At 39.7% G+C, this 259,003-nt stretch overlaps 2 long non-coding RNA genes and 1 other non-coding gene across 7 annotated transcripts; 1 reads left to right on the top strand and 2 right to left on the bottom strand.

The window, feature by feature from the left end:
- Positions 1-69,111: 69,111 nt before the first annotated feature.
- LOC147349220 (uncharacterized) lies at positions 69,112-237,928 on the bottom strand. Of its 3 annotated transcripts, none has more exons than XR_015149706.1 (5): positions 237,313-237,928; positions 229,367-229,553; positions 215,309-215,385; positions 178,046-178,152; positions 69,112-69,612 (listed from the first exon to the last, which is right to left on the bottom strand). It is a non-coding gene; the product is annotated as an uncharacterized LOC147349220 (long non-coding RNA). The 3 variants fall into 3 exon arrangements; XR_015149704.1 differs by lacking the exons at positions 69,112-69,612; positions 229,367-229,553 and adding exons at positions 125,439-146,750; positions 158,532-158,627 and having other exon boundaries at positions 237,313-237,918; XR_015149705.1 differs by lacking the exons at positions 229,367-229,553; positions 237,313-237,928 and adding an exon at positions 224,528-225,313.
- Positions 191,372-191,478, bottom strand: LOC147349221 (U6 spliceosomal RNA). Its single transcript, XR_015150726.1, has one exon. It is a non-coding gene; the product is annotated as a U6 spliceosomal RNA (small nuclear RNA).
- On the top strand, positions 236,159-243,578 carry LOC147349222 (uncharacterized). 3 transcript variants are annotated; one of them, XR_015149702.1, is made up of 4 exons: positions 236,278-236,463; positions 241,080-241,163; positions 241,459-241,595; positions 243,373-243,578. It is a non-coding gene; the product is annotated as an uncharacterized LOC147349222 (long non-coding RNA). The 3 variants fall into 3 exon arrangements; XR_015149703.1 differs by lacking the exons at positions 236,278-236,463; positions 243,373-243,578 and adding an exon at positions 236,159-236,258 and having other exon boundaries at positions 241,459-241,785; XR_015149701.1 differs by lacking the exon at positions 243,373-243,578 and having other exon boundaries at positions 241,459-241,785.
- The last annotated feature ends 15,425 nt before the right edge of the window (positions 243,579-259,003 follow it).

Below are 259,003 nucleotides of genomic sequence, written 5' to 3' on the forward strand. Positions count from 1 at the left end.
AAAACCAGACAAAGATGCCACAAAAAAAGAAAACTGCAGGCCAATATCACTGATGAACATAGATGCAAATATCCTCAACAAAATTCTAGCAAACAGAATCCAACAACATATTTAAAAGATCATACATCATAACCAAGTGGGCTTTATCCCAGGGATGTAAGCAGCTTCAATATTTGCCTGTCCCTTTAAATTGAATATCGCTATGGACATTAAATGGTTTTCCAGGTGGTGCTAGTGGTAAAGAACCCACATGCCAATGCAGGCAACATAAGACCCCCTAAAGAAGGAAATGGCAACTCACTCTGGTATCCTTGCCTGGAGAATCCCATGGACAGAGGAACCTGGAGCTCTACTGTTCATGGAGTCACAAAGGGTCAGACATGACTGAAGCAACTTAGCATGCATGCATGGACATTTAAACAACTTCTATTTAAGACCAATTCATGTATCAGTTAGAAGCTGCTGCTGCTGCTGCTAAGTCGCACCAGTCATGTCCGACTCTGTGCAACCCCATAGATGGCAGCCCACCAGGCTCCCTCGTCCCTGGGATTCTCCAGGCAAGAACACTGGAGTGGGTTGCCATTTCCTCCTCCAATGCATGAAAGTGAAAAGTGAAAGTGAAGTCACTCAGTCATGTCCGACTCATAGCGACCCCATGGACTACAGCCCACCAGGCTCCCTCGTCCCTGGGATTCTCCAGGCAAGAACACTGGAGTGGGTTGCCATTTCCTCCTCCAATGCATGAAAGTGAAAAGTGAAAGTGAAGTCACTCAGTCATGTCCGACTCATAGTGACCCCATGGACTACAGCCTACCAGGATCCTCTGTCCATGGGATTTTCCAGGCAAGAGTACTGGAGTGGGGTACCATTGCCTTCTCTGCGGTTAGAAGCTAGCCCTTTTAAATAAGGCATTTAAAAAGAAACTTGTGCTGGAAGTTAGCATCTTAATTTCAGAAATGGAGAATAAGGGTGAAAATAAAACTGACAATTATGGGAGCAAATTGAGTATGATGTGGGAATGATACAGTGTCTCTTGGGAATTAATGGCTGGGAAGGATTATTACTGGGAATCTGGGCTTATTTTTCTGTTCCAAGATTTGGATCACTGAATTTAAACTTTATGTCATGAACTGTAAGTGACAGAGTTACTTTCCCTTCAACATTCATCAAATATTAGAGTTTGACCTTGTTTGAGACTCAGGGAGATGTGGGTAAGAGAACTATTCCACTTTGCATTTGTAGTTTCAAGAACTTCAAGAAATAAGTGGTAAAGAAAATGCAAACATGCCATGTCATCATTTTGTTTGCTTACATAGTCCAAGTAATTTAGAATTAGAAAATATGTCATATTCAACTCTCCCCTAAGGGAAATACCCTAGTAAGATTGAGTGGTTTTATTGTTCATTATTATTGTTGTTTTATGAACATAAACTTCATTAAAAGAGTGGAAATAAAATAACATTGGGATTGTTCTTTATATAACCAAAGACACATGAGCTCTGAACTGGCTACAATTAACTTTGTGAGCTTGGGCAAGCTTACTTCACCTCTAGCTTGCAGCTTCCTCATCTGTAAAATGAGGGAGTTAGACTGGACAACTGTTAGCATGCTCTGTGGCTGGAACACGGTGAGAAGTGGCTCAACCTGACTCCTGGTGCAGGCAGGATGGTTGGCAGTGAGGATCGGTTGTTTATAGAATTTGTATGAGGATGTGTTTATACATTTTACACAAATGCACCGCATTATCAGGACAGATCACATTTTACGAAAGCTTTAGCAGGCATGTTAACTCTTCCTAGCACTTTGCTTACATTAATTCATTTAATACAACAAAACTATAAACTATGTACTATTAATAGTGTCATTTCCATTTTACAGACAAGGACTCTGAAGCACAAAGAGGTTAAACAATAAGCCCTGAGTTACCCAGATAGTAACTGGCAAAGCCAAGGTTTGGATCCAGACTGTGAGGCTCCAGGGAATTTGGATGCTTAACCACTGTGCGGTGTCACCTCTCTGCTGGGCTGTGCGAGGAACTTATTTAAATCTCATTGCTAAAACCGCATGTGGGTGTGCTGAGGGGGGTACTGGCTAAGACACTGATGTGGCATCAATAACTTTATTGAGAAGTTAAACCAGGGTTGCTGAAGCAGAAGTGCAACGTCTGTTACAGGAAACCAAAATGGTAGTTACACCAGGCACGCCACACTGATGCCTAACAGCTGTCAGGAGCCCTTTCAAGGCTGGGAGTAGTGAGGAGCTGATCCCAACATCCAATCTGAGGATGCCCCCAATTTCATGACCCTCCACAGGCCCTTCATGAACTGCTGCATTTGTAAACATACCAAGACCACCAAAACTGCTGTTTCACTAGCTTATAAGCCAAACACACAGTATGCCTATGATTACGTGTGCTTTCCCCCACCCAAAAGTTCAGGCTAACTTAAAAAGCAGCATTGACAGTGATCAGTCTAGTGTTGGTCTTACTATAATGGAATTCTTTTCATGTTTTACTGTTAATTGTGCATGAGTGCTAAGTCACAGTTGTGTGTGACTCTTTGAGACGCTATAGACTGTAGCCCACCAGGCTCCTCTGTCCACGGGATTCTCCAGGCAATAATACTGGAGTGGGTTGCCATGTCCTCCTCCAGGGGATGTTCCCAACCCAGGGATTGAAGCCATGTCTCCTGTGCCTCCTGCATTGCAGGCAGATTCTTTACTCCTGAGCCACTGGAAAAGCTCCACTATTAACTGTATTTGACATTAATTTCTGAATCATGAGCTTGTATGCTAAGGGTCTTTCTCTTCCTCCTTTCAATATTATTTCTTAGGAATGACTGTTGAGTTTTACTAAATACTTTTTTGGTACTTATCAATATTGTTGTATATTTTTTTCACTCTATTACTTTAATATTAATATTTAATGAACGTTTCTATTATTGAACTGTACATACCTTTCATAACAGAGCATGTTGGGCTACTTTAAAATAGGGGTATTATTACAACTTTGTAAATACAAAAACAATGTAACTTAATCTTACCAAACAAAACTGTGCTAACCTTTAATACAGCAGAAACCGCGGAAGCAATCTCAGAATCGTTTTTGAAATGATTTTCATTACATGCCCATTTCTTCTTTTGTTTGTCAAAGGTTCATTTCTTAGTAAATTATTTCCATAGTCGCTAAACATTTAGATCCACAAGACAAAGTGAAGTATACTAATTCTGTGAGACTTTTGCTCTTAGGAGATTCTTAACTAATGGAACCTCAGCTTAGAAGATTACCTCTCTGCACAGGAAAATTCAAGATGTGAGAAGGGACAGCTCATAAGCATACAAGCTCATCCATCATTTTTTAAGAGAGATTAGACTAAAGGGAAAAATCAAATTTCCCCTCAGTTCAGAGGTAGGTTTTCTGTGAGATTAATGCTTTGGTTAAAGATTTCCTTTGCTTCTAGAAAACAGCTGAAAAAAAACCACTAAAGCAATTGGTTCTGACAAGAACAGAATCCTTATCTTTTCTGGACACAGTAGGCAGAAGAAGGAGGGTACCTGCTTTCTTTGTGGAAGCTTAAGTGATTTTTAAAGGTTGAGAAATTGGAAAGCTCCCTCTGAGAACTCCAGACCTGAATATGAGACAGGATATGCCTCCTTCAAAAAAGAAAGCAGAGCACTCAGCTTGAAAATGTGGGTTTGGGACTCAGAAGACCAAGTCTTCCACTTATTATCCATGCAACTTTAAATAAGTCACCTAATCTCTCAAAGGCCTCAGTTTCTTTATCCTTAAAATGGTGAAAATAACACATTCTCCTAAGGGTGAACCAAACAATGTACTTAGTTCAGTGTCTGGTACAGTATAAGGTACTCAGTGAGTGCATGAACGGTAAATTGCTTCAGTTGTGTCTCACTCTTTGCGACCCTATAGACAGTAGCTCTTCAGGCTCCTCTGTCCATGGGATTCTCCAGGCAAGAATACTGGAGTGGGTTGCCATGCCCTCCTCCAGGGGATTTTCCCAACCCAGGGATTGAAATCACGTCTCCTGTGTTGGCAGGCAGGTTCTTTTTCACTAGCACCACCTGGAAAGCCCCCAAAGTACTCAATAAATGTTAAATAAATACACATACATATGCTCACAGGCATACATTATGAAATATTTTTAAAGCTTCAAGAAACAACCAGAATTGCCTTGCTGAGTCCTCTGGTTTCAAGGATACAGCTGAAGAAGTGCTCTGAGACACAATATGGATTGTTAGTCTAATCCAGTTAATCCAGCCTCTATGGGACAAGCAGAGCTGTACCTAAAAGCTTGAGAGCTGGGGGAATGACTCTTGTGAAAATTTACCAAAGGGCATGTTTTCCCCAGTGAACAGACAGTTTTTACAGCACAGAGGTCTTCCTCATAGGAGGATCTGACTTCTTTCTGGCTTAAAAGCTAATGACAAATCTTTGTTATAAGCAAGAGTACACAGAAAGGGAGAGGGTAACATTAAAATATTCTGCCCCCACCAAAATTCAAAAATTAATATATTTAAAATTAGGACTTAACTATTGATCAAATTAAGTATCTATGGATGGAATTAAATGTTATTACTAAATTATGACATATTGGTAAAATGAAACATTGATCAAAATGATTTCAAAATTAATTTCACCCAATGTGACACAGTAAGAAGGCAGCCTGGTCTGTAATGAACACCATACCTGGGACAAGTGGACTCTATTCTTGGCTTCCCCTTTCTGAGTCTGTGGAACACTTCAGAGAAAGTCATCACTTTATTAGCCTTACTTCATTCCCACCTGGGCGAGCTGGGCAGGTAAAGCTAAAAGTTCCCAGACTGCTCTAGAATTCTCCCATTCCAAATTGTGGCAGAGTGGGTCACCCTGTATGGCTCAAGAGGAAATTTCCTCTTGATGTTTTGCAAGCCGGCTGCCCAGATTCTAAGACAGCCAGAACAAGCCTTGAGGAATTCAACCAGCTCTGAAGCCCCACCAGCCATGGTCCCTGCACCTTGGTTTGCTCATTCATGAAAGCAAGAAATGACCAAGTTCTTTTCCAGGCCACCTGTGAGTCCTTGCATTTCCACCCTGAGAATCCACAGCTCTTGCCTTTGGGAGGAAAAAGAAAGTGCAATTAGGTTCCATTTGGAACTGCCAAATTAGAATCAAAATGAATATGAAGAACCAGCATCTGTGAATCTTTTCCTAATGCATGTATAACTGGGTTTAAAGTTTCTGACACATTTAGACTGAATGCTAAGTCACTCGACCATCTGGCTCTAGGACAGTTATGCAAAGGGCTGCTCCCCACCTGTGCATGGAAAGCATTTTTATTAACATCCTGCTGGGCAGGCGCATGCATAAACAGACACTGTGATTGGTCCAAGGTCAAAAGCCAAAAAGATTTGAAAAACAGTTGGACTGGGAGAACAACCAAATAAAACCTGTTTCTGGTGAAAATTATGTCTGTGAAGCAGCAAGGTAGAAGTACAGAAAAGCCAAAAGACTGAAGCAGGACAGTACAAAGATTAGCCTTTCGCTTAGATTTAAAAGCATAACTATACTGAAAGCTTAACTGTCCTTTCATAAATCCATTTATTTTTCACAATTGCTGGTAAGGGATGACTTTGAAAATGTTCCTAATCCTGGATATGGTCATGTTAGCACTTCTGGTCACCATCACCTGACTCTTGTTTTTGCCAGTTGTCCTTTGCAAAATGTCTGTTTGCCTGCAAAAATGTAGCCCTTGATATACATATCAGTTCAGTTCAGTCGCTCAGTCATGTCCAACTCTGTGACCCCGTGAACCGCAGCATGCCAGGCCTTCCTGTCCATCACCGACTCCCGGAGTCCACCCAAACCCATCCATGTCCATTGAGTCGGTGATGCCATCCAACCTTCTCATCTTCTGTTGTCCCCTTCTCTTCGTGCCCTCAATCTTTCCCAGCATCAGGGTCTTTTCAAATGAGTCAGCTCTTTGCTTGGCTACTGCTGCTGCTGCTAAGTCGCTCCAGTCATGTCCAGCTCTGTGCGACCCCACAGACTGCAGCCCACCAGGCTCCACTCCGCCATCCCTGGGATTTCTCAGGCAAGAACACTGGAGTGGGTTGCCATTTCCTTCTTCAATGCAAGAAAGTGAAACGTGAAAGTGAAGTCACTCAGTCGTGTCTGACTCTTTGTGACCCCATGGACTGTAGCCTTCCAGGCTCCTCTGTCCATGGCATTTTCCAGGCAAGAGTACTGAGTGGGGTGCCTTTGCCTTCTCCATATATATATATATACATATATATATATATATATATATACAATTTTCCTTAATTAAATATAGATTTCTATGACTCCCAGGTGCCTGGAACAAATCTGATTAAAAACAAGATTCCCACCCCCTGTGCTAGGCTGAGACTGTTCTGCTTTGCTCATCAGTAGGATGAGCACTTGGATGGCGGTCTACAATAGCACACACTCAGTCCATGAAGTACCTCCTTCTCCAATTTCTCCCACTGGTGTACCGATTCCTTTAACAGGGAACACAAGTAGAAGTATGGCTTAAATTTAGGTATTGCTGGGAGAGGTGATGTGATGTGTTCCCTTGGAATTCAAAGAGCCAGAGGACTAATCCCCTCTTCCATACTTCACAAAAAGAATTTTAACCTTCCTTGAATATTTCTATATCATCCCAGGAAAAAAACCATTATTCTCCAGAATACTAGAAATAAGTCAGATGTATGTTTGATTTCTCAATATGTCAGAGCCCATGAGGTAGGAACAGAGGCTCTCATCAACTTCTGGGCTGTGACTCAATAGAACAGCTACTATTTACACTATCACCTGCTAATGCCAGGCAATGTTTTCAGTGTTTCTCATCTACTGTCTCATTTAATCTTTACAACACCTCTTCAAAGAGGGCACAAAGGAATAACTCCTGTCTTATAAATGAGGAAAATGAGGCTGTGTTGGGCTGGAACCGTCAAGAAACAGATGCCTATTTAGGATTAAAACCACAAGAATCTTATCAGGGAAAATGTCTGAATGAGAGGAAAGAGGGAAGAGCTGGGAAGCTGAGAGAGCCAAGGAACCATGAGCCAATTCTGTCCTGGGTGAAGGAGAGAGGGAGAAAGCACCCCAGAGCGCTGTGGAGTCAAAGAAAGGTTCCCTGGGGTCTTCAGGATGATCAACCAGGGAGCTCCATGAGCCAAGGTCACCAAGGTGTCCCTTTTCTCCTGGGGTTGTGTCCACCTTGTGATGGCTTTTAGGTGCTGCGACCTTGTGTTAGTTATTCTCCCCAAGGTAGGGGGTCTGCAAGACTCCTTCTCATGGCTGCCCAAGAGCTCAGTCAGCTTAATCCACTCCAGATCTCACAGCTAGCTAGTGGCAAAGGAATAAGACCTGTCCATCCAAACCCCATCCCCACACATCCAGATATATATGATGAGAAGCCTTGAGGTGCCCTGCACTAGGCATAGGCTCCTTCCGTGGTCTGCATCTCACTGCAGACTCCCCACTCCGCAAAGGCAGGCAGGCAGGCATCCTGTAGATACAGTGTCCAGGGAGGGTGCGGGGTGTAATAGAGAGCCCCTGTCAGGGGCAGGGCCTTGCTACTGCGTGCACTGCTCTCCTACTGCTTTAATAATTTGTTATAAAACAAACAAAGTCACCAGGGGAATTGCTGCCAGTGGATAAGGCCTCCTGCTTGGCAATTAAGTGCTGACATTCAGTTTTGCCTCACCAGCCACAGTACTGCTGCTTCCTGTCCCTGTGTTCTCACCCACGAGCGTTTTCTGCTGATCAAATTTATTACCCTTAGCAGCAGATCTTGACATTCTCTTCCTTTTCAGCCTGGTGGCAGAGATGTGGAGAATATCATTTTTAAGCTACCTGTTCTTTCCAGGCTGGCATTCACAGGGCCCACAGAGAAACACAAGCAGATTTAAATAAAGCACAAAAGTTCCAAACGTTTAGGTTGGTACAAAATACCAGTTGTCAGAGGATTCACTAGTGAGACAACCTTTTCAAGAGGATAAGGAAGCAGAGACTTGTGAAAGTCCCTTTCGTGTTATGCTTCCCTAGTGATCACTTAACTCAGGTTCAAGTCCACAAGCCTGGACTCAGAGTTGATGTCCTGTGGCATCTCACAGGATCACTCAGCCCAGCCTAGCAGGATTAACCCTCTAGACCTGCAATCATATTTCAATTCTTTCATCAGTAAAGGGTGTTCCCCATACCACCTACATTTCCTTGGTAGGTTCAGAATCATTAAGATACTAACTACTCCCTAGAAGTGGCTACTTTCTTAGAAGCCCAGGGACTTAGAACTGTGTGTACATTAGCCCAGGCTCTGAAAACTGCACACCTGTTCTCCTGGAGAGAAGGAATAGTGAGTGGCAAGTATAGCCAGTGTTTGAAATGTCTGTGCAAGAGCTAGGATGATGAGCTCCCGAGGTCTCAGTTCCCTCATCTGTATGTAACTTGAGGGCAGTAAAATACATGTTCTCACATGGATCCTGTGATAACCAGGAGTCTCATAAATGGGCACAAGAAATCCATTATTCCTCTCATTTCTCCACACCAATCTTCTTGCCCCTAATAACAAGACAACCTCAGTGGTTGTTAAAGGTCCAGCCCTCAGCATCTGTGGTCTCCAGCCCACAGCCACCTTTTCCTCTTCCTCAACCTCTTCATTGCCTCCCTGGTTTTCTCTCTCATCGCTTTGCTACCCTGTAAGCTAAATCTAACCCCAGTCTGCCCCAGAGATTCATTGTATCATTAGAAGAAAATAAATCTGTTCTACAGTTAAACGCAAACCACCTTCAAGTAGTTAGACAGGTTGTTGTGTGTGTGTGCTAAGTCACATCAGTCGTGTCTGACTCTTTGTGACCCCATGGACCATAGCCCACTAGGCCTCTCTGTCCATGGGACTCTCTGGGAAAGTATACTGGAGTGGATTGCCATGCCCTGCTCCAGGGGATCTTCCCAACCCAGGGATCAAACCCACATCTCTTACGTCTCCTGCACTGGCAATGATTCTTTACCACTAGCGCCACCTGGGAAGATCAAACAGGTTATTATGAATTCACACTACATTTTAAAAGACATAGGCAATCCTTTCCTGGGCACAGAGGCAAAAAGCCTAAGTGTTGCAGAACCAGGGATGAGGAGGAGTTTGTGTGGGAGGAAAGGAAGTCATTCACTGAGCGTCGAGTAATGCCAGGAAGTATACTACGTGTTCTGCTCTTTAATGAATTATTATGTCATTCTTTCAGAGTTCAGAAGCACTTTGTACATTTTCACACAATGCAAACACAGCCAGCTGTATAAAATAAAGTCAACTGTATTCGTATCACCCCACCACCACCCTCTTCTTCTAAAATCAGCATCCACAATGGTTTTGTTGCATTGATTCAACAAATATGTGTCGATTATCCACTTTTTGTCAGATCCTATTATGACAAAAGTGTGCTTTTGGTGTGCCAAGTAAAGAGACAAAAATACCTGCCTTCCTGGAGCTTCCATTCTAGTGGAGGAAGACAAACAATTTAAAACTAAATAAGTAAACTAATATTATATCAGAGATGATAAGAGCAAAGGAAAAAACAGAACAGGAAAGGGGACAGAAGGAACTAAGACAGATGTGGGTATAAGGCAGGTGAACAGTTTTGAATAGTGCCAGTAGGAAATAAATAGCTTGCTGACAAGTCGGCACTCAAGTGAGTATATGATGTTGATGAAATGAGTGAATACATCTTTCTCTAATTTTCCCAGTTCTCATAAATATTCCAAACATAAATGCATGCATATGGCTGGTCTTAATGCTTTTTACACAATGGGATTGCATTATACTGTACACATTCCTTTGCAATCTGTGTTTTCACCTGAAAAGTAAGTCAATGGGTAAAAAGACCTCTAATTCATTCTTTTTAATAACTACATAATTTTTAATAGTTGTGTGTACTGTACTTTACACATATGTTCATCTGAAGATGTATTCAAGTTATTCGCAGTGTCCACACTCTGTGTGATCCTCTTCGAAAATGCAAGCAATGTTGTGCAGTTTTCTAGGTTTTATTTGTTCATGCCAAAGTTCTAGATACTTTCAATATTCTATCTATTTTATTCAGGACACCTTAACTGAGAGCTAGGTTTAGTCTCTCCTTTTCTGGAAGCAAAGAAGCAGACATGTGGAAGAGTTAAGCTGGTTTCACACGGCCGTTTAGCTCCTGAATAGGAAAACAAAGATTTAACCTCAGGACAGTATGGTGTCAAAAATTCTATGTTCTTTCCAAAATCATACCAGATCTCACAGCTGAGGACAGAGCAAGAGTACCATCCCCAAGAAAGTGAGGAGAGTAAGAGCAATGAAGTCCATTTTTCATAGCTCTGAATTTATTTAACTTAAATACTGCCATTTATTTTGAAACTATTCCCTTCCTATGTTTCTGGTGATAAATAGACTTGCCTTAATGAAATAAGGAGACAGCAGATGGTGGACAGTATTGTCTAATGAACATATCAAAAAAAGAAAAAAAAAAAAAACATTTCAGTTCTAGCTTGGTTCTGCAGCTATACCTACTTTAATGTTCCATGAACCCATGGAAGTACCAGAGTAGAGAGTACGGGAGGCAGTTCCCTGGTCTAGGTAGCCAGACTGAGCCCTCCCAAGTTGCGCCTCTGTCTGTCTAGTCTGTAAAACGCTTGTACTTCTCAACTCCATACTTGTAGCCTGTTTTTATTTTGCTTAAGGATAGATCAATGTTTATTTACTGATAGATAATATCTGAAGAAAAAGATTTAACAAAATCCTATGGATAACAATGTAGTTTTCAAGTTTCGGAAAAAATTGAAGCTGAGTAATATTTGGAGTCAAGGGACTAGGTAACTCAGCTTATAAATAATAATAATAATAATAATAGAAAACATTTATTAGAAATTTATTATATTGTCAAATATATATCCTGTTTAATATATTTAGAAAACTTTCTGCTTACTTATTTGATTGAGCTAAGGTTTTTATGAATTGTATATTTGAAGTGGACTTGACTTCCCTGGTGGCTCAGACGGTAAAGCGTCTGTCTACAATGCGGGAGACCTGGATTCGATCCCTGGGTTGGGAAGATCCCCTGGAGAAGGAAATGGCAATCCACTCCAGTACTATTGCCTAGAAAATCCCATGGACAGAGGAGCCTGGTAGGCTACAGTCCATGGGGTCGCAAAGAGTCAGACATGACTGAGCAACTTCACTTCTTCACTTCTAACACTAGATAATGTTGACTTGATGGCGTTCTTAATATGCAGGAAACATCCCTCCACTAATTCTAGAAATTAATATATTCCCAAAGCTAGAGTGTTTGAAATTGAAATGAAAGAGAAAGAAAGAGGAAAGAAGGGAGGAAGCAAGGAAAGTACAAGAAAAAATAATTTTAACAGCCTAACATGATATAAAATAGCCCAATAAAAAGATTACTTTTCGTGTACATGTGATAAAATAATGCACTGCTAAGAGAGAAATTTATAGTAATCTATATGGAACTGCTTGGGTTTCCCAGGTGGTGTTAGTGGTAAGAACCTGCCCACCAATATAGGAGATCCAAGAGACACTGATTCGATCCCTGGGTTGGCAAGATCCCCTGGAGGAGGAAAATGCAATGCACTCCAGTATCCTTGCCTGAAAAATTCCATGGACAAGAAGAGCCTGGTGGGCTACAGTCCATAGGGTTGCAAAGAGTCCAACATGACTGAGTGACTGAGCACATATAACTGCTTGATCTCTTAGTTAGCTGAACAGTTAGATCCCATATTAATACAGCATCAACTTTAACCAAGAAGCAAGTCATATTAGGAAACTACTCTGGATTTCCTGTTTGCTTTGTTGTTGTTGTTCAGTCGTTCAGTTGTGTCCGACTCTTTGCGACCCCCATGGACTGCAGCACACCAGGCTTCCCTGTCCTTCACCATCTCCTGGAGCTTGCTCAGACTCAGGTCCATCGAGTCAGTGACGCCATCCAACCATCTCATCCTCTGTCGTCCCCTTCTCCTCCTGCCTTCAATCTTTCCTGTTTGCTTGCTCTTTAGTAAATGGAACGTGTGGAGCCCAGGGATCACACTTTCCATTTGACTTTCTCAAACTAGTGATTTCTCTAGTAAAGAGCTGAATTGACTAAAATCTGGGGAAAAATAAAGCCTTGATAGGAGTGAATGTAAACCCAGAGTGACAGTGCCTCTCAAATACACATATTTCCCCTGAGCATAAAGGAACCTGGGGTGCAAGCTCACTTGTAATTACAACAGAGAAACATCTAAACAAAAGATGTCTAGATGTTCAAACAAAAAGTCTGAAAGCAGTATGTGCCCTGAGATTTACAGTCTTAACCTGCTCTGTTGGGTGGAGTCAGCAATGCCCTGACTCTGCCACTGTCAGACCTGGAGTCATTAAAGACAGAATCAAAACACAAACTGAAGCAAGAAAGAAGGAACTGATATTGAAGGCATTTCCAGAAGCTCCAGCTGTTGTTATCACTACTGTGAAATTAACACTCAAGCACAGAAGCCCCATGATGGCTGAATTTAGCCCATGCACCATGCAAAAAAACAAGATCCTATATTTGGCATTTTGAAAACATTTTGTAACTAGAAAAGCAAAAGCAAAGAAATGCGATAGGTCTGACTTTGTGCTTTTTAACATTTGAAAAGGTAAAATAATCCTGTTTCTGAAAAAAAAGTTCTAGGTTTTTTGTGTTTACACTAAGGCTCTGCCATAGGCCTTACTCAGAAAAGGGGAAATAAACATGCCTTGCTGTTTTTTTAGAAGTTGGGTTTTTTGTGTTAACATGTTACTTCTATATAAACATTAATCTGTATGTTTTATAGATTTACTATAAATCTGTAACTGTGGAGATACCATGCAACTTGTTAACTACTTAAATAGAAAGATTTAAGTGAATAGAGAAACTGCAATTAGAAGCAAAGTTAATTTCATATGTGCTTATGTGGAAATGCTATCAGTCTAAAGACAAATCTATGTCTTCATGATTGAGAATGTAAGATAAAGTTTAGATCCTATGCTTCCCAGTTACCTCAATAGTACTAATTAGTCTCAGGAAAATCAATAGTTTAGATGTTGCCGGAAATTTCCAACCTGCTTCTAGAAAATTTCCATAACCAAATTTCCCTCTTTACTTTGTTGTTGATCAGTTGCTAAGTCATGTTAGACTCTTTGCAACCCCATGGACCGCAGCACGCCAGGTTTCCCTGTTCTTCACTATCTCCTGGAGTTTGCTCAAACTCACGTCCATGGAGTCGGTGATGCCATACTTAGGTTCCCTTAGAATCTGCAGATGGGAGTCAAATATGGTAGGTTCTCCGTTTACCATATAAGGCAGTGGGTTTCTCTACTACCATTGCAAATAAATTGTATTGGCTTCTTTATTCTCATTTTTTTGGTTATAGATTGGTCCACAATCTTCCAATTAAAAGTATAAGATGCTTATATCATGTTTTTAAACAGTTCAAGAGCTCACTATTTGGTATTGTTACAAATTCATGAACTTTGGTCAATGCAGAGAACAACTAACTGATATCAATGTAAAAAGTGGGGACCAGAAAAACCCCACTCAGCTTTAGAGTGGAAAACTTGCACGACAATGTTAACTACCTTTGTCTTTCAGACAAAGAGACCCTGGAGAAGGGAATGGCTCTCCACTCCAGTATTCTTGCCTGGGAAATCCCACGGACTGAGGAGCTTGGTGGGCTACAGTCCATGGAGTTGCAAAGAACTGGACACAACTGAGCGACTAACACTCTTCCCACACACTTTCACTTTTATTCCAGACGCTAGGTATTGGTTTATGTTATGAATTTATTCCCAGAAAATAAAGAGTACTCTTAAAATGGCAGTATTTTCCCCTCAGGATTTGAGGGTTTTCAGTTCTCAGTATTGCTTTTGAAAACAAAACTCTTCTTTGGGAAAAATTTTAATAAAGAATCTATGTGACTTCAGGGTTTCTCCTTCCACCCCACAGGGCACAGGGTACTATATATATTGCAAAAGATTTTTTTATGTCTTTCTTACCCAATACAAAATTTAGTTTAAAAATAGCTAGGAATACGAGGGGGAAAATAAAAAGCAAAACAAACACACCCACATAAAGTATACCTGTAATTAAATTTTTAAAGGAAAAAAAATAAGTTTTCCTCTCCTACGGCTCATTTTCTCCAAAGGAGCTACAGCAGTATTGGAAGTGGGGAGGAAACAGTCTTGGGCTGAACTGTAGACTGCTGGTGTTTTGGTCCAGTGGACTGGAGTTCCCAGGCTTCTCCTCAGGAAGAGCCTGTGTTCGCCCTCATTTCAGGCAGAACTGTTTTTCGCCTTCCGAATTCAACACTGGGTTACTGAGAAAAGCTATCTGTGCTAATAGACTGACCTTTCTACAATTTGCTTTACATTTCTGCAGAGTAGGAACCATTGCAAATGTCTGTTAAGACCTAATTTTATGACATACATTATACAAAGCATTCTATTCTATTTAATTAAGTCACTTCTGTGTTCTCGGGTTAGCTAACTAGGACAGCAGGAACCTATCAAGGTATCAGTAGTTCAGATTATTGGCACCCAAAGATTTCCAACTGTGTTCTGGGTCACACACACAACTTAACCTTCAATTAAAACCAGGTTCCTTTCCCTGAAAGAAAAAAAAAAACCCTCTCCTAGTGGGATCTGTCATTTTTTACCTCTCAGCAACATCTTGATTGTTTTCTTAAAAGACCATGCAAGAGTATAGATGTAAATCTATAAATTCAAAAACTATTTCTCATGGGAATCTGTAAGAGCTCTGAAAATTGCATGCAACTAAAATAGGAGAGGAAAAAACTAAGCTCTTGTTGATTTCTTTTTTCTTCAGCAGCATGACGGTATGCACATTGGAATGGAGCCTCTTGTATTTAAATTGATGATCCTGATGTTTCAAGCCAAACCCATGAAATACTGTCTTTCAGTAATGATACCTCTTCCTTATTGATAAATGTTCGAATCTTAACGGTCTTGCTTTTCCCCCATTATTATTGTAAATTCTTTGCTTCTGAGAAATTCTATGAGATTTTAAATATTTATTTCATCCATTAGGCCACTGTTGGTTTGCTCATTTGTTTGCTTGTTTTGGTAAAATATGCATCATAGAAAATTTACCATTTTAAGTGTATGGTTCAGTGTTGTGTAAACATCACTGTCATCCATCCTCAGAACATTCTCCCCAAACTGAAACGGCACCCATTAAACAACTACCATTCAGCTTTCTGTTTCTGTGAATTTGACAGTTCTCGATACGTTATATAGGTGGAATCATGCTGTTTTTGTAGTTTAGTGTCTGGTCTCTTTCATTTGGCCTAATGTTTTCAATGTTTCTCCATGTTGTAGTGTGTGAAAGCTCCATCCCTTTTTAAGTTTGAATACCATTTCATCTTATGTACCACATTTTTTTAATCTATCCATCCATTAGTACTCATTTGAACTGTTTCTATATTTTGGCTGCTGTGAATCATGTTGTGGTGAACATTGGAGTACAAATATCTGTTTGAGTCTCTGCTTTAAACTGTGTGTTTGTACCCAATTGTGTCCAACTCTTTGCAACCATGGACTGTAGCCCGCCAGTCTCCTCTGTCCATGGGATTTCCCAGGCAAGAATACTGGAGTGGGTTGCCATTTCCTTCTCCAAACACACTTCCTTTTTTTTTTTATCACCTTTATCCCACCCACCCATACTTTATTAGACTCTACCTCTAATAAATCTTATTTTGGAAAGTAAGGAAGTGGTAGTTTTAAATTTTACTTTGAAAATCTAATAAAAAAGACTATATTTGGTTTTGTAATTCCTTTTTTCCCTGAGAGCTGATATTCTGGTAGCCTTGGGCTTTCTGTCTGCTATTTTGTTATTACTGTCATCAATTTCCAGGCTAGAAATGAAAATATATTGTGCAAAGGTACATAATATAATGATCCTGAACTTTACAATAATTGCTTTTATGTGTCCTTCATAGATCTTTCCCTCTAATATATATATAACCTAAGTTACTAAGATTTTAAAATGCAAAACTCCTTCTAGAAGCTCCTCATCACACTTCAAATAGCTTTCTGTTGATTAGCATGGAGACTGTTAGTTGAGCTGTCTTTGGTAGAAATGTTGCCAACTATGCATATTTGCTGCAGAATGGCCACAATTCATGAATAGTTTACCACTGCCCATAATTTGACACTTGGAATTGAGTAAAATCAATTACTTTTTTATAGTTCATGATATTTTAAAATTATTTTTGATGCCTAAGATTTTAAAAGCCATGTTAAACTAAAGCATATGTCCTTTTAAAATCCCAGCAATCTGTCATTTAATTGACTTGCTTGCGATTTTTTTATGCAAACAGCGAAAATGAATAAGAGGATGTGAGAGTTCTCTGCAGTATATCACATCATTTGCTAACATTTAATGGATGTGACTTTACAAATATTTTAGGACACAGTATAGCTTTTAACTTCACTTTATTTTGCTTGTACAATTAAAGTATAGAGCTGGGTGCACAATTTAATAATATTGTTTCTTCCCCTCCTGTAATCTCAAATTGGATGCCTGAATTCTTTCACAGAGTGGACATTTGGTCTATAAAACTGTGCCTGGAAGTCAAACTCTCATGAGACTATATACAAGTGATGTGGGTTTTAGATGCAATCTGGATATCATCACTGCCTTTATGACTAGGTGAGCTTTCCTAAGCTCAAAATCATGGGTCACACCTAAATGGATACAGTTCTCAAACTCTGAAAGCACCAGGAAAGGGAATCTCAGCATCAAGTGGCAGTAACACTCAAACTCTCTAAATCAGCTACTATAAGAAGCATGAGGATAGAGTCTGTGTCTAAACTGTGTTAGCTAATCATGAGATTTAGTAACGTGACTTGAGTGCAGTAAACACTAAAATCATAATATGATAGAGTTCTTCCCTTCTATCACTTAACAAAATGCAATCCATCAAATGTACGGTGACTGTCTGTGTGTTAGGCACGTGCCCAGCACCAAGATGAGATGGATGATATAGAGTCTGCCATCAAAGGGCTCACACTTTAGAGGAAGAGACAGGCATATAAATAAATTAACTACGAATATGTGCTATGTGCTCCAAGAGAAGCAGGTAGAAAGTGCTATAGGTACCCAAGTAAGATGCAACAGATTTTATCATCAGCAGCATCATCACTTACCACTATCACTATCCATGTTCTACATTTAGGAGTAAAAATTATCTCAGATATTGTAAGATTAGAATGTAAATTTATAGCTTTTCCAATACTTATAATAAGAAGGTCTGCATACACGCTCAAATACACTAGTGTGTGCTATTTTATATGGCACTAAATGTTCTCCTCATGCCCCTCTTGACTAGTGATACTTGTGGAAGATACAGTTGTGACAATCGTTAGTAAGATAGGTGACTGCTGCTGCTGCATCACTTTAGTCGTGTCCGACTCTGTGTGACCCCAGAGACGGCAGCCCACCAGGCTCCTCTGTCCCTGGGATTCTCCAGGCAAGAACACTGGAGTGGGTTGCCATTTCCTTCTCCAATGCACGAAAGTGAAAATTGAAAGTGAAGTCACTCAGTCATGTCCGACTCTTAGCGACCCCATGGACTGCAGCCTACCAGGCTCCTCCATCCATGGGATTTTCCAGGCAAGAGTAGTGGAGTGGGGTGCCACTGCCTTCTCCAAGATATGTGACTAGGCACCATTTAATACCCTAATCTCATGATGGGAGAGGTCATGTAGTCTAACCAATGCACCCTTTCACAGAATATTCTTCCTGACAAACAGAAAAACTGTGAGTATCCCTCATCTCAGCTTTTACCCATGAGAGTAGTACATGAAATATTCACAGATCATTTCCAGATATTACATTTTTAGCAGCTCAAGTTTAAACCATGCAAGTAATTGCCCTGGAGGAAGCTCGATTCCACTTTGACTCAATAATTTTTCAGAGTTCAATTTTGGTTTCCTCATTACTTCACTTTTCTTTCAATCCAACCCCCTACCTCCCGACAGCAACCTGCTGCTCTGACTCCAAGTGGTAGAATTTGATTGGGGATCTTTTCAGAGGCTGCCATTATCACTCAAGATTAGCTTGGAAGCTTTTACAATCAGGTGAAATAATATTTTAACTCTCTCCCTGTCATCCTCTATTACCATGATCCCAACTAGTGTAGAAAATGGCATTTCTCAATTTGATCAGGGAAGAGAGAAAATGAGGCTAGAGACAGATTAAGAGTTATATAAACAGATTTAGAATATCATAAGTGGGTGGTAAGGTAGTTAGCATTTAACAAGCACCAAATAAGTGCCAGACACTGTGAGGAGGTATGTATATAGCACACATCACATTAAAAAATCTTGTGAGGTTAGAATTTGTGTCTATAGTCTAACAGAAGATGAAAATTGAATCTCAGAAAGTCATTAAGCTATTAAATGCTCAGTACAGGATTCAAAACCAATGAGAATATTGAGTGAATGGCAAGTTAAAATGGAGTGATGTGGCATGTGACAGCTTGAAAAGTCTGAATCTGAACCTTGGGAAGCACAATATTAAAGTAAGAAACTGGTTTCAAGTAGATAGAAGTTGAGGAGAGAAATCACCAGTTGCTAGAGTCCTCTAGTTCTCTGACTCTTCTTTAAAATAGGATTTACGATGATCATAAATTAAAAAACCAGAGTAGAGGTAAGAAGCAAAGATGACAGTTCGGTGATCTACTAGATTGGGAATGGGGGAATTACTCCTACATAATCTAGGTATGAGTTTCAGAAAAAAAAAAAAAAACCTCATTCATAAAACTAAGATCATGGCGTCTGGTCCCATCACTTCATGGCAATAGATGGGGAAACAGTGGAAACAGTGACAGACTTTATTGGGGGGCTCCAAAATCACTGCAGATGGTGACTACAGCCATGAAATTAAAAGAGGCTTACTCCTTGGAAGAAAAGATATGACCAACTTAGACAGCATATTAAAAAGCAGAGACATTATTTTGGCAACAAAGGTCCATCTGGTCAAAGCTATGTTTTTTCCAGTAGTCATGTATGGATGTGAGAGCTGAACTATAAAGAAAGCTGAGCACCGAAGAATTGATGCTTTTGAACTGTGGTTTTGGAGAAGACTCTTGAGAGTCCCTTGGACTGAAAGGAGATCCAATCAGTCCTGCCTAAAGGAAACCAATCCTGAATATTCATTGGAAGGATTGATGCTGAAGTTGAAACTCCAATACATTGGCCACCTGATTAGAGTTGACTCATTGGAAAAGACCCTGATGCTGGGAGGGACTGGGGGCAGGAGGAGAAGGGGACGACAGAGGATGAGATGGCTGGATGGCATCTCCGACTCAATGGACATGAGTTTGAGTAAACTCCGGGAGTTGGTGATGGACAAAGAGCCCTGGCATGCTAAAGTCCATGGGGTCGCAGAGTCAGACACAACTCAGTGACTGAACTGAACTGAATCTGGCTATGAAGATATTTGTTAGCTTGGAGAAAAACGGCCACTAGTTGGTGACTATGGGGCTTCCCTGGTGGCTCAGACAGTAAAAAATCTGCCTGCAATGCAGGAGACCTAGGTTTAATCCCTGGGTTGGGAATATCCCCTGGAGAAGGGAATGGCAATCCAGTCCAGTATTCTTTGTGTGGAGAATTCCATGGACAGACCATGGGGTTGCAAGTAGTTGGACATGACTGAGCGACTTTCACCCACTCATAATGAAAGCACCTGTGGATGACTGGTGTTAATGACTCAGTGGGTAGCCAAAATGGACTTTCTAAATGTGTAAGGAACAGTCATGCACACAAAAATCTTACAGAAATGAAGTGACCTTGATATGCTGAATTGGAAACAAAATTGGATTCTTCATTAATAAGCAACATCACAGACTTGCTAATGACCTCAGGCAAATCATTCAAACCCCACAATACTGTGTCCTTATCTGTACAACAGAATGGTTGTATTGCCACTAATATATCACAGAGAAGTTGACTTTTAAAAAAATCAATTATTTTACAAGGGGGAAACTTTCAGTATAAGATTTTTGCATCAGGTCACTGACTAATCAAAAATATTTTGTGATGATTAATCTTATGTTTCAATTTGGCTAGATTATAGGGAACAGTTGCTTAGCCAAACACTAATCTAGACATTCTGTAAAACTATTTTTAATGCATGATTAACATTTACAATAAATTGCTTTAAGTAAAGCATAATGTGGGTGGGCCTCATGTAATCAGATGAAAGCCGGAAAAGCAAAGACTGTTTCCTGAAGAAGAAAGAATTCTGCTTTCAGACTGTGTTTCTACCCTTCAAAGTCAAGGCTACAACACCAGCTTTTACTTCCATTTCCAGCCTGCCAGCTTGCCCTATGGATTTGAGACTTGGCAGCAGTCGTAATCATATGATCTTCAAATCTCTCTAGATATAAATACATATATAGATATAACCTATTATCCTGTTGATGTTACTTCTGTATTTTGAGTTCTTTGCAAAGATTTTTTTAACTCACAGGACTCTGTTAATATCTTTTCCCCCTGATTTTATTAAGTGCTCTGCTTATGATGTTTACTTCAGTGATCAGCAATTATTAGGAATATACGTAGTTCAAAAGAAAGTAAATAAAAATGAAACATCAATTTTTATACATCTATGAATCAAATTTGAGATTCACAGAAACTCATGAAAATAGTGAGTGCTTTATCATTTAAACAGAGAAAATTTAATCATGTATTAGAAGATAATATCCAAATGAATAAATTTTATTTTTGGCATGTAAAATATTCCATAAAGTTTTGAAATAAAAAGTAATTTCCATTTTCTATTGAACAATGCCACATATCTAGCTAAAGATTTGTATTACTGATGTCCCAAATGCACTAGCGAGTCTTTTGTTCACTCAAATATTTGCATCAGCTTGATCAACTTTACTTTCAGCTCAATTCTTCTTTGATTTAGCATATGAAAGGAAAACATCTTTTTATTTGATTTAAATGAATTTAAATTTGAAAGAATTGATTTCCTTTTATTCTTTAGAATTGAAAAACTCTGAAATGAGTTTTATTTGAGTCAAAATTATTCATTCATTCATTCATTTAAAAGCTTAATATTAGGGATTTCTCTGGCTGTCCAGAGGCTAAGAGTCTGCACTCCCAATGCAGGGGTCCTGGATTCGATCCCTGGTCAGGGAACTAGATCTCACATGTCACAAGAATTCACATGCAACAACTTAAGAGCCTGCAGGCCACAGTTAAGTATAGCTAGGTCTTAAATAAAAATAAACATTAAATCAATAAAATTAAACAAATTAAAAAACTTAATAATAAGTATCTATTGCAAGTATTGGATCTAGAGGATTTTAAATACCAAGAGTGGGACCAAAAGTCCTAGGCTGTGGTTACTACCCTATAATGCTTATCCTCCCCTTGAGGAGACACTGCACACTTGCAGTCTAATAACTAAGGAAGCTGCGTCTAATTAAATCTCATGATAAGATGTAGTATCAGTAAGTGCTACAGTAATTTGGAGAAGCAATTAATGCATGTTTAGTGCGAGAAACAGAAAAGTATCCCCTGGCACCCAGGAGCTTGCCTGGTATTATCATGCTTTGGTTCTGTTATGAGTTATCTTTGCACTCACAGTAATGCGTTGATGACCTCTTGCCAAATATAAACAATTTCACAGAACATTAACAGCAGACAAGGCCACTCTACATGACTGTGATAGATCAAGACAAAACCAAGACCACTCTGCAAGCATGCCTAAACACAAGCAAAACATGAACATTGTCCAAACCACAAAAATGACAAAACATTCCCTATATGGCCAATATGAGTAACTATTATTTCCCCTCTCCTTCTTTTCTTTCATAATTTATTAAAGAAAGCAGGTGGTTTGTCCTGTAGAGCTTCCCATGATAGTTACCCTAAAAAGAGTGACTGTTGCTGCTTAACTGATTTCAGTGCTAGGCTTGAGCTAGCCTAATATCCTCCTAGAGAAGATTTATTAAGATAGTCAACCATAGCCCAGATCTTGTAAGTCTTTTCTAATGTCTTCGTTTCCCTTGCTGCCATGGTAATTAATCCAAATTGTTAGTTAATAATAATTAATGCAATAATGTATATAACACAGTACAAATGTGTTTATGGTGGTCTTTGGCTAGAGAGCATTGGAAGTTAAACTCAAGAAAATGAGGAAATGTGAGACTGAACTTAACAGATCTTCAACATGTGCCATGAAAGTGTAGACAGGAATGACAGGATATATTAGCAACAAAATTTGGAAAAAATAAATCATAACCATGGACTTCAACAGGGCATGTGGGCCTATTCTGAGTGGACAGTCAATTTCTGAAACTCACAGCACACATGAGTTTCGGAAAAGGTAAGATGTCTACTACATAGGCCAGAGGCTTCAAACAGCAAGTCTCCCAGGTAGCGAAAGTGCCACATATAGAAGCCCAGGATGGACAAGAGCCTCTGGGTCTGTTGAGGTTACTAAAAGTAAGACGTTGTGAGAAGCAAGTAATGTTGGTTATTAATAATTTACCAATGGTGAGGAAAACTGATAAGTAGGTTGCTTGGGAACTAGTCTATGAGTTGGTACTGAAGAAATCAATGAAAAGAGATGGGGAAGCGAGGGGAGGAGAACAGTGAGAACAGAAGCATGTAAGAAGCAGTTGCTCAAATAAATAGCAGCTATGATGGTTAATTTTATGTGTTAATTTAACTGGGACATGGGGTGCCCAGATTAAACATTATTTCTGGGTATGTTTTTGAGGGTGTTTCAGATGAGATTATACTTTGTGTTTGTTGTAGTTGTTTTGCTTTTCAAAAAAAAATTTATTTTCCCCATCAGCACTAGTGGTAAAGAATCCACTTGCCAATGCAGGAGATGCAAGAGGTGTGGGTTCGATCCCTGGGGTGGGAAGATTCCCTGGATGAGGGCATGGCAACCCACTCCAGTATTCTTGCCGGAAATAATCCCATAGACCAAGGAGCCTGGTGGGCTATAGTCCCTTGAGTCATAAAGAATCAGACACAACTGAGCAATTGATCACACACACACACACACACACACATCTATTTGGCTATGTCAGATTGTAGTTGTGGCACACAGGATCTCTTGTTGCACATGCGAGCTTCTCTCCATTGTGGAGCACTGGCTCAGTAGTTGGGTGCAGCATGTGGGATCCTAGCTCCCCAACTAGCAATCGAACATGCATCTCTTGCGTTGGAAGGTGGATTCTTATCCACTGGACCACCAGGGAAGTCCTGAGATTAGAATCTGAATTGGTGATTCAAGTAAACTAGTATGTCCTCCCTAGTGTGGATGGGCATCATCGACTCCACTGAGAGCTTGCAGAGAACAAAAGCAGAGGAAGGGAGGACATGACCCTTCCTGCCAGCCTGTTTGAGCTTCTCCTGCCCTTGGGCCGGGATTTACACCATTGGCTTTCCTGGGTCTCCAGCTTTCAAACTGCAGCTCATGGGATTTCTCAGCCTTTATAATCATGTAAGCCAATTTCTAATAGTAAATCTCTTCCTGTACATAGCCCCTTGGTTCTGTTTCTCTGGAGAGCCCTGACTAAAATAAAAGCCTTGCTTATTCCTCTTTAAATCCTCAGGCTTCTCATCTTTAAATACAGATAATCTTTACCTTGCTGTGATATGAAGATTAAATATATACAGTAGACTTTGAAAAATATGTTCATTTAATTATTCATCCACTCATGTTTGTGTTTAACAAATATTTATTAAACCCTGATTGTGGATCAGATGTTGTGCTCAGTAGGTAAAGGAACGACTGTGAAATAGCTTTGGGTTTGAACCACCTCTTTTTCCCACTGCCACTGTACTCCTTTACCTGAACTCCTAAATGACTACCATCCATCTTAACTGGTTTTCTTGCCGTTCATATCTTTACCTGCCCCTAGTCATTTCCAACGTTCTGATGCCAAAACAAAGTGCCAGCCACTGTTTCCCAGTTTGAACCCTTTAGAAGGTCCCCCCTGCCACACACACACAATACAAATTCCTTGGCACAACATTTAGAACTTTCCACAATTTCTCTCCAATCTATTTTTTCTAATCTTATTTCACTACTGTCCTTACATGGGACTCTCGTGAAATTAAACACGGCTTCCAAATATGTCACAAACTTTCTGGCCTCATATCTTATATGATTTTCTCTGCTTGGACTGTCCTCCCCTAGATTTGAATGTTCAGATTCTACCCGTCTGTTACATGAAATTGTTCTTCATCTCTAATTAAGTCCTTCCTCCCTAAACTGCTGCTGCTGCTAAGTCACTTCAGTTGTGTCCGACTCTGTGCAACCCCATAGACGGCAGCCCCCCCCGGCTCCTCTGTCCCTGGAATTCTCCAGGCAAGAATACTGGAGTGGGTTGCCATTTCCTTCTCCAATGTATACATGCATGCCAAGTGGCTTCAGTCACCTCCCTATACTATTATATATATATATATATCAGAATATATAAAAATTATATATAAATACATATATAGCAGAATATATATATATGTATTATCAGAAAGATCACTCTTGTTTCAGTGTTTCAGTGAGGAGACCACATTGCAGAGGTCAGACTTCTTCTTTGAGTTTCATTGGTATATCATGCTTTAGACAACACAGAATTTGCATGTGCTTTTTTGTCTGCCTAGAGTCCTCTTGCACTTGTTTTCACAGTAATTAACTCTGATTTGGGGCTTCCTTGGTAGCTCAGTTGGTAAAGAATCCACATGCAATGCAGGAGACCCCAGTTCAATTCCTGGGCCAGAAAGATCCACTGGAGAAGGGAAAGGCTACCCACTCCAGTATTCTGGCATGGAGAATTCCATGGACTGCTTAGTCCATGGGGTTCCAAAGAGTTGGACATGACTGAGTGACTTTCATTTTTCACTTTCACTTTCAAATCTGCTCTGCTCCAAATCTCAACTTATTCTTCAATTTCTTGAGGAAAACCTTTGTTCACCCTGCTAAATCAAATCCTTCTATTATCACTCTTACTGTGGTTATAACATTTGTCATAGTTTTTCGGGTGGTTATTTGTTTAAAATCCACTTTCCAAAAGAAAGTCTACCTTTCATCAAAAGAGACTATGCCTGGCTTTGTTAACAACTGTATGCTGAGTACCTAGCAATGCATCCTTATATGGTTCTTCATAAATAGTTGTTGAAAGAACTAAAAAAATAGTAATAAATGAATTCTATGGCAAAAAAAAAGGCACACCAAAAGCTTCTAGGGAATGCTCTGGGTCAACAGAATTTCTACATTTTAAATATAATGTTATTTGATGTTTACAATTATTAACCAGACCTACAGATAGATTCTGAATCAAAGAAAGATTTGATATATTTCCATTTATTTAAAAGCCCCTAGATTGGTCATATGTTCTAAGTATTTCTAAGTTGAATATAATACATGAAATATTACCATATTTTAAAAACATTTTCAATATTGAAATTGAAATAAAGATATTGTCTGTAATTTTAAACAAATATTGCCAACTGATCTTCACAATATATGTCAAGTTCAACCACTTCTTACTTTCTCTCGTGCATCTATTTTAATCCAAACCTCTATTTACTCTTGCCTGGATTTCAGTGGAATTAACTAATCATCTTGTTTTCATTCTGTTCTCCTGAAATTCTAGATCCCACTCAGTAGCATCTTTCAGAATATAGATCAGGTTTATCTTTTCCTCTTCTCAACTATTCTGTGCAAGTCATCTATTGCTGCAAAATAGATAATCTAACCACTAGAGGTATAAAATAGCTACCATTTTATTTTGCTCAAATATTGTACTGGGCACAATGAAGATTGTTCACCTTTGCTTCCCAGTGAGCCTCAGCTGTGGTCAGCTGAATGGCTGGAAGTGGCTGGAACAGTTCTGCTAGGGCCATATGTCTGGGGCCTTGATTCTTCTCCATCTAATGTCTGCTGAGGCTGGATTGACCCAGATGACTTCTTCACTCATGTCTGGCAGCTAGGCTGGAATGGATGGAACAGCTATGGCTGGCTGGACACCTTCCTATGTTCCTCTTCCCATAGAGCTCTCTGCATGATAGTTTGAACTTCCTAACAACCTGATGATTCCAGAGTTGTCAGCCTCCTTAGATAGCAGCTGGTAGGGAGGGAATTAGAGATCTCTCAATGGAGGGATTAGCAAATTAATTTGGGGCCATTTTTAGTTCACTACACTTCTCATTTTACTCAGAGTCCTTACTTTTCAAGGTTGTTTGATGCCCTGTACCACCTGTTTGCTGTTACTTTTCCAGTCTCATATTTTATTAATCTTCCCCTTGTTATCCTCCTATCTGTTTCTCAAATGTACCAGTTGTGTTCCTGTCGAGGGCCTTGTCATTTCAGTTTTTTATTCATGGCTATTTCCTCTGCCTGGAGTTCTTGTCCCCAGATAAATGTAGAGCTTACAGCATGCTTCATTCAAGTGTCTACATACATGCTGTCAACTCTACAGAGGTCATCCTTGACCACTTTGGCCACTCCATTCCCCAACTCTTGATTTTTCTGCATTGCACTTATCTATCGTAGTATATTTTGTATATCTCACTCTCTAGTGTGTAATTTTCAGGAGCATAAACACCCTTTTTATTGCTGTAGCCACAGAGCCTAGAGTAGTGCCTGATATTTACTAAGTGCTCAGTGAATACTTTTTTTCACAAAATAAATGAGTAACTCTTAAAACCAGCTGTCGATCTGATTAATAAAATCCTACCTTTATAGAGTATATACAAAGGGGCTTCCCTGATAGCTCAGTCAGTGAAGAAACTGCCTGCAATGCAGGAGACCAGATTCAATCCTTGGGTCATGAAGATGGCCTGGAGGGAGAACCCCATGGACAGAGGAACCTGGCGGGCTATAGTCCATGGGGTCCAAGAGTCAGACACAACTTAGTGACTAAACCACCCCTATAGAGTATATACTGATATATCTTTCAGTTATTATGTATCTGTCGTAACTGAGACTATTAAGATTTGGGAGTAAAAGTGCCATTCTCAAGAGGCCAGTTGGAGCTGACACCAAATCAGAACTGGTCCTGAACAGACATGTGTCTTGGTTCTTTTTTTTTAATTTAATTTTAATTTTATATTGGGGCATAATTGATTCATAATGTCGTATTAGGTTCAGGTGTACAGCAAATGATGCAGTTATACATATATCCATTTTTTAAAAATTCCTTTCCCATCTAAGTTATTACAGAATATTGAGTAGAGTTTCCTATGCTATACAGTAGGCCCTTGTTGATTATATATTTTATAAACAATAATGTGAAATTCTTAATCCCAAACTCCTAATTTATCTCTCCCCCTCTACTTTTCTCCCTTGGTAACCATAAGTTTGTTTTCAAAGTTCATGAACCTGTTTCTCTTTTGTAAATAAGTTCATGTGTATCATCCTTTTAGATTCCTCATATAAGTGATATCATATGATATTTGTCTTTCTCTGACTTACTTCACTTAGTATGGGAATCTCTGTAATTCATGTTGCTGCAAATGGCATTATTTCATTCTATTTTATAGCTGAGTAATATTCCATAGTATATATGCACCACATCTTCTGCATCCATTCCTTTAGGTCACTTCCATATCTTGACTATTGTAAATAACGGTGCTATGAACATTGGGGTACATGTATCTTTCTGAATAATGTTTTTCTCTAGATATATGCCCAGGAGTGGGATTGCTGGATCATATAGAGTTCTATTTTTAGTTGTTTTTTTTAAATAAATTTCCATACTGTTCTCTATAATGGCTATACCAATTTACATTCCCACCAAGAGTATAGGAGGGTTCCCTTTTCTTCACATCCCTTCCACTATTTATTGTTTGTAGAGTTTTTTGATGATGGCCATTCTGATCAGTGCGAGGTAATTACTCAATTGTAACTTTGATTTGCATTTCTCTACTGATGTTGCTTATCATCAGAATAGACATGTGTCCTGATTCTTTATCTGGTTCATTTAGAGAATATAAAATGCACTCTAATCAAGACAAATACAAAAGATAAAAAGTCATATATTTTAGGATAGATGTCCTAAGGCATAATTATTCATGATATTAACAAAGAAAAAGATTTAATATACAGGAAAATCACTAATGATATGAGCCATTCTTGAAAAACGTACAGCTATAAGGAGTAAGCTTGGTGATTGCTACATTAAAGAGTGTTCTTCAGAATATGATTCTAAAATACATTTAGAGTGCTGATTTTTAGAATGACATTCAATTGTGACTCATCCTATTGGCTATTATTATTGCCTTTTAAATAATCACTTATATAGGCTAGAGTAATTATTTTGTGCAAGACATGCAGTGAAGAAGTTTGATTCATTTTCATTTACTATTTACTTTTCTATGTTTTCCATGTTACAAAACTACCTCTGAAAGAGTTATTGGGCAATAATCATTTGAGTCTTTTATGTAACCCTGTATTATCATTGAGAAGGCAATATTCTGTTTCTACTCGGCTGGAAAAACCCTTTTACCATTACTCTACATGATATATTTAGCCCACATTGGACTGACCAGTCAGAAAATTGTTTATATAAATTCTATGGTCTCTTGCCTGAAGAAAGGGATCAAATTGATTATCTGTGCATTGTATTATACTGCACTGGGGAGAGATGTCTACCAAAAATATATAGGCTATTAAATTCTGGGGTTACTTGCAATTGATGACCTCTAATGTTGATAATATTAATACAATAGATATGTCCATGTCATTGTACTATGCTTGGGATAAAATCTAAAAGCTTTCCACCATAAACCAGTGCCTGGAAAAATATAATCTTTGGATCACCTGTCTCAGAATTAGCTGGAGTGCTTATTTCAAATGCCCTAATTCAGTTATACTGAATTAGAATCTCTGGGGGTAGGAGCCACAAGTTTGCATTTTGACCACCTCCGCCTCCGTCAGGCAATTAATCATACAGCATTAAAACTACTTTAATATATATTCTAAAAATCACTACTGTATGCCAATGTAGAGATGAGATGGGATAATTCCCCAATGAGATGGGAAATTATGTTCAAACAAGAAGAGAATAAATATGAATTTAAAAGTCATTAACATCTATCATTTCTTCTTTTCTCAAGAAAACTTTTAAGTATGTCCTTGCCCCAAGACTTAAAAAAGACAGAGTTGGGGGTCAGAGACAAGGAGAGGACAAGAAAGGGTATCATTTGTGGATCTCTGATATTTGGTAGGACAGTGCCCCCTGCCAGGTTGCAAATCTATTACAACATAGGGAACAGCATAATGTGGTGGGTCGAAGTCTTGACTTTGTAGTCACATCCTGAATTCAAATCCTGATTTTGTCATTTGCCTTTTAACTTCCCCTTTTGCACTTTCTAATTCATTTTTCATACAGGAGGCAGACTGATACTTTTAAAATATAAATAGGATAATAATCACTATACCTTCTTACACAATCTTGGTGTTTTCTTATCTCTCTTAAACTGTTAGAAAAGCCAAAATCTCTTCTGTATATGACAACACCTACTGAATGATCTGTTTATTTCTTCAGTGCTATCCAAATTATTTCTCCCATGGCTCACTATCTTCAACTCAAAATAAACTATTTTTATTCCTAGAAAATACCTAGCTCTTTCCTGCCTTAGAAACTTTACGCATCCTATTTCTTCTGCCTGATATGCTCTACGGTAACTCTTTGTTTAGATTTTGCCCTTTTATCCACCTTGTCGCAGCCCAAACATTATCTTCTTAGACAAGCCTTTGCTTATCATACTACAAAAGTAAATTCTTCCACCTGAGAAAACATATTTTCTGCAATTGTCGCCTAATGTTATATAAAGTGATCAGTTCTGGAACCAGAGCACCTGCACTTAGAACTAAGATCTAAAAAATATACTCTGATTGTGCGTGTGTGCTCAGACATGTCTGACTCTGCAATCCCATCAACTGCAACATGCCACAATCCTCTGTCCATGGAATTTTCCAGGCGAGAATACTGGACTGGGTTGCCATTTCTTCCTCCAGGCAATCTTCCCAACCCAGGAATCAAACAGAAATCTCCTGCACTGGCAGGCAGATTCTTTACCACTGATTCTCCTGGGAAGCCCATTACTATGATTACTATTGTTATTATCAATGTGTCACAATACGTCCTCAACTTGTATTTACATATTAGCTATATTTATTTGCTTATTACCTTTTAGTGTAAGCTTTCTTCACCACAATAAGCTCCATAGAAGCACATTTTGGCTTAGGTTTGTTCACTGCTCTAAATTCTATTCCTGGCTAAAGACTTGGTAGATGCTCTCAAAATAGTTCTTAAAGGAAGGAAGGAATGAAAGGAAAGGGGATTTAAGTGGTAGCTTTTGTTGGGGTTATTAGTCTAATTAGTACTAGTGCTATAAAATTCCGTGTCATGTTATATTTGACTGAGTTTGAAATTCTACCTACACCTAAATGGGCTCCTGGAACATAGTGCTTTAATCATCTGGTACTGATGATTAAGTACCAGAATATCGGGCACTTATCCAGGATACTGGGATATCCCAAGATACTGGGCAGATAGTTACTTAATCAGTGTTTATTATTTGCAACAACATACATGGACCTAAAGGGCATTATGCCTAGTGAAACAAGTCAGACAAAGATAAATCCTCTATTTTTCACTTACATGTGGAATCAAAAAAAATAAAATAAATGAATATAACAAAACAGAAATGGACTCACAGATATACACAACAAACTAGCAGTTACCAGTGGCGGGGAGGGAAGAGGGGGAGGCCAAGGTAGGGGCAGGGGATTAAGATATACAAACTACTATGGATAAAATAGATAAGCAACAAGAATATATTGTATAGCACAGGGAAATATAGCCATTATTTTGTAATAACTTTAAACAGAGTATAATCTATAAAAACATTGAATCACTATGTTTTACATCTGAAAGTAATATATTATAAATATTATAAATCATATATAAACAATATATAATATATTAATATATAATATTATAAATCATATATAAATATTATATATAAATATATATTATAAATCATATATAAATAATATTATATATAAATATATATTATAAATCATATATAAATAATATTATATATAAATATATATTATAAATCATATATAAATAATATTATATATAAATATATATTATAAATCATATATAAATAATATTATATATAAATATATATTATAAATCATATATAAATAATATTATATATAAATATATAATAATATAAATAATAAACAAAATATTTTTTAAAAATCAGTGTCCATTGGTTCAAATTGCTCAAAGAATAATGGAAGTGAGAGGGTTGCAGCCAGTAGAAAGAAGGTTTATCCTTTTATCCACATATAAAGCATAATCATGTTTTTCTAGAAATAAAACCAGACTACTAGAAAAATTAGGCAGTGAAAAGGAAGCATGCAAAGGAATAGATACCAATACATTTTGTGGGATTTTAAATTAGAAAAGATTCAACAGCTGATAAGTATGAACACAGTTACAGACAAATATATTATTAGATGATGTAAAAATGTGAATTTTATAATTATTCACCATCAAGTGATGTGGATATTGGGACGACCCAGAGGGATGGTATGGGGAGGGAGGAGGGAGGAGGGTTCTGGATGGGGAACACATGTATACCTGTGGTGGATTCATTTTGATATTTGGCAAAACTAATACAATTATGTAAAGTTTAAAAATAAAAAAAAAACTAAAAAATAAAAAAGAATATTACTATTACAGAAGGATTTAAAACAGCAAGAACAGGTTACTATTACTAAACTGTTCTCCCTAGCAGTTTTGCATTCAGTTAAATTATCAGTTAAGCCATGAGATCAAAACTTTCCAGCTTTCTGTTCTTCAATTCTCATATTAAATATTTGCCAAATCTTGTTCTTTTGACATTCTGAAAGCTTCCCTCAACTATCCTTCCTTTTTTCTTGGCTCAGTCAGGTCCTCCTTACCTTCTTCCAGGCCCTTTCAAAGTTCTCCTTTCCTCTGGTCTCCCACCCTCTTTAATCTGTAGAGCTCTCTTCTATGCCATCACATTACCACTAGACTCCACACATGTCACTGCAGCACCTCCCTGTTCATCATCCAGGTCACTGTTCATTACCTATCAAATAGGTGCCAACCATGAACCTCACTTTCCTCATCTATTCCCTATCACAACGTACTTGCAATCCACTCACCCTCTGCTCTGTCCCATTTTGCCTTTCTACTACAGTGTTTTATGCTTTTTGTGCTTTGTAGTTTTAGTTACTATTTTCCCTCTGCATGGAATTTTCATCTTTTCAAAGTACAGCTGTCAAAAGCACATCTATCCTTCGAGATCCAAATATTACTTTTCATTACTGCCTTGTCAAGATTCCTTCGGTCAGAATAACTCTTCTCCCTTCCATGTTTCTATACTGCTTAACAACCTCACTGTCTATCATATAACACAGGTAACTTTGTATAGCTCCTCTACTTGATTATAAGCTAGATAGAAACCATATATTATTTAGCTTGCAATAATCCATAGTACTCAGTAAAGTGCTCCACACATAGATATTGATCTGTTGATCAACAAGTTCTATTTAAGCTGTAGTAATTCAATCCAATGTAATCATCTGAATAACACTTTTAGAACCTACATTCCAAAACTTATAAAATACTGGGACATGTGTACTATTATTTCAAAGTCAAGACAGTACATTCTTTTCATGATTCAGAAGATCATATCATTAGAATAGAACAGTGGCTTGGGAATGGAGAAAATGAATATACTTTAATTTTATGTTTCCTTGTTTATTCAACAAATTCTTATTAAATGCCTATGATATGCTAGGGATAGGAAATACAATGGGAAATACATATGAAAATAGTCTCTGCCCTCAGAGGTCTGTAGTCTAATGAAGGAAAAAGAAAAGAAAAAGTGAAAGTTGCTCAGTTGTGTCCAACTCCTTGCGACCCATGGACTATGCAGTCCATGGAATTCACCATGCCAGAATACTGGAGTGGGTAGCCTATCCCTTCTCCAGGGGATCTTCCCAAGCCAGGGATCAAACCCAGGTTTCCACATTGCAGGCAGATCTTTACCAGCTGAGTCACAAGGGAAGCCCAAGAATGTTGGAGTGGGTAGCCTATCCCTTCTCCAGCGGATCTTCCTGACCCAGGAATCAAACCAGAGTCTCCTGCATTGCAGGCAGATTCTTTACCAACTGAGCTATTAGGGAAGCCCTGATAAGGGGAAAAGGTATCAATCAAATAATCACATAATTAAATCAAATAACCCATATTGTAAATATACAAATGTGGAAAGTTTTAAAACCTTAGGTACTTGGTATTATGAATAGATACAGTCAGAGTGGGGAGTAGGCTTCTGCATTGGAGGTGATAACTGGGGTGTTGAACTGATGTCCGACAGACAAAAAGGAGTAAACTAGTCAAGAGATAAGGCTAAGTCTGAGGGAAAAGCATATGCAAACTATAACAGAAGAGAGCTCTGAAGGAAGCAGAAGAAGGCAAGCTTGAGTGGAGTAAGAGATAGAGAAATCCAGGCATATGGGAAGGGGTCCAAGCTTGGAGGGCCATGTCCTGGATTTTGGTCTTTAAAGTATAAGAAAGCATCTAGAATGCTTTAGGAAGAAAAAATGTGGGGTAGGGTGAAGGAAATGAGAACAATTCAACTTGAATTTTAGAAAAGAATTTTGAATTTTAGAAAAAGATTTCTCAAAGATCCATTTTAGATATTTGATTTTCAAAATGGAGCTGGTTCTGGCTTGAGATCCACTATTCATGTCTAGGGAATCTTCCCAACCCAAGGATCAAACCCAGGTCTCTTGCATTGCAGGCAGATTCTTTACTGTCTGAGCCACCAGAGAAGCCCTGCTGCTGCTGCTGCTAAGTCGCTTCGTGTCCGACTCTGTGCAACCCCATAGATGGCAGCCCACCAGGCTCCCCCCGTCCCTGGGATTCTCCAGGCAAGAACACTGAAGTGGGTTGCCATTTCCTTCTCCAATGCATGAAAGTGAAAAGTCAAAGTGAAGACGCTCAGTCGTATCCAACTCTTAGCGACCCCATGGACTGCAGCCTACCAGGCTCCTCCGTCCATGGGATTTTCCAGGCAAGAGAAGCCCTAGCCTCCCCTTTCTATTTGAACCAAAAGCTCTTCAATCCAGCTTTCACAATCCTCTGTGATCCTGGTTCAACTCTATCTTGGCCCATTCTTTTTTCTCATCACCTTGAATTTTCTACCCCATTCAGCTGGGTCTCCTGACTGCTTCCCACAAAGACTGTGCAGACTCCGTGTATCCAGTCACCATTTAAAACTGACATAATTTTTAGGTCCAGCTTGCTCTTATTTGTGTCACGTTTCCCTGTCTCTATCAACTCCTGTAACTAACATCAAGAAAACAAAGCATGACCTCACATTATTTCACGTTACTATTTTATTCTTTCATATGCAAACTATTAACTTTCCACCATGCTTATTACCTCCTCAAGGGAGGGATTGGATCATGAGACTGATTTTTTAGCCCCTTGCAGTTATTAAGAAAAAGTCCTTGAAAATAGTAGATATTCAATACATACTTGAATCAGTCTTACTTGAATGTTCACAGTCCACTACTGGTTCAGTTGGGTTCAGTTCAGTTGCTCAGTTGTGTCCGACTCTTTGCGACCCCATGGACTGCAGCATGCCAGGCTTCCCTTTCCATCACCAACTCCCAGAACATGTTCAAACTCATGTCCATCAAGTCAGTGCTGCCATCTAACCATCTCATCCTCTGTCATCTCTTTCTCCTCCTGCCTTCAATCTTTCCCAGCATCAGGGTCTTTTCCAATGAGTCAGTTCTTCACATAAGGTGACTAAAGTATTGAAGTTCCAGCTTCAGCATTAGTCATTCCAATGAATAATCAGGACTGATTTCCTTTAGGATGGACTGGTCTGATCTCCTTGCAGTCCAAGGGACTCGCAAAAGTCTTCTCCAACACCACAGTTCAAAAGCATTAATTCTTCGGCACTCAGCTTTCTTTATAGTCCAACTCTCACATCCATACATGATCACTGGAAAAACCATAGCTTTGACTAGATGGACCTTTGTTGGCAAAGTAATGTCTCTGCTTTTGAATATGCTATCTAGGTTGGTCATAACTTTCCTTCCAAGGAGTAAGCGTCTTTTAATTTCATGGCTACAGTCACCATCTGCAGTGATTTTGGAGCCCCCCAAAATAAAGTCTGTCATGGTTTCTATTGTTTCCCCATCTACTTGCCATGAAATGATGGGACTGGATGCCATGATCTTAGTTTTCTTTTTTTTTTTTTTTAGATTTTTTTTTAACTTTAAAATATTGTACTGGTTTTGCCATATATCAACATGAATCTGCCACAGGTATACACTTGTTCCCCATCCTGAACCCTCCTCCCACCTCCCTCCCTGTACCATCCCTCTGGGTCATCCCAGTGCAGTTTTCTGAATGTTGAGCTTTAAGCCAACTTTTCCACTCTCCTCTTTCACTTTTATCAAGAGGCTTTTGAGTTCTTCTTTGCTTTCTGCCATAAGGGTGGTGTCATCTACATAGCTGTGGTTATTGATATTTCTCCCAGCAATCTTGATTCCAGCTTGTGCTTCATCCAGCCCAGCATTTTGCATGATGTACTCTGCATATAAGTTAAATAGGCAGGTGATAATGTACAGCCTTGACATATTCTGTTTCCCATTTAGAACCAGTCTGTTGTTCCATGTCCAGTTCTAACTGTTACTTCCTGACCTGCATATAGATTTCTCAGGAGGCAGGTCAGGTGGTCTGGTATTCCCATCTCTTTCAGAATTTTCCACAGTTTATTGTGATCCACACAGTCAAAGGCTTTGGCGTGATCAACAAAGCAGAAGTAGATGTTTTTCTGGAACTCTCTTGCTTTTTCAATGATCCAATGGATATTGGCAATTTGATCCCTGGTTCCTCTGCCTTTTCTAAATCCAGCTTGAACATCTGGAAGTTCACGCTTCACATATTGTTAAAGCCTGGTATGGAGAATTTTGAGCATTACTTTGCTTCCGTGTGAGATGAGTGCAATTGTGTGGTAGTTTGAACATTCTTTGGCACTGCTTTTCTTTGGGATTGGAATGAAAATTGACCTTTTCCAGTTCTGTGGCCACTGCTGAGCTTTCCTAGAAGGTAACTGGGGAGGACTTGAGAACAAGTATGGAAGTACTCTGGAAGATTTGTGTAAGGAAGGTGAATGTTGTTGGAGGTCAACATGGGATGCAGCATGAGTTTTAAAGAAGAATTAAGACACCAAAAATTTTTTTTCTTGAGTTATTGCTGTTGTTGTTGTTTAGGTGCTAAATTGTGCCTGACTCTTTGTGACCCCATAAACTGCAGCACTCCAGGCTTCCCTTTCCTTCTCTGTCTCTTTTGGGTAGGGAAATTTATAATACAAATTTCTTCTATATTAAAAAAAAAACTTTTTTTACTTTGAAATGGTTTCAGACTTACATAAAAGTTGGGGAGGGGGGAAACAGTTGAGAAAGTCCCCATTTACCAAGATAATGCTGTGAAAGTGCTGCACTCAATATGCCAGCAAATTTGGAAAACTCAGCAGTGGCCACAGGACTGGAAAAGATCAGTTTTCATTCCAATCCCAAAGAAAGGCAATGCCAAAGAATGCTCAAACTACCACACAATTGCACTCATCTCACATGCTAGGAAAGTAATCCACAAAATTCTCCAAGCCAGGCTTCAGCAATATGTGAACTGTGAACTTCCTGATGTTCAAGCTGGTTTTAGAAAAGGCAGAGGAACCAGAGATCAAATTGCCAACATCTGCTGGATCATCGAAAAAGCAGGAGAGTTCCAGAAAAACATCTATTTCTGCTTTATTGACTATGCCAAGGCCTTTGACTGTGTGCATCACAATAAACTGTGGAAAATTCTGAAAGAGATGGAAATACCAGACCACCTGATCTGCCTCTTGAGAAATTTGTATGCAGGTCAGGAAGCAACAGTTAGAACTGGACATGGAACAACAGACTGGTTCTAAATAGGAAACAGAATATGTCAACGCTGTATATTGTCACCTTGTTTATTTAACTTATATGCAGAGTATATCATGAGAAACGCTGGACTGGAAGAAACACAAGCTGGAATCAAGAGTGCCGGGAGAAATATCAATAACCTGAGATATGCAGATGACACCACCCTTATGGCAGAAAGTGAAGAGGAACTCAAAAGCCTCTTGATGAAAGTGAAAGTGGAGAGTGAAAAAGTTGGCTTAAGGCTCAACATTCAGAAAATGAAGATCATGGCATCTGGTCCCATCACTTCGTGGGAAATAGATGGGGAAACAGTGGAAACAGTGTCAGACTTTATTTTTCTGGGCTCCAAAATCACTGCAGATGGTGACTGCAGCCATGAAATTAAAAGACGCTTACTCCTTGGAAGGAAAGTTATGACCAACCTAGATAGCATATTGAAAAGCAGAGACATTACTTTGCCAACAAAGGTTCGTCTAGTCAAGGCTATGGTTTTTCCTGTGTTCATGTATGGATGTGAGAGTTGGACTGTGAAGAAGGCTGAGTGCCGAAGAATTGATGCTTTTGAACTGTGGTGTTGGAGAAGACTCTTGAGAGTCCCTTGGACTGCAAGGAGATCCAACCAGTCCATTCTGAAGGAGATCAGCCCTGGGATTTCTTTGGAAGGAATGATGCTAAAGCTGAAACTCCAGTACTTTGGCCACCTCATGCGAAGAGTTGACTCATTGGAAAAGACTCTGATGCTGGGAGGGATTGGGGGCAGGAGGAGAAGGGGATGATGGAGGATAAGATGGCTGGATGGCATCACTGACTCGATGAATGTGAGTCTGGGTGAACTCTGGGAGTTGGTGATGGACAGGGAGGCCTGGCGTGCTGGGATTCATGGGGTCGCAAAGAGTCGGACAGGACTGAGTGACTGATCTGATCTGATCTGAGTTTGCCCTTAGAGATCACGCAAATATACATTGTCCCTCAAGCTTCCATTTGTCATCCATCTATTGACCTTCCCTACAACAGTTACGTTTGCCTAATGATGACTTTCCCTTTTTTTATTCTTTCTGTATTTATTAACTTGGATGCTTCTGTAAGCAGTTTTTCCATTTCCTCTGCTTTCTTTATCACTGTCAAAGAAAAAAGCTACAATGGAAGAGAACCATTACTCCTAAAATTTGCTGTCTGCTTTTGGTGAGGCCTCATGGTATATTTAAGTTTAGACTCTTGGAGATCCTCTATTATTGAAATTGGCACTCGGTCACGGTCAGACTGAATGGTCTCAGGTGACAGGACAAGGTCTCATAACTTGCTTTGTGGGTGACAAGCATGTTATGGTACTCACAGAGGCTTAATCAGCATTTACAGATGATATCTGACAAGTAGACACTGAGTTTGAAATACAGATTAAATAGCAAAGAAGTACTTAGAATTAATACATAACATTTGAGTGACCTTTCTCAGATGTAATCATTTGGAGAGGCAAATAATTTCCCTCTTGCTACAATACTAATAGTGGGCTTACTTGTGAAAATATGCTTTTGCTCTTCTACTCAAATTTCATGTCTGTGCCCTATTTATGCTTGTTGAATTATGAAATCAGTGAACGGGTCAAATATTTTATCTATATATAAAATGATAGCTAGTGTTCTGCATTTAAAATTTCAATACGTTTTTACTTACACCATTGCCAAAGAAGTAGAAAGCTATTGCTGTCTTCATTTTACAGGTGAGAAATCAGGTAGAGTAATTAACTGACTTGTCTGAATTTAGGCTCCTTGTTCATTCCACTGGGCCACTATGTGAAATTATCGTCACATTTATTCTCTAGCTCACTGCATCAACAGTTTTAACAGACAGCCTACGTAACGGTTTAATTTGTCCTAAAGCACTGAACAATTGCACTCATCTCACATGCTATTAAAGTAATGCTCAAAATTCTCCAAGCCAGGTTTCAGCAATACATGAACCGTGAACTTCCTGATGTTCAAGCTGGTTTTAGAAAAGGCAGAGGAACCAGAGATCAAATTGCCAACATCCGCTGGATCATCGAAAAAGCAGGAGAGTTCCAGAAAAACATCTATTTCTGCTTTATTGACTATGCCAAAGCCTTTGACCGTGTGCATCACAATAAACTGTGGAAAATTCTGAAAGAGATGGGAATACCAGACCACCTGACCTGCCTCTTGAGAAACCTGGATGCAGGTCAGGAAGCAACAGTTAGAACTGGACATGAAACAACAGACTAGTTTCAAATAGGAAAAGGAGTACGTCAGGCTGTATATTGTCACCCTGCTTGTTTAACTTCTATGCAGAGTACATCATGAGAAACGCTGGACTGGAAGAAGCTCAAGCTGGAATCAAGATTGCCGGGAGAAATATCAATAACCTCAGATACGCAGATGACACCACCCTTATGGCAGAAAGTGAAGAAGAACTAAAGAGTCTCTTGATGAAAGTGAAAGAGGAGAGTGAAAAAGTTGGCTTAAAGCTCAACATTCAGAAAACAAAGATCATGGCATCTGGTCCCATCACTTCATGGGAAATAGATGGGGGAACAGTGGAAACAGTGTCAGACTTTATTTTTCTGGGCTCCAAAATCACTACAGATGGTGACTGCAGCCATGAAATTAAAAGACGCTTACTCCTTGGAAGGAAAGTTATGACCAACCTAGATAGCATATTCAAAAGCAGAGACATTACTTTGCCAGCAAAGGTCCATCTAGTCAAAGCTATGGTTTTTCCTGTGGTCATGCATGGATGTGAGAGTTGGACTGTGAAGAAAGCTGAGCACCGAAGAACTGATGCTTTTGAACTGTGGTGTTGTGAAGACTCTTGCGAGTCCCTTGGACTGCAAGGAGATCCAACCAGTCCATCCTAAAGGAGATCAGCCCTGGGTGTTCATTGGAAGGACCAATGCTGAAGTTGAAACTCCAGTACTTTGGCCACCTCACGTGAAGAGTTGACTCATTGGAAAAGACTCTGATGCTGGGAGGGATTGGGGGCAGGAGAAGAAGGGGACAAAAGAGGATGAGATGGATGGATGGCATCACCGTCTCAATGGACATGAGTTTGAGTGAACTCTGGGAGTTGGTGATGGACAGGGAGGCCTGGCATGCTGTGATTCATGGTGTCACAAAGAGTTGGATACAACTGAGCGACTGAACTGAACTGAAAGAACTGAACTGAAAGCATTTGCACTTATAGTAGGACCATGCTTTTGCACTGCCCCAATCATGAGGAAGATCAAGCTGGTTTTGTTCAACACTACCAAGTGCTACGAATCCAGATCCCCAAGCTCTTCTGAGGTCCACAATGTCCTGTGTCACTGGGGGTGGAGGAGATGTTTACAAAGTCACAGGCGTCTTACACGTGGGCTGCTCTGTGCATCATGTGCTGGCTTCTGTTGAGGAATGCTCTCACCAGGAACTAATAAAAGAATTGTTAGCTTAAGCCTAAGGTGTGGGGTCTGAAGTGCCCATGGGAGTGGACAATAGGCCACTGATCAACACTGATGCTGCTATGTCCTCACTCCCAGTCACCCCAGACTCCTCTGTTTCCTTATTTCCTCTCTGATTTTCAGTCTGGCAGAAGTGGAGTAGGGGACATTTGTTTCTTACTCTTGGGATTTTATGATTCACCTACCATAGTTCAGTTCAGTCGCTCAGTCGTGTCTGACTCTTTGCAACCCCATGAATCAAAGCATGACAGGCCTCCCTGTCCATCACCAACTCCCGGAGTTCACTCAGCCCTTTGCATTTCCTCAGGGTATAAGCTTTGAGATTCAAAGTCAGGAAAAGACTCCTCTCCCTCTTCTACCTTTTTACTGTCGTGTTTTTTTAGCTTCAAAATGAAAACAGAATGATCTGGCTGCCCAAACAGAGGAAAGGTCTGAAAGTTAAAGGAAAACACAAGAGGAAATCTGTTAATATTTCATGAGAATTCACTCTCCAAATACTACTATCTTACTGACTTTCTGCAAGACAAGCCAGGAGAGATGACATCACCAAAAGTAAAATGAATAGATCATCTGTTGTGTGACCATGTTGAAAGGAAGTTGACAACTCTGAAGGAAAGATTTGGGAATGAAATAATGGTACCTACACAGGAAACTAAACAGACAAAATATAAGGTAATTAGTACTAAATAAGAATACAAAGTAGGTAGCTCAACTATAAATAGTATTTACATAATAAAACTATTATAAACACTGAATACTAATTAAGCCACAGTTGTGATATACATAAAGTCACAGGCAGTGGAGTAATTTGGTGGAAGGTGAGTCAAGTAGGAAAAAAAAAGTTGCTCAGTCATGTCCAACTCTGGGACCCCACGGACTGTAGCCTACCAGGCTCCTCCATCCATGGGATTCTCCAGGTAAGAATACAGGAGTGGGTTGCCATTTTCTTCTCCAGGGGATCTTCCCGACCCAGGGATCAAACTGAGGTCTCTCGCATTGCAGGCAGATGCTTTACCCTCTGAACCACCAGGGAAGCCCAAGGCAAGTAGAAAAGACAGACTCTAAACCTTCTGTGGATAAAAGTCAGTAGATAATGCCCAAAATAAAATCATTGACAAGTATCAATATATGCATGTTATTTCATAATACACAGGTGTAATAACATCCAGTGTTATTGCTGACACAGCAGAATAATCTTTCCCTGGGAATAAGAAGAGGCAAAGCCAGGGACTTTGGTTTTTCATAATAAGCTTTGTAATTTTTTAAACTATAGGCATTTGTTCTTCACTAAAAATTAATTTTAAAAGTATTTCAAATATAAACTGAAGAACTGAGAGAATCTGAGTTTTGCAGTCTCTTAATCTTTTGTTTTCTTAAAACAAAAGTAATATATGTACTCAAAATGAAATTAAAAATTAGAGAAAAGTATAACTTGGAAAGTGACAGCCTCCTGGAATTCCATACCACTCAGAGAATGCCAGTGCAGCCAGTTTAATGGGTAATTCCTGCAAAGAAATTGTTTACCCGAAAAAACAATTGTACTGTGGAAACTGTGCAACTACCTTCTTTATTCTCTAAAAGATCCTCGACATCCTTTTATATCAGTGTTTATGGTTTTAATGGATATACAATATTTCATATTTGGGTATATATCACACACAAAATATGCCATTGTCTGATCTACTATAGTGTATTAAATTATTTGTCTGTTGACTTTTCCCATTCTTCAACAGTATTTAAATGACTATTCCATACATATTTCTTGTTTAGTTGCTAAATCACGTCTGACTCATTTGCAAACCCATGGACTGTAGCACAAAAGGCTCCTCTGTCCATGGGATTTCCCAGGCAAGAATACTGGAGTGGGTTGCCATTTCCTTCTCCAGGGGATCTTCCCCTATTCAGGGACTGAACCCATGTCTCCTGCAATGACAGGCAGATTCTTTACCACTAAGCCACCCAGGAAAGCTCATACGTATATTTTTGTGTAATTCTAAAAGTGCTTCAGGAGTAGAAATTTTTAAAGTGAAAACAATGGCTCAAAATATATGAGCACTTTACATTTTAATAGACATTACTAAACAGTCCTTCAAAAACAGTTTTGGGTAGTTGCACAAACACTGGATATGAATGCCCATTATATTTATGCTATGGGTCTTTATGTTCTTTATATAGGACACTAGTAGAAAATTAAGAATGTTTGTTTATGATGCTAGGGACTCAGCTGTGTCTGGAATTTGTATATTTAAAACCTAATCTTCAATGTGATTATATTTGAAGAAAGGGTGTATGAAGAAGTGGTAAGAGTTAAATGAGGTCATAAGAATGGGGCCTGATCTGAAAGGGCTGGTGTCACCAGGGCTGTTTCTCTGCCATGGATACATTGAGAATGTATAAATCTGGCAAGCCTTGTAAAGAATTCTCACCAGAAACCAACTCTGCTGGACCTTGGTCTTGGATTGTCTAGCCTCTAGAACCATAAGAAAATAAATTGCTGGTATTTAAAACATATGTATGTGTTGTTTTTTGTTGTTGTTGTTATGCCAATCCAAGCAGACGAATAGATACAGCATTTCACTTAAAGCTCGTATTAGTGTGGTACCACTATCTCCAATTTACAGATGAGAAAACTAAGAACTTGCCCAGGTCAGAGAGTTTTTAACTGGTGCTACAGGAGATCAGCCCTGGGTGTTCTTTGGAAGGACTGATGCTAAAGCTGAAACTCCAGTACTTTGGCCACTTCATGCGAAGAGTTGACTCATTGGAAAAGACTCTGATGCCGGGAGGGATTGGGGGCAGGAGGAGAAGGGGATGACAGAGGACGAGATGGCTGGATGGCACCACCGACTCGATGGACATGAGTTTGAGTGAACTCCGGGAGATGGTGATGGACAGGGAGGCCTGGCGTGCTGCGATTCATGGGGTTGCAGAGTCAGACACGACTGAGCAACTGAACTGAACTGAACTGAACAGGAAGTAGACTGTAGTTCCTTTGACTTATAGTCATGTAATCCTTTTCACTAGAAAAGAGTAGTCTTGTTTATTACAATTCCAGCTCACCCAGTAACTTCTACTATTGGAAACCTATTGAAATCATAAAATGATTGAGCTGGAAAGTTCTTTGGAGATTATCTAGTGCAGCAAAGGAAGTGAGGCCCTGAAAGATAGAGTAATTGACCCAAGATCACACAGCTAGCTAATGAAAAAACTGGGATTGAAATTCAATTTGACTTCAGTTTAGTGTTCTTTAATTCTGACACAGTCATATTTCAGTTACATTTTTTAATGTACAAATTATTCCTTGCTATGGAAAAATCTATAAATATAGTTCTTTTGCAGGTCACAGATTTTATCTTATAAAATAGAGGTTGCCCTTTAAAATCCCAACTGGATTTATTTTGATGCCCTTTGATAAAATTCTGTAGTACATAATGGCTAATACTTGTTTCAATTAAAACACACACACACACACACAGTCAGGACTATATTCTTTTATATATAGTTGTATTACAGGACTTAGGGGGCTTACCCAGTGGCTCAGTGGTAAAGAATCTGCCTGCAATGCAGGAGACCCTGGTTTGATCCCTGGGTCAGAAAGATCCCCTGGAAAAGGGAATGGCAGCCCACTCCAGTATTCTTGCCTGGAGAATTCCATGGACAGAGGAGCCTGGTGGGCTACAGTCCATGGGGTCACAAAGAGTCAGACATGACTGCGCTACTGACACTTTCACTATTACAGGACTTAGTTCATTCAGGGACTGAGGGCTTCCACATCTCATTTCCGTGCTAATTAAGACAGTGATTTCTTCAGTCTTTGGATATGTGCAACAGGAGAGGAGAGTTGCATCTGCTTCCTGTGTATCAGGGACAAAGCCCAATATTCAGAAAGCAATAGACTAATTTTCTGGTGACAGAAATCCCCTCCAGGACAAAAAAGAAAGAGTCTCCACTGGGAGCCAGAAGTGCTCAAAATTAGCAAAATAAGAGTTACTTTTTGAAAATAATAATCTTCTTTTACAAAGTGGTATTGTTGTTGTTGCTGTTGTTGTTTAGTCTCTAAGTCATCTCTTTTTGACCCCATGGACTATAGCCCACGAGGCTCCCCTGTCCATCAGAATTTTCAGACAAGAATACTCAAGTAGGCTGCTATTTTCTTCTCCAAGAGATCTTCCTGACCCAGGGATAGAACCCAAGTCTCCTACATTGGCAGGCAGATTCTTTAACACTGAGCCACCACAGAAGCCCCATCAGTTCAGTTCAGTTCAATCGCTCAGTCATGTCCGATTCTTTGTGACCCCATGAATTCCAGCATGCCAGCCCTCCCTGTCCATCACCAACTCCCGGAGTTCACTCAAACTCACGTCCATCGAGTTGGTGATGCCATCCAGCCATCTCATCCTCTGTCGTCCCCTTTTCCTCCTGCCCCCAATCCCTCCCAGCATCAGAGTCTTTTCCAATGAGTCAACTCTTCGCATGAGGTGGCCAAAGTACTGGAGTTTCAGCTTTAGCATCATTCCTTCCAAAGAACACCCAGGACCGATCTCCTTTAGAATGGACAGGTTGGATCTCCTTGCAGTCCAAGGGACTCTCAAAAGTCTTCTCCAACGCCACAGTTCAAAAGCATCAATTCTTCAGCCCTCAGCTTTCTTCACAGTCCATCTCTCACATCCATACATGACCACTGGAAAAACCATAGCCTTGACTAGACGGACCTTTGTTGGCAAAGTAAGGTCTCTGCTTTTGAATATGCCATCTAGGTTGGTCATAACATTCCTTCCAAGGAGTAAGGGTCTTTTAATTTCATGGCTGCAATCACCATCTGCAGTGATTTTGGAGCGAAGCCCCATAGATTACTTTAAATTATTATTCTATTTTTCCAAACTTAATTTTCACATTTAGTTTCATAGACTATCACAGTTTAATTGAAATGGCAAAGAGAAGTCAATCACTTCAAGTCTTTTCTACCTCCCTGCAGTATAGTGCATTCAGTAGCTGGGTGATTCAGTGGAATATATGGTGTGTAAGGGTGGTATTAGGAGCAGAACTAAAAAGTAACATTGATTCACTGAATGTTTCCAAGATTCAGTAGAACTTTGGACTAGAAACAGCCTGAAGACATCTGACTCATGTTTTTTGTAGTGTCCAGGAGAAAAACTGAGCTTTTAAAATATCTTTTAACAATAACATAAGTATTTACTCAATCAACAATGAGTTGCACTTATATTTAGTGAAGTAAACAGAATCATAATATTACTCCTAGTAACATTATCCACAGGAAACTGATTATCAAACGATTTCATTGTTCAAAATGCAATGCTTTTCTCCACTCAGAAGAGCATACAACAGAAGAAAGGCAACAGGAAGCAAGAGAGTGAAGGGAAGAGAGAGTTGGAAAAACCCTCCCTGCACATCACAGTTACTTGTCTGGGAGCGAGCTTTTACAAAACACAGGTACACATAGTCCCCGGAGATTCTGATTAAACTGGTGTGGATTGAGACTAGGCATGAATTTCATGCTCAGCTTAGGTTGAAAACTTCTATCATATGAGAATGAACAAACAAACATGAAGGCATATAAAATATCTCAATGACCTTGGGAGAATTGCAGAGAATAGGCACCTGTGTTATCTTAGGAGTGGCATTGTTCTAAGGACAGGGTATCCTATCCCCAAAGACAGATGATGATGAGCTCCAAGTCTTGGAAAGGAAACAATTGGCTGTACCGCCTGCTTGTCTTCTGAGCTTCAGCAAGGTACTTAACAATTGAGTTGGTGCCTCAGTTTTCTCATCTGAAGAATAGAAATTGTAATACTATCTGCCGTATCAGGTTATCATTAGGACCAAATGAGATCACATAAATGGTTTTGCTCAGTGTTTAATACATAGTAAGTTCTCAGTGCATGTTATCTATCCCACTGGGGAAAGTAAAGAGATCATTTCTTTGCCTTTTAATTATTTATGAGCCAAAATATTTATCAAAATTAAAGGCTCAACCAAACCATGGTACATATATTATAGAATAAGAAAAGCAAGTAGAAGTGGTCATCTAATGATGAAGCCCTAATCACAGGTGCACTCAGATTGCAGCAGAATCCCTCATGCAAGCCATGGCAAAGAGTGTGGATGGTACAATAACAACTTCTCTAAGAGAAAGAGTAGCTAAAGCAAATGTGTGCATGCGTGTGATGTTACTGCTGTTATCTAAGTTGAGAAAACTTGAGTAGATCTATAGACTGAAAGGAAAGAGCCAAATGGTAGTGGGGAAACCGAAGATGAGAGGTATTTGACGGACCAAGAACGTTGAAGTTGCAGGAACTCATGTGGCAGGATCAGCCTCTGATGGAGCAGAGCACAGTCCTCCACTGAAGTGGAAGGAAAGAGCATTAGAGCCATAAAAGCAGATAAATACATAGGCAGGGCAGGTGAGTGAGCTGAGCGAGTTCTCCCTTAGTGGTCCTTATTTTCTCTGTGAAATATAAGCTAAGGTAGTCTGCAGAGGTGGGAATGAGGAAAGGAAGGGAGCAGGGGAGCTTTAAATAGCTGCTGGGGAGGTCCCCAGAGCCCCAAAATATCCCTTATTGCAATAAGTCATTTAGATGGTATTCCTGATTTGTCTTCTTGGAAGATTCTTGAAAATTTGCAGCCATTGAGAGATAATTAGTTTTCCAAGTAGATCCCACTCTGGGAGAACCAATATTGCATTCTTTTAATGCAGGCTTTTATAAATAGCAATAAAACATTCTGCCATCTAACCATAAAGAGAGATGACATAAAGTCCTCTGTTCATTGAAATGGGAGATGTTATCTTCTAAAAACGATGCTGCAAAATACTGTTGCCTTCATATATTGTGAGTTCCTTCTAAATAACTGTCTTTTGGTGGGGGAAGCAGAGGTTAAGAGCTGAAGTTTTTAAAACCAAGATTTTATTTCTGTTTCTAAATAATTAAACTTGTTTCTCTTTTGAAGTGGAACAAGATTTTTTAAAAGGAAAACAAACTACACAAGAAATGCAAAAATAGAAAAGTCAAAAATGTAAAAAAAAAAGCCACCCACTTTTGCCATTTTTCTGACTTAACTCTTAGTCAAAAAAAAAAAAAAAAGAAACATGTATTTCATGTAGTTTGAGCTAATGAATAAAAGGTCAAAGAGCTGAGGAAAAATAATAAAAAGAAGCATAAAAACAATTGAGAGAGATGAAGAAAGCATTGGAGCAAACCACTTTGCAGATAGAATTTATGCTGAAGGCCATAGGCAAGCCAGAACTGGAAAATATAGCTGAAAGCCTAAAAGGTACAGTGATAAGAAAACATAGCAAAGGCCATGAAACAGCCCTTTAGGGGTCTAATCTCAAGTTCCTGAGAAGATTAGAGCTTTAACAAATAGAGCACTAGTTCCAAAGACAGCCAAAACAAAATGAAAGTGGTTGCCTCAAAAAGGAATCAGAGATTCACCCGATCTGGGGGAAAAAAAAAAGAAAATTATAATAAATTATAATAAGAATGAATAATAATTGCTTTTTTATGTATCAGCACTGAGTATCTCTCTAATATCTGTTGCTACATTTTCCATTCATGTCATTATGGAATTCAAATCATTTCAATAAAAATATCTACATTACTTGCACCCAGGCTGTGAAAATATATAGAGGTATACATAGATAGGTGTATGTGTGCTCAGTCCCCCAGTTTTTTCAATTCTTTGTGACCCCATGGACTGTAGCCTGCCAGGCTCCTCTGTCCATGGGATTCTCCAAGCAAGAATACTGGAGTGGGTTGCCATTTCCTCCTCCAGGGGATCTTCCTGACCCAGAGATTGAACCTGTGTCTGTTGTATTTCCTGCATTGACAGGCAGATTGTTTAGCACCAGTTCCACCTAGGGCTTCCCTGGTGGCTCAGAGGTTAAAGCGTCTGCCTGCAATGTGGGAAACCCGGGTTCGATCCCTGGGCTGGGAAGCTCCTCTGGAGAAGGAAATGGCAACCCACTCCAGTATTCTTGCCTGGAGAATCCCTTGGAGAGAGGAGCCTAGTAGGCTACAGTCCACGGGATTGCAAAGAGTTGGACACGACTGAGCGACTTCACTTTCACAGCTCCACCTGAGAAGCCCATATACACATGTATGCATGCATGCTAAGTTGCCTTGGTCACATCTGATTCTTTGCATATCAGTTCAGTTCAGTTCAGTCGCACAGTCATGTCCAACTCTTTGCGACCCCATGAATTGCAGCACGCCAGGCCTCCCTGTCCATCACCAACTCCCAGAGTTCACTCAAACTCACGTACATCCGGTCGGTGATGCCATCAGCCATCTCATCCTCTGTCATCCCCTTCTCCTCCTGCCCCCAATCCCACCCAGCATCAGTCTTTTCCAATGAGTCAACTCTTCTCATGAGGTGGCCAAAGTACTGGAGTTTCAGCTTTAGCATCATTCCTTCCAAAGAACACCCAGGACTGATCTCCTTACCAATTCCTTATTTTTCTTGTTGTTGTTTCATTTGAAGGATCTCTACATAATAATCTATTAGTAGATTGTATTATTGTTCAAACTGATGGTCTGCCACTCCCTGAAGGTGGATCATACTTTCTAAGGACACTGATTTCAAGTTTTACCATATGGCCTGCTCTGTCCCGTGAGACGAGAGCAGAAGTGAAATGTATCTGTGCAGAGTTAACACAGCAGGCCTGAGGCCATTAGGCTTAGGAAGGCCCACTTTTAAGGCTGGCACTTGGTTGGTGTAGGGGAGCTTGGTTTCAGAAAGGTTCCCATCATTCTCTCATAAAAAGAGCTCACTGTACCTAAACTATTGGCTCAGTGTGGTTTATGGAGTTCAAAACTGAGGTATGTGCTAAGCACAGCGTGCCTATGTGATTATCCTCCAATCAAATCCTTGGGTGGTGAGTCTCTAATGAGCTTCCCTGACAAACAACATTTCAGATATGTTTGTACGATTTGATGCTGGAAGAACTAAACCCACCTGTGTGACTCCACTGGGAGAGAATTCTTGGATACATGTGCCTAATATTCTCCACAGTTTGCATCATGCACTTTTTCCTTTGCTGATTTTGCTTCATATTCTTTCATGGTAGTAAATCACCACATGAGTACATGCTGTGGGTTTAGTGAGTCCTTCTAGTGAACCACTATATCTAGGGGTGATCTTGGGGACCCCAGACACAGCGTCACTTCCGGGAAGTCCTTCATGGCTTTTTCTCCCCTCTCATGACAAGTGTCACTGCTCCAGCTAGAGGTGGTTCTGCCTTCTGGGTCTCAGACTGCAGATGACATGACAGAGCCAGAGCCAACCTAAAACTGACTGACATGAGGCTTTAAGATTTTGGAATTTCCATTTACACAACAAAACCTAACCTTTTCTAACTGATCTATAATTCCAGCAATACCTTTGCATAGTCCTTTCTTGCTCCCAAACCTTGTCTTACAGAAGTTACTTTGACCATCCCCAAACCATAGTAGTGATATTTCTGTGCTAGAGACCAACTGGGTCCTTATCTTTTTCCCCAATAACATATGACATTAGGCAAACAAATCTCTACTCAATTTGAAGCAGAGTTGCATGGAGTTGACTGTGTAAGCAAGATGAATAGCAAATTAGTCACTGCAGTCTGGAACACTCATAGTTACAACTCTCTATCTGAGGTTCCTATTAGTGTTTATTATTATTATTATTTTTGTTTTGGGCCTTTTGTTTTCTTCTGTCCATAGCACCTTAATAGGTAGAGGTGTGTTTCCAGGCCTCTTGTCATTCATCAGTTTAATCTGTTCTGGTTGTGAAGTTTCTTTGAGATGATCTTGTAAAACTACTAAATTAGATATGATTTATGACACATAGTTTATATTTTAAATCATACTGAATCAAACATAATCAACCTAGATAGCATATTCAAAAGCAGAGACATTACTTTGCCAACAAAGGTTTGTCTAGTCAAGGCTATGGTTTTTCCTGTGGTCATGTATGGATGTGAGAGTTGGACTGTGAAGAAGGCTGAGTGCCGAAGAATTGATGCTTTTGAACTGTGGTTTTGGAGAAGACTCTTGAGAGTCCCTTGGACTGCAAGGAGATCCAACCAGTCCATTCTGAAGATCAGCCCTGGGATTTCTTTGGAAGGAATGATGCTAAAGCTGAAACTCCAGTACTCTGGCCACCTCATGCGAAGAGTTGACTCATTGGAAAAGACTGATGCTGGGAAGGATTGGGGGCGGGAGGAGAAGGGGACGACAGAGGATGAGATGGCTGGATGGCATCACTGACTCGACGGATGTGAGTCTGAGTGAACTCCGGGAGTTGGTGATGGACAGGGAGGCCTGGCATGCTGCGATTCATGGGGTCGCAAAGAGTCAGACATGACTGAGCGACTGAACTGAACTGAACTGAATTAAACATAAATCTCAAATTTGCCAGTACTCAATTTATTAATTATCTATCGAAAGTGAAAGTCACTCAGTCATGTCTGACTCTTTGCAACCACATGGACTATAGCTTGCCAGGCTTCTCTGTCCATGAAATGCTCCAGGCAAGAATACTGGAGTAGGCTTCCATTTCCTTCTCCAGGGGATCTTCCCAACCCAGGGATCCAACATAGTTCTCCTGCATTGCAGGCAGACTCCTCACCATCTGAGTCACTATCTATTGCTGTAATAAAAAATTACTCCAAAATATACTGGCTTAGAATAAGAATGAGCATTCATTATCTCATACAACTTCAATTCATCAGGAATTCAGGAAAATCTTAACTGAGTAGTTCTGGCTCAGAAAACTAATCTGTTTGCAGTCCAGATTTGACCAAGGCTTCTGTCCTCTTCAGGCTTGACCAGGACTGGAGGATCTGCTCTTATGGTGGCTTGTTTGCATGGTGGATAAGTTAATGCTGTCTGTTGCCAAGTTCCTCACCACATGTGTTCTCCACAGGGCTGCTGTGGAGCTGGATGTGACAGCTGGCTTCCTCTAGGGAGTAATCCAAAAGAAAATAGAGAGAAATCCACAGCGCTTTTTATTATTCTACCCTGGAAGCCATAAATCATCACTTCTACCACATTTTATTCCTTAGAAGTCCATCACTAAGTCTAGCTCACATTCAAAAGGAGAGAAATTAGACTCCACCTTCAGAAAAAAAGAGTGTCAAAGAATCTGTGAACATATGTTTAAAAATTATCACATCCATGTAGGTCATTATTGCTGTTCATCAGTATGTTCAGTTCTTCCTGACTCTGGGCACACTGAAAACAGTGAATTAATTTCCTGCTCCCTCATGTTGGGTGGGGCCATGTGACTAGATCTGGCCAATGGGTTGTGAGTAGACTGTTCAGTAAATACTTTTGGAAAATTGGCTATTTATGTGGAAAAAGATAAGTCATTCTTCATGTCACTGCCAAAAATAAAATGCAGATGAGTTAAAGAAGAAAAGAAGAAAATCAGTAATGTGAAAACTTTCAAAGGAAGTTTATAATATTTCATGATATTGGAGAAGAATTTCTTCTTCCATATGTTTGTGTTTCAAGATACAAATATATAAAGATAATATTTATCTTCAACAAAAGACTTAACCAACAAAGTGAAAGGTAAGACACAAGTTGGAAGAGGACATATGTAACCCATGTAATCAGCAAAGAATCCAGAATATATACAGAAGTCATAGAAAAACCATGCAGAAAAAATGGATCAGTAAACAAATAAATAAATAAACAATGATACAATAAGACAAATCACAGAAGAGGAGATGAATGATGTTCAATGTCACTAGTTAACAAGGAAAATGCAAAACGAACTACAATGAGATACCATTTGGCACATGTCATGTTGCAAAAATTAAATCTGAGAGCAGAAACTCTTAACCAGGTAGTGCAATTGCTGGTGCGAATGTTAATTAGTACAAGCATGATGAAGAGCAATAGAACAAAAGCCAATAAAATTTAAAGTATAGTATACAACCCAGAAGTTCCATGTCTATTTCCACCTCCTTGACCTTGGAGAAGCACAGGGACTATGTGCACAAGCAGACATTGTGAAGATGCTTCCTGAAGCACTATTTAGAATAACAAGAACCTGGAAATAGCTTGACAATTTCTCAAATGTAAAATGGAATATTATGCAGCCGTTAAAATAAATGAACCAGATCTCCATTTACCAGCATGGCAAATGTACCATGTTGGTAAAATCTCAAAAATCAATAATGAGTGAAAAAGCAATTTGCAAAATGGCATGCATAATAGGATCTAATTTATGTAAATTTCAAAACATGTAAAACAATGCCACATAGTGTTATTGAATAAAGAAATCAGAAGAAAAGATTAAAAACCCTGTATGCATTTCAAGGTTGAGTTTACTACCAGGGAAAAAAGTAGGCAAAAGGACTGGGGAGTAGAAGAGGGGTAGTTTGCTGTAACAGGCATTTTTTTTCTCTATTTTCTAGAAACAGATTTGAAGCAGATATAGAAAAATATTCCCATTAGCTTAATACTCGTTACTGAATGCATATTATTGCTATTTTCCATAATTTCCAGTGTATTTGAAGAAATTTCAAATTTGAACACTAAAATTTTGCTTTAAGAAAACCACTGGACTAGATTATCTCAGTTTCTTATTATATTAAAATTTGTGATTCTAATGGGTACAGGGATAATCCATAAATCATGATGAGTGACATAAGATTCTGGGCTTTAAAAATCAACCTGCACTAGCAACTCCTGTAAGATGAATTCTGTATATGACATACCAAAGCCACAGTCCTTGGAGCAAGACTCACTGATGCCTCTGGCCCAGGAAAGTCCACATGCTACCCAAAGTTCTGTCACTTTACAACAGGTTGCTGCAATTATTTCATTTCTGGAAAATATCTTTCAAATCATTTATCTGTATATCCTCAAAAGAAGTAAAATGGTTTGCACTCTACTGAGTGTTTCCAACTGATAGGAAAAAAAGTTTCTGTTTCAAAAGAAATAGGTTCAAGGTATTCAATTTCCTCTTTCCCAAAAAACCAATCCAATCACATTTGAACTTATTAGGAATGAAAAACACACATAATCTCCATCATGTCCTAATTTCCAAAGAAGTTTTTGAGAAGAGTGGAAAACATATGAATTATACTTTGATTATAACTGTCACTTCCTGGACACAGCTGGATTACAAAAAATTGTGAAATTGCTTAAATTAAAAAAAAAATCTAAACATTCTAGTTCTGCTGACAAGAGAAAAGTCTAACTTTTTCCCACAGGAAAGAATCTTATTATGTTTCTAACCACATTTGGGGCTGGATGGGACTGAATAGTGTAGATAAGACTCCAGTGTTCCAGATGCTTATCCTGAATAAATCTCCAAACTTTGAAGGGACTGCCTGAAAGTTAATCTTTCTCAGCTTTGAGCTTGAGATGGCCAATAATGAACAATAAAATAGAAAGCTGATCCATTTTCCAGTCTTTTCCATCATTATCAGAGAAGGTGATGGCACCCCACTCCAGTACTCTTGCCTGGAAAATCCCATGGATGGAGGAGCCTGGTAGGCTGCAGTCCATGGGGTCGCTAAGAGTCAGGCACGACTGAGCGACTTCACTTTCACTTTTCACTTTTCACTTTCATGCATTGGAGGAGGAAATGGCAACCCACTCCAGTATTCTTGCCTGGAGAATCCCAGGGACAGAGGAGCCTGGTGGGCTGCCGTCTATGGGGTCGCACAGAGTCAGACACGACTGAAGTGACTTAGCAGCAGCAGCAGCAGCCATCATTATAGTACAATATCAAGAGCTAATTTAATCCACAGTGTTTCTGCACTGGGTGTGACTGCGTATGTATGAATGAGTATGTGCACGTGAAGCATTGTTATCAACACATAGAAATCCCTTGCATTCCTACACACTAATAATGAGAAAACTGAAAGAGAAATTAAGGAAACAATTCCATTCACCATTGCAACGGAAAGAATAAAATACCTAAAGAAACTAAAGACCTATATATAGAAAACTATAAAACACTGGTGAAAGAAATCAAAGAGGACACTAATAGATGGAGAAATATACCATGTTCATGGATTGGAAGAATCAATATAGTGAAAATGAGTATACTACCCAAAGCAATTTATAGATTCAATGCAATCCCTATCAAGCTACCAACGGTATTCTTCACAGAGCTAGAACAAATAATTTCACATTTTGTATGGAAATACAAAAAACCTCAAATAGCCAAAGCGATCCTGAGAAAGAAGAATGGAACTGGAGGAATCAACCTACCTGACTTCAGGCTCTACCACAAAGCCACAGTTATCAAGACAGTATGGTACTGGCACAAAGACAGAAATATAGATCAATGGAACAAAATAGAAAGCCCAGAGATAAATCCACACACATATGGACACCTTATCTTTGACAAAGGAGGCAAGAATATACAAAGGATTAAAGACAATCTCTTTAACAAGTGGTGCTGGGAAAACTGGTCAACCACTTGTAAAAGAATGAAACTAGAACACTTTCTAACACCATACACAAAAATAAACTCAAAATGGATTAAAGATCTCAACGTAAGACCAGAAACTATAAAACTCCTAGAGGAGAACATAGGCAAAACACTCTCTGACATACATCACAGCAGGATCCTCTATGACCCACCTCCCAGAATATTGGAAATAAAAGCAAAAATAAACAAATGGGACCTAATTAACCTTAAAAGCTTCTGCACATCAAAGGAAACTATTAGCAAGGTGAAAAGACAGCCTTCAGAATGGGAGAAAATAATAGCAAATGAAGCAACTGACAAACAACTAATCTCAAAAATATACAAGCAACTCCTACAGCTCAACTCCAGAAAAATAAATGACCCAATCAAAAAATGGGCCAAAGAACTAAATAGACATTTCTCCAAAGAAGACATACAGATGGCTAACAAACACAGGAAAAGATGCTCAACATCACTCATTATCAGAGAAATGAAAATCAAAACCACTATGAGGTACCATCTCACACCAGTCAGAATGGCTGCGGTCCAAAAGTCTACAAATAATAAATGCTGGAGAGGGTGTGGAGAAAAGGGAACCCTCTTACACTGTTGGTGGGAATGCAAACTAGTACAGCCACTATGGAGAACAGTGTGGAGATTCCTTAAAAAAAGTGGAAATAGAACTGCCTTATGATCCAGCAATCCCACTGCTGGGCATACACACTGAGGAAACCAGAAGGGAAAGAGACACGTGTACCCCAATGTTCATCGCAGCACTGTTTATAATAGCCAGGACATGGAAGCAACCTAGATGTCCATCAGCAGATGAATGGATAAGAAAGCTATGGTACATATGCACAATGGAGTATTACTCAGCCATTAAAAAGAAAACATTTGAATCTGTTCTAATGAGGTGGATGAAACTGGAGCCTATTATACAGAGTGAAGTAAGCCAGAAGGAAAAACACCAATACAGTATACTAATGCATATATATGGAATTTAGAAAGATGGTAACAATAACCCTGTGTACGAGACAGCAGAAGAGACACTGATGTATAGAACAGTCTTATGGACTCTGAGGGAGAGGGAGAGGGTGGGAAGATTTGGGAGAATAGCATTGAAACATGTAAAATATCATGTATGAAACGAGATGCCAGTCCAGGTTTGATGCACGATACTGGATGCTTGGGGCTAGTGCACTGGGACGACCCAGAGGGATGGTATGGGGAGGGAGGAGGGAGGAGGGTTCAGGATGGGGAACACATGTATACCTGTGGTGGATTCATTTTGATATTTGGCAAAACTAATACAATTATGTAAAGTTTAAAAATAAAATAAAATTAAAAAAATAATAATAAAAATATCTTCTCCATCCAAGGACTCAAAATCACTCCTTCTCAACAGCAGAGGTTTGTAAGTCTCCACACTATGGACTGTGTTTTGGATTTGGGCTAAAAAAAGTAATCAGGAAAAAAATTACTGAATTATCCTAATCATAAATTGTCTGTTCTAATTTGTCAAGATTATTTCTTTAAATCACTTTATTCTGTTTGTCTACCTTTCATTCATTCAATAACACATCAGTGTTTTCTGAGTAGGGAGTTGGTGATGGACAGGGAGGCCTGGCGTGCTGCGATTTATGGGGTCGCAAAGAGTCGGACACGTCTGAGTGACTGAACTGAACTGAACTGAACTGAACTCTGAGCATATTCTTTACAAGGCATTCCACAGTCAAGCCTATGAAATTATAAAGCAATATGTCATTTTCTGCTTTCCATATCAGCTAAGCTGTAGGAAAATTAAGTCACAAAATTCTTAGTGAAAGGTATGATTTCAGTCCTATTTTCTGATCCCTGATAATACTGGTGGTAATGATTCTCTATCACTGCAGTCAATGTACAGCCAGTAACTCAGCAAAATTAGACAGAATGTGACTACAAGAGGAAATCAAAATGATTTGTGAAGCAAGAATTTATCACATTTTCCAGGAAAAACCACACAGTACCCTGAAATGAAAACCATTAGAAGAAAAATGCATTTCATTAGCCTGGTTTTCTAAGGATGATTGGGTTACAAAACTAGTTTGCCTTGTTTTAATCCTGTCCTCCACCCTCTGTCATACATCCTCACATTGTTATGAGTGTTTCATGATTGTCTTGGAATCTTTATGAGAAGGGAGAAAAAGAAAACACGAAACATTTTTTTAGAATATTGTTAGACAGAATGGATTATTATATCAGACCCTTCACTTAGTTTCTTTCCCTAGGAAATTTCAACAGAAACCCCAACCTCTACTTACCTCACAAACACACCTTCTGCAGTTATACAATGACTATATGAGTCCATGTTCAGGACCATATGATGGTGCTAATTCTCAGACTGTCACTACACTCATAACACAAAGAGTGGAAGACTGAAAATTTATGTGTCTGTGTGGGTGTGCATGTGTGTGTCAGCGTGTGTGTTTCCATGCCATGCATGTAGAGAGAAAGAACAGAAAAAAAGAGAAAGACTGGAAAATAAGAAAACAAAAAGTAAGAGGGGAAACTATTTGAAAGAAAATAAAACAGCAGAAATCCTCCTTGAATTACTATAGGCCAATTAAAATTTATGATAGAAATTTCACCATGAGGTAAAAAGAGAAAGAGCTGGAAATGACTCTTTTTTTTAAACAAATGAACTGAACAGAAAAAGAACTGGTGGTTCTTGTTAACATGGCAATAGTTTTGCAACTATCAATACAGTTAAAATTCTATAAATAAAGTGGTCTGAGAGATGAACTGTACGGTTTGGAATGACAACACTGCCAACACTGGGAGGGGTTCAGTGTGTTCTCCTCCCGTAGTTAGTCCTCTGTATCCTCAGTTCTTCATCTAAGGGTTCAACTATGGATCAAAAATACTAAAAATTTTTTTTCAAAAAGTTCCCCAAAGCAACACTTGAACATGTTACAAGCCCAGCAATTATTTATATAGCATTTACAGTGTATCAGGTGTTACAAATAATCTAGAAATGATTTAAAGTATATGAGAAGATGTGTGTAGGTTATGTGCAAATACCAAGCCACTTTACATAATGGACTTGAGCCTCCAAGGATTTTGGTATCCATAGGGATGTCCTGGAAGCAGTCCCTGGCAAATACCAAGGGGTGACTATATTTTAAGGTTATATTCACAGATATCTGAAGTCTATACATGCTCTGATTTCTGATTCTAAAATACCAGAACAATGAAATTAAAACATTCAGAATCTGCAAGTTAAAAGGGAATAATACACACCCTGATGGGAAAACTATAGAATAACCAATACTGTAACACAATTTGGTAAAACTATTAGCTTCCATTGGAAAAGACCCTGATGATGGGAAAGACTGAGGTCAGGAGGAGAAGGGGTTGACAGAGGATGAGATAATTGGATGGCATCACCAACTGAATGGACATGAGTTTGAGCAAACTGAGAAATAGTGAAGGACAAGGAAGCCTGGTGTGCTGCAGTCCATGGGGTTGCAAAGAGTCAGACACAACTGAGGGACTGAATAACAATTAGCCTTCGAGACTGAGAATGCACTACCATCCAGGCCCAAAACCAAGCTACTAAAGGTTGAGTACAGCCTGCCCTTGGATTATCAATAAAGAATTTTTATATTTTAGATGATAGGGAAACTATTATATATGTGTATATTTATGTATGTGTGGGAAATATCTAAAGATATGTAATGTATTCTTTTAGTGATAATGTACTGGTGATCTTTGGGAGTTGAAACGTGATCCTGTGGGTTTTTTTTTTTTAATTTACTGCAATGGGCATGTATTGCTTTGTAGTATTAAAATGTTATGAAAAATAAAAATAAAATAGTAAAGTCATAAAAAAGAGATAAGAAGAAGATAGTGGAGCACACTCAAAGGAAACAAGACACAAGAAAATTATATGAATAAAATAGTTTGATTTTAAATCAACACACATTTATGTATTTTGAGGAGAAAACAGAATTACAAAACCCAAAAAGAAAACTCAAGAAATAATTGAACAAGCCATGTAAAACTGAGGGACGGTAAGCTTTGTAATGTTAAATAAATTACAGATACAGAATGTAATGATACCAGTGTTATAAAGTCAAATTAAAAGTTATAATCTAACTAAAAAAGCTTAGGAAGTGAGCTCCAGAAAACAGGAGAAAAAAGCCCTGAGATTTCTTCATCTTTCATGCGGTAGAGTCAGAAGCTTCTAACTGTGGATGATGAAGTAACAGTAACTTAAAGATGTTTAAATGTATAAATATAGTTCAAGGAAAAGCAAAATAATAAAAATATAGATAAGCAAAGAAAGGTTGATAATACCCCCAAATTACTTTAGAAAATTATAATATAATCAGAATTTTTGTAAAATACTTAAAGCAATACTTAGTGGAAATTTGTACCATGTTATTCAAGACTAAATACTAAAAATAAGTTAATAAAGGTAAATCAATACAGAAAAAAAATCAAAAGTAAAAGTAATTTTTTTCTATAATATAAATAAAACAAGAGAAATCATGAGCAAAACAAGAAGGGTTCTTGGAGCAGTGGAGAAAACAACATGAAAACAGGTTTAGTTCAGTTCATTCGCTCAGTCGTGTCCGACTCTTTGCAACACCATGAATCGCAGCACAACAGACCTCCCTGTCCATCACCAACTCCCGGGGTTCACCCAGACTCAGATCCATCGAGTCAGTGATGCCATCCAGCCATCTCATCCTCTGTGGTCCCCTTCTCCTCCTGCCCCCAATCCCTCCCAGCATCAGAGTCTTTTCCAATGAGTCAACTCTTCTCATGACGTGGCCAAAGTACTGGAGTTTCAGCTAGAGCATGATTCCTTCCAAAGATATCCCAGGGCTGATCTCCTTCAGAATGGACTGGTTGGATCTCCTTGCAGTCCAAGGGACTCGCAAGAGTCTTCTCCAACACCACAGTTCAAAAGCATCAATTCTTCAGTGCTCAGCCTTTTTCACAGTCCAACTCTCACATCCATACGTGACCACTGGAAAAACCATAGCCTTGACTAGATGAACCTTTGTTGGCAAAGTAATGTCTCTGCTTTTGAATATGCTATCTATATTGGTCATAACTTTCCTTCCAAGGAGTAAGCGTCTTTTAATTTCATGGCTGCAGTCACCATCTGCAGTGATTTTGGAGCCCCAAAAAATAAAGTCTGACACTGTTTCCACTGTTTCCCCATCATTTCCCATGAAGTGATGGGACCGGATGCCATGATCTTCGTTTTCTGAATGTTGAGCTTTAAGCCAACTTTTTCACTCTCCACTTTCACTTTCATCAAGAGGCTTTTGAGTTCCTCTTCACTTTCTGCCATAAGGGTAGTGTCATCTGCATATCTGAGGTTATTGATATTTCTCCCAGCAATCTTGATTCCAGCTTGTGTTTCTTCCAGTCCAGCGTTTCTCATGATGTACTCTGCATATAAGTTAAATAAACAGGGTGACAATATACAGCCTTGATGTACTCCTTTTCCTATCTGGAACCAGTCTGTTGTTCCATGGCCAGTTCTAACTGTTGCTTCCTGACCTGCATATAGATTTCTCAAAAGGCAGATCAGGTGGTCTGGTATTCACATCTCTTTCAGAATTTTCCAGAGTTTATTGTGATCCACACAGTCAAAGGCTTTGGCATATCCAATAAAGCAGAAATAGATGTTTTTCTGGAACTCTCTTGCTTTTTCCATGATCCAGCAGATGTTGGCAATTTGATCTCTGGTTCCTCTGCCTTTTCTAAATCCAGCTTGAACATCAGGAAGTTCAGGGTTCACATATTGCTGAAGCCTAGCTTGGAGAGTTTTGAGCATTACTTTACTAGTGTGTGAGATGAGTGCAATTGTGCTGTAGTTTGAGCATTCTTTGGCATTGCCTTTCTTTGGCATTGGAATGAAAACTGACCTTTTCCAGTCCTGTGGCCACTGCTGAGTTTTCCAAATTTGCTGACATATTGAGTGCAGCACTTTCACAGCATCATCTTTCAGGATTTGAAAAAGCTCAACTGGAATTCAATAACCTCCACTAGCTTTGTTCATAGTGATGCTCTCTAAGGCCCATTTGACTTCACATTCCAGGATGTCTGACTCTAGGTCCGTGATCACACCATCGTGATTATCTGGGTCATGAAGATCTTTTTTGTACAGTTCTTCTGTGTATTCTTGCCACCTCTTCTTAAGATCTTCTGCTTCTGTTAGGTCCATACCATTTCTGTCCTTTATCGAGCCCATCTTTACATGAAATGTTCCTTTGGTATCTCTGGTTTTCTTGAAGAGATCTCTAGTCTTTCCCATTCTGTTGTTTTCCCTATTTCTTTGCATTGATCACTGAAGAAGTCTTTCTTATCTCTTTTTGCTATTCTTTGGAACTCTGCATTCAGATGCTTATATCTTTCCTTTGCTCCTTTGCTTTTCTCTTCTCTTCTTTTCACAGCTATTTGTAAGGCCTCCTCAGACAGCCATTTTGCGTTTTTGCATTTCTTTTCCACAAGGATAGTCTTGCTCCCTGTCTCCTGTACAATGTCATGAACCTCATTCCATAGTTCATCAGGCACTCTATCTATCAGATCTAGGCCCTTAAATCTATTTCTCACTTCCACTGTATAATCATAAGAGATTTGATTTAGGTCATACCTGTATGGTCTAGTGGTTTCCCTACTTTCTTAAATTTAAGTCTGAAAACAGGTAACTGCCAGCAAATCTAAAAACAAAAAAGGAAGAAATTACAAAATTGCAAAGTTAAAAATAATAAGTGGAAAATGATTAGCAAAAATATTTTGTAAAATTCTTCCTATAAATTTGACATATCTGGATAAACTAAATATTATTTCTAAACAATTTTAGAAAAATATTACTAAAATTAACTCAAGAAAGCTAAAATTGACTAATTAGTGTTCAAATCTTGGAGAAGGCAATGGCACCCCACTCCAGTATTCTTGCCTGGAAAATCCCATGGATGGAGGAGCCTGGGAGGCTGCAAACCATGGGGTTGCGAAGAGTCAGACACGACTGAGCAACTTCACTTTCACTTTTCACTTTCATGCACTGGAGAAGGAAATGGCAACCCACTCCAGTGTTCTTGCTGGAGAATCCCAGGGACGGGGGAGCCTGGTGGGCTGCCATCTATGGGGTTGCACAGAGTTGGACACAACTGAAGCGACTTAGCAGCAGCAGCAATGTTCAAATCTGATTATATTCTGATGAGTCTAATAAAAATTTGCCTTCTAGGGAGAAGAGTCCAGAATGTTTTAAAAAATAAAAAAAGTTGAATATATCTGTGAATGGGAGAGATCATTTCAATGTTATTTACAGTGTTCCACAAATAACTAGTAAAAGAACATCTCAAAATACTTTCCCAAGGCAGCATAATGTCAACACTCAATCTCAACAAAAGAGCCCACAAAAAGGACAACAGTTTAATCTCATTTATAATGAAAACAATGAAAAATATTCCAAGTAAAACTTAGCAAATACATTTCAGTAGCACATTTAAAGATCAATACACCATAAATAAGCAAGCAGGTTTTATTCAGAAACATAGGCATCATCTATGGAAATCCATCATCAGATCAGATCAGATCAGTTGCTCAGTCGTGTCCAACTCTTTGCGACCCCATGAATCGCAGCACGCCAGGCCTCCCTGTCCATTACCAACTCCCGGAGTTCACTCAGACTCATGTCCATCGAGTCAGGGATGCCATCCAGCCATCTCATCCTCTGTGGTCCCCTTCTCCTCCTGCCCCCAATCCCTCCCAGCATCAGAGTCTTTTCCAATGAGTCAACTCTTCTCATGACGTGGCCAAAGTACTGGAGTTTCAGCTTTAGCATCATTCCTTCCAAAGAAATCCCAGGGCTGATCTCCTTCAGAATGGACTGGTTGGATCTCCTTGCAGTCCAAGGGACTCGCAAGAGTCTTCTCCAACACCACAGTTCAAAAGCATCAATTCTTCGGCACTCAGCCTTTTTCACAGTCCAACTCTCACATCCATACATGACCACTGGAAAAACCATAGCCTTGACTAGATGAACCTTTGTTGGCAAAGTAATGTCTCTGCTTTTGAATATGCTGTCTATGTTGGTCATAACTTTTCTTCCAAGGAGTAAGCGTCTTTTAATTTCATGGCTGCAATCACCATCTGCAGTGATTTTGGAGCCCAGAAAAATAAAGTCTGACACTGTTTCCATTGTTTCCCCATCTATTTCCCATGAAGTGATGGGAGTGGATGCCATGATCTTCGTTTTCTGAATGTTGAGCTTTAAGCCAACTTTTTCAATCTCCACTTTCACTTTCATCAAGAGGCTTTTGAGTTCCTCTTCACTTTCTGCCATAAGGGTAGTGTCATCTGCATATCTGAGGTTATTGATATTTCTCCCAGCAATCTTGATTCCAGCTTGTGTTTCTTCCAGTCCAGCGTTTCTCATGATGTACTCTGCATATAAGTTAAATAAACAGGGTGACAATATACATCCTTGACAAACTCCTTTTCCTATTTGGAACCAGTCTGTTGTTCCATGTCCAGTTCTAACTGTTGCTTCCTGACCTGCATACAAATTTCTCAAGAGGCAGATCAGGTGGTCTGGTATTCCCATCTGTTTCAGAATTTTCCAGAGTTTATTGTGATCCACACAGTCAAAGGCTTTGGCATAGTCAATAAAGCAGAAATAGATGTTTTTCTGGAACTCTCTTGCTTTTTCTATGATCCAGCAGATGTTGGCAATTTAATATGCAAAAACGCAAAATGGCTGTCTGGGGAGGCCTTACAAATAGCTGTGAAAAGAAGAGAAGAGAAAAGCAAAGGAGCAAAGGAAAGATATAAGCATCTGAATGCAGAGTTCCAAAGAATAGCAAAAAGAGATAAGAAAGACTTCTTCAGTGATCAATGCAAAGAAATAGGGAAAACAACAGAATGGGAAAGACTAGAGATCTCTTCAAGAAAACCAGAGATACCAAAGGAACATTCCATGCAAAGATGAGCTCGATAAAGGACAGAAATGGTATGGACCTAACAGAAGCAGAAGATCTTAAGAAGAGGTGGCAAGAATACACAGAAGAACTGTACAAAAAAGATCTTCATGACCCAGATAATCACGATGGTGTGATCACGGACCTAGAGTCAGACATCCTGGAATGTGAAGTCAAATGGGCCTTAGAGAGCATCACTATGAACAAAGCTAGTGGAGGTGATGGAATTCCAGTTGAGCTATTCCAAATCCTGAAAGATGATGCTGTGAAAGTGCTGCACTCAATATACCAGCAAATTTGGAAAACTCAGCAGTGGCCACAGGACTGGAAAAGGTCAGTTTTCATTCCAATGCCAAAGAAAGGCAATGCCAAAGAATGCTCAAACTACAGCACAATTGCACTCATCTCACACACTAGTAAAGTAATGCTCAAAATTCTCCAAGCCAGGCTTCAGCAATATGTGAACCGTAAACTTCCTGATGTTCAAGCTGGTTTTAGAAAAGGCAGAGGAACCAGAGATCAAATTGCCAACATCTGCCGGATCATAGAAATCCATCATAGGAAACCATTTAATAATAATTCATCATTACAGGTAAATTTAAAACAAGTTATCATTTCTGTATATAATAAAAATACTATTTAGTAAAATTCAAAAATTCCTGCTACATTTGGAAGGGAGCCTTTAATAATTGGTATACAATTGATAACAGATTTACTAAGCAAAACATCTTTTAATGGTTAAACATCAACAGCTTACCCATCAGGTTAAGAACAAGGTAAAAAATTTTTAGTATTATTCAACATTGTTCTGAAAATACCAATCAATTCAATTACCTAAAAGGGAAAAGATAAGAGCTTTAGAGGAAAGGAGTAGCAAACTATCTATAGATGACATAACTGTTATCTGAACAACCCTAGAGAATCAAAAGAAAGAAAACATGAATGAATGAAAGAGAGTGGGTGGGGAAAAAAAGAAAGAAAATGAGAGAAATAAAGAGTGAAAGAAACAGGAAGAGAGGGGGAAAGGAAGGCAGCAGGAAAAGGGGAAGGGAGAAAGGGAGGCAGGGAGCAAAGAAACTACAAAATATTTCAGTTAGTTGTTACAAAACTGGTATCCTAAAAATCCAGTTGTTTTCCTGTATAAAAACCATAACCATTTTAAAAATAGCAGTGTAAGACAAGATCCTATTTGCCAACACCAATACTCATGCAGACCCAAATATTCATGTACAACTTGGTAATAAAATAAGAAATGGATAGGGAACCTCACAATTTTCTTAAGAGTCATAAAAATATGAACTACTGGAAATATATATGGATTCAAAAGTAGAAATAATAATTACTTTATAATCTCCTCTCCATCTCATTATGTAATTTTATCACTTTAGCTTTCAGAAAGATTAGATTAACTTGAGATTCCTTCACATTTTTCCAAAATGCTATAGATGGAAGGCAAAAATCACATAATGAGAGGGCTTTACAACTCCACAGCATTTGTGAATTACTGAAGTGTGATCTGTAAAAAGCTTTTACTTCATGTAAGGAAACCACTGGGTCTCCAGGGAAGGTGGCAGGTGCAGGTTGGCTAAAATCATGGAACTTTTGTTAAGTTTCTATACTTATCTGGAAACAGGTTATATTACATTGTTGAAGATAATGACACATTGAAATGTCTTTGAATTGAAAAATAAAATGTCAAAAACAAAAATAATTAAAAAAATAAATATTCAATAATGAGCTGACTCATTGGAAAAGACACTGATGCTGGCAAAGGTTGAGGGCAGGAGGAGAAGGGGGTGACAGAGGATGAGAAGGTTGGATGGTATCACTGACTCAATGGACATGAGTTTGAGCAAGCTCCAGGAGACGGTGAAGGACAGGGAAGCCCGCAGGTGTGCTGCAGTCCACAGGGTTGCAAAAAGTCAGACAAGACTTAGCAACTGAACAACAAATAAATATTACAGTTTTCTATAAATTAATCTAAATACATGGTGTGATAGCATTTTTTTGGTAAAGAGACAAACTATTTTTGAACTTTAATTGCTGAAAGACATTATGCTAAGTGAAGTAAGCTGGACACAAAAGAACAATATCACATGATCTCACTTATATGTGAAATCTAAAAAAGTTGATTCACAGAAGCACAGTAGAACAATGATTGCCAGAAGCAGGGAGGTGGGGGGAAAGGAAGATATTGATCAAAGGGTACAGAGTTATAAGTTGTGTAGGATGAATAAATTCTAAAGTTTTAATGTGCAGCATGGTAACTAGTTAATAATATCATATTATTTACTGAAAATGTGCTAAGAGTAGATACTTTAGCATCTACATTTAGGTGAAAGATCAGGTACTTTCACCACAAGTTGAAAAGAAAGTGTTAATCTTTTAGCACGTCCAACTCTTTGCCACCCCATGGACTATAGCCCACCAGGCTCCTCTGTCTGGAATTCTCCACATACATATACACACACAAAATTATAACTATGTAAGGAGACTGATATGTTAATTAGTTTCACTGTACTAATCATTACTGGGGCTTCCCTCATAGCTCAGTTGGTAAAGAATCTGCCTGCAATGCAGGAGATCTGGGTTTGATCCCTGGGTCAGGAAGATCCCCTGGAGAAGGAAATGGCAAACTCACTCCAGTATTCTTGCCTGGAGAATCCCATGGACAGAGGAGCCTGGGAGGCTAAAGTCCATGGGGTCGCAAGAGTTGGACACGACTTAGCAACTAAACCAACCAACCAACCATCATTATGCAATGGACGTGAATTGGGCAAACTCTGGGAGATGGTGAAGGAGAGGAAGGCCTGGTGTGCTGCAGTCCATGGGGGTCACAAAGAGTTGGACATGACTGGGCAACTGAACAACAACAACAGTAATCATCTTACTATATACAATATCAATTTACAATGCGCAATATATATAAAGACTTCATGTTGTATACTCCAAATATACACAATTTTTAGTTTAAAAATAAAATTTTAAATAAAGTTTAATTGGGAAAAAATATATATATATAAGAATAGCCAGAAAATTCTGAAAAAGAACAGTTATGAGAGGGCAGGGGTGGAGAGCAGAGGGAATCGTAGGTGGTAGCCAGATTATGGAATGGTTACAAAGAGCCCCAAAATATAAACTAGTTAGCTACAGTTAGCTTTTTAAAGAAAGAGTAAAGCTGAAGTCTTCCTTCAATCTTCATATGAAAATAAATTTCTACTGGTTTAAACTTTGAAGGAAAAATAATGAAATTACAACCATAATAAAGAATATATCCCAATTTTGCATAATTCTGAAGTTGAAAAACTTTCTTAATCAAGACTAGAAAATTCAGAGCCATTACAGAAAATGCTGGTAAATTCTCCTCATGAAAACTTAAAACTTTTGTTTGGCTAAAACCAAATAATATAAACAAAGTCAAAATAAAAAAAATTGAGGGAGAATATTTGCAATATATTCAAAAGTAAAAGGCTAGTCTCCTTAAAATATAAAATTGTCCTAAAAATCTGTAAGGAAAAAACCCAAAATCCTTTAGAAAAATGTAGATTAATAAACATTTCACTGAAAAATAAACACATATGGCTTATAAGCAGATGGAAGGATGCCCAATCCTTTTCATAAATAAATGTAAATTAAAGCAAAATAAAGATAGCAGTTTTTAGCTTCCAGATTGGCAATAGTTTGATAATATACAATTTTGGCAGGGTTGTGAGGAAAAAGGCATTATCACACACTGGCAGTGGGTGTACACAATGTCATAACTTCCTTAGAAGGCAGTTTGACAGTGTCTATGAAAGCTAAAAGTTTGCATATCCTCCAACTCAGAAATTTGATCTTGAGGAATTTATCCTATACGTAGAGTTTCACAGGTGTGTAACTGCAAATGTATCCCCCAAAACACTTTGGAGCATAGTTTGTCATATTAAAAAATAAAAACAATTAGGAACAACTGAACTACCAATCCAGTTAGAGGGTTTTAGTTCAGTTCAGTTCAGTCGCTCAGTCATGTCTGACTCTTTGCGACCCCATGAATCCCAGCACGCCAGGCCTCCCTGTTCATCACCAACTCCCAGAGTTAGAGGGTTTAGTCCATACTAATTCTGGGACTCCACTGCCTAGGCTATTATCTGGGTGGCTCCAAAATTTCCTAGCTCTGTGACCCTGAAGAAGCTTCTTAACCTCTCTGTACCTTCATGTCCTCATCGGTAAGGTGTTGTTAAAAGAAGTATCTATTTCTTGGAATTGTTGTTGAGAATAAATGGGTTAATACATATTAAGTGCTTTTGACACAATATGTATCACATGGATATAAAAGCATATGTGATATTTGTAATATTTTAATGTCATATTTTAATTATATTTGAATAATATTTTAAATTTATAAAAAAGTGTAATTAAATTGTCATATTTTAAAATTATTTTAAAACAATGTAAATTCATTGTTTGTATGAAAAAATCTACAGGATATAGTTATACTCAAAAAATATGAGAAAGAACAGAGTGCATGTTATGCTTGGAGGTATGTCCAAAGAGATATGTGCTCACATAAATCTCCAAAACAATATGTGAACATCTAAATGCATCCCACGCTTCTCACAGGATGCACAAGAACTGCTGATGGTTGTTGCCCAAGGGGAAAGTGTTCACGATCTGAGATCAGAAGCAGATATTTTAGTGTATACTTTTGCATGGCTTGACATTTTTACCTTGGAACTACATTAATTTTACAACTTAAAAATCTAGGTTGTTATTTTTTAAAGAAATTGAAACAGAGAGCTAATTAAAGAGGTCCTCATATTACATTATAGTTCTCAGGACACAACCTCCTTCTTCTATCGGATGCCCTTCTGACTTATGATTACATGGTCCATCAAACTCCAGAAAACAGAGCAACTGGCATAATGAAAACACCAAACTATTTTGTGACTATAGTGTTTTGTGATTAAAATGCTTATCAGCAGAGATAACCCCCCCAAAATTTCAAGCTTGAAAATAGAAAGCAAGAATTCTCAGCACAAATCCTCAGCCCACTCAACATCCCACAGTTGGTTCCTATATGCAATGCACAAATGTGCACAAATGACTTGTCTTTCCATAGGCTTCCATTTTTGCATATGATTAAAAGGCTATTTACTAGCAACCTTACATGAGCTATTAAAGTTTATTAAAACTTGAAATCATTTTTAGTTACATAAGTACAATTCTGTTAGCACTCAGTTCAACAGGGAAATGAAAATGAACAGGACCGGCAGGACACAACATCTATATTCATTTCTATTGTTGTGTAACAAAGACTCCTCCCCACAAAACAATAGACATATATTATTTCACAGTTTCCCTAGGTCAGAATTTTGGATGCAGTCAAGCTGGATCCTCTGTTCAGGATGTTATAAGGCTGCAGTTAAGGTGTCAGCTGGACCAAGTTCTCATCTGGAGCTTGGGCTCCTTTTCCAAGCTGATTCAGATTGTTGAAAAATGTGTTTCCTGGTGGTTGCATGATTAAGGTCTTGCTGGCGGTTGGCTGTATACTGCTCCCAGCTCCTATAGGACTCCCTAGGTCCTTGCCTCGGGTCCTTCTCCATACAGTGTCCCACTGTATTCAGCTCACCTCTTTCAGGCCGGCAGGACAAGCTCTCTAGTCTGCTAAGAAGGACACTTATTTTAACCTCACATAATCACAGGAGTGACATTCTAGCACATCTATCATATGTGTAACCTAATCTAATCAAGGAATTGACAACTCTTTGCCATATTCTGTTGGCCAGAAGGAACTACAGGTCCACCTGCTTTCAAGGAGAAGGATTAAAAGAAGCTGTGATTTCCCAAGGTCATCTTAGGATGTGCCTGCCTTAGCATTCCACCTGAGAGGCCAGTCGGGAAAGTTTGAGAATTCTTATTATTAAAGATATTATAAGGGATAAAATAATTTAATGTGATATACTTAGATATGAGTACATCAAGGATGTATATTGTCACTGCTTATTTAACTTATATGCAGATTACATCATGTGAAATGCCAGGCTAGATGAATCACAAGCTGGAATTAAGATGGTCAAAAGAAATATCAATAACCTCAGATATGCAGATGATATCACTGTAATGGAAAAAAGTGAAGAGGAACTAAAGAGCCTCTCAATGAGGGTGAAGAGGAGAGAGAAAAGGCTGGCTGAAAACTCAACATTCAAAAAACGAAGATTGTGGCATCTAGTCCTATCACTTCATGGTAAATAGATGGAGGAAAAGTGGAAACAGTGACAGATTTTATTTTCTTGGGCTCCAAAATCATTGTGGATGGTGACTGCAGCCATGAAATTAAAAGATGCTTACTCCTTGGAAGGAAAGCTATGACCAACCTAGACAGCACATTAAAAAGCAGAGACATTACTTTGCTAACAAAGGGCCATCTAGTCCAAGTTATGGTTTTTCCAGTAGTCATGTACAGATGTGAGAGTTGGCCTATAAAGAAGGCTGAGCATCAAAAAACTGATGCTTTAGAACTGTGGTGCTGGAGAAAACTCTAGCGAGTCCCTTGGACAGCAAAGGAGATCAAACCAGTCAATCCTGAAGCCTGAATATTCATTGGAAGGACTGATGCTGAAGCTGAAGCTCCAATACTTTTTGGCCACCTGATGCAAAGAGCCAACTCACTGGAAAAGACCCTGATGCTGAGAAAGATTGAGGGCAGGAGGAGAAGGGGTTGACCGAGGATGAGATGGTTGGATAGCATCACCGACTCAATGGATATGAGTTTGAGCAAATTCCAGGAGACAGTGAAGGACAGGGAAGCCTGGTGTCCTTGGGGTCGCAAAGAGTCAGACACGACTTAGGACAGAACAACAGTAACAACTTACAGATGAAAATGATGTCAACGTCTGGCAGAGCCTCTAGTGTGACAACATTGGTTAATACGCTATGTGGTAGTTAGAAAATGTAAGTAAATATTTTAGGGGATGCAAAATACTTGAATGGCCAAATCAAAGTGTTTTGATTTTTGCCTTCTAACCTATGCCAGCAGGTAGATTTTAAAATAAACACACACATACAAAAAGGCCATGCTTCCAGAAAGTATCAATTTTCTACTGCAAGTCACGCCTGACATTTGGATATAATCCCTCTGGGAAATTCTTGGTGTTTTTTAAAATGTTATTTCTTCAAACCCTGACATTCAGAAGATAGCAGCCACCTGTTCAGAAATAGGTCGGGAGATAATACCCAAAGGTATAGGTGCTTGTAGGCTCGTGAGTCTCCCTCTCCCTTCCCCATTTCCTTTGTAGTCACCTCTAGAGACATGCCCTTTTCTCCAGTCACCGAATTTATTTGAGAAAGATTTGAACTATCAAGTTCAATCGAGCCCCAGAGAACGTGATTAGTCATCTTGCCAGAGTATCACTTTTTTGCTTAGAAGATGGTTTAAAAATAATGATTAAATTCACTTTCTGTAGGAAATTATTATAGGCTGGTTAATAATGTGTATTTATTTATAAGTATGATTTAAATATGTACATAGCTTACCCTTGAGAACTATAGAAATCACAGGCTGAAATAGGCCAAGCATTTCAAACAGGGATATGAAGAAAATACACACAAATTTCAGTGAATGAGAACACTTCCACATGTGGCTTTTCTTCCTGCCCTGCTTTTGCAAAATTGAACAAAGCCTGGGAGGTAAGGGCTATTTGAAGTCCCCTTAATATCTGAGATCAGAGGATCCAATCTATATGAATGCCAACTTATCACTTATACAAAACTATGATTGTGCTTTTAGAAATGACACTGACATTTGAGTGTAATCCCAAGATAAAGCTAAGACACTAGCTGTACCTAAATTATGTTTAAATAATTCTTAAGTAAAATTCAAATGCTAGGATTGCCTGTTCCTAGATCTTAGACAAATGGTAGCTTGTGGCCTGAAAATGCCATTTTACAATGACTTTTCCTACAGATCCCTTCTCATACAACTTGAGTTAAAACTGAACTCTTCCCCATTAGCCTTTCGACCTTGGGCAGGTTACTTACAACCTGTAAAATAGGGGTAACTGTACAATCTATAAAGTTCTCTAACATTAAAGAGATATGGTATGCAACTGTTTTTAACAAAGTGCCTCACAGGTTCATAGTAAGTGTTCCTTAAATGCTACTATTAATAACACTATAACAGGATCTTGCATGGATAAGTCTGTTATCTCATTAACAAGACATGTAAACTTTGTGGGTTTTGAGGAGGGACAGTTTGAGTCTCGAAATGCAAGATAACATAATGCTTATAGATGTAAACATTTCTCTACATGCTAAAATTATGCTGTTCCTCTATAAAGGCTACCTGCATTTTACACAATTGAAAAAAAAAAAATTTCGGAAGGTTCTTGTTTCATGAGTGCTGCAAAGGTCCAAAGAGAATTTTCAAGGGATAACATATCTGAGTCAGAGAAGCACATGCAGGCACCTCTTACTCTTGGTGAGAAAACTCAGCATTACTAATTATTGTCAAATAAGAGAAGTTCGATCTGCTGTCTTCTTAACCCCATTTTGCATAGTTTGCACTCCTCTAAGGGCCTTTCTCCTCTCTGTTTCTTCCTCTCTGTGCTCCTGTACACTCTGAATATCTCCCTCTTCCTCACTTTCTCTCTATGTCTCCCTCTCCTGTCTCCCTGCCTTCCCTCTCCCTCCTCTTGCTGTCTGGAGCTGAGTGGCAGCTGCTCCACAAACTCCATACTCTGTCTTTCTCAACCCCTATGGATTTGATCATCTCATTATTGAAATTCAGTGTCTTTTGTTCACATCTAAGGCAGATATTAACATTTTTATTGAAAACCAAAGTAATTCACTTACTCTGTGAATTCTCTGCTGCTGTAAATGACAGAAGAGACCCTCTTGCCAAGTGCAGTCATTTCAGAGGTTTTATTACATTCAAGAAGGAAAAGGTCCAGGTTAAAACGAAGTTAACAGATTTGCTGAAGGGCATGTTTCTACACACAAGAAAGTATTTTTCTTTCTAACATATTTCTTTCCTGAACTCTGTGATCTCACTCTACAGAGCTGCCTGTCATAAGACGAAACTCCAGATCTGAATTCTTGGTGGTGCCTTGGAGCAACAGTTTTGGGGTTCCAAACTAGAGAGTCACCCTTTATGTACAATGCTCAGGGCAATGATCAATATTCTACTTCCTTCAGCTGGATATTTTTCTGAGCCCAGGGATAATCAGGAAAACCACACTCCAGGTTTATTGTCAAAATCAAAGGGCCCGATCACAGGGCATCTGTGAGTCTCTGGGAGCACCCAAATCCTCTCTGCATGGCTCCCACCTTTCAAGAGGCTCCACAGACTTCCCTGCTCTGAATTAAATAGTGACAAAGGCATCCTCAGTACCATCACTAACTTAAGGGGTGTCAGTCTTAATGAAATGAACCTGGATACATGGGGAGCCCTTGGATATTAAGCCTATCTCAGGGACACCCACTGCAGACCAGCTAAGGTAACTTAAAACCTTAAGACCTTCCTCCTCTTCTCAATAGCTTCCCTAGTCTAGTAAGCAGACTGAACTGGAATTCAGGAAACTCAGGTTCTAATATGCCAGATCACTGCCTGGCTTTGCACTGTCCATCCTCTGAAGCTCAAGGTTCTCAGTGGAAATATAATGACTATAAAAAAAGGAACATATACAGCAATCACCAGATAGTGTTTGTCTAGTAACCCCTCAGGAACCATTCCTAAGTATGAGGCATTCTTTCTTGTATCTTTGTATAACTTATATGTCTTGATTATCAAACCAATCTATTTGAGTGCTTATAAAGAGCAAATAAGACAATGCATAAGAAAACTTCTGATAAAATGCAAACACCATATGAGATTTTTCAGTCCACACTCCAAAGCCCTATTCAGGATCCAAAAAGCACTTGAGAGCCAGGAGATCAGCCCAAAGTCTCCTCATCATACCCACCAGGCATACCCATACACCCAGAAACACCAGCAGAGGTTCTGAGCCCCACTGCAGGAAAATCAGGCAAAGTTCTTGTCCGATGCCTAATCTAGAGGTAGATGACGCTGGTGGTCTAGGAAGAATTTATGAAAAGAGAGAAGGTAGGGATATGATCAGAATACACAGTCTATTCTTTCCCTTATCTTTTGCAATTCCTACAGACCATTATACATCTCAATCCTGGTCTCTGGAGTTATGAAGATAAGACTTAACAGTCATGTCAATCCCAACAATCTAATTCATCCCACCCTCTCCCCATGTCCACATCACTGTTCTCTACATCTGTGTCTCTGTTCTTGCCCTGCAAATAGGCTTCTCTGTACCATTTTTTAAGACTCCACATATATGCATTAATAGATGGTATTTGTTTTTCTCTGACTTACTTCACTCTGTGTGACAGTCTCTAGGTCCATCCATGCCTCTATAAATGACCTAGATGAGTGGGACTGGGAAGAAGTATGGGAGGGGGGTCCAGGAGGGAGGGGATGTATGTATCCTTATAGCTGATTCACTTCATTGTACAGCAGAAACTAACATAATATTGTAAAGCAACTATACCCCAATTTTAAAAAAAAAGATGTAACAGCTAATTTCCCTCAAAGTTAGGTTCCTGGACTCAGATAGAATACATATACATTTGATTTTTCTATAAGATATGACTCTAATCTGAAAATAAATGCAAGTTAGAAGATGTGGGAGATCCAGGAAACAGAAGATCAGACTTTTCTTAAGGGAAATCTACCAAACATGCAGAAGATGGAGGCTTCAATATCAGAGTTCATGCTTTAAAGATGCTTAGTCCTGTAATGAGACTTAATGAAAGATTAGTCCTTGAATGGAAACTATTTCCCTTGCAACTCAGGGCATCTGTGTTTATTTAACGACTTTGCTGATTAAAAAACATCTCAGAAGAGACCACATCTCTTGCTTGGTTTCCTTTCATTACCAGAGGTGTACATACCAACCCTAATGAAGCAATCTATAACTTTGATGGTCCCCAGGACCCTCAATTCTCTATGTACAGAACTGCACTCTTTATGTCTCTTATCCCTCTCATACCTTCCACTTCTGATCACCACAAACCTTATTGACTCCTTTATCATACCTCCAACAGCCCAAATGAAAAAATTAAAATAGGAAAAATAATCAACTTCTTTCTCAGTTTCATGTCTTCAAATGCAGTCATCAGATACTCATGCTCTAGACTCCAAAATACACTTTAATTTCACGTCCACTTTTCTTCATCACACTACTACTATTTTAGTTAAGATGGCAGTCATTCCTGACTGCTTATTGGAATCTAAGCTGCCATGCTACATAAACTGCACTATGATTTTTTTGTATCATTGAGAAAGAAAGTAAAAGCTTCAGGTTAATCTAAAACATGCCACCAATGGTAAGATAAATGCAGACTTCAGAAATAATAAAATGTGGGGTAAAGAATGTATTATAGAACTAGCGAACTGCAGTACATTGTCACCTCCTAATCTCTCTCCTATCAGTGATTCCTGCCCTCCATTCCATTCACATTCCATCTAGACTGTTTCTCCAATCACAGGATCATGGTGCTTTCTTGCTTAACACCTTCAAATTATTCTCTCTATATACAGGATAAAGTCTGACAACTTTTATGTAATATAAAAAGCTCTACTGACTTCTCCATCTCTCAGCACTCTTCTCTAAACACCAGCCATGTGGAGCCAGTTACAGATTCTGAAAACAAAGAAAAGTTCTGTCCAAACTTCACATTTTGCACATACTCTTCCTTCTACTGAAATGACCTTCTCAATCCATCCAACCCCTACTCAACCGTCAGGTCTCAGCCAGCTCAAATGTCATTTCCTCCTGATGCTACTTCTCACTTCCAGAACAAGTCTGGGTGTCTCTTCTGTGTTCCCATAATATCCTGTGCTTAACACATATCACACCCATGGAATCTGCCTCTTCATCTCTCTGTCTCTCCAGAGAATCCTTGTGATCAGGGATTGTGTCCTCTACACTGACACATCCCTGGCACCTTAAATGTGCCTGACACCTAGATATTTGTTTAAAATTGACAACACATGAGGAACCAGTGAGAGGTTACCAGCCAAATAATTACACCAGTCATAGGATTTTTCTTCAAAAAATTCACAGTTGGTTAGATGTCTACTACCTGAATCAAATATCAAATCTCTACCAAAAGTTTCTCATCAATGAGGACTTCTCTGATGGTCAAGGGAAGATGGTCAGGAGTTAAGATTTCACACACCCAAGGCAGGGAGCATAGATTTGATCACTGGTTGGGGAACTAAGATTCAACTTGCCACATGGCGTGGGAAAAAAAAGTTTCTCATCAATGGATTAAATATACTGTGAATTCCAATCATATGTCCAGCTAGAGTTAGATTCTGTTGTGTTTTTAGGGTGACCATCCAGGGTTGGAGAGAGAAAGCTAAAAAATTAGGGTGCTAGCTTGAAAAGAAAACAGAAAAAAGCAATACAGGATAGTGTAGAAGAGCCTAGTTTATGTGGCAGATATGCTCACTGTTGGAACTGAAAACTGTAACAGTCATAGAAGGATTCATTGAGGAAGACAATCACTCTCAAGCAGTCTCTAGAATGAAGTGCACAACTCAGACTGATCACATTTAGGAGGAACTCTTGTGGGCTACCAAAAGGAGGCCCAGCTGTCATTTTATTCAGTTTATACTATCTTGGTGGGTTAAATGAATCTTTCTCAAAGGGATTAGAATCATAGATTTTGGGAAATGTCTGTGTTACCCACTCAGCTAGTCACCCTTTGCTACCCCATGGACTATAGTTCACCAGGCTTCTCTGTCCATGGGATTTTCCAGGCAAGAATGCTGGAGTGTTTTGCTACTTATCCAACTATTTGTGATTCCATGGACTGCAGTCTACTGGGATCCTCTGTCCATGGGATTTTCCAGACAAGAATACTAGAGTGGGTTGCCATTTCCTACTCCAGGGGATCTTCCCAACCAAGGGATCAAACCCACATCTCCTAGTCTCCTGCATTGGCAGGCAGATTCTGTACCATTGAGCTACCTGGGAAGTCCAACTTGAGATGAATCTATTAAATTCTCAAGCAGATTCATTCTTCTCCCTTCTCACTCTAACATAGACTTTCTATTCCTCCTGCATTATTTTGCTATTTAGTTTAGGGGGAAACCCACATAAATCCTGAAGAAGTCTAAGGATGATTATTCTGAAAGTAGAGAATTTAAGCAACACTCCACAGAAATATCTGTGCAGCCAGCACTTGCCTGTTTCAGCCAATGTTAGCAACCCATCAATTTCTCCTACAAAAGTCACAGTGACCTGCAATTGAAGAGTCACTTTGCACCACTTAATCAAAACAACAAGCATGTCCTTGATGACATGATGTTAGAGTGGTTGACCATGGTTTTGCTGAGGTGACAGCCCATGGGTCTAATTGAAATGGCAATTTCCCCCCAAAGAGCTTTAAAAGGCTGCTTTGATGTCTGTCTCCACGTTTCTCTATTTTTTTCTTAATGACAACACTTGAGTTACTAATATAAAACTCTACCTTATCTTACTTTGTCAAGCTTATTGCTTACTAGAAAACAGTTACCATGAACTCAGAACTGGGCCCACCATCACCCTGGAGCTGAGATAGTGAGTAAAAGTCAGGTAGGAGACCATGGTTGGAGTGAAGTTCCTGCCGGGATAATCAGCAGGTGTGTAGGTGATAAAAGGTTTCAGTTCAGTTTAGTTCAGTCGCTCAGTCATGTCTGACTCTTTGCAACCCCATGGACTGAAGCATGTGCCAGTCCTCCCTGTCCATCACCAACTCCCAGAGCTCACTCAAACTCATACCCATTGAGTCGGTGATGCCATTCAACCATCTCATGCTCTGTTGTCCCTTTTGCCTCCTGCCTTCAATCTTTCCCAGCATCCGGGCCTTTTCTAGTGAGTCAGTTCTTTGCATCGGGTAGCCAAAGTATTGGAGCTTCAGATTCAGCATCAATCCTTCGAAAGAATATTCAGGACTGATTTCCTTTAGGATGGACTGGTTGAACCTCCTTGCAGTCCAAGGGACTCTCAAGAGTCTTCCCCAATACCACAGGTCAAAAGCATCAATCCTTTAGCACTCAGCTTTCGTTATAGTCCAACTCTTATACCCATACATGACTACTGGAAAAACCATAGCTTTGACCAGATAGACCTTTGTTGGCAAACTAATGTCTCTGCTTTTTAACATGCTGTCTAGGTTGATAACTTTTCTTCTAAGGAGTAGGCGTCTTTGAATTTCATGGCTGCAATCACCATCTGCAGGGGTTTTGGAGCCCCCCAGAAATAAAGTCTGTCACTGTTTCCACTGTTTCCCCATCTATTTGCCATGAAGTGATGGGACCGGATGCCATGATCTTAGTTTTCTGAATGTTGAGTTTTAAGCCAACTTTTTCACTCTCTTTCTTCACTTTCATCAAGAGGCTCTTTAGTTCCTCTTCACTTTCTGCCATAAGGTTGGTGTCATCTGCATATCTGAGGTTATTGATATTTCTCCCAGCAGTCTTGCCTGTCATGGTGGCTAACATGTCATCTTTGTGGATATACCTCTAGTTTTCATTCCAATACCAAAGAAAGGCAATGCTAAAGAATGCTCAAACTACAGCACAATTGCACTCATCTCACACGCTAGTAAAGTACTACTTAAAATTCTCCAAGCCAGGCTTCAGCAATATGTGAACTGTGAACTTCCAGATGTTCAAGCTGGTTTTAGAAAAGGCAGAAGAACCAGAGATCAAATTGCCAACCTCTCTTGGATCATGGAAAAAGCAAAAGAGTTCCAGAAAAACATCTATTTCTGCTTTACTGACTATGCCAAAGCCTTTGACTGTGTGGATCACAACAAACTGTGGAAAATTCTGAAAGAGATGGGAATAACAGACCACCTGACCTGCCTCTTGAGAAACCTGTATGCAGGTCAGGAAGCAACAGTTAGAACTGGACATGGAACAACAGACTGGTTCCAAATAGGAAAAGGAGTATGTCAAGGCTGTATATTGTCACCCTGCTTATTTAATTTATATGCAGAATACATCATGAGAAATGCTGGGCTGGAAGAAGCACAAGCTGGAATCAAGATTGCCGGGAGAAATATCAATAACCTCAGATATGCAGATGACACCACCTTTATGGCAGAAAGTGAAGAGGAACTAAAAACCCTCTTGATGAAAGTGAAAGAGGAGAGTGAAAAAGTTGGCTTAAAGCTCAACATTTAGAAAACGAAGATCATGGCATCCGGTCCCATCATTTCATGGCAAATAGATGGGGAAACAGTGGAAATAGTGTCAGACTTTATTTTTTGGGGCTCCAAAATCACTGCAGATGGTGATTGCAGCCATGAAATTAAAAGATGCTTACTCCTTGGAAGGAAAGTTATGACCAACCTAGACAGTATATTAAATAACAGAGACATTACTTTGTCAACAAAGGTCTGTCTAGTCAAGGTTAGGGTTTTTCCAGTGGTCATGTATGGATGTAAGAGTTGGACTATAAAGAAAGCTGAGTGCTGAAGAATTGATGCTTCTGAACTTTGGTGTTGGAGAAGACTCTTGAGAGCCCCTTGGACAGCAAGGAGATCCAACCAGTCCATCCTAAAGGAGCTCAGTCCTGGGTGTTCATTGGTTGGACTAATGTTGAAGCTGAAACTCCAATACTTTAGCCACCTGATGTAAAGAGCTGACTCATTGGAAAAGACCTTGATGCTGGGAAAGACTGAGGGCAGGAGGAGAAGGGGACAACAGAGGATGAGATGGTTGGATGGCATCACCGACACAATAGACATGGGTTTAGGTGTACTCTGGGAGCTGGTGATGGACAGAGAGGTCTGGTGTGCTGCGGTTCATGGGGTCGCAAAGAGTCGGACATGACTGAGTTACTGAACTGAACTGATGCATCATTTCTGCAAGCATCTATTTTTAACAGAATTTCCACTCCTGTGGTCCTTAGCATCAACCTGTCATCATTATCAATAACCACATATTCTTCATTAGACTTAATTTTATGTATTGTTTTTTAATAACCCTATCCTCCAACCTCATTGCCTCTAGAAGCTGTTTCAATGTTCTCACAATACCATCTTGATAGCTACTATATCAACTATAGACCCTTACCCTGTCCTTTTGACATCTCTCTTTCTTGCACTCAAATTTTGTGATCAATTATTATAATCACCTCTTTGCATATACTGAGAAACCTTTATCTTCAAACAGGTTTGTTGGTGATATATTCCAATTCCTTTCAACTTTTGTCCATCTGAAAATGTGTTTATTTCATCTTTATTTCCAAGAAACTATCTACTGGATATAAAATCACAGTTTGAATAATTTTTACTTTGAAGGTGTTTTTAGTGTCCTATGGCTTGTAATAGTCAACAGTAATTCCTTGTTTTTCTACATGTAATGTGGGTTTTTTCCCCTTACCTTTTTCCTTTAAGGATTATCTTCATCACTAATTTTCTTCTTTTTTGATTTTGGTATACCTTGGTGCGGTTCTCTATGTGTTATCCTTGACGTTCCTTGATATTAAATCAGTCAGTTTACAATTTTCCTCAAGTTTGGAAATGTTTAAGCCTTTTTTTATTCAAATATTTTCTGCTCCCCGCCCCCCCCCACTCTCTTCCCATTCTGAGATTGCACTGATTCATATTCTAATCTGCTTTATTTGTCACATAGGTCACTGAGGTTCACTTAACTTTTTTTCCCCAGACATTTTGCTCTCCATAATTCACTCTGGATGATATATAGTATATATCACAATGTCATCAAGTTCACTGATATTTTTTCCTACAGTGTTTACCTCTTTTAATCCAAGCCAGCGAATTTTTCATATATGATACTGTATTTTTTAGCTCTATGGTTTCCATTTGGGTCCTTTTTCTATTTCTTCCATAATTTACTAGTTTCCCTCAAAGCCCATCTATTTTTAAAAGTCTTAGTCTATCTATATTTTATTTACATCTCCAGTATTTCTGTGTCTGTTTGTAGATTTGACTTTTTTCTCCTGGTAATGCATCACATTTTCTTGTGCCTTTTTTTTTTTTTTTTTTGGTGTGTTTATTATATTCTGGACATTTTGAAGGTTATGCTCGAGTGCCAAATTTTGTCTTCATTCCTAAAAAGGTCTGAACATTTTTTTTTTTTTTTTGGTCAGGTAGTTAAGTTACTTGATTTAGGTCATACCTGAATGGTCTAATGGTTTTCCCTACTTTCTTCAATTTAAGTCTGAATTTGGCAATAAGGAGTTCATGGTCTGAGCCACAGTCAGCTCCTGGTCTTTTTTGCTGACTGTATAGAGCTTCTCCATCTTTGGCTGCAAAGAATATAATCAATCTGATTTCGGTGTTGACCGTCCGGTGATGTCCATGTATAGAGTCTTCTCTTGTGTTGTTGGAAGAGGGTGTTTGTTATGACCAGTGCATTTTCTTGGCAAAACTCTATTAGTCTTTGCCCTGCTTCATTCTGAATTCCAAGGCCAAATTTGCCTGTTACTCCAGGTGTTTCCTGACTTCCTACTTTTGCATTCCAGTCCCCTATAATGAAAAGGACATCTTTTTTGGGTGTTAGTTCTAAAAGGTCTTGTAGGTCTTCAGAGAACCATTCAACTTCAGCTTCTTCAGCGTTACTGGTTAGGGCATAGACTTGGATTACTGTGATATTGAATGGTTTGCCTTGGAAACGAACAGAGATCATTCTGTCGTTTTTGAGATTGCATCCAAGTACTGCATTTCAGACTCTTTTGTTGACCATGATGGCTACTCCATTTCTTCTGAGGGATTCCTGCCCGCAGTAGTAGATATAATGGTCATCTGAGTTAAATTCACCCATTCCAGTCCATTTCAGTTCACTGATTCCTAGAATGTAGACATTCACTCTTGCCATCTCTTGTTTGACCACTTCCAATTTGCCTTGATTCATGGACCTGACATTCCAGGTTCCTATGCAGTATTGCTCTTTACAGCATTGGACTTTGCTTCTATCACCAGTCACATCCACAGCTGGGTATTCTTTTTGCTTTGGCTCCATCCCTTCATTCTTTCTGGAGTTATTTCTCTACTGATCTCCAGTAGCATATTGGGCACCTACTGACCTGGGGAGTTCCTCTTTCAGTATCCTATCATTTTGCCTTTTCATACTGTTCATGGGATTCTCAAGGCAAGAAAACTGAAGTGGTTTGCCATTCCCTTTCGCCAGTGGACCACATTCTGTCAGATCTCTCCACCATGACCCACCCATCTTGGGTTGCCCCACGGGCATGGCTTAGTTTCATTGAGTTAGACAAGGCTGTGGTCCTAGTGTGATTAGATTGACTAGTTTTCTGTGAGTATGGTTTTAGTGTGTTTGCCCTCTGATGCCCTCTTGCAACACCTACCATCTTTCTTGGGTTTCTCTTACCTTGGGCATGGGGTATCTCTTCACGGCTGCTCCAGCAAAGCGCAGCCATTGCTCCTTACCTTGGACAAGGGGTATCTTCTCACCACTGCCCTTCCTGCCCTTCAACATGGGATAGCTCCTCTAGGCCCTCCTGTGCCCGCGCAGCCATGCCTCCTTGGATGTGGGGTTGGTCCTCCCGGCCGCCGCCCTTGACCTCAGGCATGGGGATGTGGGGTAGCTCCTCCCGCCAGCTGCCCCTGGCCTCAGGCTTGGGGCGTGGGGTATCTCCTCCCAGCTGCCCCTGACCTTGGACGCAGGGTAACTCCTCTCATCGCCGCCCCTGACCTCAGAAGCTGGGTATCTCCTCTCGGCCGTTCCTGTGCCGTCGCAGTCTGGTACTCTCCACCGCTGCCCCTGACCTCAGACGTGGGGTAACTCCCCTTGGCCGCCGCCTTTCAGGCATGGGGTCCTCCCGGCTTCTGCCCCTGACCTCCGACGTCAGGTGGCTCCTCTCGCCCCTGCGCTTTAGCGCGCCCGTCGCAGCCGCCTGCGCTTTAGTGCGCCTGTCGCGGCCTATGGAATGAGGTTCGTGACATTGTACAGGAGACAGGGATCAAGACCATCCCCATGGAAAAGAAATGTAAAAAAGCAAAATGGCTGTCTGAGGAGGCCTTACAAATAGCTGTGAAAAGAAGAGAAGCAAAAAGCAAAGGAGAAAAGGAAAGATATAAACATCTAAATGCAGAGTTCCAAACAATAGCAAGAAGAGATAAGAAAGCCTTCTTCAGCGATCAATGCAAAGAAATAGAGGAAAACAACAGAATGGGAAAGACTAGGGATCTCTTCAAGAAAATCAGAGATACCAAAGGAACATTTCATGCAAAGATGTGCTTGATAAAGGACAGAAATGGTATGGACCTAACAGAAGCAGAAGATATTAAGAAGAGATGGCAAGAATACACAGAAGAACTGTACAAAAAAGATCTTCACGACCCAGATAATCACGATAGTGTGGTCACTGACCTAGAGCCAGACATCCTGGAATGTGAAGTCAAGTGGGCCTTAGAAAGCATCACTAGGAACAAAGCTAGTGGAGGTGATGGAATTCTAGTTGAGCTATTCCAAATCCTGAAAGATGATGCCATGAAAGTGCTGCACTCAATATGCCAGCAAATTTGGAAAACTCAGCAGTGGCCACAGGACTGAAAAAGGTCAGTTTTCATTCCAATCCCAAAGAAAGGCAATGCCAAGAAATGCTCAAACTACAGCACAACTGCACTTATCTCACACGCTAATAAACTAATGCTCAAAATTCTCCAAGCCAGGCTTCAGCAATATGTGAACCCTGAACTTCCTGATGTTCAAGCTGGTTTTAGAAAAGGCAGAGGAACCAGAGATCAAATTGCCAACATCTGCTGGATCATGGAAAAAGCAAGAGAGTTCCAGAAAAGCATCTATTTCTGCTTTATTGACTATGCCAAAGCCTTTGACTGTGTGCATCACAATAAACTGTGGAAAATTCTTCAAGAGATGGGAATACCAGACCACCTGACCTGCCTCTTGAGAAATTTGTATGCAGGTCAGGAAGCAACAGTGAGAACTGGACATGGAACAACAGACTGGTTCCAAATAGGAAAAGGGGTACATCAAGGCTGTATATTGTCACCCTGTTTATTTAACTTATATGCAGAGTACATCATGAGAAATGCTGGGCTGGAAGAAGCACAAGCTGGAATCAAGATTGCCAGGAGAAATATCAATAACCTCAGATACGCAGATGACACTACCCTTATGGCAGAAAATGAAGAGGAACTAAAAAGCCTCTTGATAAAAGTGAAAGTGGAGAGTGAAAAAGTTGGCTTAAAACTCAACATTCAGAAAACGAAGATAATGGCATCTGGTCCCACCACTTCATGGGAAATAAATGGGGACACAGTGGAAACAGCGTCAGACTTTATTTTTCTGGGCTCCAAAATCACTGCAGATGGTGATTGCAGCCATGAAATTAAAAGACGCTTATTCCTTGGAAGGAAAGTTATGACCAACATAGATAGCATATTCAAAAGCAGAGACATTACTTTGCCAACAAAGGTTCGTCTAGTCAAGGCTATGGTTTTTCTGTGGTCATGTATGGATGTGAGAGTTGGACTGTGAAGAAGGCTGAGCGCTGAAGAATTGATGCTTTTGAATTGTGGTGCTGGAGAAGACTCTTGAGAGTCCCTTGGACTGCAAGGAGATCCAACCAGTCCATTCTGAAGGAGATCAGCCCTGGGATTTCTTTGGAAGGAATGATGTTACAGCTGAAACTCTAGTACTTTGGCCACCTCATGTGAAGAGTTGACTCATTGGAAAAGACTCTGGTGCTGGGAGGGATTGGGGGCAGGAGAAAAAGGGGACGACAGAGGATGAGATGGCTGGATGGCATCACTGACTCGATGGATGTGAGTCTGAGTGAACTCTGGGAGTTGGTGATGGACAGGGAGGCCTGGCGTGCTGCGATTCATGGGGTCGCAAAGAGTCGGACACGACTGAGCGACTGAACTGAACTGAACTGATGGTGGTTTTAGTTTAGACCTACCACTAAGACATAAGCTTTCTTGGGTCTTTATTGAATGTCCCAGGTGTTCATTGAGGTCTCTCTTCTTTGGCTAACTGGAACTGAATGTCTTCCATCATGACATAATCTATGAGAACTGCAGCTTAGAGCTTTCTGTCTGTTCCTTTTCTAGCATTGTTTATGGTGGAATATTCAGCAACAGAATAAAAACAATCCCTAATCCTTTCTTGAGTTATTTTTCTGCTAGTTTCCCTAAAAATGCCAGCCACCTCCACCTCCCTCAGCTCTTCAATCTTTCTCTTCTCAGCTCACAGAGAAACTGCAGTGTTATGGTTGGGTCCCTTCCCTTCCCAGGTGACACTAGTCATAAAGAACCCACCTGCCAATTAGGAGACATAAAAGACGTGGGTTTGATCCCTGGTTCACGAAGTTCCCCTGGAGGAGAACAACCCACTCCAATGTTCTTGCCTGGAGAATCCCATGGACAGAGGAGCCTGGCAGTCTACAGTCTGTAGGGTCACGAAGAGTCAGACAAGACTGAAGTGACTTAGCACTCACATGTAGGCCCTATCCTGTCCTCTGGTCTAGAAAAGCCTCCAGGCCAAAATCCAAGGAAAATGTAGGGTTCATCTCACTTGTTTCCTCTCTCATGGTGATAATTTCTCCACATTTCCTGATGCCCAGTGTTTACAAAAGTTTCATTTATTTTTTCTGGTTTTCCTGTTGTTCATGGTAAAGTCTCATTCTAGTTACTCTAACATGTACAGAAGTAAATGTTCTGGGTATGTTCCTTTTGAAAGTAGGGGCTTAGAACAGTGCCACAATTCAAAAGCTGGGTGGCCTCATCCCCAGTAAACTGGTCAAGAGGAAGCATGAGGTTAGAGTTGAACAAGTCTGGGCTTGAACTCTGGTTCCATTATTTACAAGTTGTGTGATCTTGAACAAGATCCTTAACCTCTCTGTGCTTATGTCTCTTTTATTTTGTCTCCTCTTCTCTATAATAACAGTAATAATGACTGCGATGGTGGATAGCTATAAGATTTAGACAAAATATTATACATAGAGAGCTTACGGAGACTGTTCAACTTTAACTTCCTCAATGAATGACTACGAGTGTTTCAGTTTTCAGTGTCTCTCTTTCTTCTGAGTGTCAATAATGGGCATAATCTGCCACACATAATTAGATTCTTTGTGTCTATCCTGTTTGCTTTTTCTCTAATTGTTTTGTTTTCAAGCTTGCTCCCTAATTGTATTAGTTTTCCAAGGTGGTCTCCCTAAAAAACACAACATCCAACTCCAGTTAGACATATGATTGGAATTCAAGATATATTTAATCCACTGATGAGAAACTTTTGATAGAGATTTGATATTTGATTCAGATAGTAGACAATAGAATTCACCAACTGAATTCTTTGAATAAAAATCCTATGGCTTATATAATTGTTTGGCTGGTAATCTCTTACTGGTTCCTCACGTGTTGTCAACTTTAAACAAATATCTAGGTGTCAGGCACATGTGAGGCCCTAGGGATGTGCCAGTGTAGAGGACACAATCCTTGATCTCAAGGATTCTCTGTAAAGACAGAGAGATAAAGAGGCCGATTTCATGGGTGTGATGTGTGTTGAGCACAGGATGTTATGGGAACACAGAAGAGACACCCAGACCTATTTTGGAAGTCAGAAGTAGCATCAGGAGGAAATGACATTTGAGCTGGCTGAGACCTGAAGGTTGAGTAGAGGTTAGAAGGGTTGAGAAGGTCATTTCAGTAGAAGGAAGAGTATGTGCAAAATGTGAAGTTTGGACAGAATTTCTTTTCTTTGCTTTCAGAATTTGTAAGTGGCTCTGCCTGGCTGGAGTTCAGAGTAAGAAAAGAAGAATGTCAAGACATGGAGAAATCAGTAGAACTTTGTATGTTACACTAATGTCATCGGATTTTATCCTGTATGTATAGAGAATAATTTGAAGTGCCTTAAGCAAGAAAAACAAAAAGGTAGCTTCACAAGATCAGGCCTCTTTGTCTTGATGTAGCTCAGATGTCTAGAACAGTGTCTGACACAAAGTTAGGCTCAAAAGAGATGTGCTGGATGAATGAATCTATCTGTACATCAATTACAAACTTGGAGCCTTTCAATATCATTACCAAGACAAAACTGATTTCAAGCCCATAACATGTCAGCCCTATTCTACAATTTTTATGTTGCCCATTCTCCCTTAAGCTTCATTTCAGCCTATATTCTACCCATTTGGCTCACACTGATCTGTTCTAAGAATTTCCTTCTCCCTATTTTCTAAAAACATATGTTCCTTATCTTGGAAAACCAGAAATTAAATTACCAATCTGTACTATTTGGGATAGTTTCATTATAATCCATAGGAACAAATGTATTCTGTCTTAATTACCATTATATTTGTCTTCATAGACCACGGTATACCCTGCTGCAGACTGCTCAAAGTAAAAACCTAGCGAGCAGTTTTAGCAGAGGTTCTCAATCTGAATTCTGAAGGGTATAATGATAGATTTTTAAGAATGGTAGTGCCCTACTTTGATTTCGGTATCATTTCTTACCACCTGTCACTTTAAAATTCAGGTTGCCGAGTAGAGAGTTCCCTGAGGGGAGAGGCTGTTATTTCTCATCCTTCTGTCACTAAACCCCATCATACTGCCAGACACATTGTAGATGCTCAGTACATGTTTGTTGAATGAAAGTTAAACCATCTAAACTTATTTGCCAAAGGCCCTCCGAGAAGGTAATCTCATTCAGGAGCCAGGACACACACATAAAAGAAAAGCAATATGAAACCGTAAAGCCTGGAGATGCGGAGACTGTCCCCAGAGTATTAAAACTGTCCCAGTTAGCTGTGCCCTGCAGGACCCCAGGCTACAGTCGCACTTTAGAAAGGTGAAATGTTAGATATGGGGGTTTTTTACTTATTTACATCTTGAACATTCTAGGGAATAAAACTATTTTTGACATATAGAATTAAAGAAAAGCGGGAAAAGAAAAATATTTAAAAATGGATTTTACCTGCTTCTATTTCTTATCTAAAGGCACAGTTTCCTAAAACCTGTTAATCAAAACAACATAAATGATAAGTGAAGCAAATGCCAGGTAGGTTATTATTTAGCCATAGTCTAAAAAGCATTATTATGAATATGTTTCTAGTGTTCTCAAAGCAAAGTGACCTTTTAACTCCATCTTTCTTTATCATGAAATTTTCAGAGAATGGCACCTAGAGAAAGAACTTTGGACCTGGATTGAGAAGAGTTGAATTGCAAGCCCAGTTCTGCTTAATCTAGAGAAATGGTATTGATGGGCCCATTTGTAGGGAAGAAATGGAGACACAGATGTAGAGAATGCACTTGTGGACGCGGTAGGGGAGGGAGAGAGTGGGAGAAATGGAGAAAATACTATCAACATAAATACTTTGTCGGGTGTAAGATGGATAGCTGGTGAGAAGCTGCTGAGAAGCACAGGGAGCCCAGTCTGGTGCTCTGTGATGACCTGGCGGGATGGGATGAGGGAGGGGATGGAGGGAGGGTATGGACGTATAATCATGGCTGATTTGTGTTGTTGTATGGCAGAAACCAACACAAAATTGTAGGAATTAAAAAATATACTTAAACTTCAAAAAATGAAAAAAAATAGCTTTATGTTTTGGGGTCTTTTTACTGAGGGCTTCGGTTTCTTAGCTATAAAATGACAGTATATTCCTAGATAATTACTAAGTTCTTTCAGGGACTAAATTGAATGACAATCATTCTATAGGTCCACCATTGACTACTATAAAGCAAGTTACAAACAGAATGTTTTAAAAGAGTCAAACTCCAAGTGAAAGACATTTCGATTCATTATGTCTTTAGGAATTCTGTTCCTTCTCCATATAATCAAAAGTGAATACAGCCTGAGGGATAAAACAGAAAAATGCATCATCATTACTGTGATTAAATAGAAAAAGCCCCAGAGCTGGCATGCTGCTGTATAAATCACAAATTAAAACTTTGTTATGGACATTCATATTCCAAGAATAGGCTTCTCCCATAGGATATTTCTGCTGATTACTGATCACTGCATGTAGAAAAAGAGACGTGTCTATTTTAGTTGATATTGTATCAATCAGTTGTTGGTTGCATACAAGAAGAGCACACTCAGCTACCTAATCATAAAGTGGGAAGGACATTGGGGGTTCCCAATGCAAGGCTTAGGGAGCAGGCAGAACCCTAAAGAGGTCTGAAGGTTTCATAGTTTGGACCACAAAGGACCCATGCCCTTTGGCAGGAAAAATCTGGTTCCCAAAACATTATTTTCATCTTGAATCACTCAGGAAAAAGGTCCAGGAGCAAATGCCTCCTGCTCTTGGCTGAACCAAGGACTGGCCCCTCAGATTAGGGGCCAGAGTGGAAGTCTGAAGCCAGAGAACATCCATCCTTCCTGAACTAGATATAATAGAAAAGTTTCACAAAATGGACATGTGGCCTATTATACAGAGTGAAGTAAGCCAGAAAGAAAAACACCAATACAGTATACTAATGCATATATATGGAATTTAGAAAGATGGTAACAATAACCCTGTATGTGAGACAGCAAAAGAGACACAGATGTATAGAACAGTCTTTTGGACTCTGTGGGAGAGGGCAAGGGTGGGATGATTTGGGAGAATGGCATTGAAACATGTAAATTATCACATGTGAAATGAATCACCAGTCCAGATTCAATGCATGAGACAGGGTGCGCGGGGCTGGTGCACTGGGATGACCCAGAGGGATGGGATGGGGAGGGAGGTGGGAGGGGAGTTCAGGATGGGGAACACGTGTACACCTGTGGCAGATTCATGTCAATGTATGGCAAAACCAATACAATATTGTAAAGTAAAAATAAATAAATAAATACATAAAACTGAGATTTTAAAAAAAATGGACATGTGCGTCCTATAGGCATGTGTTGGGAGAAGGGAGGAGGGGAAAGGTATGTGCACAACAGTAAAAAAAAGAAACAAAACTCTATGTATTGTTCATATATCAATATAAGAAAGCAAACTACACATGCGTACTTTTGTTTAATGGATTAGGTGACAAGTCATAAACATAGAGTTAAAAGCAACTGTAAGTACTTTAACAGGATTTGTGGATTTTTTGTGTTTTAGTTACATAAGTAATACATGAATAATTCAGTAAAAAGTCAAATTACTTAAATATACAGAGTAAAAGTTAAAAACTTAAAAAGTAAAAAAAAATTCCCCCAATATAACTTCTTTTCCTAAAGGTAACCACTACCATCCATTCACTGTTTTCTGGAATGTATTTCTATTTATAAATATATATCAGTGAAAATATAATTTATATGCATACATGCATATATATATACACAAATGTGAAATAATATATTACATGCATAAGCATGCAACTTTTTTTAATTTAAAATATATATTGAAGTGAAAATCACTCAGTCGTGTCTGACTCTTTGTGACCCCATGGACTATAGCCTGCCAGTTTCCTCTGTCCATGAAATTCTCCAGGCCAGAATACTGGAGTGGGTAGCTATTCCCTTCTCCAGGGGGTCTTCCCAAGACAGGGATGGAACCCAGGTCTTCCACATTGCAGGCAGATTCTTTACCATCTGAGCCACCAGGGAAGATCTATCCAAATAAATCCATATAGATCTAACTTATTCTGTTTAACTCTAAGCTGGAATCAAGATTGCCGGGAGAAATATCAATAACCTCAGATATGCAGATGACACCACCCTTATGGCAAAAAGTGAAGAGGAACTCAAAAGCCTCTTGATGAAAGTGAAAGTGGAGAGTGAAAAAGTTGGCTTAAAGCTCAACATTCAGAAAACGAAGATCATGGCATCCAGTCCCATCACTTCATGGCAAATAGATGGGGAAACAGTGGAAACAGTGTCAGACTTTATTTTTCTGGGCTCCAAAATCACTACAGATGGTGACTGCAGCCATGAAATTAAAAGACGCTTACTCCTTGGAAGGAAAGTTATGACCAACATAGATAGCATATTCAAAAGCAGAGACATTACTTTGCCAACAAAGGTTCGTCTAGTCGAGGCTATGGTTTTTCCTGTGGTCATGTATGGATGTGAGAGTTGGACTGTGAAGAAGGCTGAGTGCTGAAGAATTGATGCTTTTGAGCTGTGGTGTTGGAGAAGACTCTTGAGAGTCCCTTGGACTGCAAGGAGATCCAACCAGTCCATTCTGAAGGAGATCAGCCCTGGGATTTCTTTGGAAGGAATGATGCTAAAGCTGAAACTCCAGTACTTTGGCCACCTCATGCAAAGAGTTGACTCATTGGAAAAGACTCTGATGCTGAGAAGGATTGGTGGCAAGAGGAGAAGGGGACGACAGAGGATGAGATGGCTGGATGGCATCACTGACTCGATGGATGTGAGTCTGAGTGAACTCCGGGAGTTGGTGATGGACAGGGAGGCCTGGCGTGCTGCGATTCATGGGGTCGCAAAGAGTTGGACACGACTGAGCGACTGATCTGATCTGATCTGAGTGTTCCATCATCTGTATATACTGTCTTCAACTATTCCCATATTGGTAGATTTTTAAATTCATTCCAAACTCTAATTCAAATGTGAGTAAAGCACTAAACGGTCATTTTAAAGTACTTGGCAGGATGTGTGCATGTGTCTGTGTGTGTATTCCTTCTCCTTAAAATGAAGCAATATGTGGGGCAGGAGTGATTATCCATGCTCTGTTTACCCAAGTAGCAACTGTCATGTTTCTGAGTTATTTGTCTCCTATAGGAAGGAGAAAAGATTCATTTTGAAATCTGATTATAAGTTGAATCAGTTAGCATGATCTGAGCTGTAGGTCACAGAGCTCCAACAACAAGAAAAAAAAATGGATAAAACAATTAAGGAGTTTATTGCCTCAAAACAAGATATTCAAAAGTAGATATTTTAAGGACAAAATAATATCAACCGGGACCCAAGCTACCTGTCTTTCTCGGTACTTTCAGATGATTTCATTCTGCTACCACAGCAACATGGCTGCACCTGTTCTAATGCACCAACATTCAAACACCCTCCCTTTCGAGAAATACAAACAAGAAAAACCCATGCCACTGCTCTATATCCCTTCTTACAGATTAAGCAAGCATTTCCCCCAAAGCTCCCCAGTGAACTTTTGTTTGTATCTAGTCAACTACAACTGTATCACAAGTCCATGCTGACACCCATCACAAGCAAGAGGAACAGAATCATTACAACTGACTTAGACCAGAAAACATGCACTATCCCTAGTCCCTGAAACTGGAGAAGAGCACAGGAAACATAGCCACTCAATACACTGAGTTTCTTTAGCAAAGAAACAGCTGAGGTAGAGCAGATGACTGCTCTGTAAGCAAAGAGTGGCCCACAACACCGACAAACTGCACATTTTCCCTAAGGCATGTTCATAACGCACCCAAGTGAAGGTCTTTGTGAAGTGTGAGGCATTAGTATGTCACGTGACTCATTTCTTCTGTCCTGAACAGTACAGTTGCCCAGCTAAAGTGACAGTCCTACAGCCAAGTCAGGTGTGATTAGGAGGAAAATGGTAGCTCAAAGACTCACCCCAGACAAGGAAAGAGCTAAAATTTCCTGCTTGTCTCTAGCCCATCCTTTCTCATCACTTTTTATTTTGCCTACCCCATAAATCACATTTTTTCTGACATAGAATACTGGAGGATAAAAACAGATGTTTCTTTGAAATAGCAGCTCTTCCTAAGGAAAATATGCACCTAACTAAAATGTATGTACATTTATATTCATGTATATGTGTATATATAAATATGTGTGTGCAAGCGTGTGCTTTTATACTACAAACAAAACATTTAGAAAATAAAGGCAAAGAAAAAAGGAAAAATTTTAAATATTCCAAAATCCTCCAGCCAAAAATAACCACTGTTGATACAAGATTACACCATTTTGTAGTTAAAAATTCCTTTTCACTTCAATATGTAGTCCATCAGAGAAAATTATTCCACAATACAGATTTTTTTTACATTGCCACAGACTCAATTCTTAATGTATTTTCTAAACTTAACTATTAAAAATGTTTAAATGTCTTCTTTATCAAAATTTCCGCACAAGCTTCATCACAATGCAATGGAGGCAATCAAGCAAAATAAAACACAAATGGTTCCTCTGTATTGCAGTCTCGGCACTACTCTGACACTGTGTGAGAAAGTCACTATGAAATTCAAGTTTTGACCCACTGAATTTTATCACCCCATCTATGAGGATCAGAGCCTTCCCCCAAAGCAGCCGTATCTCGAACCCAGATGTTCTACTGGCGTTCTTTCATCCCGGTCTGCTCTAGGATTGACTGGCACCTTCTCCACCCCACTCGTGGGCCAACCCACTACCAACCCACCAACAACGGGACATTAAAGAGGCATGATACCCCGCAGTACTCTTGAAAATGGAAATGAGATCAATTTGTAATTAATTATTTTGTAATTAATTTGTAAAAATCCAGGACTGCATATGAACATTTTCTGCAGTAATTCCCCTCCCTGATAAAATCCAAAGAAATTAATTTGTAAAATCCAGGACTGCATATGAACATTTTCTGCAGTAATTCCCCTCCCTGATTAAATCAATGACTAGAGCAGTGCTCACATCCATATTATCCAGGCCATTTGCTTGGATCACTTCCTCTGGCTAAAAGCAAGCATTTGTGCTTTCACGCTCAGGGTCAGAAAGGTAAAGAAGTAAGTTTAGATTCAGATGAGTGATGCTCAGTTCACACTGAGATGGAGAATTCAGTTCCTTATGGTCCAACTGTGTGGCCCTGAGCAGCACATAAATGCTGGAAAGAGAACAGGCAATGCTGCTGAAGGAGGCCTTGGTGCAGTTTCATAGATGTGGTGCCTTGTATATGTCCTGTTAACTGCTGACATCTGTTCATTGCCCATGTCCTTGCCAGAGCTCCAGTATAAGGGCATTTACAATAAAGACATGTAAACATGGTACCCTGAAGCCAAAATTTTTATCTCCACTGAAACACAACCTCATAGATCATTTTGGAAATGTAAAAAAAAAAAAAAAAAGAGAGAGATGGGGATGGGGTTAAAAGAATCTGCTTTAGTGAAATGGGAAACAGATAAATAGTTTTAAAACTCCTCGACTGCCACAGTATTAAGACTAATAAGTGGTGATAAAGCCCAGTGTGGCTGGACCATAAAAGTAAGTTTTAAAACACAGAGTTTGAATAATAAGTACACACATTTGTTTATATCTATATGAAGGCTGCCCTCAGTGTCAGGTTCGAGGTGTGAGGTGGCAGGGTTGTCTGTAATTCATGCCTCACAGCAAGACAGGTCTTGAAACCAAATGCGAGATTACCTGTTCTTTTAAACATCAACATGGCACCTGGCACCTGAATTTAAATTGTGCATTATTCACCCGTGGTTCAACAATCTGATTATTTTTAGATAGGAATTTAAGGTAAAATGACACCTGGGTATATTGAGAGTGGCCTGCAGCTGGAATCCAACTATCACACGCAGCATTCTGGCATTTGCTTAAGGGAAATATAATTTTCAAAAGGCAGGGGTCAGCAGCAGCAGGTCACTGAGAACTGCTGCAGGAAGTCACTGATTCCTGGAAGCTGTGACTGGTGTCTTGACACCCTGGAAGTTTTCCCAGATGACTTGGCTAAAGCAGATAAAGCTCCCTTGCTCATATGTTTTTCCTTATTGATGGTGGAGGATGGAAACAAGGGAAGGCAGTATCTTGGATCTGACTTTGCAGGGAACAGAACAATACTTGATTCATTCAGTAGGTTATCCAACAAATATTCATTGAGTATTTACTATGTACCCAGCATTGTATTTGATGCTATACAATGGTGAGAGAAAACAAATGTTACCATGTCTTCATGAAGCATAAGGCTCAATGGACAGGATTAACATTAATCCAGTAATCATGTAAATATAGAATTTCCACATGATAAATGCTGCCAGTGAAAAGTCTATGATACTATCAGGGTAGACAAGGGGAATTTGGTATAACCAAGGAGATAAGACAGGATATCCCTAGATGGGAGGCAATTTTCAAGTCTGCAAAATGAGCAAAATTAAGTGAAGGGAGAGGGAGAACATTCATACACTTGAAATAATATGTGCAAAGGCCCTGAGGCAGAAGGAGCACACACATTTGGGGGACTGGCAGATCAGTGTAGCTGACACAGAGAGCGAGGACGTGCTGTTTTGAGACAAGCCCAAAGAGATAGGAAGTGGCTCACCATAAGGCTTCTAAGCTCTACCAAGTGTTCATATTTTCAGTCATGCAGACAAAATTGGTGTAACCATACTTTAAAAAGAGGCAACAGGTACGTATAAAAGATTAAAGCCAACATGTATTGATTTGCTAGCATTAAGAAGACAGGAACAACACTAGGCTCTGAAAAAGATGCTAAAGGAACACAACTGTCTGTGTCCTTAACACACAAGCAACTAACAGATGGTGGACTGTGTCCCATGTTGTGAGAGAACATCTTTAAATAATATAAAGATTTACTAGAGGGAGAGATCATGCAAGATGCTAAGAGAAAATGGAATCTGGGGAAAACTTCACAGAAAATCTCAATGAACAGTCAACCAAATTTCTACCAGAAGAAACAGAGTGCCTGGGGTTGGCACTATTGATAAAGGTATCAAAGTGAGCAAAAAAAATCCAACACTAAAAGCAGACCATGTTCTTCACCTTTAAGAAAAATGGTAGAAACTCCAGGTAGGTTGTGTTACAGGCTATGCTTGGAGATGTTGCAACACCTTTATTAAACTCTTTAACTTAAATCTCAATGGATCTTCAAAATAATACTACAAGAGAATACAAAGCTTAAGCAACAGTTTCCATTTTACTGAAATCTAAGACAGAATAAATAATTTGTCCAAGAACATACAATCAGCTATGATTAACCCAGGTTTAAAACATAGGTCACAAGTTTTCTTCGCTGATTCACAAATTTCATTCATTCAGAATCTGTCTTTATAATTTTGACACATCTGCCCATCACTTTACTGTTACACACTTAACTGTTTCTCTTTCAATCAACTTATTCTTTTTCCTTAAACAAATTTTTGTAAGGAAATTTTATATCATTCCCTTAAATGAAAAACCAGTATCATTTGTCACAAATCAAAGGAAACCATAAACATAAAAATTTTTTAAAGAAAATAATTCTTTAGATATTATTGTCTTTAAAAGAGCACGAAATATGAATATTCTCTCTGTTAAAAGAGAAATTAGCAAATATTATAAAGGTGTTTAAAAAAAACCATGCTGGATGAGGATATGTAGAAAAAGAAATACTCAAATGCCCCAGCAAGTGGGAGTATAAACGGGAATAACTACTATGGAGAGAAACTTGGCAATATTTACAGAATGTGTGTGTATATACATGACACATGCATACACATATATAATGTATACAAATATATATATATACATATAAATACATGTATTATATGTATATATCAAAATATATATATATATATATACACATATATATGCATTATTTTGAACACAGAAATTCTATCTCTAGATGTATACCCTAGAGCAGGGGTTAGTGAATTTTTTTCTGTAAAGAGCCAGATAATAAATATTTTAATCTTTGCAGGCCATACAGTGCAAGCCATACATCTCTGCTGTGAAATAGTAATGTGAAAATAGTCATAGATAATAAGCAAACAAATGGACCTGATTCAGCTCCAACAAAACCCTACTTATGGACACTAAAATTTGAATTTCATACAATTACATGCCATGAAACACTACTCTTTTGGTTTTTCTCAACCTTTTTAAAAATGTAAAAATCCCTTCCTAATTCACTGACTTTACAAAACAAATAACCAGCTGGATGTAGAAGCCTGGACTGTGTTTTGCTGACTCTGCCCTAGAGTAATTCACCTGTATGTGGATAAGAGAAATGTACAATTAACTACAGTGTGTCTGTTACAGGCATGCTTTGAATAGCAGCCTTAGTTTAGGTTCTCAAGAATAGATCCCAAAGCAAGGAGTAGCATTCACATGGTTTATCTGGGAGGTGATCCCAGGAAAAACGAGGCAGAAAAACGAAGAGTGCATGATCAACAAAATGCCACCATAGCAAACTGAGGCAAATACTGGTGGGAAACACTCCCTCAGAGTTCTTCACAGAGGTATGAAAAGAACTGGGGCATTTATTCACTAAGTCGTGCTCTCGTTGAATGAAGACTTCTTCAGGCTCTCTGGCATTTCAGCTTGCTCTGAGAGCAGGCTGCGTGTGCTCTTAGTGTATCAGAACAAAACCCCTCCAGCGGGGTGTCACTGGAAGCAGGCTTCAGCCTAAAGAAGTAAATGCCAAGGGCAAAAACTAAGCATACGCTAAAAAGCAAAATTTATAAACGAACCTGAAAATGAATTAATTGCCATTTGCTCACACAAAGGAATATTACATATCAAATGAATGGTGTAGATCTATATTAGTCAAGAATGGATACATTTCAACACAGGACAATGAGGAAAAATGGAATTTCTATCATAGTAATTACAATATGCAACATTTTTATAAAGCTTAAAAGAATGCAAACTGTAGCAAATTCAGAAATAGCAGGTGCATTTGGAGAACAGGGCGAGTAAAAGAAGTAAAGTTACCCAGAGGACCACAGCTTTACCTCTACCCTCTTGCTTACAAAAAAAAAAAAAAAAAGGGTAACATATTACATATGAAAAATCTGGGTGTGGTTACATATGTATTCATGCTAAGATTTCTATATTTTTCTTTGTGTGTTTGAGATTTCATTAAAAAAAAAAGTTTTAAAGAATTGAGTTAGCCTATAAACCTGAGTTTTAGTTATAACTATAGTTAACCTATAAACCTGATTGGAGAAGGAAATGGCAACCCACTCCAGTGTTCTTGCCTGGAGAATCCCAGGGACGGGGGAGCCTGGTGGGCTGTGGTCTATGGGGTCACGCAGAGTCAGACACAACTGAAGTGACTTAGCAGCAACCTATAAACCTGAGTTTATAAACCTGAGTGGTCATGTATGGATGTGAGAGTTTGTGAAGAAGGCTGAGTGCCAAAGAATTGATGCTTTTGGACTGTGGTGTTGGAGAAGACTCTTGAGAGTCCCTTGGACTTCAAGGAGATCCAACCAGTCCATTCTGAAGGAGATCAGCCCTGGGATTTCTTTGGAAGGAATGATGCTAAAGCTAAAACTCCAGTACTTTGGCCACCTGATGCAAAGAGTTGACTCATTGGAAAAGACTCTGATGCTGGGAGGGATTGGGGGCAGGAAGAGAACGGGATGACAGAGGATGAGATGGCTGGATGGCATCACTGACTCGATGGACGTGAGTCTGGGTGAACTCCGGGAGTTGGTGATGGACAGGGAGGCCTGGCGTGCTGCGATTCATGGGGTCGCAAAGAGTCGGACACGACTGAACGACTGAACTGAATTGAACTGATAAACCTGAGTTGGTCTTGTCAAAAGAGCAAACCTTTAGAAGAAAGGAATGAATTACTTGTGCAAAAAAATAAAATAAAACTTTGAGAGTGTTTAGTGTAGAAGTTTTCAATATTCAGTGTTTTCAGAAATATCATTGACTTTGGTAGAGAAGAACAGTATGGATATGAAATAGGTAAATAGTTTTTATAGTAAAATAGCCGGGAAGATTAAGAAATAGCTAGCAAAGTATCTTGAAAAAAGTGCTCCACAATGTAAACTAATGTAACTATTACTGAAAGACAATGACATGTTGAAATGTTCAAATACTTGGTGTTAGTTATTGAATATTTATGAAAATGACTGCCTTATCTTTTTTCAAACCAAAACAAATTCCTTTTTCTCCTTTTATCATCTTTATTATGATAGAATTTCAGTTTTTTATAAAATTTCATGCATATTTTAATCATTCGAAAGTATCAAAAACTGAAACTTTTAAAATACTGAGTGTTTATGCTTTGTAACTCATTATTTATGACAAAGAAGCAAAAATAAGTCCAACAAATATCAACTGTTTACAGTTAACTAGCAGTATGCCAAGTGCCTTGAACATATAATCTCATAGAATCCTTACTCAACCTTGTGATATAGACATATTACCATCCCTGCCCGGAAACAGCTCAATGCGACTTGCCCGAGAATATAAATTTAAGACTTGTGGCGGCTAGGCATTTGAAATGAGTCCTTTTAGTTCATTCTGCATCTTTACCCTTAGTGACTTAGCCACAATGCATCCCCAAAGAAAAACATTTATAAGTTTTTATAAATTCTATCATACAAAGCAAGGAAATATCAAATTTTATCTTGACATATATCACCAAAAAAATAGCCATTACTAGATTTTAGAAATCTTCTCAGTCATCAGCTCCATTATCATGATTCACTGCAATAAGATTTAAATATTTGCCGTAATTCACTTTCACATAACCCATTGCATACTTGTAAAGTTCACAAGTTAAATTATACTACGCAAGAGGGCTAAGATAACACTATGTTCCTGCTTGCCATGAATTTAAAAGAGGCTCATTTTAAGAAAATTCTTTCTCTGAATATACAGATTGTGAGACCTGGGATTCCCCCAGTAAGGATGATGCCACTTCTGGTATTCACAGAGCACTTCAGCACCCGGGCAGTATCTGACCATGTCCTGTTCCTTGCCAGGCTCAAAAAGTACATATAAACGTGTCAGTGAGAAGCCTGACTGTCAATATTAAGTTTAGTTCAGTTCAGTCGCTCAGTCATGTCCGACTCTATGCAACCCCATGAGCTGCAGCACGCTAGACCTCCCTGTCCAAACCAACTCCCAGAGCCTATCCAAACTCACGTTCATTGAGTCGGTGATGCCATCCAACAATCTCATCCTCTGTCGTCCCCTTCTCCTCCTGCCCTCATTCTTTCCCAGCATCAGGGTCTTTTCAAATGAGTCAGCTCTTCATATCAGGTGGCCAAAGTATTGGAGTTTCAGCTTCAACGTCAGTCCTACCAATGAACACCCAGGACTGATCTCCTTTAGGATGGACTGGTTGGATCTCCTTGCAGTCCAAGGGACTCTCAAGAGTCTTCTCCAACACCACAGTTCAAAAGCATCAATTCTTCAGTGCTCAGCTTTCTTCACAGTCCAACTCTCACATCCATACACGACCATTGGAAAAACCATAGCCTCGACTAGACAGACCTTTGTTGGCAAAGTAATGTCTCTGCTTTTCAATATGCTATCTAGGTTGGTCATAACTTTCCTACTAAGGAATAAGCGTCTTTTAATTTCATGGCTGCAGTCACCATCTGTAGTGATTTTGGAGCCCAGAAAAATAAAGTCTCTCATTGTTTCCACAGTATCCCCATCTATTTCCCATGAAGTGATGGGACCAGATGCCATGATCTTAGTTTTCTGAATGTTGAGCTTTAAGCCAACTTTTTCACTCTCCACTTTCACTTTCATCAAGAGGCTCTTTGGTTCTTCTTCACTTTCTGCCATAAGGGTGGTGTCATTTGCATATCTGAGGTTATTGATATTTCTCCCAGCAATCTTGGTTCCAGCTTCTGCTTCATCCAGCCCACCGTTTTTTATGATGTACTCTGCATATAAGTTAAATAAGCAGGGTAACAATATATAGCCTTGACATACTCCTTTTCCTATTTGGAACCAGTCTGTTGTTCCATGTCCAATTCTAACTGTTGCTTCCTGACCTGCATATAGGTTTCTCAAGAGGCAGGTCAGGTGGTCTGGTATTCCCATCTCTTTCAGAATTTTCCACAGTTTGTTGTGATCCACACAGTCAAAGGCTTTGGCATAGTCAATAAAGCAGAAATAGATGTTTTTCTGAAACTCTTGCTTTTCCGATGATCCAGCGGATGTTGGCAATTTGACCTCTGGTTCCTCTGCCTTTTCTAAAACCAGCTTGAACAACTGGAAGTTCACAGCTCATGTATTGCTGAAGCCTGGCTTGGATTACTTTACTAGCATTACTTTACTAGCATGTGAAATGAGTGCAATCGTGTGGTAGTTTGAGCATTCTTTGGCATTGCCTTTCTTTGGCAGTGGAATGAAAACTGACGTTTTTCAGTCCTGTGGCCACTGCTGAGTTTTCCAAATTTGCTGACATATTGAATGCAGCACTTTCACAGCATCATCTTTTAGGATTTGAAATAACTCAACCGGAATTCCATCACCTCCACTAGCTTTGTTTGTAGTGATGCTTCCTAAGGCCCACTTGACTTCACAGTCCAGGATGTCTGGCTCTAGATCAGTGATCACACCATCGTGATTATCTGGTTCATGAAGATCTTTTTTGTACAGTTCTTCTGTCTACTCTTGCCACCTCTTCTTAATATCTTCTGCTTCTGTCAGGTCCATAGCATTTCTGTCCTTTATCAAGCCCATCTTTGCATGAAGTGTTCCATTGGTATTTCTAATTTTCTTGAAGAGATCTCCAATCTTTCCCATTATGTTGTTTTCCTCTATTTCTTTGCATTGATCATGGAGGAAGGCTTTATCTCTACTTGCTATTTTTTGGAACCCTGCATTCAGACACTTATATCTTTCCTTTTCTCCTTTGCCTTTCACTTCTCTTCCTTTCTCAGCTATTTGTAAGGCCTCCTCAGACAGCCATTTTGCTTTTTTGCATTTCTTTTTCCTGGGGATGGTCTTGATCCCTGTCTCCTGTACAGTGTCACAAACCTCTGTCCATAGTTCATCAGGCACTCTCTATCAGATCTAGTCCCTTAAATCTATTTGTCACTTCCACTGTATAATCATAAGGGATTTGATTTAGGTTATAACTGAATGGTCTAGTGGTTTTCCCTACTTTCTTTAATTTAAGTCTGAATTTGGCAATAAGTTTATGATCTGAGCCACAGTCAGCTCCTAGTCTTGTTTTTGCTGACTGTATAGAGCTTCTCCTTCTTTGGCTGCAAAGAATATAATCAGTCTGATTTTGGTATTGGCCATCTGGTGATGTCCATGTGTAGAGTCTTCTCTTGTGTTGTTGCAAGAGGGTGTTTGCTATGACCAGTGCATTTTCTTGGCAAAACTCTATTAGCCTTTGCCCTGCTTCATTCTGTACTCCAAGGCCAGATTTGCCTGTTACTCCAGGTGTTTCTTGACTTCCTACTTTTGCATTCCAGTCTCCTATAAAGAAAAGGACATCTTTTTTGGGTGTTAGTTCTAAAAGGTCTTGTAGGTCTTCATAGATTCTTCTTCAGCGTTACTGGTCGGGGCATAGACTTGGATTACCGTGATATTGAATGGTTTGCCTTGGAAACAATTAGAGATCGTTCTGTTGTTTTTGAGATTGCATTCAAGTACTACATTTTGGACTCTTTTGTTGACTATTATGTTACCAGCAGATGAATGAGTGTTGGGCTGACTCAGCACAATTCCACAGGTTTCAGAGAAGCTAATCTCAAACTTTGACTGCTGTCCTTGCCTCTTACCTGAGATATGACCCTGCAAGCTGTCTTGCCAAGCATCTACTCAGAACAAATGGTGTACTGTTTAATTAACAGTTTGTGGTCTAACAACCCTAAAATCTTTGTGGCTTACAAAAATATTTATTCCTCAGGGGTTCAGGTCAGCTGCAGGTGTATTGATTATGTAAGTAAACAGGTATGGGCCTAACTAGTCTAAAATGGGTTCACTGGGTCAGCTTTGTATGTCTACTCATCTTGAGATCTAGCCTAAAGGAACAGCCACTGCCTAGGGCCTTGTGTCCCCATGATGGAGAGAAGATGGTTAAGGGTGGACAGAGAAATCATACAAGCTCGTTTAAAACTTCTGTTCTGACATGGTTTGCACCCAATCCAGATATATTCCAGTGACCAAAGCATGTCATATGACCATGGCCAAAGTTAGTGGAACAGGGGCGCACACTCCTCCTATAGGAAAGATACTGAGAAAACTGTGGAAAGGATAAGCATGTAAAATCCTTCCTAATAGGAGGAAGATAGTAATTAGGAACAATAGTTCAACAAACTTCAGTAGGAGAAAATATCAAAGAAAAAGGAACAGAAAAAAATATTCACATATAAATGGGCTTCCGAGGTGGCTCAGTGGTAAAGAATTTGCCTGCCAATGCAGGAGATGCAGTTTTGATTCTTGGGTCAGGAAGATCCCCTGGAGAAGAAAATCCACTCAAGTATACTTACCTAAGAAATCCCATGGACAGAGGAGCCTGGCGGGCTACAGTCCATGGGGTCGCAAAAGGGCCAGACATGACTTAGCGACTAAACAACAACATTTACATATAAATTTATAAATTATTATAGTAGTCACCTTTTCAGCTAAAATTTAAAGCCGTCAAAAGTATAATACTTGGGGGAGAAACCTCATGGAAGGACTTCCAGCCTCTTTCAATCCCATCATTCACTTCTCCCAGGAAAGGGAATGATAGGTGCATTTAGAAGGGTCAGTGGGGGACTTTTTGGTGGTCTAGTGGTTAAGACTGCCTTCCAATGCAGGGGGTGTGGGTTCAATCCTGGTCAGGGAGCTAAGATTCCATATGCCTCGCAGCCAAAAGGCAAAACATAAAACAGAAGGAATATTGTAACAAATTCAATAAAGACTTTAAAAAATGGTTCACATCAAACAAACAAACAAGCAAAAACATGTGGATCCTTAAAAAAAAAAAAAGAAGTATCTGGGAATTACACTCAAGTACCAAGTACTTGGGCTCCCTTGGACCAGCCCTCCTAGCGGGAGAGTATCCAGTCCATCCTCTTCCATGATGCAAGATGCCTGGCCCCAGCCAGCTGTACCAGTGACTGGACAGGTAGATTTTACTTAGAAGGGAATTAGTAGCAAGCCCACTGTAGCCGTTCACCTAGTCATGACTTCAGTCCAGCTGTGATGAGTAATTTGAGGTCCACCTTTCAGGCTTCTATGTCCATTTCTCACAGGCTCCTCTCTTAGGCAGGGAAGAATAGTGTTCTTTTATTGACTTTGCCTCAAAAGTCTAGTAATGATAATAATAGTAGGCAATATTTGCTAAATACCTACAGCTTAAATGTATGATTTCATTTAATTATCACAACAAGCCTGAAAATTGTTAAGTCCATTTTAGAGTTGAAGAAATGAAGCCTCAGAAGAGCCACATGATCCTCTCAAAGTTACATAGCCAATAAATTGGTACACGTGAGTTTCCATGCCAGGTTTATTGGAAGCCAAAACTTAGAAGCTCTGTCCTAACCCCGAGTGCCTGAGGGTGGTGGAGAAGAGCAGGGAAGGCATGATAATGCAGAGCGTCTGAGGGGTTAGGTGTTTTTTATTTTCTTGGTTTTCTTATCTCTTTGCTAATTATATTGTTAACAATTTAGACATGTTTTACTCTAGAGCTTTTTCATCTTAATATGAGTTCTGGTAACTTGTAGGTATAGCTCTGATTTTGTTAGAAGACAGTGAAAAGTTAGGGTTTGCGTGTGTGCTAAGTCACTTCAGTCATGTCCAACTCTTTGCAACCCTATGGGCTGTAGCCTGCCAGGCTCCTCTGTCCATGGGATTCTCCAGGAAAGAACATTGGAGTGGGCTGCCGTGCCCTCCTCCAGAGGATCTTCCTGAGCCTGAGATCAAACCTGCGTCTCTTATGTCTCCTGCATTGGCAGGCAGGTTCTTTACCACTAGCACCTCCTGGTTTAATTCAAAGAGATTTTCACTTAGTGTAATTTTACAAATATATGCCTATTCTGATATAAGGATATACAATACTATTACACAGAGGAACAATGACCTTTTGTAGACTTTCATTCAAGGAGAGCCACCTGGATCTTGTAAAGTCTCCTACAGTGCTTAAGTCCTTCAGCTACTGACTACATATTTTCAATTGTGATAATTAGATCTGTGACTTCTGTCTATATCATTATAGAGGTCTGGATCTAGCCAGATCTAAGGTAAGAAAACTTTAATCAGTTACAGATGGTGAGATTTGTGTTCTTTACTTGATATTTTGATATTTACTTGATCCTTTAGAAAGGATATTTACGCTTATTTTTAGGCTTACTGGTTTTAATTGATGATAATATGATATCATGTCTTTTTTTCTTTCAGCCCTGAGATTAATAAAATTTATTCCTGGAAACTTCCCATTCATATAATTGCTATTATCTCAAAAATCTTCATATAGGGAAAAACCCCACAAACCTCAATTCCTTCTGTCCTTTTCTCCGTGTTACTTGTCAAACCGTTATTGGAAATGAGCTTCTGACCTTTTTTTCTCCCACACTATTTCTAATAAAGATGCTGCCACACGGCCGTATCCTAGTAACTAGGTTTTACAGTGAGAAAGATGATTAAGAAACAGTCCAAGATAGGGCGATTTTGACCATCAGCAAAGGTAATTTGCTAGTCTTGTTCTCTTTTTCAATTTCCTTCATTTAGATGGATAACTGATCTAAGCTCAATGTCCTTTCTGATAAAAAATACTGTCCTATAGGCCCAAATTAGTATATTTTCTTTTGATTACCTTGCAGAACTCTTATTTGCTCTCTTTTCTGAAAAGCTTAATAATTCATAGAAGGCTCCAGAGGGACAAAATCACTATGTGTGGCTGAAAAATCCCTGCTGAGGATAAACGGCAGGCTTCAAAGAATTTTTTGAATAAATAATCAAGCTAGAAACTCCCATCTTGCCTTTGAACTGCTGCATAAGCATTTCCTCACTCATTTGAATTTGCAGAGACAAAAAAAAAAATTAGTAGTCATGAAGGCAGGTACTAGAGACCAAAACATTTCCACTTTTTACATGGGAGTCCTCCACGACTGCTTCATAGCCTGCTTCTCTGCTCCTATATCAAGAGCATGTAATTGGATGAGGGGACCAAATGTACTCTTCTCAGACAGATTTGAGGAGCAGAGAGGTAGGAATGTACAGGTAGCTGGGAGAAGGACCCTCTGCCCTTGGAGCTGTCTGTTGGACAGAATAGGAGGGGCTTGGGAGGAAAGGCCTGAGAGAGCTTGTGGCTGTGTCATGATCAGACATTTTTGCTGTCTAGTCACAGAGGCAGATGGGCACCCTGACCCAACTCTTACTTCCTCCCAGCCTGAGCTTGGCTTGTCTCTGTCAACTTGCGTTTTGAAAGCCATATCCAGGCAGAGTCCAGTAGCATTAGGTTGCGAACACAGAGGTGGGTCTTTGAACACCACTCCTCTCGTGTCTGTTGCCCTTTCCAAATTCTAGCAGCCTTCATGATGGGACTCACTGGGCTAACAGTTCCATGAGAGTCAGATCAGACATCCAGTTAGAGTACGTCATCACGAGAATCACACTTCTCCAGAATATTCTTTACAATAATGTACCTAAAATTAATTTCTCAGAACTGCTGCAAGTCTCTCCTGGAGATATACTTTTCAGCTCTTTGGTGGTGGTTGCTTCTCTTCTTTCAGCAGAGTCAGCCCGCCCCACAGTAACTTGGGATACGGAACCCCCTGTTGGCCAGTATTTCAGCTACAGTGACATTCCCTTCCTAAATGCTTCAGGCATCTGCTTCTTTGCTTTCTTCCTTTACTGCAAAAGGGCTCCATATGTCTTGGTTTATCACAGTACATTCGCAGCCACAACAGATTAAACAATGCCAATTGAGATCCATATGGCAAAATAGGAAAATTCAAATCAAATTTATATCTCTATAATGCCATTTTTCCTGAACTTTGGACTTTGACATAGCACCATCCTGCTTTTGTCATGTCTTCCACCTGCACTATGAGTTATTTGAGAATTTTTACTAAACTGACTCACATTTCTACTTCTGAAAATTAATTTCAAAGGAAGTATCCATAAGTGTTCTTGCCTGGAGAATCCCAGGGATAGGGGAGCCTGGTGGGCTACCGTCTATGGGGTCGCACAGAGTCGGACACGACTGAAGCGACTTAGCAGCAGCAGCAACAATCATTCACCATAAATAAAAAGTAAATATGAAATAAATATGTAATCACTAGAATTCACATTTTTCATTTCCCTGAAAATCATCTTGCGAACTAAACCAGTTTTGAAAACTTCTGGTATGCAGGCTTACAATTTACATATTTCCCTAGTATATATTGTTTTATCTAATGTTCTCAAAAATCTTATGAAATTAGCTAAGTAGGTACAACCATTCTCATTTTGAAGACGAGAAATTGGTATTGGCTTCAAAAAATAGAGTTCTCATACTGAAAGAGACCTTGCTATTGTTTTTATCTGAAGCCCAACTTTTCTGATTTCTCACAGTTGACATGTGACTCTCAGTATCATTTGTGATCTGAGCCTAAAAGTCTAGGCTTTAGATTTTTTTTTTTAATGTCTGTATGAAATGGTTCCACGTGGACCATTAAAAAATCCTTGTGACTGTCCACATTTTGAATGTACCAAAGCTCTGCCAAAATGATACAGCTGAAACAACTGATAATTGATTGAACACTGAAAAATTCCTCATAACACCAAAATTGTATTTGGTAAGACAGATGGCATTTTTCTTTTCATTTTGTGGATTAAAAGAAAAAAGAAGCATTTAAATAATTTGCTCCAAATCAAATATTTTTTCTCAAATTAGGAACAAAAACAGTTAAAATGGAACTTAAGATTGTTCTTTATAAATTACATTAGAAAACAGGACCACTGTGTGAAACTCCCCATACTAAAAAATATAAACTATTTAACTGGTATAAAATTCCTTAATGATTTCTTCATTAAATTAATGAAGAGGTAAATTGGTAATCATCTAAAGCAAATAATGAACCTAAAATTTCAGAGAGATATTTTAAAAATATGAGACAGCAACTACCCTTCTTACTAGTCAAATGAAATAGAAGATATCACATAGATGTTCAAACAAAAATTTCCATAACAAAAAGACTTGTCATTATCATCCCACTGAACAGTACATCAATTCATTATACAAATAAATAAATGAATACAAATAAATATGTTCTTAACAAATGCCCATTACTTCTATAAACCTAATTTTTATAAATATAAATGTCATTTCTCCTTCCCACCTCCCTCTCCCTGGTTTCACTTTCTATTTTTGCATGACAGAGATAATCACTGTTAAACTTCTTTTATACTTTCCAGAAAAATCTGAGGTATATTTGTATTCTTTGGGGTTTCCCATCTGGCTCAGTGGGTAAAAAATCAACCTGCAATGCTTTTAGGCAATAAAATCTTAAAATACTTTTATTCACACTATACTGATTCACTTTTTCTTGAAAATCACATATCTTTTCATATCATCTATACAAATCTTCTGTGTTCTTTTAATTGTAGCAGAGCGCCCTGTGCAACCATTTAATCCGTGGTTGGCAAATTTTTTCTGCAAAGGGTCATATCATAAATACTTCAGGCCTTGTGAGCTATATGTCTTTCACAGCTACTCAATTCTGCCACAAGCAATACCTAATTGATGGGTGTGGCTGTTCTCCAAAAACACTTTATATGCAAGCTGGATTTGGCCCATAGGTCAAGGCTTGCTGACCCCTGATTTTTACAACCAGCCATGAAGTGGTAGAAATGGTTATTTCCTATTTGCTGTTATTAAGAACACTGCTGGGGGGGGAGGAGCCAAGATGGCGGAGGAGTAGGACGGGGAGAACACTTTCTTCCCCACAAATTCGTCAAAAGAGCATTTAAACGTCGAGTAAATTCCACAAAACAACTTCTGAATGCCGGCAGAGGACATCAGGCACCCAGAAAAGCAACCCAACTCTTCGAAAGGAGGTAGGAAAAAATATTAAAAACAAACAAAAAAAAGAGACAAAAGAGGGAGGGACGGAGTTCCGTCCCGGGAAGGGAATCTTAAAAAGAGAGAAGTTTCCAAACATCAGGAAACCTTCTCACTGCCGAATCTGTGCCGAGCTTTGGAAGCACAGAGGGCAACATAACAGGGAGAAAAAATAAATAAACAATTTAAAACTCGCAGATTGCGAGCCCTACGGTAACTCCCCCAGCAGAGAAGCAGCGCAGACGCCTGCATCCGCCATTAGCAAACCGGGGCTGGGCAGGGAGGCGCGGCGTGGGCTGCATCGCTGAGAGTAAGAATCTGGCCTGAATACCCTGAGCGCTATCTGAGCGAAATAATTTGGGCTAGCAAACCAGACTGTGGGATACCTACCACGCGAAAAGCCAGCCCTAACCTAAGACCGCCAGGCCCGCGCACGGAACAAAGGACTGAACAGAGATAGCCGGCTGCAGACCTTCCCCCTCCGGTGACAGGCAGCCAGAGCCGGAAGGGGGCAATCGCAGCCCCAGAGAGACATTATCTATAAAATTGTAAGCAGGCTTCTTTGCTAACTAAAACTTCTTGGGGGTCTGGACGGTCAACATCTGCCTGAGAAGGTGCGCCGGTTTTACATCCAGATAACCGAGTGGCGGGGAGGCGATAAGTCGCAGCATTGGCGCTCGCCTGGGAAGAGCAAATTGGCGCTCGGACCTGGGAAGAGCACAAAACGCAGGCCCAACTGAGTCTGCGCCTCTGAGGACTACCCGAGTGCCTGAACCTGAGCGGCTTGGACCTGGGAGGTGCATGCAGCCCAGGGCCAGCCTCGGATTGTTCCCGGTGGAACAACCTAGAGTCCGAGCAGTGTGGACAGGGAGGCTACACGCGCCGTGAGCGGGGGCAGACCCAGGGTGGCTGAGGCGCTGCGAGCCCACGCCAGTGTTATTTGTTTGCAGCATCCCTCCCTCCCTCCCCACAGCGCGACTGAACAAGTAAGCCTAAAAAAAAAAAAAAAAAAAGTGTCCTCCACCGTGCCCTTTGAGTCAGGGCGGAAACCAGATACTGAAGAGACGAGCAAATGGAAGAAGATATAACAGAGGGAAACGCCTTGGAAGCTACAGGCAATAGATCAAAACCCTGTGGTTACTACGGACTACATAGGAAGGGGCCTATAGATCTTGAGAAATATAAATCTGACCAAGGAACTAGCCAAAAATGAACTGAACCCACAACACCCACAAAAAAAAACCCAAAAAAGTCCTAGATATATTTTTATTATTTTTACGATCATTCTTTCTTTTTTTTTTTTTTTAACTAAAAAAAAAAAAAATTTTAAGTCCTCTATTGTTCCTTTAATTTTCACTTTTATAACCTATTACTATGCAAAAAAAAAAAAAAAAAGACCCTATTTTTTTCTTCTTCAGCAAACTTCATATATATATATTTTATAATTTTTTGACCTTGTTTTTTTTTTTTTTTTTTTGGTTTTTGTTTTTTTCTTCTTTTCTTTAACATTGTATTTTTGAAATTCCAAACTCTACTCTAGATTTTTAATTTTCGCTTTTTGGTATATGTTATCAATTTTGTACCTATAGTTTTTTTTTATATAATTTCTGTGACTTTTTTTTTTTTCTTTTTTTTTTCTTCTTCTCTGTTTCTTTCTCTTCTTCTTTTATATAACATTGTATATCTGAAATTCCAAACTTTACTCTAGATTTTTAATTTATGCTTTTTGGTATTTGATATCAATTTTGTACCTGTATTTTCTTTATAATTTTTGTGACATTGTTTGTATTTGTTTGTTTGTTTTCTCTCTTTATTTTTCTTCTTCTTTTTTTTTTTTTAACATTGTATTTTTGAAATTCCAAACTCTACTCTAGATTTTTAATTTTTGCTTTCTGGTATTAGTTATCAATTTTGTACCTGTACTTTCTTTATAATTTTCGCGACCTTGTTTGTTTTTGTTTGTTCGTTTTTTCTCTCTTTCTTTTCCTTCTTCTTTTCTTTAACATCGTATTTTTGAAATTCCAAACTCTACTCTAGATTTTTAATTTTTGCTTTTATGTATTTGTTACCAATTTTGTACCTTTAAGGACCCAATCTTCAGGACCCATTTTTCACTAGGGAGTGAGAATACTGGCTTGACTGCTCTCTCTCCCTTTGGACCCTCCTTTTTCTCCACCAGGTCGCCTGTGTCTCCTCCCTAACCCCTCTCTACTCTACCCAACTCTGTGAATTTCTGTGTGTTCTAGATGGTGGAGAACACTTAGGGAACTGATTACTGGCTGGATCTGTCTCCCTCCTTTTCATTCCCCCCTTTTATCCTTCTGGCCACCTCTGTTACCTTCCTCCTTCTTCTCTTCTCTGTATAACCCCATGAACATCTCTGAGTGGTCCAGTTGCGGAGTGCACATAAGGAAGTGACTACTGGCTAGCCCACTCTCTCCACTATTGATTCACCTCATCTCATTTGGGTCACCTCTAACTCCCTCCTCCCTCTTCTCTTCTCCATGTAACCCTGTGAACCTCTCTGAGTGACCCTCACTGTAGAGAAACTTATCATCTTTAATGTAGATGTTTTATCAATGGTGCTGTATAGAAGGAGAAGTTTTGAAACTACTGTAAAAATAAGACCGATAATCAGAAGCAGGAGACTTAAGTGCAAACCCTGACTCCAGGGAACTCCTGACTCCAAGGAACATTCATTGACAGGAGCTCATCAAATGCCTCCATACCGACACTGAAACCAAGCACCACACAAGGGCCAATAAGTTCCAGGGCAAGACATACCAAGCAAATTCTCCAGCAACAAAGGAACACAGCCCTGAGCTTCAAGATACAGGCTGCCCAAAGTCACCCCAAAACTATAGACATCTCATAACTCATTACTGGACATTTCATTGCACTCCAGAGAGAAGAAATACAGCTCCACCCACCAGAACACCGACACAAGCTTCCCTAACCAGGAAACCTTGACAAGCCACCTGTACAAACCCACACACAGTGAGGAAACGCCATAATAAAGAGAACTCCACAAACTGCCAGAATACAGAAAGGACACCCCAAACTCAGCAATTTAAACAAGATGAAGAGACAGAGGAATACTCAGCAGATAAAGGAACAGGATAAATGCCCACCAAACCAAACAAAAGAGGAAGAGATAGGGAATCTACCTGATAAAGAATTCCAAATAATGATAGTGAAATTGATCCAAAATCTTGAAACTAAAATGGAATCACAGATAAATAGCCTGGAGACAAGGATTGAGAAGATGCAAGAAAGGTTTAACAAGGACCTAGAAGAAATAAAAAAGAGTCAATATATAATGAATAATGCAATAAGTGAAATTAAAAACACTCTGGAGGCAACAAATAGTAGAATAACAGAGGCAGAAGACAGGATTAGTGAATTAGAAGATAGAATGGTAGAAATAAATGAATCAGAGAGGATAAAAGAAAAACGAATTAAAAGAAATGAGGACAATCTCAGAGACCTCCAGGACAATATTAAACGCTACAACATTCGAATCATAGGGGTTCCAGAAGAAGAAGACAAAAAGAAAGACCATGAGAAAATACTTGAGGAGATAATAGTGGAAAACTTCCCTAAAATGGGGAAGGAAATAATCACCCAAGTCCAAGAAACCCAGAGAGTACCAAACAGGATAAACCCAAGGAGAAACACCCCAAGACACATATTAATCAAATTAACAAAGATCAAACACAAAGAACAAATATTAAAAGCAGCAAGGGAAAAACAACAAATAACACACAAGGGAATTCCCATAAGGATAACAGCTGATCTTTCAATAGAAACTCTTCAAGCCAGGAGGGAATGGCAAGACATACTTAAAATGATGAAAGAAAATAACCTACAGCCCAGATTATTGTACCCAGCAAGGATCTCATTCAAGTATGAAGGAGAAATCAAAAGCTTTTCAGACAAGCAAAAGCTGAGAGAATTCTGCACCACCAAACCAGCTCTCCAACAAATACTAAAGGATATTCTCTAGACAAGAAACACAAAAATGGTGTATAAACTCGAACCCAAAACAATAAAGTAAATGGTAATGGGAACATACTTATCAGTAATTACCTTAAATGTAAATGGGTTGAATGCCCCAACCAAAGACAAAGACTGGCTGAATGGATACAAAAACAAGACCCCTACATATGTTGTCTACAAGAGACCCACCTCAAAACAGGGGACACATACAGACTGAAAGTGAAGGGCTGGAAAAAGATTTTCCATGCAAATAGGGACCAAAAGAAAGCAGGAGTAGCAATACTCATATCAGATAAAATAGACTTTAAAACAAAGGCTGTGAAAAGAGACAAAGAAGGTCACTACATAATGATCAAAGGATCAATCCAAGAAGAAGATATAACAATTATAAATATATATGCACCCAACACAGGAGCACCACAGTACGTAAGACAAATGCTAACAAGTATGAAAGGAGAAATTAACAATAACACAATAATAGTGGGAGACTTTAATACCCCACTTACACCTATGGATAGATCAACTAAACAGAAAATTAACAAGGAAACACAAACTTTAAACGATACAATAGACCAGTTAGACCTAATTGATATCTATAGGTCATTTCATCCCAAAACAATGAATTTCACCTTTTTCTCAAGCGCACATGGAACCTTCTCCAGGATAGATCACATCCTGGGCCATAAAGCTAGCCTTGGTAAATTCAAAAAAATAGAAATCATTCCAAGCATCTTTTCTGACCACAATGCAATAAGATTAGATCTCAATTACAGGAGAAAAACTATTAAAAATTCCAACATATGGAGGCTGAACAACACGCTGCTGAATAACCAACAAATCACAGAAGAAATCAAAAAAGAAATCAAAATTTGCATAGAAACGAATGAAAATGAAAACACAACAACCCAAAACCTGTGGGACACTGTAAAAGCAGTCCTAAGGGGAAAGTTCATAGCAATACAGGCACACCTCAAGAAACAAGAAAAAAGTCAAATAAATAACCTAACTCTACACCTAAAGCAACTAGAAAAGGAAGAAATGAAGAACCCCAGGGTTAGTAGAAGGAAAGAAGTCTTAAAAATTAGAGCAGAAATAAATGCAAAAGAAACAAAAGAGACCATAGCAAAAATCAACAAAACCAAAAGCTGGTTCTTTGAAAGGATAAATAAAATTGACAAACCATTAGCCAGACTCATCAAGAAACAAAGGGAGAAAAATCAAATCAACAAAATTAGAAACAAAAATGGAGAGATCACAACAGACAACACAGAAATACAAAGGATCATAAGAGACTACTATCAACAATTATATGCCAATAAAATGGACAACGTGGAAGAAATGGACAAATTCTTAGAAAAGTACAACTTTCCAAAACTGGACCAGGAAGAAATAGAAAATCTTAACAGACCCATCACAAGCATGGAAATTGAAACTGTAATCAAAAATCTTCCAGCAAACAAAAGCCCCGGTCCAGACGGCTTCACAGCTGAATTCTACCAAAAATTTAGAGAAGAGCTAACACCTATCCTGCTCAAACTCTTCCAGAAAATTGCAGAGGAAGGTAAACTTCCAAACTCATTCTATGAAGCCACCATCACCCTAATACCAAAACCTGACAAAGATCCCACAAAAAAAGAAAACTACAGGCCAATATCACTGATGAACATAGATGCAAAAATCCTTAACAAAATTCTAGCAGTCAGAATCCAACAACACATTAAAAAGATCATACACCATGATCAAGTGGGCTTTATCCCAGGGATGCAAGGATTCTTCAATATCCGCAAATCAATCAATGTAATACACCACATTAACAAATTGAAAAATAAAAACCATATGATTATCTCAATAGATGCAGAGAAAGCCTTTGACAAAATTCAACATCCATTTATGATAAAAACTCTCCAGAAAGCAGGAATAGAAGGAACATACCTCAACATAATAAAAGCTATATATGACAAACCCACTGCAAACATTATCCTCAATGGTGAAAAATTGAAAGCATTTCCTCTAAAGTCAGGAACAAGACAAGGGTGCCCACTTTCACCATTACTATTCAACATAGTTTTGGAAGTTTTGGCCACAGCAATCAGAGCAGAAAAAGAAATAAAAGGAATCCAAATTGGAAAAGAAGAAGTAAAACTCTCACTATTTGCAGATGACATGATCCTCTACATAGAAAACCCTAAAGAGTCCACCAGAAAATTACTAGAAATAATCAATGACTACAGTAAAGTTGCAGGATATAAAATCAACACACAGAAATCCCTGGCATTCCTATACACTAATAATGAGAAAACAGAAAGAGAAATTAAGGAAACAATTCCATTCACCATTGCAACGGAAAGAATAAAATACTTAGGAATATATCTACCTAAAGAAACTAAAGACCTATATATAGAAAACTATAAAACACTGGTGAAAGAAATCAAAGAGGACACTAATAGATGGAGAAATATACCATGTTCATGGATTGGAAGAATCAATATAGTGAAAATGAGTATACTACCCAAAGCAATTTATAGATTCAACGCAATCCCTATCAAGCTACCAACAGTATTCTTCACAGAGCTAGAACAAATAATTTCACAATTTGTATGGAAATACAAAAAACCTCGAATAGCCAAAGCGATCTTGAGAAAGAAGAATGGAACTGGAGGAATCAACCTACCTGACTTCAGGCTCTACTACAAAGCCACAGTTATCAAGACAGTATGGTACTGGCACAAAGACAGAAATATTGATCAATGGAATAAAATAGAAAGCCCAGAGATAAATCCACGCACATATGGACACCTTATCTTCGACAAAGGAGGCAAGAATATACAATGGATTAAAGACAATCTCTTTAACAAGTGGTGCTGGGAAATCTGGTCAACCACTTGTAAAAGAATGAAACTGGACCACTTTCTAACACCATACACAAAAATAAACTCAAAATGGATTAAAGATCTCAACGTAAGACCAGAAACTATAAAACTCCTAGAGGAGAACATAGGCAAAACACTCTCTGACATACATCACAGCAGGATCCTCTATGACCCACCTCCCAGAATATTGGAAATAAAAGCAAAAATAAACAAATGGGACCTAATTAACCTTAAAAGCTTCTGCACATCAAAGGAAACTATTAGCAAGGTGAAAAGACAGCCTTCAGAATGGGAGAAAATAATAGCAAATGAAGCAACCGACAAACAACTAATCTCAAAAATATACAAGCAACTCCTACAGCTCAACTCCAGAAAAATAAACGACCCAATCAAAAAATGGGCCAAAGAACTAAATAGACATTTCTCCAAAAAAGACATACAGATGGCTAACAAACACATGAAAAGATGCTCAACATCACTCATTATCAGAGAAATGCAAATCAAAACCACTATGAGGTACCATTTCACGCCAGTCAGAATGGCTGCGATCCAAAAGTCTACAAATAATAAATGCTGGAGAGGGTGTGGAGAAAAGGGAACCCTCTTACACTGTTGGTGGGAATGCAAACTAGTACAGCCACTATGGAGAACAGTGTGGAGATTCCTTAAAAAACTGGAAATAGAACTGCCTTATGATCCAGCAATCCCACTGCTGGGCATACACACTGAGGAAACCAGAAGGGAAAGAGACACGTGTACCCCAATGTTCATCGCAGCACTGTTTATAATAGCCAAGACATGGAAGCAACCTAGATGTCCATCAGCAGATGAATGGATAAGAAAGCTGTGGTACATATACACAATGGAGTATTACTCAGCCATTAAAAAGAATACATTTGAATCAGTTCTTATGAGGTGGATGAAACTGGAGCCTATTATACAGAGTGAAGTAAGCCAGAAGGAAAAACATAAATACAGTATACTAACGCACATATATGGAATTTAGAAAGATGGTAACAATAACCCGGTGTACGAGACAGCAAAAGAGACACTGATGTATAGAACAGTCTTATGGACTCTGTGGGAGAGGGAGAGGGTGGGAAGATTTGGGAGAATGGCAATGAAACATGTAAAATATCATGTAGGAAACGAGTTGCCAGTCCAGGTTCAATGCATGATGCTGGATGCTTGGGGCTGGTGCACTGGGACGGCCCAGAGGGATGGTATGGGGAGGGAGGAGGGAGGAGGGTTCGGGATGGGGAACACATGTATACCTGTGGCGGATTCATTTTGATATTTGGCAAAACTAATACAATTATGTAAAGTTTAAAAATAAAATAAAATTGGAAGAATAAAAAAATAAATTAAAAAAAAAAAAAAAAAGAACACTGCTGATACAAAACTCCATAATGCAAACATGCTTGCTTGATCAAGGTAGAATGAATCTACTACAGAACATTTAAAATATTGCTTTAAAAGTGAGAAGACAATCTTGTATATTCTGGGCTTCTTTCCATCAAGTCCATATGGTTTCTCTATGGACAAATGGATATTTTTCTGTCTGGGTCCTTTCTTTGTCAATCTGGCCTCTTTCCTTCCCTAATGATGGGTAAGTGAAAACGCAGAGATTCATACCTATTATTGTAACTGTTTCCTCTTTGCCCTGATTTGTGTTTTCTAGAGGTTAGTGACAAAGTGATATCCCTCTGGGAGAGAATTGTCTAACTTAAAGGTAACACATAGAGGGAAATACCTGGAGCAGAGCTGAGTAGAGATTGAATGCAATGCCTTTCTCTTTTCTTTTTTCTTTTTGCTTCTTTTACTATTTTTTCCTTTTTTTAAATTATTTATTTATTTATTTTTTTGAGACCCTTTGTCACTAGTTGAGCTTTAACCAGAATAGTTCCATACAATAGGAAATTTCTGGAAACAGCTTTTAACATTTAAAGACCTCAAAGACATTTCTATAAGTGGCTTCAAAGGATGAATAAGTTAATACTCTCAACTAAAGGGTATTTGGGAAAACATCAGATCATGTTATCAGTGGGCACAACTCCTTCTGCTTCCATGACTTAAACATTTATATGTAGTAAAAAAAAGTTTATACAATGTCTGGCAAGACTAGAGTTAGGAACTTCTGTTCCTGCTCCTCCACAAATGGTCTCATGATCAGCCCTAGCAGACATATGAATTTTAACCCATTTTTGCTCCCTTTATCCCTGAAGTGCTCATCGGGGATGTCATTACTAATTAGAGTACTTTTATTTCCACTTTTCACCACTGCTTGAAAAAATTAAATCCCTGAGTCTTTGATTCACCATCATCGCATCAGACTTTCAGGCTGAGGTTTTCACACTAATATCTTTGTGCTTAGAATTTATTGAGTTCATAACTAAAGGTCTCATCTACAGAGGGGAACACTCACCATCTGAAGAAGGTCCCAAATGACTGAAGAGGATGTAAGCACCATGAAGATTCAGTACTGAGACAGCAGTTAATATTAATCTGGGTCTGAAATTTAGCTTGACTGAAATCCAGTCTGGTTTATTTGATGCAGGCAATGTCATGATGTACATGGTTGTGCCTTTTGTAATGAACTAGCTTATCTTAAACCAGTGTTATCTGGATGGAGGTTCATGACACTATAGAGGAGGCAGTGATCAAGACCATCCCCAAGAAAAAGAAAGGCAAAATGGTTGTCTGAGGAGGCCTTACAAATAGCTGAGAAAGGAAGAGAAGCTAAAGGCAAAGGAGAAAAGGAAAGATATAAACATCTGAATACAGAGTTCCAAAGAATAGCAAGGAGAGGTAAGAAGGCCTTCCTCAGCGATCAGTGCAAAGAAATAGAGGAAAACAACAGAATGGGAAAGACTAGAGATCTCTTCAAGAAAATTAGAGATACCAAGGGAACATTTCATGCAAAGATGGGCACAATAAAGGACAGAAATGTTATGGACCTAACAGAAGCAGAATATATTAAGAAGAGGTGGCAAGAATACACAGAAGAACTGTACAAAAAAGATCTTCACGACCCAGATAACCACGATGGTGTGATCACTCACCTAGAACCAGACATCCTGGAATGCAAAGTCAAGTGGGCCTTAAGAAGCATCACTACAAACAAAGCTAGAGGAGGGGATGGAATTCTAGTTAAGCTATTTCAAATCCTGAACAATGATATTGTGAAAGTACTGCACCCAATATGCCAGAAAATTTGAAAAATTTAGCAGTGGACACATAATTGAAGAGGTGTTTTCATTCCAATCCCAAAGAAAGGCAATGACAAAGAACGTTCAAACTACCACACAATTGCACTCATCGCACATGTTAGCAAAGTAATGCTCAAAATTCTCCAAGCCAGGCTTCAACAGTATGTGAACTGTGAACTTCCAGTTGTTCAAGCTGGATTTAGAAAAGGCAGAGAAACCAGAGGTCAAATTGCCAACATCCATTGATCATCAAAAAAGCAAGAGAGTTCCAGAAAAACATCTATTTCTGCTTTATTGACTATGCCAAAGCCTGTGACTGTGTGGATCACAACAAACTGTGGAAAATTCTTAAAGAGATGGGAATACCAGGCCACCTGACCTGCCTCCTGAGAAATCTGTATGCAGGTCAAGAAGCAACAGTTAGAACTGGACATGGAACAGACTGGTTCCAAATCGGAAAAGGAGTGTGCCAAGGTTGTATATTGTCACCCTGCTTATTTAACATATATGCAGAGTACATCATGCAAAATGCCAGGCTAGATGAGGCAAAAGCTGGAATCCAGATTGCCGGGGAAAATATCAATAACCTCAGATATGCAGATGACACCATCCTTGGGGCAGAAAGCAAAGAAGAACTAAAGAGCCTCTTGATAAAAGTGAAAGAGGAGAGTGAAAATGTTGGCTTAAAGCTCAACATTCAGAAAGCTAAGATCATGGCATCCGCTCCCACCACTTCATGGCAAATAGATAAGGAAACAATGGAAACAGTGATAGACAGACTTTATCTTTGGGGGCTCCAAAATCATTGCAGATGGTGACTGCAGCCATGAAATTAAAAGACGCTTGCTCCTTGAAAGAAAGCTATGACCAACCTGGACAGCATATTAAAAAGCAGAGACATTACTTTGGCAACAAAGGTCTGTCTAGTCTAAGCTATGGTTTTTCCAGTAGTCATGTATGGATGTGAGACTTGGACCATAAAGAAAGATGAGCATTGAAGAATTGATGCTTTTGAACTGTGGTGTTGGAGAAGACTCTTGAGAGCTGCTTGGACTGCAAGGACATACAACCAGTCCATCCTAAAGGAAATCAGTCCTGAATATTCATTGGAAGCACTGATGCTGAAGCTGAAGCTCCAATACTTTGGCCACCTGATGCGAAGAACCGATTCATTAGAAAAGACCCTGATGCTGGGAAAGACTGAAGGCAGGAGGAGAAGGGGACAACAGAGGATGAGATGGTTGGATGGCATCACCAACTCGATGGATATGAGTCTGAGCAAGCTCTAGGAGTTGGTGATGGACAGGGAAGCTGGCATGCTACAGTGCGTGGGGTCACAACTGAGCGACTGAACTGAGCTGGGCTGATCTGGTACATCCCACCTATGAAGAAGGTTAAAACTCCTTTTAGTTCATTCACCCTGAGCCCCTCCCCCATCTGGAGAATATGTGTATTTTCTCACTAGTGTCTCACTCCCTTCTCATAAGTCTATGAAGCCCAGGGGTTTCATGCAAACAAAGAAGGTCAGTCCTAGTTACTAATCAGAGAAAAGGCATAGAAAGTCTCACTAGTCCCCTTAATTGTATTTGCTACTGTTGCTACTAAAAGTCAGAGTCCAGTCACACTTTAGTGACTGGCTTTAGTGAAAGGCTTCCCTGGTGGCTCAGAGGTTAAGTGTCTGCCTGCAATGCGGGAGACCTGGGTTCGAGCCCTGGGTCGGGAAGATCCCCTGGAGAAGGAGATGGCAACCCATTCCAGTATTCTTCCCCGGAGAATCCCATGGACAGAGGAGCCTGGTGGGCTACAGTCCATGGGGTCTCAAAGAGTCAGACACAACTGAGCGACTTCACTTTCACTTTCTTTCTTTCACTGTTGCTACTAAAAGTCAGAGTCCAGTCACACTTGTTTTCTGAAGGCAGTTTCTCAGAAGAGAGTAGAAAAAGGTAAAAATTCTCTTCCCAATATTATAACTACCTCTGGTCTTTTCACACAAACTCTTATGTTAAACTGGAGACCATCTCCCTAGGGCATGGGCTCTTTATGCTAAAAGTATGCAATTATCACCAAAGGAAATTAAGCAGATATGGGGAGGGGGAGAGTGAAATGTATCTGTTAGGTTAACATAACCAAAAAAAAGAGGGTGAGCCAGTCTGTATCACCTGGATAGACACCCCAATGAGCTTGTAGTCAGACATTGCTAGCAGTCCCTGTCGCTGAAAACACATATTAGCTCCTTCAGAAAACCCCAGAAGGGATTTTTGGATAGGTTCCTAGGTTGACCTAAGTAATCAGTTTTGGATATGGATTGGAAACATCTAGTTTGACAATGGATATACACATAGAGAGAAATCACTTTTATTATATATAACTGCTCCACACAAATTGTCACAAAGCAGTTGCCCCTATTGTCATCTGGAACAGGCTGCAGATGATGAAACCACTCTTTCCGCTACTGTCCACCCAGCCTGTGCTGTGTGCTGTGCTTAGTCACTCAGTCATGTCCAACTCTTTGCAACCCCATGGACTGTAACCAGCCAGGTTCCTCTGTCCATGGGGATTCTCCAGGCAAGAATACTGGAGTGGGTTACCAGGTCCTCCTGCAGGGGGTCTTCCCAACCCAGGAATTGAACCGGGGTCTCCTGCATTGCAGGTGGATGTCCACCCGGCCTGCCCACTACATAGGGGAGAAGTCCATAATCAACAGCGCATCACCCTGAAGGATATTGAGGGACACAGACATTGCCAGGGCTTCAGGAAAGATGAAAATATGTGACTAAGGTAACCTGGGGTAAAAGGATGCTACTTTTGCCTCATTCTGTGACATGTGCATGCACACATACACACACACACCAGACGTCTATATGATGTCAGAAACGCTGTGATTTGGGCTGGCTCTCTAGAACTTCTTGAAGGCCTGCAATACCAGTTCAGAATTCAGAACATGGCTTTCCTTCCAGGTGGTTTCATCTCAGGACTAGTGTAGGCAAGGCCACCCCAGTACATCAGAGGGAACTTAACAACTTTCTAACCTACAGGAAACCTATCAAAACCTAGAGCACCATGTCTTTGGAAGGTTCTTTAATCCCTTGAAAAAGTTACCCATCTCTTCCCCAGAAACTTTTGAAATGGAGACAGGAAATAGAATCCAGAACAGTCAGAGGAAGGATCCTTACCTTACACCTGCATTAGCAAAAGGAGCCACTCAAGTGGTCTTCCTCCCAAAATGTTCTTCTCCAGAGTGTCCTGAATATCCTGCTCTGTAGGAACTTTTATGACAACAACTCTTATTAAATACATACATATTTTTAAAGTTCCACATCTCCAGGCATTCCATTACACAGTGAAGTAGTAAGGATATTTAGTTATCTATTTGAGCACATGATTCTATAATAAATGAATTAAGCTAGCCAAGAAGAAGTTGGTTCATCATCCATATTGAGTCAACAGTACACAGCTAACAACTCTATGATATTTGTTTTGGAAATACTGAGAGCATAAATACATGATTTCTGCTTTATATGCAAAGTTTAAATAATAGATTTCTCAATTTTCTTCTGACCAGTAATCTCAGCAGTCATCAGGTATATTCCCTTCCTGCTCATCCTCATCAACACCTTGCATCTGGGTAGCATCTCTGCCAAGGGTCCCTCCAGTAAGAGCTTGAGTCATTGAAAGCAGTTATGTTCAAAAGCTTCTCTTACCTTGAGCCCCAATACCCCTTATTGGTATCTACATTTGTCTTTGTTTTCACTTTTGGGTTTACCCAAAGTATAATCTCACCCTCAGACCACAGCCATTTTGCGTGTTGGCTGGGCAGCTTCCCCGGTGGCTCAGTGGTAAAGAATATGCCTGCCAAGTAGGAGATGCAAGAGACACTGGTTCAATCCCTGGGTCAGGAAGATCCCTTGGAGAAGGAAATGGCAACATACTCTGTTTTTCTTATCTGGATAATCCCATGGACAGAGGAACCTGGCGGGCTACAGTCCGTGGGGTCATAAAAGAGTCGGACGTGACTGAACAACTAAACAACAGGCATCTCCTAGGTGCTTCATAAACTTTACTTCTCCAGGTTGAAGATCTCTTGACTATTTCAACGAATCGTCGTATTGTACAGTTTTGAGTGACTCCACCACCATTTTTTGCTCTCACCAGTGTTAAATAAACGGAGGTATACTAAAATTTTTAAGAGCATATTTAAGCAAAGATTAATTCAAATAAAGCAGCACCAAACTGCAAGTGATTAGAAGCACAGGAGCCAGGGAAAAGGACTTACACAGAGAAACGGCAGAAACAAAGAAAATAAATTACCTGATTGGCTATAGCTTAAAGCCTAGTTGGCTATTTGTGATTGGTTGTCCTTAGTGTTTTGATTTTTGTAACTTGGAGACATTTATAGGCCGAGAGTGTTATTTGCTTACATAGGTCACGATGCCATTAGAGCCTTAGTGGCAAATACTATTCTTCTAGGGTATTCCATATGTTGATGATAATAATAATGTTCATGAGAACAACAACAATATGTAACAACCACATGCAAGGACTGCTCTGAGTGATTTACACGCCCTTACCACCTCAGTAATCCTGAGGCAGTTGGAGTTCTCCAGAAGCAGATGCTGGGAAAGAGTTTGAGAAAAGAAGGCAGATGGGCAGTAAGGTGTTTATTAGGGATCAAAAGCCATAAAAGGAAGGGAAATCTGTAAAAGGAAGCACAACTGCACAGAGAGAAAAATTGAATTGCTACACAGGTCTGGCAAAACCTCAGCCAATCTAGCAGGGGCTCTGAAGCAATGACTCAATGAAACCATGAAATTCAATGAAGCAATGAAAGTTATCTTTAATGGGACCAAATGGCCATCCTTTGTACAACCTGCACACACTGCTCAGTCACTGGATACAGACCACCGGGGAGAGGGTGGGGTCTCAGGTGAGGGAACTCTGTAGCTAGTCATGTCTGACTCTTGGCGACCCCGTGGACTGTAGCCCGCCAGGCTCCTCCATCCATGGGATTTTCCAGGCAAGAATACTGGAGTGGGTTGTCATTTCTGCAGCTGAATCAGATCCTAAAGGCAGTCCCTGCAGCTGGGCCACACGTGCCTCCCAGAAGGAGATCTGGACAGCACATCTCTATATCCACCACAAACATATACTTTCATTCTTTCCATTTTACACATAAGAACACTGACGTGAGGCAGGTTAAGCAATTTACCAGGATAACGCCACTGGTAACTGAAAAATACTGATGACAACATTCCCTCTATAGCTAAAATTATAATTAAATGCACTCACACTGAACAGCTAGTTCACTCCTCTACACTGTGCCAGGCAAAGCCCTAGATAGTGAAGAAACTCAAGAACAGTGAAAGGTCTGCAATTTTGCCCTACTTTCAAGCTAACAAATTAGCCTACCCCATTTCACGGATGTTGGCAGAAGATACAAGACCCTGGGCTCAAAGAAAAAGGCCTGATTACTCACAGCATGGCAGGCAGGATGAGCTTCACATTCACATCCTTCTTCCTTCCTTCCTCAGCCCAAGCTGATTGCAGGTGATGTGGAAGGAAGCCCTGGTGGATGCTGTGCACACGGTGGGTTTGTGTCACAGCTGAGGAAACTGGAGTTTAGGCAATTCCATCTTTTAAAGGAGGTTGCTAGAAATCTACTCAACCTTTGCCGCATGGGAGATATCTTTATTATCCTGCTTAGAAAAACATCCTCTCTCTGCCCCTCAGGGCATGTGAGACACAGAATGTTCCCAGGCTGTTTGCTATACAAACATCCTTGAAAAGACAGTCCCTGACAAAAGTTGACATGAGACACAGAGAAATGGCAAGGAAAGCTGTCTCCCAAAAGACAGAGGAAAGTGGCATGACCCTGGCCCTCCATCCATCTAGAAACAAAACCAAAATATCACTATATAATACTGTGAGAATTGCTATAATAGGGATAGGAGTAGGAAGTGACTGGAACTTGAAAGAGAAGACCTCAACAACTGGTTGATTCTGGGAAAGCCTTTATATATGAGGTGATTTTTTCAATTGGGTGCTATCAATCAGACTCTGAGTTCATTGAGTATGGCAGTCATCATGATTGGTGTTTAATAGTGAAAGTGAAGTTGCTCAGTCGGGTCCGACCCTTTGCAACCCCATGGACTGTAGCCTACCAGGTTCCACCGTCCATGCGATTTTCCAGGCAAGAATACTGGAGTGGGTTGCCATTTCCTTCTCTAGGAGATCTTCCCGACCCAAGGATTGAACCCAGGTCTCCCACACTGTAGGCAGACGCTTTACCTGTCTGAGCCAAGTGTTTAATAAGTTTCTAGAATTGAATAACATTTGCAGAAAATAGGAAGGAAGGATAGGATACTTCATGACCATAAAAATTTACCAGCATGTGAAGGGTATGAAATTTTGTGTAATGAAAATTTGAGTCCTAAAGATTTTAAACTTTGGCAGAATGATGGAGATAGAAACATATGTAAAATAGCTTTAAAAACTTTAATAACCTTCTTCCCCTCATTTCTTTTATATCAAGTGGTAACGCCCAGTAACTGTAACAACTATACACCATCTTTGATGTTCAGATTAATATATCTGAATGCCTATTGCTTTTCAGAATACATTTTAGATGAATAATTATAAATATATAACATGAAACATGCATTTCACCCAGTCTGCTGCATTATCCAACAGATCATTACAACTTGTTTGCAACTTTAGCACTGAATATGTTAATTTGCTCCACATAATCACATTTTATAAATTCCAAGTTAAATCTGTTATTTTATCTTAGTTTATCCTGTTTTGTCTTCTCTGGAACAAGGTGGCACATGGAGGAAGATCTCTGACTCATTGAGTTTCAGTCTTGGCACTTTAGAAAACCGAGTCAAGATACTTTTGTTAGATTAGAGAAGAACAAGCTGCATTCGTGATATACAATGATAACTGAGAAATAAAGGAAATGAAAGCAAAACCAGAGAGGAAAATTGAAGTTCAAAATCTTTTCTGCAATCTTTTTGAACCACAAGAGTCCTCTAAGCAGGGAGCTATAAAAGGGAATGCAAAGACTGAAAATGCTTGCTCTTAAATCACTCACTATCCTTTTCTTTTAAACACTGAAGAAGAAAACTACCTTCTTGATATTGCACATACTTTGCAGAGCACATTAAAAGAAGCATCTTCATGTGTGGACCAGTGGCATGTACTCCATGTACCACTGAAGCTAGTTTATAGCTCCATGACCCTGGGTTCTCTGTCTCATTACCATCAATGACCAAGCCTAGACTTCACGAAGAAGACAGGGACCCTGGGCATGAGCTCAATTCAATTGAACAAATGCTTATTGCATGCTTACCACGTGCAGTACTGTGCTGACTGCAAGCAATTCAACGACAGATAGGACATAGACCCTGCATTTAAGAAGCTTGCTTTCCCACCAGCATCATTTCTTCCACCTAGACGTTTATTCCCATCCATTCCTTTCTTTCCTCTTTCCTCCATTCTGAGCTTGCCTGAGACCAATCCCAGAACTCTGAATTTATATTCTTCCCTCACTCCCTTGTCTATGACTCCATCTGATTGAACCTTATAAACCTCTTACTTTTTACTGGCTAGGATCAAAATTAGATAGAGGTACAGATGAAACAAGAATGACAGAATATTGACAAATTTTGAAGCTGGGTAGTGAGTTCATGGAGGTTAATTAAATCATATGCTTATTTTTGCCTGTGTTTGAAATTTTGCATTTAAAAAAGTTTTATAAAGAGCTATGCCAACCAGAGAACCACCTGAGTACTATAGACTTTTTTTCTCTCACTGACCCTGGTCATACTTAATGCAAATATACAATTTTTTCTACACCTGTGCTGGTCCCCTGTTGTGGCTGACGCTATAATCCTGGGTGTAGAAGGAAATCTGAAAGGAAGCAAGGAGGGTAAATCAACACGTATCTAATTACATCTCATCTTGTTAAAACTCCTTTGTTGGCTCTTTGGTGAAAAAATTCAAGCTCTTTAAAATGACATTCATGACTTTGTATAACTTCCCACCTTATCTCACTTATGTTCTGCTCCACCTCACTTAATTTTTGTTTGTATTATCTATATGGGCATTATCAACTTCTTGCACCTAATGAATTTTCCGTGAACTCTTATACCTTCTTGACCTTACAAATGCTAATCTCCTCTGTCTGGAAAGACATCTTTATCATCCGGGTCTCCTGGCTAATTCTTACTCATCTTTATCACTATACTGAAACACTACAGATCTGTATTATCTTGCCAATCTTAACACTCTATTGTATATGTCTGTTACTCACATGTTTCTCTACTAGACATGAGCAGCTTGAAGGCTGAGATTGTGCCTCATGTATTTTTTCCTATTCTCATTACCAGCCCAATGATCGCAACTCAGTAGATGTTAACAATTTTTGTTAATTCAACCAATGAATAAAGGTACACAATATGCTAAAGACACAGTCATATTATATACAAATATAAAGATAAAATTAAGAAGTACCAGAAAAAATGTGTTACAATGACTCACTTGAATTTCTTTAAAAATCCTATAGTGCCTAATAAGACACTATTTTAGGGCACAGGGTAATGATGAAACAATGTCTCTGGGCTCACATAGCTTGAATTCTGTTTAGGGTACACAGATAATTAAAATAGAGAATATAGTATCAAGTAGTGGTAAGTATTATTAAAAGATTAAGGCAAGATCAATGTTGGTGGGGGATAACAGACTACATGAAGAACCCAGCATAAGCTTTTCTGGGGAGATGATATTTTTGCAGGGACCTGAATGAAGACAGGTGAAAAGCTAGCTGTTAATTAGGAAGAGGAGCAGTCTGAGCACAAGGAGCCAAAAGTGAAAAGGACTAGGATTGGGAATTTCAGCAACTAGGAAATCTTGTGCCAAAACCTGAAATTCTACCTCCAGAAAGATGTATCCTTTGGGATCCTACAGGCTTTTCTTTCTTCACTATTTTTCTATTAAAAATCAAACACCGCTAGGAGCAGTGACATTTCAAGTCAAGATTAATTAACAACCTGCAGAGAATAAAACAAAAGTAGGAAGGGGAAGTGAATTGCAGAGCAGATCCTTGAAAGGAAAGACCAGAGGGCACTAAGCCTGTGTCGCTGCTGCATCTACACGGGTCCTCGATAGAGATGATGGTGGACTGAAGTCAGCTAGGTACAGGTGAGATGGGAAACAAGCAGGTACTGCTGTCTCCTCGCCTCCCAGTTGTGCACACCTGTCTCCTCTCAGCCACATTGTCCAATTAGAAGGCAACCTCTAGACAGCACCAGGTCAGTGACAGCAGGGTCTGGTAAACTCTGAGATGTGATCAGTCACTATAAAGAAAACAGAAGAATCAATTTTGTGTGACTTTGAGCAAATGACCCTGCTATGGCAAGACAGAAAAACGTGGTCCTTAGGACTCCAAGAGGCTGTTAGGTTCATAGCAGTGACTTTGCCACTGATACCACTTAGCTGTGGCAGTAACTAACAGAATGGTCAGTAACACAGGCTCAGGAGGCCAAGATCACTGATCCTGTGCAAAGAGGAAAATGTGATGCTCTTGCAGACTTCAAATAATCAACAGAGCGCTAAGAGGCAAATAAAGAAGTTGACAGGTCTACCCAACAGCAGAGAGGCAGGGACATCAGCCAAGAACATGTGTCACAGAAGGAAAGTATCTTACCGTGCACACCAGTGAGATGATCAGATTAAGCTTTCTACTCATGTGTTAACAGAAACAGCCTCAGCACCTACTGTCCCACCACATACAAAGCATTATGCCCAAAGTGTGTTCTAACATTTTTTCATTTCATTCTGACAAGCACGTACTCTATCATGCATAGTTTGTACACAAGGAAACTGAGGCTCAAAGCCACATGCACAAGTGGTACAGCAAAAGCAGACACCTAGATTCATTTTTAATTGACATATAATTGACATATAATTGACATACAAGGTGTCAAGTGTACAATATAGTGATTTGACATGAATATACATTACCAATTGATTGCCACAATAAGTCTTTTATTTATTTGGGCCCTCTTTTTTTCTTGATAAGTTTGGCTAAAGACATCAATTATGCTTATCTTTTCAAAGAATCAGCTCTTAGTTTCGTTGATCTTACCTACTGAATTTTTTTAGTCTCTATATTATTTATCTGATGTTTAATGTTTATTATCTCCTTCCTTCTACAAATCTTGGGCTTTGTTTATTCTTTCTTTAGGTGTAAGTTTAAGTTATTTGAGACATTTCTTATTTCCTGGAGTAGGCCTGTATCACTCTAAAATTTCCTCTTAGAATTGCTTCTGCCATGTCTCATAGATTTTAGAATGCTATGTTTTCATTTTTATTTGGTTCAACGTATTTTTCTTTAACCTCCCCCTTGATTTCTTCAGTGACTCACCGGCTGTTTAGTAGCATATTGTTTAGCCTCCACACATTTCTGTTTTTTCCAGTTTTCTTTTTGTAACGGATTTTGTTTCATATAATTGTGGTCAAAAAAAGATGCTTGATGTCACTTTGTTCTTCCTAAATTTATTGAGACATTTCATAATCTAACATGTGTTATATTCTGGAGAATTGTTCCATGTATACTTGATAAGAAAGTGTATTCTACTATTTTGAGGTAGAGCGTGCTACATATATCATTTGGTGTAAAGTGTTACTTATAGCCCATGTTTTTATTGATTTTTGTCTGCATGATCTATCCATTGATGTAAATCGGTACTAAATTCCCCTACTATTATTGTACCACTGTCAGTATCTCCCTCTATGTTTGTTAATATTTGCTTTATATATTGAGGTGTTCCTATGTTGGGTGCATAGATATTTATAAATGCTTTTCCTCTTGTATTGATCCATTTATCATTATGTAAGCCCTTCTTTGTTTCTTGCTAGTCTTTGCTTTAAAGTCTGTATTGTTTGATATAAGTATTGCCACCTGGCTTTGTCTTTCCATTTGCACGGAATATCCTTTTTCTTTCCTTCACTTTCAATGTGTGTGTGTGTGTGTGCATCTGAAGTGAAGCTCTGGTCTTACATATGTAGGCCTTATTTTTTTATCCATTCAGCCATCCTATGTCTTTTAATTGAAGCATTCAGTCCATTTACATTTAAAGTACTTATTTATAGATACCTACTTAATTCCACTTTATTCATTGTTCTGATTGTTTTTGTCATTCTCTGATCCTTTCTTCTCTTATTCTCTTTTCCTTTTGATTTGATGACTTTCTTTAGGGTTATTATGTATTCTTTTTTGTGTGTATGTGTATCTGTTATAGGTTTTTGGTTTATTGTTATCATAGGTTTATATATAACAACTGATGTAGAGAGCAGTCTATTTAAGGTTACTTAAGTTTGAGCCCATTCTAAAAGCACTACATTTTTATTTTACCCCTATGTTTTATGTTTTTGGTGTCATATTTTATATATATTTATATTTTGTATATCACCTAATATATTATGTCAGATATAGATAATTTCTGTACTTTTGTTTTTTAACCTTCCTACTAACTTAATGGCAACCCACTCCAGTATTCTTGCCTGGAGAATCCCATGTACAGAGGAGCCTAGCAGGCTACAGTCCATGGGGTCATGAATAACCACCACCAACACTAACTTTATAAGTGGTTGACCACTACTTTTACTATATTATTTTTCATGTCTGAGATTTTTTTCTTTCATAATTTTCTTGTTTCTAGTTATGCCCTTTTCTCTTTAAGGAAGTCTCCAACATTTTTTTAAGGCTAAGTTAGTGGTGATGAACTCCTTTAGCTTTTGGTTCTCTTACGTCAAGTTTCTGATGATCCTCATCCAGAATGAGACCAAACAGGGTGGAGAATTCTCCACCTTCCTTCTCACTTTGCCCCTCTTCTACCCAATTCTTCCCCAGCCTTGTTCCTTTTCTTCTCCTCTGTTTCAGAACCATCCTAGCAGAGTGTTTTTTCAGCTTGAGCAGTAGAACCAGGATGCCTAGATCCTAGCTCTACCACCTACTCCCTATGTGACAATGGACAAATTACTTAACCTCACTGTGTTTCTGCTTCCTTCTCTGTAAAATGAGAATGTTAGTATCTCATAGTACTTAAGCAGGGCCAGCTCTCCATAATGAGAGCTCAGTAAAGATTGCTATTATAGTCACATTTCTTTCCCCTATCATGCCGGGCAAGCACTGGTCGACTGGATCGTCCACTATCCCAAATCCTCCTTGTCTTGTTTCTTTCTTCTGCACCAATCTCCCTAAAATCTCCCCATAACCTTGCCCTTAGCAAATAACCACTCTCTTCTGTCTCCCTTTCCTTTACTTCTGTGTTCTATCTGCCACTGCCTCAGCTAACAGGTCCAGGACAGTCTAGAGTTAATGCACCTGCTGCCCTTGAAGCTGGAAGAACTGATAGAGCCCCCAGTCCTTCCTGGAGATAAATAGTTCAAAGACACATCCTGTGAAACTCTTGCAGAGTAGGAAGCAGGAGGGCTTTGCGGAGAGATTACAGAAGTCAGAGAACACAGAAATTCATAGCAGGTGCCATTTCTTTAGAGGCCAAGGACTCCACTCAGGAATAATAATGAGCTCTGGCCTAAGCACCCACATTTACATGACTGCTTGGAAGCAAAAGAAATCTATGCCAGCTAGTGTTTCAGGCTGATTAAAAGCATGTTCACTTGCCTTATCCATCTGCACTATACCCCTTCCCACTCACCCAGACCAGAAAATGTAGTTTCCCTTTGAACCAGGCTCATTCAGTCAGAAGAGCTCTCTCATCAGGCATACAGTCACACACAAACGCACGCGCGCGCGCACACACACACACCCTCTCACTGTCCCAGGTCTTGGAAATTCTGTCTGGAAGAGCCACATCTTTGATGACCCAGACTGTGAAAGGTGATGAGTCAGTCATGCCCAAATTGAAAATGCCTTTCTTCAAGTGACTCTTTAATAAGATAATCCAATTCTTTTCTAAAGGATAAAACATTGAAAAAGTAAAACTCCCTATATCTCACTCACTTTTTCTCTCTCAACATAAATATTATGAGGCCTTTTATAGTACAAATCTTTGAAATGATTCCCCTCTCTAGGGAGTTACACTTGGCACCTTCTGCATCTTATGCTGTGAATTATTGCAAAAAGTAAAATGGTAAATCTGAAAGGAAAGAAAGGAGAGGCAAGATGGAGCACAATTGAATTAGTTTCCTGTTAGCCCAGAATATAGTCCTGCCATTAACACACCCTAGGGTTACTGACCATATTCCTTGATACTACATGACAGGAAATATTATACTTCTAAACTCTGACAACATTTCTGTATGATCAGAGCAGAAGTCTTGAGGGCTGGGCCATAGGTCTTTAGTACCCAAGCCCTGTGGAACCCAGCAGAATGACTTCCACCCTGTGAAAGCTCAATAAAATCCTAACTAGGGTGGTGATTCCTAGTTTCATGAAGATCTTCAACAATGAGTATGCACAGAGACTTCAAACTCAAATGGTTATTGGAGAAAGAAACTAACAAATATGAGTAAAATGGGAGAGGTGAAAACTGTGACAAGCTGGAGCACTCATAACCCTCCTAAAGGCAGTTTTGCTACTCTGTACCAGCCGATGCTTGCTGTACAGGAATGCAAGTCTAAAGCTGCCAGATACTCAGGTATTTTTTAAGAAACAGGAAATAGGATCTATTGACAATTAATTCAAGTTTTTAAAAAATCTTCATGCAAATAAAAAAATCAGAAGTTGAGTTGTAGGCCCTCAGCTTGCAACCTCTTACCATAAAAGGTCCACGTGCTTATCTTAACAAGGATAAAGTTATTTATTGTCTTGGTACCTCTAATTCTCTAACCATAAAGTGAAGATAATACCTTCCTCATGTGTTTTTTTGGAGGATCAAATGTATTACTTACTACATGGTATTTGGCACATAATAAGCATCATGATTGAAAATTATATTTTTTACACATTTCCGTAGATCCATCTAAATGAAATATGTAGTATGTAAGTCATAAGTCCCATGTTTGATTGTATAATCTCAATAAAGAACCTGTCAAGCTGTGTTGGAAGAGTATCCACTCATTTTCACAATATGTGACTGTAAAAACTGAATCAGAAAGGAGACAATTTGCTGTTCACTAAGAGTCACTGGAAGGAACAGGAAGAGTCTCACTGTCTTAGGATACACTTCACAGGAATGAACTCTGTTATGACTCAGCAATTTTCCTCATGGTTCTCCATATCAAAAAGACAAGGTTTGTAAAGGTGATGAACAACCTCAGCTTGTAAGCAATCTTTAACTGTGGTGTTCAGTTTGTTATCTTTCAAGATAATTTGCAGAGTTTCACAATAGACATTTCACTTAGCATCACTTAAGGATACATTTTTAAATTGGATCTAGCTAAAGTCACACAGAGTTGGACACGACTGAGGGGACTTAGCAGCAGCAGCAGCTAAAGTGAAAATCCTTGAAAAATAGGAATGCTCATGCCAGAATCCATTCTAAGGCATGGGTATTCAAACTCAATAGCCCCTTGTATCTCAAAGTGTCGTCCTGGGGTGGTAGCATCAGTATTACCTGGGAGCTTATTAGAAACACAGTATCTTGGGCCTCACCTACTCACTGAGACAGAATGTTCCCTCCCAGGGGATTTACACACAAAATAAAACCTGAAAAACATGATTAATTAAGTTATTCCTATAATGTTCTGGAATTCGTGTGTGATCAAGGCATAGGAAGGAAGATGAGGAATTTCACCTTCAAAATTACAGGGATGGTTTTTACTGTTTGATAACCCTCTCAAGGGAAAAAAAAATTTGAAAGCCATCCCTCACCATCTGTTCAACTATAGACTTATAAAGATTCCAAATATTCCAAAGAAACCTAAAGGTTTATCCTAGACTGAGGCCCAATTTGGTGGGAGCTGCTTTAGGCTGAGACTCTGATTGGGGTATTGCCATCCTTCAGCCTTGCTGCTGGGACCTGCTGGTCACCCCTCCAAGGAGAGAAAGTGAGCCCAGTGCTTTGTTGGTGTGGCAACAAAATCAGGGCAAGGGACCAGGTCCAGTTTGCCAGGAAATACCACTGACAGCCTTGCTCATTCCCAAGGGATGACTGAAGTAGGTAGGTAAGTCATACTTTTTCAAAAATGAAGAAAGGGAGGAATGAGGGGAGCGAAGATGAGAAGGAGGGAGAAGGAATGAAGGAAGAAAGGAAACAAAAATCATTATCAGGATATTTACTTGCCTCTCCATTGCCATCTTTCCTTTTTTTTTCTAGCTGTTGAAAAGCCAGTGCTTCTATAAACCATCTTGGGCTAATCATAAATAAGAGAGACATGCTGTCAATGAACTTCCTGAAAGTAGCTCAGGAGAGACACAGGGCTTTATTTGTGAGCTGGAGACCCACCTCGCGTGTAGGAGAAGTCAGCCACATTTATTCCTCCTCCTTGTGTAGACCCTAGGCAGGCAGACACTATCCATTTATGAGGCTGTTCCCTGCCAGCCTAATGTTCAGGCATGGAAGGGGTAGGTATTGGTCCACAGTTTGGCTTCCATTCCCTGACGATTCCTTCACTGTCTGTCGGCATGGATGCATATTAGTGCTCATATTATTAGAGTATTCACTAATATGCAGCCATGCTGACAAGACAGTGAAGAATACTCTCCAAAGACTCCACAGCACGTGACCAACCATCAACACAGCCCAGTGGCTCTTACTATAAGCCACACCAACAAAGCACTGGGCTCACTAAAAAATCCACTCTTTAGAAGAAACAGGTTGTAAAATCAGCTCATAATATTTTATAAATTGTCTTACATTTTCCTCTAAACCGTCTGTTTTTGTGGATAATACAGATATTCCTGAAAAACAGCATGTGTGCACACACATCCCTTGTTCGAAGAAATCTCTCAGAGAAGAATTCATTAAAATATAAGTTTACTAGTAACTCAACCAACAATGGTATATACAGGCTGTAGCACATTGGTTTAATTCTTCAAGTTCTTCAGGTTTCACAATACACAACAAATATTTTCAAATATCATCTATGAGTCTAACATCCTGCTAATTAACCTGAATCTCCATAATTCTTCTTGGAGGAAAGAATCAATTAGCTATGTTAACTGTATGTTATTATTTGATCAGTATAGGAGTGCCTCGGTATAAAACTAGTTCAGTATCGAACACATACGTGTATGAAAAACTAAAAACATAACACATCCTAGCTGAGAGTCATTTTTCTTTTAATAATTGAGCCTTTAGGAACATTTGCACAGAAGGCATTGTCTCTGTACCATAAGTCATTGAATCGAAGGAAAGCTTTTTGTCAGCTCAGCAGAGCCCTGGCATGTAGGAAAGCCAAAACTCTGTCTCGGAGTCAGACAGCAAACCATCAGGGTCTCCAGAGAACCTTGTTGTACATAAACCATCATTTCATTTTCTAAAGCAACTCTTTTGGATGATTTCTGATCTGAGCATGAGGAGGGGACCCTGTTCACACACCCCATGAAAAGGAAGCAGGAGGAACAAGTGTGGCTCCCTCAACTCTCCCCTGCCGGTTATTCCCTGTCTCAGCCCCCTTGGCTTCTCCTTAGCCAAGATCACAATTTGAAACTATTTTACTTATGTGTCAGCTTGTTTGTGATTTATTAGTGATAATCATCCTCCATCCACCAAACTCTAGGAAGGTAGGGCTCACACCGCTTTAGTTCTTTATGTCCAATGCCTAGCACAGTTCCCAGTCCATAAGAGGAGTTAATCTTTTTTAATTAAAAAATGAAAGTTTTGCCAAAGCAAATCAATACTGAAACAGCGAGGCTGCACCCCCAATCTCACATCACCTGTGTCTCAGTCCTTCTGCTGGCCAAGACTCACACTTGTTGTCAGGGTTTCTGAAAAATGAGACAGACGCTATCTCCACTCCCTAATGAGATGCTTGTTTGTAACCCTGCAATATCACTGCAGTGAAAGCTGAGAAGCCAGAAAGTTTCCAACAGGAATGACACCTCAAAAAGATAGCATCATCAAATGCACTTCTTACACATTTACAGCGAGTAGCACTTCTTTTGTGGTTTGGGAAGAGCAAGGAAAGAGCAGCCTTAGGTATCATTCTAAAACTCACAGCATTCCTTTCCCTAAAGAGCCTGTATCATCCACCTTGCAGATGGTGAGCCAGGCTAGATTTCCAAAGTAAACCCTGAAGTTGTGCACTGAAGCAAGGTACCCCCATTTGCTCGTGGCTCGAGCAGCTGGACCAGCACCCAGCACGGAGGGCATCCAGGGACACTTGACTGTTGATGAGCAAAAAGAAAGCATTTCCCTAATACTTGACTACGTAATTAACTTGTAAATGCCTAGAAGTGAAAATAATATCGGGAAAAGCTACAATTTAATACATCCAGTAAAAAGTTTTTAATACAAAGTATTTGTGGCAAGAAAAACATTGAGTCAAAAAATTGGGGGAGCAGATCCAAAAAAATTAAACTCATGGATTTTTAAAAATCTTGTAAGAATAAATGGTATATAAGGACTTACTAAAGATTATATGAATGTATACATTATCATGGGCTTCCCTGGTGGCTCAGTGATAAAGAAATTGCCTGCAATGCAGGTAACAAAGGAGACCCAGGTTTGATCCCCAAGTCTGGAAGATCCCCTGGAGGAGGGCATGACAACCCACTCCAGTATTCTTGCCTGGAGAATCCCATGGACAGAAGAGTCTGGCGGGCTACAGTCCATAGGGTCACAGAGTCGGACAGGACTGAAGCAACTTAGCACACATGCATATGTTATCTATCACATATTCCTTTGAAGTCTTGATTTTTCTTTATATAAAATACTGAGAGTAATTTCTCACACTGGACCAGACTAGCTGTGTTTTCTTTTCTAGTTTCTAAATGGAATTGAATGCTTCAGGAATTCATTTTTGTTTTTCTGCTCTACCTTGGCCCTGGATCTCTGGTTCTCTTTGGGTCAAGTTACTTCTGTAGCCAAAGGGAAGCTCGTCATGTTCTATAAAGCAAAGGGATAAGTATTGCAGATAGAATGGCTGGATGCAATAATTTATTGGATGTAAAAGTATATGAGTCTTTTGATAATGCATTTAAGTGACATCCTACCAGTGTGCTGAAAGGAAAAATATACTACTAGATGAGCAAAAGCATCACTAAGAAAGAAAAGAAAAGAAAAATGGTGAGTGGTAGACCTGACTCTCTTGTTCCCAGGTAGAAAAATGGACAAAACAGTCCAGAAAAATACCTGATTGGCTAGGCCACTGAACTGGGGAGTAACCAACAGAATCCCACTAGTATTCTGTGGTCATCCCATCCACTGTGGAGATGGTCCTCCTCTCTGTGACTTAGAAAGCAGATAAGTGCCCTAACAAGAAGTTAAAACCTCTTAAACATAGTCACATCCTCCAGTACATGATTCTGTGCTAGAATAGTACAGTTTGAAATACCAGTATTCTCAGTCTCTTGCAAACAATGAACATCTTTACTAATTTCTCTGTGCCTTGTTTCTCTAGTCATAATGGGGGGATACTGTTAGTGATGACTTCATTGAGTTATTGAAAAAATTAAATGTAAAGCTTTTAGATGAGGCATTGGCATGTAGAAAGCATGATATGTGCCTGAGATCAAATTGATGATGATGATGATGAGAACAAATATGATGATGTTTTCCTTTTCGCATAGGAAGGTATTTCCCTAGCAAACTTCAGTGACATAAAGAGATAATGCATTGCTTTTTAAATGCTAGTCACTGTGTAGGTTTGTACTATTGACCTCAATTCTTCACCTCCTCTCTATAGTCATGCTTTACTTACTTATTTTGGCCAAAGGGATGGGGTATTAGAAATGACCTTGTGTTGGTGTGACACCCAGGCCTTAAGGAGCCTTGAATGTTTTGCTTGCCCTCTTGCACTTCTAATACTGCCACGACACAGACATGCAGTGGGAGTCTGCTGGGCCAGAGATATATGAAGAGATATATGAAGCAGACCAGAAGATCTGGAGTGCGTCTTGTGTCTACTATTACATGCCTTTGAGATTCTCTAGTTGTTCATCATGCAGCAAGTTAATTCAGGCATACCCTATACATTAGAATTAAGAAATAACAATGACAAGAATATGCAATAACAGGGGGTTAGACGCAAACTTCGCTTTATTGAAGTGTGCATATGTATGTGTGTGTGTATGTCAAAACTTAAGGAATTTTATAATATCGGTCAAATATGACAATTCCATATGGTTCAACCTAAATATTCTACAGTTTGTACATTGTGGCCACTATTTAAAATACATTCATATGTAACATATACACACTACTACATGTTAAATAATCAACAAAGACTTACTGTGTAACACAGGGAATTCTATTCAATATTCTGTAATAATCTAAATGGGAAAAGAATCTGAAAAAGAATAGATATATGTATATGTATAACTGAATCACTTTGCCATACACTGAGATTAGCACAACATTGTAAATTGACTACACCTCAATAAAAAATAACAACTTAAAAATAAATAAATAAAACTACGTAAACAAGGAAAGAAAAAATTTTAAATACATTCATTTATCAGATGGAAGGAGAGGTTCTTAAAATTAAATGAGGGGGATTTCAAACAGCTTATCACATAACTGACATTCATTAAATATTTATTGGAAAGGTTTTTGAATAAAGACAAGAAATCAGACTATACTTTGTATTTGCATCCTATTTGAAGGAATTCTCTAAGAGTTTTATAACATGGACATATATTTTTGGGATCCTGAGCAAGCTTTGCTCAAGAGCAGAGAAGCTTCTAAAACCCAAGAGTTCTGTGTCCATTGGCTACTCGATATTTTCCTTTTGGTTACATCAAATTCAAGTATAAATGTATTGAATACTGAGAAGTAAGTGCTTTCTCCTCTTCAGAAAGTAGGTCAAATAATACAAATCAGTGTTCTATATTGTCAAAATGGGGAATGGATCAAAACATCAATTTTCTTTCATAAGATGTATTTGTGCCTTATGGATATTCTCAAAATAAAAACTCTTATGGTGATATTGGAAAAAAATTTAGTAAATGGAGTTATAGTTTTCTGTTACTGTCTATCTGTGGGATTAGTGCTATCATCCCATTATCTAGATCCAATCCATGCCTAATAAATATACTAAAGAAAAGCATCTTGTTCCACTTCTCTACACCATTTGTGCCATGCTTACATCACAATATTTCCTCATTCAAGTACTCACGTCTGAGTGTTTACCAGATTTTAACATCCCATTCTTTAGCTTAAGAATCTCACCATGTTGTTTAGCTTAAATGGATAATTCAGGCTGAAATAAGTTGCTTACAAACATAAGATGACTTCCATTTTTAACTGCCATGAAGAGTTTTACTATTGTGAAATGAGCAACTGTTGTCAAGCTGCTTCCTCTCACTGAGTATAAAATGACCCATTTTAGTAACCATGGTTATCACCAAAATTCTATCAGTCTGAAGCAAATGCACATCCATTGTTGAGGGAAAGGGCTGAAGAACATTCACTTCCATGCTTGCATTCCATTTTTAATCCAATAATGCCTATTCTAAAAACAGGCATTGATGTACTTTTCACCTCATAGTCTGCCACTAGCTTTCTCTCCTGCTCTGGTCAGACAGGACTAACAACTGGGAACATACACATAAACACACGCGCACACACACACACACACACATTTTTATGTCCCTGGTGATGAGAAAGAATAAAACTCAAACCAGTTTTCTCCAAGCTCCTAGATAGCTGGATGATCTTCAGCTATTTCCTGGCAGGTATGTGGAAAGCAATGGCAAATTACAATGTAGCTCTGAGATTAAGAAGGTGCCACTCTCCCCAAATCAAGACATTTAGCTTTCCTTTCCTCTGCTCTCTTTCCCTCACCACAGAAATCAGGGGTCCTTTACCAAACTGGCTACCATGCAGCAGGGACTGGGTGAGCTATGGTCATGTGTGGTCATGGAAACCATATAGCAAGCGTGTCATTCCACACTTCAGGCAACAATCACCAGGAAGCAAAATATACCAGATGAGCAGAGAGGTAGAGAAGCTGTATGTTTACTCCAAATAAGCAATTAAGATCCTTTTTTTAATTTCTTACTATACCAGTTTCTAAATCTAGGCACTAAAGCTGATATCTTTACCCACCTGAGGAAAGTTGTACATTTCTGATGATGGTTTAAGTACAATGCTTTAAGGATCTATAGTCCTTTACTAATTGTAAACACGTTTAGAAACCCGATCTTATTTTGTCCTTGCAACAATCCTCAATAGCAGTTTCTGCAAAAGGTTGGTACCTTTTATAAATATAGAAGCTGAGGAGCAAACATCAAATATTTTCCAAGATCAACTTCCTAACTCTCAAAGCAGTGTTTTTCTATCCTGCCAGCACTGCATTGAGTCTGTAGAAAAACAATCATATGAGATCCTCCATGAAAAGGGTACACAACATGCATTCTTAGCCTAAAGTCTTGAGAAAGCCTAAAATAAAAATTCCTTAAATGGTTTAACTCAAAAGTTCCTTAATTTATTATGCATAAAACCCATTTGTTGTTCAAATTTTATAAGCATCCAAGAATTACCTCTTCGGTCATTTTGGAATTTTATTAGTTTCTCAAAGCAAGAACTATATTTTATTCAAGAGTGTACTTGAGTAATGTTATGGATTGAATGATTATGCCTGCCTCTGCCCGCGTCATCCCCCATTCATATATTGAAGTCCTAACCTCTAATACCTCAGAATGTGACCTCCTTTTTCAGGAGGTTCGTTGCAAATGTAATCAGTTAAAATAAGATCATACTGGAGTATATTAGTGGGCTCCTAATCCAGTATGACTTGTGTCCTAATAAAAGGGAAATTTTAGACACAGATACACACACAAAGAAACACCACATGAAGATGAAGGAAGAGATCAGGGTCATGTAGCAAAAGTCAAGGAACATCAAAGACCACCAGAAAACCACCAGAATTGAGGAAAGAGACATGGAACAGATTCTCTGTCACAGCCCTCAGCAGGAACACATCTTGCCAAAGTCCTGATCTTAGACTTCCAGCCCCCAGAACTGTAAGACCATGAATTTCTGCTTTTCTAAGCCTTCTTGATCTGTGTTCCTTTTTTACAGCAGCCCTAGGAAACTAACAGAGGTAATAAGAACTGAGTATAGTGATTCATTTCCCACATTCAACAAATACTAACAAATTCTCAGGGATGATAAAAAGTCCCTGTCCTCACAGAGGTGACATTCTAGTGGGGGAGACAAAGTAAATAAATGCAAAATGCAATTTATCTCTATTTACAAGAGGAAATTGAGGCTCAGAGATTGGTATTTTGTCCAAAATATAGAGTCTTATCCATGAGCACAATAGGGAACCCCAGAAGATGAATTCCCAGTAGCATGTCACTCTGTGTACATCCAGTGCTCAAAGCCTCATCTCTAAATTGTATTGCTAAATAACATGAAATTCTCTTTCCTGGCTCTCATTTACCAAAAAGTATGAGATCATGGCAGAGTGAAAGTACTGGATTTGAAGTCAGGGAACCGGGGCTGAGTTTCTAAGTTGCTTTCTGTGCAATCCATTACATTATTTTAAACATATGAGTCTCAGCTTTTCCATCCACAAAATAGTACCTACTCCATAATTTCCCAGGTGGTGCAGTGGTAAAGAATCTGCCTACCAATGTAGGAGACCCAAGAGACATGGGTTCGACCCTTGGGTCAGGAAGATCCCCTGGAGTACAAAGTGGCAACCCACTCCAGTATTCTTGCCTGGAGAAACCCCAAAGACAGAGGAGTCTGGTAGTCTCTTTGGGGTCGCAGAGTCGGACGCGACTAAGCACAGCACAGATATCTTTTAGTATACCATTTTAACTCCCTTATTGTACCATATGTTTATTGTGAAGAGTAACTGGTGATTAACACCCAGAATTTAATTCTTCTGAATCTTATGTTGTCTCAATCTCATAGATTCTAGACATCTCTCACATAAATTTGTAGTGTTTATGCTTTGCTTTTGTGCTTCTGTTCTTTGTTTGGTTTTGGGTTTTGGCTTCGGGTTCCTAATTTATCTACTCAGAGGTTCTGAGCTTGTAACCACATTTGGATTTCAAGGCCAGAAGTTGTTATTGGTTATGTTCCATGAAATGTATATTAAAGTGCCAACTATCTCTGTATTCCCACTCCTCTCCCCACCATACACACATTAAACAGATAATTGAGTTAACACCCCTTTTCCCCTGGGAGTGACTCATTATTACTACATGGGGAAAATGTGGAAACAGTGTCAGATTTCATTTTCTTGGGCTCCAAAATCAAAGTGGACGGTGACTACAGCCATGAAATTAAAAGATGCTTGATCCTTGGAAGAATATCTATGTCAAACCTAGACAGTGTTTTAAAAAGCAGAGTCGTCACTTTGTCAACAAAGGCCCATATAGTCAAAGCTATGGTTTTTCCAGTAGTCATGCATGGATGTGAAAGATGGACCATAAAGAAGGCTGAACACCGAAGAACTGACGCTTTTGAACTGCTGGAGAAGACTCTAGAGAGTCCCTTGGACAGCAAGGAGATAAAACCAGTCAATCCTAAAGGAAATCAGTCCTGAATATTCATTGGAAGGACTGATGCTGAAGGTGAAACTCCAATACTTTGGCCACCTGATGGAAAGAGAGCTGACTCATTGGAAATGACCCTGATGCTGGGAAAGATTGAGGGCAAGAGAAGAAGGGGATGACAGAGGATGAAATGGTTAGAGGGCATCACCGACTCAATGGACATGAGTTTGAGCAAACTCAGGGAGACAGACAGTGATGGACAGAGAAGCCTGGCCTGCTGCAGTTCACGGGGCCACAGAGAGTCAGACATGACTTAGTGACTGAACAACAGCAATATGGTAGGGCTGATGGAAGGTGAAGGTTGTCTGAATAACAAGGACCCCACACATATATTTATACATGCAATACCATCTGCTTTTCCCAACTTCTGCTGTTTCCAAATATGACATCCATCAGCCAGTCCTAAAGAAATAGAAATGAAAACCTAAAGCTAGCAGAAGAAAAGAAATAACAAAGACTAATGCACAGATAAACAAAGAATTTTTAAAAAGAGAAAATCAATGAAATCAAAAGTTGGTTCTTCAAAAAGTTCAACAAAATTGACAAACTTTAACAAGATGGACTAAGAAAAAAAGAGAGAAGACTCAAATTATTAGAATCAAAAGAGAAAGTGTAGATGTTACCTAGATTCTACAGAAATAAAAAGGATTATAAGAGACTGCTATGAATAACTGCAAACCAACAAACTGGATAACCTAGATGAAGTGGACAAATTCCTAGAAACACAAAATCTACCGAGACTAAATCACAAGAAATAAAAAATCTAAATAGATCTATAATGAGTAAGGAGATTGAATCAATAATCAAAAATCTCTGAAAAAAGTAAAGCCCTGCACATGATTGCTTCACTGGTGAATTCTACCAAATATCTAAAGAATAACTAATACCAATTTTTCAAACTTTTCCCAAAAATTAAAGAGGAAGGAAGATTTTTCTCATTCTTTGAGGCGAGCATCACCCTGATTCCAAAGTCAGATGCTACATTACAAGCAAATGAAACTATACCCCACAACATTTATGAACATTGATGCAAAAATCCACAACAGAACACTAGCAAACAGAATTCATCAGCATATTTAAAGGATTTTCTAACATAACCAATTGGGATTTATTTCTGGAAGGCAAGAATTGTTCAGTACATGAAAAAAATCACTGTAAAAAAAAAATCACATCAACACAATGAAGGGAGGAAAAATATGATCATCTCAATTTGACAAAATTCAGCACCCTTTCAAGATAAAACATTCAGTTAAACTAGGACTAGAAGAAAGCTACCTCAACATAATAAAATATATGTATGAAAAAACCATAGCAAATATCATATTCAATAGTAAAACACTGAAAGCTTTTCCTTTAAGATGAAGAACATGCAAGAATGTCAGTTTTTAAACTTCTGTTCAACCTTGTACTAGAATATCATAATAGCCAGAGCCATCAGGGGAAAAAAGAAAGAAAGAAATCCAAACTAGAAGAAGCTGCTAAGTTGCTTCAGTTGTGTCCGACTCTGTGCGACCCCATAGACAGCAGCCCACCAGGCTCCCCCGTCCCTGGGATTCTCCAAACAAGAACACTGGAGTGGGTTGCCATTTCCTCCTCCAATGCATGAAAGGGAAAAGTGAAAGTGAAGTTGCTCAGTCGTGTCCGACCCTCAGCGACCCCATGGACGCAGCCCACCAGGCTCCTCTGTCCATGGGATTTTTCCAGGCAAGAGTACTGGAGTGGGGTGCCATTGCCTTCCCCAACTAGAAGAGAAGTACAATTATCTCTATTTGCAGGTATCTCTATTGCAAGACATTTATATATCTTATATGCATAAAATCCTAAAGATTTCAAATAAAAAGTTTTTAGTACTAAGTAGCAGTATACACAGTTAATACACAAAAATCAGCTGAATTTCTATAGACAAACTTTGAAAAAGAAAATTGCAAAAACAATTCCACTTACAATAGCATCAAAAAGAAAACTTAACAATTAACAAAGCAGATGAAAGACTTGTACAATGAAAACTCAAAACATTGCCTAAAGAAATTAAAAGAGGCATAAATAAATGGAAAGACATCCCATGTTCATGAATTAGAAGATTTAATATTGTTAAAATACTACCCAAAGCAATCTACAGATTCAGTGTAACTGCTATCAAAATCCCAATGATGTTTTTGCAGAAATAGAAAAACCCATCCTAAAGTTCATATGGAATCTCCAGGGGACCTGAATAGCCAACATAATATTAAAAAGAAGAACAAAACTCGAGAGTTCACACTTTATGATTTCAAAACTTACTACAAGTCCATAGTAATAAAACAATGTGATATTGGCATAAAGATATATAGATAGATAGATAGACAGATAGATAGATCAATGAAATAGAGTAGAGAGGCCAGATAGAAATCTTTTTTATATGTCAAATTATTTTGGACAAAGGTACCATGATCATACCATGAACATACAAAGGCACCGTGAACTTCCTGATGTTCAAGCTGGTTTTAGAAAAGGCAGAGGAACCAGAGATCAAATTGCCAACATCTGCTGGATCATGGAAAAAGCAAGAGAGTTCCAGAAAAACATCTATTTCTGCTTTATTGACTATGTCAAAGCCTTTGACTGTGTGAATCACAATAAACTGTGGAAAATTCTGAAAGAGATGGGAATAACAGACCACCTGACCTGCCTCTTGAGAAATTTGTATGCAGGTCAGGAAGCAACAGTTAGAACTGGACATGGAACAACAGACTGGTTCCAAATAGGAAAAGGGGTACGTCAAGGCTGTATATTGTCCCCCTGCTTAGTTAACTTCTATGCAGAGTACATCATGAGAAACGGTGGACTGGAAGAAACACAAGCTGGAATCAAGATTGCTGGGAGAAATATCAAAAACCTCAGATATGCAGATGACACCACCCTTATGGCAGAAAGTGAAGAGGAACTCAAAAGCCTCTTGATGAAAGTGAAAGTGGAGAGTGAAAAAGTTGGCTTAAAGCTCAACATTCAGAAAACTAAGATCATGGCATCCGGTCCCACCACTTCATGGGAAATAGATGGGGAAACAGTGGAAACAGTGTCAGACTTTATTTTTGGGGGCTCCAAAATCACTGCAGATGGTGATTGCAGCCATGAAATTAAAAGACACTTACTCCTTGGAAGAAAAGTTATGACCAACCTAGATAGCATATTCAAAAGCAGAGACATTACTTTGCCAACAAAGGTTCGTCTAGTCAAGGCTATGGTTTTTCCTGTGGTCATGTATGGATGTAAGAGTTGGACTGTGAAGAAGGCTGAGTGCCGAAGAATTGATGCTTTTGAACTGTGGTGTTGGAGAAGACTCTTGAGAGTCCCTTGGACTTCAAGGAGATCCAACCAGTCCATTCTGAAGGAGATCAGCCCTGGGATTTCTTTGGAAGGAATGATGCTGAAGCTGAAACTCCAGTACTTTGGCCACCTGATGCGAAGAGTTGACTCATTGGAAAAGACTCTGATGGTGGGAGGGATTGGGGGCAGGAGGAGAAGGGGACGACAGAGGATGAGATGGCTGGATGGCATCACTGACTCGATGGACGTGAGTCTGAGTGAACTCTGGGAGTTGGTGATGGACAGGGAGGCCTGGCATGCTGCAATTCATGGGGTTGCAAAGAGTCGGATACGACTGAGCGACTGAACTGAACTGAACTGAACCATGATCATTAAATGGGAAAAGTGTTTTCAAAGGAATGGTGCTGGGAAAATTGGATAGCCACATGCAAAAGAATGAAATTTAACTCACCTGATGCCATATATAAAACTTTACTAAAAATAAATCAAGGTGTTAATGAAAGCCCTAAAACAATAAAATACTCAGAATAAAATGTAGGGAGAAAGCTTCAGGACATTGTATTTGGCAATAATTTCTTGGATATGACACCAAAGGCAAGGTAACAAAAGAAAAAATAGACTAACTGGGTTTCATGAAAATTAAAAAATTTTATTCATCAAAAGACACCATCTACAGAGTAAGAACACAGCTTGCAGAATGGGAGATAATATTTGCAAATCATATACTTGATAAGGGATTAATAAGCAGAATACATAAAGACTCATTAACCACACACACACACAAAAAGTGATTCAACAATGAGCAGAGGACTGAAATAGACCTTTCTCCAAAGATGTACAAATGGTCAATAAGCACATGAAAAGATGCTTATTTCCCAAATAATCACTAATTATTAGGGAAATACAAATTAAAATTACTATGAGATACCACATCACACCCATTAGAACTGGTACTATCAAAAAAAAAAAAAAAAAACAGAAAACAGCAGGTGTTAGCAAAGTTACAGAGAAATTGGAACTCTTGTATATTGTTGGTAGAAATGTAAAATGGTATAGCCTCTGTGGCAGAGTATGACAGTACCTCAAAAGATTGAAAACAGAATACCCATATAATTCAGCAAGTTTCCTTCTGGGGATATACCTAAAGGAATGGAAAGCAGAGTTTCAGAGTGATATTTTTAAACCCCTATTCATAGCAGTTATTCACAGTAACTACAACACGGAAGCAAGCCAAGAGTCCCTCAACAGATAAATAGATAAACAAAATGTGGGATATACATACAATGCAATAGCATTCGGCCCTTACGAAAGAAGGAAGTTCTGACGCGGGCTACAACGACATAGATGAACTGGAAGGGCATTATGCTACGTGAAATAAGCCTGCCACAAAAAGACAAGAACCATATGATTCCATTTGTAGAAGGTACTTTAGAAAATATAATGGTGCTTTCCAGGAGCTGGCGTTAGAGGAGAAATGGGAAGTTATTGTTTATAACATTTCAGTTTTACAAGATAAAAAGAGTTACGAGGATGGATAGTGGTGATGGCCACACAAAAATGTGAATGTATTTCATACCACTGAACCAGATGCTTTAAAACGGCTGATGGTTAATTTTGTTGTTTGTATTATACCACCATAAAAAATGTGTAATTAATGATTTGTCTGATTTTCAGCATAATATATAAAACATTGTTAAGTTTGGTAATACTATTGCAGTGTTAAGAGAACTCAGAATTACCATATTTGTAATTTATTTTAGTAGAGTATAAGTTTTTTGAGTACTTGAAATTTTCTGAAAATTTTTAAAAAGAATTAGTGACATTTTTATTATAATACTATTAACACATTTATATTTTAAAATGCTTGGGATAACTTTAGTCTCTAAGTCACAAAAGATTTTTAAAACCTCTCTTAAAAGTAATTGCTGAAATGTTCTAAATTTATATGTAGAATCATATTTTAAGTAAAACTGAAACATTTAAGAAAAAATTAGATTCATCATATTATTACTTTAATACATCAAAGGTTAATTTAAAAATTCAAGTAACCCCTAAACAATCTTTATTGTTTGTATGTGTTAGTCGCTCAGTCGTGTCCATCTCTTTGCGACCCCATGGACCGAAGCTCACCAGGCTTCCTCTGTCCATGGGATTCTCCAGGCAAGAATACTGGAGTGGGTTGCCATTTACTTCGCCAGGGGGTCTTCCCAAACCAGGTCTCCTGCATTGCAGGAGGGATTTAAAAAGCTGTTTTCAAGGCCACCAAAATAATCTGATTAAATGTATTTATCATTTTTCATGATTTCTCCATACACGTTTTTAGAATAACCTATCCATTACCAATTCTGAATACCTATGATAAACTTTAATTTACAAATTAGGCACAGAAAGAAATTAACAATAACTACTAATAGAAGCATAACAATATACTGTAATAAAAATTATTTTATAACTTTTCTCTCTCAAGATACCTCATTATACAAATTTAATGCCTTTTCCCTCTTAACCAAGTACTTATGCACTGTGGCTGTAATTTTTGCTGTTTGAGATGTGACAGCAAAACTAACATGAATTTCTTTTTCACAATTTCATAGACAGAAGAGTCATTCTTCATATAGATCTTAGCAATCTCAGCCTATGATTTATTTTTTATTTCCTTATTAAGTGGAGAACTATCACTTTTTCACTTGAAGGACTTCACAACTTCTCTTTGGGATGTCTAAATTGAGATTTGGACATTACTGCTCTCATGCTTTGGGGCCATTATTAAGTAAAATAAGAGTCACTAGAACACAAGCACTGTGATACCACCACAGTCAACCTGATAACCAAGAGAGGTTCTAAGTGACTAACTGGCAAGATATGCTGGACAAAGGGATGATTCACGTCCTGGGAGGATTGGAACTGGACCTGAGTAATTCCGTTGCATTACTCAGAATGGTGTGCAATTGAAAACTTACAAACTGTTTATTTCTGGTATCTTTTTCCATATAATGTTTTCAGACTGTGGTTGATCAAGGGTAACTGGAACTGTGGAAAGCAAAGCCAGGGATGAACAGGGACTATTGTAATTTTTTAGCACTTGCGTCTGTCAGCACTGTTCTTCATGTGTTAACTATTTATGTACTATTCAGAGCTATCGATTTAAAAGCACTAACTTTATCCACTCATTTAGAACTTCTCCCCTCAGCAAGTGTTTCAGGCAGAGTATTTCAAAGAATTAGAGGATAAATAAAATTCCACAAAGCAAATCTGTGTATTAGGCTGACCAGAGAAAGAGTACATGACACAGTCAGCCTGGTGATTATTGAGGATCATGTGTAGCTAGTTAAGAGGACTGAAACTGAAAAACACACCCTGCTATTATCATGATGCCCAAGTGGTCACCGTGACGCAGATCCAATCTATGATAATGAAGCTGAACTCAAACTTGCTCTTCTGTTCAGAGGAGCCATTTCTCATTTATTCTTCCCTCTGCCCTCCGGAAAAAGAGAGCTCAGGAGAATTTCTGTGTCCAGAAATGAAAAATGCGCTGAAATTTCCTGTGGATTGAAAGATATTTCTTTATCTAACCCATGGTTAACATCTAGATGGTCAATCTGGACTTCTGGAGAATGTGAAAGTGTTAGTCGCTCAGTTGTATCCGAGTCTTTGCAACCCCATGGACTACATATAGCTCATCAAGTTCCTTGGTCCATGGAATTCTCTAGGCAAGAATACCGGACTGGGTTGCCATTCCTTTCTCCAGAGGATCTTCCCAACCCAGGGATCAAAGGCATTTGAAGGCAGATTCTGGCATTGAAGGCAGATTCTTTTATTTTTTAAGAGCACAAAATACATTATTCACATAACACATTTCATCAACTGTTAAAATATGTCAATGACAAGTTGAAATCCAGCAATATTACTTACCAGTGGTAGAATATTCTGCAGATTCTTAACCATCTGAGCCACCTGGGGAGAATGTTCAGTTCAGTTTCACTCAGTCACTCGATCGTGTCTGACTCTTTGAGACCCCATGGACTCCAGCAAGCCAGGCTTCCCTGTCCATCACCAACTCCTGAAGCCTGCTCAAACTCATGTCCGAGTCAATGATGCCATCCAACCATCTCATCCTCTGTTCCCTTCTTCTCCTGCCTTCAATCTTTTCCAGCATCAGGGTCTTTTCAAATGAGTCATTTCTTTGCATCAGGTGGCCAAAGTATTGTAGTTTCAACTTCAGCATCAGTCCTTCCAATGAATAGTCAGGACTGGTTTCCCTTAGGATAGGCTGGTTGGATACCCTTGCAGTCCAAGGGACTACCAAGAGTCTTCTCCAACTCCACAGTTCAAAAGCATCAATTCTTCAGCACCCAGCTATCTTTATGGTCCAACTCTCACATCCATACATGACTACTAGACAAACCATAGCTTTGACTACATGGAACTTTGTTGGCATAATGTCTCTGCTTTTTAATACACTGTCCAAGTTGGTCATAGCTTTTCTTCCATGGAGCAAGCATCTTTTAATTTCATGGCTGTAGTCACCATCTGCAGTGATTTTGGAGCACCAAAAAATAAAGTCTGTCACTGTTTTCCCATCTATTTGCCATGAAGTGATGAGACTGGATGCCATGATCTTAGTTTTCTGAATGTTGAGTTTTAAGCCAACTTTTTTACTCTCCTCTTTCACTTTCATCAAGAGGCTCTTTAGTTCTTCTTCACTTTCTGACAAGGCTAATGTCAACTGCATATCTGAGGTTATTTATATTTCTCCCAGCAATCTTGATTCCAGCTTTTGCTTCATCCAGCCTGGCATTTCACATGATGTACTCTGCATATAAGTTAAATAAGCAGGGTGACAAAATACAACCTTGGCATACTCCTTTCCCAATTTGGAACCAGTCTGTTGTTCCATGTCCAATTCTAACTGTTGCTTCTTGACCTGCATGCAGATTTATCCAGAGGCAGGTAAGGTGGTCTGGTATTCCCATCTCCTTAAGAATTCTCCACAGTTTGTTGTAATCCACACAGTCAAAGGCTTTGACATAGTCAATGAAACAGAAGTTTTTCTGGAACTCTCTTGCTTTTTCGATGATCCAGTGGATGTTGGCAATTTGACCTCTGGTTCCTCTGCCTTTTCTAAATCCAGCTTGAACATCTGGAAGTTCACGGTCTACATATTGTTGAAGCCTGGCTTGGAGAATTTTGAGCATTATTTTGCTAGCAAGTGAGATGAGTGCCATTGTGCAGAAGTTTTAACATTGTTTGGCATTGCCTTTCTTTGGGATTGGAATGAAAACTGATCTTTTCCCATCCTGTGGCCACTGCTGAGTTTTCCAAATTTGCTGGCATATTGAGTGCTGCACTTTCACAGCATCATCTTTTAGAATTTGAAATAGCTCAACTGGAATTCCATCACCTCCACTAGCTTTATTCATAATGTTGCTTCCTAAGGCCCATTTGACTTCACATTCCAGGATGTCTGGCTGGAGGTGAGTGATCACACCATTGTGGTTATCTGGGTCATGAATATCTTTTTTGTGTAGTTCTGTGTATTCTTGCCACCTCTTCTTAATATCTTCAGCTTCTGTTTTATCCATACCATTTCTGTCCTTTATTGTGCCCATCTTTCCATGAAATATTCCCTTGGTATCTCTGATGTTCTTGAAGAGATCTCGAGTCCTTCCTATTCTATTGTTTTCCTCCATTTCTTTGCACTGATCACTGAGGAAGGCTTTCTTATCTCTCCGTGCTATTCTTTGGAATTATGCATTCAAATGGGTATATCTTTCCTCTTCTCTGCCTTTTACTCCTCTACTTTTCTTGGCTATTTATAAGGCCTCCTCAGACAACCATTTTGTCTTTCTACATTTCTTTTTCTTGGGGAGGGTCTTGATCACTGCCTCTGTACAATGTCAAGAACCTCCATCCATAGTTCTTCAAGCACTCTATCAGATCTAATCCCTTGAATATATTTGTCATTTCCACTCTATAATCATAAGAGATTTGATTTAGGTCATACCTGAATGATATAGTGGTTTTCCCTACTTTCTTCAATTTAAGTCTGAATTTTGCAATAAGATTCATGATCTGAGCCACAGTCAGCTCCTGGTCTTGTTTTTGCTGACTGTATATAGCTTCTCCATCTTTGGCTGCAAAGAATATAATCAGTCTGATTTTGGTATTGACCATCTGGTGATGTCCATGTGTAGAGTCTTCTCTTGTGTTGTTGGAAGAAGGTATTTGCTATAACCAGGACATTCTCTTGGCAAAACTCTGTTGGCCTTTGACCTGCTTCATTTTGTATTCCAAGGCCAAATTAGCCTGTTACTCCAGGTATCTCTTGACTTCCTACTTTTGCATTCCAATGTCCTATAATGAAAAGGACATCTTTTTGGGGTGTTAGTTCTAGAAGGTCTTGTAGGTCTTCATAGAACCATTCAACTTCAGCTTCTTCAGCATTACTGGCCGGGGCATAGACTTGGATTACCATAATATTGAATGGTTAGCCTTGGAAACAAACAGAGATTCTGTCGTTTTTGAGACTGCATCCAAGTACTGCATTTTGGACTCTTTTGTTTACTACGATGGCTCCTCCATTTCTTCTAAGGGGTTCCTGCCCACAGTAGTAGATATAATGGTCATCTGAGTTAAATTCACCCATTCCAGTCCAGTTTAGTTCACTGATTCTTAAAATGTCAAAGTTCACTCTTGCCATCTTCTGTTTGACCACTTCCAGTTTGCTTTGATTAATGGACCTAACATTCCAGGTTCCCATAGGTGAACAATATGATACTGGAGATCAATGGAAAGAGAACTCCAGAAAGAATGAAGAGATGGAGCCAAAGCAAAAACAACACCCAGTTGTGGATATGACTGGTGATGGAAGTAAAGTCCGATGCTGTAAAGAGCAATATTGCACAGGAACCTGGGGGGATTCTCCAGACAAGAATACTGGAGTGGGTTCCCATGTCCTCCTCCAGGGGACTCTCCCCTATCCAGGGATCAAAGCTGTAGCTCTTAAGTCTCCTCCACTGGCAGCTGGGTTCTCTACCACTAGCAGCACCTGGGAAGCCCCTGATACGACTGCTCCCTGTGTTTGTTTGCCCTCAGGTCCAGTCCCACACAGGTTCTGTAGCTGTGATTTGCCCATGTGTCTTAAAGAGATCTCACTGATTATATCCACCAGGGAAGTCCGATTATATCCATCGGGTTAAAATACCATCCCAGTCAGGGTTGCTCTACAGAAAACAGAAATTGCTTTCCAAAGAAAGCAGTTGAAGAAAAGAGATTCAGGTACTTATAAAATCAATGGCAGAGCTCTAGGTTGGACTTTGAGTAATGACTCCCATCAAACCACTTCAGAACTGACCTGCCAAGAGCACGACCAGGAAATGGAGCAATCAGAGAGCTGCCCCTGGGGATTCTGACTTCACGAATGTCTTAGTGATGCTCCAAGCCCTACCTCTCAATGCCTACAAAGCTAATGATTGGACAGGAAAATTCCACTATAGGTTAATCCAGTGTCTCCACAACTCTGTTTTCCAGAAGAAAACAAGAGGAGGGAAAGTTGAAATGTAGCCTCTAATTTCATGTAAGTGCATTTGATTGGTCAAATCTTATCATATATATATCCTTATCAAAGGAGTTCAGGAAATGAAAATTTTAGCATTCTAGTTGTTTTACCAGGCAGAAAGGCATATTAGAAGAGCATTTTCAAATTCTACATTGCAAATTACTTGTAAGTCATAAAATCAATGTATTTAATGGGCCATGAAATAAATAGATTTTTAATGAAATGGAATAGAATACATTCCTATGTAGTAATGGAAGATTGTTTTACAAAGTCTTTTATTTCAGAGGTGTGTATGTCCTTGGTTGTAACATAAAAAGATCACATGGATCATATGGACTAAAGCCAAAAGTTTGATACCCACTGCAGAACAAAGAAGGTAGGATAGATTTTTGAGCACTAACATACCAACATCTAACATAAACTCTATGAAGAAGAATTTACATCTAAACTAACTGTGTTATTTTTCTATGGCTGCTATAACAGGCCACCATAAATGTAGAACTTAAAATGACACAAATTTATTATCTTAGCCAAAACGGGCCTTGCTAAGCTAAAGGCAAAACATTGGCAGGGCTGTAATCCTATCTGGAGCCTCTAGAAGAGAATCCAGTTCCTCCTGTTACCAGCTGCTAGAGGCTGCCCATATTCCTTGGCTTGTGGCCCTCCTTTTCCATCTTCAAAGCCAGCGACCCATCAGGCCAGGTCTTTCTCAGGTTGCCACCTCTCTGGTTCTTTTTAGCCTCTGTCATCCCCTTTTAAGGACACCTGTAATCACATTGGCTCCACCTCAATACTTCATGACAATCTTCCTATCTTAAGGTCAACTTATTAGCAACCTAAATTCCATCTTCAACCTTAATTTCCCTTTGCCATGTAGCCTAACATGTTTGCAGGTGCCAGGGATTATCACATAGACATCTTGAGAGTGAGGTGTCATTATTCCATGTCACCCACTAACCAAAACAAATTAAAGATCAGGGGAATGTCTATGCATCCTCTATGGTAAGAAAGAAAGGTGCAACTGATCTTGTAATGCAGAACTCACTTTTCTGTGCTTTCAGAGCTAAGTTGGATGAGAAAAATGCATGATTTTCCTATAAGAAAACATACAAATATACATATGTATGTATATATATGTGTGTGTGTATTTGTATTCCCTTCTTAAGAGGATCTTCCCAACTTGGGGATTGAACCCAGATCTCCTGCATTGCAGGCAGGTTCTTTACCATCTGAACTACCAGGAAAGCCCATATTATACATACACACACACACACACACACACACATATATGTAGTTTCATTAGTCCTCTCTCTTTAGGATGCTTTCTGTTGGTTCCCTAGTAGGAAAAACAGTAAAAATAGCTGGTTAACTTTAATATTCCCTCCCCTCCTTCTCCCCAGAATCAAATTTGAAATGCAATTTTACTTTACTACTAATCAGTCCATCAGCAAATTTATACTGCATCTTATATATGTAGTCCATTCTTCTTGAAACATTTCTTTGTGCCAAAGCCCCCAAATTTAGCTGTCATTCTCAGAGAAGCCTATGGAGCTTCACACCCTAAAAGGGAACATGTTAATTTCTGACTGCTCCCTGTGTCTTCTCTGCTCTTCTATCACACAGTTGCTTATATGGCATAATTCTTATTGTTATTATTGGTTTGCTGTTTGGTTTTAGGGCTTTATGGAGTGTTTCACTCTTCATTTTTTACAGAGGCGTCTGTCTTTTTTGTTATTTGTAGTAGTGGTGGTGTTTATTTACCTTTTTCCTAATTTTTGAGGGGAATTTAGGGAGATTCAAAGGCTATGTCATCACCATCTTGCTTTTTCTCTTGTTATTTAAACTGCACATAAAGAACACAAAGATTCCTTTTCATTCACCAGTATCGCCCACAAGACCTCATATCAAAACACATCCCAGAACCACAGTGAGATACTATCTTACACCATTAAGATGGCTATTAGTTTTTTTAAAAAAATAACAAGTGTTGGCAAAGATATGAAGAAGTTGGAACACTTGTAGACTGTTAGTGGGAATGTAAAGTGAGCCACACTTTCATCTACCCAGCCACTCAAGTCAAGGAGGGTCTAAGAGTCATTCTTGATGCTCCCTCTTACACCTAATCCATCATCCCTGTCATTCTACATAACTCGTAAATCTACCCACTTCTCTCCACTCCATTGCTTTTATCTTAGGGCTCTCACCTGCACTATTTGTCTTCCACCAAAGTTTGTAACAATCCAATCACCATACTTCAGCCAGACAGAGATGTCTAAAATGGAGAGCACATCACTTTACTTCCTCAAGAAAGTCCAAATTCCTTAAACAGACTTACAGGCAAGGCCTGATAACCAGATCACTGGTGATCTCCCCAGCTACATCTCTCATCACCCAATCCATGCTACATAATACTATATAACACTTTTCATTATGTCGTATTAGTCATATTACAGACCCTAAGGCTGATCTGGGCTCCAGGTGAGTCAAACCACTCATGGATTTGAGAGACATTCATACAGCTCAAGGCCATCGCTCTTCTGCCCTCTTGCACTACTCAGCTATAATCTTCATTAAATGCTTTTTGATTTGTGCTGAAAAGTCTTTGGCCATGATTCACCAGGCCAACCAAGTACATTAATATCACAAAAGAAGATATAATGGACTTTTAACAATATAATTCCCCAGAAAAAAAAAAACACAGAACATATTTCAGTCTCTGAAATATTTGTCTTTTTACGATGCAGTAATGAAAAGATAATTTGAGCTTTCAAACATTCCAATCACATTTTTCCATAATCTGCCCTCTCATGCACTCTATTGGCCTTATTCTGTCTTCATATATCAGGAACAAAAAATAATAATAAAAATTTCATTCCTCATGCACAATTCCACATTATTCTGGCTGAGAAGGCTTCTTTTGAAACTTTGTCTTGCTTTCTTAGGTTTTGCACTTTTTCCTCTTTCATCTTTGCTCCATTAATCTCCAAGTCTTCTCCTTAGCATTAATGCCTCAACATTAATGAGCCTCAGAATAGCAAGGAAACTAAGCCACCTGACCCTCCCTGTTCTCCTTTTGACCCAGTTGAGATGCTATCCTCTGCTTTTTGAGAGTAGAAATAAAGAGAAAAAAATATATCAAATAAACTAGGGAATTGTTTACCATTGCTGGGCAAACAGAAACTCCTAAACTCAATAATGAACAGTGGATTTACATATAATTTCTTTTTTCAGACAGCACTCTTATGGGAACTGACAGTTTATAGTTAAACTTCCTGCTTTTTCCTCCCTAATTCCCCATTCTCAGAGATTCCATCCAATCTCAAAACTCAACTTGAACTCCACCCTGCCAGTTCACAACTCTTTATCATTGGGCCTGACATTTCATCCAAGACCCAGTATTTCGAACCATAGTTAAGGTCTTTCTATATAAGGTTCCTGCCATTTCCATAAACACAGAATTTCTAAATGGCATTCCTTCCACTTCTAAAGCCCGCATTTTTTGTTTATAATATTACTGTCTTCCCAGACACTGGGGTACAAGTTATTCTACTGAACCCCCAATATTTGCCTCTGTGATATGTTCTGGGTCCATAGAAATGGTGTATAATCCTCACCCCAACATGCCCCCAGTCCATCCAAGGAGAGTGACAAATAAGCCAAAGGGTAGGGTAGGTGCCAAAGTCTGAAAAGGTCACCCTGTGATCACAATTTACTTTTCTCTTTCCTTCATCCTTGATATTCAACTTTTCACCAAGTGCTGCTGTATTTTAAGCCAATATTTATAAGATTCATCACTGATACCAGCCTTTTTCCAACTTGAAATCTTTAAGTTGTGTTTCCCATGTTTTCCAGTATTCAATCAGTACAATCCAAGCTTCTTTGGTTTTGTCTCACAACACCCTACCTTTGCCCCTCAAGCTGCCCTTTTTTCCCCTAGCACCTTAACATTTTACCTTTTCTAACAAAAACATGTTCTTGTGGAAGAATTTCATCAGAAAGAAAGAGAGCTGGACTAAGACCTGTGTTCTGGTGCCAGTTCTAACAGAAGGAGTCAGTATTAAGAGAAATCACCTCAACTCTGTGCCTCATTCTCTTTGTCTATGAAATAAGGAAATCGAACAAGATTGATCTCTGTGTTCAGTCCTATTTCTAACATTTTTATATTCATAGTATTATATACAAGGTGATTAATTAACCAGTGGTTAATAAATAAGTCTTAAATTGTTACTTCTTCTTGAAGCAACTTTATTTTAGCAGACCTAAACCTTTAAGCAAAATAAATTAGCCTAACAATTATATTTTCTCCTGATATTCTAGAGAAAGAATTTGAGAGATGGAAGAAAAGGTGAATGCTGAACAAAATAGGTTCCTTCTTTCTCATGTGGTCAACCTGGCTGCCCATAATTATCACTTCATGGCAATAACACAACTATAAGATTTTTAAAAGTCAAGCATTGGTAGTTAAATCACATAAGAACAAGAATTCAAGCAAAACCTTCATTTCAAAGCATCCATTGGTCTGACTACAGTTCAAAGTTATTTCTGCATCCAATAAATAACATCTGGTTGAGCAAAGGCATTTCTGTGATTCTTTTTCAAAAACTGTTTGAGAGCTTCCTGCCATGTCATGGAGGTTGTAGGAGCTTGCTAATTACTGGTCCAAATAACCAAGAGGTCAGGAAGTTGAAAACATAATCCTGAACAGAAATGTAACAGTCATTTTGTTTTTTCAAAACACCAGAGAAGGCCAGTGGAAGCAGATGTTTGGCCTTTGAAGAACAGCTTCCAGAGAAATCATAACCCAAGGGCTGAGTAATACCTCTTGGAAAATGAAAGACTCAGTAACCCACAGGGGAGAACCCAGATTCAACACTCCAGCCTGAAGGTAAAGGGCAAAATGTTGTGCATTTCATTGGAGTGACGGGTATAGCTACTACCTAGAAAAGCCATCTTGTTGAATCAGGTCTTTCTTTATCTTTTCTTACGTTACAGGGGTGAGATCATGAGCATAAAACAAAGGAAATCACAGGAGAATATTTTCAATCATGAAGCACCCAGTGAAGCATATAATCAAGTGGGAAACTGTCAGGGATTGCTTATTGTATCTGTACAGGACAGGACACTGGTTTAATGGCTTTATATAAATGGGGAAAGACAACTTCGTAATTGACTTAGTACAGTAGTAGACAATGTAGAAAAGATACTTCAGGAGGCAACAGGGCATTGAATACAATTTTAGGGATGCTGAATGCTTAAGGGTACTGAACACTGAAGAGTATAAAGAGCTGATCAGAAGTTATTCTTTAAATGATATATGTATTTTAAAAGGACATTGCTTTTCTAAAGTTTATAAAATTGGCTGACCTGATAGCAAACAACTGAGTCTATCTCTTCTATTTCCAAGAAGAAGCCATTTTTTCTTCCTTGTAGAAGAGTCTGAAGCAAGTTTCTCTGGACAATCTTGCAAAACAAGAAGCAAAGTGTTAAAGGAGAGCAGGCACTCAGGAAAGGCTTGAAACCTAAGACAAGTCTGTGCATGCCCCCCTCTTCAGAAACAATATAAATATCACTTTGCCCTGCAAATTAAATCCCCATAACTCAAAAGACAATGGAAATTTTTTAACGTGATTAGGAATTGTATTGTGTCTAAGTCTACCTGCAATAAACAGGTCATTGAAAAGATTTCAATGGAAATATTTTATCATTTAGAAGAACTTGTAACATGAGGCACTGAAAACTGTAACTTCTCTATACTGTCTCAAACCACAGAGAAAGAATAAAACCGAGGGACATCAGGACTCAGTACCAGAATGTGATGACAACATGCTTCAACCTTCTGTTCCAATCTAAGAGGCAATAATAAAGTACAGAAGGAGGATTTTGGAGCAAGAGTAGTGGCAGAAGGGGGTGAGCAAGAATTGGATTTTTGTATCATGGAGTTCCCTGTCCTTTCTTCCTCCTCTTCCTTCAAGATTTCTCCCCATCGAACTTTTACTCCAAATGCCAAAATTATCTTATCTTAGTTGTATTGGGAATAAACTCACACAGAAAAGAAACTGCTAGTTAAGGGAACGTGGTAGGACCCATTTCTTCGCAATAAGAATCCATTTTGTAGCAAACAAGGGCAGAGAACTAACCAACCAAGGAACAGAAAAGATCGTGTAGGTGAGAATTTTTGTGAAGTTACTCTTGGTCCCTTAATTTCACCACCTCTGCTTTTCCTTTATCTTCACAGTGGGATGGAGAAAAGCAATGTTTACTCAACAAAATTTTCACTTTATTATTGTTATTATGTGTGAAACACTTTGGTCATGACCAAGATGAAACATGGACTTCCCTAAAGGATTTGTACTTTAATAATAATAATAATAAAAAACATCCAGACTTCCTTCCTGAACACTTTTGTCTTCTGGACTCCATCACATCACCCTCTTGCTCTGTTCTCACCTTTCTAAGAACATTATTTCTGTGTCCATTTTGCATTGCCATTAGCTTTTTCAAATTTCACAAATTACAAACTGTCCATTTCTAAAACTTCAACAATACTTTTTTGCAGTTTACTCACCAATCTAGAATATCAGAACCCAGCTATTTATTAAAATAATTCCATTTCCTCATTTCAGTTGCATTCTGGACCATCTCTAGGCGACTATCCCAAAGGCATGTACCCCTCAAAATGTCTAAATCAGAATTTATTTTCCTATTCCCCTTTTCCCTTTACCCTTTTCTATCTCTCTCTTAGTTTTATTTCTTCCAGAGGCAAATCCCAAGATAAGAATTCCAGTGCAAATAGTTTATATGAATCACGATCCAAGAAAGACTACTCAAGGATTAGAGCAGTGAGACCAGGAAGAAAAGGCAGCCAAAAAGGCTGAGTTGTCAAACAAGTTACCAATATGGGAACCTAGAGCCATATCCCATTGGGGAACTCTGGGAGTAGAATATAAAACTCAGAGTACCCCACCTGTGGTGCAAAGGTGCCAAGGCATTTACCCACAATGGGCTTCCCAGGTGGCACTAGTCGTAAAGAATCCACCTGCCAATGCAGGAGACACAGGGGACATGGGTTCAAGCCCTGGGTCACAAAAATCCTCTGAAGTAGGAAATGGCAACCCACTCAAGTATATTTGCCTGGAAAATCCCATGGGCAGAGGATCCTGGCGGGCTACAGTTCATGGGACAACAAAGATTAGAACACAACTGAGCAACTGTCAAACAATGGTTGAGGGGTGTTACCAGAACATTAATTTTCCAAACCCATGGTCCCATGTCCTTTGCCTCTGCCACCAGAGGAGACCTTCAGGTACTGGAAACACACTTCAGCTATCAGGCTGTGCTCTGCTTTTTGGTCAAGGCACCACACCACAAGAGATTCCAGCTAGAAATCTTACAATCGTGCATGATTTCTCCATTTTCTTTATTCCCCACTTTTACTTAGACCCCCAAGTCCATTGATTTTACTCCTATTACGATGTTAACTTTGTTGGGCCTTCTCAATCCTTAGGCTATTGCCTTAACTAATGCCTTTCTTATAATATTGCCATCAACGGATTTCTATCTAGTCTTTGCCTTCCAGTCCCTTCCTTAGAGCTGCCAGTAGAGTCATATATCTTTTATACTATTCCTGAAGAGATAAGAAGAGTAATAACAGCCAATAATACTAAATGCTCTTTCTTTCTATGCCAGTTACTGGACTAAGTATGTTACATGCATTATCTCACTTAATCTTCCCAATGAATTTATAAGACTTTGCCGACAAAGGTCTGTCTAATCAAAGCTATAATTTTTCCAGTAGTCATGTACGGAAGTGAGAGTTGGACCATAAAGAAGGCTGAGCACTGAAGAATTGATGCTTTTGAACTGTGGTGTTGGAAAAGACTCTTGAGAGTCCCTTGGACAGCAAGAAGATCAAACCAGTTCATCATAAAGGAAATCAACCTTGAATATTCATTGGAAAGACTGATGCTGAAGCTGAAGCTCCAATACTTTGGCCACCTGATGCGAAGAGCTGACTCATTGGAAAAGACCCCGATGCTGGGAAAGATTGAGGGAAGAGGAGAAGAGAAGGGTGTGACAGAGGATGAGATGGTTGGATGGCATCTTCAACTCAATGGACATGAATTTGAGCAAACTCTAGGAGATAATGAAGGACAGGGAAGCCTGGCGTGCTGCAGTGCATTGGATCCCAAAGAATCAGACACAACTAAGCAACTGAACAACAACAAAAAGTGGATTTTATCCTCATTCTTCGGAGAAGACTCTTGAGAGTCCCTTGGACTGCAAGGAGATCCAACCAGTCCATTCTGAAGGAGATCAGCCCTGGGATTTCTTTGGAAGGAATGATGCTAAAGCTGAAACTCCAGTACCTTGGCCACCTCATGCAAAGAGTTGACTCATTGGAAAAGACTCTGATGCTGGGAGGGATTGGGGGCAGGAAGAGAAGGGGACGACAGAGGATGAGATGGCTGGATGGCATCACCGACTCAATGGACGTGAGTCTGAGTGAACTCCGGGAGATGGTGATGGACAGGGAGGCCTGGCGTGCTACGATTCATGGGGTTGCAAAGAGTTGGACACGACTGAGCGACTGAACTGAACTGAACTGATCCTCATTCTAACAATGAGGTCACTGAGACTTAGAGAAGTTAATAAAGTCAGAGCTAATAAGATCAGAGAAGGAATCCAAACCCTGGCAGAGTGTCTCCAGAATTCTGGTGCTTAACAACCACATGATATGGATATCGCCACTGTACTCAGTCATCCATTTAAAATGCAAATCTAATTATGACATTCCCCCCCACAATTAAAGCCCAGCCCCATGAATGACTTTCTAACACTTTAATGATCAAAGTCTTAACTTTTAGACGTGACGCCGCATCATGTACTGGCCTCAGGTTCTTGCTTGTCTATCTCCACCTGCACTTAACATCACATGATGCTAGTTAATTAATCCGAGCCACAAGGAACAGGAAGCAGTGTGTTTGATTAAAATATGGAGTGCTTTGAGAAGAGGCATAGTTAATAAGCCTGTATTCATATCACAGAGGCCTTCTACAAATCACTAGATCAAAGGAGCTCTATGTCCCGCCAAAAGGCATCCACCTGCCTCAGCCATCAATGGTTCTAAAAAGTGGTCAGGACTTTCAATGTCACACCATGGCCTGAGCCAGCTGGGGTGCTAAGTGACCTACAAACATGTCCCCTAAGTCCTTACAGTCATCAGCAGGTGTTGTCTGGCTTCCTGCTGTTCCCTTCCCCTGCCTACCCACACCCTGCCCTTCTCTCCATGGCCATTCCAATTGTTTCTTCCTCTACGAGGCCTTTGCCTGCTGCCCACATCTCTCTTACTCTGCTCTGAACTCAAGAGACTCAATGTCTGTCAATCCGCACTGCCTTGTATTCCTATGAGGTCATTTCATTTTCCCCTGAAAGTGGAGCCTGAGTACATAAGGGGTTAGAAAGTGTCTTGTATTTCACTGAATGCCCTTCAGCACCTAGCATGCAAATGATTTTCCATAGACAGATGAGTGAATAAATTAGATGGTCTATCAAGATTCTTTCCAAACCTGTGATGTTTTAAATCCTAACATTCTCACATTTTGAATGTATCTACCATAGTATTAATAAATTATACATATCACTGTTGAAAGAATATTGAATTCTGAAGGTCAAGTCAGGTCTAATTTATAATAAGCAATAGGCAATATTTCATATATGAAAGTGACCCACTATCAGTAAAGCAAACATTGTGAAAGTTAAATATTCACAGGGCTGTCTGTTATCAGACTAAACGGTGTCATGGGTGGTTAATATTGCACAGGACAGTTCTGTTATCCTTTTAACAGGACACTGATCAGCCACCACACCCCTGCCAGTTCCCCTGATTCATCTCTTCTTTATGATTCTGTAGGTTAGCACTGAGGAGACAGACACAGTGAGATCTATTTCCCTGACAAGGAGTAAAAATTTCCATTAGGTAAGTAAGAAAATTACACGTTACAGAAGAATTCATTTCCCAGTGTCAAAAGCCTATGCAGATCACTGCAGTTTGGGGTCTGTTCACACTGCTAATACCTTTATATGAGATGATTAGAACTTTCTCTTCTCAGGAGAGAGATGGATGTGGAATTACATTTTCAGCATGAAGTCAGCATTTTGTCATCAACGCGACCAGAAGAATTATGTTACATTAGAGGACAAATATTTCTGCTGTGAAACATTATGCAGCAAAGAGGTGGGAGAAATGGAAATTGACCCTCATTAGAATGATGATGCCCGCATGTGGCTGGGGACAGAAGGCAGCTTTCCTACCCAGCAGAGAACTTCATTGATGAGTGGAATGAAGAAGCTCTTGGTGGCCAACCCACAGTAGTCCAGAACAACATGTTAAATCAGTGCTAAGTTTCCTTGGTTCAAAATCGGTTTTAAAGAAAATTCTGTTTCAGTGAAGATAGCTCTATTCCCCTGTGATATTGCTGCTAACATAAAATCCAGCATCAAAAGACACACTTAGTTAACCAGAATGGGTGATTCTCTTTTAAAGTATGATAGGGCTTCCCCTGTGGCTCAGCTGGTAAAACTCTGCCTGCAATGCAGGAGGGACCTGGGTTTGATCCCTTGGTTGGGAAGATCCCCTGGAGAAGGGAAAGGCTACCCACTCCAGTATTCTGGCCTTGAGAATTCCATGACTGTATAGTCCCTGGGGTTGCAAAGAGTCAGACATGGCTGAGTGACTTTCCCTTTCACCTTCTTTCACTTAGCCTCAGAATTCTTAACCATTGGGCCACCAGGGAAGCCCTTTTTTCTCTTCTTTTATAGTGTGTGTGTTGGAGAAGGAAATGGCGACCCACTCCAGTATTCTTGCCTGGAGAATCCCAGGGACAGAGGAGCCTGGTGGGCTGCTTAGCAGCAGCAGCAGCAAACTCTGTATAATATTCATGAAAATGGTAAAAGTTAGTCTAAGAAAAATTAAAGGGAGAAAGAAAAGGAAAGCATGACAATATCTTAAATAGCTTTCATAGGCTGGTAACAAATACAAACTAAAAAATTATTTTGAAACCTAAAAATAGCCACTAATTGAATGATGTATACTTTCCAAATAATTGCTGAGATTCAAGTAAATAAATCATAGTTTATTTAGAAATTCATTTGGAAAAAAACATAGAAATAATAAGCACGGATAAATATTTATAAGTAAATTTCATACCATGATCTAGCAACTTCATTTTCAGGAAACCAACTAAGAAAATAATCACTGATGCAGAATTGTTGGGAAAGATTGGAGGAAAAAAATCTATTCATATGATGGACCATCATGTGACCCTTGTGGGGACCATGAAAATGTTTGTCATAGACCTCCAATTCCAGGAAATATAATTGTGCAAGGGTCAACCTGGCTGCTGCATTCTGACACCCACTGTTCCACCTGCACTGAAGCTATCCCTCCCAAGGCCTGCTCCCCCGCTACTGACCAAGAGACCAAGGACTAGAACAGACTTATTCTTGGTCAGCCTGGCATGGAGGTATGATGGCTATCCCAGTCTCATCTGACTCCTTTACAGTTTTCTCTACCACAGGCATTTCAAATAAAATCCTTGCAGGTTTAATCACACCTTGGCATTTGCTCTTCAGAGGACCCAGACTAAGACACATGAAAAGACAATTTGAAAAGATAATTTAATTTCATACTCTAATTTTAAATTGGTGCTAGAGAAAACTCTTGAGAGTCCCTTGGACAGAAAGGAGATCAAACCAGTCCATCCTAAAGAAAAATCAACCCTGAATATTCATTGGAAGGACTGACACTGAAGCTGAAGCTCCAATACTTTGGAGCTGATTCGAAGAATGGACTCATTGGAAAAGACCCTTATGTTGGGAAAGATTGAAGGCAGAAGCAGAAGGGGACAACAGAGGATGAGATGGATGAGATGGTTGGATGGCATCACCAACTCAACGAACATGAGTTTAAGTAAGCTCTGGGAGTTGGTGATGGACAGGGAAGCCTAGCATGCTGCAGTCCATGGGGTCACAAAGAGTCGGACATGACTGAGCAAATCAACAACAAATTTTAAATCAAATGCTTCATTAAATAGTACATTTTTTAAAGTAAGATGCAAACTCTATGCCCCAATTTAGCCAGTTATTGTGGGAGAATAAAAGAAAAAGACACACTCATGTGAAGATACATAGAAAATAGAATAAGTAGAAATATACCAAAGTGTCAAAAGTGGTTATTTTGGGGTAGTCTTTTTATAGGTGATTTTAATTTGATTTTATGGATTTTTCTGAATGTTGTAAGTTATCTAAATGATTGTTTCATTTTTAACTTTAAAACATGATATAACATCATAATTTAACAAAATATAGATTCTATAGAAAATACAAAATAAATAATTTGGCTGCTGTAAACTGGATGTTAAAGCAAAGTGAAGTTGCTCAGTCGTGTCTGACTCTTTGCAACCCCATGGACAGCAGCCTACCAGGCTCCGCTGTCCATGGGATTTTCCGGGCAAGAATACTGGAGTGGGCTGCCATTTCCTTCTCCAGGGGATCTTCCCAACCCAGGGATAGAACCCAGGTCTCCTGTATTGCATACAGACGCTTTACCATCTGAGCCACCAGGGAAGCCAAATTCATATCTTGAAACCTAATCCCCAATGTCTTGGCATTTGGAGGTGAGGCTTTTGGGAAGTTGATTAGGTTATGAGGGCAGAGTCCTCATGAACGAGATGAGTGTCCTTGTACAAGAGACCCGAGAGAGCTCCTTTGCTCCTTCTACCATGTGGGGAGACAGGAAGATGATCATCTGTAAAACAGAAAGCAGGCCCCCAACAGACAATGAATCTGTCCATGATTTGGTCTCTAGAACTGTAAGAAATAAATTTCTGTTGCTTAAGCCACCCAGTCTGTGGTATTTATAGCAACTTGAATCGACTAAGATACTGGCTAAGCATTTAAAATGGCTAAATTGAGACATATGATGCTTCCCTAAAATAATCTAGGTTTTTTTGTTGGTGGGTTTATTTTAAATTGGAACTTCAAAGTTAGGTTTCTTGATTCCTCAGTACTTTGGTGAATTTCAATACGTGAGTTGAAATCACTGTCTTCTTAATAAGTGCTGTGATTCATGGGGTCGCTAAGAGTCAGACACGACTGAGTGACTGAACTGAACTGAACTGATGAACTATCTGTTTAAAGCTTATGAACAAATGTGCCACTAATGGGAGAATCTCTAGAAAAGCAAAAGGAGACATGGAGTCCCATATTTCCTTTTACAAGCAAGTAAATCTTGTTCTTGATTTAACTTATGGTAAAATAGAGCCTTCTACCCAGTGGCTCAGTAAAGAATCTGCCTGAAATGCAGGAGACCTGGGTTCAATTCCAGGATCAGGAAGATCCCCTAGAGGAAGGAATGGCTACCCACTCCAGTATTCTTGCCTGGAGGATCACCATGGACAGAGGAGCCTGGTGGGCTGCAGTCCATAGGGTCGCAAAGAGTGAGACATGACTGAGCAACTAACACTTTTACTTCACCAGACTTTATGATGAGTCATATGGATGACTTGCTTCTGATTGCTTCAGAGGTGGAGGCAGTGGAGAGAGAATGTGTGTGTATGTGATGGAGAGAACTAGTTTATGTTTGGTGTGGGGCTGGTATGGAAAACAGAATTTCATCCTCAACTCCCAAAGATTGGCAGTGACTACCTTTGTTGGAGAGGATTCTGAAGCAGCATCTAATTTAGCTGGGAACACAGTATGATCAATGAATGATGTCTGCCTAGGTGTGGAAAGGAAGGTACCTATCATCTCTGGGATAACATGACAAGCAATGTACCATTAATCTAGCAGTTTTTCTGTAGATACATTATGTGACTTCTTTGTAAAAACTGTATTTAAGTTTTGTCAGCCTGTTATTGATCAAAAGCATTATGCTTTTGTGTTTTACTGAAAGATGCAGAATTTTAGGTTTGTTTGCAATACAGACTCATGTAGTTGAGGATGGGATGATATTCAGTAGGAGATTATTGGTTGTAACCCATAAACAAGCTGAGAATAATGAACACAGATACTCATGAGCTACATTTTGGAAACCGGTCATTTTTATGAGGGAGGAGGGAATTAGTTATATACTATCAAATTTTAGTAAAAATAGTTTGCGTATTTATACAGCACACTACAATGTTTAATGTAATGTTAATTGCTATACTGCAGTTGTATCATCTGAATTTTTAATATAAATCATAGTTCATTATACTTATTTTTAAACCAAACACGTTTATGTACCATGAGTATATTTTGTAAGTTATTGTTATTTAGAATGGAATCTAGAAGTGTTAGCCTACAAGTCAAAGTCAAGATGGGATCTCTAGCATTTCACAGTGTGGAACATGAGCTAGCTGATCAGAATCAGATAAGGGACTTCTTGACAATGCAGCTGCATGGTCCCCACTCTCTACTTTCTCATTCAAAATCATTGGGTTTTGATACAAGAGTCTGTAATTATACAAGACTGTTTTAAGTTGCTGGTCTCTAAGTTTCAAATGCATTTCCAGTATCCTGCATTTGACTCCTCTTCTCATGATTTCTGGTTTTGATATCATATTTGTGTGTGGATGGTTTCCTACCTTTACCGTAAGTTTGCTTTTACCAGTGAGCTTTTGCATTTGTAATTTTGTTTCTATTTGTGGCCTTTTCTTTTCTGCCTAAAGAAGCTCCTTTAGCACTTATTATAAAGCTGGTTTGGTGGTGCTGAATTCTTTTAGCTTTTGCTTGTCTGTAAAGCTTTTGATTTCTCTGTCAAATCTGAAGAGCCTTGCTGGGTAGAGTACTCTTGGTTGCAGTTTTTCCCTTTCATCATTTGAAATATATTGTGCCACTCCCTTCTTGCCTATAGAGTTTCTTTTGAAAAATCAGCTGATAACCTTAAGAGGATTCCTTCGCATGTTATTTGTTGCTTTTCGTGTTTTCTGTCTTTAATTTTTGTCAGTTTGATTAATGTGTATCTCGGCATGTTCCTCCTTGAGTTTGTCCTGATTGAGATTCTCTGTGCTCCATTTCCTTTCCCATGTTAGGGAGGCTTTTAGATATTATCTCTTCAAATATTTCTCAGGCCTTTTCTCTCTCTCTTCTCTTTCTCAGATGCCTGTAAAGTGAATTTTGGTGTATTTAATGTCCAGAGGATCCTTAGACTGTCCTCCTTTCTTTTCATTCTTTTTTCTTTATTTTGGTCTGCTGCAGTGATTTCACCAATCTATCTTCCAGCTCACTTATTCATTCCTCTGCCTTATTTATTGGTTGATTCATTCTAATGTATTTTTGTTTTGAATTATTGTATTATTCACCTCTGCTTGTTTGTTCTTTAAGTCTTCTAGATCTTTAGCAAATATTTCTTATATCTCCTCTGTCTGTGCCTCTATTCTTTTTCTGAGATCTTGGATCATCTTTACTCTGATTACTCTGAATTCTTTTTCAGGTATATTGCCTATCTCCACTTTACACTTCTGGAGTTCATATCGTTCCTTCATCTGGAACATACTTTTCTGCCATCACATTTTCTCTAACTTGTGGTCTCCATTCTGCAGGCTGCAGGACTGTAGTTGCTCTTGCTTCTGATGTCTGCCCCCTGGTGGGTGAGGTTGGCCCAGGGGCTTGTGCAGGCTTCCTGGTGAGCTGGAAAGGTGCCTGCCCACTGGTGGGTAGAGCTGGGTCTTGCTCCTATGATGGGCAGTGCTAAGTCACTCTTCAATCCTGTCTGACTCTTTGCAACCCTAATGGACTGTAACCCACCAGGCCCCTCTTTCCATGAGGTTTTCCAGGCAAGAATACTAGAATGGGTTGCTATTTTCTTTACCAGGGGATCTTCCTGATCCAGATATCAAACCCATGTCTCTTATGTTTCCTGAATTGGCAGAGAGCTTCTTTACCACTAGTGCCACCTGGGAAGCCCAAGCTGTTTCAAAGGGTGTGTTTAGAGGTGGCTGTGGGCTCAGGATGACTTTACACAGCCTGCTTCCTGATGGGTAGGCTGCATTCCCACCCTGATGGTTGTTTGGCCTGGCACTGGAGCCTACAGGCTGTTGGGTGTGGCCAGGTCTTAGTTCCAAAATGGAGACCTCTAGGAGAGCTCACACCTATGAATATGCCCTGGAGCCCCTGCCACAAGTGTCCCTGTCCCCATAGTGAGTTATAGCTGATCCCTGTGCCCTGGGAGACCCCCCAAGACCCATAGGTAGGTCTAGCCCAGACTCCTAGGGAGTCACTGCTTTGCCCTGGATCCTGGTGCAAACAAAATCTTATGTGCATCCTCCAAGAGTGGAGTCTCTGTTTCCCCCAGCCCTGTGGAACTGCTGCACTCAAGCCCTGCATGCATGCATACGTACATGTGTGCTAAGTCACTTCAGTCATGTCCAACTCTTTGTGACCCCATGGACTGTAGCCTGCCAGGCTCCTCTGTCCATGGGATTCTCCAGGCAAGAGTACTGGAGTGGGTTGCCATGCCCTCCTCCAGGCCTACTGGCCTTCAAAACCAAATGCTCTGGGGGCTTCTTCTCCCAATGCCAGGCCCCCAGGCTGGGGAACCTAATGTGGAACTCAGAACCCTCACTCCTGTGGGAGAAACTCTGTGATATAACTATTTTCCAGTTTGTGGGTCACCCACCTGGTCAGTTGGAGAAGGAAATGGCAACCCACTCCGGTATTCTTGCCTGGAGAATCCCAGGGACAGACGAGCCTGGTGGGCTGCCATCTATGGGGTCAGGCAGAGTCGGACACAACTGAGGCGACTTAGTATCAGCAGCAGCAGCAGCATCTGATCAGTATGTGATTTGATTATATCATGAAAGCACCCGCCGTACCCCTCATACTGGCTTATTTGTCTTTGGATGTAGGATATCTTTTTCCCTAGGTTCCAGTCTTTTTCGTCAATGGTTGTTAGCAGCTAGTAATTTTGGTGCTTTTGTGAGAGTAGGCGAGCTCAAGTCCTTCTACTCTGCCATCTTGTCCTCTACTTCTCCTTCAGCAGCAACAACTCTGTCAAAGTGTCCTCATCAACCAAATGAGCAATGCCAATGTGGGGCCCACAACTACTCACCCAGTGGAAGAATCCCAGGTTTAGGCAGGGGATAGGCAGAACGCATATAATATACAGATACTGCTTGACCCTTTAGAGACTGTTCTCAATGGATCTCCTTTTTTGCTGAGTTTCAATGCTTCCAAGATCTTGGCAGCTGGTAAGTGAAGAATAGAGTGAGGGAGCAGGGGGCAAAAGTGCCTGGGCCTGTGCTCATAGGGTAGCTCTACCAATGGGACCCCTCAATCAAAATCACTGGGGACTAGCTTCTAGAAATCTATATTTTTAACAGACACCCCAAGTGATTCTCATGCATACAAATTTGAGAACTACTGATCATTCCCAGGCACTCTCCCTACTTCCCCATCATCACCATTACCCTCATCTTAAAACACCAACAGCACCTAGATTACTCTCTGACCCAAACATAATTCTCTAGATCAAATTCTAAGAAATAAGTATACTTATTCCTAATCCTGAATACTAACAATCTTCCAAAAAGACGTTGTCAGTGTGCCCAAAAAACCTGAAAAAGTGTTGCTGGCAGGTTTACTTAAAATGGAGGATTCTTCTCTTCTTGTGTTCTTACTTGGGTAACCTATATTCTTTTGGAAATTAAGGCATCTTTCACAATGTGAAAGTCAATTCAGGAGCATTTCCATTACACCACATAATACGTTTTATAAATCTGACTTGAAAAGCAGTAGCAGCAGTAGGAGTAAGAACACTAGTAAATAAAAGTCAACTATATCAAACGCTTTTCCTTTATCAAGTCCTATGTACTTTATATTCACATATCCTTAGACTTATAAGTGTCTGAGTTAGTGGTTATATTTAGACTTTCTTAAGACTTAAACCACTTCTTTCACATAGTTGCCATAGTGCTTTACCCCATGCAAAATGCTGTTCCTTCATATCTTGCCCCTCACTCTTCCTCTCAAGCTGCAAAATATGAATTTGGAGGAAGCCTTCCTCTTTACAAAGTCTCAATTGAAGTATAATGAACTTTAAATGACACCAAAGGAAAATTCCTAAAAGGATATATATCACCTAAGATGATTTACGGCACTGATTATTCTTGGCTGAGCTAGGAAGACACATGTAACGAGAAATGCCTACCGTGTGCTGTTTCCATGGCAGCAGATGCACCAAGCTTCTAGGGCTGTGCCAAGACTCTTTCTTCCACTGTGAACCATGTGAATTTCCTACTAGATAGAGACTACAATTTGTAAAGATTTTGGTCCTTTGACACAGGGGAAAAATATTATTTAAAGTTTTGAACATATACTATCTCTGGTAAAAAGACAGATGGCTCCATAAAATGTGCAATAAAAGCACTCTCTAGGGTCTTTTGAAAGTTAAAATATGTGAGAAATCATTGTACTGCCATTTGGCCCCTGAGGTTGTGAGTCTGTCAGCATTTACTTCCTAACTTCTGCATTTTTCTGTCCTATTTAGGCAACACTGGTGGCCTACATCACAACAAGGAAAGCTCTGTTCAGAAAACCATCTTTTCCAAAAAAGAAAAAAAATTGCTTTCATCTAGGACCACAATTTTTTTTTTTTAATTTTATCTCTTAAATAAGACAAAATGCTTCTTTTGAGATACTTTGGGGGTGCTTTGAAATTGTGTATGATGGGGAGATGTTGAACACTGTATTAACATATTCATTTTAATCAGGAAAATAACTCACTAACTCCATATTTGTGTCTAACAACTCTGTCAAATAAATTCTTATCTCTTCTTCAGAAAAAGTGCCTAGCAGACCTTACATGGAGTTTTCAGGCCAAAAGATAGAACCAAAGATGGGACAGGGTTTAAAATAAGAAATAAGCCAGTGATAAAGGCACTGACCTGAGAATCAGGAATTCTGTGTTCAGGCTCTGCCATTAACAAGTCATGGAATCCTAGGCAAGACTGTGGATGGATCCAACCAGAATCTCATCGGCTTTCCAGGGGTGGAATACTCCTGTAGAAACACAGCCTGCCAACTGGCAATATTACAAAACAATCAGTGTCCCTCCTCAACTAGACCCTCACCAGTGTTCAGTAATATTACACTACTACAGAGATGGAAACTTTTAAGACTTCAAATGAAAAAAGAAACAGGGACAGATGGGTTACAAAAGTGGATGAGCTGTCAAAGAGAGGCTTGGTCAGAGACCATGACCTTCACTACACTCATGTGTGAAGTTCACCTCTTCTGCCATCGATCCTGATGTCTGTTGTAGACCTAGTGGAGTTCTCAACCAGCGGGGCTCCATGGACATGCATCCGATAGCTGTGCATCCCCTGAAACTGTGTGGAAAATTAGGGGCTTATGTGTCTTCTCCTGGGAAGAGGAATCATCACTTCCTTAAGTTGTCCATAGACATTCATGATCAAAAATGATTTTTACATACTAAATAAAGAAAAGCACATTATCCTGAAGATGATCTCCACTCCAGCCTGAAGATGGTCTACTCGTCTTTGAATCCATAGTTCTGTTCATGATATACCTCAAAAAAATTTTCATGAAAGAATGAATGGATTAATGAATGAACAAACAAATGCACAAACCCCATTTGGGGATAAGTTGCTGGGCACTGAGAAGCAACCTGCCTCTCAAGTAGCACACCTAATCAGAAGCCTCAGTTCCTCAAATGAGCTGTGATCTCTGCTTCCCTGTGGCAATTTGTGAACAACATCCCTCTGCTTTTGCTTAATATTATTGCCCACAGTCAATTAGCTTCAATGGAAAAATGAAATCCATCATAATATTCATTTTTCTAATGGAAAAGTTAGAAGCAATTTTCTCTGAAATAGGGACGCATGATAAAGGACTTACTGGAATAGAGTTGAAAAGGAGAGCACGATATTCTTGAGCCACCATATTAGGGTTGTAGGAGCCAACACTGAGCCAGAGACATTTGTCCATCAGTCTATAAGCCAAAGGCTTTGGGTTTCAAGTCTGCCCATAATTTGAGCAGTCATTAACTACTTTGGCTCCTGCGCATAACCCAAGAATACAGACAGGTGTCTTTGGCTTGTTTACTGCACTTGTTTTTCTCACTCTGCTCCCATTCCAACCAGGAGCTATCTTTTTCACATTTCTATTGCTGACATTCCGTTTCCCTGACCATTTTCCAGGCAGGCCCCACTGATGGAGCTCTCAAAGCTGCCTTGTAGATAAGTCTGCCTCTCCGTTTTCTTCAAAAATCTTGATGCTTACTATGCATAGAAATGTCAAGTTTCTGCCTCCATCTTCCAACCCACAACACAAGACCAGGAAACTGGAAGGTTCCTGCTGCTTCTGTGAGGCTGTCATGAGACTTCTGCTACAGGATGGCAGGTAGAATCTGCAAAGCTCTTTGGCTTCTCATCTGCTGCTTCTCTGTATACACCACCTTTAAAAATTTAAAGTTCTGTCTTTCAGGGCAGTTGTGCTTAAAAGACTGAGCTTGGGCAGGAGTATTCCCTCACTCCAGCCAAACTGAGGCAGGCCCAAAGGACACAGCTCCTTGAAGGTTCATGCACGCATGCTCAGTCATGTCCCACTCTTTGTGACCCCATGGGTTGTAGTCCACCAGGCTTCTCTGTCCATGTTAAAGGTTCAACTGTGGTCAAAAATCATAGGTTCTACACATATGAACTAACGTACAATGTTAGTTTTTCTCTTCCTGACTTACTTCACTCTATGACAGCCTCTAGGTCCATCACGTCTCTACAAAGGACCCAATATCATTGCTTTTTATGGCGGAGTAATGTTTCACTGTATATATGTGGAATCTAGAAAAATGGTACAGATGACCTATTTGCAGGGCAGGAATAGAGACGAAGACATAGAAGATGAACAGGTGGACACTGTGGGGGTTGGGGTGGGATGAACTGGGAGACTGGGATTGATGTATATGCAAAACAATAGCTAATGGGAACCTGCTGTATAGCACAGGAGCTCAGTTCAGTGCTCTGTGGTGAGATAGGTGGGACGCCAGGAAGAGGGGGGTGGAATCTAACGGGGGGATATATGTATACATATAGCTGATTCACGTTGTTTATACAGCAGAAATTAATACAACATTGTAAAGCAACTATGCTGCTGCTGCTGCTAAGTCGCTTCAGTCGTGTCCGACTCTGTGGGACCACATAGACGGCAGCCCACCAGGCTCCCCCATCCCTGGGATTCTCCAGGCAAGAACACTGGAGTGGGTTGCCATTTCCTTCTCCGATGCATGAAAGTGAAAAGTGAAAGTGAATTCGCTCAGTCGTGTCCAACTCCTAGCGACCCCATGGACTGCAGCCCACCAGGCTCCTCCGTCCATGGGATTTTCCAGGCAAGAGTACTTACTGGAGTAGGTTGCCATTTCCTTCTCCAAAATACCCCCCCAAAAAAAAAAAATCATAGGTTCTAGGTATAGGACTCAAACCAGACTTTCATGGGTGTGATGAATGAAGAGGTAATCTAGCTATCTCCAGCACACACTTGGCATTTGGGAATACTCACTTTATATAGGCTAAGGTATTTGAGTGGGGTACCTCAGCTCAGCCTAGTTTATCTTATCCTGCCTAGATCATTCAATAGCTGCCTATTGAGTACCTATTTTTTATGCCTGTGTTATTTTAAACATTAGGAATAAAAGTCCTTACACCAAGGATTTTACAGTTTAACAAGACAATGAGATAAGTGTGATTAAGAAAAAAGTTTATTACAATGAAGTGTGTTCTATTAGTTAATATTTTTCTAAAAAAAGATTGGCCATTGTCATTAAGCAAGAGAAATAAATGAGGCAAAAAATAGAAAGGAAAATACAAAATTATCATTACTTGAAAATGATATGGTTTTATAACCATAAACCCAAGAGACATAACTAAAAAGCTATTAGACACAAAGAGATAATGCAGTAAAATCTTTGGTTACAAAATTAATGTCCCCAAATTGATTGCTTTCTTATATACAAATAATTACTGCCAAGAAAATACAAAGAAAAGATAAAACAGTTAAAAAAATATAAGAAGTATATTGGGTCTATGTGAAAAAAAATTTTAATTCTACTAAGAGATACAGTACAATATGAATTGTACAAAATAAAAAGATACCTGTTCATAGAGAAGCAAAATAAATATTATAAATATGTCAGTTCATCAGTTATTCTTAACATAATGTATACTATTAATGAATTACTATTTTAAAAATACCGTATTTTTCTCACCACACTATGAAACTTACATTAAGATGTTGGTATTTAGAAAGATGGTAATGATAACCCTGTATACGAGACAGCAAAAGAGACACTGATGTATAGAACAGTCTTATGGACTCTGTGGGAGAGGGAGAGGGTGGGAAGATTTGGGAGAATGGCATTGAAACATGTAAAATATCATGTATGAAACGAGATGCCAGTCCAGGTTCAATGCACGATACTGGATGCTTGGGGCTGGTGCACTGGGACGACCCAGAGGGATGGTATGGGGAGGGAGGAGGGAGGAGGGTTCAGGATGGGGAACACATGTATACCTGTGGTGGATTCATTTTGATATTTGGCAAAAAAAAAAAAAAAAAAAAGATGTTGGTATTGACACAGGAGTAAACTGACAGATCAATAGAACAAACTTGAGAGTTCAGAAAGAGATCAAATATATTTTTAATTTAGTATATAAAAAGTAAAAGTATTTTATATCATCAGGGAAAAGATAGATTTATCCAAAAAAAAATGGCCTGGCACTGGGCAAAACAAAAAATGTAGATGCTAACTCACTCCTTCAACCAAAATAAATTCAAGATGAATCAAAAAATTAACAAAAAACTAAGAGATAACAAAAGCCAAGACAGAAAAGAAATTCTCAGAGAGGTCCTCAGAGGACAAGTACAGTATGTGTACATGGGCAGTGCGGAGCTGGAAGTGAGGGATGAAACAATGCGTAAGACATGGCAGGGAAATGCCATACCTTATTAAGAAACAACAAATTAGAGGTTAATAGAATAAACTAACAGGTCATTGAGAATGGACTAGCAGTTTCAGCCATAACATGTAAAAAACTTAGAATCTTTGCCCCATCCTTACAACAAGAAAAAGCTGAACAAGCTGAAAAAGCTAATAACTTTTCTTAAACCCATGAAAGAACTGAGCTTTGCAGGGCAAACCACCACAACCAAATCTGAAGAAACCAGCAAATCCAAGGGGTCACAGTCAAAATCTGCCTAGCTATAGCAGAGGCCATTGGAGCTATAAACTAGTAACACTTGTGTTTCTAGTAGGAAGAAAAGAATCCTTGTGAAGTACATCCAGAATCTTCTATATAACAAAGGCCTGCTGCTAAGTCGCTTCAGTCGTGTCCAACTCTGTGCGATCCCATAGACGGCAGCCCACTAGGCTCCTCTGTCCCTGGGATTCTCCAAGCAAGAATACTGGAGCGGGTTGCCATTTCCTTCTCCAATGCATGAAAGTGAAAAGTGAAAGTGAAGTCGCTTAGTCGTGCCTGACTCTTCGCGACCCCATGGACTGCAGCCTACCAGGCTCCTCCGCCCATGGGATCTTCCAGGCAAGAGTACTGGAGTGGGTTGCCATTGCCTTCTCCCGAACAAAGGCCTACTCCCCCAAATAAAAGATTACCAGAGCTTGTTTCAGAGCCCTGGGACTCCAGCCCTGACAGCCTTCCTGTCTCATCTAAGGGAGGTAGGGGAAAGAGGAAAAGCTATTAAAAAAATTTGTGAGTATCCCACGCCATAAACACAGACCCATAAAATATCATATCAGGGATTCTCAGTGTGATATCAGTGGATTATAGCTGAAAAGCTGCAAGACACAAATTCTCTAGGAGGAGAAGGACTTAGGGAAATGTAAAGTCAAGAGGGGAAATGAAAGCAGGGTACCAGAGGAACTCAAAGTGTCTGGTACCTTTATCAAGAGCAACAAGAGCAAATACAGCCCAACTCTATGTTAACATATATTATCACAGTGAAGGCCTATTTCCCCCAGCTTCTATTATCCAATAAAACATGTACAGCTTCCAACAAAAAATTCCAAGGTGCACCAAAAGGCAGGAAGAAATACTCTGAGGAGAGAAAGCAAGCATCAGAAACAGACTTAGATATGATACTCATCTCCTAAAAGAAATAGAAGAGGAGAGAATATTTGTTAATTCATTCTATGAAGCCGGCACTACTGTAATACCAGAAGCACAGAAAGATGGTACAAGAAACAAAAACCACAGACAAACATTTCTCATGAATATAGAGATAAAAATCCCCAACAAAATATTACCAAATTGAATCTGACAATGTTTAAAAAGAATTATACAGCATAACCAAGTGGTATTTATTTCTAGTAGGCACAGCTGGTTCAACACTTGAAAATCAATCAATATAATCCACCTAATAAATAGGCTACAGAGTAAAAATCATGTTGTTATGCCAACTGACACAGACGGGCATTTGACAAAAATCCAATCCATTCATGATTTTAAAACATTCAGCAAACTAGGAATGAAGGAGAACATCCTCAATTTGATAACATCTCCCAAACACATATGATAACATAATATTTAATGGTGAAATAAATACTGGCTACTCGCTTCCCAAAACTGAAAATAAGACGAGGATTTCTCTCTCATCATTTCAATTCAATGTTATCCAATAAGTACTAGCTGGTGGAATAAAACAAGAAAAAGAAATAAAAGGTATACAGATTGAAACTATCTCTATTCACAGATTATCTGGGCAGAAAATCTCAAAGAATTATCAAAAGACTTCTGAAACTAATAAGCAAGTTTGGCAAAGTCACAAGATATGAAGCTAATACACAAAAGTCAATTACTTTCCTTTATACATACCAGAAATAACCAAGTGGAATTTGAAATTAGTAAGACAGCACCATTTAGAGTAGAATCCCTCCAAGATTAAATACTTCCATTTATATCTAACAAAGTCTGTGCAGGACCTGTAAACAGAAAAGAGTGATAAAAAATGAAAGAAGATCTAAGTAAATGGAGCAATAGTCCATGTTCATGGACTTGTAGACTCAATACTGTTAATTAGGATGTCAATTCTTCCCAACTTGATCTACAGATATAATGCAATCGTAATCAAAATACCAGCAAACTATTTTGTAGCTATCAACAAACTGATTCTAAAGTTTATATGGAAAGACAGAAGACCTTGAACAATGAACATAATACCAAGAAGGAGAAGGGGTGCGGAGGAGAAAGAGAGGAAAAAGAAGATGGAGAGGAAGAGGGAGAAGAGGAACAATGTTGGAGGACTAACATTACTCTATTTAAAGACCTATTTTAAGGACACAGTAATAAAAACAGCATCATCTCAGCAAAAAGATACATAGCACAATGGAGTAGAATAAAGCCCAGACTAGACCCACACAAATATAGTCAACTGAACTTGGTCAAAGGAACAAAAAGAATTCAATGAAAAAGAGCAATCTTTCCAATAAATGGTGCCAGAACAATTGGATGTGAATATGCAATAAATAAATAAATAAATAAACCTAGAAACAGATCTTACATTTTACACAAAAAGTAACTCAAAATATATAATAAATCTAAATGTAAGATGCAAAATTATAAAACTTACCAAAGAAAACATGGGAGTAACTGCACAATGTTAGGTTTGGTGATAAGTTTTTTAACACAGCACCAAGAGCATAATCCACAAAACAAAAAGCTGATAAAATGGGCTTTATTAAAATTAAAAGCTGTATCCTTTGGTGAGGCTACTCTTAAGAGAATGAAAAGAAAAACCACAGATAAGGAAAAAAATATTTGCAAAACATGTATTTGATTAAGGATTTGTATCCAAAATATACAAAGATGTCTTAAAAGCCAACACAAATGCAAAACCCTCAGTCAAAAAATGGGAAACAGATCTGAACAATGCCCCAAAGAAAACTACAGATGGCAAATAAGTGCATGAAAAGATTCTCAACATCATTCGTCATCAGGCAAATTCAAATTAAAATGACAATATGATACCACTAAACATGTATTAGAGTAACTAAAACCAAAAGCTGGCAATACCAAGGACTGGTGAGGTATGGAGCAACAGGAACTCTCATTCATTGTTTAGGGGAATGAAAAATGGTACAGCCACTTTGGAAGACAGACTGGCAGAGAGTTCAGTTTCCCACAAAACTAAATGTAGCCCTACCATGCAATTCAGCAACCTCATTTATAAGCATTTTCCTAACTGATTTGAAAGCGTTGTTGTTACCTTCCAGTTGCTAAGGTGTGTCTGACTCTTTGCGACTCCATGGACTGCAGCATGCCAGGCTTCCCTGTCCTTCACTATCTCCCAGAGTTTACTTAAACTCATGTCCATTGAGTCAATGATGCCACCCAATCATCTCATCCTCTGTTGCCCTGTTCTCCTCCTGTCCTCAATCTTTCCCACAATCAGGGTCTTTTCCAATGAGTCAAGTACATATGAAAGTTTATATAGCTTTATTCATAATCAATAAGAACTGGAAGCAACCAAGATGCCTTCTATTAGCATAGATAAACAAACTAGTATGCATCAAATGAAACGTTATTCAATAATGAAAAGAAAAGAGCTATCAAGCCACTCATCTCACATGCTAGTAAAGTGATGCTTAAAATTCTCCAAGCCAGGCTTCAACAATACGTGAACCATGAACTTCTAGATGTTCAAGCTGGTTTTAGAAAAAGCAGAGGAAACAGATATCAAATTGCCAACATCTGCTGGCTCATTGAAAAAGCAAGAGAGTTCCAGAAAAACATCTATTTCTGTTTTATTGACTATGTCAAAGCCTCTGTGTGGATCACAGTAAACTGTGAAAAATTCTTAAAGAGATGGGAATACCAGACCACCTGACCTCCCTCTTGAGACACCTGGATAAAAGTCAGGAAGCAATAGTTAGAACTGGACATGGAACAACAGACTGGTTCCAGATAAGAAAAGGAGTACATCAAGGCTGTATATTGTCACCCTACTTATTTAACTTATATGCAGAGTACATCATGAGAAACGCTGGGCTGGATGAAGCACAAGCCGGAATCAAGATTGCCAGGAGAAATATCAATAACCTCAGACATGCAGATGGCACCACCCTTATGGCAGAAAGTGAAGAAGAACTAAAGAGCCTCTTGATGAAAGTGAAGGAGGAGAGTGAAAAAGTTGGCTTAAAGCTCAACGTTCAGAAAACGAAGATCATGGCATCTGGTCCCTTCACTTCATGGCAAATAGATGGGGAAACAGTGGAAACAGTGGCTGACTTTATTTTTCTGGGCTCCAAAATCATTGCAGATGGTGACTGTAGCCATGAAATTAAAAGATGCTTACTCCTTGGAAGGAAAGTTATGACCAACCTAGACAGCATATTAAAAAGCAGAGACATTACTCTGTCAACAAAGGTCTGTCTAGTCAAGGCTATGGTTTTTCCAGTGGTCATGGATGGATGTGAGAGTTGGATTATAAAGAAAGCTGAGCGCCGAGGAATTGATGCTTTTGAACTGTGGTGTTGGAGAAAACTCTTGAGAGTCTCTTGGACTAAAAGAAGATCCAACCAGTCCATCCTAAAGGAGATCAGTCCTGGGTGTTCATTGGAAGGATGATGTTGAAGCTGAAACTCCAGTACTTGGGCCACCTGATGCGAAGAGCTGACTTATTTGAAAAGACCCTGATGCTGGGAAAGATTGAGGGCAGGAGGAGAAGGGGACAAGAGAGGATGAGATAGTTGGATGGCATCACTGACTCAGTGGACATGGGTTTGGGTAAACTCTGGGAGTTGGTGATAGACAGGGAGGCCTGGCATGCTGCAGTTCACAGGGTCACAAAGAGTCGGACACAACTGAGCAACTGAACTGAACTGAACTGAATCAAGCCACAAAGAGACACAGATGAATCTTCAATGCATACTGATGCATATAAAAATCAATCAGAAAAAGCTAAATACTGTGTGATTCCAATTATATGACAGCCTGAAGAAGGTTCAGTTCAGTTCAGTTCAGTCTCTTAGTCGTGTCCGACTCTTTGTGACTCCACAGATTCCAGCATGCCAGGCTTCCCTGTCCATCACCAACTCCTGGAGCTTGCTCAAACTTATGCCCATCTGGTCAGTGATGCCATCCAACTATCTCATCCTCTGTCATCCCCTTCTCCTCCTGCCTTCAATCTTTCCCAGCATCAGAGTCTTTTCAAATGAGTCAGTTCTTCGCATTAGGTGGCAAAAGTACTGGAGTTTCAGCTTCAGCATCAGTCTTTCCAATGAATATTCAGGACTGATTTCCTTTAGAATGGACTGGTTGGATCTCCTTGCAGTCCAAAGGACTCTCAAGAGTCTTCTCCAACACCACAGTTCAAAAGCATCAATTCTTCAGCACTCAGATTTCTTTAAAGTCCAACTCTCATATCCATACACGACTATTGTAAAAACCATAGCTTTGACTAGATGGACCTTTGTCATCAAAGAAATGTCTCTGCTTTTTAATATGCTGTCTAGGTTGGTCATAGCTTTTCTTCCAAGGTGCGAGCATCTTAATTTCATGGCTGCATCACCATCTGCAGTGATTTTGGAGCCCAGAAAATAAAGTCCTCACTGTTCCCACTTTCTCCATCTATTTGCCATGGAGCGATGGGACTGGATGCCATGATCTTCGTTTTTTGAACTTTGAGTTTTAAGCCAACTTTTTCACTCTCCTCTTTCACTTTCATCACGAGGCTTTTTAGTTCCTCTACACTTTCAGCCATAAAGGTGTTGTCATCTGCATATCTGAGATTATTGATATTTGTCCCAGCAATCCTGATTTTGGCTTGTACTTCATCCAGCCTGACATTCTGCATGATGCTAAATAAGCAGGGTGACAATATACAGACTTGATGTACTCCTTTCCCAATTTGGAGCCAGTCTGCTGTTCCATGTTCAGTTCTAACGGTTGCTTCTTGACCTGCATATAGATTTCTCAGGAGGCAGTTAAGGTGGTCCAGTTTTTCCATCTCTTGAAGAATTTTTCCACAGTTTGTTGTGATCTACACAGTCAAAGGCTTTGGCATAATCTGAAGAAGGTAAAATTATAAAAATGGTAAGTGTATGAGTGGCCAAGGACTCAGAGGGAGGAGGTAATTGAATAGAGTTACTTTTTAGGGTAGTAGAACTATTTTGTGTCATACTGTAATGCTGAATGCAAAACATAAAGCATTTGACAAAAACCATCGAACTTCCCTGGTGGCTCAGAGGTAAAGAATCCACCTGCCAATGCAGCAGATGCAGGTTCAAACACTGGGTTGGGATGATCCTCTGGAGAAGGAAATGGCCACCCACTCCAGTGTTCTTGCCTGGAAAATCCCAAGGACAGAGGAGTCTGGAAGGCTACAGTCCATGGGGTCCCGAAAGAGTTGGACACGACTTAGCAACTAAACAACAACATGGAACTTTATAGCATAATGAGCAAACTTCAATTTATGTACAATTGTTTAAAAATCAATTTAGGAGGTAGTAGGATCCAACAGGGGAGAAGGCAATGGCACCCCACTCCAGTACTCTTGCCTGGAAAATCCCATGGGCGGAGGAGCCTGGTAGGCTGCAGTCCACGGGGTCGCGAAGAGTCTGACACGACTGAGCGACTTGACTTTCACTTTTCACTTTCATGCATTGGAGAAGGAAATGGCAGCCCACTCCAGTGTTCTTGCCTGGAGAATCCCAGGGATGGGGGAGCCTGGTGGGCTGCCGTCTCTGGGGTCGCACAGAGTCGGACACGACTGAAGCGACTTAGCAGCAGCAGCAGCAGGATCCAATAGAGATTGAAGGATGTGGCAAAAGAATCTAAATGTCTTACAAATATATGAAGTAACTTCATTATATGAAGCAACATTAGTAGGGGAATAAAGTGGCAACCTAAATAATTCTGGAAATGAATGGAGTCTGTAAGGGTTAAAGATCATAGAAACTGTACATACCATTAGAGTATGGGTTAACAATTCTGAAAGCACAGTATGTGAATGCCAGAAGTGAAAAATTAAGTAAACAGATGACAGAAGGGGGAAGTGGAACCTTAGAGATAAGCAAAGGGAGAAAAGTAGAATGATCTATGAAATAATAGAGTTTGAAACATCAGTATGAACTCATTAGACCAATTTTATCATATAGATACAGTTGGTTACATACACAGTAGTTTTCTGATAGGTGTATATATGTAGATTAGAATACACACATTAATCTCCTGTTCTTTCAGCTGTGAGAGCCAACTGCTCCTTGGGGAACACATTCAGTGCCCAGATATTGCTTTTAACATTGTCCTTCAGAAAAAAAAAAAAAAAAAAAGAAAGCAATAGGGCCCCTGGAAGAAATGGCTGATTCTAGGATGGGGCAGGAAATATACAAGATGAGCCTGGAATATCTTGCACTATCAGCAAGTAAGGAAATGCTTTACAGAAGAAAAGAGTAATAATAAATAACAATCATGTAGGTATGTCAAAGGGATCTAGGAGCCAAATGAAAGGGTTCCCAATAGAACTTTGAGCAACAAACCTGGAAAAATTTGAGCAACCAAATTAATAAAGTACTATTAGTTTATAACTCAAAATATAAATATGCATGAGCACACACTAATCCCTGATGATGTAAGTGACTGAATAAAAAAAATAATTTGGGGAGGACAGACAACTTTTCCCAGCAGAATTCCAAATAATATGTGCAGATACGCAGCAGTCAAGGAAGTGGAGCCTAACAACCTACCCCTTAAGTTCGAGCTGCTAATAGTGATCCCTTTCCTTTCTTTTCCACAGTATACAGAAAGGGGGGTGGGGGAGAAAGGGTAACTTTACAGCACAAGAAACCTGAATGCACAAGGCAATTTCTAAAATTCATTTCAAAAAGCCATAGCTGGTTATGTATTTTTCCCAAATGTACTTTTTCTGGATATGAAGATTACTTTTTATGTCTTTGAAAAGTACAAAATATCTGTGCACTTCTAAAAATGTTTTTCTAATGAAAGAGACAAAATATGAAAAACACGGCAACCTCTCCCACTGCCCCCACATTCTCTTAATACCCAAGCACACCCACAGAACAGTTGTAAACCCTAAAAGAGATGATCAATACCATATGTCTCCAGATTCACCACTGAGTAGTGAACTGGAAGGATAAAATCTTGTCCTTAATCTGGTCAAGGAAGAAATGCAATAAATATAAATCCCTTCCCTGCTTAAAAGAAAAGAATATTTTCATTTTAATATTTATCCAACAACTATTTAAAGAAAGGAAATTAAATTAGAAGTACTGGGTTTCCATGAGCTTCTCTGCCTAGAAAATACTAATTTATTCAGTATTTTATAAAATGAAAATCTTGATGAATTAAAATATTCAGAATCATATATTTATCTTGAGGAATGGAACTCCCTCCAAAAGTTAGCAAATACGTGTCACCACTATGCTTTTCCTTTGTGGGATCAGTTCTACTCTTAAAATGAAATTTTCCTTGACTTTGTATGACTTCCTATGGACAGACATACTGTTTAGCGTTGAAACTGTTATCCAGGTAGAATTTTAGTACATTCTGTCTCTTTTTAGGGGATGACTCAAACTGAGCCAGAAATCCAAATGTAATGGCAAGAAAAATACTAAGAGATACTAAAGGAGGTCAAGCAGTAATGTTATATTTCATACCCTGCAGAATCTGTTTTCAAAGTTCTAGCTCCCTACTGAGTCCAGTGCCCTCAAACTAAAATATAAAATCCACTTAGAGAATGGTAATACAGTAGTAGTTATTTCAGCTGATATTTCTTGAATACTTAGTATGTGCTAGGCAATACTATAAACTTCAGCTGATAACACTGCTATGAGGTTAATATATTTATCATCCCCATTTTACATCTTGGGAATGGAGAAGCAGAGAGATTACATGGTCGGCCTAAATTCACACAGCTAGTGAGTGACCAAGTCAGGATCTGAGCCAGGCAGCCCAGCTCAAGGACCCTGCCACCTGCCCATCAGGGTCCTGTGGTCAGCAGACCTGAACCCGGATTCCCATTCTGCCACTCTCTGTTTAACCACCCAGATCTCCTCTATTCTGGCTCTTTAATTGAGTCTATCACTGCCTACTCCTCAGGCTCTGATGGGAATTTGAGAAGGCCAAGTAAGTGCCTTGCCACAAATTCAGGTCAATGGGAAGCATCTGATTACAATTAGACAGGCACAAAGCTATGAAGATGCTTACGTCAGGTCTCCTGTCCTTGAGGAGCTCCCCTTTGGGAGGAGCAGAGGACCTGTAATCCCTCACTGAGGACACATGGAATTGTCTCTATGTTTTTCTCATAACTGTATGCACACTGCATCCCTTGCTTTGTTTTATGACTTCCTCATAAGTGAAAAGCAACTCTGGATGGTTGACTTCCAGGCTTGTTCTTTTGCCTCCTGCCAGCTGCACAGTTGGTAACAGCCTCCTAATCTGGTGAAAATATATTATTATTATGCAGCACTTTCGGAAAGCAAAAGATAGTGAACATAGACAGTAGGGCTCATCAGCTGCAGATCTCAGGTTTAATGGCGTTACACAGTGTTAAAAATAAAACAACGGGCCCAAAATGGAACCACTTATGCTAAGCTCCCACATCCGTAAACTGAGACTTATGTTAATTACAGTTTTGGCTCTACCAGAAATGGAATCATAAACGAACCACTCAGGAATTACCTGATCAGCACTAGTAACCTGCCAGATAGACCCTTGCCATCCCCTAAAGAAAAGTAAACTTGCAATAACCAACCTGCTTTATGTCCTAGCAGAACTTCCTTGTGCCTGCTCCCTTCGCCCTATAAAAGCCTTTCATTTTGTACAGTTCCTCGGAGGTTCTGTCTATCCACCAGATTGGGTGCTGCTCGATTCTAATCAGTTTTTGCTTAAATAAACTCTTAAAATTTTTAAATATGGCTCAATTTATCTTTTAACAATAGGAAATTTTATGATGCCACAAAATGGGGAATCCATTCCCAATGACTCTCAGAAAGGATTTTAAAATGTCCCTCTTACCACTAACAAAACTGAACACCAACTGTAACTCAAAGAGATCTGGCCTCCATAAGGGCACACAAATACACAACAGCGAGGATACAGGAGAGCTCAACATCATGAAAACAATAACCAGTATTGTGCAGAATATACTGAAGCAGATAAAATTTTCCATCTAAATTCATTGTTATTACAAAAGACAGTCATTTACTTTTGATACCCTATAGATTCTACTTGAAGGGTTCTAGCCTCCTCCCATTTGTAAGCCCAGTGTATTCATACTGAAACATAAAGCCACTCTCAAAAAAAAGGCAGTATAGCAATAGTAATAGTAACGGTTATTTAAATGATATTATTAAGCACTTATAGTATGTGCCAGGTAATACTGTAAGCCCATTTAAGCTGATAACAGCCTTATGAGATGTTTCATCATTATAATTCTTACTTTATATCTTAGAAGTGAAGTTGCAGAAGAATCTATTACATAAACTATTCAATATATATAGTAAAGCAGGACCTTTGAATGAGATTTCAATGATTTGATACAATTTTATAAGAAGGAGCAAAGAGATTTTCAAAACAAATCACTCAGTGAACATTCTTTTTTTCTTTTGTCTGAGTAACACGGATCAGAAGAGAAATCTATAGTGTTAAAGGATGGATATCAAGTTAGTTAGTAAAAATACAATAATTTTCCACAGTTGGCAAGATTTTAGGGGAAAACAATGCAATAAAAAAGGAGGAGACCACAAAGCATTTGCGGTCTTAGGAGGCTGAAAGGACGCTGGTAAAATGAATAGAGAATTCAGTGAGGCTGAAACCAGACAATGGAACACTTTCTCATGCTGCCACTAAAATTAAAAGATACAAATGTAGATGAAGTAAACAGAAATCAAGGGAGAGTCTCAAATGCCATCTTGGCAAAAAACCAGGGCATGATTTGGGAAGGCTACTGAACAGGAAGTATAGGACCACAGAGGGATAGTTGAGGTGTGCAAATAAATAGGATTGGGCAGGACAGGTATACTCAGAACTTCATAGGTGGTGCAGACCTGTTCTTTTCTGAATAGGTCAGACCAGTGTGAGTAAATATGGAATGACAGTAAATATATATGTCGGTTTCTGCCCTTGTTCCTGAGACAGAGTTCCTAAGGCTGTTATAATTTCTTGAGTGATGGAAGTGCCTGACTTCAAGCTCCTAAATCCCTTGGAATTTCCTTGGTAATAGAAATGATTTTTGTTCTAAAGTGACTCTCTGTGGACTCTTGGATGGGGGCTGATCACCAGGAAGACCAGGCCATGACATCAAGGCAACTGAAGAGCTGTCATCCAAGTGGTTTTGCAGGTGATGGAGTGTGAATGACATGCTTGAAATGAGGCCGTAAGAGTGTCTCCTGGCCAGCCTAAAATAACATGGCACAGTATTGAAGAGGGCTCAGATTCTTACATATGCTGGAGGGAGCTCAAGCCCGTGAAGTTTATGATAATTACTGCTGTGGTAACCATATTCATGCCTTTAGAATTATTATGTCTGAAAATTTTTAAACTATATATTTGGAAGGATATGCACCAAAATGTTAATAGTGGCTGTTTTTGGATGATAGGGATTATGAATGACTCATTTTTTTCCTTTACATTTTTTACTTCTCCCAAATGTCCTGTAACTAAATTTTATATTATTGATATAGTGTGATCAGCAAACACACACACAATGTTATATTTAAAAAAAAAAATACTCTAGGGGCTTCAGTGCCATTCAAATGCACCCAAATGATGTTAATTAAGCCTTCTCAACAAACAATCTCACAACTTCAAGTTCAGAGTAGAACAAAGGAAATCTAAAAACTTGGAGAGCCAAGAGTGGGAGGACAATTCTTCCCAGGAAGATCTAATTCTCTTCATTTATCACCAAAATAAACAGTAATATCAGCAAACATCATCTCAGATAGACATCCAAAGAACAAAGAAATTGGAATTAATTGTACTGAATTCATGACTTAAAAAATTTTTAGATATGTAAAATATAGTTTATAGTCCATTAGATGTGCTATCTCTTGTTTGAATTACTGTAAATAGATAGCTATATATAGGGATATGAAAACAAAACATAAACATAGCCATGGAGTATACATAGGATTAGATGCACATATGAATTTATCAGGGATCTCAGAACCATACTTGTGACCCACTCCTATATTTTCCAGTATATCCTCTTTAGTTCCTTACCTCAAACTGATTGCATTCCCCAAATTTTCAGAACCTGTGGCTCAGTGGTAATCTGCCTGCCAGTGCATGAGATGCAGATTTGATCCCTGGGTCAGGAAAATCCCGTGGAGAAGGAAATGACAACCCACTCCAATATTCTTGCCTGGGAAATCCCAATAACAGAAGACTACAGTCCATGGGGTTGCAAAGAGTCAGACGTGACTTAGCAACTGAACAGCAGCAGCAGCAACAATCTTAAATTTCAGCAATTATTAAATAGTCCAGTCCCTAGACAACTTTCATTGTATTGCTTTTTATGTCTGTTATATATCCATAATAGAAGAGAGGTATGCAGAGTTCAGGAAAATTTAAGAGAAAAAATATGTTTTATTTAAGACACCAAAGATTTATAGCCAAATAAATAGCTGAAGGAAAATTACTAAATATACTGCATATTATATTTAGCAATTTAGATAATAAATTCAAGATACCTGAATAATCTACACTGAAAATATCTATACTTTGAAAAATCTACAACTTTAAAAGGCATCAGCAAATGATATTTGATAATAAAATTTTATTTGCAAATGAATTTTGTGAATCACATTATATTAAAAATCACCTATTATCTTATGGTTTAATATAAAATGTATTACTGTTGATCTCTGTATATATTATTTATATGGCTATAGAATAATCCATAATTCATAAGGAAAAGTAGTCTTAGTCAATATCAATAACTAAAACTTTTGTACAATTCCTAAAAAGTAATATATATTTATGAATTATATTAGATATGTATTTATTTAAATAAAATATCCCCCAAATATGCTATTCATCTCAAGTTCAATTGCATATCACATATAAATAAAGAATGGATTTTAGGTATAAGTTGTCTACACAATAATCTTAACTACAGTCATAGAATAGAAAAACCCAGCACAACTACATCTTACAACTCTGGGGCACACTTACACAGCAACCCTGGACAAACACCACATGAACAATTCTATAGAGATGGTCAGTAATTGTTTTCTAAAGGATAAAGCAGAATTACATCCTCTAGTTTAACCTCTGAAGCGACTAGTTTCCCTTCTTTCCATCACTGACTGCTTATTTTGTGTCTCCTTATCTAATTGCCCATTTTCTCTGGTCTTTAATAAGATTCCACTGTTTCTGGCAAAGCATTTGTGCTAATAATTTCCAGCTCAAGGTTTCTCTATAGCTGCATATGAATGATGACTTGTTTCTTTGCTAAGAGCTCATTTGCTGGATTGTAATTTTGGTTCAAGAGGAATTAACATTTTGTAAAACAGATGGTGGATAATAATTCATCACACCTTGAAAGTTTTGCTGCTGCTGCTGCTGCTGCTGGAAGGAAAGCCAGGTTCATTTGACAGGTGTTCCATTGCCACTTACTATTGTTGAAGGTGATAGAAAACTTCCCTCTCCCGCATGCCTTGAAGTTTTTGCAAAATTTGTAATACCCAAAAGGCCTTCTGGGTTGGGGACAGCATGTTCCTGTAGGGCAAGTCTTTCTGTGTAAATACCAAAAAAAAAAAAAAAAAAGGCAATCTCTGGTCTTGTTCATCACTTCTGTAGTGAGAGAGAAAATTACATAATTTTTACTAACTTTAAAAATACTCTCCTTGCCAAATCAAACCCAGAGCTTAAAACATTTCTAAAGCACCTACTCTGACTCAACAACTAAGAATAAGGCTGAAATTTTTATTTTTAAAAAGATCAACTAGCTTCCACAGCTATTCAGTTGTTTACAAATTCAATCTTCAAAGGCATTACACTACGATGTTTTAAGCAGATTCAGGGCATGTTGACCTTTGACCTCAAAGCTAACTTTTGAGGATCTCCTCTCTTCTGGGCATTCTGAACTGCACATAATGAAGAGGCAAATCTAGGAGGAAAGTTCCCTCCAAAATGATGCAGAAAAGGTGACAGGCTAGAAGGTTCCAGCATTATCATGGCAGAAGCTGAAGACTACATTCAATTTTATTTGTTTTTAATCCCTAAAAAGTCCTTCCCGTTCTGATTTTGGAACTCAACTGTGAAGATTAAGAAGTGAAACTCACAGAGGTAAAAAGCAAACTCTAAGAATGCAAACCATACCCTCTAAGGACATAGACAAGAACAAAAATCTTGAAGCAAATAAAGGAGCATCTGTGGCAAAAATACAGGTGTTTGTCTTCCAACTCCCCTTCTCCAGTGAGTAATTCTGAGGGGTATTCTACATTGTACTCCAGAGCTTGCCAATATGATCACATCCCAGTGCTAAACTGACTGACTTGCTGTATATTTGTTTCCTTCTCTTGCTTATTTCATGCCTCCATTCCCTTCTCAACCCTTCCTTGGATTATCTCCAAAGAAACCACTTTCACACAAATCCTTGTCTCAGTGCCTGCTTCTAAAAAAACCCAATATAAAAGGATGTGTATGCCCATGAGTCCCTCTGAACTATTGGAATAATAATAGATAATAGATGCAAATAAGATTAGAGTTAAAATAAATAGCTATTAATAATTATTATTACAATTATTTTTATAATTATTACTGTAAAATTATTATTATTATAATTATTACAATTACTATATTATTCCCTCTGAGAACACCCTATTTCTCTCTTTTCTACAGTGGTAGTCAGTAAAGAATAAGAAGCAGTATAAAACAGTCCAAGAATGTAAAAGACCTCTAGTCCTCCTGAAAAGGGGCTGCTTAGTTATAGATCTGGTCCCATCACTTCATGGGAAATAGATGGGGAAACAGTGGAAACAATGTCAGACTTTATTTTTTGGGGCTCCAAAATCACTGCAGATGGTGACTGCAGCCATGAAATTAAAAGACACTTACTCCTTGGAAGGAAAGTTATGACCAACTTAGACAGCATATTTATTTTTTTTTAATTTTATTTTATTTTTAAACTTTACATAATTGTATTAGTTTTGCCAAATATCAAAATGAATCCATCACAAAAATATGGAACGCTTCACAAATTTGCGTATCATCCTTGCACAGGGGCCATGCTAATCTTCTCTGTATCGTTCCAATTTTAGTATATGTGCTGCCGAAGCGAGCACTAAACAGCATATTTAAAAGCAGAGACATTAGTTTGCCAACAAAGGTCCGTATAGTCAAGGCTATGGTTTTTCCAGTGGTCATGTATGGATGTGAGAGTTGGACTGTGAAGAAAGCTGAGTGCCAAAGAATTGATGCTTTTGAACTGTGGTGTTGGAGAAGACTCTTGAGAGTCCCTTGGACTGCAAGGAGATCCAACCAGTCCATTCTGAAGGAGATCAGCCCTGGGATTTCTTTGGAAGGAATGATGCTAAAGCTGAAGCTCCAGTACTTTGGCCACCTGATGTGAAGAGTTGACTCATTGGAAAAGACTCTGATGCTGGGAGGGATTGGGGGCAGGAGGAGAAGGGGATGACAGAAGATGAGATGGCTGGGTGGCATCACTGACTCAATGGACATGAGTCTGAGTGAACTCCGGGAGTTGGTGATGGACAGGGAGGCCTGGCATGCTGCGATTCATGGCGTCGCAAAGAGTCGGACACGACTGAGCAACTGAACTGAACTGAACCGAACTAGTTATAGATGGAGCTCAACTTCATCCACACTATGTAGTAGTTTTCTAGGGCTACAATGATAATAACCACAAATTTGGTGGCCTAAAACAATAGAAATGTCTTTGCTCACAATTCTGATTCATGGATGCCTAAGAATCTGCTCCCTCTGAAGACCCTAGGAAAGGAGCCTTCCTTGCCCCTCCTAGTTTCTCCCAGCAATCCTGCAAGCCTTCCTTGGGTTGCAACTGTATCGCTCCAATCTCTGCCTTGGTCTTCACATGGAGTTCTTTCTTGTGCACCTCTCTGCCTCTTCACATGTCCTCTTAGAAGGACACCACTCATTGGATTTAGCACCCTTTCCCTGCCCTGGTCCAGTATGATCTCAGCTTAGCTTGATTATATCTACAGTGACCCTATATCCAAATAAGATTGCTTTTAGATACAGGAGGTGTGGATTTTAAACTATTTCTTGGGGGATACAGTTCAACCCACACCATGCCATATCTACCAGTTTAACAGAACAATCAAGTCAGAAAAGTCCCTACTCAGAAAAATCAGTTGTCAGAAATCCAGAAGTCCAATATGCAGATCAAGTCTAACACAAGCACTTTAAAAGATGCATATGAGTTTAAAGAATAATGTCTTCAGCATCCCTGAGATTTCCAAAATACAATGTAGGTTCTGTACTCATTGAAAGTGGAAACGAAAGTTGCTCAATCATGTCCGACTCTTTGTGACCCCAGAGACTATACAGTCCATGGAATTCTCCAGGACAGAATACTGGAATGTGTAGCCTTTCCCTTCTCCAGGGGATCTTCCCAACTCAGGGATTGAACCCAGGGATTGAACCCAGGTCTTCTGCATTGCAGGTGGATTCTTTACTAGCTGAGCCATAGAGGAAGCCCAAGAATACTGGAGTGAGTAGCCTATCCCTTCTCCAGCAGATCTTCCTGACCCAGGAATTGACCCGGGTCAATCTCCTGCATTGCAGGCAGATTCTTTATCAATAGAACTATCAGGGAAGCCCTTCTGTACTCATTCATGTATACCAAATATGGTGATGGTGGTGATGATGATGAAAATATTGATGGTAGTGATGATAATTCTAAAAATCTACTCCAGTCAGGAATGTATGCTTTGGCATAACTATACTATACAGAAAGTTTATGGCCAGTTCTTTATACTTACACCTGTGGTCTTATTTTACTTTCTAGGCTGGTTACAGTCCATAGTATATATATTTGCTTTGAGAACTGATTGGCTGCCTTGAATCTCTAATCTTCTCTCTCCTAAAAATAGTGAAAGTAATTTTGACATGATAGTGTCTTCTGTAATGGAGTGAGAGTCAAAATAAGCAGTTCAGCAACCCCTCACAGTCCCTAAAAGCTGAACCATGTTTCCATCACTCTGAGAGATGCAAGTAGCCAAGAAGAAAGCAGCCCGTGACCTTTCCACCATCAGTCCCCTGAACTGCGTGCATCCCTTTTCTCATCGTTACAAGCACATCTTTACAAGCACATCTGGTTTCCAAGTGAAATACTCCCAGGTTCTTGAGTAATTCACAAACCAGTCATGGCATTTGAGTCAGATAACTGTATGTTCAGCTTTTTTGATGCAGTTTCTCTTTTGATTACTAATGAGAAGGCATTGAAAAGGAAAGGGAAGGTTATTGAACAACCAGAGCAAAATGTTCATCGCTAATTGTCTGAAAGCCTGATGAGCTAGCATCCTGATTAGCACAGGCCTGGAAAAAGCACAGAGTGAAAACTGGACATTTATTCTTCAGTTAGAGAGCTGAATAATTACTGCCTCCCAGATACCCTGGGGAGCAGCTCTTCAACTTTATCACTCCTTGAGCAGAAAAGTAATTTAAAAGACGAAGAAGTGCCCATTTAGGGTCTAGGAACAGAGTCTCAAATGCTCCAGTGTGGAAGGCACTTCTGACTTTTTTTTTGCTTTTATCTCTTAATCAAATTAGTCTCCTGCTGAGGTAAAAACAAAAAGAGCAGTTCACAAAATTATATATGCAATGCTATCTCAATTATTGTTAAATGTACACAGTGTTTTTTAGAAGAGAAGAAAACACAACAAAACACTCCCTGTGGTAAATCTTTGAGGATGCCACTATGAGTATTTCATTACTTTTTTTTCAATCCTTTTGTGTTTTCCATGTTTTCTACAGTAAGCATATATTTTAGTATTTTATCAGTAATGGTTTTAATATATGTTGAGTACCTATAATGTACATGACACTATGCCAAGAAAATTGCATATATTATTTCATTTTATTCTACTGAAAGGGGCAAAAAATAACCTATGTAGGAAGTATTAACACCATTAGATAACTTGCCAAGGATCACTTTCCTGACATATGGTAGAGTTGGGTTTCAAAACCAAGTCTACACAATTTAATTCTGCCCGCCATGGACAAGTTTCAGAGAATCAGAGAAAAGGGGCTATTCTAAAAACAGTATCTGCTAAAAAAAATTCAGCTGCATAAATTTTAAAGATCTTCTTGGCTTTATTCAACGATTCATGAATTGGGCAGTATCCAGTCTAGCAGACATAAAGGAGCTCTGAAAAGCTGTATGAAATAAAAGACTTTAATAGGCAGAAAGGAGCAGAACTGAGGAAGTTATACAAGGCAAAAAAGAGGATTGGTCACTGGAAGCTAACTTTCCTTTAGGGGACAGGGGACCATCAGGCAGATTACCTAACCAGTGCCGATCAGGCAATTCCTGATTGACGGGTTTAAGATTCCATTTCTGGGAGAGCTGAAACTATAATTAAGTCTAGGTTTGGTGATGTGGGGCTTAGCATAAATGACTCCATTTAGGGGCCTGTTGTGTTCTTTTTTCATAGTATCTGAGACAGTAACAAGAGTGGAATCAACCCGTGTAAAGCAAGCTTCCTAAAATGCAACCTAAACAATACACCTAGAGAGGATAAAAACCTGTAAAAATAATTTATCTCATTTTTTAAAAAATATTTATTTAGCTCCTTGGGTCTTAGTTGCAGCACTCAGGATCTTAGATCTTTAGCTGTGGCATACAAACTCTTAGTTGTAGCATCTAGGATCTGGTTCACTGACCAGAATTTGAACCCAGGCCCCCACACTGGGAGTGTGGAGTCTTAACCACTGAACCACCAGGGAAGTCCCTATCTCAGGTTTACTCAAGGTCAGTTGCCAGATATTCAGTGGTCTTACAGTGTGAAAATGCACACACTTGATACAGTGCCTGGAAATCAGTAGTCAACACAGGTAGATTCTGCAAGCACTTAGACTAAATAATAGCTGTCAATATTTGAAAGCATACCACCGCTACTTGCCTGATTATTCAACATTTCAATTCAAGTCAGTACTAAAAATAGATAAAGTTTTCTACCACCAATCAGTTTTGTGAAAGATAAATAGAGAAGTCTTTCATGCCTGGGAAGGCGGTTATAAGAGAATAACATTTATTAGTGAAACAGAGAACACGTTGGTGAGAACTGAAATGAAAACCACTGCTCAGTAGATTAGAAATAGACATGTGGGTGTATTAAGCAGAGTCCAATATGTTCTAGGTATCAAGAGTGACCTCATGGTCTCCTGGTTCCTATAGCAAGAAAGATATAAAATAACCTGTATTTCTTCTAAGGTTCCCATGAGGAATATCTTGACTGCCCCATTCCTGTTGGCCAGGCATTCTAGACCCCTACTGACCTGGAGCAGATTAAAAATTATAGCACATAGATGAAATTTATGTGACAGCCTCATGAATCATTTTTCTCACCTCAGTGACCTTTGTCCCCCGAATGCCATTTTTTGTAAAGTGTATCAACCCTAGAGATTTTAACAGGTTGTCTTCATTTTGCTTATTTCTCCAAAATCCTGCTCTACAAACTTTTTGGCCTTTCAGCTACAGAAATTATTTCTCAGGGATACATAAAAGTGTCAATGTTACCAGGCAGTCTGATGATGCATGGCATACTTCTTGCTAGAGCAAAGGCGATGGAGAAGGTATTGCTTTGAATCAAATACTGACACAGGGCCAAAAACCATGGCATGTAATACATTCTCTGATGGAATAGGTTACAAATGTGTGGGGAGTGGTGATAACGCACACATGAGATGTATACCGCATGTCAGGAAGGCCAATTCGAACTTTAAGAAGAGAAGTTGAAGAACCTCTCAGAACTGTACTCATGTCAGCTAAATTGGGATTTTTAATTAAAATGCATTGCATATATGTTTGAGGCACTTAGGGGCAGCAATAAGGGAACATGTTTCTCCTCCATTTGGCTAATTTCTATTTATCCTTCAGATCTCAACTCAGCAATAACCGTCTTCAAGAAGCTCTTGGCGATCCCCATTGTATCCTCTACATCAGCACCCACAACTGCTACCACAACCATACTATTTCCTTTGCCATTTACAACCACCGCCACCACCGCTACAGCCTGATCTAAGCCTGTGCACATCTCTTAATGCGGCTATATCACACTGCATTTGTTTGGTACTGGCTGTTCTCTCGCTGGACTTCCCTGGTGGCTCAGGGTAAAGAACCCACTTGCCAATGCAGGAATCCCTGGGTCAGGAAGATCCTCTTGAGAAGGAAATGGCAACCCACTCCAGTATTCTTGCCTAGGAAATCCCATGGAGAGAGGAGCCTGGCAGACTACAGTCCATGGGGTCGCAAAAAAGTCAGACACAACTTAGCAACTAAACAACAACATTCTCTCACTAGCCTGATTTTTTGGTATCAGGGACTGTTTTTTCTTATCTTGCCCCCGACCCTAGTGCCTAATAAAGAGCCTACTTAGAGTAGGTATTCAACAGATGTCTGCTGGACGAACAAAGATAAAAACAGAAATACTGTAAAGAAATGCTTACAATACGGAGTGTCTTCTTTTTAACAAATTATAGCCAGATTCTCACAGTGCAAAAATCACCTAGTAACTTTATTACTTCTTTCCAGCCACTAAGGAACACTAAAGAAGCAATTTACTGAATGATACTCTAGTGACCAGAAAGAGGTAATGTGGCTAATTCCAAAAGAAGTTTTTCATGCAGAGTTTGCCCACAGGAAAAATATGGCTAAATGCTTTTTAAGACCACAGATTGGTGAGCACTAAATTAACTCTGCCTGAGAAGTTCATATACGGTGGGTGTCACCTGTTGGAAGACAGTTTTGAAAATCTGTTGAAAAAAAAAATCCCACTCTTTCATTACTTTTGTGGCTTAGCTGGATTTCTATACATGGAAATTCAGGCTGGACTCTAACAAGGGTTTTTTAATTGCTCACAAATGACCCTTGAACAATAAAGGAAAAAAATCTGAAGTTATTTTGTTCATTTCTAAAGATTGTTCCTTTTCTTTGTGAGACTTGCATATATTTTAAAAACAAAGGAGGAAACAGGAAAAAGAGAGAAAGTGAGGCAGAGAAATAGGAAAAGAGGTAAATGTAAAACTTTTAAAATGCGTGTGTGTGTGTGCACGCACGTGTGCACATACAAGCCCAACATCACATCAGCTATTAATGCCAAAAACCACAAGTTTGGAATCCACTCATTTGCTCTGCTTCTAACTCTACCACTAACAATGTGACATTAAGCATGTTAATTTTACTCCCGTTCCTTTTCTGTAAGTCTGGGGCACAGTGTTGTTTATCCAAAGGTTCCTTCATGTTCTATGATTTCATAGGCTTCTGCAAATAAGCACTGAGTATTCTGTTTTCTCAGCTCTCTGCCTCCCTTTATTAGAAAGCCAAAGGTCCAGGTGAAGAAAAGTACTGCCAATGAGCACCTACCCGGGGATCTCAGAGGTTGCTGTTTAATATTTTTTAACTCACACAGTGAAAGAGAAGTTGCTTTATTCTGCTGCCAACTTGAGGAGAGTTATAGGCACCATAACTAGGTTTGAATTTTAAGTCCTTTATCAATCAAATTCCCCCAGGGTTCAGTGCTGATCTCATTCCAATAATTCAATTCCTTCCCACAAAAAGAAAATACGAAAGACCAAAGACAAGAGTTACATGGTTCTCCTGGCTGTCACTGTCACCTATTCCTTTAGTCTGTGTGCTCCCAGGAAAAAGATACATGTAGGCCAGGAAATACATAAAATACACAGAATAGTAAAATATAAATAAGTTCACACATCTATTCCTTTACTATCCAGCATTCACCAGCGGGGGAGAGTTGAACCAGTTTTCACTCCAGCCCTTTTCTCAAATCAGAGAACAAACGTGAAGAAAGAGGGGAGGGGAAATGTAGCAGAGAAGAAAAGCAAAGGTTGATTTTAATTATGTGCACCACACATGACCATGCTTTCGTATTTCATTTATTTACTTTGCTTTTCTACTGGGTTGGCTGAAAAGTCCATTCAAGTTTTTATGGAAAAACCCAAACAAATTTTTGACCAATAATAATTAATATTATTAGTATAATTGTCTGTTGTTGTTTTTTTTTAATTCCAGTCTGCTTCAACTGACAGACCTTCCTGGCCTTGCTGAGGAATCCAGAGCAGCTGAATATTCCAGGTATCAGGAGCAGAGGGACTGACTTAGGAAGCTGGGCTGAAAACGTGTAGATCTGGGACAGTGAAGAAAGTCAGCCCCTCGGAACAGGACTGAGCATTACTTTTCCAGCTGGATAGACCCTTGTACCCTTAGACGGGCTTCCCTGGTGGCTCAGACGGTAAAGAATCTGGCTGCTATGCAGGAGACCCAGGTTCAATCCCTGGGTTAGGAAGATGCCCTAGAGAAGGAAATGGCTATCCACTCCGGTATTCTTGCCTGGAGAACTTCACGGACAGAGGAGCCTGGCAGGCTATAGCCCATGGGGTTGCAAAGAGTTGGACATGACTGAGCAACCAACACATGTCACATACCCTTATGTATTTGATCCTTCAAAGCTTATATTCTACAAGATATTAAATAACTTGAAACTCCTAACTGTTGAGCTTTTTATCACTCAGTGCATCCATTTATAATATTATCAATAGTAGGATAGAAGTAATAAACTTAGGAAAATATGTACCAGGGATGTGAGGCAATAAATTCTCCTATTGGTATGTGTATTATTCTCTATAACAATGCTTTTATAATGGAAAAACATAAATACATCTCTCATAATAATAGAGCTTTAAAGCTTTCAGTCTCTCAAAAGAGGGGATGTTTTTCATCCCTATTTCCCAATATGCGCAAAGGATTCCCTGAGGCACATGAAATTAACCCAGCAATAAACTAGTGATGTGCAAGTATAACAGCTCTCCAAATAAAAAAGCCCTGATTTGTAGTATTTGTGACAGGATGTAATTTCTATGATAAAAATATTCCTACCATGGCAAGTTAAAGCTACCAAAGTTTTAACAACTTGCAAATACTTGATTACTGGAAAATCAGTTCTGAGAGCCAGTGCGAGTCAATATAAGTCAGTTCCAGCATACCAGCATCACATTAAAAAAAAAAAAATTTAAGATTTCCTTTCAGAAAGTAAACTCATCTATTTAAATAACTTGAATAAGTCAATCAGACTCCACAGTTTTCTCCTTCTAGATTTTCAAATTCTGATTTCCTAAAAAAATGTCACCAAAATACCCTGTCAAAGAGCAATGCTGAGTTTATTGCTTATTAAGGTATGGGAGGGGCTTCCCAGATGGCTCAGTGGTAAAGAATCTGCCTGCCAATGCAGGAGATGCAGGAGATATGGGTTTGATCCTTGGGTCAGAAAGATGCCCTGGAGTAGGAAATGGCAACTCACTCCAGTATTCTTGCCTGGGAAATCCCATGGACAGAGGAGACTGGTGGGCTACAGTCCATGGGATGGCAAAGAGTTGGACACGACTGAGCGCACACACAGGTAGAGGAGATCACCTCCTTGAAAGATTCTTGGTAGCATTTCAGAGGGAAGAGAGCAAAGGTAAGCTGTTTAAAAGGTTTTTAGTGTCTGGTTTAGGCAGGTATTTCTTTCTTTTATAAAGGCAGGAGAGGGGGAGTTTGATTAGGATAGGTCAAGTTTTTGACATAATAGTTTAGGACTGGTGAACACAGCAAGGCAAGGGTTTCAAAGTGAATCTTGAAGAAAAAACCATGGCTCAGACAGTAAATAATCTGCCTGAAATGCGGGAGACCTGGGTTCAATCCCTGGGTCGGGAAGATCCCCTGGAGAAGGAATGGCTAGCCACTCCAGTACTCTCGCCTGGGAAATCCCATGGACAGAGGAGCCTGGCAGGCTACAGTCCATGGGGTCACAAAGAGCCAGACACGACTGAGCGACTAACATTTTTGCACACACATCATCCTGAAAAGGAATATTTATTCTGATGAGGGTACATTGAGTAGTCTAGTGTTCAGATTCATGGGTTTGGGGAATGTTTCTGGAAAAAATAAAGCAACTTGCAACTTTCTCTTTCTGGGCAAGAATTTACTAGGATCTTAAAAATCATCCTAACAAAGTCTGTCAAATAGGAAAGATACTTTGATGAACACAGCCAAATAATAAAATTCTCCATGGTTATACCAGATTTTGACTGCCAGATCCAAAGGTCCATAAACCTGGAGGCTTCTCTACATGTGAACTAGTGATTTTCTTGTCAAGATTAGGAAGGGTCCATTGATTTTTTTATTCCCACATCATGGGGATATACAGAGTTGATGAATACTTCAAAGATACTCACAGAAGCCTGACAAGGAGCTCCAAAATGTAGGAAGAATATCAGGGTGCAAGAAGGTTAAGCATTTGCCAGGCTGGTGTAATCAGAAAATTCACAGGTAGTCTTTCCACAGAAATGTTGCGAAATATCTACCACAGCCCTTTCTCTTCTTTGTGATACATACTAATCTCTTTTAAAATACAGATTTCTCAACACAGAGTCCACTAACACATAGTCTCTAACATTTTAGTGTGAATGAATTATTTTATTCATTGGTTCAGTCCATCAGTCATTCAATCCAAAAATAAAGTGCCTATTACCTTTCAAGTATGCTGTCACCAAGATGGACATAATTTTTAAAAATATATTCAATTAAAGGGGAAAAATAAGTGATGTGGGATATTATTGACACTGGTTACAAAATCTCCACTGCTCGTGAACTTTCAATTTTAAAATTTCTTAATAGGCATGAAAGAGGTAACAATATATCAACCTTGTAAGTGCGTGTGTTGAGTCTCTTTAGTTATGTCTGACTCTTTGTGACCCTATGGACTACAGCCTGCCAGGCTCCTCCATCCATAGGATTCTCCAGGCAAGAATACTGGAGTGGGTTGCAATTTCCTCTTCCAGGGGATCTTCCCAACCCAGAGATCAAATCCACATCTCTTATGTCTGCTGAATTGGCAGGTGGGTTCTTTACCAACTAGGCCACCTGGGAAGCCCAGCCCGCCCTTAAATAGGGATTTTGTAAACTTACTTTGGCTTTCCCAGGTGACACTAGTGGTAAAGAATCTGCCTGCCAGCGCAGGAGATGCAGATTCAATACCTGAGTTGGGAAGATCCCATGGAGTAGGAAATGGCAACCCATTCCAGTATTCTTGCCTGAAGAATCCCATGGACAGAGGAGGCTGGCAGTCTACAGTCCATGGGGTCATAAAGAGACACGATTGAGCAACTGAACTACCACCACCATACTTACTTCAGTACAGAATACTGCATTACTCATTAGCCTAAAATGCATAAAGTCTAGGTATATTGTTAACATGAAAAGATTTAGGAATATTATCATCCCTATCATGTTTTATGGGCACCCTCCAATAGTTTGGCCACCTGATGCGAAGAGCTGACTCATTTGAAAAGACCCTGATGCTGGGAAAGATCGAAGGCAGGAGGAGAAAGGGATGACAGAGGATGAGATTGTTGGATGGCATCACCGACTCAATGGACATGAGTTTGGGTGGACTCCGGGAGTTGGTGATGGACAGGGAGGCTTGGCGTGCTGTGGTTTATGGGGTTGCAAAGAGTCAGACATGCCTGAGTGACTGAACTAAACTATCAGAAACAGTGAAAGTGATTTCAAAAACTTCTGTAAGAGAGACATAAAATTATGATATAAATGAAAAGAGTATTATTAATTTTTCATTAAAGGTGCCTCCTTTTCCCATTTTTCTGATAAAATCAAGTCACTATTTATTCCACTTTTTCCTTTATTAATTTGATGCACCTTCCATTTACCTACCTGCTCTCATAATTAGATGCATGTCTGTCTCTGCTGATAAATGAAATAAAATACTGAGTGTTTTCCCTCATAAATATACTCCTTCCGAATAAAATTGTACTTTTATTAGATTACTTCATGTTCCCTCTTCGTGCCCCATGAGACATTGGGAATACTTTTACTCTGCCCCCTCCAGCCCAATTCTTGCTTTTACTGAGATGGTTTGCTACATTTTTATGCTTTTTTTATTCTAGACTATTATTAGATTTTTCTTCTAGTAGATTCCTTCCATTTTAAGAGTCTAGATTCAGCTCCTAATGTTATACACTTCCAGGCAACTTATAATTTTCTATTCAATGGATAATTTAAATTGATTCTCCCTGCTTTCTCTCTTCATCCTCCCTTATCTTACTTTCTGATATGGTTCATTTCTTGTTTAATTGGAGTCTTTTACCAAGTGGTCTTCTGAGAAGGAATACACAAGGGATGACTGAAGCTCCTTACACAAAACTCAAACCTTATTTATTAATAGTGGGCATATCATACCTGATTAAATGAGATTATTTTCAGATATGACACTATAGATATAGATTCAGTTGCATAATTTGTCCAGTTATATTCTGGTGAAAAGGAGAATAGATTTTTCCTGAAGCTCTGTAAATAATATTATTGCTATTAAAGAGAGAACACTAAATAGAAGCATTTCTTAATTCTTAAGGGTCAATATTATATATATATATATATATAAAATAATGAAACATTAAAGATTCGAACTATATTTCAAACAAATAACCACAATTTAATTTCCTTATCAGTTTGTCTAGTCCCACACTTTTATTCCACTGGATCCAAGGCCAAATAGTCTTCTTTCATCATATATTTTTGCCTCAAGACTGGAAAAAGTCCTGGAATTCCTAACAGCCCACTGGTAAAATCTGAAAGTCCCCTAAGCATTGAGAGCTTAGAAGTATATATTCAAGTATCTGTCCTTTAAAGTCTCAGTATAGTATGTGATAGAGTCCACCCATGAGACTCTACAACTGTCCCTCTTTGTTGAAGATGCCTTATACTAGTCTGTAGTAAATAGGAAAGCCTTTAGACAAACATCCAAGGGGAGCTGAAACTTGCTCAATAATGAAACTGAATGATGGTCAACAATGCAATGACTAATAGTATCAGAATGGAGGAAAATAATATTCTCTAATGAAGTATGCTTCTGCTAAGTCGCTTCAGTCGTGTCCGACTCTGTGCGACCCCATAGACGGCAGCCCACCAGGCTTCCCTGTCCCTGGGATGCTCCAGGCAAGAACACTGGAGTGGGTTGCCATTTCCTTCTCCAATGTGTGAAAGTGAAAAGTGAAAATGAAGTCGCTCAGTCGTGTCCGACTCTTTGCAACCCCATGGACTGAAGCCTACCAGGCTCCTCCGTCCATGGGATTTTCTAGGCAAGAGCACTGGAGTGGGTTGCCATTGCCTTCTCCGCTAATGAAGTATAGTACATAAATATTTCATAAGAGTTTGATCATTGTTTTCCTGCAAATAGAAATAATGAGAGCACCAATAAATCTCAAGGGCTTTCTCACAAAATGTACAATTTCTGAAATATTTATCTTAATAACATTTTACCTATACAGACTTAGCAAGGGAAGAGTCAGCATGTCTTCTGATTTAACAATTACTCCATATTGTTCTTACAGTCATGTCAAATTAATTATGAAACATGGAACATACTAAACACTCATAATTATTTCTAGCATCCTTAGAGGTATAAAGGTAAGGTACAAATATAAGGTAAAATAATACATCTTTTTTATCTTCCAGGGCCCTCTGTTAATTCTCAAATACAGTTTTAGATGTAAAAGACATACTGGTTTTATTTTTCTAATTTTAGGGTTTAAGTCAAAAGAGTTATTAGAAGAGCTTTGAAGACTTAATTAAAATAACATTATGGATACTGAGAACTGCTGCTGCTGCTGCTAAGTCGCTTCAGTCGTGTCCAACTCTGTGCGACCCCTTAGACGGCAGCCCATTAGGTTCCTCTGTCCCTGGGATTCTCCAGGCAAGAACACTGGAGTGGGTTGCCATTTCCTTCTCCAATGCATGAAAGTGAAAAGTGAAGGTGAAGTCGCTCAGTCGTGCCTGACTCTTAGCGACCCCATGGACTGCAGACTACCAGGCTTCTCCGTCCATGGGATTTTCCAGGCAAGAGTACTGGAGTGGGTTGCCAATGCCTTCTCCATACTGAGAACTAGTACCTGCCTATCTATTTAATCAAAGTGTCAATAAGGTATTTTAAAATAACATCAGTAGGGTATATTGGGCTTCCTTGGTGGCTCAGCAGTAAAGAATCCTGCAGGAGACTTGCAGGAAACATGGGTTCAATCCCTGGGTCAGGAAGATCCCCTGGAGAAGGAAATGGCAACCCACTCCAGTATTCTTGCCTGGAGAATCCCATGGATGAAGGATTCTGGCAGGCTACAGTCCATGGAATCACAAAAGATGAGACTGAGAGACTAAACAATAAACAGAATGACATGATTATAAGGAGTTTTGATTCTTTCACAAGTGAAGCATCTTTGTTCATTATTTTTGCTTTTTAAAAAATAATTAAGGACAGTACTAAAAAAAACAAAGTCAATACAGAACAGAAAAAAATATTCTGATGAGATACAGAGCCTCTATTATTTGAATAGATTTTACAAAGGATACACAAAAACATTTTTCAATCCCTTAAGATTAATTTATTATTTTAATAGAGAGAAAGCTAAATTCTAATTTTTCATTAATATATTTGAAAGTAAAAGATTCACAAGCTCCTTTTCATTCCTTCAATTATCCCATGACCAAATTCTTCAAAATCGAACAAATTTGCCAAAATTTTAATACGTCATAGCTTCTTTTCAGACTAAGCTATTATCAGATTAGATCAGTCACTCAGTCATGTCCAACTCTTTGCTACCCCATGAATCGCAGCACTCCAGGCCTCCCTGTCCATCACCAACTCCCGGAATTCACTCAGACTCACGTCCATCAAGTCAGTGATGCCATCCAGCCATCTCATCCTCTGTCGTCCCCTTCTCCTCCTGCCCCCAATCCCTCCCAGCATCAGAGTCTTTTCCAATGAGTCAACTCTTCGCATGAGGTGGCCAAAGCACTAGAGTTTCAGCTTCAGTGTCATTCCCTCCAAAGAAATCCCAGGGCTGATCTCCTTCAGAATGGACTGGTTGGATCTCCTTGCAGTCCAAGGGACTCTCAAGAGTCTTCTCCAACGCCACAGTTCAAAAGCATCAATTCTTCGATTCAAGGCAAATAAAATCACTTTCCTCAAATTCTCAACAACTTGCTCTACATACTCAGATTTTTGTCCTTCACTGTGCTCTCTTGAGAATACTCTGGGACAAACTCGCACCCTTTAATGTGGGATTAAATCACTCTCCTTTTTTCCTTGAAAAAACAAAAGTACATATACAGTTTCATTTTTCTCACACTGTGGCTCCTACTATACTTTCAAGCATCCATATTAATTATCACTTTTAACTAAAATAACTTTTACTTCACAGAGCAAACTGGAAGATAGAAAACTGAGAAATGTATCATACTTAAGAATTTTATCAGTCTAACAAAACTCATGAATACTAATAACAAAACTTCTTCCACATACACACTCCCTTTACACTGTCATAAATAACAAAAATAGAACATTCATTAACATGAGTATTCCAAAGATATAGCAATACTACAGTGTATCAAAGTCAGATGTAAAGGTATATGAGCTTGAAATTATGCCTAGTAATCTATGTTTTAGTCTCAATAGTACTTATAAGTTATGTGTGTCTATTGATTATCTCCTAAATAACAGTTTTTTTAAATTCCAAGATTTTAAGTTACCTACCAATCTTGGAAATGATGTTCAAACTGACACACTGCAAATATAATTATAGCTGTAAAAGTGTTTGTCAGAATTGTGAAAAATTTATAATTTTAAGCACTATGTATCTATAATATTAATTTATTTGGTTAATAATCCAGAGTAATGGGTTTAGGAAGCTTATATTAAACTAGTCTCCTCATGAGAAGACATATCCAAATCATGTTTTAAAAAATGCACTGTATTATAATGAACACTGATAAATAAACATTTATTAAATTAGTATAATTCATCCAAAGATTCACTTTCATTATGTAAACTTTGATTCTTAATATGCTTCTAAGCTTGCAGTTTCTGTAAGAGAGATTTTTTTCCCTCATATGCCTAGTGCATTTAAAGTAGTAAAAGATTAGTTATTTATTTTTCTATGAATTCTAGGAATATTTAATTTATATAAGCATTTGTTCATCTCTAAAAACCAATCAGAACACAGTTCCTTAAACTTACTATACAATGTAATCTAATGTATTAATATCTTCCAGAAATAAGAAAATATTTCACATTCACACACAAGAGGCAAATGTTTTTCTGAACTACAATCACACAGCGTTTAGCCCAGTTGCACAACTTCAACTGCAGGTCAAAAGTAAACCCAGAAAGTCAAAAGTTCATCAGTCTAGATTTCAAGAGCCATTCATTACTCTTCCCAATGGTCACCAAATATTTTTCAACTTATTTGAGCTCACAAGTAGGAAAACAGGAAAAGATCCCAATTGATCAAACCCCCACTCTTCAGAGACTAGATCTCCATCATCCATTTGACAGAGATCACAATGGTCAGGCCATAAAACCAAATTCCCAACCACTGCTGCCACTAATGGGGAATGACTTTACTGACCATGAAGAATTGATGCTTTTGAACTGTGGTGTTGGAGAAGACTCTTGAGAGTCCCTTGGACTGCAAGGAGATCCAACCAGTCCATCCTAAAGGAAATCAGTCCTGAATATTCATTGGAAGGACTGATGCTGAAGCTGAAACTCCAATACTCTGGCCACATGATACAAAGAACTGACTCATTTGAAAAGACCCTGATGCTGGGAAAGATTGAAGGTGGGAGGAGAAGGGGACAACAGAGGATGAGGTGGTTGGATGGCATCACTGATTCAATGGACGTGAGTTTGAGTAAACTCCAGGAGTTGGTGATGGACAGGGAGGCCTGGTGTGCTGCAGTTCATGGGGTCGCAAAGAGTCAGACACGACTGAGCAACTGAACTGACTGACTGACCATGCAGGAACCGGAAAAAGCAAAAACACAATACCAAGAAAGAGAGAAATCTGAAGAAGCAGAGCATCTGCAAAAGCTAAACTTCTATTGCTGCTTGACATTTACTCCAGGGGGCAAGAAAAGAATGCTTGAGCATAAGCATCTCCAGAGGTGACTTCAAAGAAGCAACCCTTTCAGCTGAGTGCACTTGGGCATTTCAATGGAGGATCTCCAAAACTGTTACAAGAATCATTTTCAAAAAGGTAAAACCACAATTCTAATGCAATAGGAGCACCTGCCAATGATTTTTTAACTCTCTAAAAATAAGAGAAACAGTAAACTCTTTGAAAGAGGAGAGAGAGAGAGCAATTCGGTGAGGATTCAGGAAGGTAGGCAGAAAGAAAGAAGCAAAAAGGAATGTAAAGATAAAATTGATGAGTTAGATACGAAACTGCTTTATGTCTTACAGAGTCATAAAGTATATCCCTTGGAGGAGTGCCTGTTCCATGAAACAGAAATTATTTTCATCTCTACCAGATGAAAATCTGCATTTTAATTTCAGCCACTACAGACTTATAGAATATTTTAGTCAATAAAAAGTCAAGCCTAGCCCTGCACAGAGAAAGCACCCAATAATCCCTTTGTCATAGCCCAACTTTGGGACCATTTTTTTCTAAGAGTTCAAGAATTTCTACCATACCTCAATATATCCTTTTTTATGCACCCTACTGAAATCTGGGGAGCCCTTTCAGAATACAGATTTAGATCTTTTTTCAAATCAGGGACAGTTAGCCCACAATGCTGTGTGTAGCCATTGGGAGGAGGGCGTGAGGATGGAGATTGTTCTTAAAGTAAGCAGAAATGTGTGAAAATTGAACTGTTTGACTAGAAAGGATAAACCAGGTCATGTTTAGCTTGAAATAAGCAAAGTGCTCACGTCTAGACTCCCTTATCCACTGTCAAATCTCAGGCTGGCATTAGAACCAAGTTGTCCTCTCTGAGCGATTTGTTCATTCACTCAGTGAACTTGTTTCCCTGGGTTCTTTAGTTATTTTGTTATCCTTCAGAGGGTAGGATATTTATAGAATGGGTCAAGTCCAAAGCCATATTGAGGCAGAAGAGAACTTTTGGTAAAATGAGAGGAAAGTTAGAACTTAGGTTTCTACAGAATGAAGAGGCTGTTTGGATTTTTTTTTTTTTTTTGCTTTTTTGCTTTTGATTTTTCTCACACCTGCTGCAAAAAAAAAAAAAAATGAACCCAGGGGCTGCCTTGCAATGGGACCATCTCCTAAGGATGCCTTAAAGCAGCACTTCTGTAGGCCTTAGATCAAATCGTTCTCCTCTCTGACTTTAGTAGTCTAACTTGGGTGTCTTTTCTTTCCTTTTTACCCACTGTGTGCATGAGTTTAGGAGACAGACATCAGTTAGGACCCTGGGCTATGTTTTAGGGGTTGTAGTTCTTAGCATGCTTGTTAAAGTTTACCTCAACCACTTAAGTCTGACTGCTGGATAAGAAAAACATTTTTGTGGCATATTGTGATACAGCTCAGCTCCCAAGGAAAGTAAATTTAAGTTTGGAATTAAACCTCCGGCTATTTACAATTTATCTGTACCTGAATTTATCTTTTACATATCACCTTTGCAATCTGGTGCAGAGTTGGGAGGCTGATTACTAATGATACTGTGCTTAAGATAATGGGCCTGGCTTTATAGAGGTGGAGAATAACACATCCTTTAAGATTACATAAGGCAGCTCTAATGGCCCTAAAAGATTTTACTGCTTCAAAAGAAGAGACAAACTTAAAGCATTGTCAATATCATTAGAACCTTGCAATGGGTTTGAAGATTTTCCTGTCTTGTTCCTATTTGATATCCATAATTATTCAAAGATGCAATAAGAAAACAAACCTTACTAAATATTTAAACGGTAGCTTGAGTCTACTTCCTTTCCTTTACAAACAAAAAACACTGCTTGCTTTTACTTTGACTGACTTATAACTTTAATATCATTTCACTGTTTTATAAAAATACAAAAACATAAGGAAGGATATAAAAGTTATCCATAGTCTCTGTTACTAGAAGTAACCTCTGTTAGCATTTTGCTGAATTCATATATATATGCATAAAGCTAATGAGTTCAGTCATATCTATATATTCATTTTACTAAATGATTTAGACAATGTAGAGCTAGTTTTTAAATAACATGAACTTTTTTCAAAACCCTATTTGAATTTATATTTTTTCTAATTACAAAATCCAAGAGTAGCATAAGTTTTAGTTTAACATTCCTTTACTTCCCAATTCTTGCCAGTACTGCCCAAGATTAAGTGCCTAAAATATTATCAAATTGTTTTTCATTCTGTATTCACTTTCAATTTTTATTCTTATATTTCATTTGGGTAACAATTAGTGCTCTCATCATGGTCCTTTAGGACAACCTAATTTTTTTTAATTGATGTATAGATGATTTACAATATTGTGCTAGTTTCCAGTATATAGCAAAATGATTCAGTTATACATATACATATTTTTCCTATTCTTTTCCATTATGGTTTATTATAGGATACTAAATAGAGTTCTCTGTGCTATACAGTAGGATTTTGTGGTTTATCTAATATTTTATATATAGTAGTTTATATTTACTAATCCAAACTCCTCATTTATCCCTCTCTACCCTTTGGGGCTTCCCTGGTAGCTCAGACGGTAAAAAATCTGCCTGCAATGTGAGAGACCCAGGTTAGATTCCTGGGTCAGGAAGATCCCCTGGAGAAGGGAATGGCAACCCACTCCAGTATTCTTGACTGGAGAATTCCATGGACAGAGATCCTGGCGGGCTACAGTCCATGGGGTCGCAAAGAGTTGGACATGACTGAACAACTAACACTAACACCACCCCTTTTCCCCTTTGGTGACCATAAATTTATTTTCTATGTCTAAGAGTCTGTTTCTCTTTTGTCATTCGGTTCATTTGGGGGATTCCCTGGGGTCCAGTGGTTAGGACTCCTTGCTTTCACTGCCGAGGGCATGGGTTTGATCCCTGGTCAGGGAACTAAGATCCCACAAACAGCCAAAAATAAAAAAAATTTTTTTTAAGTTTTGAGTCATATATAAGATAGTCTATTTTATTTTCTTATCCTTAGAAGTATCTCTTATTTTTCTAGATTGATAACTTTAATTGTTTTTCTACTGGAAATTCACATTTTCACCAGCATATACCTGATTTTTTTTATTTTCCTTAAAACATTTTCCTCAATCCATACTGTCAGGTATTTTTTTCAGACCCAGAAACTTTTCTTTACATATCTTTGATTATACACTTATTTATACTTTCTATTCATTAGTTTCATCTTCAAGGATGCCAGTTATTCATACCTTCACGTTCCATTCCCCAAATCGATCATTTTTCATTTTCTTCTGCATTATAAAATAGATTCTACATTAACTATCCCCAAAGTAGATTTTTAATTCTGCAGGGGAGTTTTAATTTTTATGGATTCTTTTCTTAACATTGGCAGCTCATTTTTAATCTTTATCCACTCCCCCTTCAAATACTCTTTCACAGATACCCTTCTTTTTGCCCTTTCATAACTCAAAGCAGGTATATTTTAAATTTCCTTCTTTTACTATGATGACCTTTCACACATACTTTTTATTTACACACCCAGTTTGCTCCAGAAGCAATTGAGAAGGTATCCCTCCCCTCTCCCCCAAGAGTTTTATATATTTATCTATTTTTGGCTGCGCTGGTTCTTTCCTGACGCACAGACTACTCTCTAGCTGTGGTGCACAGGCTTCTCACTGCACTGGCTTCTCTTGCTGTGGAGCACGGACTCCAGGGTGCACAGGCTTCAGGAGTTGCAGCTCACAGGCACTAGAGCACCAGCCCCATAGCTGTGGCTCACGGGGTTAGTTGCTCTATGGCATGTGGGATCTTCCCCTTCTGGGGATCAAACCCATATCTCCATGTCTAGTTGGTCATCATGAAACATTAGAAACCTCTGTATATGTTTGGGGGTTTTAGGTCACTTTTTAGGAACCTGTTTAAGATGAAGGAGTATAAAAGAAGATAAAAATAATATCAAAAGTATGCACAATCCATTATATTTTAGTCTGTCCTGGGTAATTTTATCAAATGAAATGTATAGCTCTTTCTATTTCTATAGGCTGTTTCTTGTAATTTTTGAAATTAAAATAATAGCCAGTTCTCTCAACACTGCACCAGAAGTTAGGAGCCAAGTCCCAGTGAGCGTGGGTGTCCTGAACATTTGAGACTGTCGGGACTCACAGAATCTCTGCTTAGCGGGACAGTCTACCAACCTTTGGGCTGTGACCGAGTAATCCTTTGGTGGTGAACAAGGTCACCCACCAATAACGATCACAAAGGCCAAGAGTGATAGAAAAACACTGTTGTGGATGAGTTCAGCTGTTCACCCTCCCTGACAGGGTGAGTTGCTAAGCGGTAGCTCTAACTTCTGTTTGAGACTTCCCTTAAGTCTCAACCTTGATAGAATTTCCATCCTCTCCTCCAAGCATCCCCTGTCTCTAAGTTTCATCATGAATATGGTAGATGAAGGAAACAAATTTTCTGAAATTAATATGGACAGAATATTTTGTATTTCTTACTATACTTCTTACTTATGCACAAGTGCATGACTAAAAAGCAGAAGTTCTAAATAGAGATTCTAAGGGATTGATGAGCTGTTTACTTTCTCATGTCATCAATTATCATGGCCAATAAATCAATTGCACTGATTGGCTCCCTACAGCCCTGTGTAGGATGCATCTCTTCATCCATTTACTGTTACTCTTTAATGATCATTATCTGGCCTGGTTCCAGTATCCAGTGAATCGGCAATGCTTCAAAAGTCAACTAGACTAAAGTCTTTCTGCTTCTGTATTTTTAAAGTATCAGTTCATTCACTTAACTAACATTACTACCTTGTCTAACTTTTATTTTAAGTAATGTTCTAGACTTGTGGGGATTATATCATAGTCCTTGCTTTCATGACAGTATGTGAATAATTATCATTTGAGCTAGTGTTTACAAACACTACACAAGAAACACAGTAAAATGTCACAGAGATACAGAAGTAGGAATAAGTGCTTTCATCTGAGATTAGAGAACATTTCATAGAGGACTTAGTACGTGAGTTTATCTATAAGAGTAAGAACAGATGACATTAAGAGAGATTGGAAGGATGCTCCTAGGAAATAGAGTAACATGGAAATGTATATGAGTGTTATTTTTTTAAAGGCAAGTAGCACAATTTGAGGGGTAAGGTAACTAAAGGCAGATATAATAAGATGTAATTTTGGAAATGTAGGTTTGAAATAAGTCAGGAGAAACTTTGAGTGAGTGCCAGCTTAAAATGTTCAAATACCCTTTTGCAATCCCTCCAGAAAATAAAATAAACTTTGAAATTTTATTTAAATTCTATTTCCCAGTTATTCTATCTGAAACAATTTCTTGTTTGCAAGGGAAATATTTTCAGAATCTACAGATTAAATGTCCTAAAATATCAATTGAGTGTTTTTTTTAATAAATTGAAATTGCTCCAGTTTCACTAAGTACATTATATGTTAGAGAGCGACACCTAATGGTAATATGTTATTTTACAGCCAATTCTGTGATTCAGGAGAAAAGATTATAATAAAAAGGATAGAAAGGGGTTAGGCAAGCTCTCCCAGAGGAGCGACTTCCCTGGACTACAGTAAGGGCTGTGATGACCCTAAGGGCAGTAAGAAGAGACGGCAGGTGATTGCAAAGGGCCCCAAATTTCCTGAATTACTAAGTTCTACTTTGCCAACAAAGGTCCATCTAGTCAGGGCTATGGCTTTTCCAGTGGTCATGTATGGATGTGAGAGTTGGACTGTGAAGAAAGCTGAGTGCCAAAGAATTGATGCTTTTGAACTGTGGTGTTGGAGAAGACTCTTGAGAGTCCCTTGGACTGCAAGGAGGTCCGAACAGTCCATTCTAAGGAGATCAGTCCTGGGTGTTCTTTGGAAGGAATGATGTTAAAGGTGAAACTCCAGTACTTTGGCCACCTCATGCGAAGAGTTGACTCATTGGAAAAGACTCTGATGCTGGGAGGGATTGGGGGCAGGAGGAGAAGGGGAGGACAGAGGATGAGATGGCTGGATGGCATCACCGACTCGATGGACGTGTGTTTGAGTGAACTCCGGGAGTTGGTGACGGACAGGTAGGCCTGGCGTGCTGCGATTCATGGGGTCACAAAGAGTCAGACACGACTGAGTAACTGAACTGAACTGAATGGAACATAAATTATTAGTCAGCATTTGGGATCCTCCATGCTTGTGTTCTCTGCATCTGCCAGAGGATAACAAGCCTAAAGTAGTTTTATCTAAGGATAGTATAAGAGTAAAAATGTAGAACCTACATCTATCTAATAATAGGTTCTTCAGATCCCCGGGAATTATAATGCATGATGTTTTCAAATCATGGTGCTGGAGAAGACTCTTGAGAGTCCCTTGGACAGAAAGCAGATCAAACCAGCCAATCCTAAAGGAAAGCAACCCTGAATATTCATGGAAGGACTGACGCTGAAGCTGAAGCTATACTACTTTGGTCATCTGATACAAAGGGCCAACTCATTGGAAAAGACCCTGATGCTGGGAAGGATTGAAGGCAGGAAGAAAAGGGGGATGACAGAGGATGAGATGGTTGGATGGCATCACTGAATCAATGGACATCAGTTTAAGCAAAGTCTGGGAGATAAAGGACAGGAAAGCCTGGTGTGCTGCAGTCCGTGGGTTTGCAAAGAGCTGGACACAACTTAGCTACTCAACACAACCCAACAACAAGACAAACCCCAAATGTCCAAATGTTTGTCTAACATCACATATAATAAAACTTTATAAGAACGGTCACACATTCTATCACTTGTGTCTTTCTGAAAAAAGGAGGCAACATCACAAAGTATCATAAAACGCCTTAAACCCCCGGAAGCCACTCTTCCACTACTTCCGGTTCAAATGCCAGGGCAGCGTCTGCCTATCCACGGTAGTGATTTTATGCTGGAAGACCTTCTCATTTGCTTACATCTTGTAAATGGAGACGGGGATGATCCAGGCTAGGGTACACTCCTCCAAGCACGTGGGGCGGGAGGACAAATACAACCCATCAAAAAGTCACACAATGACTTTTTTACGATAACCTTCAGTGAACGCATTTTCTTTTTTTGTTTGTTTGGTTGGTTTTTTTTTTTAATTTATTTATTTTAATTGGAGGCTAATTACTTTACAATATTGTATTGGTTTTGCCATACATTGACATGAATCTACCACGGGTATACATGTGTTCCCCATCCTGAACCCCCCTCCCACCTCCCTCCCCATACCATCCCTCTGGGTCATCCCAGTGTACCAGCCCCGAGCATCCTATATCGTGCATCGAACCTGGACTAGCGATTCGTTTCATATATGATGTTATACATGTTTCAATGCCTTCTCCCAAATCATCCCACCCTCGCCCTTTCCCACAGAGTCCAAAAGACTGTTCTATACATCTGTGTCTCTTTTGCTGTCTCACATACAGGGTTATCGTTACCATCTTTTTAAATTTCATATATATGCGTTAGTATACTGTATTGGTGTTTTCCTTTCTGACTTACTTCACTCTGTATAATAGGCTCCAGTTTCATCCACCTCATTAGAACTGATTCAAATGTGTTCTTTTTAATGGCTGAGTAATACTTCATTGTGTATATGTACCACTGCTTTCTTATCCATTCATCTGCTGATGGACATCTAGGTTGCTTCCATGTCCTGGCTATTGTAAACAGTGCTGCAATGAACATTGGGGTACACATGTCTTTTCAATTCTGGTTTCCTTGGTGTGTATGCCCAGCAGTGGGATTGCTGGGTCATATGGCAGCTCTATTTCCAGTTTTTTAAGGCATCTCCACACTGTTCTCCATAGTGGCTGTACTGGTTTGCATTCCCACCAACAGTGTAAGAGGTGAACAAATTCTCTTGTTCCCCCTTCTAAGACTCGCAAGCTTAGAAAAAAAATGTTCAGTTGTTAGATGAACAGAAAATGAGTTCTCACTTACTCTGCCTATGTTTAGTATGAAGATCTGTCATCTCTCTGATCAACTGGGACTCTGGGCTGCAATCCATAAATCCTGGACTGGAAAAGAAAAAGCAAAAGTTAGCACAGAGCACCTAGGTCATTTTAGGTTCTAAGTTTGCATTCTACTCACATCTTCAAGCAGTACAAAAAAAAAAGAAAGAAAACTAAAATAATCCTCTTTGCTTATATTATTCTAACTGGGTACACTTCATTTCAGCTTTTAGCTCCGGTTTTATCATTTTAGCTTGCACCATGACTTTGAATTATATTTCTATTAGAATGTAAGTTTGTGGATACCATTTTCCAAAATGACATTAATTTAATGCCATGCATTGTGCTGTTATGTGCTATCACAGAATTATGTACAAGGAAATGGCTGACAAAAAATAAGCAACCTGTGTTTCCAATATCAAGTGTTTTTTTTTCCTCTACATATGCATTCTAAGATAATATTCTTATGCACATTAGGTTTACTCTAGTCTCTTAGCTTGACTCAGCAAGATTTATATTATATAATGCCCCAAATAGACGTCAAACATTTTCAATTCCTATTCTTATTTACACTGTAATCTCCCAAGAACTTATGAAACATTGGAGGAAGGGAAGGATGTTCAAATATGCAAGGACTACCCTAAGTCATGAACATTGGCTGGCAATGCCAATGGAAGCATTATTATTATTATTGAATCTGGAGGGATTTGATGAGAGTAATCAGGGCATACAGGTGCCAATTGCCTTTTCCAGCCCCCAGAGGCAGAAGTAACTAGTATGGTGGAGGGACCTGATGTTTCCTAAGGTGGCCCTGCATGTTAATGGCTCTGCCAGGATAGGCTCCTTGGTGGGTTGTAAAGAAAAGAGCAGGCGGAATAAGTGTTCCCAGGAGGATGGCACAGGGTTCTTTCCAGCTGGTTGGAAGCCTGCCTCTGTGACAAGAATAATCCTAAAGGGAGTGATTCTCCCTTCATCTCTCCTGCTCCCCCCACCTCTAGCAGAATAACGTTCCCAGAGAGAAGCACAAAAAGATAGTGATGCCTCCTGTCCACAAGCTTATTAATTTACTTTTGCATGAACACCCCAAGCCTAATGTTCATCCTCCTCTAAAACCACAGCTAGGGGGCTTCCCTGGTGGCTCAGTGGTAAAGAATCTGCCTGCTGCTGCAGGCGACACCGGTTTGATCTCTGGTCCCGGAAGATCTCACATGCTGCAGGACAACTAAGCCCATGTGCCACAACCACTGAAGCCCAAGCACTGCAGAGCCTGTGCTCTGCAATAAAAGGAGCTGTCGCCATGAGAAGCGCGCGCACCACAGCTAGAGAAGCACCCACGCAGCAGTGAAGACCCAGCACAGCCAAAAATAAATAAATAAAGTTATAAAAAAAAAAACCTCACAGCTTGGGCAATACCCCTTGTAAAATTAGATAACAAACAGCTACATAAAGTCTGTACCACACGAGTACCACTCACATACAAGAACTTCTCAACTTTTCTTGGCCATGTTGCGGTACATGAATTTCTTTAAGCAATATATATTAGTAGCTTATTTTTAAATGAAATCTGAACTTTTCTGTCTTTTGATGAATGAATTTAACCTATTCACGTCTTGTATGAAAGTAAATATGCATCCTTAACTCCTTTTGTTGATTTTAGGTTTACTTTTTATCATTCTTTATTGTTGTGGATCCATCTGTTCATAGTGGTCTCCAGACACACACTCTAGAGCAGTACCATCTGATAGAATGTTCTGTGGGGAGGGAAATGTTCTAAATCTCTGCTACTCAATTCAGTAATCTGTAGCCACAAATGGCTATCGTACACTTGATATGTGGTTACTGCAACTGAGGAACTGAAATTGTTATTTAAAGTAATCTTGGTTAATTTAAATGGTCACATGTGGCCCGTGGCTACTGCATTGAACAGTGTAACCTAGAAGCTTTTGTCAGCCTGGTAAACTAGGAGAGGAGGGTCCCCACTTGACAGGCAGAAGTCAGCAGCCTGAGTCCAGCCTGCTTTGCTAGTGACTCCAGAGCAAAGGAGGGTCCAGGTAGCAGAGAGGAGAAGAAAACTTCCATCTTCAAGGGGCTCTGGGTCGGCTCTCCAGATATCTTTTTTTCTCTCTGCAGACTCCTGCCATCAAGAGCACTGAAATGTATCATCTCCAGGACTCTGTCTCCATGACACCGGTAAGTCGTCTTTTTAAGGGATCTCTGCCTGATGTCTTACTGAAGATGGTGGGTAGGCAGTCCCCTTCCTCAAGCATACTTGACTTCCTGCTCTGCTTCTGGCCCTGGACTCAGAACTGTGGCTCTCCAACTTAAAGAGAATATAGGATTGGGGAGTTCATTGGGAACCACACACAACAAATAGGCTGGCTCCTTTTCAAAAGGACCCAGAGTCTTCCACTTGCTGGACCCTGAAGAAGCTGCAAAAAATCTCTCATTTCACTGTAGGCTTTGAGGAGGAACCAGCCCTCACCGTTTCTGCCTCTCAACTCCACCAGCAGCCTAGGTGTTCTCCTAAACTCCTGTAGTTGTTATCTGTTCCAGTAGGAAATGGGAATGGGGGCTCTCAAGCCTGTCATATTCCTAGAATCTCCTCCAGCTAATTCTCTGTGAAAGTGTTACATCTTTATCCTACTTTCCAACTGAATAACTGAGGAGTTGGAAATACTAGGCCATTTCAGCCTGGGTCCCAGATACCTGTTCACCCATGGCTGGACGGAGCTTTTCTGAAACTTAGCTTTCCCTGCATTCCACTGCAGGCAATCTTTCCCTGCTGAACATACTCTGTCCTCTGCAGCAGCTCCCCTCCTGACCTCTCCTTCGTTTTTTTTTTCTTTTTGGAATGTATCTCATTCATTATTAACATTTTAGAACTACATGAGACTAAAGACTAAGTCCCCAAATTTACACAGGTGAGGTAAAAGAGTCACAAGGACGGACAAATAGAAAGCCTGTAGGCTGTCACATTCCCTTCCTCTCCTACACGGTCAACTGCAGAAACCTTCCCTGCTGGCCTCCAAATCTTTCCCAACAGAATACTCCAGGCAGCCTCTTCGTATTTAATCGTAAATGTGGTTGGCGTCATACAGTAAGCCCATTTGCTGATCCAGTGTTAAGTGATGTTAGAATTAAGACTGAGGCCTGAACTTATGTCCCCGGTTTCTCAGGCCACTCACCTCTCTAGTGCCTCACCATGCTGTGCTTATGTCCAAATGCCATGTTTTCATGCTTCACAACCTCCCAGCCACATTTCATTACGAGCTAAGTTTTCCAAAAAACATCTAATCATGGTTTTGTCTTTTAACTTATTCTTCTTAAAGAAGGAAAACATCTATGGGTTAAAAAAAAATCAAAATTTGGGAACAGCAGGTGCAAACTACGATATATAAAATGGATAAATAACAAGGTCCTACTGTGTAGCACAGGGAAATATATTCAATGTCTTGTAATGAACCATAATGGAAAAGAATTTTTAAAATACCAAAAAAAATCAAAGCAATATAAAAGTGTAGTCTGAGAAGTCATGCTCCCACCCTCTCACCACCTACACCATCCCTCCACTTTTATTAGTTGCTTGTTTATCCTTCCAGGGTTTCTTTGTGCAAATACAAGCACATCAAATATATATTCTTATTTTCTGCCCTGGTTATACACAAAAGGTAGCATATTATATACAGTTTTAGCACCTTGCCTTTTTTAATTTAATATATTCTGGAAATGGATCGTCCTCATTTCTCAGCAGATACAAAATCATGTAACCTTTGACATTTAGCTCCTTCAAACAGGATCCAACGTGCAATACACATCTTCTTAAGCCCTGCTTTTGTCCTCTCTGAAATGCAACGCCACTGGACAGTTAATGTCTAAGTGGCCCTTTTTGCATAACCTTGAAGATCATTCCCAATCCTCCTCAGTAGGTGAAGTTTTTTCTATTATCCAGCAGCATGGCCAACACTTGTATTTTAAAATAAACTTAATTAAAGCCACCACTCTTTTGAGAGACATTTTTTTTAAGGCATAGAGATACACATAAATCATCATAATGACATTGACAAGAGTTTAGAATTTTGGAGTTGCCAAGTAGGAACCTGGAGACTTCAGAATTGATTTTGTTAATAAAGTGGAGGCTTACTTATTACACATCTGCTCCTAAAACTGCTCTCAGTTCCACTCACAGAAGGCCTGCGGCTTCCCTGGCTTGTAGGCCTCTGGTAGAGACCTTTAGATCTGTGGGGCTGCCCCAAAATTACCCCACCAGACTGAGTACTGATTAAATGGGCCCCAAAGTATCCACCCCTACTCTTACGTCAACTGCCCTGAGTGTACCTGGTCATCAGAAGACAGAGTAGAGTCTGTGGTCCATGTAGCCTCTTGTACTCGGATCTTTTTTACCTTCTACATATGAACAAATCACTTACACATTTTTCAGTTCCTTTGAATTGTCTTGATAATACAGAATGAGCCCTCCCTAGAAAGCCAGCATTTCTTTGAGAGAAGAATAAATGTTGGGGACATTATACAAAGCAAAGAAACATATTTAAGGATACATATCCTGCTGCTGCTGCTAAGTCTCTTCAGTCATGTCCGACTCTGTGCAACCCCATAGACGGCAGCCCACCAGGCTCCCCCGTCCCTGGGATGTTCCAGGCAAGAACGCATCCTACATATCCTCATTTCCGTCCCAACACTTCTTTTTTTTTTTTAATTTTTTTTTTTTTACTTTACAATATTGTATTGGTTTTGCCATACATCAACATGTATCTGCCACAGGTGTACACGTGTTCCCAATCCTGAACCCCCCTCCCACCTCCCTCGCCATACCATCGTTCTGGGTCATCCCAGTGCACCAGCCCCAAGCTTCCTGTATCCTGCATCAAACCTGGACTGGCGATTTGTTTCTTACATGATATTATACATGTTTTAATGCCATTCTCCCAAATCATCCCCCCCTCCCTCTCCCACAGAGTCCAAAAGACTGTTCTATACATCTGTGTCTCTTTTGCTGTCTTGCATACAGGGTTGTCGTTACCATATTTCTAAATTCCATATATATGCGTTAGTATACTGTATTGGTGTTTTTCTTTCTGGCTTACTTCACTGTGTACAATAGGCTCCAGTTTCATCCATCTCATTAGAACTGATTCAAATGTATTCTTTTTAATGGCTGAGTAATACTCCATTGTGTATATGTACCACAGCTTTCTTATCCATTCATCTGCTGATGGACACCCAACACTTCTTAGATGGCAAATTTCTTTGAACAAAGGCTAAGAAAACAACAGAGTAGCCTGGTGGGCTACAGTCCACGAGGTTGCAAAGAGTCAGACATGACTGAAGTGACTTATTGGACATGACTCCATATGGATGGAGACAGAGAATAACAAGACCTTGTAGCTTGGGGTTATTGATGCCAGATAAGCGGAGACATCACACAGAGACTGTTTTGCCTCTTTCCTATCACTGCTCCCGGGAGGCCCAGTGGTAAAGAATCCGCCTGCCAATGCAGGAGACACAAGAGTTGCAGGTTCAATCTCTGGGTCAGGAAGATGCCCTGGAGTAGGAAACGGCAATGCACTCCTATATTCTTGCCTGGAAAATTCTACAGACAGAGGAGCCTGGCAGCTACAGTCTGTGGGGTCACAAAGAGTCAGACATGACTGAGCACACATGCACGCAATACCACTGCTCCCCAGAAAGAGACAATGTGGGGACTCTGTAAGGAGAGCACGCCAGGCCTCAGGATGGAGCAGACACCAGCAAGTCAGTCTCAACACTAGACAGGAACATTAGCCTTAACAGCACTAATTAGTAATTTATTTCTTCTTTGTGTATCTGAGCACTTAATGATCTGAATCTTGGGAGGTAACTGAGTAATAGGTCACTGCTGGACAAGCCATCTTGACTTTAGAAGTTGCTATTGTTTTTTACATTACCCTCAAGTACCATCATTAAGTTGTGAGCAAAACCAATTTTCTTAATCATCCCCAATCTCCCCACCCCTTCTTCACTAGGATAATATCATCAACAGGCTTCACAAATTGGGCATCTGAGATTTAGTTGAATTAGTAACACCTCAAAGATCATTTATGGCTGCAGCAATCAGCCTCCAATTTCATCTAATTAGAGAGCAAGATTATTTCCCTAAATCCTCACTAATATTTTGAGTTGACAAACAATGGAGCAATCCCGATAAAGAGAATAAATGAGTTTCATAAAGCCACTGCTTTCCTGTTCCCTCTTCAATAACCTGACCACTATGCCCCATGTGCAAATTTAAGTGTCGAGAACAGAACACATAAGCATTCATCACAGCACTCATCAGCCAAGAAAGCTCTGAAGAAACTGCCCTGAACCAGAAGCGTTTAACTCTGGGGCTGCCATCCACCAGGAACAATGCTACTGCTTTTATGCTTAAATTCTTAAACAGTCAGGGACAGAGACAAATTTTGCTTGGTCCCCCATCATGACATTACTTAAGTATTTGCTAACGCTAATTTCTCCCAATAAATTATAACTCATTCCCCAAAGTTATTTCTCAAATATATTTGCGTGTGTGCTAAGTTGCTTCTGTCCCATCTGACTCTGTGCAACCCTATGAATTGTAGCACGCCAGGCTCCTCTGTCCATGGAATTCTCCAGGAAGAAATACTGGAGTGCGTTGCCATGCCCTCCTCCACTCAAAGACACTATGGAGCACCTAAAAAGATGAGGATGTGGAAATCTGATCAAGCCTGCTCTAGTTTGGTAAATGACAACTTTTTCCATCTGAGACAACATCTGTAGGCTATGTCTATTTTGAGTACATGTGCTGCATGCTAAGTCGCTTCAGTCATGTCCAGCTCTTTGTGACCCTATGGACTGTAGCCCACCAGGTTCCACTGTCCATGGGATTCTCCAGGCAAGAATACTGGAGTGGGCTGCCATCTGCATCTCCAGGGGATCTTCCCGACCCAGGGATCGAACCCACGTCTCTTATGTCTTCTGCACTGGCAGGCAGCTTCCACGTTATCGCTAGTGCCAACTGGGAAGCTTGAGCACGTGTGAGGGTATTAAAATTCATTTAAAATTGGATGCAGTGTTGGCAACTATGCCCCATGGGTAACAAGATGAGAAATTATATAGCAGATGCACAGAACAGTGGGAGGAGAAGAACTGAATGAAGAGAATAGAAGACAGCAAAGTAGAGAAGAGTTAAAGGGGGAGAGAGACCCTGCTGAGGCTGTCTTGACAAAGAGCGTTATGGACTCCACAAGGGGGTCTGGTAGGTCAGGACCTGGGCTGGCTGACAGAGTCCGATAAATGTGTCTGGCTCTGTCCCAAAGCTCTTAATGCACAGGGACCCTGGCAGGATCATTCTATACCTCATCTTACTTGGCAACATTATTCTGGAAGATAAAAGGGAGAGACTGTATTGGGGAAGCAATAAGAAGAGTGGTGTCCAGTGGAAGACTGGAGAATCTGGGTTCCTTCTTCCTCAACAGAAGTTCAGGCTGGGTCCCTTAACATTTGTCCTCAGCTGTATTAAATGTGTCACCCATTTCTGCCATTTGAAATCAAAGGAATGCAATGGGCAGAGTTTGCAACTTGCTTTCTAGAAACTTAAATATTTAGTCATTTATTTTAAAGCTAATGACTCACTTTCAGGTGTGCAAACTTACATTTCCTAGAAATCTGGAAAGCCACCTAAACCTCTTGATTTTCTGAGGACCAATATTATAGGTTATTAAGGCAAATGTCAACAAAGCAGAGAGAGCCTGCCCATTGTTTTCCCACTCTCCATAAGTGCAAACAGCACTCCCGTGGGAGTCTGGAGACCTGTTTATTTTTCAGCTGACAAAGGTGAAAGCTATTAAGTGGTGGAGCCAGCTCTGAGCTCCATTGTATCAGACTCCATCATGTCCCACGCTTGCTCCCTGACCTCTAAACCACACATCAGTCAGTCCTTTGTACCCTGATTAATAACGAAATATTTTTCAGACTTCATAGAAATCTGAGAAATGCCAAGATGCTAAAGAGCAAGTCAAAAGGTCCCACTTTCTGCTGATGGCTGCCTGCCTTGTGTGGAGTCATCCTCAATTTTGTGGAACTGAGGACCCTTTTAATAGCTAATATTTACTAAGCACTAAGTAAGCTATGACACCCCACTCCAGTACTCTTGCCTGAAAAATCCCATGGACGGAGGAGCCTGGTGGGCCACAGTCCATGGGGTCACTAAGAGTCGGACACAACTGAGCGACTTCACTTTCACTTTTCACTTTCATGCATTGGAGAAGGAAATGGCAACCCACTCCAGTGTTCTTGCCTGGAGAATCCCAGGGATGGGGGAGCCTGGTGGGCTGCTGTCTATGGGGTCGCACAGAGTCAGACACGACTGAAGCGACTTAGCAGCAGCAGCAAGTAAGCTATATGCTATGTTCTGAACACTGCCTGTGTATCAACTCATTTATCATTCACAACTACTCTGAGAAATAGTCATCCCATTTTGCAGATAAGGAGACTGATTCCTAGAAAGGTTAATGGATGCAAGGCCTTACCACAAGTGGGTGGGGGTGCCCAGGTATAAACTGTGGTTCCAAATTGTACCTCCTTCTGTAAGACCTAGCCACCATCTGCCTGTCTTCTCTCTCTCCTTTTTTACACACACACACACACACACATACCTTTTTAACATAAAGGAATTATACCCACAATATAGCTCTACAATAAACAATAGATCTTGAAGCTCTTTCGATGTCTATGCATATTGATACGTCATTCTTCTAAGAGATGCAAATAGTCAAATGTCACCTTGTCTGAGGGTGTGCCTGGCCATCTTTATAAAATAGCACTCTCCCCATCTCTGTCATTCTCATCCCTTAATTTTCTTCTCAGCTTTTATCAACCCAGGTATATTTATTTGTTTACTATCTCCCTCCGCTAAAAGGTAAACTTTATGAGACAGAACTTCCTTTTTTTACTGGTATATTCCCAGTCTATAGAGCAGTGCTGGCACCTCAGAGACACTCAAAACATTTTTTGAATGAATACTCTTGAGATCACCCTTCAAAAAGACGTTATCAATTTACATAATCACAATAGTGTATGCGTGCCCACTAACCCACACCCCTGCTAACACTGCCCATTGTAGGACTTTCAAATTTTTGTTAATCCAAGAGCTCATTTTAATCTACATTCCCTGAGACCTTGTGGAGTCAATTACCTGTTCAAATACGTTTTTCCCTTTGGCAGTTGGATCTGATTTCTTCTTATCTATTTGTAGGCGCTCTTTACACATACCAGGCACCAATCCTCTGTATTTTATGAGCTGAAAATGTTTTATCCTCTTCTGTCTCTCATGGGCCACTGGTCAGGCATGGAAGCGAAGCTTTGACTGACTCCTCAGGGAGCCCTGTCACTGGATGGAGACCAGAAGTGCTATGGACTAAATATCCTCATGAACTGGCTTGTTTCAGATGACCTGGGCCTTTTCAGAACCATTCAGTCAGCAGCTACCATTCCCTGAACCCTACTCTGAATAAAAAAAAAAAGATTCCCAGGATTGTGCCTCCTGCCAGGCCTTGCGAGAGAGCACCGTATTGAATCAGCTGCCATCCAACATCATGGGGTCGAGATTAAACACTGAAGGAATATTGTTAGAGGACACGCTGCCCATCCAAGCCTTTATATATTCTCTCCAGTCTAATTATCTGAGAACTGAATTCTTGGCCTCTGTTTTCCTGAAGTCACTTTAGCTGACCTCCACGTTCCAGCTAGCTGGTTAACAGCTGTTACTGATTCTCTCTGAAAATGAACCGAGGAAAGCCCAGGGCCAGCTGAATGCTAGCAGCTAACAAATCCAAGCATTTCTGTCTTCCCCGGTTATTTGCTTGCCCAGACTCCGTTGTGTTTTTTTCCTCAAATCTATTTATACTATTTAATTTTGTTGTTGTAATTCATAATTTGTTATTATATAAAGTAATCAAAATGTAGGTGAACAGAGATTAGTTGTTCCTATGAAAACTTGGTTGATTATTTCAGATACATCAGAAAATTAGGTGCTAAAAATTGGTATGAGATAACCATTAAAAAAAAAAGGGGGTGGGGGGAAATGTCCAAAAATGTAGAAATGTAGAAGCATTCCTCCTTCAGATCGGATTGTAAAGAAAAGGTCCAGGCTCTACATCAAAATACATCTCAGAAACTGCACCTTTCCTTATAATAAAATGAATGTCATATGCATGATTTTTTTATAATTCTCTGCTTTTGTACACTTTATAGTAGCTGGTCCTACTCACATTGTACTCTGCGGGTGGAAGCAGGAGCAGTAGAAGCTTATTACAAATGCAGGATATCAGGCCAGCCCCAGACTTACTGATTCAGGACCTACATTTTAAGAAGTTCCTCAGGTGACTGAGCACACTGCACTTTGAAAAGCACCAATCTACAGGATGGTTTCCCCCTGATTCTATAAGGGACACTAAAAATAAATCTGTGCAGTTGAGGACTTTTCTAGATACTAAACTCAGCCCGTGTCAAAAATGTCTTTTTAAATTTGGGGGTAGGAAAAGCTTTTCCCTTGCAGACAGTAATAATTATAATATCAACCTTAACTTCCTTTTCCGTCTGACCACAAGGAAGCTCATAAACAGTTTTTACTCTGCTATGTCATCTGTTCTTGTTTTCTTATTTTAATTAGTATTTCCCCTAGTGGAGTAGCTTTTATTTACATTTTGTTATTTCATTGTTATATGTTTCTTAACATTTATTTACTTTATTGTTTTCCCTAACATCATTTATGGAGAAACATAAGGAGATTAAGAAATGGAGTCTTCAAAAGTACTTTGAGGGGAAGGAACATGTATCATCTGGGTACCTACACACAGTAAGTGCTATATTAATGAATGAATAAATAAATGTCCAATGGAATGGATTAAGTACATATGATGAGAGTTTCATTTGGTTTACATTCTAAAAAAAAAAAAAAAGATTTGACACAGGTAGCCACCAACCTGATCAGTAAAATAACACATTACTTTTACATTTTCTTCTTTACTCGTCATTCAAAGAAAGTCATAACCCAGAATTTGTTTGAGGGTCTGAAAATTGTATTCAAAATATGTAGGACAACATGTACGATGTCAACTTTCAGTCAAGCTAATGGGTAATTAGGATACACGGTAGGGTGGGTCAGATGTCTATGTGTACCTTGGATGGGATGATAGAAAATACTTCCATCTTCACCCAAACCACAGTGCTCACCTGGGGCTTCTGGAACCATTTCTAAAGACTCACAGACCTTTAGCCTCTTAAAGCCAAAGCTCCCCATGGACTGCCTCCCAGTGATCTGCAGGGGAACAAGGTAATGTTGACTTTGGTGGCTCCGAGACAGTGTAAAACGGTAGCAGACAGTAGCACACAGCCAGCCAGGAAAATGGGACATCTGCGTGTGAGCCAACACACCCCACTGACCTTGAACTGAAGGAAGGAACCTCGGCAGGGACCATTACAGGGCTCAGACTCCCCGAGCGGAGAACGAACTCCACTCCCCTGCAAGCGCAGAGGAGTAGCCCCTGCCACATTCACCAGCCTGGCACACAGCCGTCATCAACAAAGCCAGCTTTGTGATGAGGAAACATGGAGGACTGTAAAGTGTATCAATTCTCTCACCTTCTACTGAGATCAATTCTGTCTGACAGAAATGTAATGCAGGCTATGAATGTAATTTTAAATTTTTATAAAGTTTAAAAGAAAAAAGTGAACTTAATTTTAATAATATGCTTAAAAGTCATAATAAGCTATATTTAGCCCAATATACATAAACTGCTAGCATTTCAATATATAATCTATAATTTAAAAATTATTAATGAGACAGTACACCCATTTTACATACTAGGTTTGTGAAACACACCATCTCATTTTGGACTAGCCACATTTAAAGCATGCAATAGACACTGCAGGTGGCTAGTGAGTAGAGTCCTGGACAGTGCAGACTTTAGATACTGAAAATGCAAAAGTGGCAAAGTAAGCATTCATAAACAACGGGAAAGGTCCTGGCTTTGAAGAGCAAGGTGCCGAGCTACATTCTACTCCTTGGCTTAAACCTAACTCTTGGCACAAAAGAGCCCATTTAACCTCTCGGAGCTTCTCCTCATTAGAAAAATGTTGATAAGTAATCTCTATGTTTCAAGTTGTTGGGATGAATATATAGCATCCCAAGCAGGAGATGGGCCCCTTGGGCATTCAATAAGTGATGGTGGATATGACCATAAGTCCAGAGAGAAGGACTCCAGCACTGGCTGTGAGAAAAGAGTGAGAAATCCCTGCGAAGGATGTTAAATCCTCTCATTTATCCTGGTTTAAAATCACAATAGTAGAAGAGAAAGATGACAGCTTCATTCTGTTATTTTCTAGTTTCACAGTATGTTATTCTCATAGGTTGTACTCCCTTTATGAAAATATACAGATTGGAGAAAACCACATGTTGTTTTCTTTTCATCTTCAAATCAGGGAATTGAAACATTTTGAATACACAACAAATCAATATTTAGAGAAGTTAGAAGATAAATATCTTTCACCAAGGAATGTTTCACCTCCTACCACCATTCACAATCAAGAAATGCAAAAGAAAGTGGCTAGTGTCAAATAGCTAAGTATTGGGTCAGCCAACGAGTTTATCTGAGTTTTTCAGAAAAATCCAAATGAACTTGTTGGCCAACCCAACAGATGACCTGAAAATGTTCAGACTTCTTGGAGCCCAGGTCACTATAGAATTTAGCATCTCATGTCCTTAACTGTCTTTTTCTCTTCTGATATCAGTGGGTGTAGCTGGAGTCTTGGGAATCCAGTCTACATTTTTGCTGTATTAACAAGTATTGGAAAATATCTCAGAAGGGGGAAAGAGGTTAGACATTCAGGAAGTAGGAAGTTGTTCTAGAAACAGAGTTGTTTTACATAATTTTAGAGGAAAAAAAGATTGTCAAGAGACAAATCGTAAAGAGACAATTTCCTGGCCTTAAGCAAAAGAAGAATAGGATCAGTTAGGTAGGTGGAAGTGGAGCTTGAGAGATACAGGTATTCACTCTCCTCCAGAAAACTCTAAGGTCAAAATAATTACTAGAGAGCCCTAGGGAAGAATATATATTATAAAGTAAAGACACAGGGTGTGGAGGGCAATGTCTCAAGTCACTGTGCTGGAGGAAAAGGGAATGGTCTTTGATGGACAAGCAGAGCAAGGTAGGAAAATAAAACTAGAGGGGAGATGCCAGAGTGACTTCCTAGGACGCAAGAATAATTGGAAGGCACAAATAATTTCTCCTTTCAGCACAGAAACATAACTTCAGGAAGGCACCAGTAAGAAGCTGGGTCAAAGTCCCTGCAGCCCTTAGAAAGGTCAGGGCGGGGCACACTGGGACTGCGGGGACAGAAAGACACCCTGTGTGGAAGGAAGCAGAGAGGAATCTCAGTTGTGAAGCTATTTAGGACAGCATTCTTTTAGGCTGACATCGTTAACTAGTAATCATTAACCATCTTTTACATTCCCCTCTGCCTCCAGCTTTCCACCCTTTACCTGGTTTTTTGTTGTTATTGTTTTTATCTTTAAGACTGCCATTGACAGAAGTTTAAGAACTTGCCCTTGCCTCCCTGTTGTTCAGTTGCTCAGCCATGTCCAACTCTTTGCAACTCCATGGACTGCAGCCCGCCAGGCTTCCCCATCCTTCACTATCTCCCAGAGTTTGCTCAGTCCACTGAGTTGGGTCTGTAGGCTTTCCTCAGAGTGAGGAAAGCCTACAGACCCAACCTATCAAGTGGTTAGATGAGAAGGTACTGCTGGTGGGGAACAAAGACATTTTGGGGAAAAAAAAATTTTTTTTAACAAAATTGAAAACAGTACTTAAGAATGATCATTTCCCATGGGTTTGGTTTGTTTTGTTTTGTTTCTTTAAGAGGTTTATGACTGACACAAATTTTCTAAAAGACTCATAAAAGTTGTTAGCCAGGTTCAGAACAAGTTTCACCACATCGCTTCTTGAGGTCAAAAGCAGTAAAGTGTGACTCTTACCAGAGAACTCCTCTCTCCTCACATTGTTTGGCCAGTTTGGTGCCTCTGCAGCCACACGGGATAAAGCCAAGATAAACTCTCCACGTAGTCTCATTCTGCCGAGGACTAAAATCTGCACTTAACTACAGTCTCAAGCATTTCAAAATTGCTCTGGGTCTTGTTGGCAAGTTATTATCTATCAGGACATCTGGAATTAGCAGAGGAAGGCATCACCTAAAGCAGTGGCTTTTAAACCTTTTTTTGTAAACCTCGACCCACAGTACAAAATAATTTTGATCTTGTGACCCTGTGCATGCATACATAAATACACAAAAATATATATAAACTGAATCAAGAGAATCACAAAACAATTCCTAAATACCCTTGGTGCTCTCTGAAATATCAGTCCATGGTCTATTTCATCTGAAAATAAAACGAACTCGTTGCCGCCCACTGTAATTAGTCACTGCCCATTAGTGGGTCCCTAACCCTGTTTGAAAAACACTAAAACTTGTGATCTCACTTCCCAAGTTGCTACCGTGACATGTCTATTTGCAAAGCCTTCCACCATCCAATCCCATCTCTGTATCTTGTTCCCATTTCTGCTAACACAGTTTTTATTTTATTATTATTTTATTGTAAAATTATTATTTTATTGTATTTAAAATACAATAGCTTACTTTTATTGTGTACCTATAATGTGACAATTTCTGTACTAGAGACTATGTGTACAATATCTCTACTACTAACAGAGATATTGTAGTAATAGAGATATTATAGTAGAGATGAGTTGTTAGTAATATATTATAGTAGAGATGTTAGTTACTAGTAATAGAGAGTGACGAGAGGACTGATTTCCTTCCATTAGACAGATGAAGAAACTGCGCCTTAGAGAAGCTGATCAACAAGTAAGTGACTGAGCTAGAAGTGAACTAAGTGGCTGTCACCCTGAGCCCCTTCTTTTTCCAATGAAATGCATTGGCTCCAAGTGAGCACGGCTTCTCACTGTCCCTCCACTCAGTCTGCCTGGCATAGCCCATGTTCACGCTCTTCCCCTAGCGGGAAGATCCTTCCAGCCTGTTTCTGGCAACTCACATGAGCCTGCTAGTATTTCTGGACCCAGTTCAAACCATGCTTTTACCAAAAATCTACCCGGATGGTGCTGGCCCTTGTTCTCCTTCCTTCTCACTCTGGGAGGCAGAAAATCGCAGAGGTTAGAGGGGGAGCATAGGAACCATACTGTGAGTTTCATTAGTTCAGTCACTTAGAGTCTGGTGATGGTGGAAATCTTGTGTTCCCATTGCCTTTTCTGAAAATGCAGATAATAACTGTTCCTACCCACCCAGAGAATTGCTCCCAGGATAAATGAGTTAACAGATATAGAGTAACCAGTACAGAATCTGGTACATTTGTTGTTCACTCAGTCATGTCCGACTCTTTGCAACCCCATGGACTTGGAGCACACCAGGCTTCCAAGTCCTTCCCTATCATGAAGTTTGTTTAACTTCATGTCCATTGACTCGGTGATGCCATCCAACCATCTTATCCTCTGTCATACACAGTAGGTGCTTAATAAATGTTACTATTATTCACTTGTACCACAATGAGACTTTATCATATCCTGTCCTACCCCTTAATTATTTACCGAATATGTATGTATTTTATTTCTTTGACTAGAATGTAAACTCTTCCTGGCCAAGATATACCACATTTAAATTTATAGATATGCAATAACAGGCACATATTTAATAAATATCAGATTTAGGCATTACAAAACCGGCTGGTGCCAGATGATGAATTTTTTTTTTTTTTTTTTTTTTAGCAAAGGAGCAACTAATGAGGACCTATTAGCCTTCACTTTTCTGAAGGTAAAGCCCCAATGCGTAGCATGTGGGATTTTAGTTCCCCAACCAGAGATCAAAAACTCAGCCTTTGCACTGAAAACCAACCTCTTAACCACTGGCCTGACAGGTAAGTGCCCTGAAGGTAAATATTTGTTACCTTGGGAGACAATTTTGTTTTGGGAAACTCTCTAGGATGGTTTTTCAGTTCCACACACAGAAGTGTTCCTGAGGACTTCTGTGATACAGATGTGGCTCTGTGCTCTGTTTAATGACTGAAAGTGAAAGTCGCTCACTTGTACAACTCTTTGGGACCCATGAATGTTACAGCTATACAGCCCATGGAATTCTCCAGGCCAGAATACTGGAGTGGGTAGCCTTTCCCTTCTCCAGGGGATCTTCCCAGCCCAGGGATTGAACCCAGGTCCCTGCATTGCAGGCGGATTCTTTCCCAGCTGAGCCACAAGGGAAGTTTAATGACTGCTGCTGCTGGCACCCAGAAATAAATTTCATAGACTGTGTACTGAGATATACAAAATTTTACATTTCTTTATTTTTCTAAAAAAACTGCTGTCATTTTAATTCTTGAGCTTTTATTTGCACTTAAGTTTACTTAGTCTCTTCAAATTTAATGCTGTCATTCTAAATATGATTCTCTCTCTTACTTCTCTTTCTTTCCTCCTTCACTGGGACAGTCTAAGTTCCTAAGCCCAACCAGAACAAGGATAGAGTGAGAAATAGGCCAAATATTTCTGCACATTTTTTCCAGCTCTGGGCATTTAATGAACCTGTGAGTGTGACTCTCAGAGGTTAGTTTATTATATTCACCTCTTTAGAAAATAGGACATTTTAAACACATTCAATGTAGCCACTTTCTTTGTCCATGGTTTTCTTTTTAAGCTCACCCAGTTTCGTTCATTCGGCAACACTCCTGCCCCCACCATAAATCCTTCGCAGTACAGAAGAGATAACTGAAGGAAAGGCAAAGACCTCCAGCCTGCTTGACTTTTACCTCCAGTCATAATAAAAACAGATTTTTCTCTTGTACACAGAAACAACACACACACACACAAAAGGCACAGAGAGAAACCACACAGAAAGGAATCATCCAGACCATCTAAAGAAAATCACATATTTTACTGTATTTATTATCTTTCCCGAGAAGTGAAAGTGTGAGAGCCCTTAGATATCTGCTGCAAGGACAACATTTCTGCTCCACTAGACATGCCCTTATTGATTTTCATGGCACCTAAACCCTGGTCTCCCTTCTTGAACTTCATCTGGTAAATGCTGATCCTCAGGACATGGTTTGGATCCACACTCTCGCTCCCATATTTGCTGGTCTTGTTCAAGGAAGACTGATGGGGAAAGAGGAAACGGGGAGAGAAATGACAGCTCCCTGGGAAGTGGCATTTTTTATTTCCTAGAATGTGACTTGAATAGGCTTTGGCTGAGGGGTAAATCACCCTCAAACTCTACCTGCGAAGAGGGCTCATGCAAAGTTCTAGAAGAGCCTGGACAACTCAGTGGATGCTCCAAATTCTTGGTGTTGCAACCTGTTATTGCATGATTTTGCTAGAGTCCCTCAGTGTGTTATATGGCATGTGCTTACGTTGGCACAAATAGAAACATATAAATCAGTGTACAGTTGGCCAGGATTGAGGATTTTACAGCTTCCTTTGAAATACTGGTAGCACACTAAAACTGCAAAATCAGAGTCTTGGCTTCAGCCCAATGTAATCAGTGCCAGTGTGGCCAGGGTAGTGCTTAGTGTGAGTTTAGAGAAACCTCTTTTCAAAACCACATACCCACTTTGGTTTTTGCACTAAGACTTGTTTTCCTGGGCTTCCTGGGACATTTCTGAAGACTACATCTGCTACCCTCAGCCGTGAACTCAAGTGGTCAGTTAATATGGCCCATGGGCTTGACTGTCCATGGAGCTTATGACATAGACAGACATTAAGTACTATATGTTCCCTGGTGACTCGGTGGTAAAGAATCCACCTGCCAGTGCAGGAGACACAGGTTTGATCTCTGGTCTGGGAAGATTCCACGTGCCATGGAACAACTAAGCCCATGTGCCACACTATTGAGCCCATGCTCTAGAGCCCAGGAGCCACAACTACTGAGCCCATATGCCCTAGAACCCACGTTCCTCAACAAGAGAAGCCACTGCAATGAGCAGTCTGCTCGCCACAACTAGAAAAAAGCCTATGCAGCAAGGAAGACCCAGCACAGCCAAAAATAAATAAATAAATATCTTTTAAAGTCCTGCATGAAATATTATTTATGTAAAATAGTTCTGTTAAGAAACCTTAGTGTATTTCATTCAATAATTTTTCAATAATAGACTAACATTATCACTAATACAACTTTGTCAAGCAATTATATTCCAATACAAAAGTATCTTTCTTCTACTCTGCCGAAAGCTATAAAATTATAAATGCCTCCTACTAAGTTTTCAGAGATTCTAAACAATCCACCTCCTCCTTCTAGAATAGTGTAAGTACTTCCTCTGGAAGGAAATCTTTTTGAGCAAAATCATTCTTCTGAGATACTTCTTGCCAAAGTAGAACTCTGCCTTTGAACCTCCCTTTCCAGTGATTCTATCCAGGGATGAACTGACGTCAGTGCCTAAAGAAAGATATCCTTAACCTTGAAACACCGGAGGCTTATTTTCAAAGAAAAAGCATCACTTCATGTGGAGTCAGAATATTTCATGGGGGAAAAAACTTCAGAGAGGCTATGACACTTTGGAGCAGGGAGCTGGCTAGGAGAGAAAAAGCAAGGACCTATTTCAGAGAGTTGACAGAAACAGATAGACACAGTCTATAGGGGGGAAGGAGGAGACTGGGTTTCCTGCTCATCTCACTGGATACAGTGGGATATGTCTATCCTAGAACCTGGGTCTGAGCAGTTTACTCCCTGAGAGTCATCACACACTCAGATGTGGAGAAGGAAAGCGTGAGAGAGGGATGAGCCATCCCAAGGACACAGAGCCTACACTCAACCCAAAGACTTGTCCTCCCCAAAATGGTACCATGGCCCAGAGATCCAGGGTCAGCTTCAGTTTATATCAACAACAGCACGCTGGTGAGAACAAAAAGATCATATGATGTGATTCCCCTGAGTTTAACTCCCCAGTGTCTCCCATTGTTCTAATGATAAATCCCCAACTAAGTTCCAGGTCCTATGAAGCCCTGCAGATTTGACTTGCATATACTTCACAGGTCCCCTCTCGGGAGATTTTCCCTCCATCCTTGTGCTGGAGCCACAGTCACCTTCCTAGGGCTCCCACCCTGCTTCTGCTCCTCTCAGGGACTTTTCTGCCTAAAATGCTCTTACCTCCACTCTTCACCAACTCCAATATCCATTAAGTATCATTCATTTCATGGAAGCCAACGAACCTATCTTCCATCGCCCTAACTTTCTCTTTTAAGCACTTGATACAATTTTATTAAATCCTAATGTCTTTAATGGCTTGACTTAGACTGGAAGATCCATGAAAGCAGGAACCATATCTGCCACAAAGTCTCAGCACCAACACAGTGTCGGACCCGTAGTGAGTGCTTGCTAAATGTTTGCTGACTGAATGCCTGAGAATGAATGAAGTTGTGCAGGAGAACATGGGAGAGACTACAGTTAATAACATGTCCTCTTTCTGTCATTCTGAAATACCCCCCAGATCAATGTTTCCTAAGTACCCATTCAGCTATACACAGAGATTTTATAAATTATAAACAAGATAGAGCTTTTAAAAACTTGTTGAATAATTGTAGTCTATCTTCAAAGCCAAAATATGACATTTTTATTAATAACAGTGGGAGGAAAGGAGAAAATACACAGAAGGATTAAAATACTGTAGCACAATCTATGTGCTATGCCTTTCTACCATTTAATGGACTAATTTTAATTTAGTGAATTTTAAAACTTAGAACTCCAAGTATGCTACTTTCTCCTCTCTGTTATTGTAGGCAGTTGTCCTGGCATAAACAGAGCAGAAAAAGGTATCTGGGCGAGAATTGATTACTACCAGGTAACAGGACTGGAACAGGTATTAGGGTGATCAGAGATAATTACCGAGTAGTAAGATTTATCTCGGTGGCACTAATGGTAAAGAACCCTCTTGCCAATACAGGAGACATAGGAGACGTGGGTTCAATCCCTGGGTCGGGAAGATCCCCTGGAGAAGGAAATGGCAACCCACTCCAGTATTCTTGCCTAGAGAATTCCATGGACAGAGGAGCCTGGTCCATGGGGTCACAAAGAGTCGGACATGACTGAAGCAACTTAATATGCACTGCACCAACACAAGAGTGATCTCAATTCTTTCCTGAAGTCTAGTTGAGTTTGATCTAGAGCAGTGCTTCTCCAGATTTCATGTGCACATGAATCACTTCAGATTAAACTGCAGATTCTTCTTCAAAAAATGTTCAGTGAGGTCCAAGATTCTGCATTTCTAACAATCTCCTGGGTAATGTGTTGGCAACCCACTCCAGTACTCTTGCCTGGAAAATCCCATGGACAGAGGAGCCTGGTGGGCTGCAGTCCATGGGGTCACGAAGAGTCGGACACGACTGAGCGACTTCACTTCCACTTTCATGCATTGGAGAAGGAAATGGCAACCCACTCCAGTGTTCTTGCCTGGAGAATCCCAGGGACAGAGGAGCCTGGTAGGAGGCCGTCTATGGGGTCACGCAGAGTCGGACACGACTGAAGCGACTTAGCAGCCGCAGCAGGTAATGTGTACACTATTAGTTCAAAGATCACAGTTAAAGAAGTAAGGAAGCTTAGAACAACTGGACTTGGCAACACAGACTGGCACAGGTCAGAGGGCACATTATCTCCCTGAAAGAAAAGATTTTCTTCACTGAGCTAGAGCCCAAAGTGCTAAAAATAACTATTTCATTATGAGGCTGGTGTAACTTAGATCTAAAGGGTGAAGAGTAAATACCATCTGTCGCCAGCAGAGGGCAGCAGAGGGCAGGGTAAATTGCGCAGGACTCCTCCCACCCCCACAACAGCCCAAACACCCTGAAAGTAAACTTAATTAAGGTCAAAACAGAACACAGGTAAGAGAGCAATTGGAAAAGAAAGACGCTGATAAAATCAGCAGCAAGGAGAGAGATGTTCACACAGGCCAGAATAAACTCGAAGGAGGGAACACTTTGTAGCGGTGGCACCTGGTCGGGAGACCCAAGCTCCAGTTTAGACAGGAAAAGGGAGCAGAGCCTTTGGGCCAGCCACTCTCTCACCAACAGCCTTGATTCCATCGCGGTAAATCAGGGGGAAATGCAAAGAGTGATCTCTAATGGGCATTTTCAACCTTCACATCCTATGATCAGTGCTCCTGGTTGTAGGTTTGAGAAAATTGGAAGGATCCCTCTTCTTCAGGCAAGGGGTGGGGAGTCAGAGGGCGGACATGGTGAGCTGGCTGGTCCCTCTGCTGGGTGAAGCCCAACAAGCCTTCAGTTTGCTCTGAAAGTTGGAGTTCCTTGGTGGCTGTGGGAGTTTTTTTTATTTTGTTTTGTTCTTTACTCTGTTAAAAATTGCATGCAAATAGTTGAAAAGTAAACAGGACTAAAAGGCTTATAACTGAAACAAGTCTTTCTTCCTCTTATCCTCCTCATCCTTTTCCTCAGGAGCAATGTCTTTGAATTCTTTTCATTTCTTCTCCAATTTGCCTCCGTATTTCCAAATAATATATAATATAATCCTATTACTTGATCCAGCTGGGCTTCCCAGGTGGCGCTAATAGTAAAGAATCCACCAGCCAATGCAGGTGACTCTGGTTCGATCCCTGGGTCAGGAAGATCCCCTGGAGAAGGAACTGGCAAGCCACTCCAGTATTCTTGCCTGGAAAATCCCATGGACAGAGGAGCCTGGCGGGCTACAGTCCATAGGATCACAAAGAGTCGGACACGACTAAGCCCTACTACTACTACTATTGGCTTTTTCTCTGGCAGGTTAGATACTAATTCAATCACACCATCTCTTCCCTTCATTATTCTCCAAATATAATGTCTTATTTTTGGAATCATATCTACATTTGTCACCAGCAAAGAAAGACCATTAGCAATTCCTGGGAAATTAAAGTAGAATCCGGGTAATAAAACACAGGCTAACCTTTTTCTTTTCCTTTGTGATTCGTTTCACTTGTTCATAGAGGGCCACACACAGAGGCCTCGCATCCAGCCCTTCAAACCAGAGTTCCCAGGTCCATAGGCTGCAACTGACACAGCCAAACGACTGCCGACGACCAGGCACAGCACTCAGTTCAAGATGGCGGCGGCAGGTCGCTTGCTGTGCCTGTGCTGTGATCTAAAGCCTGAGCAGGACGCCTGCCCCAGACCCAGGAGAGTTCCGCCCCATTCCTGGTGCCTGCAGAGAACCCAGCTGAGCAGCCCCACCCCGGGCCTATGGGGAGAGCATGCCCTCTAGAGCCCAAACACAGGCCTCTCCATTCTCTTCCTGTTCCGTGCGTGCTGGCTCAGTGTCTCCGACTCTTTGCAACCCCAAGGACGGTAGCCCACCAGGCTCCTCTGTCCATGGAATTTTCCAGGCAAGAATACTGGAGCCAGTTGCCATTTCCTTCTCCAGGGGATCTTTTCCAACCCAGGGATGGAACCCTTATCTCTTCTGCACTGGTTGGCCGATTCTTTACCTGCTGAACCACCTCCCATTCTCTTAGGAAAAAACAAAGCTTTCCTTTGCTTCTGAATCAAACCTGGTATCATTCCATTGGTTAATGACACGGGGCAGGAGGAGCCTTTTTAAGGCCAGACTCGAAAGTGTTGGTAACATAGTCACTGTTTTTATTATGACTATATAAACATTATTTAGGTAACATACTATGTCAAGTAATATACTGTGACTACACTTAGTTTCTTGTACAACCTTCTTCATTCTTTCTGGAGTTATTTCTCCACTGATCTCCAGTAGCCTATTGGGCACCTACCGACCTGGGGAGTTCATCTTTCAGTGTCCTATCTTTTTGCCTTTTCATACTGTTCATCTCATTCTCAAGGCAAAAATACTGAAGTGGTTTGCCATTCTCTTCTCCAGTGGACCTCACTCTGTCAGAACTCTGACCCGTCTGTCTTGGGTGTGCCTACACAGCATGGCTCATAGTTTCATTGAGTTAGACAAGGCTGTGGCCCATGTGATCAGATTGGTTAGTTTCCTGTGACTGTGGTTTTCAGCCTGTCTGCCCTCTGATGGAGAAGGATAAGAGGCTTAAGGAAGCTTCCTGATGGGAGAGACTGACTGACAGGGAAATTGGGGCCGTGTTCAGTAAATCTTTAATCCAATTTTCTGTTGATGGATGGAGCTGTGTTCCCTCCCTGTTATTCACCTGGGGCCAAACTATGGTGGAGGTAATGAAGATAATGGCAACCTCCTTCAAAAGGTCCCATGCATGCACTGCTGCACTCAATGCCCCCAACCCTGCAGCAGGCCATGGATGACCCACGCCTCCACTGGAGACTCCTGGACTCTTATGGGCAAGTCTGGGTCAGTCTTTTGTGGGGTCACTGCTCCTTTCTCCTGGGTCCTGGTGCACATAAGGTTCTGTTTGTGCCCTCCAAGAGTCTGTTTCCCAGTCCTGTGTAAGTTCTGGCAGCTCTATGTGGGGTTAATCGTGACCTCCTCCAAGAGGCTTATGCCATACCCACTTCTGCTGCACCCAGAGCCCCTGCCCCTGTGGCAGTCCACTGCTGACCCGTACTTCCACAGGAAACACTCAAACACAGTTCTGTCTTAGTCTCTGTGGGGTCTCTGGGTCCTGGTGCACACAAGGTTTGTTTGAGCCCTCTGAGCGTGAGAGTTTGAGTAATCTCCAGGATTTGATGATGGACAGGGAGGCCTGGTGTGCAGCAAGCAGTCCACGGGGTCGCAAAGAGTTGGACACGACTGAGTGACTGAACTGAACTGAACTGAACAACCTTCTATTTATTCCAGAATTAATAATTGTCCTTTTTTTTAAATTTGACCATCTGACTAAGCATACCCCAGGACCTCTATAAAATGTCCCTTCTGATTCTGAAGACAGTTTTCCACAAAGGAGAATTTGTCAAATCTGACAAATTCCACATTTTGGTATTAGATCCTGCTTCCTGGATCCCATCCATTCTTCTTTTTGTTTTTCCTCATTTTAGTGGACCATATCATCCATCCAATAACATCCAATACCCTTGTGTCAATGCCTCTTTGGTCACTGTGGTTGTCTAAGACACATTCTCTAGTAGATTACTCAAGAAGAACTCAGAACCATTGCTTCCTCATTTTTTGGCCTGGTCATGACAGCAGGTCTGAACTCTGTATTTTGTTTGGCTGGATATAAACTCCTTAGCTTACATTTTCCTTCCTTCAGTATCCTAATTGTTAGTTCATTGTTTTTCTGGCATAACACATTGCTCTCAAACCACCTGATGAAAATGTATTTCCTTTCCGTAACCCATGAATTGTCTTTTAGCCTGGATACCTTGAAGATTTTTAGCCTGGATACCTTGAAGATTTTTTCCTTTCCTTCAAGTCCCATGTGCCTACTAGACTAGGTATCAGGGTTGACCTTTTAGAGGTCAGTTTCCCAAATTTTTGCTTTTAATCTGAGGCTTGAAATCATCATTGATTTCAGGAAAGTTTTCTTGAATTAAAAACTGTAGCCCACTCCAGTGTTCTTGGCTGGAGAATCCCAGGGTCGGGGGAGCCTGGAGGGCTGCCATCTCTGGGGTCGCACAGAGTCGGACACGACTGAAGCGACTTAGCAGCAGCAACATTTGTTATGTACTCTACTTATTTGGTTTTCTTCTTTGAGGATACCTAACACCTGTACATTGGATCTTCTTTGCTAATCCTATCAGTCTCAAATTCTAGTTCTTCATTCTGATTGATATTTAAATTTTTTCCCCTTCTCCTCTTCTATTTCTCTAAGCAATATTCATGATGCTTATTTTCTTTTGTTTTCCTCCTAGTTTCTCTAGTTCTGAAATTTTTTCTTTTATCCATACTTCTTTTGTGACTCCTGTTGTTTCACATTTAAATGTCACTTTCTCCAATGTCTCCCGAGTTTTCCTAATTCTGATTCCTGTTGTTCTCTCATAATTTCTACCCACTTCTTTTAGCTTTTTTTGAAATATTAGTTTACAATTGTCATCTGCTTTGTGGGAATATTTTTCCAGAACCTTTCATTGAGTAGGGACGTTATTCTACTTATTTCCCTGCTTTTAATAACTCTGTATTGATTCACTCCCAATCTTTTTCTGCTGCTCATTTTTTCAGAGGTTCTACTCTACTTTTAGGAAGGAGGGTTGAGTGGATAGCTTTTCTAATTTCATAGCACGAGGATTCCCTCTCGTGTTATTTTTTGAAGAGATAAATATCAATATACAGCCTTGAGCTTTCTGAGACATACTTTCTCTGTGTCCCCTCTCCCATTTTCATCAGGACTTCTCATTCCTTTTTCATCATTTCTATTCTTGGTTTGGATTCTACTTCCAGCAGTTTCTCCGCAGTGCAGAACTTTGCCTGGAATAAGAAGGGAGCTTTTCGTTTTTCAATTCTAGAGTTAGCAGCACTCAGATTCCTCCAAGTTCTCTCTCATTAACCGTATTCTCCGGCTCTAGTCACAGATTTAACTCCGAGTCTGGTACGTGCATTTTAAACATTGTGATCTTTTGACCACATCTCACTGTAAGCCAGGACGTGTATGCTGGTTCCACACTGCTTGCACACATTCCAGTCCCAGGGTTTCCTTGAGCATGTGTCACCTTAAGAGGCAAAGTTTGAAAGGACTGGGGGAAAGTGACAATACGGACATTTATGAAACCCCTTGAATCCCTCTCTACATGAGAGCTGCCAGAACAACCATTAACCTTGAGTTTTTGTTTTTCCAGTGTTATTTTAAACAATGGCAATACACTGGATCCATGGTTTTGGTTTTGCTCTCCTTGCTGTTCTGCTCGAGACCCGAGTTTGAGGTGAGTCTGTGATCTCTGGATTACATAATCCACGTTTTCATCATTTGTAAATAGGATAAAGAATAATACCACAGAGTTATCAAAATCAGATGAGATGATGTGGAAGTTTAAACTTGTGAAATTGCCTATGATTTAACCTGACATGTAAAAAAAAAAGATAAACTGTAAAATCATATGCTATTGTTAGTTATTTCAAACTTGATTTATGAAATATGTGGAAACCTGTAATTTTATGTTTAACCACATTGTGCCAAATATGCTTCTTTTTTTTTTTTTTTTCTGCCTCTTCCAACAGAATATTGCTTCCAAAACAGCCACGATTTTTGGATTTCCCTGGTGGTCCAGTGGTTAAGAATCTGCCTGCCCATGTAGGGGACACAGCTTTGATCCCTGGTTGGGAAAGATTCCACATGCTTCAGAGCAACTAAACTGGTAAGCCACAGCTACTGAAGCCTGCCTGACCTAGAGCCTGTTTGCCGTCAGCAAAAGCGTCTGTAGTGAGAAGCTCCTGCACCACAACACAGAGCCTGGCTCCCTGCAACCAGAGAAAGCCCTCAGGTAGCAAGGAAGACCAAGCACAGCCAAAAATAAAAATAAATTTAAAAATATATATATTTTTAAAGCATGAAGATTTTTGTCTGGCTTCTTCCATGCCATTTCCTCACTGACGGGTCTGGTGCCTGGTACACCAGGTAGGCACTCCAGAATTACTTGATGAATGAGTGAATGACTTGTGCTAACGTTGCCTTAAAGCATATTGTGAAAGATAAAACGAGTGAGCAAAACATAAATTCTGATTAGGCGGTTGTCGAACTGGGCCTGTGTAACATGCTCTGCCAAACTTTTCCTTCCGCATCTCCGTTTGCTTTGCATCCCTGCCAAAAAAATAACATTGGCCCCTGCTGTGGAGCCGGGATGAGGCAACCCCTCCGCAGGGCAGTGGCCAGGAAGAACTGCGAAAGGCGGCCGCATTGGGCACCCAGCCTCCAGCCTCCAGCCTCCGATCCAAAATGCAGAAAGCCTGAAACAATGTGCAGAGCAGCCAGGCTGAGAACAAGGGACAGCTCTGTCCCTCTCTCGCTGGCGTTTATGGAAGGAAGCCTGGCTGTCTGTTTTTAAGTAAACAGACTTGCTTTAATGGAGCAATCTGTCAAAATAAACCGAGCTGCTTGGGCGTGGGGGGGTTAGCGGGGAGAGGGTGCCACACCGCTTCTGTCTCCCGTGGGAGCTGTTTATTTGAGAAGAATGATAAATGGGAGCGAGGCAGAAGCCTGCGGTAATGACACTCAAAGCAAGAAAAATAATAGCGTGTGGCTTAGGATGGGCTCATCTTCACTCGATGTATAGATGGCTTTTGTGTGTTTAAAGAGCCAGCCCCTTCTATTTGCATCTCAAACACCCCTGCCCAGGAGCAGTAGAGCGCAGGAGCTTTACCGGCAGCTTGTGGTCTGTGGGTTTTGCAGGAACAGGGGAGGTAAGGAAGAACAGATGAATGAGCCAAAGTTTAGTCTCTACAGGTTTTCTCCCTCTTCTACTAATGGAGGTGTGACAAAAGCATTAATTTGCTTCATCACCATGCAGTGCTTAATAAATGAGTAACAAGTTTGCATCGTGAGATGCATGGGATGGGACATGTTGCAGAGAAGCGTGGAGGGCAGAAATTACGAAGACTCACATTTTGGACTTTACTCAGAATATTCGCTGCTTGTGAAATGATACAATGAAAGGGCCAGGTGTAGTTTAACCCTTTTAGTTTGTGCCAGGACCTTGAATTCTTTGCAAAGAAGAAAAGGATTTAATGTAAACTGCAAATGCTTTAATCAAGTGGCTTTCTTCGCATACCGTGAAAGCATTTTGAAACATTCAAGTACAAAAAAAAAAGTCCTTATTTTCTGAAAATATAACCTCTTAAACACCCAGGACACTGCCAGACCAAGTCCCATCAAGTAACAAGGCACAATAAGAAGCTTAAAAAAGGTAAGGATTAAGTTACATTTGTATGAATAAGCTCATTTTTGTTGTTCTGGTCTCAATCTTTAAATGATCCTATCTCGTGCACGTAAGGTGTCTCCTCGTTACATTGTACATTACTATTCTCAGTGTGGGTCCCAGTGAGAGCCAACATGTCCCCAGGGCTCACGAACCTTTGGAAAGAACCACATCAATAGCAATCACTCAGAGTTTGCTTGCCTATTGTCCCCACCTGCAGGGATGGCCCCTCACCGCACTCCTGAGATGCCCTGGGCTCCTCTCTCCTGGAGATGGGAATCTGCGCCTGCTCCCTCCACATGAGCACAGATCCTGCCCCACTACTGGCACCTTCTGAGAGGATGCCCTTCTTGTCCCAGGACTATCCCCAGGCTCCCAAATCTGCAAAACACACCAGCTGCTAAAAGATGCACATTCCGCCACTGGCCCCCCACCCACCCACCCAGCCCTCTCAGGTCTGAGCCATGCTGGTTCTGCAGCAAAAATGCCAGAGGTCCACTCATGCCAGCTCCCTGTTCCGCTTTGTTTCTTGGGCCTTGAAGCAGCCTGACCTTACACCTCAAGTAACTAGAGAAAGAAGAGCAAACAAAAGCTAAAGTAAGGAGAAGGAGAAAAATCATAAAGATAAGAGCAGTAATAAATGAAATAGAGACCAAAAATATGCATTTATAGCAAAAATCAACAGAACTAAAAACTGGTTCTTTGAAAAGATAAACAATATTGATAATCCTTTAGCCAGACTCATCAAGAAAAAAAAAGAAGAGGACTCAAATCAAGAACTCAAGAATTTTAGCAAAGCAGTACCAGTGTTAATCCTTGTTAATTCTTAGCCTTGAATAAAATGCCTTACTGGGAGAAAAAAAACTACCTGACTTGTGCCCCCCATTTCACAAAATCTCTCATGAAAACATCATCACTGCTTCTACCTTCTTCCTCTCCCTCCACCTGGGATATAGACCACAGCCTGGGAATGGAATAAATGCCCCTCCTCCATCACCCAAAGGAGCACAGGTGTCCTCCTCCCAAGGAACATTAACGTCCCTATGCAAATTCACTCCTCCAGGGCCTTCCCTCCATTTGACACACATGCCAAGATACACTTGAATATCAAGAGTGTCAAATTCTGTCTCACTCTCACACCAGGCACCAGGTCCTGCAAATGAATTTTTCCCTCTAAAGCTTCACCCTGACCTTCCTTTCCTTCGCATTTGCCATCATCTTGATTCCAGCTTCTTATTTCTTTGCCCCTGGCTGAACTCAGAAGTTCACTAATTGGAATCACTCCTCTGTAAATTCATCCTAAAAGCTGCTTCGGAAACAAAACTCCTTAGATGCCGTCTTGAGCACATCACCTGCTTGCAGCAGTTTCTGAAGTTTGATTGGCCGTATGAATCAGGCCTGTTACAGAAAGAGTGCAGCCTTGGAATCAATCACCACGGTTCCAATCTTAGTTCTATGCTTGAATAACTTTTGTAACTTTAGTTGCTTTAAGCCTAAATTTCATCATCTATAAAATGTGATATTAATATAGGCTTCATAGGGCTACTGTGGGCTTCCCTGGTGGTTCAGATGGTAAAGAATCTGCCTACAATTCAGGAGATCCAGACTCGATCCCTGGATTGGGAAGATCCCCTGGAGAAGGGAATGGCTACCCACTCCAGTTATCCTTGCCTGGAGAAATCCATGGACAGAAGAGCCTGGTGGGCTACACACGGACACAACTGAGCGACTAAGACATTCACTTTTAGGGCTATTGTAAGAAAAAATTAAATAATGTGAAGTGTTTTTTTTTTTAATGTGAAAAGACAAATTTGAAGAATAATGTTATGAAAATGCAAGCACTTCCTCTTGGAAATAATGTCCTCCATAAACTGGCCACCACTCACTTTTTTACCCTTTGCTCTAATTACTCCCATTTCCAGCCCTTCTTGCTGGACTTTTGCATCTGTTTCTTGCCCTACAAATGTGTCTTTCACTTCTAGATAACACTATTTGCTGTAATAGAGAAAACAAAATGTCAGTGGCTTAATACAAGAGAACTTTATTCCTTGCTCAGTTAAAATCCAAAACATGTATTCCTACCTGGCAGGTGGTTCTCATCCAGGTGATAATTCCGGGATTTGGGGTCCTTCCATCTTGTGGCCCTACAATCCTTTACACGTGGTTTCCAGGGTGACTCCAGAGGAAGAGACAACAGGGAGACTCATGAGTGGAGGTTATTACAGGTCAGGCATGGAGGAGCACATAGCAGAACTGAGTCACATAACAGCATCTGATATAACCCAGTAGCATGTCTGGAAAGAAGAGGACACGGGGTTGGTGAACAGCTGGCTACTCTGTGCCACCCCCACAGACATATATATATTTCCCAGACTACAGTCCCCAGATACATCCTTCAAAAACCAGCTCAAGTCTCATTTTTAATTCATGACGTCCTTTTGGAGCAATCTGACTGACGATTTTATTCTCTGAACTCAAACTCCCAGCATACATTGATTATACCAGCCTTTGATCCATTGTCTTTTTTGTTAAATCACACAGACTTACTTCAAATCTTTTTTTCCTTAAACTCAGAGATATAAATCTGGTCCCATCCTCCTTGATGAAACATTTCTTGCATCAACATCCATAATTTCACACTTCCCCCTGTCTCCTATGAGCTCCAAGGCAGGATCAGTGCTTTTTCTACTGAGTAACTGTGAGAGTCCCGCAGGTAATGATTCTTCTCGGAAAGTGGCTGGGAGGCTGCAGTCAGGCCTCAAACTTCAACTTCACATCCAGGAAGCACTGGCTGAGGAAGAAGCTGATCTCAACCCAAGAGCTTCCAAAATTTCTGAAAGCCTCTTCAGCTGCCAATTATATGATGTTAACATTAAGACATAAGTACCTAGTGTCGGGTACTTCTTCCCGACGGGCTTCCCAGGGAGCTCTAGTGGTAAAGAACCAGCCTGCCAATGCAGGAGACATAATGAGATGTGGGTTCGATCCCTGGGTAGGGAAGATCCCCTGGAAGAGGAAATGGGAACCCACTCCAGTATTCTTGCCTGGAGAATCCCATGGACAGAGGAACCTGGCGGGCTACAGTCCATGGGGTCTCAAAGAGCTGGACACGACTGGAGCGACTTAGCAAGCACACGCCTAGTATTGGCTATAGAGATTAGCAGTAATGATAGGAGTTAAATTGTTATGTGATGTTGGGAAGAATAGAAGAGGCAAAAATGTCTCTGATCACTTCTGAGTGTTCACTAACCAGACACGGTCATGTATTCCATTTTCTCCCTAGAGATGGCAATATGTGTTCTTGTCACTCCTGTCTGTTGATGATGTTGCTTTGGGGAACAAATAAGACTCTATAAGATGAAAATGAGGGTAAAATTTGGAGATGGAAGAAAATCAAGGACCTCAATTCTACAGTAGTTGCTTACAGAAATTTAAAATATGAAAAAAATACGTAGCAGAACTCCCAAAACCCACTTGTAATTGTAGGATAGCTTCCCATTCCCTCTCCTCTCCTCTCGTCCTCAGACACCCATACCTCACAGGAATATTTGGACATCCCGAGGTTCTGAAATCTCTTGAGAAGCCCAAAAGGTAGAGTGACTTCCCTGCTCTCCAGCCACTTCAGCCACACCGAGTGAAGCCTGCCGCGCTCTGGGCAGGGGAGCTGGCTCAGCCCATCCTTCTGAACAGACTGCAAACCTCACTTCTCGTTCCGCTGTTGACGGCATGGAACGGTGTAAACTAAAGGCTCCTTCACATTTATTCATGCAGCTCCACTCCTGCCCTGTTGAGGTACAAGTGCCCAGAGACAATTAACTGATGATTCATCCTCCAGGACGCCTGCTAAGGCAGGCTGCCTGGCTGTGAGTGAAAACATACTTGAGCAGTAGCTGATCTTTTCCTTTGGTTGAGAACCAAGTCAGACCAGGCATGTCTTTGAAGTTATTTCTGTCTCGGTGGATTAGAGGTATCAAAAGAAGCAGCTCCACAAACCCTTACCAAATATTTACAATTCTGCACTAAACAACCTCCACCGTACCTTAACCTTTACCGTCTTGTGAAATGCTTGCCAACTTCCCTGCCAAACACATACACTTGCCAGCGTAGGAGAGAGGGCAGCAGCTCAAGGGAAATGAAGTGCAAACGGTAAAGGGTCCACTGTCTTTGTCGTAGAGGAGAACGAGGCCTTTTGGTAGTGACCTACCTGCAGAGGGGGGACTCCCCATTACCATCACCCCCCAACCACCATGATAGTTCATTACTTCACTGGGGTGTTGAAGAGACAAGTGCTATACTCAGTTCAGTGAAGTTGTGGGACTGCCCTGAAGGCAGAGTTTCCAAATGTGCCAAGGGTGGCCGTCGTCAGTGCGGGAGAGACGCAAAACAATAGCTTAAGCCACAATGGAGGCTGGTGATGGGGCTGTCAGCGATTTCCTCATGCAGAGGACTGCCACACTTTACATGGTTTCTAGTAAACCTCCTTCCTCAGATGTTTCTCAATGAATTGCTCATTGTAGAATTCTCCAGTTGCTTCTAAAATGCTGTAGGGATTAGTGAAATAGATGACTGATGTATTTTCTATTTTTCAGACTCCTTACTGTGAGCACAAAAATCTCATAATAAAAAGAGAAGGATAAATAATAATAATAAAGGATAAATGAAAGGAGCTGGCAGGTGGGATACCATGTTGCTGGGGCAAAGAGGAGCAGGCCAGCCCTGGCTGCAGTCAAGCCCACGATGAGATACATTATGGAGACTCATTGCAGGACCCGCATTGGTGAGGTTCCCCCAAAGGGCTTCAGTCAGCAACAGAAGCTTTTGGCAGAGAAGTTACCAAAGGCAGAGCTTTAGAGAAATAGATGGCAGCCACTGAAATAACAGTCACCAAGGTTTGTTCATGAATCCCCCTGACACAGTACCCAAGGACCCCTAGAACTGACTGTGGGACTCTGTGTGTGCGCTAAGTCACTTCAGTCATCTGACTCTTTGCGACCCTATGAACTGTAGTCTGCCAGTCTCCTCTGTCCATAGGATTCTCCAGGCAAGAATACTGCAGTGGATTGCCATTCGCCCCTCCAGGGGATCTTTCCAACCCAGGGATCGAACCCCTGTCTCTAACATCTCCTGCATTGGCAGGCGGGTTCTTTACCACTAGGGCCATCAGGTAAGCCCTGCTGTGAGAGTGTAAGGGAACCTAAGTAGAAGCCCACACAGCGATGGAGACCAGGACCAAAAGTTTGTGCTATCCTGTTAACCACCAGCTGTTGCCTCCACTACACACAGAGGAACTCAGAGATACAGTGCCTGGGCCACGTTTAGGCATTTCATTCATTCACTCATTCATTCACTCAACACATGTTTATATTTCAAGGCACTGGATTAAAGTGCTTTGTAAAACAAAAATAATTAGACTTCAGTTTGGCCATCTAAAAGCTTTCACTAATCACTGCTATAAGCACACAAATCTCCATAATACAGATTAGAAATGGGTCATTATACAGTCACAGATAAAGTCTGCACTGGCCAGGTGGTAGAGAGAGATGATTTCGGTGCTGGAAGAATTTGGAAAGATTTTTGTATAGGAGCTAAGGGTTGAGGTGAAATTAGGGAGTGCAAAGGCAATGGAGAACATATTCTCAAAGACAAATAATCTGAGTGATGGTATTGAGAAGGGAAAGGGTGCACATGCTTGAAAATAAAAGCAGGTGGTTCCATTGTCTGGGCAGTTAGTGTACAGGAAAGGAAATAGAGAAAATTGTGGTCAGAAAAGTGGGATTGTCAGGAAATGGAGGACTGAGTGCCCCAGGTCAAGGGAACTGAGAACTCATCAAAGATTCCTTAGCAGGAGAGATTTGATGATTACTTCAGGAAAATTAATATTTATTTTAGTAGCCAAGAAAAGTATTGAATACAGAGCCAGATTTATGATGAAACTTTACATTAATTCCTGTTGCAATAATATTCAGTAGTATATACAAGCAAGAAGATGGTTCATCAGCTTTCAGTCCTAAACTTTTTTTTTGTACTGCCCAGAACACCGTTTCAGGCTACCAGCTTTCTGTAGGCTCAGGGAGTAAAAGCTCTTGAATAGCTTATGTCAATCATAATTAGGAACGTCCATCGGCTGGAAGGAGGGATAGGGCTGGCACGGTGAATAATTATTATGTAGAGAATGGTTCTCAGCCAGCCTTACCAACAAGAGGCGTGTCCTCCAGGAAGGCCTTCTGGCTGCCCCACAGTCTCTCGCCTCTGGGAGAGGGAGCTTCTTTCATAGCCCACGGTCCCCATGCAAGTATTCTTAATTTCCTCAAGTAATTTATAAAGTCGTTAATGCACACCCTCATTCCTGAAAACTCGTGAAAACATCTTTTTCTACGGGAGTATTTTCCTTATTATGTAAAAATAATAGTAATAGCCCATAGATATTGAGAGTCTATTACGAGGCATTAAATATGTGATAAACTCAATATGCTTTATTTTGCACATTTTAGAATATGAAATGGGAATAACGGTCGTAACTCCATGAAATCAACCAGGACCTGTTCAGTTCAGTTCAGTCACTCAGTCGTGTCCAACTCTGCGACCCCATCAATCGCAGCACGCCAGGCCTCCCTGTCCATCACCAACTCCGGAGTTTACCCAAACTCATGTGCATCAAGTCAGTGATGCCATCCAGCCATCTCATCCTCTGTCATTCCCTTATCCTCCTACCCCCAATCTCTCCCAGCATCAGGGTGTTTTCAAATGAGTCAACTGTTCACATGAGGTGGCCAAAGTATTGGAGTTTCAGCTTCAGCATCAGTCCTTCCAATGAACACCCAGGACTGATCTCCTTTAGTATGGACTGGTTGGATCTCCTTGCAGTCCAAGGGACTCTCAAGAGTCTTCTCCAACACCACAGTTCAAAAGCATCAATTCTTCAGTGCTCAGCTTTCTTCACAGTCCAACTCTCACATCCATACATGACCAGTGGAAAAACCATAGCCTTGACTAGACAGACCTTTGTTGGCAAAGTAATATCTCTGCTTTTGAATATGCTATCTAGGTTGGTCATAACTTTCCTTCCAAGGAGTAAGCGTCTTTTAATTTCATGGCTGCAATCACCATCTGCAGTAATTTTAGAGCCCCCAAAATAAAGTCTGCCACTGTTTCCACTGTTTCCCCATTTATTTGCCATGAAGTGATGGGACTGGATGCCATGATCTTAGTTTTCTGAATGTTGAGCTTTAAGCCAACTTTTTCACTCTCCTCTTTCACTTTCATCAAGAGGCTTTTTAGTTCCTCTTCACTTTCTGCCATAAGGGTGGTGTCATCTGCATATCTGAGCCTGTTAGTTGTAATCAAAAGTAATAATCTGTATTTATAGAAAATGCTTCCATGACTCCTGCTGCAGTTTATGAATATTTGCTTTTAATTTCAGAATTGCTTTATAGTTTCAAAATTTTGAAGAGACTTTAAAAATTCAATGTAATTTGTTCTCTTTTCAGAAATGTAGAAAGTACATCTTTTTTCTACAAAAATGTAGAAAAAAATTTAGGAAATGTAAAGAAAACTGTTTAATACCTTAATCCCACCATTCAAAGATGATGACTATTATTAATATGATGTTGTATATATTCTTATAGTTATAAAATTAAGCTATGATATAGTTTTTAATAGAGAAATAACATTTGATTGTATAGACAATAACTCATTTAACCTATATGATTTTATCAATTTAAAATGTTTCCAATTTTTTCCTTTTAAAAGTAGAATGTTTATGGGCATGCTGTCTAAATATCTGCTTACATTTCTAATCATTTCTGACACATTTATAAAAGTCTAATTTCTAGGTCAAAGGATAGGCATATGGCTTTGATGAATACTGACAAATAATCCAGAAAACTTAGACCAATTTAACTGCCCTCTCGCAATGAATGAAAGTGGCCATTTTCTTGAACACTAGATAGTAATACTAATTTTTTTGAGTAATTATAATGCATACTATTCATGCATTTTCTTCCTTTTGAGTTATATTCTTTGCCCATTTTAAAATTCATATGTTTGGGGTTTTTTATGGAGAATGGGGCTCATTTTATGTTTAACAAATATTTATATATTTTACAAATATATTTTAGTATGTTCTCCTTTATAATTTTTATAGTATTTTTTATATAGTTAATTTTTCATATGGTCATATCTATCCATCTTTCTCTTTCATGATTTCTGGACTTGTCAGATTCAGAAAATCTAGCACACTCAAAATTACATAATATTCAAATTTTTATACTATTCTTATGAATTTACATTTGAATTTTCAACTTTTTAAAATCTATTTGGAATTTATTTTGGCATGTGGTGGTAAAGCAGTTGTTTGTCCTTGTGTGTTTTGCAAGCAGTCTCGATGTCCCACATTGTTTGGTAAAAAGTTCATTCTCTTTTCACTGTTTCCCCTATTTAACTATGCACCCACTTTTTTAAATAGATAAACAAACCAGTTTGAGGACTTTTTTCTTTTCTATTTTTTCTATTTTATTTTAGCATTGTAACACCTCGTAATGTCAGATATGGTATGGTGAGGGCCTCATGATTGGTTTGTTTTGTTCCAATAGAATTTTTGTGCTAGTTCTGCCTATTTATCCTCTAACATTTTTCAAGACATTAGGAAATTTTAAACCATTTTAGAAGGCATATGGGCTTCTCTCATAGCTCAGTTGGTAAAGAATCCACCTGCAATGCAGGAGACCCTGATTTGATTCCTTGGTCGGGAAGATCCTCTAGAGAAGAGATAGGCTACCCACTCTGGTATTCTTGGGCTTCCCTTGTGGCTCAGCTGATAAGAATCTGCCTGCAATGTGGGAGATCTGGGTTTGATCCCTGGGTTGGGAAGATCCCCTGGAGAAGGGAAAGGCTACGCACTCCAGTATTCTGGCCTAGAGAATTCCATGGACTGTATGGTCCATGGGGTCGCAAAGAGTTGGACATGACTGAAGGACTTTCACTTCACTTTAGAAGGCATATAGAGTATTTCTATCTATATAAGGCATGTATCCTTACTATGTATACCCATGTCTAAACTTGCTTAACATTGACAGTGTTCAACAGTATGTTGGTGAAGTTTGTGCAACTGATATGTGTAGCTGTAGTCTTTCCTTTTCATTGTTTCCAAATACACTCCATGGTGTGAATGGGATGTATCATTTAAATTATTTATCCATTATTTTTTGAGCGAAGTTTTATGTGGTTTCTTTTGCTATGAACATTCTTGTCCTGTTATACATATATATGTAGATATTTCTTGAGGATATACACTGATCTGAGTTCTGGAATTTATACTCTTCAACTTTATATTGAGTGGCCTCATGCTGCTCTCCAGAGTGGTGATCGATTTACTTTGCTACTAGCAGTGTATAAGAGTTTCCATTGCTCCACAGCCTCATAGATTTTAATCTTCTCAAGTTTTTAAACTTTCACCAACATCATCAATTTATTCTTCCAGATGAACTTTGTTGTTGTTCAGTCACTAAGTCATGTATGACTCTGCAATTCTGTGGAGTGCAGCATGTCAGGCTTCCCTGTCCTTCACTATCTTCTGGAGTTTGCTTAAACTCATGTCTATTGAGTTGGTGATGCCATACAACCATCTTATTCTCTGTCTCCCCTTCTTCTCCTGCCCTCAGTCTTTCCTAGCATCAGGGTTTTTTCCCAGTGAGTCAGCTCTTTGCATCAGGTGGCCACAGTACTGGAGCTTCAGCTTCAGCATGAGTCCTTCCAATGAATATTCAGGGTTGATGTCCTTCAGGATTGACTAGTTTGATCTCCTTGATGTCCAAGGAACTCTCAAGAGTCTTATCCAACAGCATAGTTCAAAAGCATCAATTATTTGGCACTCAGCCTTCTTTATGGTCCAACTCTCACATCCGTACTGGAAAAACCATAGCTTTTACCGTAACAATCTCTGTTGACAAAGCAATGTCTCTGCTTTTTAATATGCTGTCTAGATATGTCATAGCTTTTCTCCCAAGGAGCAAGCATCTTTTAATTTCATGGCTGCAGTCACTGTCCCCAGTGATTTTTGGAGCCCAAGAAAATAAAGTCTTTGACTGTTTCCACTGTTTCCCCATCTATTTGCCATGAAGTGATGGAACCAGATGCCATGATCTTAGTTTTTTGAATGTTGAGCTTTAAGCCAGCTTTTTCATTCTCCTCTTTCACCCTCTTCAAGAAGCTGTTTAGTTCTTCACTTTCTTACATTAGAGTAGTATCATCTTCATATCTGAGGTTGTTGATATTTCTCCTGGCAATCTTGATTCCAGCTTGTGGTTCATCCAGACTGGGCATTTCACATGATGTACTTTACATATAAGTTAAATAAGCAGGGTGACAATATACAGCATTGATGTACTCCTTTCCCAATTTGGAACCAGTCTATTGTTACATGTCTAGTTCTAACTGCTACTTCTTGACCTGCATACAGGTTTCTCAAGAGACAGGTAAGGTGGTCTGTTATTCCCATCTCTTTTTTCCACAGCTTGTTGTGATCCACACAGTCAAAGGCTTTAGTGTAGTCAATGAAGCAGAAGTAGATGACTTTCTGTAATTCCCTTGGTTTCTCTATGATCCAAGAGATGTTGGCAATTTGATCTCTGGTTCCTCTGCCTTTTCTAAATCCAGTTGTACATCTGGAAGTTCTCAGTTCACATACCGTTGAAGTCTAGCTTGAAGGATTTTGAGCATTACCTTGCTAGCACATGAAATGAGGGCAATTGTACAGTAGTTTGAACATTCTTTGGTGTTGCCTTTCTTTGGAATTGGAATGAAAACTGACCTTTTCCAGTTCTGTGGCCACTGTTGTTTTCTCTATTGCTGGCATAAAACTTGCTGGCATATTGAGTGCAGCATTTTAATAGAATTATCTTTTAGGATTTGAAATAGCTCTGTTGGAATTCCATCACCTCCTCTAGTTTGTTTGTAATAATGCTTCCTAGGAGAAGGCAATGGCACCCCACTCCAGTCCTCTTGCCTGGAGAATCCCATGGGTGGAGGAGCCTGATGGGCTGCAGTCCAGGGGTCGCTAAGAGTCGGACACGACTGAGCAACTTCACTTTCACTTTTCACTTTCATGCATTGGAGAAGGAATGGCAACCCACTTCAGTGTTCTTGCCTGGAGAATCCCAGGGACAGGGGAGCCTGGTGGGCTGCCGTCTTCGGGGTTGCACAGAGTTGGACATGACTGAAGCGACTTAGCAGCAGCAGCAGCAGCAATGCTTCCTAAGGCCCAGCTGACTTCACACTCCAGAATGTCTGGCTCTAGGTGAATGACCACACCATTGGTTATCTAGGTCATTAAGACCTTTTTTTTATAGTTCTTCTTGGTATTCTTGTCCTCTTCTTAATCTCTTCTGTTTCTGTTAGGTCCTTGCCATTTATATCCTTTATTGTGCCCATTTATATCCTTCATTGTGCATGAAATGTCCCCTAGATGTCTCCAATTTTCTTGAAGAGATCTTTAGTCTTTACCATTCTGTTGTCTTCCTCTGTGTCTGACTCTTTGTGAACCCATGGCTTGTAGCCCACCAGTCTCCTCTGTCCATGGAATTCTCCAGGCCAGAATATTAGACAGGGTTGCCATTCCCTTCTCTAGGGGATCTTCCTGACCCAGGGATCAAACCCTGGTCTCCTGCATTGCAGGCAGATTCTTTGTCATCTAAGCCACCAGGGAAGCCCCAGATGAACTTTAGAAATGTGTTGTTAAGTCCTAACAGAATTTGTAACTTCATACATTTGGGGAAATTAGCACATGTGCGCATATACACAGAACTCTTCTCATCTAGGAACATGATTTTCCTTTCCCATATTTTCTTTTACCTTTTTGTAGTTTTATGCCTTTTCATAGTCTTAAATATTGCTTAAGATAATTCATATGCATTGCATATTTTGCTACTATTGTGAATGAACGCTTTTTTCCAAAAGGTATTTTTAAGCCCAAAGTTTACTTTATTCTTTTACTGACTTTGAATATAAGTAGATTAGTGCCCTCAAATGATGGAAAATATGTTAAGAACAAATAACTGAGCATATCCATAGCATCATCTAAAATGTCAAATAAAAGGTCAGCATTGAAATTAAATTTCAACACCATTATAAACACTGCTGGTCCCCTTCCTTTGATCTGCACCACTCTCCAGAAGCCTGATTTTTTAAAAGTCAGTTTTGAAGACTCCTCCTTCTAATAGGCTAGCATCTTGAAGTGATCTAGAATTCACCACATGGAAGAGTGGGCAGAAGGTAGGCAATTTCTTTGGGATTCACCTGCCTGGAGCACTCTGCACACCTTCCCAGGTTTCATTAGTAGTCGTAAGGACAGTGCTTAACCTTACCAAGCTTAAGCTTTAACTTTAACCATATGCTCAAAACTCAAGGACATAAAAGAAGGTCGGAGTAAGAACGGGGCCTCCTATCTCAAGGCTCCTCCCTCTCTGTCTGAGCATCCCTCTCTTCATCTATAGAAGTTATCAAGTACCTGCTATAGATCAAGGGTTGGGTCTGACAGTGTTAAAGTAGGACAGATAATATGAAAAGAGTCTAAGATATAGTTCTGTCCTCAAAGAGCATACAGGCTAACTGGAAAGAGAACCACTGTGCATGAAGAATTCAGTTCAGTACCCTTAAAGAGGACTCCCATTTTTCCTATAGTACTCTAAAGCTGCATCCAATTATAGGGACAGATAGATAGATAAGCTAGAGATATATAAAATACTTGGGGTATTTTAGCTTCTACACCACCCTGTGAGTTGGAACAATGGGAAATATTCTTTTACTATCACAACTGGAGAGATGACCTAGTTTAACGCTGCTGTGTCTCAACAGTGACAGCCAGGTACAAACCATATCATCATTTTTCTGGGGTCTCTGAGTGTATACTTTCTGCCATTGCCACCCACTGGCCCCCAGTTATGGGTTGTCCTGAACTACAGCACTTTTCTCTCCACATGGGTGAGATACTATGTTGAGTCCCCAGCTCTGTTTAAGCAATCTCTGGAGTGAAACAGTAAACTCACCTGCTTCTCAGAACTTTGAAAGGAGTAGGAAAAAAGTCCAGAACCCTGTGTACCTGTGATTAATTTGACCTCTGTTTAAAAAAAAAAAAAAAAAAACAGTTCCTCCCTCCAACCTCTTGCTTTAGAATGACTTGGAGTAACATCTAGGGGGAAAGAGATTAGTCTGTTCATTTGTCTTGCATTACGGTGCACATCATTAAAGACCAAATACAAAAGATATATACACAGTCTTGAAGATTAGAAATAAATTGCAAGCTATTTTGATTCTTCAGAAGGAATTAATAGTATCACATTCCTTAATCTTTTGTAGAGGATTTACAAAGCGGTTTCATAAATATGATCTCCTTTAATTCCCACAACAACCCATTTGGGTAGGCTGAGCAGGTAATTCTATTCTCATCAAATCCATAGACCTTCAAAGGCTAGATGGGACTTGAAGACCCAATCCTAAAAACAGGCTCAGAGCAGCTGAACTGACACAACTGGTAGAGACGAGACTAGAAAACCTAGCTGACAACCAGATCTATTGCCTTTCTACTAACCATGATGCCTCATCTATCTCAAGTAGGGAAAGATGAAAGTGGTCATTTAGTCTGTAAAGGACCACAATGGAAGGAAGGAGAGCAAGGTGCTCAAGGGATTTGATCGCAGAATATTTTATGACCACATTATCCGAGATACCCACATTCAAGATTACGAGAGAGTGAGGTATTTGTGTTGTTCGATCACTAAGTTGTGTCCAACTCTGTAACCCCATGGACTATGGCCCACCAGGCTCCTCCGTCCTCCACTATCTTCCAGAGTTTGCTCGAATTCAGGTCCACGATGTTATCACAGAACCTAGTAAGCCTCCTGCGGCTCATGTTCCAAAGCTACAGTTGACGCAAAAGTGAAACGCCCCACATTCAGCCTCTCCAACTCCAAGGGAGCGTTGCTTCCCAGGCAGTGGATGGCACCTGGCTTTCTCAGGGGATGCCTAGGTCTGGAACTGCAGAATCTCTAAGAAGGAAGGTCATCTCTACGACTGACTAGGATGAACAGGGCCCAAAGTAAGCCCCAAATCTTGAAACCTCATTAGAACAAATTCCACCTTTAATGGAACCAAATTTTACATTTCCCCCAGAACCAGCGCCATGGGGGAATAACAAAGCCAGAGCAAGAATAACTTTCCAGCCCTGCCTCCCTGAACTAACCTTTTGTGAGCCCATAGATGGATGGACAAAACCAGACAAGGTGACAACCATGCTAGGAAGGGGAACCATTTTTTTTTCTGGGGACCCCTGTGTCTACTTTCCTAGTAATCAGCTGACATAGGAGGTGCAAAAATGAGACAGGCTGCCCAAGGACTGTATGGCAACCTCTTTCCCCTTGAGAGGCAGGGTAGCCTGTGGCCTCCTAGCTAAGCTCTTTACTTGGCACATCACCAGGCATTTGGGACAGACAACTGGATCGCCATGCCCCTGTGACATCAACACTGTTCAGACACCAGAGCGAGTAAGACGGGAATTTGATCCAAAGATTAGTTTTGGACAATCACACTCAGACTGGAAGGCTGAGCCCCTGAAAAAGATCTGTCTCGCCAGCTGGCCAAAATAAATACATGCAAAAATAAAAGAAAAGGAGAGAAAAGCAGATTATGAATAGTTTTTTCCAGACATGCAATTCTAAACCTTAGTCCAGATATGCACTTCAGAAAAAAAAAATTGCCCTAGTCTTTTAAAATATTTCATCTCTGGGAACAAACGTATCTTACTTCAAATTTGCTTCGATTTAGAAAACTGACACAGGGTGAGATCAAGGAACTTATATGTATTTATGCAGAAGTTTATTATTGTGAACATTAAACCACATTAATATTAATGTGGTTTGCACGTCACTTGACTATTACTGCTATGAGACATACATGACTACATTCTATATCCTGGCAGTAAGTTCTGACTTTTTTCTGTGAATTTACTGACATCTATGTTCATGTTTTAAATTCCATTTTTTGTTTTGAGAGGTCAAATTTCTCCCCCAATATTAAGTTACTTATTTCTATAACTATGTATCAAATGCCTTCTCTATGCTATGCTGTCTACTACTGAATTCAGGACTTATTTTTTTTATGTTGAGGAGAGGAAGCAGAGTGACAAAGCGGGGTTCCCCATGGGGAAATATAGCTTACAAGTGATTTGACTGTTTACAATGCTAATTTTCATGTAACTTAGAAAAGTGCATATGGGATTTGGAGATGTTTTAATTCTCCCATTAAGAAGAGATGTATTATCACGTTCTGCTCATAATAACCATGGTCATACTGTATTTTGAAATAGTAGCACCCATTGGGTGTTTTCAATCCCACAGTTTCCAATAAAAACATCAGTGAAACAAAATTATTATGAATAATATATTAATCATATGCTAGAAGTTTAACAGTGAGGATATAACTAGTTAGTAGACTTTAAAAGTGGAGAAGGCAATGGCAACCCACTCCAGTACTCTTGCCTGGAAAATCCCATGGACGGAGGAGCCTGGTAGGCTGTGGTCCATGGGGTTGCAAAGAGTCAGACACAACTGAGCGACTTCACTTTCACTTTTCAGTTTCATGCATTGGAGAAGGAAATGGCAACCCACTCCAGTGTTCTTGCCTGGAGAATCCCAGGGACAGGGAAGCCTGGTGTGTTGCCATCTATGGGGTCGCACAGAGTCGGACACGACTGAAGCGACTTAGCAGCAGCAGCAGCAGCAGACTTTAAAAGTAAAGTCTTCAATGGTAAAGAAATAATTCATCCAAATACTATAATACATAAAATGGAAAAAGATTTTTTA

This window comes from Bos grunniens, chromosome 21 (genome assembly GCF_055505025.1).
Source record: "Bos grunniens cultivar Pamir isolate PY7600 chromosome 21, Bosgru_T2T1.0, whole genome shotgun sequence".
Classification (NCBI taxonomy): Eukaryota; Metazoa; Chordata; class Mammalia; order Artiodactyla; family Bovidae; genus Bos; species Bos grunniens.